Below are 288,358 nucleotides of genomic sequence, written 5' to 3'. Positions count from 1 at the left end.
AAATTTTTTGAACCAAGAAGTTCATATATAAAAGTAAACCTTTCTCACAGTATTTAGATAGTTAATTACTTACTTAAACAAGTGGATAACTGGCCTGTGTAGCTATACCGCACTGGTTATCCTTATTTCTGGTCATTTTCACGTATCCTTGGTCACCCCATGTTTCACCCCAGCTGAAAAAATATAATTCAAATTAGTTTTTCAAAAAAAATAAATATTTTTGTAATTTTCAAATGGTGGCAAAATGTGTGTTCTGTTCTTTTTATGACAATTTACAATAGTTAGTAACTGTACCATATACATCTAGGCCTACTGTCAGGACTTGATGTTCATTGTTTGTGGTTTGTTGATGTGGTTCATAAGCGTTTCTCGTTTCTTGTTTTTTAAGTAGATATTAGACCATTGTTTTTCCTGTTTGAATGGTTTTACACTGGACACTTTTGGGGCCCTTTATAGCTAGCTGTTTGGTGTCAGCCAAGGCTCTGTGTTTGAGACTGTACTATGACCTATAGTGGTTTACTTTTACAAATTATGACTTGGATGGAGAGTTGTCTCATTCGCACTCATACCACATCTTCTTATATCTATCTACTGCTTTAAAAATTTACTCAAGAGTTTGGAGTATGAAATGTATAAAAGAAACACCAAATACAGGTGATCAATCAATTCAACACAGAAAATAGAAAAAGTGATATTTTAAAACCAATTTCTAAATACTGGTACATAAAAATAAACAGAACTAGTGGCAACAATAGCAAAATGCAAGCATAGATAGGACAAATTTCTTTAATTCTCAACAGAAAATCTTTTACTATTGTTCATTAACTTGAGGTAACATACCTATTTTTAACGAGCCAGTAATCGTTTCCACTATCATCAGTACCATAGCCTATACATAATACTCCATGGTCTAAATTTTTACTGCTGCATTCCTCTTCATCATATACACCTAGAGTAATATTATTTCCATGTATACAATAAATTACAACAAATACAAATGAGGTAAAATAAAACTTGCTACTAACTTTTTAATCATAATGCAACTCGTTATACAATTTGATCATTTTAAATCTATTAAAAGACGACAGATTTTATGATTAAATAATCTTTTCTTATTTAGATTCATATTGTACAACAAATGAAGACCTGATTAGAATTATAATTTTGCTATTTATGTTCTGATATTTTTGGAAATACCACAAAATTAAATACATGCAAGTTAATCAACAATAACAAAAGTACATGTACAGAATGGGACTGACAGAGTGATAACTGTGATGACACTATTGACAAGTTACTAATAAATTCAAAATTTGTTCCAAATAATAACTAATAGCTATGAAAAAAATTGCTTAGAATTTTATAAATTTTGACAGAAGTAAATGAGTATTTCCAATCTTTCAGAGGGCATCATAAATTATTGTTTTTGTAGAAATTGTTGTTGTTGTGCGTGTTTGATAAAAAATATTTGTAGTTTTCTGTTCAATCTTGATATTCAATTTGTGTATTTTATATTCTCTCTATACAGAATTATAACAATTGCTTACCTCCTTTGTAAAGTTGGAATGACTGATGGCTGGCATCTATAGCCACAGAAATAGGACCAACTGAAGCTGAAGCTTTCTTGAGATCAGATTCACTTCCACTTTCTACATCAACAAATCCAGTATCTGAGGCAACAGTCTCACTGGCATCAAAATCACATTTATGTTGCTGTAAACAAAATGTCATTATAGAATCATTCTATTATTTTTACTAAGACTGGGAGCCTGTGTTTTAAATAATAATTGCTATTACAAAAACTTACAACTTTTTTTTTGCACTCAAATCTTTATGTTTAGGTTTTTGGCTATGAGCCTAGCAACATGAGTGTACTTTTTTCATGCAGTCAAAAATTTCTCAAAAGAAGTTATCATCTTCTTGCAATTTACCGGTAATTTCATTTGAAACAAGAATGTGTCCAAAGTACACAGATGCCCCACTCGCACGATTATTTTCCATGTTCCATGGACCATGAAATCGAATAAAAAATATAATAAGGCATTAAAATTAGAAAGATAATATCATAGAGAACATGTGTACTAAGTTTCAAGTTGATTGGACTTCAACTTCATCAAAAACTACCTTGACCAAAAACTTTAATCTGAAGCGGGACAGACAGACGAACAGACAGACAGACGGATGAACGGACGCACAGACCAGAAAACATAATGCCCCTCTATTATCGTAGGTGGGGCATAAAAAGTCTATATTTTTTTTTTTAGTGTAATGATTGTCAAATATTTGAATAACAAACCTTGGCTGTGTATGGATAGTCCTCTTCAGTTTCTAATCCACCGACAGCTTTGATGTATTTGAATGCATCATCCATCAAACCACCATTACAACCTTCGTTTCCATAGTCACCAGAACAGTCAACCAATTGCTGCTCACTGAGAGAAAGTAATTTACCTGACTTTCTAAAATGTTGTCCTTCCAAAGCACCAGTCTGTAAAGTTAAAATACTGAAATATTGACTCAAAAACGTTTATGCAATATGCAATCATAAACAAAGAGTAATTTATCTGATCATTAACTTTACTACAAAGATTCCCTGGCACCTGTGGTTGGCAATATTACACGCTTTCCTGTAGACAAATTAGCCGTTTCAGAATCTAATGCATCCTGGGTAATATTTTCAAAAGTGTACACCAAATCTTCTTGATTGGTTAAAAATGTCATAAACAATGGAAATTTAACGTTTATTTTCATTTTGGTGTACGAACAATGAAATTACCCATGATTCTTTACATTCTGAAAGGGCAAATTGTCAGTGTGGTTGCTTTAGCTTACATGTACAATTCTTTCTCAAATTTTGGTCCATAAGGTACTGTAAGGCTTTTTATTGTTCCTGTTAAATTATCTTGTTCTTTTTATTTGAAACCAACTGAATAAAGCATACAATTTTTTATCAAACAATAATGAGAAGATGAAATGTGAAATGTGAAATGAATTATTTTTGGTAGTATATAATTGGGTTGCTGCCTCCGTTTTGTTTTCCAAAACGAAATAGTTTTATTGAAATCATGATGAATTTTTGGTATCTTTGACATTTGTTAAGACAATTTTATAAACAATTGACAGTTTTTTCACATCCAACCTAATTAAAACCCTACATGTTATTATAAAAGGGAGGTAACTTTACTTACTGTACTGAATGACCAACATGAACCACACTGTCCCTGTAAATACAAAGATAAAACACATTTAAAGCAATTGTTATTGCAAATATAAATAATCAACATCAACTTTTAATCTATGTTCCTGCTTTTCAGTATTCTGAACCATATTTGTGAGGAATAAAAAAGGTAAATAAAATCATCATTATTCAATATCTGGTAAATTTTGTTTTATAACAGCCACAATTAATAGTAACAATTTTCTATTACATTCTCAAAACAACCAAACTCCTACATTTGTAGTTATTATTTTTTCTGCAAGATCATTCTTCACTTGAAATTTCAGTTGAAAGCATGAACTTTGTGTAAGAAAATTTCTTTCCAATTGAACATACATTCCTGTAATAATAATAAATTGTATTTTGTTTTATCATTTTAAAAGAAAGTAGCAACCAATTATAAAGGTGCTTCAAAAATTAACCTACCAATTTACTAACAAATATATTTTACCTGATTTTTGACTGGTGTTACATATCCTTTGTCTCTCCAATCTACATTCTCAGGTAAAACAGCATTGAGAGGGGGGAGGAACTTTGACCCTGTTCTTGTTCTGTTGACTGTTTTCTTGACCTGGAATCCATGATGTTGCATATACTCCCAGTGTTCCTAGTAAAGAAAACAATATAATCCATAATTCATATTTAAAATGTACAACTGGGGGAATCAATACTATCTGCTATAATTTAATCACAAACACAGGTTTCGAAAAAATACATTTTGTTCTGTGTTACGTCTGATGACATATATTTGACAACAATGTATTTCATATTCAACTGATGAGTGTGTAAATTAAAAATATTTACCTTTAAATAAAAATTGGATAGTCACAGAAGTGTGATTTTTCTCTAAATAATTATGTTTGAACTACAGGATGAAACAAATATAATCTGCACTTTTAGATTGGGACAAGCAATGACCATTCCTCTGTAATTTCAGGTTGCAAACTGGTATAAACTTCATGTTTAAACCAGATCTTCAGTCCAAAATTGACCTAGTTTTGACAGGTTTTGCTGTTTCAGTTTTAAATCTAGAATTATTATGAAGCCCATCAACTTTTGAATTTGTTACTCAGTCTTAATAGCAAATGGTGAAATCTAGAGGACAGATGAATGAAAGTTAAGGTGGTACCCAACACTTTTACTAAAATTAATTTGGCTTGTTTAATTTTCATTAAATTTTGTCAAAGTATTTACTTTGACCCTTTAACAAAAATATAAAAATTTTAGAAAATTTGAACCAACCGTTTTGTCAGAAAAATTACACTGGTGATATAGCAGTTTGACAAACACTAATTTTGGTCATTGAGAAGCTTTACATTGCCTTCACAACGCAACGTAATTAAAACGTTTAGCTGATATTACAGAGTTATCTCCCTGTAGTGTTAGGTACCACCTTAAAATACAAGATTAAACCTGGCTTTTTTTTATGTAAATTGAATAAAATTTAAAAGTAAGAGTTATCCCCCTTACCAAATCTGCAAACTGGTTGATTCCAAGATAATAAGACTTCTGACCAAGACTATATTGTTTGTTGTGTTCCTCAATTTTTAATGCATTCTTCTTGAAAACAGTTCTACGATATGTTTCTTCTTCAATGGTATGATAAGATTTACCTACAAACAAAGAAGTATTTTTCATTAATTTGTATCTGGAATACATCAAACTTTTTCATACATTTAGCAATTTATATTTTCACAATTAAGAAAAAAATTAAAACAAGCATCAACATGATCAATAGACAAATATGTAATTGATTTTTCTCTTATTTCACATTTTTCATTATTTCCATGTGATGACTTTGCAAGGCTTGTATACAAAAGCCTTTAATATTACCCAATCAAAGAGCTGAATAGCTCTGAGGGGAAAGACGGCCCTTGTTTCTATTTTATTATGTTTTTGGAAAGGGGGGGGTATCTTTTGATAGTTTACATATGAAGAATGAAAAAGAGAACCGCTAGAACATGTAGAAAGGTTGACAATATTGAAATCAATTGTTGTTTATGTAATTTCATTTCCTTAGTTTAGGATTCAATTTGGACCAATGGAAGTGATTTGCATCTTCTAAATCTAAACATTTGATTAAAGTTGATAGCTAATTATCTAAAACTCAACTGAATTCTGTCATTTCACAACAACTACAATATTTTTTGAAATCTTGATTGTGTACCACTGAACTGCAGGCTAGGGCCATTTTCCATTTTTTGTGACAGTACTCTTGGATTTTAAAGTTTTTTCTTTAGAAAGTGTGGACTGAAAAATCTATTCAGTTTTAAATTTCCATTGTTAAAGTTCTTAGTTACAACTCTCATCACAGGGAAACAGGTACTAATAAAAAAAACAATATGAGTGATGTAAACTGTGTGAAGCTTGTTTCCAAATCATAATTTTGAAATATTTGTAAATATAAATATGTTAAAACTATAAAAATGCAAATTTTTTTTTTTTTTTTTTTTTACCATTACAATGATTATGTAGGTACACAAAAATTTAGTTTTAATAGAAGACTACTAATCCAATGAAATGTCACATTTGAAGTGTTTAAATACTTTAACTTTTATTTTAGTGGATAATTACTCATCAATTGAGGTGCTCCTGAATTGGAGGAAGATTCTCAGAATTTTTACAGAAACAAGTGGTCTCACTAATTAACAACAAAAAGAATTTTAGCGACAAGAAGCGACAAGAAGAATATGTTTTTCTTGTCGTTAAATAGTCTTCTTGACGCTTCTTGTCGCTTTTTGACGCTTCTTGTCTCTAATTAGTGAGACCCGAAAAAAGTAATAAAATCGTTTCTTTCCCCCGTGTCATGTAACCCCACGATCTTTGTTTATTTTGAAAGTTGTTGACCTACAAATTAAAGTATTGCATGTTGATGTTTAAATCATCTACAGTAAACAATATTATGTTTAGATTTAACAAATACAAATTTGTGATTAGTGCACGATCTCTAAGAATGATTTAAATAACCAGTGAACTGGTGAAGGATATCCCTGCTTCTTCCAAGAATGACGTCACTATAAAATACAATGTAGGTTGGATATATTTAGAATATCTCGTCATACTAATTTTTCCGGATTGTTAAATAAACGTAAATAGTGTAAAGGAGAGTTCAAGATACGATAATTTCGTGAGAAACAGAAGGGAAATGTGTAAAAAAGTGTTTAAAGTCAAACTATTCATTTCTGAGTCTCCTTCTCTTCAATCTAAGTAAGATTTGTTGGGGGTTTTCCCACACTATAACATGTATAAAAACAAAATGAATGATGTGAGGGAGTGTCACTCTGGTCAACCCCATAGGGGATTGACGGCTTGAAGCCGTCTTTCCCCAAAAATATACATGTATGTTTATTGTTCTTGTAAATTGCAATAACTATCACCAATATGTGTTCTTGTAAATTGCAATAACTATCACCAATATGTTAAACTACAACTTTCAATAAAAAAAACTGATTATAAGTATGACAAATTCATTTGGTCTTTGTTGTGGACTCATTGAAAATCATCTGCTTTTGTAATACAGTATATGTTAACGAGACACAAATTATCAAAAAATATCTAACATGAGCCAATGCACTTTTCCGAAAATCTTACTGTCAATATAAATTTTTTGTATGTGTGCTTTTCAAAAAATCTTGCACACACATATATGATTGTAGCTAGTACAAGTGTATTCAAATATCTTTAAAATCCTAAAACTTAACCCTTATGCTTAATAGATATAAATAGAATGTGTTTTGGTATTTTATATGTTCAAATATTTTGACCTCAATTCTGTTTTTTAAAGAACCAATGTAAATAGAAGATCAAGGTCGTACACATTCAATGTAAATACATATTATCAAAAAAGTAATTCCCCATTTTCATTTTCAAAAAATTTGGTAAATCCAGAGGCAAAATGGAAAAAAAACCCTCTATATATTGGCTTATCATTAGTGTTAACCAATGAAGTCTTTGCTTCCTGTTTTCCACATTAAACTAAATTTGATTATGTAAAGTAGTACTTCCTTAATAACCCAACTTAATAAGAAATAGATTTAATGTGCTATATTTGTACATAAATAGCCTGTACATTAATCATTTGCTTTTCACGTGATGATTACGTTGTTTATCCAAAATACACATATTTCTGAAAACTGGCACAAATAAATAATTCTTTTAAAGAATTCTACAGTATGGAAGCAGAAGCCACATATATACAATACACCACAGCAATATAGTCAGTACAACAAAACTTGTCTCTGTACATTTAGTTTAGTTTTTTGTTTGGACTCGTATGTGAGTAAACCGTTCAATTTTTGGCAGTTAAAGGAAAACCTCAAGGATACTTCATCTAACTATATGTACAAATCTCTATAAAAATGTAGTCTTAATTGGTAAGCTCAGTCTGAGCTGGCATGAAAAATATTGATTTTTTGGTTGAAATTCTAACCATGTGGTATTATAGAGAGGGTGACAGAGGGAACCTAGTTAAAATACATTTTCAACACGGATTCTAATTTAAAGTACCAAAAGATACCTACTGTGTTCAAGTTTAAATTTTTCCCAGGATTTGTCATAAGGTTCAAATGATGTGACAACATGACCTTTGGGTGCTGTCACGGTCATTTTAACAGATGCTGGCTGAATGTCAAAATATCTTATAATGGAGTTCTGGTCCTGTGTCTGTGGTGCAGATAAAACAGTTGTTATGGCAACCAAAAGTATACATAGTCGAAGCATGGTTAGGCAATGGTTATTTCACTCCTGCAAAAAAAAAATTATATATTACTACCGGGTATATCACATTTATAATACTTTTTTTAAAAATAATAATAATGATTTGACATATGCACATGCAAGCAAAGAAATCAAAGTTTCCATCAAATTGAATCTTGAATTCTCTTTCAAATTTAGATAAGAGTTCCACTTGTATAGTTTGAAATTGAAAGCCTACTTTAGAAAATTTACATGTTTTTTTTTACTGAAGTTAAGACAACACAGTAACATCTTTTAAAGATTTTTTAAAATAATTTTTGAGTACCTTTTAGTCTTTGGTCAATTTAACCAAAAGATATACATAAACGATTAAAGATGAGAGGTACATGTCAAAATGACAACACAATAATTAAAAGAAATACATGTATAACTGTTAACATAAAAATAAAAAAAATATCTAACTTTACCCTGAAGACTGATAAGACTCACAGTTTGTAGAAATTGTACTGATATATCTATCCTCAAGTAAGATACCTATATATATTCAATGTATGTCAAGTACGTTCTCACTATGGATAATCATATACTTAAAACACTTATGAATAATAATTAGCATGTACAGATGTCATATGGTGATGCATCAAGTACTGTTTTAAAACATAAAGTCATATGACTTGTATAATGATGGGGGTGTATCTCTTGTGACTTGTATAGTGATGGGGATGGAAGTCTTGTGACATGCATAATGATTGATGAGACCAACTCTCATCCCAATTATTTGATTAATGTATTTTTAAATTTCAGAAATCATTTTGAGGTTTTTATAATGTGAATAGGTGAGTATCCCAATAATAAGATGAACAAGTAGGATGGAGCCATAAAAATCATGGTCACTTCAAGTATAGGAATTGGGAGTAGAAACATTAAAGTCAGTACCCTATCTGTACATGTATCACTTTGCAATCTGAACAAAGTTATATAATTTGGCTTAGAACCATGGAATATTGACCTTTCATTATTTCTCAAATAATCTAAAAATTATGCATTGCTAAATTCATTACCTGCAAGTCCTTTTCAACATTCAATATAATTGAGGGGGAGGACAGGGGTAAGGGAGACAGGGAGAAAGGGGGTAGGAGAAAGGAGAAAAAGTTGGAGAAAGGAGAAAAAATAAAATATCTCTCCTTTTAAAAAATGATCTAACATTTCAAGAAAAAATATCCCAAAAGGAGATGTTTTATTCTAATGGGAGAAAGGAGAACAGGGGTAGGAGAAAAGAGAAGAGGGGTGGGAGAAGGGAACCCCCTGTCCTCCCCCTCATAATTCATATGTAAAATATTAGTATTTGTATGTTAAAATATATATAAAATCTATTTATAGAATTTTAATCAATACAATAATATTTACCTTTGTTGTCTAAATCTATTGGAAACATGTGCTTATATTATATTCTGTCACATGCACCTCCAGACAAGTCATATGATACACCCCCCAACTAAATAATGAAATATTGATTTGATCACATGGTAATCCCTATAATCACATGAATCAAATGGGTTATTATTCTTAGAAAGTTAAAATGTAATTTTCAGAAACACTTAATAATCTTTAGCTATCAAGGCTATAAATGTTCAAATTCCAATTATATATGTGCATTACAATTAAAATGATGTGAAATATATATATATATATATATATAGTCTCAATGGGTCATCATTTAAACAGTATTATTTATGAAACTGTTCTTGCAGCATTGAAATAATGAAATATCGGAGGGTTCCTGATCCCCAAATCCTGGGCTTAAAAACATGAAATCCTGAGGTCCGTAAAATTTAAAGAAATTTAAATCCCTACATCACGAAATTTTAAAAAAATTCCCAGATCCCGAAAGGCTCAATCCCGATATCCTGAGCTTAAAAACACCCGACCCCGACATCTCGAAAAAGGTCCTGCCCCCTCATTATGTCACAGACAATAGTCATATATTGGCCACAAAAGGCATTTTCCCAACCTGTGAAAAGCGTGGGCACCAAATTCATGAAGAAAAGCAGATGGCTTTCATTTCATCATGACATGTAAATGAAAGAAACCAGGTTTTTTTTTTTTTTACAATCAATGCTTTTGAATCAATGTGGACAAATGGTTGGAACCCACGCCCACCCCTTTAAAAAAAAATGGCTAGTTCACCCCTGTATTCCTATATTTTTGTGTCAAAGTTGAATAATTTTTTTTAATTTAAATTATGTTTAAAAAGAGATAATAAATTAGTCAAACAAAAGCAACTTCACCCATTATTAAAGTTCATCATAACCTTTTAGCAAATATGGCCGCATTTACACCACAAATTTCACTTTATGTAAAAACCTGTGCACATAAACAGTTTAAGAGCATGCAATTTTAATTTCAAATATTAAAAACTTAATTAAAGGGTGAGTTAAGTATAGGTTATCAGGTTTTCTAAACAGTGGTAACATAAAATATCAGCCTTAAGCCCCGATGTAACCTTTCTGGCGAGCTAGAAAGTTTCGTGGCTGATATTTTATGATACGATGAAAATCCAGTTATCTGTTAATCGTTCTTTTACTGCTCTTTCTCCTTCCCTAAGACAGGTCTACACAAGTTTGACAAAAGCAAGCTTGATAACGTCTCCTCATACTTTGTGATGTCGTTGATATCTGTTTCTGTATGTTACACAGTGCAGGATCTAATCAAGGATATATACCCACTGGACGGAGAGCTGGTTGGTTAGTCCAACTGTTGGAGGGCAGCCTTGAAACCCTCAACAGTCTTTTGGCATGCACTATTCTATTCCAGATTGTTCCACTGCACTATTGTTTTTGGAAAAAGAGTTATTTCGAATGTCTGTTTTACAGTCAATCAATTTGTATGATCTGCTAATTCTGGTTTCTTGTCTTTCTACTATATTTGTTTATTGGAAGTCACTAAAATTTTTTGCCTTGACTTTGCATTTGTTTCTGATTTCTTGTAAGTAGTCAGTTGGATCATCAATAGCCGGCACCAATCCCTCAACCACTTTCACTTTGAAGAACATAGTCTGACAGCTCTGATGTTTCCTTTCGCAGTCTGCACAATTATCCACTAGTCCGATGCCCCAGACGAGTAAAATTTCATTCGGACTAGTAAGTTTTTGCAAAACTTTGTTTGGTCAAATAAGAAAAATGTCAGAATATTGGTCTTCAGACTAGTAGTTGAAAAAGTTTTTGGTGCAGACTGATTTCGTTTTTGGAGAGGTTGATAATGCCAGGTGCTCTACTCCCAAAGCCATGATATGAGAATTGTGGAGCGACTGATCAGGGTGATGTAGGTGCAAGGAAGGATGATTATGGTTATCAATATGACAAATTTCGTCAGGAATTCAATGCTCTCAGGAATAAAATCATTTTTTACACACCCATATTATGAAGAAGAAAAGAAAAGCGACACAATTCCTGATTAATACCATACAATTGTGTTTTCCTGACTTCATTGTGCAAGTGTCGATGATGAAATATCTGGCCTGTTTACAAAACTGTGTATACATATTTTCGAACATCATGACACTTTTAATTTCTAGGAGGTGAAATTCTCGGTATTTTACCTCAAACTCTATGGGAAAAAACAATTTTTAGTTCCAATTCAAAACCAAACGGTAAAAGATGTCACAAAGATTTTTAAAACACATGTCTAATATGATAAGGAGATTTGAAAAAACGATCTTAAATTTAATTATAATGATTCAACAAAAATTAAATTGAGTTTTAAGTTTGTGTACCTATATATGGTAAAACCCGAGGATTTGCCACCGCTTCAACTCCTATATTCAAATAGATAAACACAATCTAATTGTCTGATTGGTCAATCTTCAGCTATGATGCAAGCAAGAAATTATGTATATCATTGTGTATTGAAGAAAAAAACCCATTCTATGAAACATATTTACCTGTGAATTTACGATTTTCTGTTCAAAATTAAACATAAATTTCTAACTAGGCCTATAGTCTGCAAAAACTGTGTCTATCAATTTGTCCCAAGCCTACATTTGTAACTCTTTGGATAAAAGAACTGCGAAGGAATGTTATTGTTATGAAACACAAGAACTAGAACTTGACCCTCACAGTCACAGTTGGAATGTTAATAATAATAAAAAGTGTAATATACTTTCTATTTGAATACAAACATATCTGTTAATTTATCTACTTACTATATGTGAGTTGTCTTTGTTCTTTTCTTACGTGTTGAATGAGCTCTACCTGTGTGCGTTTCTGAGTTGTTGTCATATGATTTTGAATCATGTGATAACAATATCCGGGTTCTTACGGCTACGCTTGATTAATCTTTTACTAACTTAAACATAATATAAGCTGAAGTTCTTTTATTTAATACGTTAACGGGAAGTTATTTAAAATATGTTATGACGTACACTGGCACAACTTTCGTTTTGTTTTATTGTTTTTCAGGGTATCTCTGTTTATCCTAATTACCAACTATAGAGGCTCTTACAAGGAGCCTGTGTCGCTCACCTTGGTCTTACTCTGTGTGCACGTATTTTAAAAATAAAGAACACAGATCTACAGTATGGATTCATGAAAAAAATGTGTTTCTGGCTTCAAACACATCACTACACCAGTAGCAAGAACGTTCAGTAAAGTAAGAACTTCAAACACATCACTACACCAGAAACACATTTTTTTCATGAATCCATACTGTAGATCTGTGTTCTTTATTTTTAAAATACGTGCACATAGAGTAAGACCAAGGTGAGCGACACAGGCTCCTTGTAAGAGGCCCCTCATGGGGGGTCCTAGTAATCACATAATCACCATTTTTTTTGCCAATATAATCACATAATCATTAAATATTTGCTTATCTTTAGTAATCAAATGATCATAAACTAAAAATACAGTCCTAGGTAATCAAATAATCATGAAATATTTGGCTTAATAATCAAATAATCATTAAAAAAACGGCCAAGTAATCACATAATCAAAAACCCCATGAGGGCCCTCTTGTAAGAGCCTCTATAGTTGGTAATTAGGATAAACAGAGATACCCTGAAAAACAATAAAACAAAACGAAAGTTGTGCCAGTGTACGTCATAACATATTTTAAATAACTTCCCGTTAACGTATTAAATAAAAGAACTTCAGCTTTAGGGCTAAGGGTCCGTGTAACACTTATCAATTCAAAGTTTTAAAAAGTTTTGAAATTTTAGATTTTTGGAATTTTGATCAAAGTTTTAAAATATCAAAATTTCAAATTGTGTAAAAGTTTTGAAATTTTGAAATTTTAACCAAATTATTAAAATATTAAAATTCTAAATATCGTTCCTAAATTTGATAGTTTAGAAATTTGATCAAACTTTTAAAATACTAAACCTAACGTGCAATTTTGATTTTTTCACTTTTTGAATGTTTGGTTTTTTAAACTTTTGATTAAAATATCAAAAATAGAAAAGGGGCAAAAAGAGGGGTACCTGTAAACTGGGAAACGAAATAAAAGTGAAACGAAACGAAACAGAATGAAATGAAAACATGCTGATACATAAAAGTTAATGTATAGAATAAAACCACAGGTACGGACAGTTCTATGAGGTGAAAAATAGGATGACAAAATAAATATTTCTCAAAAGAAGAGAATTCATTTTGAACCAAGACACACGGCTCTGATAATGACCATTTTACATGATAATTTACCCAGCACCCATATTTTAGGAGTAACAGTAAAAACTGATTACCTCGCAGTAGGTCAAATAGTATGGTTAGGCTGAGTATATATGTGTTTTCTGCTGGACTTTAAGCAATAAAATGGTTCAATACACGTTGTATTATCTTATTTGATTTCAACTTTTTCTTTTTTTCTCTACTATTTCTTACTTTCTGCAATCATGTCGGTAGATGAATAAATCTTTAATGATCATCTTTAACGTTTTAATCAGCAGCAATTTCCTTTCTTTATTAATTATAAAAAAGAAGATGTGGTATGATTGCCAATGAGACAACTATCCACAAAAGGCCAACATGACACAGACATTAACAACTATAGGTCACCGTACGGCCTTCAACAATGAACAAATCCCATACCGCATAGTCAGCTATAAATTGTTGGCCTTAGATATTCAGCTTTGAGCGTTCCTGATCCAGAAAAGCGCTTCGGTCGTAACTTTTAACGTTTTGTTTTCATTTTTTTATCGTTTGCATGACGATCGTATATTGCCTTGTATCAATAATTTCAGTTCTAAGTATTTGTACGGTAGGAAATCTGAATTCATGGTGTCCCAATGAACGTTGTGGTATCTGGAATGTGGGAGGTTTTCGCTATCTTATTACGCCGAAATTAAGAGTAAAATCAATTATCGGTAGCCTGGAGTCAGGAAATTTTTTATAAGATTTCTACATAAACTCTTCATAGATAGTTGCCCGGGTGTAAATGTTTTATTTGCGCCTGACGCGCGTTTCGTCTACAAAAGACTAATCAAAGACATTCGAATCAAATTAAGTTTAAAAAAAGCCAATAAAACCAAATTAAATTAAAAAGGTAAAAAATTTTAAAAAAATAAGAAACGTTAACATACAACTTATCGTTCTGGTTTTGTAAAAGCTGAACACATTCATCATATTTATCATAAACGTATACCATACACATTATTTCCAGGCATCATATTAATGTAAAAGTTGCCGCTGTACATTATGCCCCCATCTATCCACTTGTAGGCGTCGGCATTTTGAAAATTAAAAAAATATTTTGAATATTTTATTTTAGCGATAAATGGTAATCTTATTTGGGAATCTGATATATAAATATTATCACTAAGGTGACACTTTTTTTTTAAATTTTATTTTACTTGGATACATTCACGAGGGGCTTCAATAATGGTACATAAAAATATTTTGAACCCCAGTTTGATAGGGGAAAAATCTGTGCAAGCAGAGGACAAAACAAATATCATCTGAATCCAGATTCCCCCCATACCTTAAAGTGTTAAATTTTGAACCAAATAATTTGATCAATAGCGATAAAAAAAACTTCATAAATTAAATTTTAAGAGCTTAGCGCGATTTTTTTACTTCAATAAAACAACTTTTGGAGTTAAATGGGCGCTTCCTTAGATAACGTTTGGACTGATGCTTGTAAAAAGTATATGCATTTATCATATACGTAGCTCCATTGGGGGCTCTAAATCAACCTCTGTTTTTAAATAGCACATAAAAGGAAAAGGGTTTTTTTTTTGGTATCAAGAGATATCATTTTTCCGTATTTGTTATTTATATATTTTTAAGTTATCGAACGATAATCAAAGTAAAAGAACACAGGTACGTCCAATCAGAATGGGACGTGTAAAGAGAGTGCCACGCTGTCAGCTGCAAGATCATGATGATGGATTTTTCCATTTTTGGCCATACACCAATGTTGCTCTCGAAAAACCAGTACATTGTAAAATGCTGAATTTCAAGTAAAGCATTCACCCTCAGAACACTGAAAACTGAATATTTGAAAGTGAAGTATATATAAGAACCGAATCAATTGAAGAGGTGTTTCGCTAAAATGAAGTTAATCTGATGTACAATGGTTGTCTTCTGTTGATGTAGTTCATACGTGTTGAAGGCCTTACCTTAACCTATAATGGTTTACTTATATAAATTGTTATTTGGATGTCGAGTGTCTCATTGGCACGCATACCACATCTTCCTTTATCTATTAAACATACCAAAATACATCTATAAGGGCTACTTTGCCCGAGCCAGCTGAATCCGGAGTTTCTTTGAAATTTGTATGTAAGAACCTATTTTGAATTATCGATTTTTGGTTGTCAGTGACAAATATTTCATGAATGATAGCAATAAATACACCAGGGAGGATTTGTGTTTGTTATTCATTTGATGAAGACATTATCTTTCAATTAGTTTAATTGAGTTCTGGAGCTGGCTTTATATATATATGGCAGTCCTTTGTTAATTTATTAACATTGTCATTTTGATTACTTTCTTATGTTTCCTATTCTGACATAGGACTTGGATTTCTTTTAAAGTGTGTTTAATTAACTGTGTGAATGTTAGTTCATTCTACATTTTCTAGAGGTAGAGGGGGGTTGTGATCTCACGAAACATGTGCATTTGTGGGCCTGCATCTGCCCCAATTCAGGAGCCTCTGGCCTTTTTGATGCCGGTTTAAATAGGTGCCGTGTGTATATGTTTCCCTCTTTTCGCCCCTTTTCTATTTTTGATATTTTAATCAAAAATTTAAAATATCAAACTTTCAAAAAGTGAAATAATCAAAATTGCACGTTAGGTTTAGTATTTTAAAAGTTTGATCAAATTTTTAAACTATCAAATTTAAAAACGATATTTAGAATTTTGATATTTTAATTATTTGGTTAAACTTTCTAAATTTCAAAATTTTTACGCAATTTGAAATTTTGATATTTTAAAACTTTGATCAAAATTCCAAAAATCTAAAATTTCAAAACGTTTTAAAACTTTGAATTGATAAGTGTTACACGGACCGCTAAGTTCATTATAGATAGAGATCATTGTAAAGTAGGCTATCTATAATGAACTTAGCCCATTAGAAACAGCAAGGAATTGTATATACTTATTATTTAAATATACAATTCCTTGGTAACAGAGGAAATTATTTTGTAAAAATTTACAAAAATTTACAAAATTTAATGAAAATTTGACTATAAAGGGCAATAACTCCTAAAGGGGTCAACTGACAATTTTGGTCATGGAAACTTATTTGGAGATCTTACTTTGCTGAACATTATTGCTGTTTACAGTTTATCTATAAAAATATTCAAGTTGATAACCAAAAACGGTAAAATTCAAAATTAAATATTACAAATTCAGGGACAGCAATCCAACAACCGGTTATCTGATTCAACTAAAAATTTAAGGGCAGATATAGATCTTGGTTTGATAAACAATTTAATATAGTCAGATTTGCTCTAAATGCTTTGGTTTCAGAGTTATAAACCAAAATCTACATTTTACCCCTTTGTTCCATTTTTAGCCATGGCAGCCATCTTGTTTGGATGGCCGGGTCACCCCACACATTTTTTAAACTAAATACTCCAATGTTGATTGTTGCCAAGTTTTGCTAAATTTGGCCCCTTCACTCGGCCAGTATAGTTTTAGAGGAGAAGAATTTTGTAAAAGATAACAAAAATTTACGAAAACTTTGGTAAAAAAGGACTATAAAGGGCAATAACTCCTTAAGGGGTCAACTGACCATTTTGATCGTGCTGACTTATTTGTAGATCTTACTTTGCTGAACATTATTGCTGCTTACAGTTTATCTCTATGATGATATGTCTTTAATAATATTCAAGATCACGAATAACCAAAAACGGCAAAATTTCCTTAAAATTACTAATTCAGGGGCAGCAACCCATCAACCGGTTGTCCGATTCATCTGAAAATTTCAGGGCAGATAGATCTTGACTTCATAAACAATTTCACCTATGACAGATTGCTATAAATGTTTTGGTTTCAGAGCTATAAGCAAAAATCTACATTTTACCCCATGTTCTACATGTATTTAAAGCCATAGCGACCATCTTGGTTGGTTGGCCGGGTCACCCCACACATTTTTTAAACAGATACCCTAATGATGATTGTGGCCAAGTTTTGTTGAATTTGGCCCAGTAGTTTCAGAGGAGAAGATTTTTGTAATAATTCCACCTTATGTAATAATGCTGTATTTTGATTGGATGAGAAACATGGTATTTTTCACCAATTTCTATATATTGAGATTTTCTTTTCTCTGCCGGGGTATTTGCCATTAGGGAATTCCATGTGCCGGGGTATTTGCTAGCAAATACCATGGCAGATGGGAAATACCCTAGCAAATACCATGGCAGATGGAGAATACCATGTCTAAAAATAACTCAATGAATTATTTCTATTCTAATATGACAAATTCATTCATGGTCATTCTAAATATATGGTTCCAGATGAAATATTTAGGATAAAAAGCATCATTATGGAATTTGGAGCGAATGACGTAAAAATTCCGGGAATGACGTCACAAATAAAACTCAACGGAAACGAATTGTCAACCGGTCACATAAAACTGGAATCCACTTGTATTACACTTCACTGAAACTGATGAACAAAGTGAAGTAGTCAGCCGAGAACCAGCTTATTATCATAAAAAGGGAGATATATATACAGTCAGTGACTGTACATACAAAAAATGATAAGAAATGATTATACAGTCAATACTATCAGTGGCGGATCCAGAACTTTTCCTAAGGGGGGGCCCGCTGACTGACCTAAGAGGGGGCCCGCTCCAGTCATGCTTCAATGATTCCCTATATAATCAACCAAATTTTTCCCACGAAAGGGGGGGCCCGGGCCCCCCAGGGCCCCCCCCCCTGGATCCGCCTATGACTATTTGACTTCGCAAAGAGCACAGCTACAGTGTATACAAAAATTATACATTCAAGTCGAAATTTCATATGATACCCGATTATAATAAACTTTCTGAGGTGGAACATTCGGTGGATTAAACAAATATATCATGCTTACAAGGGATATTTGCCAAAAATACCGGTTTCGAGGTAATCAAATTTCCCTCGCCTAACGGCTCTGGAAATTTGTACCTCTCAACCGGTATTTTTGGCAAATACCCCTTGTAAGCATGATATATTTGTATAAAGTTAACGAGACGGACGACGACGACGTCGGACGCCAAGTGTCTTTGGGCCAGGTGAGCTAGAAATGAAAAAGAATTTATAGTGATTCCCGAAATAATCAACTAAATTTTTCCAACAGAACTCAAGAGTTTACACACATATATATAGGACTCGGGGAATATTTTACGTCACTGAATTACGTACTCAAACCAGGAACATATATGATATAAATTTCCCAGCTCAAACTATACATCATTTTAGAAGTTTATTGAAGCAAAACTGAAAAAAATAATTATGGGAAAAATGTGATTTTCAAGGATGGGTATAAATTATTGCTTGAATCAAGGATTTTTATAGTACTATACAAATCCTTTCCTGGATATAATCCTGAATCTGCTACTTAATTACAGCATTGTCATACCAACAAGTAGATTAAGCATGGCAAATATCCTTTGAACACTGATCTTATGTCTTTTAAGTCTCTATTATGTATATCAAACAAAATAGCCTATACTTTATACATCTGTTAGAATGGAAAATCATGGCCTCTGATAATGACTGTAAGATTTAAGATATTTTTAGAAAAAAAAAATCCGAATTCGAAGTGCTTGTTTAAAAGAATAAATGTTGTGTCCATATTGTTTTTACATTTATTGAACAGGCTCTAATTAAGCAATGTCAGTCAAAATATGTGTATATCAGTTATCCTTTTACGGGCATTAGATTGCGTTAACTTTGTTTAGGTCCAAAATAAGACGTTTGATTCTTATTCAACTCGCAAGAAAGTAATGCATTATCGATGATATATATACATAATGGCAAGGATTTATGTACTAGTAGTACTACACTTATCCTTGCCGTTATTTAGTTATAATATGAAAGCATGCCTATTAATTCGGGAGGGTAAAACAAATAAAAAAATGACTTTGCATGTAATTATGATCAAGAAAAGGATTTTAATTTATATATGTCATAGATGATGGTATGGAATTGTATATTTAAATCAGAGACATATTGTATTATATGTCTCTGTTTAAATATACTATTCCTTGATGATGGTATCAAACGAGTGACGGTCTGATACTGACCGTAAGGTTCATCAGACTTTCATCGGTCATATTGATCCATATTGTTTTAAAGTATTTGTTGTACAAGTCCGTTCCACTTCGGTTCTTACATACCTTAATCAATAGATCCGCGGATTTATATTTCATGTAAAGGTGTGCCCGTCTGTACGGCATGTAAATATTTCAACAACATTTTGTGTATGGAAACATGGAGGGTGCACATATCTGTTCATTGCTATGTGTTTGCTTATTCTACATGGGCTACAACATGAATTTGCTGTAGGAAGAAGGTTTTACTATACAAATCTTTGCCCTAGAGATATAGGGGTATACGAGATCTCACAGAACATGTTAAATCCCTCCGCATTTATGCTCCTGTCCCACTGATTTGGTAACATCTGGCCTTTGTAAGTTTTGTATGGGCTTTTTTCTATTATGGTTCATTTATATGTTTCGTTTAGTTTAGTGAGTTTAGTGTGACGTCCATTTTTGTCGAACTAGTAAACATATATGTTTAAGGGCCAGCTGAACCCCGCCTTTGGGTGCGGAATCTTCTCGTTGTTTGGAAGACTCGACATAGGCGGCCTTGTGCAGCTTTTTATACGCTCGTTTGTCTATCCGTTCATCATTAACATGTCGGACGTTAACTCGAAAACGCTTTTAACAATATGCTTAAAACTTTGGGGAATTGTTTACATCTATTGACGTGAACTCCCTTTGGGTTTTTTTATTGCAATTTTTGATTTTTCGTTTCCGATTTATGCGGTTTTATTGACTTTAAAAAGGGAGATTTTTCCAGTTTCCGGACTATAGAAACTCGAAAATGCTTTCAGCAATTTGCAAGAAATGTTGGTTAATTGTGTAAATTATATCTATTAACGTGAGCTCCCTTTTGGCTAAGTTTTTATAGTTTTAGATTTTACTTTTCCGAGTTCAAGGCTGTAACTAGCCTCTTTTAATAGTGAGGCAAAATATATTGGGCGAGGGGTCTGGGGGCGGCTTAAGGCCCAGAAGCTCTGAGAAAAATAACTCAAAATCGTGCATTCTGAGCGTTTCCCAGACTCTTTCTTGCATTGAAACGGCTTAATTAATTTTTAGATATTTTTTTCGACAATAAGGTCCCAATTAAAGCAAAAACAAAGATACATTGTAATTTAAGACTTTTAGGTATTAGAGACAACATTAAAAGACCGATATGTAGGATAAAGCAAAAAATCGTAATTCTCATAATTATTAATACCGTATCTGTCTGTCTGTTCTTGTCTTGTAATGTGATTAGACTTTGGTGATTTTTTTATGACTAGATTTAAATATAGTGACATTGCAGTATTATACTTTAAGTACTAGTACTTCTTAAGTCCACACTAGGGACCATCTTCACCTTGTTTTACGATCTTTTACGGTATTACCTTTTATAGCTGACTTTGCGGTATGGGCTTTGCTCATTGTTGAAGGCCGTACGGTGACCTATAGTTGTTAATGTCTGTGTCATTTTGGTTTTTTGTGGATAGTTGTCTCATTTGCAATCATACCACATCTTCTTTTTTTATATTAATGATGCTTTAAAAGTATTGTTGAAGACCATCCAGCAACTATCAAGTTGAAGAGCAGGAACACAAACATTGACCATTGATCATTTGTATTTTTTCTTTGCATTAACTTTGTGTGCGATTATGTCCCCATACTCCTTTATTATCTGTTAAAGGGTCTCAACACGACAAGTTTAACCTTTCAATGTAAAAGGTCATATATGGAAATACCATGGTTTTTTTTCTTCAAATTATTTGATACCGGGAAATGTGTGACCTTACTTTAATTCAAACCATGTCAGCCATCTAGTTTTATTCACAATAAAACACAGTTTTGTATTCTTTGATATCAATTTCAATTATCCATGCAGAAAGGACAATTGTTTTTTGTGTCCTCTGAGTAGCATCACATGTTCTTAAAATATATTTCTCGCACAATTCTGGACATCAGTGGACATGCAACATTGCAAAACCATGTTTACAAATGAAAATCAACGCTCAGACTATAGTCATAAAGTAGGACAATAAATGAACAAAAGACAAAGTACAAATAATAGACCATCATCTCTGAAAACTAAAAAGAAAATAGAAACATGGATAAGGAAAAACATCCAGGGGATACACCAGAGAGTGAAGAGAACTTGCTTCTTGCAAGATACTTTCCGTGAAAACAATTTGATATGAAAGCAACCTTTTGTTTCATTTTTTTTTTGAAATTTTTTACATGAGGCATTTGCCTCAATGTAGTTACAGCCCTGGAGTTACAGGGTTTTATTCGTTAAAAAAATGTGTTTTTTTCCAGTTTTTGGATATGAACTCAAATATCCTTTCAGCAGGTCCCATGAAACTTACCGGTAGTGGATAGTTTATATCTATTGACATAAGTTCCCTTTAGATCTTTTAGAGTACAAATCTAACTCTATTTCATCTTGTAACAGTATTAAAACATTTGACTTTTCTACTCTTTACACAAGTATTCCACATTTAAAACTAAAAGACAAATTGAAACAGTTGGTATTGCTTTGCTTCAAATAGTAATGGCCAACGTAGATACAAGTATCTTATCTTAGGGAGGAATAAATCCTACTTTGTAAAGGATCACTCTGATTCAAGCAAAAAATTCTCTGAAACTGATATTATCAAGATGCTTGATTTCTTGATTGACAACATATTTGTTACTTTCGGAGGACGTGTTTTTCAACAGACTGTCGGCATTCCAATGGGAACAAATTGTGCCCCTCTACTTGCCGACTTGTTTCTTTATTATTATGAGGCTGACTTCATGCAGGAACTTCTTAGGAAAAAAGATAAGAAGTTAGCTGTATCCTTTAACTCTACTTTCCGCTATATAGATCATGTTCTTTCACTAAATAATTCAAAATTTGGTAACTATGTGGAACGCGTTTATTCCAAACAAGTAGAGATAAAGGATACTACAGATACAGTTAAGTCAGCCTCATATCTTGACTTACATCTAGAAATTGACAATGAAGGTCGGTTGAAAACAAAACTTTATGACAAAAGAGATGATTTCAACTTTCCATTTCTAAGTAGCAACATTCCAGCAGCACCTGCATACGGGGTATATATCTCCCAATTGATACGATATTTGTATTTCCTATCATGATTTTCTGGATAGAGGGTTGCTGCTCACAAGGAAGCTAATTAAACCAAGAGTTCCAAATGGTGAAGTTGAAATCATCCCTTCCTTAATTTTACGGACACCATCACAAGTTGGTTGACTGTTATGGAATAACTGTTTCACAAATGATATCGGATATGTCGTAACTACAATCCCCTTCCCTTTCATGAATGTGACCTGCCAAATTAGACTATTATGCGGTATGGGCTTTGCTCATTGTTGAAGGATGTACGGTGACCTATAGTTGTTAATGTCCGTGTCATTTTGGTCTTTTGTGGATAGTTGTCTCATTGGCAATCATACCACATCTTCTTTTATATATTTACCGGATTTGTTATCACATAAGCAATACAACGGGTGCCACATGTGGAGCAGGATCTGCTTACCATTCCGGAGCACCTGAGATCACCCCTAGTTTTTGGTGGGGTTCGTGTTGTTTATTCTTTAGTTTTCTATGTTGTGTCATGTGTACTATTGTTTGTCTGTTTGTCTTTTTCATTTTTAGCCATGGCGTTGTCAGTTTATTTTCAATTTATGAGTTTGACTGTCCCTTTGGTATCTCGTCCCTCTTCTAAATTTTAAACATTTTAGTTTTACGTTCCTTAGTTGTAATTTTTTCAATATCTAAATTTAGTTACTGCATTAAGAATCATTTTGTTGTTAAAAACTTCTTAAAACCTTAATATTTCGGACGAAATATATATGAGAAGACCTGGATGCCTCCTTCTTTGTATGATGCCGTATGTAATGAAATCTCTGTCTGTAATATGTCCTTGTTCTCATTTTCATGGTTAATAAAAAAATGTTCAGATTTTTTGTTCACCCGACAATCAATCTATTCAATAAATGTATTTGACCTATTTCTTATAGTTTTAAAAAAAAACTTAACTATGAGAATTTAATTTTGACTAAGGTACCATGAAAATGTGGGGGAGATGATACCTGATAGACAGATAAATACACCTTACAATCATTACATAAACCTAACATATTGCTTATAGTTGAGGGGAAAAAAGATAAAAACACAACAACTTTGAGCAATGAACCGTGACAATGAGGTCAAGGACAAATAAAAACCCAGATTGAAATGAACATCTTTAATATTCCATATACATGACCAAATATAGTTTACCTTTTACATATAGAATGAGAGAAAAAAACCAGACCAAAATACAAAAACTTAACTTTAAGCACTGAACCATGAAAATGGGGTCAATGTCAGATAATACCTGCCAGTTTGAAAGATACACCTGAATACAATCATTATATAAATTATATAGTAGATCTTTTGTTAAAAGTATCTGATATGTACGGACTTGACCTTGTTCATTACATGATCAATATAATGAGGTCGATTGAGGTCAGATGAAAACTAGCTGACTGGCATAAGGATCTTGCAAGATATGAACATACTAAATAAAGCTATATATACATGTATAACTCATAATAAGAGAAAATGGCAGGTTTTCTGTCTGGCATGGTTCATCTGACATTGACCTCAATTTCATGTTTTATCTGACATTGACCTAAATTTCATGGTTCATATAAGTCAATGTAAAATTTTACTGGTCATTTGGTCCAGTAATGATCGAATATCACTGATCTGGACCAAAACAATAATTAATGAACTTTGGCTAATGCATGTCTGGAACCTTAGAAATGACTGGCAAATTTTGAGTTCTTACTACTTTCATGTTTATATCTTAAGTCAAAATCTCACCATGGGTTGTTACTCAATTCTTTTGTATACAAAAATGTTGTTGTTTAAGATATTAAATTTGTATTTTCTTTTGAATTTATTCATTGTATACCTGTATAATTCACTATTTTAAAATGCTTACTTGTTATTATACATGAAATAGTTATTTTGAATGCTAATCAGTAGCATTCAAAGACTATATTATATAACTGAGAGTGCAGTAACAAATAATTGAAATGTGCGAATTTCAATATAACTGCATGCATGCCAGATTGAAATATTACTTTAATACAATATTAGAGGTTCTCCTTAACCGGAACTAATCACAAAATTAAACTTTATCAAATGTTGACACATACAACTGCTTTGTAGGAATTTTTTTTCTGATGTGTATCCTGGTGGATTTGATTGATTTCAGACTATGACATTGAATAGCACAATTTTTAAAAAACAAAAAATACAGCAATCAGACTCTTATTCTACAGTGTTCTTCCAAGAACCTTTTATTTCATGGTAATGTGATGCTATCTGAATTGATATTCTTATAGATTGTGTTATGGGTGCGATGCTCTAGTTTTTAGAAACATGATGCCAGTGGTATTTCAAATTCCCTTTTTACCAGGATGCTATATGAAATATCTGGGGAGAACACTGAGCACTCTTATACATTCAATGTTACAAGGTAACAGTCAGCATGACAAATAATTCCTTTATCAACAAAGGCAAGTCATACTGCTAAATATATCTACAATTTATTTGGTGCAAGATTTCAGGGACAAACTGCTACATATATTTGGTTTAACCAAGGGTTGGCAAAGTATCACCCACCTGGCATTACCAGAAGTTTTTATATATAAACCTGGACATGCAGGAATCAATTTACCAACAACCTCACACACTCATGTCAACAGTGCAACCATGAGACATCTGAGATGTGGTTGAAATAAGATAGAAAGCCATAACTGTAACAGATAAATAATTTATTTATAAGACATCAATGTCTGTATATACATAAAAAAGTTTAAACATAATATCACAATCAGCTTTATTGGTACAAGACATCCACTAAATGATTGGACGAAAAGGTCACATGACATCAATGATACTGTATATAACAGCTAAAGAGAATATGTGTTTACTAAACAGAAACAGGACTTTGGCTGTGTGATATCAGTTCAAAACTGGGTTGGTTTCATGTTGTTAAATCCATTAAATATCCTTTCTAAATCGCATTTTTTTCCCCAGGAAACTGATTCTGGTTAAAAGAACACTTCTGAAATGTACAAATCCTGATCGTTTATAAATTCCCCCCATTGTTTTTTATACATGATTGTCTTAATTCAACATACAGCTTTCATATGTGGGAACCATGTATTTGATATTGATAAATGCATCTTCACCACCATGTCTCTCGAAAGCTTCTAATGTTTCCTGTATTAAATCTCCAATGTTTTCTCTTTTCTGTTGACTGTAGTCAATGCCATCTCCTGAGTTAACTAAAAATTTTAAAACAAAAGTTATTAATAGAAACCACAATAAAACAATATTAAAGACACCTAAAGAGAAAGGTTTAGCGCTTTAAAACCAGGTTTAATTCACCATTTACTACATTTGAAAATGCCTGTACCAAGTCAGGAATATGACAGTTCTTGTCCATTTGTTTTTGATGTGTTTTGTCATTTGATTTTGCCATGTGATTATGGACTTTCAGATTAGATTTTACTCTGAGTTCAGTATTTTTGTGATTTTACTTTCTTAGTACTAATAGTTTGTTTGTTTTTTTGTTTATGATAAATCAAATATATATAAGTTTTACAGACGACAACTATAATGTTCTTAAGTTTTGGTATTTGAATAATATTTTAACAACTACCAGTATTGCTCCGTCATGGTAGTCTTGGTTTTTTTTTTATGATACAGTCATGATGGTTTAATCTCCGTCTTTTTTTTAATGGGAATTTGGTTGAATATCAGACTTTTTAAATAGAAATTTTAAAAGTCCATTGCTAGATTTTTGTTTTTATAATATACCTCAATAAGTAGTTGAAGTTTTATTTAACATACACAAAGTAAAACTGCTACTGTAAAAAATAATCTTATGACTTAATGGAGAGTTTACACAGTAAATGCATGTGTTTTATGACAAAATACAAAATTAAGTATTATTTCAACACCAACAACAGTGATTTTAATCAGAAATTCAGAATCTGAATAATTCTTTTAAAATTTACTTACGGTTATAATTTTTAAAGATATTCAAAATAGGCAGGATTTGTCTGTAATAAGGCACTAATGCTTCTCCCACCATGTCTGCTGATATTACCAAGTGTTGTAATACTTTCAGTGTGGTGCACATCACTTGGATGTTTCTCATGTTCAAAGCATCTAAAAAAGAACAAAACAATGTAAATAAAAAACAAAGAAACTGAAACAATATTAAATATCTTAAATTCTAAATATGAGCTTTAATACTTTCAAATCAAATAACTTTTATTATAATATACATTGTACATATAATGTTTTCTTATATTACCATCAAGATGACATTTTCTCCTGCAACACTGAATGATGAGACCAGTTTTTTTTTGTGTGTTGCCTCTACAAAGATCAGATTAAAATCAATCTTACTGTTGTCTCACTGTATCCTGAAGATAGTATGTACAATACAATTAAGTGATATCTTAACTTTTAAGTTTTGATTCTTTGTGAAATGAGTTTGAAAAGAATAATTTTTAGTGTCCTAGCTTCCTGACACTTGACAGCAACGCATCTGTTTTTTGTAAAAAATAATTCATCTCAGTTTCTTTGTAAGAATAACCTTTTCTAATGTAGGACCTCATAATGGAAATTTTAAAAATAGATGTTGCTATTAAACAACTTACTTTTAATTGGAATGATTAACTGAGGTATGACTGGGAGAATTTTAGAACCTCCATGCTCCAGCATATCATGTACCCCTTGTCTGGCAAAGAATTCATATGGATGTGTTGTTTCACACAGACCATCAAAGAATAATGGCAGGTAATGGTGATAATCTAACTTTTCAATCTCAACCTGTAAACATAAAATGTCAATGGTTTTATGATTATAATATATTCGTTCTTAAAATATATATCACTTTAAACACATACATTATTAATATTTTGTATTATCTGTAAAGTTATTAATTCACAAATTCCTTAAACATGTACAATTATTACATTTCAAAAAACTATAAATATAAAAAAATAATGTTAATTAAATTTAAAAGACTATGATGAATTCCCTTTCAACTTGACTTCCACACATAACTATTGGATGTCAGATATTTGATACATGGACTTACTCATCTTTTTGTTTACAATTTAATGATGCTTGATTGCGGCAAACTGAAAAATTCAGCAAAATGTCTTCTACAGTCACTATTACTGATAAATTCCTCATCAGTTTAAAATATAATATTCTTTATATCGTCTTACCTTCCATGCAATTTTGTTTCCTTTTGTGTCGTGTTCCAAGGCTATTGGAAAGTCACCCCTTTCATAAAATTTTCTGAAAGCTGTTGGACCTGCAGGTCTTGGTTTGAATGCTCCTGCTGCTTGTGGTTTACCTACTTGCTCCAGGGATGGCTGCAAAAATTTAAATAATTTTAGTTTTTTTCATGCAACTCTAAAACAATATAAAGAAAAATATTTATAGCTATTCCTGAATGAAAGGAAAGAATGAGATAATAATCATAATCATTAATGACATATGAAATAATACAAGTACATTTTACAGTAACAAAATATATTCATTGGTTGTTTTGTCTCATATTTGTTATAATAGTTACAAAATGTAGGTTAGAGTTTTTCTAAGTTATGTTAGGCCAATTTAACTTTCAAAAGAAATGAATTTGTTAGAATAGTTGCAAAATGTAGTGGGTCGGATGGGGTCTAAGCATGACACAGGATTGCCGATTTTTGGTAAGCGTGACACGGGAAAGTCGCAAATTATTGTGTCGTGAAAACGGGAAATTAGGTCTAGCGGGACCCTGGAAATGACAAAACTAATGAGAATTGCTTACGTACATAGTGTAAGCGGGATACGGGAATCTGACAAAACAGTAAGCGGGATCCGGGATCAGAACCCACCAATGAGACCCCCAATGTAGGTTAGAGTTTTTCTAAGTTATGTTAGAAGGCCAATTTAACTTTCAAAAGAAATGAATGCAAAATTATTATATATCCCCTTTAATACATGTAATCAGGCTGCTGTAACCTATCATTTTCTATAAGTGGTTAAGTCATGAAAGCCAAAACATGGTGTACACACTAGAACAATATCAGATGTAGCAACTGTCTAAAATCAACCATAAATATATATTTGAAAATATATATTCTCATATCATTTACGTTTAGACCTGAACACTTGAATGATAAGCCAAGGCTTTGGTTATGTTGATATTGATTTTGTAAGACTACTGGCTCGTCTGAAAGGGAGATTTTTACTGATAACTGAGAATTATGAGTTTATGGTGAAAGGTCATTAAATCTAATTAAGTTTCATTTCATAAATCTTTGTTTTAATTTAAGGGGTAAATGTTACAATTTTATGATTAAAATATTGTTTGAGTAATGACAACCATATTATGAAAAACAAATCTATAAATAAATCACTATATAAATCAGTCATTCATAGTAATACAAGTCCACCTTTTAACTTTTTAGTGTCTTTAAAAGTGACCAAACATAGTTTGACTGTAAAGTATATTTTCTCCTCGAATACCCAGTCATAAAACTCTTAACACATAAAGAATGGTTTACCTTTGCGTTCTTCATATATGCCATTGTTGTGAAGGCATTTTTTCCTTTTACTTCTGTTGGAGGTGTCTTCTTTCCATATCCAAATGTTTTCTTGCTGTTGTCTGGTCTTGTTTCAAAAAGCGACATTTTTGTTTTTTACTTTTTTTCAGCCTGACGGCAAATTGATTACAATTAAACAAATCTATTCAGCTTTCCAAATGAAAACAAACAGGTAACAATAAAATGGAGGCTTATACAATCTGGTAGTCAGGCAACTGTCGGATACTGACCCGGATGATTGGCTTTGTCGTACTGGTTTCCATGGGGAAAGAAATATGTTTCCGCTTCCGATCATGTGCGCGCAAGTTTTTAAACTAAACTTCCGGTGTCAGAAAACATGCAGAGAACACTCACATTTTCCACTTTATGCAAACATTTCAATAGATTTTCAAGCAATTCAACCGCAACATTATCCACACTTTCCCGTACAAACAGCATATTCATTCTAGACAAAAACCATATTGACAAAGACCAAAAAGTTGCTCCAAATTGTCTACTGAAAAAAAATGGTAATAAAATTGGCGAAGTTTTTTCCTGTATACATGTATATTTAAAACAAGGACTTATATTTGATATACTTCCATGCTTTAAGGGGTACATTAGTCCAAATCATTATGATTTTTTTTAAGGCTATTTATTTGAAGTACGGTAATGTTGACCCTTGTTCAGTGGCGGATCCAGCCATTTAAAAAAGGGGGATTCCCAACCCAGGAAAAAAGGGGGGCTCCAACTATATGTTCCCATTCAAATTCATTGATCGGTAAAAGAAGGGGATTCATACCCCGGAACCCCCCTCCCCCCCTGGATCCACCAATGCTTGTTCGTCCTAAGAGTCTTTTGGCCCTATTTTCAAGAAAAAAAACAATATTGTGAACAATATCATGAATATATGTATCATGCATGTGTTAGTTAATTAAATCAAAAGATAATGTGTAATATTTCCTAAGGTTTGATCAACGTATAAAAAAATTAAGTTGGTACTATTTTAATGTAATAATGGGAGTGCAACCTAACAACATAAATTACAGGATTTATTGACCTTCAGGGTCCAACACAAAAAAAAAACTCTTCTCTTAATAAAATATTATTTTATGAAGGAATATCCAGCTTTATTTGAAATGCATTATGTGTTGATATTTTACATTAGAATATATCAAGGCTTTGATGTAATTTAATATTATCATTATACATTGTACAATGTTGTAAATGCATAAACTTGTACCACCAAAGACTTAGTGGCTTAAATACAATTAAACATCATTGTAAATACATAAAGCTTGCATAATTAAAGATACTATTTAAACTATATTTACAAATAGATCAGTTATTTTGTAGTAACAATAATGTACATTAAAAATCTAGCATGTAAAACAATTCAATTTTGTCATATTTTTGATGGAAAGAATTAAAACTGTTAGGTAATTATAATGACTTTCATATTCATTTCTGTTTGTAAAGTTTTCGCAAACGATTTGTCAGTTCCTTTGTTTATCAGTTTGTAAAGTTTTCACAAATGATATTTGTCAGTTCCTTTGTTTATCAGTTTGTTAAGTTTTAAATGTAATTTGTTAAAGTTATGAAAAATAAACACTTGCTAGTTTAATTAGCACCAATAATCAACACATCTATTTACTGAATTATTGTTCACCTAATAGTTTCTTGATTGTTCAGTTTGATTGGTTGACTGATTGATGTCTGACAGCTTAAGGAGTCATGACAATTTAAGTTTATGACAACTTTACTTTTCATTTTTCAATATTCAATATAAGTACTAACTTGTTTTGATTTCTAAAAAAGTATATGTAAAACTAACAAGACAATGGTTTTTCTGCAATAAATGTAATTATTTGTAGTACCAAATGGGAGATAACTCTTACTTCCTTTTAAAAAATGTTGTATTACAGAAAAGAGTAATATTAAAGATTTATGTAATATTACATTTTAATGTAATATTACAGTTTCAGTAATTGCCTGGACTGACTAATGATGAAAATCAGACTAAAAAATAAATAACACATTTTCAATTTTACCAGTACTTGTATGAATTAAGTATGAAGGTACAAAAATGTATAAATCATTGCAATGCACATGATACAAGAGACCACTTAGTTGGATGTCCCACACTAAAAAATTCTGGGGATAACACTGACTTTTATAGAATTTTTCTTGCCTAATCACAATATGCATTCTAATTTTCCTGAAGCACAACATTTGCTTTGCAATATCTATTAAAAAAAGGGAATGGGAGGTTTAATTTACCCTTGTATCTCTATCATGTCTTTATTATACCCCACGCAACGAAGTTGCGGAGGGTATAATGTTTTTGACCCGTCCGTCCGTTAGTCCTGTTTCTTGTCATCGCAACTCCTCTCAAACCACACAACAGAATTTCACGAAACCTTTTCAGATAATAAGGACATACTATGTAGTTGTGCATACCGACGGGAAATTGCGATTCAATTTTTTTTCTAGGAGTTACGCCCCTTTGAACTTATTTACTTTAATGTACTACTGCAACAGTTTGTCATCGCAACTTCTCTCAAACCACACAACAGAATTTCATGAAACTTTGTAGATAATAAGGACATACTATGTAGATGTGCATATCAACAGGAAATTACGGTTCAATTTTTTTTCTAGGAGTTATGCCCCTTTGAACTTATTTGCCTCAATGTACTTCTGCAACAGTTTGTCATTTCAACTCCTCTGAAAACACACAACAGAATTTCATGAAATTTTGTAGATAATAAGGACATACTATGTATATTGACAGGAAATTATTATTCAATATTTTTTCTTATACTTATTTAATTTCTTCAATGACAATGTGGGGACGTGGGGTATGTGAGCGTGCTCACTAAGGTTCTTTAATTCTGTTTGTTTAAATTATTGATGGTAAATCATTGCAATAATCATGATAATTGTTAATATATTTGATGTAATTTTTTAGCTCAGTTTTGAGTGCTGCAATTAGCAATATTATATGCTTTCTTTCTTATTACTTTCTTAAAGTAATATTGTATCACAGATTTTTTGTATGTCATATGCATTGAAAGTTACATAGGATCAAAATTCTGTTTTTATGCCCCCACCTGCTAAGGGTCATTATGATTTCGGGTCAGTGCATTCTTTTGTCTGTTTGTTCATCTGTCTGCCTGTCCTGCTTCAGCTTTAAGTTTTTGGTCAAGGTAGTATTTGATGAAGTTTAAGTTCAATCAACTTGAAATTAGTACACATGTTCCGCTATGATCTTATTGATTTTAATGCCAAATTAAAGTTTTTACCCCAATTTCACTGTCCACTGAACATAGGAAATAATAGTGCGAGGGGTACAGCTGTGCACAATTCTCAAATTTTATTTACAATGGACACATTCTTGTTTAATAATTTTTTAGTCAGATTTGGATGCATTTTTTTTTGTTGAAAAATTCTGCTGTGGGATTACATTTACCTATATTTTGTAGTTCTTTTTATTTTCAATATATAAGGAGCTGTTTACCACAAATACCTATATATGTAAAGCCTGTTTGCATTCTGACTGTTGAAATATGCTTTAATATTGAATTATTACATCATAATACATGTATCAACTAATGAACATATACTTTTCAGGTGGACAAATTAAATCTCAAGTTAGATGTTATGCAAGGAAAAGGGAGGTCTTTAATTTTGACTTTTCAGGTAACTATGATATATTATTACATAAGTTACATGTAATTTAAAAATATATCGTTACCATATACACAGTCAATTTAAAACTATAGTGTTACCATTTGCACAGTCAATTAAAATATATCCCCACTCATATACATGTACAGAGTTAATTTCAAACTATCATGAAGCTTTAGGTAACCCATAACTATAGACATTTGTTTGCATTGCACTTACATGGATCAAACAAAGTACCATTCTACTTTCTGTCCTGATATTTTGATATGTACAATGTTGATCAATAACCAATCAAATTTCTGTTTTCAAATTTTGAAGCGCTGTATCTGAATTAGCAACAAAACAATAGGATCCCCAAAACATGGAAAAGGTCAATTATACAGATATTAAAAGAGAGCAGTGGGCCAGTGTCCGATCCTTTTAATTGCAGTGGGCCAGTGTCCGATCCTTTTAAGTGCAGTTTGGACACATGATCTCATTTCAATCCTATAATTCTTAGACCAACAGAAGTAAAATGGTTGAGTTGTCTTAACACATTTGGTTTGAAATAAGGTATGAAGTCTGTGAATAATGTGATCTATCACAAAACTGTACTGTGTGTTATTTTACGCTTTTATTATGGTTGTTGTTTCTCTATATATCTTATTAAATTGTTAATCGAAAGTTATAATTCTCTTTTAATGTAGGTGATTTGGTAAAGGAAACAGATAAAGTTAACAAAGAGGAATTATTTTTCCCATTCAAAGAAATAGGAGGTTTAGAAGAGTAAGTGCATGATATGTTAATCAATAGACAGTCAGAGGTTGGGTTTGACTGGAAAACAGTCAAGAGAAAAAGTCTCAGATAAAATATATTTGTTCAATAATTAAAGATAGACATACACTGTAGCTCATCACTTTTGCACTGTACTTGTATTACTTCATCAAATAATAATGTCGTATCTTCCATATTTAGTAATCTTTGTTTTAAAAACATCAGAGTTTAAAGGGAAAGTAAATCCTAATTTCTTTCACTCTTTAATGTCTATTAGCGCAATCATTAGATGATTGGTAGTTATTTTTGAATTTCTATAAAAATATCGAAACTAAACATTCATATGATTGTTTAGCCCTGGCCTCTAGGCGAAGAGAGCATTAAGGGTTACCCTTGTAAATCTGTCTTCAAATTTGTTTCCATTCTCTAATTTTAGTTTGCCTCGACTAAATGTTATAAAACTTTAATACCTTATAACACAGATCAAGTTCAAATTTGAGTGGCATCATCTTTTCAGTTCATTTATAGTGATGTCCCTTTATAAAGTTAAATGCATTTTTTAAAGTTTATTATCCACAAGAATTAGCCATCAATATGTAATTTCAATTGGGAGATAATCTGCAATCATCAAATCTCCCTTTTTTTGGATAAATTGATCTTATCTCCCTTTAAAACTTCATGAAAACATATTATTTAAGCTTAAAAGTACATTTCCCAAGTATTATAGATATGAATTTGAAAGAAAGTTCTGTAGCATGCATATAGAACACCATTTAAAAAGAAATAATTCAAAAACTGTGTTTGGAAATGTTTTTAAAAATTAAAAAATTAATACCTACATCACCTTTCGTATAACTCCTTACTGATAGCATCCTTGAATATATATATATCCTGGAGAAACCATAAAAATTTTGTTGCAAAAAGAAAGAAAACCTGTGCAGGACAGGTACCTTACAAATATTAAAAAAATCAGGAATCTCTAAGAATTCCATTGGTTAAAGACCTTGTACTACAGATTAAAAAAATTCCATAGATTATTATAATAAGTAGTAGCAACTATCAATTCTGCAATTGTATTTCAAGTTATTTCAAACTTGTACAACAATGTTGTATATCGTCGCTGTTATGCAAAAACCTCGTATCTCAATTTTTTGCGGAAATCTTTTTATTGATTATTTAGAATTAAATATGCATGTTCCACTGTATGCGAAAATATCTGATCTTCTGACCAATCATTAACCTGAATTCTGACATGTGACGAAAAAGTGTAGTCGGATTGGTGAGACATTTTGTTGTTCGAAAATATCGTATCTCAAAAGAAAAACACACGGCACGGCAGCTGACATCATAACAGCTACAGTTTAATCAATTTTAAGTTCTCAAAGCTAATAAAGTTTAGAAATAATGTGAAAAGCTTTCAAAATACAATATAGGTGCAGACATTTTTGCTCGTCTTGGTAATTGATTGGTTAGAAGATCAGATATTTTCGCATACAGTGGAACATACACATTTAATTCTAAATAATCGATAAAAAGATTTCAGTTTTTACTGCCTGGTGTAAAATAATCAAAACCTTAGATACGAGGTTTTTGTATAACAGCGACGATATGTTAATTGGACTATAAACTAGATATAAATGTGGATTAAGGAATAAATGTATTTTCCTGGATATCTCATTTATTGGTTTTGCAAATTAGGAGATAACTGTATTGTATTTTAAGCTCCAACGACATCAATTGGGGATTTGATGGTCGCAAATTAAGTTTACTAGCGCACGTTAGCGGAGACAGTAAACAGGTATTTGCGACCATCAAATCCCCAATTGATGCTGTCGGAGCTTGAAATACAATATTGTTATCTCCATTCTAATGAAAATGACAGAAAACAACGTTAAAATATGTATTTAAAATCTGTTATGTGCCGTCTGCGCTTGCGCGTAAGTCCCATAGCATCAATTGTCAATTGATGCCATGTAAATAGGTGACTTTATCCAATCAAAATGAACGTTACAAACGTTGTTGCATTAGAATGTTTATTTACAGATCTATAGTCAATTAATTTTTGTTGGAAAATTATAATTTTGTGGTTTCCCTTCACAAAGGAAAGGAATAAAAATTGTTAACACACTAATCATACCAAATCCACAGTGTGTACTTGTTTATATTTACAGTGTAGATGATACTGTTAATGTTTATATTTACAGTGTAGATGATACTGTTAAAAGACTGCTCAGTTTGGAGTTCTGTGACTCAGTAAGTAAAATAATGTTAATTTAAACCATAAAAAAAAATCAAATAATTCAGTGGATCAAAGTTTTTGTTACTTCTTAAACTGAATCAATTTCAAACCCCCCTTTTGATCATAAAGGTAGTACTTTTATTACTTGACAACCAAATTGACTTTCCCTTATTAAGTAGGATTCTTTTTGAGAATTTCAAATAAATCAGCAAATATATGTTTTAGGGATCTGTTCAAACTATAGCAAAGATTAACATAAGAATCAAAATTTCGGAGGACAAGGCTGCAAAGACCAAGACATTAGAACAGTAAATCTTGTTGTAATAGTAACTGACAATAGTGTACACATAATGATATATCATCTATTCAGTTCCTATTTCAAGCTTCATCTTTAACAAGTATACATCTTGTATTAGAAAATGGGTGCTGGTTAGTTTTCTTATCCGAATGTTATTACTTTGTAAAAAAGTATAGCTAACTCTAAAGGACGGGTACCACTGTAAGTGAAAAAGAACCTTATCAAATATTCAAGTTACTTGTTAGTTATTGGAATCCACATGTTTTGACCCAATTCCTCCAATATGGGCTTCAATGTCTTAAGTTATAAAAGGCAAAAGATTTAAAAAATGTAGAAACATGTCTGGCTGGTGGTATTTTTTGAAATGCAGGTTTGTCAAAATATTAATTGGGCTTGGGGTGATCTGTATTAATGTTAAATATTATAGGGCATTTATAAATGGTTAAAGAATTTTATGCATCAATCATTTATTTTTAATGTTTTATGAAAAGAGCATTTACTTTTAATTATTATATTTTCTCACTTTCAACACTTGTTTCCAGCAAATAACCCGTACAGGGCCCCATTACTGCTTTGCAGATACGAAACTAACGAGGTGTTTCTTCACTGTCCAACTGCATATCAAAGGCAATTCATTACACATCTATTGTTAAAATAATTATAAACTGTGAATTATTGTTTAAAAGTTTATTTTAATCAAAGCATAACAATGTACATTGTACATATGGGTCATAGAAACAAATCTATTTTTAGAACAGTTTATTTTCGTATCCCAGGTAAAGGATAGTCGGAACGCAAATAAACTAAACTAAAACAAAATGTGTTTATAATCTTTATTTAAAGAAACAAAATAAAATAACACATATGACACTAGACAGATAATTTTTATTAGAATAAATCAACATTCATTGTTGTATATGGATTACAGATGTTCATCTTTCTTCATGGATTTATTTTACTGATCTGTTCTATCGATGTTATTTGACTCTGTCATTTGGCATTTTGGATATAAGCATACTCCGCTTTATTGCATAGTTTTGTCTGACAAATAGGCTATGCAAATAACCGGAATCTACTGTAATAACTCAAAACTAAAATAAGGAATCCTGAAGAAGGATTGAATTGTCCTGTATTGTATTCAAGTGAAGCTGAGTATTAGTAATACAAGCTCAGTATGAAGAAAATTGAACCATTTAGGCAAACCCTGTTATTGTCTAGACAAGCAGTGGAGGTTGTGGTGGCTGTAAAATTAACACAGACATAGATTTAAACTGATTATTTTATTCAGTATAAAAAAAGAGATGTGGTATGATTGCCAATGAGACAAGTATCCACCAAAATTCAACTGAATTAAATATAACCAATTATAGCACCACACTGCCTTCAACAATGAGAAAAACCTGTATGGTATGGTTGACTATATAAGACCCAGACATGAAAAATGTGAAACAATTCAATTCAATTGAGTTAACTAACAGCCCAATTTATAACAAAACAATTTACAAACAAAAATATGACATACATGAACCAACCACAACCACTGAACTACAGGCTCCTGACTTGGGACAGGCACATAAAGAATGAGGCAGGGTTAAACATGTTTGTGAGCCCTCAACTCTCCCCTAATCTGGGACAGTGATGTAAGAGTAAAACATAAGAACAAAGTTTTGAAGTTAATGTAACAGTAGTTACCATTGATGAGTTATCGATGCAATCTCTAAGGTAGCGTTTCTGCTAAGATATGAAAAATGTGTGACTATTTTTATATAAAAGGTTAAATTAAATGTTTAAAAGTAAATATGGCAGGTTATTTTGTAATCATAAAGGAACTTGTATCTGTATCAGATTATAATTGCTTTTTGTTACAGAAAGAACGTTCATTTCACAAAGAATATGAATGTATGAAAAAGATTGATGAGTTATTTGGTCATAATGCTGAACTGGAGAGGAAAAGTAAGTACGGTAACAAAATTGGACACAGTTCATTTTACTTTTATTTTATAATTTTTATATTGCACCCAGTAAGGTAGTCTTTAAGTGATGGGAGTGTAAAGGATATTTTGGGAATTATATACGTTTTAAAAAAAATGTTTTTGATACTGCATGACCAAATTGACTTTTTCACAATTTTTTGTAAAATCTATCAGCTGAATTTTATCATAAATGAGTTATGCCAAGATATTCACTTGACATTTTTTCCCCCGCTAGGCATTAAATGTACCCTAACTTTAGTTTGCCTAAACAAAATGTTATAAAACTTATACACAATACTTAAAATCAAAACACAGATAAGTATGAAAAATATTTTCTGAGAAAAATTAATAAAGAAGCAGAAATGGAAGATTCCAAAGAACATTGATGAGCAGAATCCATTCCTTATAGTATGATAAAACAAAACTATTGGCCTTATTTAAGGGCTATTCTAGGTAAATATATATGAAGGGTTTGGGGATTAGAAAACAATTAAATTATTTGTGGATAGGTGGGAGCAAGTCATAAAGTTCAAATTGTGTGGTTACATTTGCAACAACAAAAAATTCAATTGTCAAGCGTCTGGCAATGACCATAAAAAAAAGAGTGCCTTCCAACCTTTGTGACAGGCATGTATAGAATGTGGCAGGGAAAACAATCAATTTAAAAGCTTGATTCCTCAAATCAGTACATGTACTATTATAAAAAGTACAATTTTAAACAAAATTTAAACAAAATGAATACCATTAAGACACAAAAGTACTGGCCTTAGAGAACTCAGATACTGAAAGCTAGTTCAAAACCCAATTTCATCTAATAAATAGACCAAAGCTTCTCAAAACAAAATTATCAATCCACACATATCAAATGTGATAATGTCTGAATAGCAATACTTAAAGTATTTGTTTTGTATTTAGACCTTTTAACAATTGATTAAAGTCTTAACATGTTTTGATTTTCATTGCAGTTGTCAAATTTACTATTTCCATAAGAAAGATGGTACCTTATTGCCTAGAAAGAACAGGAGTAAGTTTCAAAATTGTAATTAATGTACTGCATGTTCCAGATCATATTCACACAAGTAAATGTGTATGATGGGATCATACATAGTCTGATACAGAGATGAGACCTTACATATAAAAACACTGTGCATAAATCTCAAAAAATTAAAACAAGATTCCCATGTAAATGAAGAAAAGCAGTTGAAGTAGAATATTTTCCTCATACTTTCCAGCTAACCTTGCCCAGTGTTTTCTTTGACTGGGCCAAGATACATTAAACTAGGTCACAATTATCCATACAGAATCTTTTGAGAGGATTTATGTCTATTATGCCTTCTGACCTACTAACATAGCTGCTGTTACTATGAATATAACAGTGCTCAAATGATATCATTGTCTATTACTGGTATTCTGAAGTTTACCAATTATAAACTAGAGGCTCTAAAGAGCCTGTGTCGCTCACCTTGGTCTATGTGAATATTAAACAAAGGAAGCAGATTGAAAATTGACTACAAAGGTCAATAACTCCTACAGGGGTCAATTGACCATTTCGTTCATGTTGACTTATTTGTAGATCTTACTTTGCTGAACATTATTGCTGTTTACAGTTTACCTATATCTATAATAATATTCAATATAATAACCAAAAACAGCAAAATTTCCTTAAAATTACCAATTCAGGGGCCGCAACCCAAAAACAGGTTGTCCAATTCATCTGAAAATTTCAGGGCAGATAGATCTTGACCTGATTAACAATTTTACTTCATGTCAGATTTTCTCTAAATTATTTGGTTTTTGAGTTATAAGCCAAAAACTGCATTTTACCCCTATATTCTATTTTTAGCCGTGGCGGCCATCTTGGTTTGATGGCCAGGTCACCGGACACATTTTTTAAACAAGAAACCCCAAAGATGATTGTGGCCAAGTTTGGATCAATTTGGCACAGCAGTTTCAGAGAAGAAGATTTTAGTAAAAGATATATAAAATTTACGAAAAATGGTTAAAAAATTGACTTTAAAGGGCAATAACTCCTAAAGAGGTCAACTGACCATTTTGGTCATGTTGACTTATTTGTAAATCTGACCTTGCTGAACATAATTGCTGTTTACAGTTTACCTATATCTATAATAATATTCAATATAATAACCAAAAACAGCAAAATTTCCTTAAAATTACCAATTCAGGGGCCGCAACCCAAAAACAGGTTGTCCAATTCATCTGAAAATTTCAGGGCAGATACATCTTCACCTGATTAACAATTTTACCCATGTCAGATTTGCTCTAAATGCTTTGGTTTTTGAGTTATAAGCCAAAAACTGCATTTTACCCCTATGTTCTATTTATAGCCATGGAGGTCATCTTGGTTAGTTGGCGGGGTCACCGGACACAATTTTTAAACTAGATACCCCAATGATGATTGTGGCCAAGTTTCAAATAATTTGGCCCAGCAGTTTCAGAGGAGAAGATTTTTCTAAAAGATTACTAAGATTTACGAAAAATGGTTAAAAATTGACTATAAAGGGCAATAACTCCTAAAGTGGTCAACTGATCATTTTGGTCATGTTGACTTATTTGTAGATCTTACTTTGCTGAACATTATTGCTTTTTACAGTTTATCTCTATCTGAAATAATATTCAAGATAATAACCAAAAACAACAAAATTTCCTTAAAATTACCAATTCAGGGGCAGCAACCTAACAACGGAATGTCAGATTCATCTGAAAATTTCAGGGCAGATAGATCTTAACCTGATTAACAATATTACCCCATGTCAGATTTGCCCTAAATGCTTTGGTTTTTGAGTTATAAGCCAAAAACTGCATTTTACCCCTATGTTCTATTTATAGCCATGGCGGCCATCTTGGTTAGTTGGCGGGGTCACCGGACACAATTTTTAAACTAGATACCCCAATGATGATTGTGGCCAAGTTTCAAATAATTTGGCCCAGCAGTTTCAGAGGAGAAGATTTTTCTAAAAGTTAACGCCGGACGCAGGACGACGACGGACGACGACGACGACGGACGCCGGACGCCAAGTGATGAGAAAAGCTCACTTGGCCCTTTGGGCCAGGTGAGCTAATAAATGAAATGATTTTGAAATGGTCCTTTCAGAATATATACCAATATATCTGGTGTCCAGGCCACTGTTACTAAAACAGAAAGTTATGTACAAAAAATAAAATCAATACATGTATAACTTGAATAGAAAATAAATTGGTAAAAATGTTTTGATATTTAATCATGCTTATATAACTAGAAATTTAATTCATTTTATATTTGGAATAACAAGGGAAGAGGAATTTTCATATTAGTTCGAACACAAACAGTTGTAGCTATGTGTATGGCTCACACCACAAAATTTTATTCCCAATGAAAAACAGAAATTTTTGAAGAAGATTTGTAACATGTTAAAAAGGCAAACTATTGCAATAGAGAAATATGACTTCCTCTACTTTAAGGAGAAATAATCACTAAAACCAGCAATTGGAGAAATTAACATGATTAAGAAGAAAAAAAGAGTAAGAAAAAATCTGAAAAGCAAATCATGTTCCTGGCTTCGTGCAGACCTATTCAGAGCAATATGATTTACTTATTAAATGGCAAAACCATACTTGTAATTCTAATGTGCTATTGTTTACTTTCAGGATAAGAAAAATAAATCAGTACTGAATGAGAGTATTGCAAAGAGAAAGAAATTTTTAAAAGAATTAAGAGCTGAAGATTATGAACGATTTATTTGGTTGCTAAAAGAATTGAAAATAAGATATATACCAGCAAAGAAAACAGTGCGTGTTAGCAAAAGACAGAATAGAATAAATGAAAATAAGACCATTTCAGATGATATAAGGAATAAAAAAGAAGAAGAATTACGCCTAGTACTTGAACGTGAAAAGGAAGAGTACTTGATGAATAAAGAGAAGATTCTGGAAGATATAGAGAAAGAAATTGAGGAATACGGTTTAGATAAAGAAGAAATTTTGAAAAATGTTGAAAATATTCATGTTGCCAGGGAAACACCCCCTGAACCAGTTAGAACAGGTTTTGCTAGCTTGAAAGATTGGTCATATCCAAAGGTCCCACCAAGATTTTTCAAATTAGAATAATAAAAGTTTTTTGATTGTTATTATTTTTGATGCATATTCCTGAAATTTGATGACATAAGCTTTATGTCCAAAATAAACGTTCATCATCTTAGAATAATATTTTGCAATAAAAGAGGGATAGTAATGCATTGTCTTGGATTGTAAAAATTATTGGTAGTAGGCTTTGAAACAAGTAAAATACAAAGCCTACTTAACATTACTATCCTGAATCGTGTTGACTACAAAAAAAAAGGACAATCAAAGATCTTAATTATATTTATGGGAAAATGACGCACTGTTATATAGAACATTCTGAATGAAATAAAGCAGTTTATCACCAAGCCTCTGTAAAAGCTTTCTATACAAACCAATATATTGATTTTTGCATTTGAATATTTAAAATTGTCCTTAGAATGTCAATTTTGGAATTTCCCAGTTTTACCAAATCCTGCTTTACAAAAATAAGATGTGGTATGATTACCAATGAGACAACCTTCTGCATGGAATGAAATGAAGAAGAATTTAACTATTGGCTATTGTATATATTACTATATGACTGAATCTAAGGCTGGAATTAACTTGCTAGATTCCTTCATACCAAGAAAAAAAGTTTTAATCCAAATATTCCATGTTAAGGGAAAATTGACAAAAAAATCTAGCAACAGGATGCTGTAATGAATCCACCCTAATCCCTCTGTTTAAGCAAATATATTAATACAATTTGGTACAGAGCAAATATTCATACCATTTAGTACAGAGCAAATAAACACCATTTAGTAAAGAGCAAATATTTATACCATTTGGTATAGAGAAAATTAACATACCATTTGGTACAAAGCAAATATACATACCATTTGGAACAGAGCAAATATACATACCATTTGGAACAGAGCAAATATACATACCATTTGGTACAGAACAAATATACATACCATTTGGTAGAGCAAATTGGCATACCATTTGGTACAGAGCAGATATCCATACCATTAGTACAGAGCAAATACACATACCATTTGACACAGAGCGAACACTCATACCATTTGATACAGAGCGAACATTCATACCATTTGGTTCAGAGAAAATTTACAGAGCAAATATTCATACAATTTGTTACAGAGCAAATACATATACCATTTGGTACAGAGCTAATATACATACTATTTGGTACAGAGCGAAATATACATACCATTTGGTACAGAGCAAATATTCATACCATTTGGTACAGAGCAAATAAACACCATTCGGTAGAGAGCAAATAAACATACCATTTGGTACAGAGCAAATATTCATACCATTTGGTACAGAACAAATTAACATACCATTTGGTACAGAGCAAATATATATACCATTCGGTACAGAGCAAATATATATACCATTTGGTACAGAGCTAATATACATACTATTTGGTACAGAGCAAAATATACATACCATTTGGTACAGAGCAAATATTCATACCATTTGGTACAGAACAAATTAACACCATTTGGTACAGAGCAAATGAACATACCATTTGGTACAGAGCAAATATTAATACCATTGGTTCAGAGCAAATACACATACCATTTGGTACAGAGCCAATATTCATACCATTTGGCACAGAGCAAATATTCTTACCATTTGGTACAGAGCAGATATTCATACCATTGGGAAAGAGCAAATATACATACTTTTTGGTACAGAACAAATATTCATACTATTTGGTACAGAACAAATAGACATACCATTTGGTTTGTACAGAACAAATATTCATACCATTTGGTACAGAGCAAATATACATACCATTTAACACAATTTGGTACAGTAAATTAACATACCATTTGGTACAGAGCAAATATACATACCATTTGGTACAGAGCGAATATACATACCATTTGGTGCAGAGCAAATATATATACCATTTGGTACACGGAACAAATATTCATATCATTTGATACAGAGCAAATATATATACCATTTGGTACACGGAACAAATATTCATATCATTTGATACAGAGCAAATATACATACGATTTGGTACAGAACAAATATTCATACCATTTGGTAAAGAACAAATATACATACCGTTTGGTACAGAACAAATATTCATACCTTTTGGTACAGAGCAATATTCATACCATTTTGTACAGAGCCAATTTACATACCATTTGGTACAGAGCAAATGAACATACCATTTGGTACAGAGCAAATATTCATACCATTGGTACTGAGCAAATACACATACCATTTGGTACAGAGCAGATATTCATATCATTGGTAAAGAGCAAATATAAATACTTTTTGGTACAGACCAAATATACATACGATTTGGTACAGAACCAATATTCATACCATTTGGTACAGAGCAAATATACATACCATTTGGTTGGTACAGAACAAATATTCATACCATTTGGTACAGGGCAAATATACATACCATTTGGTACAGAGCAAATATACATACCATTTAACATACCATTTGGTACAGAACAGCGAATATACATACCATTTGGTACAGAACAAAGATACATACCATTTGGGACAGAGCAAATATATATACCATTTGGTACACGGAACAAATATTCATTCAATTTGATACAGAGCAAATATACATACGATTTGGTACAGAGCCAATTTACATACCATTGTACAGAGCAAATATTCATATCATTCGATACAGAGCAAATATACATACCATTTGGTACAGAGCAAAATATACCTACCATTTGGTACAGAGCAAATATTCGTACCATTTGGTACAGAGCAAATATTCGTACCATTTGGTACAGAGCAAATATACTTACCATTTGATACAGAGCAAATATTCATACCATTTGGTACATAGCAAAATATTCATACCATTTGGTACAGAGCAAATATTCGTACCATTTGGTACAGAGCAAATATATATACCATTTGGTACAGAGCAAATATTCATACCATTTGGTACATTTCAAATATTCATACCATTTGGTACAGAGCAAATATTCGTACCATTTGGTACAGAGCAAATTAACATACCATTTGGTACAGAGCAAATATTCATACCATACATACCATTGGGTACAGAGCAAATATATATACCATTTGGTACAGAGCAAATATTCATACCATTTGGTACATAGCAAATATTCATACCATTTGGTACAGAGCAAATATTCGTACCATTTGGTACAGAGCAAATTAACATACCATTTGGTACAGAGCAAATATTCATACCATACATACCATTGGGTACAGAGCAAATATATATACCATTTGGTACAGAGCAAATATTCATACCATTTGGTACAGCTAGAGCCAATATTTATACAATTTGGTACAGAGCAAATATTCATACCATTGGTACAGAGCAAATAAACATACCATTTGGTACAGCTTTACTAAACAGGTTAGTTGACGTATGACGAATGATAAAAAAGAAGTAAAAAATGTTAGAACTGTTTTTGAGCCCTAAAAAACAGAAAACCTCTTTTAGACCCCATCTGGAAAAAAGTACATAAAACCCATATGGTTTTAAATTTTCCCAAAACATATGGTTGCTAGGTGCTTTTTCAAATCATTTTTTTAGAGAGACTCACAAGAAAAAGGGGTATTATAAGACCACTTTTTTGGCCGCATAAAATCAAAAAATCTAAAAGTATTCACGGTAGGTATAGTGTCCGGCTAGGATCGTGGCTTTTTCGAGTGTGACCACTTTTTTTCGAGTGAATATGATAAAAAATGTAAACAAACAGACTTCTTTTCTAACAAGACGTGATATAAAAGCTTGAGTTTGATATACAAGGTTATACATTATATGTTAGTATTTGAGATATAAAGATAGTATCATGCTGACATTGCTTTTCGTTAAAAAAGTTAAATTTAGCCTTAAAATGCTTTTATTCCAAAATACCGAATAAAGCCATTTTCTTACACATACCTATGCAAATGTCGGCGGGAATGCATACATGGAATCTATATATCCGTAGATATACAGACACTTTACAAAAGCTATTGTTATTGCATTGAAAATGACATTTTGAGACAAAATTAAATTGTTCATGTCCGGGCTTTTTCGAGAGCAGTCCGGGCTTTTTCGAGTGTGTCCTTCTTTTATCGAGTGATTATACACATTTCTTATAGCTAAAAATGTTATGTGTTTACGTTTAAGAACTATAAAATAAAGGCTCAAATTAAGTACTTTCAAGGCACATGGTTTGTCAACACTTGCATTTTATAAACAAGTATCTGTTGGTGACCTTCTGCTGTTGTTTTTTTCTATGGTCGGGTTGTTGTCTCTTTGGCACATTCCCCATTTCCATTCTCATTTTTATCGTTCATTTGTATATATTCTTTTTCTCACATCTTATAAATTGCATGTACAGTATATATCCGTGATATCAACAATCTAATGTGTGTGTTCCAGACCATATAAGTATTTGGACCTCATGGGATAACTATTACTGAACAGCAAAATGTCGACTTGGAAGATAACTTCCAAAAATGTCTTAATGAACTGTAACTGTTTACTTTTATAAGTTGTTATTTGGATGGAGAGTTGTCTCATTGACACTCATACCACATCTTCCTGTATCTTTTAAACAAGAGTGTTTTACTAACTGACAAAAAAAAGTCAATATGATAAAGAGTCTAATAATTGATACTAGAGACGGAGAAAAAACAGATCCACCCAGATTAAGACAACTAATTGAAAGACGATGGGTATCAACTCGTAACTTGTGCTGTTTTGGGTAGCCTTTGAACTATAAAATTAATACATTTCATGTAACCGTCATTGTTATAGATAAGTTTATTGTATTATTGAATCGTTTCTTATGTAGTGACTACTTGAAAAAAAGTATTTTTTTTTTTAGTTTTCTTAAATTCTCTCTTATAGGTAATAGGATAACTTTATTTGGTATGTGCAATGTGCGTACCTTGCAAGGTCCTCATAGAAATAGGAAGATGTGGTATGAGTGCCAATGAGACAACTCTCCATCCAAATAACAATTTATAAAAGTAAACCATCATAGGTCAATGTACGGCCTTCAACACTGAGACTTGGCAAACACCGAACAACAACTATAAAGGGCCCAAAAATTACTAGACGTGTAAACCATTCAAACGGGAAAACCAACGGTCTAATCTATATAAAAAAACGAGAAACGAGAAACACGTATAAATTACATAAACAAACGACAACTACTGAACATCAGATACCCGTCAGACAGTTTTCACTTGACCTCGACCTCATTTCATGAATCAGTGTACAAGGATAAGTTTTGATGGTCAAGGTCATATTTTGGATACTATCAGCAATAGGTCTACTATATTTGGTGTACTGCATGATTGGAAGGGTTCATTCTCATTTATCCAACTTTTTAAAATTATAGGAAGTAAAGGTAAAAAAAAAGTTGGATAGATGAGATCAAAGGTATTCAAGAACAAAGGGTTTTTCAATTAGAATTTGGGTTGAATGACAGGTGAAAAATAATACTGAAAATTATACCCGGATTAAATTTTCTGTAGTATGGTCATTTAGCATATATACATGTTAAAATGTGCAACTGACATTTAGTTAAAATATGAATTGGATAGAAAAATATCAGTTGCATTTTTATTCATGAAGAGATTTGTCAATGAGATTGAGCTTTTTTTTGTGCAATAGATAGACCCTCTTCGTTCATTTTTCTCTGTTCTTCTGACTAAATGATCCAAATAAGACAAAATATAAGTTGAATACGTTTAAGTACACAAAGACTGAACAGAACAAAACTCACGCAACATATTATACATATATTTTTATATATATATTAAACCACGCCGCTCGATTAAAACTGACGTGGAAAGGTAACACACGGCCAGCGAAAGCTCTATTTTTAAGAGCCCAGGTGGTCGTGTGGTCTAGCGGGACGGCTGCAGTACAGGCGATTTGGTGTCACGATATCACAGTAGCATGGGTTCGAATCCCGGCGAGGGAAGAACCAAAAATATCTAACATTGTTGGGTTGATGTTTAGACAGGTTGTATATACATTATGTACACAGCCATGTATCACCATCATTGATGGCGATCCGATGGATACATCTGTTGTAGGGTTGTCACTGACTCAGACGTACTTATATCTATAATTATTTTCTGTGACTGTATCTTACATTAATTTGTAAGATCCTTTACTAGAGATAATTTAGCTGATCTGTAACAATAACATCTTCATGCCTTATATATCATGTACTGCAGTACGCCGCTAGATTAAAACTGGCGTGGAAAGGTAACACACGGCCAGCGAAAGCTCTATTTTTAAGAGCCCAGGTGGTCGTCTGGTCTAGCGGGACGGCTGCAGTGCAGGCGATTTGGTGTCACGATATCACAGTAGCATGGGTTCGAATCCCGGCGAGGGAAGAACCAAAAATTTGCAAAAGAAAATTTACAGATCTAACATTGTTGGGTTGATGTTTAGACGAGTTGTATATATATATATACAAGTCTAAACAAGCGACAAACCAAACAATATATATGCCCACTGGATCTCAGAGTGATAGAGATACATGGTTAATACAAATATTTATATAAGTCTGAAAATTACTCCAAACAGTGTTAGAGTTAGATTTTCTACTGACAATTTTTTGTTCGTCCCTCAGCGGGATTCGAACTCACACCTTTGATACACTACAGCACCAATCGCTTCGCCTCATGTCCAGCTTGTAGTGTATCAAAGGTGTGAGTTCGAATCCCGCTGAGGGACGAACAAAAAATTGTCAGTAGAAAATCTAACTCTAACACTGTTTGGAGTAATTTTCAGACTTTCATCAGGCGTGTGCATCTCTCAAGGTGAAATTGGATGCATGACAAAAAAATGTTTTTGTAGCTTAATCTATACAAGATTTGAGGAAAAGTGTAACATATTGATTGATGTTGCAAAAATATGTTTGTAGTTACAACTACATGAAGTTGGTATAAAAGTTTAACACATTTATAGATGTTCCATTAGAATTTCTATAAATTTATTTGTATGATTTTAAAATAATTATGGTTTTAAAGTCTCTCTCATTGAGTTCACCAGGTTCAAGAGTTCGTAACTGGTGCATCCAAAATCTCTCTCTTTTTTGTCTTCCTTGTGTATCCCAATATATATATATATATATATATATATATCAGTCTAAAGATTTGCACAACGGTACTGATATAAGATGTTATAATACGAAAATGTTGTTATTAAATCGTGCTGACAAATATTTCGGCTCAACAAATGGCCTTCTTCAAGTGTCACAAGTTTTAACAATACTGATACATAATGTATAAGGTGTAAAAATAGATCAGTAATAATACAGGTAAGTTTTGGTCGATTGATTTTAATCCAAAAGCCTGAATATCATAATATAAACAAAACACTATAAATCAGAAAGCGGAATCAATTCCCAGGAGTGAACTATTGGAATACAAAGTTAAAAAGAAAAATAAAAGGACTCCATGTGTTCTTACTTACCACCCATCTCTCAAAAACAGCTTTGGTGTCATTCGTGAGCATTGGAAATCAGTTGAAAAGAATTCCAATCTATCCAAGATTTTTCCCGAGCCTCCAATGATAGCTTTTAGGCAACCTAGTAGTCTGCAGAACCTGCTGGTGCGGGCTGAAGTGTCTGATAATAGAAGTACTTCTGGAGAATGTCGTTCGTGTGACGAAAAACGCTGCAAATGCTGCCTACAGATGCAGCATTCATCAACATTTCACAGTAAGGCAACCGAAAACAACTATAAGATATTTTGCAATGTTACCTTCAAAAGTATGAATGTTGTTTACATACTAGAATGTTCGGTTTGTGGCCTCCAATATGTTGGTGAGTCAAAGCAGCCTTTCCACAAACGCCTCAATGGCCATAGGAGTGATATCTCTAAGAAGCCACTTCTCCCAGTTTCTCAGCACTTCAGACAGTCGGGTCACAAACCTGATGACTTTAACCGCATGAAAATTCTAGTGATTGAACAGAATATTCACTGGAGTGATGCCCAGCGACAGGTTCGGGAAAGCTTTTGGATAAAGGAACTTAATGTACATCATCCAAACGGCATCAATAAGAAATACTAGCGTTTTTGTTTTTTCACTCATTTTTATTGTTAATATACACAGTCACGTATATTGATTTATAGTGTTTTGTTTATATTATGATATTCAGGCTTTTGGATTAAAATCAATCGACCAAAACTTACCTGTATTATTACTGATCTATTTTTACACCTTATACATTATGTATCAGTATTGTTAAAACTTGTGACACTTGAAGAAGGCCATTTGTTGAGCCGAAATATTTGTCAGCACGATTTAATAACAACATTTTCGTATTATAACATCTTATATCAGTACCGTTGTGCAAATCTTTAGACTGATATAATTTTTTCCTTATCTGCATAGTATCGCCTATTCTAGACGATCCGGTACATAGTAAATTTGCTGGTTGGTCGTTTTTATAGACTTTTATATATATATATATATATATATATATATATATATATATATATATATATATATATATATATATATATATATATATATATAAACAAAAGCAATGCAAGCACAATGATTAAAACGTAGCACAGAAATATCCATAGCACACACTAAAAGAATGTTCAGTAGATCTTCATCCTAGTTTAAGCAGACGATCCGGTACATAGTAAATTTGCTGGTTGGTCGTTTTTATAGACTTTTATATATATATATATAAACAAAAGCAATGCAAGCACAATGATTAAAACGTAGCACAGAAATATCCATAGCACACACTAAAAGAATGTTCAGTAGATCTTCATCCTAGTTTAAGTAGGTGGGATACTGCATCAGTGTAGTGATATACGTTGATCTGTCCTTGCTGTAGTCTATCCTTAAGTTGGGTCAGTCTGTTGTGTGTGTATGTTTAGGAGCGTTTCCAGGATATTTGAAAGAGGGGGTGGAGAATGAAAAATTTTGGACCTTATTTTTGCCAAAAAACATAAAATAAATATGTAATGCACTAATGTAACGGTTCCTGATTTGGAGCATGTATATTTTATAGTGAAAATGTCAGGGTTTTACATTTTTTATGCCGAACTCTTCTCCATTAATTGTCTATGGTATGTTAAAATGATTGGATGGATCTTAACAGCAGAACACCAATAACGAGAAATTCCAAATCATACGGTATAAGGGGTTACTAAACATTTCAATAGTCCTAGGTAAAGATTTTATGAACGAATGGCGTAATTACGGTTGCCCTGGTAGAGGGTCCATGGGAAAGCTCAGAAGCTCCAGGGTTTCAACAATTTAGCATAAAATTATGAAGAAACCAGACTAATAAATATCTCTCTATTGGTTTCTCTGAGCAGCACATGATACAAGACAAACAAACACTGAAGTATAAAGTTCGTTCGTTTTTAAATATTGTAGGCTTTAATGTGGAATACATGATTGAATATATGATTGACTTTACTGTACAACAGTGCTAAATTAAAGCAATCATGTCACTGTCTAGTTCCAATAGGTGGTATTTGGTACATGAATAAATATGGTGCTTAAACTTGATGGCAAAATGTAGGTCCGATGGTGTGACTAAGTTACTAACTAATGGATATTGAAACAATATGATACTACCAAAGGCTATCTAGATTGGGAAGTAAAAATGCTATACCAATTATACATGTTACTAGTATAAATGCATATTAACGCAAAACCTCAAATGAACAAATATTACTGATTTGTGGGTTTCTTCTGTATAAATTAATGAAACATTTATTTATTATTTGAAATATACCAAATTTTATTTAAAAATAAAATGTAACAAGTTTACTATCGCCTATGTTATATATATTTCTTGAATACAAGTGTGGACACAGATGAGTGTGGATAGTATGTATGGATGTTTGACAGTGTCTTATGACAAAATGAGTTCTATGTTTTTTCTATATGGTGTTATTAACTATGTTGCACGATGACAACCAATCTGAGCATTATGAGTGTTATTTATTAAATTTTTTATGCCCCCCACCTACAATAGTAGATAGGCATTATGTTTTCTGGTCTGTGGGTCCGTTCGTTCGTTTGTCCCGCTTTAGGTTAAAGTTTTTGGTCAAGGTAGTTTTTGATGAAGCTGAAGTCCAATCAACTCGAAACTTAGTACACATGTTCATTATGATATGATCTTTCTAATTTTAAAGCCAAATTAGACTTTTGACCCCAATTTCACGGTCCATTGAACATAGAAAATGGAAGTGGGAGTTTCAGGTTAAAGTTTTTGGTCAAAGTAGTTTTTGATGAAGCTGAATTCCAATCAACTTGAAACTTACTACACTTGTTGCATATGATATGATCTTTCTAATTTCAAAACTCATAACTGCTCCAAAAGTAATCTGATAGAATTTCAAGCATTTTAAGCCAATATTATCAACATCTACTAATGAGTCTTAATATGTCTACATATCTAAAAAGTCATAGTATTCAAAAGGTAAGGCAAAATTATTCCTTTTCATTTTTTTTTGTTATATGGATACACATTTGAGTGATACATGTACCAATACAATATTTGTTGTGGTATGAAAGTGCAGTAATTAGCATTTACTGTAACTATGTTAATTCACACAAATTGAAAAATAAACAAATGAATGGACCAGATGCTCCACAGAGCCCAGCTTTATACGACTGCAGAGGTCGAAGCCTGAACAGTTGGGGCTAGTATTGACACAACATTCAAGCTGGAAACAGGTCTGAGTTTGAATTGTGATTAAATAGATGACACAGCTTAGGTTTCTGACACAGAATGAATGTGGTCTAATGAACTTAAATATTTGTTTTGCTTTTGTGTTAGGAGCAATTCACTATGCTGCTGAATATTAATCCTTTCAAACCAAAATATCTAAAGAAATTTTCTTTTTAATTTCTGAAATGAGAAACATTTAGAGGAGACAAACTTCAGTTAAGAGATCAGAAACTAAAAAAATGTATAATTTTTCCATTTGTAAAAGGGCATACCCTAGAAAGTGCTTGCAATCACTGAATGGTTATTAATGACTGCTTTAATTTATCAGTTGGTAATAAAGTGAATATTGCATTGTATATTGTATAATTGATTTAAGTTGACTGAACAAAGAAAGATAACTCCAATTTTCAAAGAAGATTTCATAAAGCATTGGTATTAGGTAATTCAAGAACCATTCTGGACAAACTCCAATTAAGGGTCTTGAATTTACAAAAATGTTTGTTTTTGGTCCGTAATTATTAGACTGTTTGTCCCATAACCCACACAATATATCCGAACCTTCTACTTATGGTATTAAACATTGTGGTACAATTTCAGAACAATTGAAATACTTATACACAACTTTTTAAACCGACACTAGATTAAAGCTTGTTTTGGGCACCTTTGTACCCCTTATTCCTAAACCTTAGGGACCATAACCCCCAAAATCAATCCCAAGCTTCCTTTTGTGGTTATAAACGTTGTGTTATAATTTTGTTGATTTCTGTTGACTTATAATAAAGTTATTATCCAGAAACCATCTTTCGGACAGGATACCAATTTACGACCCCAAATTTTTTGTGGTTGTATAAAAATGTTGAACATGTGCAATGAAGTATAGTTTTAGAAATCGATTAGGGAACTACCATTTGATTTTTATGGGGGGGGGGGGGCTAGGATGAAAAATTTTGTCCTGCCTTTTTTTTTAGTTGTAATCTCTGTCCTGCCTTTTTATTTTTCAGTCTATTCGGTCCTGCCTCTTTTTTTCTTAGCTTATCCTGACTTTTTTACAACAATTGTCATCCTGCCTTTTTTTTTTTGCCAAGTTACTCATCCTGCCTTTTTTTTTTACTCAAAATCCTGTCCTGCCTTTTTTTTCAAATTTCATCCTAGCTCCCCCCATAAAAATCAAATGGTAGCTCCCTTAGACTGGATAGGCCTTATAATTTTTTTCCCTCCTAATTGAAGGACCGTTTACACTCAGGGCCGAGTCATCAGCAGGCAATACAGATGTATTAAAACAACCTAGCATCATATTGCTAGTAGTGGGAGTAGCATTGTCCGGTAAATTTGTTCCCACTTTTTTTTATAAAATGTATGGTTCAAATCAAAATAGAATGCTTTTATCTCCTGAATACTTACATTGTACATAGAGATGATACTACTTTGACAAATCCTTGTCCATTAGAGTTGTCTGTCAAATCTTAATTTCAAAAAGAATGAATTGCATAACAATGAACTGGGCTCAAAGCAAAGTACTTTAATAATACACTTAGACAAAGAGCTAAATCCAGTGATATACTTTGTACTACAGGTCCTTCATGACCATCCATCCACCCAAACCATATCTCAATAACATTCCATACTACATGATTGGATTCAGAAGTCCTGAAAAAGACATGACTTTTTTTATCTTGTTTTAAGTATATATGCACAGGTTAAACCTTTATTGTGGATATAATCATTCAGTATCTAGCAACTATCAATTTGCTTCATGCACATATTGATATAGGTTGATTGCTCCTCTGTTGGAAATTAGAACACACCTCCATCTAATTTTAGTCAACTGACGAAGAAAAATTCAAAACTATATAAAATGTTATCTAAGACTTGTCAGTGTCTATTTCCTTTGCCACTGAATAAGATTCCATATTTACAACCAATGAAAATCAAATATCCCTCTAATAGACTTAGCATTGAAATCGTTTTCTAAAATGGTAGTTATGTGGAACCTAGAACTAAAAAAATTGAAACAATATATCTTAAATATTTCAAATGCATGTACATTTAATAATTCTCCAAAATTCACTTTATTTTTCCTTTTTTGGTTTTCTGTTGGAGACTGTATATTGACCTCTATGTAGCCTTTTCAACTTATAAAAGGGGGGATACATTTCCATAGAATTAAACTTTTCTGAAAGAATTGATTCCATTTATTTTCAATAAACAATAAATATTGAAGTCTATAACAGGCATCTAGGAACAGGCTCAACATTATTTCTAAACATGTATTAATATATACCAAAATGTGGACAAACCTACATTAAATATTCTACTTCAACGACTTTAATTAGTGGAGTAGATCAAATTAAAAAGTCACAATGGTTAAAAACTCCAATGGCAGTCTTTCCTGCTAAAATCTTGATGTGTAGAATGTGATATACCATTTTTGGGTCTATATACTGTCCTTTAAATTTAGGTCATTTTGACACGGCAAAATATGAAAAAAAATGTAAACTATGGTCTGGAAAGCACACAGTTTGTGATATTTTAAGGTATCTTTACTAAGAAAACCTGCAAATCTCAGTGGCAGATCCAGAACTTTTCAAAAAGGTGTGGGGCTCTGATGGACCAGAGGGTTGCCCACTCCCATCAAGCTTCAATGATTTCTTACATATATGTCATAAGCTAAATTTCCCCCACCCCCTTGGTCTGTCTATGCATCTGTTTATCGTTCTGCGAAATAGTACTAATACTAATTTTTCCCCTCCCTTACCTGGCCCTAGACAGTTGCTTACCTTTGTTAACATTTTATAATTATAGTCAGGTATATATTGAGTGAGAGTAACTTACATAGTAGTTAATGGGACTCTTTTTCACACGGTTCTGTGAAATACAATACGGAAAATATATACCCGTACATACTATCCGCATAACTGATAGATTTTCACTCCTCTGGGAAAAATCAACCTGTGAAATGAAATACCATGCCTGGAAAAAAATTACCGGGACAAATTATCCTCAGGATAAAATATCACAGAGGACGAAATAAACCGTTACATTACATGAGAAGCCGGTTTGGTTACAAATAATTATGTCACGTGAAGGCGCACTGACGTCACAATTTGCATTAATTTTGCAATACACTACAGTTCACTCATACAGAACCCATTATCATGCAAACATGCAACGTGAATGTGATTGGTTATCAAATAATACAGAATTTATGCACGTACAGTTAATATAGAAGAAATTAGTTCATCAAATGTGAGTTCGTGATCTTGTGGTTAAGACCGATGGCTACAGTGCTGAAAGTCCTGAGTTAGATTCTCACTTGGGGTGCTAAAAATATCAGTACATCAGAAGGGTAATTTTCACCCTCTCACACACATCTTTGTTAATGTTCCGGGATTGTTGAAAACTTGCATATTCATCAATATTTGATTTTGTGGTTTTAACAATCCAGACAGACAAATAGCAATAAGGTGTTTAGGAAAACATGACCTAAAACCTCCTTCATATATGACAAAAATACATGGGAACTCATATTGAATGGTCAAATGTGTTCAATATGAAAATTGAAATTAAGATGGTAAAATCAAATATTAGCCGTTACTGTAAATGGACTTAAAGTATGACTTTTCAGCAAATTTAAAGGGAAATGACACGGAAGGGGCCAAATAGTGTTCAAGGGGAGCAAATGCTATTTAAATTAGTATGCAGGTTTTAAATATAGAGGGAAGTTGAGTCATCTTTTTGGGTGAAGTTAAATACTGACCAGTGTGTGGTTCTCATTGGGTCTAAGCGTGACCAATATTGACAATTTTTCGCAAGCGTGAAACGTGAAAGTCAAATTATTGTGTCATGAAAACGGGAAATGAGGTCTGTCGTGAAAACGGGAAATGGGGTTCTGCAGGACCCCGGAAATGACAAAAAAATGAAAATTGCTCATGTACATAGTGTAAGCGGGATATGGGAATCTGACAAAACAGTAAGTGGGATCTGGGATCAGAACACCAGCCCCCCCCCCCCCCCCCCAATGCCCTTATGTAGATTTACCTTCTAATTCTATATAAAAAAAACACAACTAAGAACTACGTTAAATTCACTTTGACTACTGATATGCAAACCTAGAAATATTTCATACAATAGTGATTGAAAGATTCATAACACTTTGAAAGGATAATTCAGACACGTGTTACGCGGGGAGCATGTTTTAAATTTGTTTACAAATAATAATGTCACGTGATCGCGCACTGACCTCAAGTTGCATCGCCCTTACAATTCACTAATACATGACCATTTTCATGCAAACATGCAACGTGAATGTGGTTGGTTATCATATAATACAGAAATAATGCATGCACAGTTTAAGAAGAAATTAGTTCAATAAATCGATGCGATTTTCACTTTTGACACGAATAGGTCGGGTTGACATTACTGTCATCGGAGATAATATTGAGATAAATGGGATAAAACGGACCGTCAAAAAGGTCTAGAGGAGCACATCAGTAGAACCTTAACATTAATAAGTAATACTTACCAAAATTTCTCTAATTAAAGAACTATATAACTGAAATTTCACAAAGATAACGGTAAACATTTTGTTGATGGTGATGATGCTATTATCGATCCGTTGAATTCAGGGTCAACGGAATTTTTTGCGTTGCGTTTAAATCATTGAGGCCATCTATTTTTATTGCGGGTTCCACATATATAAATCGGAATTAAAGAAAAAATGGAATGTTGTTAGCAGAATCAAAACCGAAATGATGAACATTGCAACATTTTCAGCAAAATATAAATAGGATGGAGGATCTGTGTATTCACATTATTTGTAAAACTCTCCTTATTCATGTGAAGCGTGTGCTTTACATCGAGGCTTGCTATGCTTATCATTGACGCCACAGTACTTCAACCAATCAGACAATGTTTATTTTGGGCATTTGACTTTTTTTAACTCAGATTTTGGAATATTTCAATCGAAATTATAGAAAAATGGAATGTTGTTAGTACATATAAAATAGAAAATGATGAATACTTTTAGCTAAAGATAATTTGGATGGGGGTTCTGTGTATTCACATTATTTGCACAACTCTCCTTACTGATGCCATATTTTGGAATTTCCGTGACCTAAATGGTTCGCGAAAATTAATATTTTTATATATAGTATAGTAAATATAAAAACATACAGGAACAAATTTACTGTCAAATTTTAGAAAGACACCTTATTATTACTAAACAAACAACCCAATAATTAACAAAAATAAAAAGTTGGCTAAATGAGATTACCTTATTTTTTAAAGTTGGATAAATGAGAAGACACCATTGGAAGGTGTACATGCCTAACTGACAGGTGTCATCTGACCTTTACCTCATTTACATGGTTCAGTTATTTTTTTGTGTTTTGGACTATTTTTCTATTACTGTATGCAATAGGTCTACTGTATTTGGTGTATTGAATGATTAAAGGTGTACATCTTTGACCAGCAGGTGCTACCTAACCTTGACCTCATTTTTATGGTTCAGTGGTTAAAGTTAAAGTGGTTTATGATGCACATGTTAGTCAGGCATGTTTTATATGACCTTGACCTCTTTTTTATGTTTCATTGCCCAGTGTTAAGTTTGTGTTTTTTTGTGTGTTTTTTTTTTTCTAATACTTTAAGCAATAGGTCACCTATATTTGGTGTATGGAATGATTGTAAGGTATACATGTCTGTCTGGCAGGATTCATCTGACCTTGACCTCACTTTCCTGGTTAAGTTTTTTTCTTAGATATGCAATAGGTCAGCTAGATGTAAATTTTAAGCATATTCAGTGTAATTGAAATGATCGTACGTGTATTTCCAGGTTGGTTTATCTTACCCTTGACCTCATTTTCTTTGATTATGTTAAGTTTATGTGGTAGTATATCAAAGGTTAGTAAAGAAGGCGAGGCATTTCAGCGTGTGCACTCTTGTTTATATTTGGGTTGACTTTATTTTACCAAATATATTCATGCAGTTTTCATTGTGGTGGAATATGAAGACAGTGTTTTTTCATCAAAATATTTATTAGAACAAAACAAGACAAGTTAACAAATTGAATAAATTAACAATAACAAAAAGGCAAGATATGCATAAAACTGATGGCACAAATCAAACTACATGTGATTATATCAAATTCATATTAATAAGTCAATAAAATAAAACACTAAATGAACTTATAAATCTATGAAAAACTACAGTCACCGGATTTGTATTTTTAGAATTAGTGTATTTCTTACACCAACGGAAAATTCAAAAATAGTAAAGAGGTAGGCACAAATGTTTCTAACAAATTTATAATTCCTCTCTGCAATTTGTTCTTATTTAGAATTGATTACATATGGAAAAACGTGCTGGTAACTTAGATGGATGTGTACTCATTACTAGAATGAGTTTACAAAAGAATAAGGACATTCTAAGCTATTTTCATGTATAGTATTATCCAATACAAATGTGAATTTTGGCTTAGTTTTTTTTAGGGCGCAATACTTTTTTTTTCGAAAACGTAACATTTACTATGTTAATTTTACAGCAATGTATACTATAGAACAGAAATTCAGAAATACGAGCACATCAAAGTCCACTTAAGTCACAGTTTAAGCGTAAATCATAATGCAGCTGTGGTCATCTATATTGACGATTCTTTGCTATTTTTTCAATTCAAACAGTTCAACTGCTTACAATTACCGTGAAGCAAATTTTAAGAATTACTTAACATGTTTAACCTTGGCAGTTATCTTGTTGCTTGCTGACTGTCATAGTCAGTTTAACTTGAATTTAGCCAGAAATACGAATCACACAGTAGCACAAAATAAGTTTGGGAAAATTTAGCATTTATATTTAAACTTTTGTAAACAAAATTCATTGTAGAAAAAAAGACCGTTTAAAATTGAGAATTTTCTCACCATTTTCATACCTCCACATCAAAAGAACCGAAAAATAATTAACAATCGGACTGTTATTGCATGTTCGTTGTAGAAACATGTCTTTTGCCTTAAGGTAAATCTATTAAAATTGAAATATTATTATTAGTGATAGACCTATTGGTAAACTGAAATCAAAATTTAATTTTTAATGTTACTAGATATGGTGCATCATCATAGTTTCGCAAAGTTTGAAACTAAGGATGGGATGGGGGTCACATTGACATGTAACCGATATTCCCACTCTTGGATCTTCGTTTAGTCATAATAGAAACAACTTTGGGGGAAGTCGGATCGCCTCTGTTAGAATAAAACATTGTTCTTTTTACTTGCAAAATGTCTAAAACATTCTAAAATTTTAAATGCTGGACTAAAATTGAATACTTAATCTCAACTATCATAAACATGAAGCAACTGCCAACTTATTACAATACAACAGTTGTTTGTTTTTCTGCATACGATGCTGGTATGTATCCATACTGATCAGTTCTTGGTATATGTACCCAAATCCATTCTGAACTATTTTGAGAATTTAAATCGGCATAAATTGCCTCCCCTTTCTGAACATAGATATTTTGTTGCCCATGTGCCTGTCCTTTATATTCATACTTCATTACATACTCAACCATATAGCTACTTTGCTGCCCTCCTATGTTAACATTAGAACTATATCGTGTTGTCTTTATGCTTTCAGATTTAACCGAAGATCTCGCAGAGACCCTTGAATTTTTTGTTCCTCGTGAAGAATCAGAAATTGAACCATCGGTTATCTGTTGTCTCCTTTTTAATATCATGGCAAGTTCTTCAGTAACGTTTTTAAATGAGTCCGATACATCTTCGCCAGGTTTTAGTTTAACCGAGACTTCGTTTGCAATGTTAGATGAACTGATGTCCGTATACTGGCCATATTTAGATTCTAAAACATCATTTAATATAAACTGCTTTGAATCATTCACTGAGCTCGGGTTTTGGTCCTTTGTGGTTTCGTTTATCTGTGATTGCAGGAGCGGTTTTGCGCCGTTAATGTCATTTATGGCATAAATGTCTGAATGTTCTAAAGAACCAACTGGTCGTCTGTCGAAATAAGGTGAAGACCTTGAATTGTCCGATAAGATTGTTGCTAGAGGTTGTCGATGATAGTGACTACTGCTGTGTAATTCTGAGGGGGCAATTTCTGTAACATCGGTTAGAGACTGATCTGAAAAGTCCTGTTGGTTGTCATCCTCGAGAAATACTGAATCAATGAGCGACTCTTTTTTTGTTTTCAGGTGAAGGCTAGAATAATGTGGTGGTTCTTTATCGGGTTGCTTCGGCTGTGAAGAAACGTTTGGCGATGTTAATGCAGTATGACTGTTTGGTGTGTATGAAATTGGAGTGTCAGCTTTGTTGGGTACTTTTTCCTTTAAATTTTGGTGTCCATATCTTGCTGAGTCATTTTTGGGTAGGATATCATATTCTGATTGTAAACTAACAGTTGAAGACATAAAACTGTCCGTTGATGTATTTTGAAGAGACACTTGATTCTGGTATCTAGTCTGACCACTTCTTTGAATATATTTCGAACCCTGACTGGTAGCAGTGTTTGACCCTGACGTTTTATTTAATCCACCACTTCGAACTAAAAAAAGAAGAAGAAACTGATGTTAGGATCAGTAGTAAAATAGACTTTCTACATATAAATAACTGATTTGAACTAAAGGCGATGCCGGTATGGAATATGTCAATGAGACAGAAACCTAGCAATTAAAAAACAAAGTCATCTTGTATCTATAGACTTTCTTCAACATTGAAAGTTGTATATACAATGTTCTTAATAAAAGTAATTACCGTATGAGCACCACTGCTACTTGTATTAGTTCTGATAAACCCATGAACTTGAAATAGAAAAGGGAAGACATAAAGGAATACCCCAGATAAAAGATTTCAAATGTAAATTATGACATTTTTGATGATGAAATTCATTTTCTTCTTCAATGTCCATCACTTAAAACTGAAAGGTCCAATTTTATTTTAGATTTATCCTCTAAATTTACTAATTTTAAAACTTTAAATGGCCAATCTAAATTTGTATGGTTGATGTCAAATGAAGATATATTTGTTATTAACATAATGATTAAATTAATAGATAGTTTAATAAAAAGAGTAAAATTAAGTATTAATACATGAGTAGCCCACAGCTCTTCTTCTAATTATAAAACGGTACTGATTGTGTTCACTCACTCATTATCTTTGAGAATATATACTGTGTTTGTTGTCTCCCTTCTCTTATATACGTTTAGTTTTATTGTCATGCATTGTAATTTCAATGAAAAAATCACCACAATTATTTGTACACTTTAATTTAAACTGTAATTGTACTGCTCCTCGGGGCGTCTTGATTGACAAATAAAAATTGTAGTTGTTGTTGGTGATAAACTGAAATAATGCATTTTATAATTTTTTATATCTAAAATTTTTAAGATGCAGTAACACTTTCTTTAGATGTCTGCGTTTATGACAATATGAATACTATGACTATTTTGTCTTTTTCATTCTGTATTTGTCAAACTCTGAAATTTTTACCACAATTTTAAAGATAGGTGCTAATAAAACCTTTAAGAAGTTACTTGTACGATATATATACCTAGTTTACGGAGAGGTTCTACTGGACAAATATACGTCTTTGGTACAAAGCCTTCCTGTCCATCATACTTCCTAACCCAGGACCAGTCAGGGTCTTCTATGTTTAAAACGGCAACTAGTTCTGCTCGTTCAACGCTTACGTCGTTTTCGTTAAGTCCGAGAAAATCAAAGAGCACTATATATTGTCCATGCGAGGTCTTATAAAAAGGTTTAACATCCATTTCATTCATTATACCACTATTAGAATTCTCTTGTGGTTTGGGTTGGAATAACGGCGACATGTTTCTGCTTACAACCGACTCAATATCAGTGTTATCTTCCGACAAGTCTGCACTGTACTCCGATACACGACTGCTGCGAACTGAATTCGCACAAGAAATGTCTGTGTTAGAATCTATATCTTTCACCGTACGGCATACCGACAGTGGTACATAACCTGTTTGACCGTTGGTTTTCTCAATATACAACCAGTCTTTGGCAGTGTGTATAAGTCGACCAGTCTCGCCTTTTGTAACCTGTACCTCACCTGGTGCCTTTGGACTGAAATCTTGTATTATGTCGACCTTTGAACGTGTATACATATGCTCTGACCTATCTAACCCAACTTGTTCTATTGTGTCCACACTGTCACTTCCAGTTATCCGTCTTCGGTGTGTTGGTTCTTTCCCTGTAGATAAGATTTCACAGTGAGCGACAATGAAAATTATTCACAAATTTTATTTTCATAAAGAAAGCGAGAAAAGGCTTCTTTATATTTCAATTTAAGCAGTTATCTATGTTATAAACGCAAGTTTTGATAAAAAGTCATGAATGGGTAAGGCCATGCACCAGATATGTGTTTTTGAAGACTTAATGATTGGACCTCCTAACTGAAAACAAATCTAACATAATTTTTAACAATTAAGTGTGTGTAAAGTGGACTTCGGCTGCTGTCTGCTCTTTGGTCGGGTTGTTGTCTCTTTGACACACGGTGCATTACGTTTGCGCGCAGCTTTTGATTACAATTGCGCGCATTTTTTTGACTGGTAAACTCAGGTAAAATACAGGTAATAATATTTATCTATTTATAATTTGTTCAATTATTTACAAGTATAAGTACTCATTCCGTTAGTCTAAGTCCCGTGCTCACCAACGATGAGGTGGAAGTGGGATTTTGAGCAAGATGAGTCCGTTTTATTATGCACAAGCACTAAATCCTAGAAATATATACAGATGAAAATGTTAAAATGTTAAAACATAGCTAATCTTTAATAAAGGTAAAAGACGAAAAAGTATTGATAAATTCATTACTTTACATGTATAATAATAGCAGTTTAAAAGTGTATAACGAGTGACTTACCCTTGTTTAATGTTAGAGATTTATGAAAGCAAAAGACAAATCAATCTTATCTCTCTACCTTTGTGTAATGTTAGAGACTCAAGTAAAATATAAATTATTCTTACCTCTGTTCCGCTTTGCTCTATTTGTATTTCCTAATCGACTGGGACAGAGAAAAGCCATTTAACTTCACTGCACATTAGTACAAAATAATATTTCTCAATTTTAAAATGATTATCGTTACCAATAAAGGTATGACAAATCTTTTTATATAGATGGTCGGATTTACATAAAGTACTGGGTACATTTATTGTATGTATGTGAATATATCAGAACAATTCACATTAAATACCAACCAGTATAAAATCCATTAACTTTAACATATCTGATTAGCGGATGTGTCAAAAACTTTATTGAACTGTATGTATGAAATCCAATAAGATCTGTTTTGATAACTTAAGATGCTTTACAAAAGCCTTTTAAATTTAAATGTATTTGTATTACACGGGTGTAAATTACCGAATGTAAACATACATGACATGAATTGCTTTATAATTTCCCGTCGAGAAACATTGTTTCTTTTCGTGGTTGTAAAATGGATTTTAAGCTTAAGATCTACCCACCCAATTCACTGTAAGTTTATAAATACCGTCCTAAATCAGATTAGGAAAAGATCTATAGAACCATGCACATTCTCTGTGGAAATATAAGTATAACATTAGAATTTTTTTTCGATAGATACGATTAGATTTCTCATAGCATGAGGGTGTATTTTTTAAAACCGCTCGACGATGCCATATGCATTTAAATCATGTGGACCAATTATCCTCGCCCGATTGATCGTTGGTTGCTTAACGTCTAGTGGCAAATAGTTCATGCATGTTCAGGACGAACCATCGCCCTAAAGCGGGTGTTTGACTTCAAATTGTAAGAGAGGAATCCTTACTTAAATTGAATGCCTAAATTACTTGTGATAATAAATCCTCTATGACCTATACATTAGTCACATTAATTGTATTAAGTCAGTATATGATTCACACGAACACAAAGCAAAGAAGGAGCGCTTTTGTTGCTGTTCTTCATCATTAATGACCCTGAGGGAATGAGGGATACAAAACAGAAAGGAAACACTTGAACATTGAAGCCAGGCACTGTTTCGGTGTAATAACAAAGTGCAGAATAAGAAACTTAAAAAAACAACAACGGTCACTGTTTGTAGACAAATACATTCTGGGCATTGTAAGATGTAAGAATATAGAATTCTCTTTAAAAGAAACATAGGCGGATCCAGGGGGAGGGGGGGGGGCTGGTATTCCTGGTCCTTTTTACGTGAGAAAATGGTTGATTTTTTGGGAATCACTGAAGCATGACTGTCTTACCTTCTTTCGAGTGATTTATACTCCGAGAAAATACCAAATTTGACTATATCCATACTAAGAATTGTTTCTTAGTATGGATAGTAAAATTTGGTATTTTCTCTGAGTCGTTGAAATCACTTGAAACTAGGTGAGGCATGCATAGAAGTGATAGAAGTGATAGAAGTGATAGATATGTATCATAAATATAGAAAATTGAATATTTTAATCAACAAAAATTTAAAAAAATAAAATCTGTATCATATACCCAAGCGCCTGTGACTGGAGCAGCCCCCCTTTTTTTTAGGTCAGTCAGCGCCCACTAAATAAAAGTTCTGGATCCGCCACTGGGAAATACTTGTAATGTCTGATTCAGCAATATCATTTTGAGTTCTGTATCGTAAACTTATTTGTGTTTGACACTGATGACGGCACCATTTATAGTCATGTGATGTAGTTACGCTTATGACGTCCCATCAACGAAGAGTAGGATGGCGGCAGTAAAAGATCGCCCGTCAGACCACTCTTTGTATAATTTCTTTGATTCTGAAAGAACAAGTAACTGTAGTAAGAGTCCAGAGAATATGAAAAAAGACACAGAAAGAATGGTCGATTCGAGATCCCCTACAGGACTTCGGATAAAAGAGATTTCGATTTCTCCGCTATCACAGAGTGTTGACGACGACCTCGATATTATGTGCATATCTACAACACCAAAGAATGGCAGTGAACATGAAATAGAAAACTCTTCTGAGAAACATAGTAGATTAAGCAGTAGATCTGAAAGTCGTTGTCGTTCCGCAGCAAGTTCAAACTCGAATTACAGCGAAGATTTCAGTAGTTGTCCTAGTACACCAGAGAAAGAAGTCATCGAAACATTTGTAAAGGAAGATGACAAGACATCTTCAGAGTGCAGCAAAATTATTGATATAGTAGAAAACGACAAAGATAAAGATAGTACTGAATCTCCAAGACGCGGTTCAACACAATCGCCATATTCTTATAGTCAAATACCTAAACCAAAGAGTCGCCAGTCAATAAGAAAATTAATAAAAAGCAAATCGCCTACACAAGAAATTGAACGCTGTAGCCCAAACACAAATGAAACCAAAATTGAACGCAGACAAAATCTAAAAAGCCAACAATCCTACAGCGATGATGGTGTCGTCAGTCCACAGTCTTTACTCGAGGAAGAATGCAACTCTTTTGCAGATAAAATATCTTCGGAAATGAAAGATAAGACAATCATAGATCTTGACCAACAAGGCAAAGTAACACAAAATGAAACAGAACATATTGTAGCGGAGTACACTGAACCAAAGCCAAGAAACTTAAGCAAGAAAAACGTTACGATATCTGAAGATTCTGAGAAAAACTCAAAAACCAACAAGAAACGTTTTATTTTGAAGAAACCTGCTTCAAACCAAGTCGGTGAGAAAAATATGCATTCTAAAATATGTATTACTAAAAAAGCAACAACTCCTAGTTGTAACAACAATTCCAAGCAAAAGCCTAAACAAAGTCAAAATAATTTTGGATCTTGGAATCGTTATTCTACAGAAGATTCCGTAAGTGATTCTTTTGGAGAAGCCGTAGTTAATATACTCAAGGTAAACAATAGTTCGCACAACATTGAAAACCAATCTGATGAATACTTTATGGCCAATAGTACATCCGGCCAGTCTTTTGCTTCGCGGTATACTAGTACACCAAATAATTTCGCAAAGAGTCCATACAATAGCAGCAGTTTCTCCAGCACTCCAAAGCGGCGTTATAAACCTAAAGGACAATTATCGCTTCCTTCTATTGATAAAACTGTGCCGGGACAACTTGTACGTGGAGGTACTTACAACGTTAAAGGGAATTCGGATAGTGATATTTCTACAGGAGCTTTGGCTAGCCGGAGAAAGCAGCTACGCAAACACTCCAATACAGTCGGTGCTAGATATTGTACCACTAAGAAGATTGGCGATTTTACAAAACCAAAGGTACCTATCCAATTAAAAGCAGAAGCCATGTTGATAGGTGGACAACTTGAAGTTTCTGTCACAGACAAAGAAGATGTTGCTATAGGAATCAATGATCTAAATGTAAAAATAACAGTTGTACACAAGTTTATTGAACCGAAACCGAGGTTTGTTACTAAACGACAACCAGAAATGCAGACAAAACGCAAGCTTTTAAATTCAAACAGAGAAGTAATAAAACAAAGAGCCATGTTGCCTCCATTCAACACCCATACAAACACACAGGCTAGTGACAGACATTACAAATGCTTTGGATACTAATTGTTCCAATTTCAAAATAAAATCATTATTGTTCTATTGTTGTTGTTTTTTTTGTCGAGCCTGAGACTTTTGTCTCAAAAAGCTCGACATAGGGTAGTGATTCGGCGGCGGAGGCGTTAGCTAACATGTTGATGTGGTATGAGTGAAAATGAGACAACTCTCCATCCAAATAACAATTTATAAAAGTAAACCATTATAGGTCAAGGTACGGCCTTCGACACGGAGCAAGCTATAAAGGGCCCCAAAAATTAGTAATGTAAAACCATTCAAACGGGAAAACCAACCGTCTAATCTATATAAAAACGAGAAACACATAACTACATAATAAAATTGAGAATGGAAATGGGGAATGTGCCAAAGAGACAACAACCCGACCATAGAAAAAAAAAAAAAAAAAAAAAACAACAGCAGAAGGTCACCAACAGGTCTTCAATGTAGCGAGAAATTCCCGCACCCGGAGGCGTCCTTCAACTGGCCCCTAAACAAATATATACTAGTTCAGTGATAATGAACGCATTCTAATTTCTAAATTGTACACAAGAAACTAAAATTAAAATAATACAAGACTAACAAAGGCCAGAGGCTCCTGACTTGGGACAGGCGCAAAAATGCGGCGGGGTTAAACATGTTTGTGAGATCTCAACCCCCCCCCCCCTATACCTCTAGCCAATGTAGAAAAGTAAACGCATAACAATACGCACATTAAAATTCAGTTCAAGAGAAGTCCGAGTCTGATGTCAGAAGATGTAACCAAAGAAAATAAACAAAATGACAATAATACATAAATAACAACAGACTACTAGCAGTTAACTGACATGCCAGCTCCAGACTTCAATTAAACTGACTGAAAGATTATGATTTCATCATATGAACATCAGGCACAATCCTTTCTCGTTAGGAGTTTAGTATCATACCATCATAACATATATGAGAAGAACATAACCCGTGTCATGCCAACAACTGGTTTTTGAATAAATGTGTTTAGTTCCGATGCAAAGACCCTATAAGTGAATCAATATTAACGCCAAAATATGCAATCTTTAATGATATCGTAACTATATCCCTTCTTAATAAGTCTATTCAAAGGTTTTGTTAGTTTTTGAGATGAATACTGACACCTTTGTGCTTTATAAAGAATATTTCCATAAAAAATTGGATGTGAAATACCTGAACGTATAAGAAGTCTGCATGTTGAGCTATATTTACGAATGATGTCCTTATACCGATGATAGAATTTAGTAAATGTTTTGACTAGTTTGTGATATCGAAAACCCTGGTGTAATAATTTTTCAGTAATACATAAATTTCTCTCGTTAAAATCTAAAACATTGTAACATACACGAGCGAATCGTACAAGTTGAGATATATAAACACCGTAAGATGGTGACAAGGGAACGTCACCATCTAAAAATGGGTAATTAACGATAGGAAATGAAAAATCATCTCTTTTATCATAAATTTTAGTATTCAGCTTTCCGTTAGTGATATAGATATCAAGATCGAGGAAAGGGCAGTGGTCATTGTTAGTATTATCTTTATTTAAAGTAAGTTCAACAGGATAAATTTCTTTAATATACATACTGAAGTCGTCATTATTGTACATTTGTAAATTTGTCTACAAAAGCCCGGCAGAATCAAACTCGTAACAGACCGTTATCGTAAAGTAATAGTACTCATTTTTATTAACCAACTAAGTGCATTATTGCCAAAAGTGACTGTTTATTAAAAATTACATATTTTCTGTAATGGCCCTGTTGTTTCTGTAATGGCCCCGTTTTTCTGTAATGGCCCTGTTTTTTCTGTAATGGCCCTGTTTTTCTGTAATGGCCCTGTATTAATGCCCAGGTTGTCTGTATTAAGCCCTGTTATGGTTTTTAATAAAGTTAATAAAGTTGTAAAGAGTATAATACCTTTTTGTATTTTATTTAATTTAGTAACCAGCAACCAACATTAAAGAACCATATAAAGGGATCACTGTTCATCCTGTTTTTTAACACACATCTCTTTCAACTTAATATCTTGAATATTTGGTATATTTAAAGCTTTATAATGGTGAAGTACAAATTATTTTGTTCAAACTAAATTGTCATTAAAAGAGTAAGACAGTACATCAAGTTAGCAGCAACACATACACTTTTGTTCAGTTGGTTAATAAATGTATTAAGAAATGGGTGTTTTTATAATGGCCCTGTTATATGTCCTTGGTCAGTAATAATGGCCTCGGATGTCTGTAATAGCCCTCGGCGTTGCCTCGGGCCATTACAGACTTCCTCGACCATTATTACAGACCTTGGACATATAACAGGGCCATTATAAAAACACCCATTCATTAATACTATATTTTCTAATATTAACCGGTTAATGTTCCTTAGGTTTCTGGTGAACAAAAATGTTGATTTCAATGTTAGCAATAAATCATAGAAAAAAATGAAAGGCATATTACGATACGATCTTTAAAAGGTCCTATTGAAAAACGTTTTGAATAAATTTAACAGTGAGACTTTAATTCAAATTTCCAAGGTGTAACTACGTACTCGGCTCGGTGTTTCTGTCTATTAAAACACCATTAGTTGATCCAGAGGGAGGGAGGAATCCCGTGGGTTGGACCCCCCCCTTTTTCACGATCAAGGCATTTGAATGGGGATATAAAGTTAAAATCCCTTTTAAAAATAGCTGTAAACGCCCCTGAAAGCAGTCCGCGATTTAAGATGATGTGGCCTTTTGGTGTTTCAATGCTGAGCTAGAGACATAAAGTATACGTATCATAAGTCTCCTCCTCAATATATGAGAATTTTATAAATCTGCTTCTGCCTTTCCCCGTGTACTCCTACATTTGAACATTCGGTTCTTGATATATAGTCTTATTTGTATGCAGCGCCTGCAATGATTCACCTATAATACATAAATGTATTTAAAGATGTATTGGATAAAACAAGTATTAGTTTTGAATTGTACAAGTTGTTTATGACATTTTTGCAAACCTTTAAGGCTAGCACATTATGGACCTACAAATCAAGTAATCTATGTTTAAAACTTTATAACGAAAATCTCTGTAATCATGTCTGTGATTTTTTAAAAATTCTTGGCTTTATTCTCATCAAATACACATTTTTTATTGGGACCAACCCCCCAAAATAAGAGACTATCCCACAGACAAGGAGTCAATTTGCTGTTGTAGAAAGGAAAAGAGAAACACTTCGCATGTTTATCTTAAAAGGAGGTACTTGAATTCTATGTATTTGCAACGACTTTTTTCAAAAAGGGGTCCACTTATTTTTTATAATAAGGATATTGCTATGTGTTTCTTTATGCTACGTTGGCTATAGGTATAGCGGGAGGGTTGAGATCTCACAAAGACATGTCTAACCCCGCCGCATTTTGCGCCTGTCCCAAGTCAGGAGCCTCTGGCCTATTTTTCCAAATCAATATGGATACTTCTTAATGTTTTGTTTTACTGAAAATGCATGAAATATTTCCCTCTAGAAGTAACGCACGCAACAAACAACACAATATATAGTTGACAGTAACTATATGAAGAAAACAACTGAACAGCAGAAGTGCAACAAAAACAAACTCTAACATACATAACTAATTCTTTTAATTTATTAATACTGGTTCTTTTTTTTTTAGCTCCAAAATGCATGTGCATACACCACAGCGTTTTGACACAAACTAGCTCCGCGCCTGATTCTGGTGCAAACATTTTAGGGCATATATTTTGTAGCCGGACACACGAACACTGTGATATAATAAAAATATCAATACTCAAATAGTTCAGTATTAGGCTAAATTCAATACAATTGATCGGTTTATTTTACACCGTGAGGTCATTCCGATGTATTGTTATCGCCAAAATTTCCATTATGCAAATTATTTTGGGGTTTTCAACTGATCCATACAAATTATAGATCCGCGGTCATTATCTGGTGCAAAATAACATTACTTATCGCTTGTTTCAAATTTATTTTTTCAATAGATACTCCTATAAATATTTTTTTTTATTAAAACACAAATTGATATGAAAATGTGTTGTCGTTAGATGTATATACAAAAGTAAAAAACCATTCATAATATCTAAGCACACGTACCGAAAAATAGTATTAAAGCTTGTGGAAGAATATCTCGATCAAGAACGTTTTGCGACACTCCCGACAAGGACCGGTAACTCTGTTATTGTTTTTGCGGGAAAATATGAATGCCATCTAATATCCAATCTTTTAGAAACATCGATTGTTTTTTACAGAAGAGTGTCCATCATGCACTTGCACTGCACTATAAGTAGAATAGTAGAATAGAGTGACATACAGATGAAAAATATATATACATGCAAACGTAATGTTAATGAAATATATTATAACAACCAAATGTATACTCTGGGACTATTATTATATTAGTTATAACTGTTCCAGGTGTATTGATTTGTATCACTTTAATACAATAGTTATTACGGTGCGGTAGAATTTCCTGTCATTTATTAATCATCCACGTACGAACTTAATTGTACCAGAACAAATATATCTCTGTACATTGACCTCAGTTTCAGGTATAGAGATGTGATTTGTTTCTGTGACATGTGCTTTGGACCATCCACAAGAACTTGAGGTCATCCAATGTTCAGTACTTCAGTACTTTGATTGTTTAAAAAAAAATGCCACAAATGAAAATTTTATAAGTTGATCGATATTTTCTACTTATATTACAAGTTTAGAAAACAATTTAGAAAGAGATTCAACGAGACTGACTGTAACTTCAGAGAAATACATCCTTAAGTTTGCATTTCTGCCCTCGGGTACATTTTTTTGGTTAAAAATGGGCAATAATTTCATTAAAAGGGAAAGTCGAATGCACCCTTTTATGTTCGGGCGTGTTTGAGTTTTGTCTTGAAAACGTATAAAGCAAAAATGTCTCGCTCCAAATTCTATTAGTTTTATATATTTAGGCTACAGGTTGATTTAATATCTTTACAAATGTACAGTACTAAAAAATGAAATATGTTGGTCAAGTGAAATACCTTTCCGATGAGTCATAATGAGTTACAGAAGGTGTGTTCGAATAACAAATTTTTACTGACAGACTTTTGAAGTGGACCTTAAAAAATGCATGACTTAAAAAACTTAATTGTTTATATGAGTTTTCATGGGTTGCAAGTCTTCAACCTCTGAAATGTTTAGTCTGCCATTCATTCCACGAAATATTTTATTGGATTTTTTTTTATGTTTTTGAACTTTCAAAAATTACATCTGAGAACCGATTGGATAAAAAAAAAATTAAGTTTAAGTCAGAAAAGTAAATTAAATAGTGCTCAATAATTAGTAGATATAAGCAGAGACATATAATACAATTGTATTATATGTCTCTGATATAAGTAATGTCTTTTAAAAGGGTGTTGCTAAACGGCGGAAACGGAAAACGGAACGGAATACGGAACGGAAACGGAAAACGGAAACAGAGAATTAACATCTTTTCTTTTTGGTGTACATGTTTTATCCACATAGGCATGTTTTATATAGTATTACACATGTTCACAAGACAAAAACAGAGGAATGAATTTAAAATAAAAAATAAGGAGTGTTGAAATAATTACCAGGAGATGATGAGACTATGTTTTTAAAACATTTGATAAGGCCATGCGTGCGTCTTTCCTGCGATTTAGGATAGTCTGTTCGAATTTCCTGTAAAAAAAGTTTGATCAATGTCAATAAGATAGCGACCCAACAACACAAAAAAAGATTGACAGCGGCCTCGATTCTATAAATAGCCTGTTGTGAAGTAGTCACATGGGGAAATCCTTTGCATAATTTTTTCTTTGTTTCTTTTTTAATTGCCTTGAATCAAAATTAGTGATGTGGTGTATCTTGTTGCGTTGTTCTGCATTGGTGATTTTCGTTGTATCTTTTCTTGTATAATGGAAAGAAAACGTAAAAGAAACCGAAAGGGACGATGGTGTATGGACAAAATCCGAAACCAAGGAACTAGTATATAACAGTAACACCGTGTATCATCAGTACACCGGATATAGGTACTAACCAAGCGGGCATGATCGATTTTGACCGTACACGGTAACGAAAATCTTTGTTTTGCTTTATCAATATTCAATGTACATTTCTCAACATTTGAAATTCCTGCTCCCAAATAATTTTCGCATCGATTTTTTCCTATTCAAAAAAAAACTTTGATATTCTAATAAGAACAATTAACTTGTACATGCGCAAATAGTTGTGAATGTCAACACCAACTTTCAATTTCGATACAGTTGTTGAGACATTTACATGTTTTATCTGAAAGAAACCTAATACAGGGCAAACGTAATAGTTACCAATCATAAACCTACCTGTGATTACTCATTCCTTGAAACTTTTTGGGAAATAAACGAGTATGAAAATAAAGTTTTTGTGTACGGTGTACAAAAACTTTACTATGCACCGTACATACGGATTTATGTGGTCAGCTAAACACCGTACACAACGCTTCTTTAGGGATAAAATATCGAAAAATGACATAGGTATGAAAGATTTCAATGCCAATTATTGAAACAGCTATACTTATTACACACACACATTGACCTTCTATCAGAAAAAGAGTTGCAATGAATATAGAATTATATCGGATGAGACGAGGTCCAACTTCTTTGACAAGTAAATTGCACATGCTGTACAATTGTTTTAGTAATCCCTCTTGTTTTGGGAAAATAATGATACATCTCTTATCATCAAACTACGACCAAATCATTTCTTAAAACAGAAATTAAGTTTAGATTGAAGTACACATTGACATTATGTGAACAAAACAAAGATTTTCGTTACCGTGTAAGATCAAAATCGCTCACGCCCGCTTAATTAGTACCTATATCCGGTGTACGATGATACACGGTGAGTTAGTAGCCTACATAATTTTATATATATATACGATTTGCACATTTCCCCTCACCAAGTTAGTCGTAGTCATGTCCTAAAGTTTTCAAAATCAAATTGTCCACGCTGCTTTAAATAGTATGCTGCTTTATTCTTTTCTGAAAATTCAGTTTAGCAGCCGTGAATTTTGTTTCATAATATTACAATTGAAAATAGTGTTACTCATTCAGTATGCTGTTTTACTATAGTAGAAAGAATAGAAAGACAGGCGAAAAATACCGAAGGGTTATTCAAACTCAGAAGTCGAAACAAACCGTCAACGCCATGACTAACAGGAAAAAAAGGCCAAAAAGACCCAAAGACAAACAGACAAACAGACAAACAATTGTACACAAAACACAACATATAAACTAAAGGCTGATCAACACAAACCCCACGAAAAACTTGCTCAGGAAGGGTAAATAGATCCAACTTTACATGTGACACTGTGATCCGTTAACATAGACATGCATTATTATTCATTCACACAAAAGGAATATTGAAATTTGAAAGTTACTTTTTTTTATATTGATCGTCTTTAAGGATTTTGGTGCTATGTCAAGACAACTGAAAAGTCATTCTGCTCTGTTCTTGGTCGTTTTCTGCTGGTAATTAGACCTGCTTTTATCTTTAGTTGAGAGAGTATTTTTTTAATATCTGACCTGGCCCTGCTAAGTGAGCTTTGCTCGTCACTTAAGAGATAACTGTATTGTATTTGAAGCTTTAAGGACGTCCATCGGTAGTTTTACTGTCGCAAATTTAGTTTACTTGGCGACGCGTTCGTCGTTCGATTTCGTTAACTTTTACGAAATTTCCCAGTCTCTGAAAATACAGGGCCAAATGTTATTGAACGTCTTTTAAGGATCGCCTGCTAGTTTTGGTTAAATTTTTCAACAATTACCATTGGTGTATCTAGTTTAAAAACTGTGTTGGATAAACCTGCCTGTCAGCCAAGATAGCCGACAAGGTTAAAATTAAACCATAGGGATAAAGTGCTGTTTATTAAACAAGAGTGCACACGCTGACATGTCTCGCCTTCTTTACTAATCATTGATATTGTATTGATAGTCCTAAATATAAAGCTTTATCACAACTGTAACATAAACTTATTATAACATAAACCAAGAAAACTAAACATTGACCAACGAACCATGAAAATGAGGTAAATGTCAGATGAATCATGCCAGGCAGGCATATGTACAGCTAAATTTGAAGAAAAACAGACCAAAATACAAAAAACTTAACACGGAGCAATGAACCGTGAAAATAAGGTCAAGGTCCAATAAAACCTACGCGACTGACATAAAGCCCATAAAACACTTCCATATACAATATATAGTTGACCTATTGCATATAGTATTAGAAAAAAAGACCAAAACTCAAAAAGTTAACTTTGACCACTGAACCATGAAAATGAGGTCAAGGTCAGATGACACCTGTCAGCTAGACATGTACACCTTACAATCATTCCATACATAAAATATAGTAGACCTATTGCATACAGTATGAGAAAAGCAGACCAAAATACAAAAACTTAACTATAACCACTGAACCATGAAAATGAGGTCAAGATCAGATGATACCTTCCAGCTGGACATGTACACCTTACAGTCCTTCCATACACTGAATATACAAGCCATATTGCTTATAGTATCTGAGATATGGACTTGACCACCAAAACTTAACCTTGTTCACTGATCCATGGAATGAGGTCGAGGTCAAGTGAAAACTGTCTGACGGGCACGAGGACCTTGCAAGGTACGCACATACCAAATATAGTTATCCTATTACTTATAATAATAGAGAATTGAACATTACTGAAAATCTTATTTTTTTTTAAGTAGTCACTGAACCATGAAAATGAGGCCAAGGGCATTGGACATGTGACTGACGGATAGTTTGTAATATGAGGCATCTATATATAAAGTATGAAGCATCCAGGTCTTCCACCTTCTAAAATATAAAGCTTTTAAGAAGTTAGCTAACGCCGCCGCCGCCACCGCCGGATCATTATCCCTATGTCGAGCTTTCTGCAACTAAAGTCGACAAAAACGTAATGAATAACGAAAACCTGATGTGAAAAACATGTCTAATCTGACATCGGACTCGGACTTCTTTTAAAATTATTTTACTGAGTGTATTGCTTCATATGAGTTTCTTTATTCTACGTCTGAGGTATAGGGGGAGGGGGAGGGTTGGGATCTCACAAAATATGTTTAACACAGTCGAATTTTTGCGCCTGTCCCAAGTCAGGAACCTCTGGCCTTTGTTAGTCTTTTATCTTTTTTTAATTTCATTTCATTTATATGTGTTGGAGTTTAGTGTGAAGCCCATTTTCACTGAACTAGTACATACTTTTATTTAGGGGCCAGCTGATACCACCTCCGGGTGCGGGATTTTCTCGCTGCGTTGAAGACCCATTGATGGCCTTCGAATGTTGTCTGCTCTTTGGTCGGGTTGTTGCCTCTATGACATATTTCCCGTTTTCATCATCTCAATTGTTTTAGAATGTTGACCTCTACCGTATGTCCATTCGCGACAAAGCGGTCAAATGACTTCTTATAGGAGTTACCGACCTTAGTTATATGACGAATTTTCTCACTTGCATGTTCGCCTGTTATATTGAAATATATAATGAATAGATAGAAACTTTTAATAGCAAAAAATACCAGCAATACAAGATCTATTGATTTTCATATTTCTTTATTCCCCCATTAAATTCCGTCTATATAAACATGTCTTTCCGTTTCCGTTCCGTTTTCCGTTTCCGCCGTTTAGCAACACCCCTTTTAAAATACAACGTTACTTGCATGCAAGGATTGTTATAGCCGCTTTGTGGATAAATTTGTCGGTTTCCAAGAGCCAAATTTGTAGCGTCTTGTCCCTATAATTGTCGAAACAAGAAAAAAATCTTTAAATTTCACTTTTTCTGAGTGTAAAAAAAGACATGAACGTTTTCAGTGGCGGATTTACAAGGGGCACAGGGATTTGTTTTTAAAGAGATTGTCGTATTTCCTCACCTCTTATTTTCAAGGTAAATCGAGAATTTCTTTACCCCCCCCCCTTTTTCCCCGGTCCATGAAAAATGAATTAAAATTTTGTAATGTATAATCATTAATAAAATGCTATTTTAATTTCATAAGATCTACTTTGTAACAGAATCCGGGACTTATACATTTAATTCTCTAAAAGCCCAAGCATACAGTTATATTTGTTTATTTTTCTTATTTCAATTATTATGTACATCTGTGAGGCTGTGAATAGGTCAACGAATAAGGATATGAAGGTGTTTTACAGATATTAGAAAAAAAAATATGTGCAAAACAGTAGGTCTGGGAGCGAGGCAAAACATTAATGATAAGATAATGAAGAGGGGATAAAAGTATCGATTTCTTGGTTGGTTGTTTAACATCCAGTGGCAAATATTTGATGCATGTTTAAGACGAATATAATAAAGATCAATTGAAAGGAAAACAAAGAATAAAGTGAAATAGGAAAAAAAAAGATATTAAAATACAGAAACGATGATCTGACACCCCATCCCGAGAAAAACCTACTCACACTCGCATAATATTTTTTTTTTCATGTTGCCCCCCTCCCCCAGACATCGGGGTTCAGTAAATAAACTAGTCCATAGATTTTTTTAAAATTTAGAACTCTATTAGATATTGAAAATATACATCAGAAAATGTAAAAAAAAGTATATGTCACCGACTTCGTTTTCAAGAAAAATCCATTTTTAAAATGGTCCCAGAGGGTACTAAATTACATTGAATATATAGGGTAAATCTATATTTTCCTTCTACAATTTTCGGTTTCTGGTATAAATCACGAGAACCGCTCCATAGAATTTTTTTTTAAATCAATACTTTTTTCTTCTTTGTCTTACGAATTAGATGATATTTAAAAAAAATATGGTCACCGACTTCGTTTTCCCTGTAGAAGCGACGCAAACACAACATTTTGGCAAAAAAAACCATCAAAATTCGTGACGTCGTAATTTTTATTACATAACGTCAAGTTATCATGCTTATAATTTCCAACGTTCTTCGTGTTGATTATGCACGATGATTATGTGTTTCGTATTTATAGATACTTTTTATCATAAGAGTCTGGATAATTATCATAAATTTTTATTTAGTGTTACCAATATTCTTTATTTTTTATATTTTAGCACCCCATTATACACTTTTTTTTTTCGTTTTTGCATTTTATTCTGCAATTTTTGCCCATTATTCTGTATTCCGTAAACCCCTCTTTTATGGAACATGTTAAAAAGAAATTATACGTTGTAAAAAATGTGGTACATGTATGTTCATTATTAATATACCTATCTAAAACAATTACTAATTCAGACAAAAATACGTTGTAAGTACATGAACGCAAAAATGGTAAAAACTTAAAAATAGAAATCATCAGGGTTACTGTCAACAAGTTGACGCAATAAAAGATGTAATTGAAGCTATATTTTTTTATGACCCCTTCAACTACCTCTGTACGTCTGTCCGTCCGTCATTCCGTCTGACCGTCCGTCCGCCCCCTTTATAGTTTATAGTTATTCCGAAAAACATCTACAGTTTGAATCATGGAACGTACTTTGCTGTCTGTTTGCATGTGGTCAAGGTTTTGATCTTTTTTGATATTTGCTCTAATGAGAGACAGTTGAACTTTGTCATTTTTGGGTAACGAATTCATAAATCTCTTAGACTATCTTGTAAGTCATCTGTTTACACTTTTTATCCGTTCAGATAATGATTTGGCCACTTTTGAAAAAAAAACCGGATTTTTTAGCAGCGGAACATGTAATAGCTTGTGTTTTGGTACTATATCACGACAGAACGTGTTCTGTCCATATACTGCTGCTTAATATCGCATATATAAACAAACATTATATCAATGATTCTACAAATTCTTGAAAGAGTGTCGTGTAGTTATTAATACATCTTCAAGTTAACAAGTAAAACACGCAGACAAACTGTCATCTTTGTTATTATCTTTTTTGTTCGGTATCAAATTTATTGTATACAAGTCTACAAAAACGTTTTAAAAAGTTGACTAAATGTTATATTGTTCCATAAGTGTACATATGTATGCTCAAAGTATATATAGAATCAGTACATGATACGCAACATGCGACAAATAAAGGGGAGTAGTAATGACAGGAAACTAAATTAAACTAAGGCTTTGATGGATGTAAACTTTAATAAAACTGGAAGTTACATAAGGGGAACAGGAAAATAAGAATATATTGCATCACTTACAACAACCTTTAAATTGACCAGTGATTTTTTATTCATTACTGACCACTAACACCGAGATAATCCAACGATTTTTAAGGGTCCATATGAAGTGTGTACCTAAATGTTCTTTATCTTTTAATAATTATTTTATTTTCCGTTGTTATTCTTTATAATTTTGCAAACTTTTTTGTTCAATTTTTGACATTCGCTAGTATCCGTTATTCTGCAACTCCCTTTGAGATATAATTATATGTGACAATAAATTAATGTGCTTCTCTCTCTGAATTTCGCTTTCTCTCAAGACATTGCACGGTCTTTGTAGTACAGTGTATTTTCCAGAAAATACATCGTGTAAAAACAAATATACGGAGGTTGAGATATGACCTAAAAACAGATGTACATATTTATGTTTAATATGCCTACATAAATACCCCCCCACCCCCAACCGAAAAAAAAAAACAAGAAAAAAACAATCGCACACAGGCTGAGACATGACTGGTAATATTGTGTTTTCAAATTTCGGGATGGCGGGATTGAAATTTCTATAAATTCGGAACCTCAGGATTTCATGTTTTAAAGTCCGAGATTTCGGGATCATGAAACCCTACCCCCCCCCCCCCCCCCCGACAAATGCATATCATACGATGTCTTTTCCTTTTTAATTTTCTTTTGGTCTTGTGTTGTTGTCTGGTTGCTGTCTTATTGAAGTACTGACTACTTACGGGATTTACATTGAACTTTAGGTACTGAAAGTCTGTGACACTGTGCATATTTTTCAGTCGGTATATGTAGTAGTACTATGATATAGAGGTGACCGATATAATCTCGTTCTCAACCTTCAAGTTTTATGAGTAAAATAGAATTGACAACAGTTCTTAAGTATATTTGAGATGCTTTCAGCTAGGGTACATTTTTTTTTTATTCGGTTAATTTTTACCCATATATATATATATAACAATTCCTTTGAGAAGACAACCATACGAATCAATACTATTAGGATACTAAGCCATGTACCATATACTATTTATACATGTATCTATTTAAAGATTTGTGTTCTATTTTTAACATCGAAATTGCGGACGTGAAAGAAAACACCATTACAAAATAAAAAAAAAACCCAACAACGTTAGAATACAAAATGTAGAGATGGATTAATGATCGTGAAACATCATTTTTGTTTATTTTAATTTGTTAAAAAACTGTGTATGAATATTAAACTATTGCTCCAGCCGTGAACAAGGTTAATTAATTTAAGTGTATTATAGTTTAGTGCCATCTATGACTGACTGACAGCAGCGGCGAATTTATGACCAGTATTAGTTTATGTGGTTCATTTCCTTTTCTCTAATTTGAAAATATTTTTACTTGTTCCGACTGGTGTGATAATTTTCAAAATATGTGATAAATAGTCTTACCGTACAATACTAAGTTTTTGAATCTTTAGTATTAATGTCCCAAACTTGCACCCCTAGCTTCTGCTTATTTTCTGCTTGACGATGTCTTTTCCCAGTGAATATAGGGTTTTTGAAAGGACAGTTTTGACATACAACATATAGAATACTTCCGGTACCACACTGTCTCATCACAATTATGTAGAAATAGTAGCGAGCAACAGTTTTTTACACTTGTTTTAACATGTTTAACTGGTCGGCAGATATACAAACTCCACCACCCTACGTCCTGATTTTCATTTTGAAGATCGTCTTCAGGACTGTTTTCATATTCATTTTCAATTTTTAATTTTAGAAAAACAAGTTCATTCTCATAGAAATTACATACTTTCCGTCAAAATCGTTGACGTTGTTCCATCGAAAAGTCGCCGGGTGTAATTTTTACATTGCAAAATCTGGTCAAAGGGACGTAATTCGTACAAAACGTCGCAATATTTCGCGGAATCCGCTAGACGGCGTTCATTTACTGTTACTTGACCTTCTTTATGGAACTTCTTTCTGGCGATATTTTTGGTGTTGATGCGGAAAACATATATATATTCTCTCTCTTTGCTTTATAAAAAATTCAACTATTCTTTTTTATCAGAAATTGCAGTATGCTAGCTAATACTAATCTAGGGAGCAATCATTTGATTTGTATTGGGGAGGGGGCTAGGCTGGAAAATGTTGTCCTAGTCTCAGTTTATCCTGACTTTTTTTTACATACATAACATCCGGCTTTTTTGTTCGAGTCCCCGCTGCCTCCTTTTCAAGAAAAATGCATCCACTTTTGTAGTTAGTGGGCCCCCTTATGACAATTTCCTGACCCGCCACTACATAAGCCGGGTCCTTCATTATGATTTTTTAACCCTTTTTTTAAACATTCGCTCATATTAACTATAATTAATTGATAGCTGTATTCCGGCTGAACATTGCTCTTTTTTGTTATCAGTATAATTTTACCCTATTCTTTATTCTGCTTCTGCTTCTGCCTGATTATTTTTTGGTGAAATTGCAGCTATTCTAATTCATGTTATTTTCTGTAATCGATATATTTTCATCAAATTATTTAATTTTACAAATTTTACCAATTCTTTAATTAATTTTCCATTTTCTTAGCGTTCAGTTTATATTTTAGCGGAATCCATTTTAACAATCCAGTATTCTCTTTTTTCTATAATGCTTGCCCATTTTTCTCTATAAATAAATAAATTTGTTTATTTATTTAAAAACATTAATTGTTATGATATGGTTGCCAAAACCTGCTTTGATATTTTAAGTAGAAGAAATACCTTTTTATATTCTTAAAATGAAATTATTTTAATAATCGTATGTATTTTAACTATTTTTATATGGAAATTGTTTTATAGTCTCTCATAATTCTTAATAGAATGGTACTTGTAATTTATATTTGTGTATTGTCTGTTTTATAGTGTGTATATATACTCTGTATGTACTGTATATTTATGTATTGCAAGTAGTGAGACTTTAATAAAATATTGAATCTGAATCTGAAAATCTATCTTTTATTTTTTTTTGCCAATTAAAATGATTAATTATTGTTTATTCGGTAAAGCCCCCAAGACCTTTCCTTCACGCTTCATCGAACCACGGGCATTGAGGGCTACTATTGGCGGGAATTTTCTGTTGATCTAATTTTTCAACTCTTGTGGAAGGATCCATTTTGGTATAAAAATGTTGCTCTGAACGGCTGTTCACACATTTGATTTGAAAGTTTCGTCTAAAAGGTAGGTTGTATTCTTTCTTTAAATTTATAAATAATATATGGCCTAGTATATTTTGTTACGCAGTATAAATAGTCGAAGTTTTAAAAGTTACACAGTATCGGAATGTTAATTTCAGTTTCGTAGAAAACTTTTTGTAATTCACTTTATAAAAAATGTTTTACACATTTTATAATAAAGATAAGAAGAGAAGATTTCATCTTTTAACATATATTAAATGTTATTGTATTAAGTTTCTGGTTTAACCAAAGAATTGGACTGAACTCTGTGGATTTTCGATTCGAGTTGACCGGTATGCATGTTGGAATCGATTTGTAATATTATGCCATAGAAAAGTAAATTGTTTTATCTAATATGGTTAATTTGAGTGTTATCCTGTAAAACAGTAATTTCGTAATTTTTAAAATAGGTCCCAACCCAGAATACAGGGATTGGTTTTTTTTGGGGGGGAGGGGACAACTTAATGTCCCCATTCAAATGCATTGATTGTCCAAACAGAAGGGGGTTCCAACTCCTGGACCCTCCCTCTGGATCCGTTACTGACCATGACCATCATCCTGGATGGCCTCTTTTTGAGACCATGTCTGTTGTATTTGTTGTTGACTTGTTTTCATTCTAAATATTCAACATGCATGAACTATTTGCCACTATAGGTTAAGCAACCACCAACAATCAATAAATCATTCATTTTTGGCTTGCTTGACAGAGTCAAAAAGTGAGACATAGGTATGCTGTTTCTGGGGTCCGCAATGACGGCGTCAACAATGTATTAGTTTGTGATTTTGGTCTTGTTTATGGTGAACCACTAGTGGTAGCCTACTAGGTCAAAGATATTTGGTATGCAGTTGTATTAAAATTGGCACATTTTATTGCCATGGAGATTATTTGGCCCCGCCCCCTCAGTTATGGTCTATTTTGATATGTACTATATGCAATAGGTCAATTATATTTGGTATATGGAATTATTTGTGACGTTTATTTTACCCTGAACTCTTTTTAATGGTTCATATATGCTCAGTGTTAAGTTTTTGTGTGTTGGTCTGTTTTTCATGGTTAAGTTTGTCTTAGATACTTTAAGCAATAAGTCACCTATGTTTAATACATCTATTGATTGTTCAGTGTACATGTCTGTCTGGCAAGGTTCAACTGACCTTGACCTCATTTTCATGATTCATTGGTCTATGTTTCGTTTACTTAGAAACTATAAGAAGTGTGTCAACTATATATTTGGTATATATATAAAATGATTGATTGTAAGGTGTACATGTATTTCTCGTTTGCTTTATTTGACCTTGACTTCATTTTCTTGGATCATGTAAAGTTAATGTGATATTTGTAAGGATTTATTTATAGGACTATCAACATAAAATCAATAGTTAGTATTAAATAAGGCGAGACATTTCACCATGTTACTAATAACTTGTGTTTTGGTCTGTTTTTCACTTCCCTTAAGGGGGCTCGCAGGTCTAAATCATTTTTTTTATTTAATATAAGATTTCACTATATTTTTCTATAAATGAACTTTATCTTATACTTAATAGAAAAATGAAATAAAAAAATGGGGTCATCGTTCATTTACGTTCACAATCTGCCTTCGAAAGAAGCATACCATTTTGTTAATGACCTTTTTTCTGTTGAACTAATAGGAGAAAAAGCGGTAATATCGAAATAAAAAAAGAACTTAATTACAGAAATCGCTTAAATTTTACAATTATTTAGTTTATATACAGCTTATTCGAAAACAAGACTAAAAAATATAGGTCACAGATGAGTTAAAAAAGATATTTCAATTTTAATGCCAAAAAAGGCATTTTTTCACCTAAGGGAGATAATTTGAAGTTTTTTCAATGATATCTACATTTTAAAAGTCACCTGGGGCCAACAGGAATTGATTTTTTGGAATGATTTTTGTACCATATGATAAAGTAACAGTTACTTATGGTAATTGGTAATTAATAAAATTTGTAATGAAAAATAAATGTTTAATTTTTTTCTGAAATCTGAAAAAACCCGCGAGCCTCCTTAACGAGTATATACGTACCCTTTTTGTAGTTTGGTGTTTCAATGCTTGATAGACAGCATTATTTTATGCAGTGCAAATAATGAGTGTGTGTGCATGCATGCATGGGGTATCATTTTTGGGATACAATTGCTTTTTTAAAAGCAATCTGTAGACATACCATTGACTAAACATCAAGGAACATCTCAGTTTCTTGTGATTGTTTTGCTTTAAATGGTATAAAAAACAAAAGGATTGAATTCAAACAACTGTCCTATAATCTCCTTCTCATAATCTTCATGTTTCGATATTCCCCTTGACATTATCATTGTATGCGTGATTTTAACAACATGGAAATTCAGAATCAAGCAGTATTTATATTTAGGGTTTTTATACGCCCGTCAAAATGCAAATGTCCAGTGTCCGTCTGTCTGTCTGTCCGGCGTCACACCGTAACTTGAGAATGACTTATCCAAATTTCATGAAACTTGATAAAGTTGTTTCTTCTGATGGTCAAATGATCTGTATACTTTTTGGTGAAAATATGATTAAAACTTTTTGAGTTACGGCACTTTGTAACTAAAACAAAGGTGTGTTTTTTTCACATGTCGCACTGTATCTCAAAAACGATTCTTGATTATGGCTTAAAACTTTAAACACTTCCTAGTTATATTAATCTTAATATCTGTATACTTTTTGGTGATGATTCCAAATTTTTTTTTGAGTTATTGAGTATTTTGTAAAACAGGGGAGGGTTTTTTACATGTCGTGCCGTATCTCAAAAATAATTCATGATTATTGCTTAAAACTTTACACACTTCTTTGTTATATTAATCTAAAGATCTGTATACTTTTTGGTGATGATTCAAAATTTTATTTTTGAGTTATTGAGTATCTTGTAAAACAGGGGAGGGTTTTTATATGCCCGTGCCGTATCTCAAAAATAATTTATGATTATTGCTTAAAACTTTACACACTTCTTTGTTATATTAATCTAAAGATCTGTATACTTTTTGGTGATGATTCAAAATTTTATTTTTGAGTTATTGAGTATCTTGTAAAACGGGGAGGGTTTTTATATGCCCGTCAAAATTGATGGGACGTATTATGGTATACAAATGTCCGGTGTCCGTCTGTCCGTCTGTCGGTCCGGCGTAAACATGTCGCACCGTAACTTGAGAATGACTTATCCAAATATCATGAAACTTAATATAGTTGTTTCTTATGATGGTCAAATGATCTGTATTCTTTTTGGTGAAAATAAGATTAAAACTTTTTTGAGTTACGGCACTTTGTAACTAAAACAGGGGGGTCTTTTTTTCACATGTCGCACCATATCTCAAAAACGATTCTTGATTATGGCTTAAAACTTTAAACACTTTTTAATTATATTAATCTCTATATCTGTATACTTTTTGGTGATGATTCAAAATTTCATTTTTGAGTTATTGAGTATTTTGTAAAACAGGGGAGGGTTTTTTTACATGTTGCGCCGTATCTCAAAAATAATTTATGATTATTGCTTTAAACTTTACACACTTCTTTGTTATATTTAAAGATCTGTATACTTTTTGGTTTTGATTTAAAATTTTATTTTTGTGAAATTTAGGTTTTTGTAAAAAAAAAACACAGGGTGGGGGTTTCACATGTCCCGCCGTGTCTCAAAAACAATATAAGGTTATTGCTTAAAACTTTCTCAGAAACTATTTATGATTTTTGCTTAAAAATTCCACACAAGACATCGGGCGTATCATGCGCTCGTGGCGCAGCTGTTTATTATAAATTTAGAAACACATCGGAGGGAATTCCCCAGTTTTGATAACATGCGAGAGTTCTCTGAATTCCGATCGATAAATCTATTTCTGTTATATAAGAACTGAAAGCATGGAGTTTTCTTATGTCATGGTTATGAAACTGATATTTGATATTGTACTTCCATAAAGAAATGGATGTCGTTTAATTAACATTTAATATATGTCCTTGCTACAAATCACATGTCCGGTTGTAAGTATGTGCATGCGTATAGTTTTCTTGACTTTAAGGGGTATCAGATTGAATGGTTGCTCTGGATTCCCCACTCCATTGATTAATTTGAAACTCATGGAATCCTTTCTATGTATGTCTGCTATTGAGTGTTTTTGTTGTTGCATAATTTTGAATTATAATTATATGCATCATATGAATTTAAATTAATGTAGTCCACAACATAAAGGTGTAACTAGAACACCTTTAGCCAAAATGGAGTCTTCCATATTATCGCTATAATTTGTCTCCCTTCTGTATGTAACTTTCGTCAAACTTTTAAACAACAATATGTTGAGAAAAATTAACTTGTTCTGTCAATAGACATCGTATTATATTAAAACCAATCACAATTTAAACAGAGGAATGAGTACGGAAAGGAGTCATGCCCACTGACCCATAGGAAATTAAATATTGAAAGAGTTAGGAATGGGGTTCCACCTAGAATTCATGTAGGAAAATAGGGGTACGAAGTGAAATACCTTCTCTCATTCTCAGTGACTGCTGTGGAAAGTAAACTTGGAATTGATAGAACAAAAATAAAATAGATTGTTCATACATTTCACTTGTATCAAGGATTGGCTATTTTTAAAGTTGAATAACTATTCAGATTACGTAAATAACATTTTAAGAGCATTATTCACGTGCAGTTGAATTATTTTTGAAAATGATACTTATACATGTATCAATGAAAACAATGGCAATCGTATACCTCAGAGCAATCTGTTCTTTGATTACAAATATGGACACATTTTATAAATATGACTGCATAAATTTCAAAAAAAATTGTCAGATATTGGTTTCACGTTGTCGTCAGCTTCGTCCGAAGACAGATGGTTTCTGAAAAATAGCTTTAGAATAAGTAAATAAAAAATCAATAAAATTTTAACACAAGGTTTATATTAAACCACAAAAGGAAGGTTAAGGTTGATTTTGTTTTTTTTTGTCCCAACTGTTTAGGAATTAGGGGCCAAACAAGGGGCCCAGATAAGCATTTTTGCAGTTTCCAGCTTGTGATTAGGCCCAAAAAAAAATATGTGTCTGTTTAAGGTTACATACTTTACAGAAATAGGGTTGGTAGGTCGGTATTTCCATTTTATTTTATTTTTTCATTTTTTTTTTTTTTACGACATGATTTTTAGTTATGCTGTTTCGTCTTGCCATGGTTTGAGTTGATCAGAGGACGAGTTTACCCATATTTTTGATGATTGGCTTATTTCCCTTTGACATTTGTTGGGGGAAAATAATGACGGCTAATGTTCATTTCATCACACAAGTCACAAATTTCCTTAAATACAGCTATCATATTCACGATTGTGAACATTGGGATGCATCAGGCAATTATTGATTGGAGAATTTCAGCAAAAGTATCATAAGTCATAGGTTATTGGGGACAGGAAAATGTTTTTTTTACCCTCCACCTTTATTTCCAAAGTTTCCAATTTTTGGTTTTCTATCAATTTCAATATGAACATACATTTAGTATGTTATGAACATTTATTTAAGTAAGGAGCCTGTAATTCAGTGGTTGTCGTTTGTTTATGTGTTACATATTTGTTCTTCGTTCATTTTTTGTACATAAATAAGGCCGCTAGTTTTCTCGTTTGCATTGTTTTACATTGTCATTTTGGGCCTTTTGAAGCTGAGTATGCAGTATGGGCTTTGCTCTTTGTTGAAGGCCGTACGGTAACCTATAATTGTTAATTTCTGTGTCATTTTGGTCTCTTGTGGAGGAGTTGTCTCAACATGGCAATCATACCACATCTTCTTTTTTTTGTAATCAATGAATTTTGTAAAAGATTTAATGACTGGAGAATTTCAGAAAAAGTATCAAAAGTTCACATGAATAATTTTAGCGCTTATCTGTATATTATGAACATTCATTACTATATAAATAAAGCGTATTTACTTTCAATTCTAAGTTTACTAATCGATCCATGGTGATCATTGATATAGTATACAGACCCTCTCTATTTAATAAACTCTGTGACTGCCGTGGATAGTATTAAAACTTGAAAATGATAGCAGATAAAATTCTGAAAATACACTTTATTCGTAGTATATGTATGTTCAAAGTATACAGAAAAACGCAAACTAGAAGTCTAATCTGACTTAAAATTTCGTACAATGACGGGACAATATCCGGATGCCTTTTTTCTCGTTTTTCTCCTAAAATAACTCAATCTGAATAATCATATGAATGGATGACAAATGCGACTATGCACTGTACCTATAGGACACAGAGACGTGTTGATTAATTTATTGTGGAAAGAAGAGAAGCGACACCAAAAATGAGGTCTTCTCGTTTAATAGTATAGATACTAGGATAACTATATTTGGTATGTGCGTTCCTTGCAAGGTCCTCTTGCCATCAGACAGTTTTCACTTGATCTTGACCTCATTATATGGATCATTGAATAAGGTTAAGTTTTGGAGGTCAAGTCCATATCTGAGATAATCAGGGTTGGCAAAGTATTACCCACCTGGGAATTCCCGGGCGGGAAAACCCGGGTTTTCCCGGGCTGGGCAATACTCCCAGAAATGGGTAATAGTGGGCATTATTCGGCAATATGATTTTTTAAGCTTATTTTACTGTGGGTATCCAATCACCTTTGTGGTAGTGAATTACCTATTGCCTGACCAGTTAAAAAAATTGCCAATACAATTTGTCCATTTAAATTGTACAATAGGTATTGTGAGAGCTATTATCAACAGGTCGTCATTTAACTACCTGTAGATTTACCTGGTTTGTTTTTAACAGAGCTAATTTAAATGAATGATAGCTAGCTTGCTTTCCTCATGTCCAATGTCCTGAATGGACTATTCTATCTAGGTATGGGACATTTTACATTTGATACACTATTTGTTCTTTCTAACAAAGATAATTATTGTAAATTTTTTTTTTTGCTAACAATCACAAATAAATCATTGCTGGTAAATCCCACTTTTATAATGAAGAATAAAGCACTGAAATTTCTATTCACTAAGCCATTTGTACTTTTTTTGATATATTGAAAATAAATTTTTCACAGTAATTCCGATTGAAGAAGATCCTGAATATTAAATGAAACTTTGATACACTATTTGTTCTTTCTAACAAAGATAATTATTGTAAATTTTTTTTTTTGCTAACAATCACAAATAAATCATTGCTGGTAAAATTCCACTTTCATAATGAAGAATAAAGCACTGAAATTTCTATTCACTAAGCCATTTGTACTTTTTTGATATATTGAAAATAAATTTTTCACAGTAATTCCGATTGAAGAAGATCCTGAATATTAAATGAAACTTAGCATTACTACTATTCCATTTCAGGAATCGTAATATAACATGAAAATATATCCCATTATAAAACACCAAGCCACACATAATTCATCTTGTAGAATTATTCACAATTAGATGGGCTATCCAAAAAAATCCATTTTACAAACACTTTAATTCCATATCAGGAATCAGAAACTTAAAATATATCCCACATTAAAACACCATGAAGCAAACATATATCTCCTTTTTTTATAAACTAAATTCACTGATTGAATTTCCATCTTCACTGTAAAGAGACACAAAAAGAAATGGCCTAAAATGCCCCATCTCTAAATAGAATAGTCTATTCAGGACATTGGTCATGATACATGAGGAAAGCAAGCTATCTATCAGTCATTTAAATTTTACCTTTTAGTGATTTTTTTTTACTGGGTAGTTAAATGACCACCTGTTGATGACCTCTCACAATACCTATCATACAATTTAAATGGACAAATTGTGTTGACAATTTTTTATACTGGTCAGGCAATAGGTATTTAAATACCACAAAGGTGATTGTGGAATGACAGTAACACAAAATAGTAAAGACTTGTTATAGTTTCATAGTATAACAGCTAAATATATACTTTTTATACAGATAACCATTGACAGTCATTTCTAGAAAATTCAATTTCATTCTCTTCTCTATTAATTTTATATGTAGGCAGAATACAAGATTTGCACATTTAAAGATACCTTTTAATTACCAAGTATTGTTTCAATAGTCCAAACTTTGAAAAAATGCATTTTATTGCGGTGTTTAAGTGAATTGTTAATTTTAATTGTTATACATTCATATTGCTAAATAAACACCCTACAGGGTCATGCCATTAACACTTATAAAATTGAAAGGACTGATTATTGTTAAATAAACAAATCTATGTTCTAATCTGAATAATTACTTATTAATTAGTGACAGTACATATACATTATCTAAATGTGATGTTTCTTTAATACATGTAATTGTTAATTCTTAATAGGAGCTATATTCATTTGAAAAAAAATGATTTATTTGCTTTCTATTTACAGTTTGCCAATCTAGACAAATGCTAAACAAACAAAATAGGGTATAAATATCTTATTAAATGTATTGCATTTGTGTTTATCACTGAATCCTCTTTAAAATTCAGACAAATATTTTATATCACCCAGTATTGCCCAGTATTACCCACTAAAACCCAGTAAAACCCGGGTTTTCCCAGTATTTCCCACTGGGCTGGGCAATACTCATAAAACCCGGGTTTTTGCCAACCCTGCTAGTAATTAAAGTATATTCGGTGTATGGAAGGACTGTAAGGTGTAAATGTCCAACTGGTGGGTGTCATCAGACCTTGACCTCATTTTCATCGTTCAGTGGTCAAAGTTAAGTTTTTGTGATTTGGTCTTTTTTTTTCTTATACTGTATGCAACAGGTCTACTGAATGCATGAATGAATCTTTATTGCATTAGCAACAGCATTGCTTTAGCATAATACATATATATACATATATGACAAATATGACAGAATACTATATTTGGTGTATGGAATGATTGTAAGGTGTACATGTCTAGCTGGCAGGTGACATCTGACTATGACCTAATTTTCATTATTCATGCAGTGGTCAAAGTTAAGTTTTTGTGATTTGGTCTGTTTTTCTTATACTGTATGCAAAAGGTCTACTTTATTTGGTGTATGGAATGATTGTAAGGTGTACACGTCTAGCTGGCAGGTGTCATCTGACTTTGACCTAATTTTCATGTTTCAGTGATCAAAATTAAGTTTTTGGGTTTTGGTCTTTTTATGCCCTATTTATCATGTTTATTGGCATTATGTTTTCTGGTCTGTGAATCCGTCCAACTGTCCCTGTGTCTGTTCGTCCTAATTCAGGTTAAAGTTTTTGGTCGATGTTGTTTGAAGTCCAATCAACTTGAAACTTAGTACACATGTTCCCTATGATATGATCTTTTTAATTTAAATGCCAAATTAGAGATTTTATCCCATTTCCACAGTCCACTGAACTGAGAAAATTATAGAGGGATGGGGCATCCATGTACTATGGACACATTCTTGTTTAATACTATGCAATAGGTCAACAATATTTGGTGTATAGAAATACATGTACTTTATAATCTTTATATATATATGTCAATCGCACAGGTTTTATTTGACCTTGACCTCATTTTCATGGTTCATTGCTCAGTGTGAAGTTTTTGTTTTGGTTTGTTTTTCTTATTTATAAGCAATATGTCAACTATATTTGTTGAATGGAAGAATTGTTAGCTGTACATATCTGTCTGCAGTCGGAAACCTGGTTGAAATAGAACAAAAGAATCGAAGCTCTTTGTTAGAGAAGGCGATAAATGTTTAATGTAATGTTTACTATAGTGACAAAAAATTTAAAAGTTAATAGAAACAAACAAAATTACAATTTTCTTCTCAATTGCGAAGTGTTTAATTTTAAAAACACCATTTGCAAAAGTTTTCAATTTATCTAGTACATAGTTCAGCAGAACAATTAGATATCAAGTCGACGACATGGGTATCTTTCAAGTTGGATGTAGAAAATGCATAACCTCCGATTTTTTTTTAAAAATTACCACGGACGGAAAACATTTCAATCTATTAGTTCAGTAATTTTCGTGTCTGCCCTTCCATTATGTGACTCGAGAAAAAATTCCAAAAAAATAGGTAACAATTGTATCGAAAAGAGAAATCGAGTGCACCTTTTTATGTTAGGGCTTGTTTGAGTTGAATATTTTGTCTTGATATCGTACAAAGCAAGAATATTTTATACATTGTCTTGCTTCAGATTCTATCATTTTTATATATCAAAGATACAGGTTGACTTTATAACATAAAAAATCACAATACTAAAAGATGAAATATATGAGGGGGAGGACAGGGGGGTACCCTTCTCCCTTCTCCCAACCCTCTTCTCCTTTCTCCTACCCCCGTTCTCCTTTCTCCCATTAGAATAAAACATCTCCTTTTGAGATATTTTTTCTTGAAATATTAGAAAATTTTTTAAAAGGAGAGATATTTTATTTTTTCTCCTTTCTCCAACTTTTTCTCCTTTTTCCCAGCCTTCCTCTCCTTTCTCCTACCCCCTTTCTCCTTTCTCCCACCCCCTTTCTCCTTTCTCCTACCCCCTTTCTCCCTGTCTCCCTTACCCCTGTCCTCCCCCTCATATATGGGTCAAGTGAAATACTTATCTAATGAATCACAAAAACAGAGTAGGTGTGTTCAAATAGCTATTTTTTTACTAAAAGTACTTGACGACAGTCTTTCAAGTTGGATGATGAAAATGCATATCTTCGAAAAATTATAATTGTTTGTGTGTGATGACTAGGGTTAATAGTCTTCAAACACTAAAAAAAATCTAGTCTGCCCTTCCACGAAATATTTAATTAGAATTTTTTAAATGTTTATGAATTTTCGAAAAATCCACCTGACAAGGCTTAAATTAAAATATTGTTTGTTTGCCCTTTACCGACCGACCCTATAAATTCGTTCCGCCTGAAAATCTTTTATTTGTGTTTACCAGCAAGATTTTATTTTATTTTATTTTTCGTTCCTACCAAAAATTAATCTTATATTTGTATTTCCCGCTCAAAACTTTTTTACCAGAATTCTCGGGTTTTATCTTTCCCATATAAGGTCTAGTCAGTTTTGTATCATGTAAGCGTTTGACATGAACGAACACTTGCATTTGGAGTTTCAAAGCATAAATTTGTTTGAAATGGATGCTGTATTGAAAGCTATGAAATCATGATTTAACAAATGTTACTCTGTGTCTTTATACTTGAAGAGCTGGGTTCATTCAAAAAAAGTTCCTCCAATACTAAATTATCAATGTGTGTACACAATATTTTGTAAACAGACTGTGTATCCTATGTAGGGATGGCCTTTGGTCCGTAGATCAGGATGATTATGTTAACAATGCCTTTGACCAGCATTGATATATTCTGATTTATATCTAACATGAACCAAAGGTCTGTAAAGGGGAGAATATTTGGCAGTAAAATCGCCAAGTTTTTCCATACAGATCATATATAAATGCGATGTAAAAAACGTGACAATTGAGTTTCAAGTCTTGTAGCATTTTTATTGGAAACACAGACAAACACGAAAATTTAAACACTTTAGGGACTTTTTCTACTAGTAATGTACAAAGTATGCATGGTATGTCTACCCGGACATATTTTACCAGGACAAAGTTATCTCTTACAGAAAAACTTTAGGTCTAGGTAAGCGTACAAGGTACATGTACGTAGTACAGAATATTAGTAAGTTAAAATTCTTAAAAATTCTAGGTGTGTAAACGTTTCAATATGCCGCACCGCCCTATATTTTGATATTTGAAAAAAATTGTTTTGCATATGAAATAACTTCACATTATATATATTTTTTTTTTCAAAAGTGAAAACTTGGGACTATTATACTAAAACTTATTAGCAAAAGCATACTTAAACAAAAGCAATACAGACAAAAATGACATCATGCAGATTTTGTATCTATAAAATAAAATATTATACCTACCTGCCTACCCATGACAAAAAATGTACCGAGCTAAGTTATTTTTTGGGAAAGAAAAATATAATATTTTACCTACCTACCTACCCTGTTTTAAGACATAGGGTCGGAAAAGGGCAAACAAACAATATTTTAATTTAGGCCCAACCGATCAGACAATAGTTTTCAGTTGAATCAATGCAGACAAGATCATTAACTGATGCTCATTAGCTAGTTGATACATTTGTCTATTCAAATACAACTGACATATAAGGATCGTAATAGTGCAGTGTGGATAAATTTATCGGTTTCCAAGAGCAAAATTGGTAGTGCGTCATCCCTACAATGGCTTCCATTTCTACGATTGTGAAAATGAACTGGCGTAATGGGGAGATAATTTTGACGAAGTAGAATCCTGACTGTCTGGAAATATTAATATTGAGTTTTCTTGGTCAATGTTAAGCTTATGTGACAGTTGTAATAAAGGACAATTTAGACAATTTAAAAGCAGTGCAAGGGAGGTAATCCAATCCATTTAAAGAATACTGTGATTACATTGTACCTCCCTTACACTGCTTGTAAATAATGTATTTAGAAATGATGATTGTATAAACTATTGTGTTAGAGTAATCCACACATAAACTGAACTGTGAAAGGAGTATGTTCGATAAGGTCCTAAAATGGCCCACTTTTTTAGCGTAAATTTCAAATTCGGATTTATTGACCAATATCACGATAAATTATAGCTAATACATTGACTAGATAGGATATAAGCCATTTTGTTTAAAATTTTACGTTTCTGCGTTTCATTATGACGTCACAAGTTGTACTCATATTGATTTTTCACGAAAAAATCAATGAAAATGGGTAAATTTCCAAAGATTATTTGACAGGAAACATAGAGCGCATACGTCGACAACAAAGATCTTTTAAAATAATGTTTGAAGACATTTAATGTCTTATTTGAATTTTAAGCTTGTCGACGCCTGCGCTCTATTTTTCCTGGTCCTTTATTTGGTTGAAATCCCGCTGATTTTGTCAAATTTCACCAAAATCCCTTAACTTGACCGTTTTGGAATGTAAAAATCGTTGTGTTAGAATTAAACTTTGACAAAAACAGCTCTGTTTAACTTTTTCACATGTCTTTAAGGCAACTTAAAACAATTATTGTCTTGTAACCATGAACTTTGTAATTGGGGCCAAATATGGCACTTACCGAACTTACTCCTTTACGTTCTCATTTATAAAACTCAAGGTTTACTGTATGTAGTTGAATCATGTTATGTTTACATGCAGTTGATTGTCAATGTATAGGCTTTGTCTGAGTTAACTGTACAAAAAAACTAGCCATCTATATCTAAAGAAGAAATGTTTTTGAGTAAAATTAATATCGAAAACATTTAATAAAGTTCTGTACAGAATTAATTAGCTAAACTTGATATGTTGCTTCAATGTTATAAAGAAAACTTTTTGTAGCTTTATTTACCCCTTATCAAGACGGAAAGCGTCATAATTCCTGAATCGACTGGATGTACATAGAAATATTTGCCACTGGTCTTTACTCAATCAATGATTCACTCATGAATGTATAAATGCATTTCTCAATAGAGTGTGTGGTAAATATTATATATTGTTAGACCAGTATTTCATATCCGGTAAATTATTATTGCACTTAGAAATAAAGAAAACCAACAATATTAATTTGCAATGTACGAACTGTTATTTTAAAAACAAAGTTTAAGTGGCTTAGAAGTATATCTGTATCTGTATGGTATCTGTTCGGTACTATTTGGTCATTGCTCTCGGTTCAAACTAGTGACCATTTTTATTAAAAACTAATGAATTGAGAAAAACACAAATAATATTATTTCTCATTTCTTTCATTTTTAGCTCACTACTGTGAAAGGTCTCATGTGAGCTTATGCCATCACTTGGTGTCGGTCATCATCTGTTGTGGTAAACTATTTAAAAAATCTTCTCTGAAACCTCTGGGCCAAATACCTTCAAACTTTTACTTAATGTTCCTTAGGGTATCTTGTATATAAATTGTATCTGAAATATTGATCCATCGCCAAACATGGCTGCCATGGCTAAAAATAAAACATAGGGGTCAAATGCAGTTTTTTGCTTAAATCTCAAAAACTAAACTTTTTAGAGTAATCTGACATGGAGTAAAATTGTTCAATTGGTCAAGATCTATCAGACCTGAAATTTTCAGACTAATCAAAACTCACTTTTGGGTTGCTGCCACTGAATTGTTAGTTATAAGAAAATTTTGAAGTTTTTTTGTTTTATATAACCTGTAAACAGCAATAATGTTCAGCAAAGTAAGATCTACAAAAAAGAAAATATGACCAAAATTGTCAATTGACCCCTAAGGAGTTATTACCCTTTAAAGACAATTTTTCACAATTTGTTCATCAATTTTGCTAACATTTAAAAATTTATGAAAAACAGGTGAGGGATTCAGGCTCTTGAGAGCCTCTTGTTTTTATAGATTAGACTGTTGCATTGGTTTTCCCTTTTGAAAAATTTTTGGGGCTCTTTTTAGCTTATTGTTAGGTCTGGGCCAGGGCACATTGTATTTAATGGTTTTTCTTTTACAAATTGTGACTTGGATTGAGAGATGTCTCATTTTAAAGTTTCGGGACAATTACTAATGTTTAACTGTATGGATCTCTCTGACATTGTACCGTACGTACAAGGTTCCATATAGTGAAGGGAATTAAGGCTTAGTGTCCGGTTGGGGTTAATATCCCTGAACATTAAGGAATAAGGGGCCAAAAAGAAGCATTTTCTAGTTTACAGACAATAACTTGTGTTTTAGTGTATGGATCTCTCTGAAATTATACTACAAGGTTTCTTACTCCAAAGGAAAGGCTGGAATAGAGTTTTGGAGTTCTTGCTTCAAGAGTGGTTTCAATAAATGAGGGGCAAATAAAGGGGGAAACAAGGGTTTTTCAGGTCAAATGACAATTTAGACAATTTAAAAGCAGTGTAAGGGAGGTCAACTGAAATTTAAAGAATACTGTTATATTGATTTTGGCCTTGAATGTTTGTCCCTAACATTTTGTTAACTGTGCATTTGCATTCAGGTATCGCAGATCAAATTTATTTGTTCATAGTGTGTTAATTTATGTTTTTTGATTGAGTTAAGCCTTTCATATTTTATCGTGTGGTTTTCTATGTTATGATGTTATGCTATGGTTTCAGAAAAAGGGAGTAGGTTTGGTACCATTAAAACGTTTAATCCCGCTGCAAATGTTTGCACCTGTCCTAAGTCAGGAATCTGATGTACAGTAGTTGTCGTTTGTTTATGTAATTTATACATTTTTCTCGTTTCTCGTTTTTTATATAGATTAGACCGTTGGTTTTCCCGTTTGAATGGTTTTACACGAGTAATTTTGGGGCCCTTTATAGCTTTTTGTTTGGGTGAGCCAAGGCTCCGTGTTGAAGTCCATCCCAATATGAATATATATAACTATTCCAGATAACACATACCGTAGCCAGGGGGTTCCGGGGGTTTGGGGGTTTGGACGAACCCCCCCTTGAAAACAAATAAGCACTGTTAAAGTCAATGTTCTGTTCTAATTGTGACTGTTGAAGTCGAGTTTGTGAGTCCAACAAACCCCCCCTTGGAAATTCCTGGCTACGGGCCTGAAACACCTACTGTTTGAAAGCTCAGTGAGGAAGTTTTCACTTTTACAGTGAACATAATAGACCTATGTTCTCCAATGCTCAACTTGTTTGCATTTTAGAATAAATCTTGACATTTGTACATTGATTTCAATTGTTAGTTCACTCAGAAAATCATTGAATATCTTATCCTGATTGCGTGATCGACTGGTTAACTATTTCTGAATGAATTATTTCTGTTGTATTAAGTAACTCCGCAGGACCAGTCTAATAAATTTTATAAAATGTTGACTTTGAAAGATCAAAATAACCAAAGATTTCAACATTGACATCAATTTTTTTTAATTTAAAGAATATATAGAGGCATATATGAATGAAATGAGATGAAATAAATTGACTGCATTTCCCGACACTCACAAACTTGTTTTACGAACTTTAAACAATCAATGATCGAACACAGGGGTTTGTTACAATTTGCCGGGCTTACTATCCATACGAACCCCGAAATTGAGCAAGTCTTTGAAGTATTAATTATCACCTATTCCATCTAATAATTGTTTAGTCAGCAGTAGTGAATTTTACAATTTGAAAATAATTGAGAGGATATGATTAGAAAAACAAACCCCAAGCTGATACGACATGAGAAATTCACTTTCTCCATGTCCAGCTTGGATGAAGCCATTTGAATATTATAAAACGTTAAGTTCAGAAAAATGAGAAATCATTATGCTTCATTAAAATATCAATTCCTGTCAAACGTTGTAAGGTTAACTGTACACTCTACAGTGGGATACAAAACCAAACACAGAAGCTGACAATGACTTTATTGTTGGTCTTACATGTTCTGCAACATCACCTGTTATAGTGCTAAGAAATCTTCACATAGGCAGTCTGGTACTATAGACCAATCACGGAAAAAGACTTCTCCTTGGTTTTTTTTTTTGATACACAGATAGTATGAGGATTATATGAATTTACAATGGAGAAATAAAGACTTCTTCTATATCCAGACAATAACATTAGCAAACAAAGGGGTAACTTCCAAGAGCATGATGAGGACCTCATTACAAGAGAAAACATCAATAGCATAATATAAGAAAAACACATAACAAATTAATTACAAACAAACCGTGCACCGCAACAAAGTTCCTAAGAATTGTCGAAAATTATGCGCTTACCACAGCGCTATATCCAAAAATCCTGGGGAGAACACTGCAGTTGTATTACCTAGGCACATCTCATTATTTGGCCTTGCCCTTCTGTTGAGGTTGCACTTGCATATATTAAGTTTAGCTGGATAATATCTAAATTTATGGCTTAAGTAAACAAAATCATGGTTAAAATTAGGAGTAAGCTTACTTTCTATTTGGACTTCTCTTGAACTGAATTTTAATGTGCGTATTGTTATGCGTTTACTTTTCTACATTGGCTAGAGGTATAGGAGGAGGGTTGAGATCTCATAAACATGTTTAAACCCTGCAGCATTTTCGCGCCTGTCCCAAGTCAGGAGCCTCTGGCTTTTGTTAGTCTTGAATTATTTTAATTTTAGTTTCTTGTGTATAATTTGGAGTTAAGTATGGCGTTCATTATCATTGAACTAGTATATATATGTTTAGGGGCTAGCTGAAGGACGCCTCCGGGTGCGGGAATTTCTCGCTACATTGAAGACCTGTTGGTGACCTTCTGCTGTTGTTTTTTCTATGGTCGGGTTGTTGTCTCTTTGACACATTCCCCGTTTCCTTTCTCAATTTTATTTTCCAACATTTATATATGTAACACTCAGAAACGTGTCCTTCCCCCCAAACGTGTCCGATACTCCCAAACGTGTCCACATCGACGTCACTGAACTGCAAAACATGTCCTAGTTGTAAAAAGGGCGTCAAAGCGTGTCATTTGTATTATTTAAACGCCTAAACGTGTCCATTTTTTAATAAACACCCAAACGTGCCCAATCCGTCAAACGTGCGCAATCCCCCAAACTTGTCCTATAATATAAAGGGAACTAAAAGATTGTTACACTGATATTCCGTAAAAATAAAACTGTCCTTTTTCGCTCCAAAAAAAATATAATTTAATTCCGAGTTACGATTAGTGTAGATTCCTAAAAACCGTAAAGTGTAAATTCTTATAACACAATTCATTTAGGCCTAATCCCAAATTCCCGGAATAATTAAGGTACAATCCAAGAGTTCTGGCAAATATTCTTCCGCATCTCATTACATAACTTATCCAAAGTATGTTGTCGTCCTGTCCATGCATGAAATATTTGCCACTGGACGTAATGTCTCTTGATTGCGTGTATTTAAGTGATGTTCGAAACTAAAAGTTCATAATATAAAACCTTACTACCAGTTTATAATTTTTAGAGCTTTTTTTTCATTTTTTGAGAGAATCAAATAGTTTCTTAGTGAAGTTTTAAAAAAAATCGGTCTTTACTGGCTCTTTAGATTTTTAAGTTTAACTAAGGTTTATCCCGAATAATCGTAAACAAATTTAGGCCCAATCCTAAATCCCCGGTATTATAATAAAACTTATGTATAGTATTTATTGTTAATACGATATCGTTCAAATAATGCATGAAATATTTGGCACTGGACTTACAATGTATGACTCTTGTTTGTATGTCTTCACTTTAGTAGTGATGCTGGAAATCTAAAATTTATTAAAATACCTGATAACCAGTTTATGATTTGAATATCTTTTAAAATATCAGAACTGTTGAAAAAAAGGAAGTCAATTCTTTTAAAATCCTACCGTGCAGTATTCGCGGATTACAGCTGATTTCCTAATGCTTGCAAAGTAAGACTTTGTTTGGCTTGCTTGCTTTGTTTGTGTAATTGTTAATACAAGCTTTGTAAATAAGATTGACATCTTTAAACAATATGTATAGGCATAGTTTAACCTGAATATATTATATTTGAATTTAATTTGGTGTTATCCTATGGTAAACGCTTAATCCAACTGAACTAGAATTGTTTGTACATGTTTGTGCGCTCTCAACGAGCATAATACTTGCAACTGGACTATAAGCAATTTCAGTCAAAAGTCGATTTATATGTTGCAGATTAAATTTGCAATAACAACCGGCATTGAACCAACTAATACTAATAAATGATCACTTCATCAACTGTGTCCCCCATTATAGAATTGCCGTAAACGTTATTGATTTTATTCATGTATTAGCGCTAAAAGACGTGAGACGTCCTGGCGTTAAATAGTGGACACGTTTTGGCGAATAACAATTATCGGACACGTTTGGGGGTTATAAAATCAGACACGTTTGGGGAATATTGGATATTACGGACACGTTTAGGGAGAATAGACACGTTTAGGGGAATCGGACACGTTTGGGGGACAGGACACGTTTGGGAGTGTTACATATATATACAAATTTGATATTTTACAGAAATCTAATAACTAAAGCAGAAAATTTGAACAACCTAAGGTTTAGAGAAAGTAATGTAAAGGTAATGTATAACAAAAAGTGTGGTAATTAAGAATATTAGTATTAACATATACATGGTGATTAGTTTTTTGTTGCATCATTCATATCACAAGATACTTAAATATAAGTATTAACTGAAGAAAAATCCTTCAGTATTTCAAGTTCTTAATCACCATGAACTGAAAAAAGTTATTGAAAAGTGACTGGTAGTTGTTTTCATGAAGTATGCCAAGGGAGATAACTCTAATCACATTGAGAGGAGGTCCATTTTAAAGCATTTAAAACTAGTTAAGATTGTTTTTAATTATATTTATTTCGGTATTTAAGATATGTATTTAAATGAGCTAATTTATGTGTATGCCTTCTCTTAATCTTGTTTCTTGGTATATAATTTTGATAAACATTTTTTTCAGCATTTCTTCAAAATGATAACATAACTTAAAGAAATCAAAAACTTTTCCAATATAACATTAGCCATAGTCGTGCTTACATCAATTACAGATAACTTTTCATTTTTCCAAAAACTGGTTATGATGTTGGATGCCATTTCTTTTTAACAATAAGTTGTAACCGCATGAATCCCTATAAGCACACTAAACTTCTAAGTGTATTCTAAGTCATACACCATATATATTACAAATTTGTGAAGAAAATTTTGATTAAAAATAATTTTACTCATCTGTACTCTGTAGATCCTATGTATTGCACAAACACTGCACCTGGACTGAAGACAAACACTGCACCTGGACTGAAGACAAACACTGCACCTGGACTGAAGACAAACACTGCACCTGGACTGAAGACAGACACTGCACCTTGACTGAAGACAAACACTGCACCTAGACTAAAGACTTTAGACATAATATCCAAGTTAAATGGGACTAGTTACCACTGGAACTAGCTCCTTCAAAAAACATAGTCATTATTGACCTCTATATTGATGTGTTATGATGAAATCATGTTTTTGATAGTTGCATTGATAAATGTTCATGCATTAAAACATTGGATTGACTTTGACCCAAGACTTATTATAGTTTCTCCAGAGTATAAATGAGTTTGTCAATTTTAAGTGTTTAGAAAATTTAATTTTAATATTTACCAATTTGTGAAATTTGATAGCAAGGCTAATGGCTGGTGCACCAAAATAGATTTTCATAATTGGCTGTATTTTCACTGATAAAAAATTCTGAAAAATTGTAACAGCAAATAGCTTCTCTTTAAAGCTGATATAAATTAAGAGCTTTTGTTAAATTTCTTTAATTTATGTTGCCCTCCTTGACGGAAGAAGACACATTCATGGCAGATAGCAAAGTCATAATGTACGTATTTCCTTAAAACTATGTTCATGTTTGTAAACAAAATGGATCATTTTTGTCGAGCCTGCAACTTTTGTAGCAGAAAATTTGACAGGGATATTGATCTGGTGGCGGTGTTAGCTTTATATATTAGAAGGTGGAAGACCTGTATGCTTCATACTTTGTATATAGATGCCTCATGTTGCGAAGTTTCCATTGGTCACATTGTCTTATGTCCTTGACCTCATTTTCATGGTTCAGCGACTACCTTAAAAAAAAGATTTTTTATGCCCCACCTACGATAGTAGAGAGGCATTGTTTTCTGGTCTGTGGCTCCGTTCGTCCGTCCGTCCATCCGTCTGTGCTTCCGTTCGTCCGTCCGTTCAGGTTAAAGTTTTTGGTCAAGGTAGTTTTTGATGAAGCTGAGGTCCAATCAACTTGAAACTTAGTAAACTTGTTGCTTATGATATGATCTTTTTAATTTTAAAGCCAAATTAGACTTTTGACCCCAATTTCACGGTCCACTAAACATAGAAAATGAAAGTGGGAGTTTCAGGTTAAAGTTTTTGGTCAAGGTAGTTTTTGATAAAATTGAAGTCCAATCAACTTGAAACTTAGTACATATGTTCCCTATAGTATAATCTTTCTAATTTTAATGCCAAATTAGATTATTACCCAGTTTCACGGTCCATGCAACATGGTAAAGGATAGTGCGAGTGGGGCATCCGTGTACTTTGGACACATTCTTGTTTAATGATAAAAACTTGTACCATAAAGAAAATTTCAGAGATTTAAAAGTAAGTTTTGTTTTTTCAGTTGAATCAATTTCTTCTATTGTCTTAATTACAAATATGGAGAATTGGTTAAAATGCTTATGATACAGCTATTATGACCGCTCCTTTTTAAATGACTGCCAAAATTAAAAAAAAATTGGTTGTATATTGATATCACTTCGTTGTCAGCGTTGTCCAAAGACAGATGGTTTCTGCATAATAACTTATGAATAAGTAAATAGAAATCAATAGAATTTTAACATAAGGTTTATAACCAGTACAGGAATTGATTTTGGGAGTTTTTGTCTCAATAGTTTAGAAACAAGGGGCCCAAAAGGGGTCAAAATAGGTATTTTTCTAGTTTCGAGACAATAATTTGTGTAAGTGTATGGATCTTTTTGAAATTGTGCCACAAGGTTCTATTTTAGAAAGGAAGGTTTGAATTGATTTAGGTGGTTATGGCCCAAACTGCTTAGAATTTGGGGGCCAAAAAGGGGTGAAAACAATACTTTGTATAAATTGCAGGTAACACACCAGGATGAGTCGCATAGTTAGTACATTGTACTTGGTCATTAGAATTAGGTCTTTCCACTTTTCGTGGAAAGACCTTTTGTTTTTCTTCTGATTATTTTTTTTCTTCTGCCGTCTGAGATGCTTTTTTGTCTTACAACATATCGAATGGATTTTTTGGCCAATGATGTTGTACAGTAATAGGGTTTCAAAACTCACCCTGTGTGACCGAACACTTATTCTTATAGGAGTTACCTCCCCGCGTTCCCTTTTTCTTGTTATCGCTATGTCTCTAAAACCGTAAAAGATTTTAGCAAACTGTTTTCACCAAATTGTTTGTCTACTCTTGAGAATAATTTGGTTTATTTTGACTTGAGTGATCAGAAGACATCTTTGAAAATTTAATATAGGCGATTTGTTGGATAAATTCATACGTTATAAGTCGTAGAGGCCTACAGTCTTTTGATATGAAGTCCTTGGTCCATTTGAAGAAAATCGAAGTCAAGGTCAAAGGTCAAGGTCATGTTTTAAATTTAAAATTTTGCTTGTTATCATTATTCCACAGAAACTGTGACAGTAAATGATATATGTTTGCCAAATAACTGTTTACAATAAGGCGCAACTTCAACCTATTTCAGTCCAAGTGTTTTGGTTAACCCTTATAGGAGTTTTCTCCCCTTATGTATTTCAAATCAGTATTTCTCCACAACCATACAAGTGATTGACCTTCCGTTTTGAGTTCACTGACCTATGACCTTGAAATTGAGATCAAGATCGAAGGTCAACGGCATGTTATCAATTTTGAATTTTGCTTGTTATCGTTATTCAAAAGAAACTGTTACAGTTAATGATATGATTTGTTTGCCAAATTACTGTTTACAAAAAGGCGCAACTTCAACCTATTTCAATAGCCAAAAAATATTCCCCATTTTAAAGCTGATACTAATTTATAATTTCCTTTTGTTACAGATACCCATATATGTTCCACTCCAACGAGAGGGATTTCATGGAAGATAACGCACCAGGATGAGTCACATGTTAGTATTTGCTCATTAAAATTGTACTTGAAACTATGTTTTACTGTAACAATAGCTAAGAATTTTATGACAAATTTGGTCTTAAATCAATTTCTTTTATTAAAATTTCGATTCGAATGCGGCATTTTTTAATTAGAATTGATAGTAATTGTAAATAAGTGTCGCTGATTTAAAATTTGACATAAAACACATCACATTAATTTCAATAGCCAAAAATATTCCCCATTTTAAAGCTGATACTAATTTATAATTTCCTTTTGTTACAGATACCCATATATGTTCCACTCCAACGAGAGGGATTTCATGGAAGATAACACACCAGGATGAGTCACATGTTAGTATTTGCTCATTAAAATTGTACTTGAAACTATGTTTTACTGTAACAATAGCTTAGAATTTTATGACAAATTTGGTCTTAAATCAATTTCTTTTATTAAAATTTCGATTCGAATGCGGCATTTTTTAATTAGAATTGATAGTAATTGTAAATTAAGTGTCGCTGATTTAAAATTTGACATAAAACGCATCACATTAATTTCAATAGCCAAAAAATATTCCCCATTTTAAAGCTGATACTAATTTATAATTTCCTTTTGTTACAGATACCCATATATGTTCCACTCCAACGAGAGGGATTTCATGGAAGATAACACACCAGGATGAGTCACATGTTAGTATTTGCTCATTAAAATTGTACTTGAAACTATGTTTTACTGTAACAATAGCTTAGAATTTTATGACAAATTTGGTCTTAAATCAATTTCTTTTATTAAAATTTCGATTCGAATGCGGCATTTTTTAATTAGAATTGATAGTAATTGTAAATTAAGTGTCGCTGATTTAAAATTTGACATAAAACGCATCACATTAATTTCAATAGCCAAAAAATATTCCCCATTTTAAAGCTGATACTAATTTATAATTTCCTTTTGTTACAGATACCCATATATGTTCCACTCCAACGAGAGGGATTTCATGGAAGATAACACACCAGGATGAGTCACATGTTAGTATTTGCTCATTAAAATTGTACTTGAAACTATGTTTTACTGTAACAATAGCTAAGAATTTTATGACAAATTTGGTGTTAAATCAATTTCTTTTATTAAAATTTCGATTCGAATGCGGCATTTTTTAATTAGAATTGATAGTAATTGTAAATAAGTGTCGCTGATTTAAAATTTGACATAAAACACATCACATTAATTTCAATAGCCAAAAATATTCCCCATTTTAAAGCTGATACTAATTTATAATTTCCTTTTGTTACAGATACCCATATATGTTCCACTCCAACGAGAGGGATTTCATGGAAGATAACACACCAGGATGAGTCACATGTTAGTATTTGCTCATTAAAATTGTACTTGAAACTATGTTTTACTGTAACAATAGCTTAGAATTTTATGACAAATTTGGTCTTAAATCAATTTCTTTTATTAAAATTTCGATTCTAATGCGGCATTTTTTAATTAGAATTGATAGTAATTGTAAATTAAGTGTCGCTGATTTAAAATTTGACATAAAACACATCACATTAATTTCAATAGCCAAAAAATATTCCCCATTTTAAAGCTGATACTAATTTATAATTTCCTTTTGTTACAGATACCCATATATGTTCCACTCCAACGAGAGGGATTTCATGGAAGATAACGCACCAGGATGAGTCACATGTTAGTATTTGCTCATTAAAATTGTACTTGAAACTATGTTTTAGTGTAACAATAGCTTAGAATTTTATGACAAATTTGGTCTTAAATCAATTTCTTTTATTAAAATTTCGATTTGAATGCGGCATTTTTTAATTAGAATTGATAGTAATTGTAAATTAAGTGTCGCTGATTTAAAATTTGACATAAAACACATCACATTAATTTCAATAGCCAAAAAATATTCCCCATTTTAAAGCTGATACTAATTTATAATTTCCTTTTGTTACAGATACCCATATATGTTCCACTCCAACGAGAGGGATTTCATGGAAGATAACGCACCAGGATGAGTCACATGTTAGTATTTGCTCATTAAAATTGTACTCGAAACTATGTTTTACTGTAACAATAGCTTAGAATTTTATGACAAATTTGTTTAAATCAATTTCTTTTATTAAAATTTCGATTCGAATGCGGCATTTTTTAATTAGTATTGATCGTAATTGTAAATTAAGTGTTGCTGATTTAAAATTTGACATAAAACACATCACATTAATTTCAATAGCTAAAAAATATTTCCCATTTTAAAGCTGATACTAATTTATAATTTTCTTTTGTTACAGATACCCATATATGTTCCACTCCAACGAGAGGGATTTCATGGAAGATAACGCACCAGGATGAGTCACATGTTAGTATTTGCTCATTAAAATTGTACTTGAAACTATGTTTTACTGTAACAATAGCTAAGAATTTTATGACAAATTTGGTCTTAAATCAATTTTTTTTATTAAAATTTCGATTCGAATGCGGCATTTTTTAATTAGAATTGATAGTAATTGTAAATAAGTGTCGCTGATTTAAAATTTGACATAAAACACATCACATTAATTTCAATAGCCAAAAATATTCCCCATTTTAAAGCTGATACTAATTTATAATTTCCTTTTGTTACAGATACCCATATATGTTCCACTCCAACGAGAGGGATTTCATGGAAGATAACACACCAGAATGAGTCACATGTTAGTATTTGCTCATTAAAATTGTACTTGAAACTATGTTTTACTGTAACAATAGCTTAGAATTTTATGACAAATTTGGTCTTAAATCAATTTCTTTTATTAAAATTTCGATTCGAATGCGGCATTTTTTAATTAGTATTGATCGTAATTGTAAATTAAGTGTTGATTAAAGCTGATACTAATTTATAATTTTCTTTTGTTACAGATACCCATATATGTTCCACTCCAACGAGAGGGATTTCATGGAAGATAACGCACCAGGATGAGTCACATGTTAGTATTTGCTCATTAAAATTGTACTTGAAACTATGTTTTACTGTAACAATAGCTTAGAATTTTATGACAAATTTGGTCTTAAATCAATTTCTTTTATTAAAATTTCGATTCGAATGCGGCATTTTTTAATTAGAATCGATAGTAATTGTAAATTAAGTGTCGCTGATTTAAAATTTGACATAAAACACATCATATTAATTAAAATGGCCAAAAAATATTCCCCATTTTAAAGCTGATACTAATTTATAATTTCCTTTTGTTACAGATACCCATATATGTTCCACTCCAACGAGAGGGATTTCATGGAAGATAACGCACCAGGATGAGTCACATGTTAGTATTTGCTCATTAAAATTGTACTTAAAACTATGTTTTACTGTAACAAAAGCTTAGAATTTTATGACAAATTTGGTCTTAAATCAATTTCTTTTATTAAAATTTTGATTCGAATGCGGCATTTTTTAATTAGTATTGATCGTAATTGTAAATTAAGTGTTGCTGATTTAAAATTTGACATAAAACACATCACATTAATTTCAATAGCTAAAAAATATTTCCCATTTTAAAGCTGATACTAATTTATAATTTTCTTTTGTTACAGATACCCATATATGTTCCACTCCAACGAGAGGGATTTCATGGAAGATAACGCACCAGGATGAGTCACATGTTAGTATTTGCTCATTAAAATTGTACTTGAAACTATGTTTTACTGTAACAATAGCTTAGAATTTTATGACAAATTTGGTCTTAAATCAATTTCTTTGATTAAAATTTCGATTCGAATGCGGCATTTTTTAATTAGAATTGATAGTAATTGTAAATAAGTGTCGCTGATTTAAAATTTGACATAAAACACATCACATTAATTTCAATAGCCAAAAATATTCCCCATTTTAAAGCTGATACTAATTTATAATTTCCTTTTGTTACAGATACCCATATATGTTCCACTCCAACGAGAGGGATTTCATGGAAGATAACGCACCAGGATGAGTCACATGTTAGTATTTGCTCATTAAAATTGTACTTGAAACTATGTTTTACTGTAACAATAGCTTAGAATTTTATGACAAATTTGGTCTTAAATCAATTTCTTTTATTAAAATTTCGATTCGAATGCGGCATTTTTTAATTAGTATTGAACGTAATTGTAAATTAAGTGTTGCTGATTTAAAATTTGACATAAAACACATCACATTAATTTCAATAGCTAAAAAATATTTCCCATTTTAAAGCTGATACTAATTTATAATTTCCTTTTGTTACAGATACCCATATATGTTCCACTCCGAGAGGGATTTCATGGAAAATAACGCACCAGGATGAGTCACATGTTAGTATTTGCTCATTAAAATTGTACTTGAAACTATGTTTTACTGTAACAATAGCTTAGAATTTTATGACAAATTTGGTCTTAAATCAATTTCTTTTATTAAAATTTCGATTCGAATGCGGCATTTTTTAATTAGAATTGATAGTAATTGTAAATTAAGTGTCGCTGATTTAAAATTTGACATAAAACACATCACATTAATTTCAATAGCTAAAAAATATTTCCCATTTTAAAGCTGATACTAATTTATAATTTCCTTTTGTTACAGATACCCATATATGTTCCACTCCAACGAGAGGGATTTCATGGAAGATAACGCACCAGGACGAGTCACATGTTAGTATTTGCTCATTAAAATTGTACTTGAAACTATGTTTTACTGTAACAATAGCTTAGAATTTTATGACAAATTTGGTCTTAAATCAATTTCTTTTATTAAAATTTCGATTCGAATGCGGCATTTTTTAATTAGAATTGACAGTAATTGTAAATTAAGTGTTGCTGATTTAAAATTTGACATAAAACACATCACATTAATTTCAATAGCCAAAAAATATTCCCCATTTTAAAGCTGATACTAATTTATAATTTCCTTTTAATACAGATACCCATATATGTTCCACTCCAACGAGAGGGATTTCATGGAAGATAACGCACCAGGATGAGTCACATGTTAGTATTTGCTCATTAAAATTGTACTTGAAACTATGTTTTACTGTAACGATAGCTTAGAATTTTATGACAAATTTGGTCTTAAATCAATTTCTTTAATTAAAATTTCGATTTGAATGCGGCATTTTTTAATTAGAATTGATAGTAATTGTAAATTAAGTGTCGCTGATTTAAAATTTGACATAAAACACATCACATTAATTTCAATAGCCAAAAAATATTCCCCAGTTTAAAGCTGATACTAATTTATAATTTCCTTTTGTTACAGATACCCATATATGTTCCACTCCAACGAGAGGGATTTCATGGAAGATAACGCACCAGGATGAGTCACATGTTAGTATTTGCTCATTAAAATAGTACTTGAAACTATGTTTTACTGTAACAATAGGTAAGAATTTTATGACAAATTTGTTTAAATCAATTTCTTTTATTAAAATTTCGATTCGAATGCGGCATTTTTTAATTAGAATTGATAATAATGTAAATTAAGTGTTGCTGATTTAAAATTTGACATAAAACACATCACATTAATTTCAATAGCCAAAAAATCTTTCCCATTTTAAAGCTGATACTAATTTATAATTTCCTTTTGTTACAGATACCCATATATGTTCCACTCCAACGAGAGGGATTTCATGGAAGACAACGCACCAGGATGAGTCACATGTTAGTATTTGCTCATAAAAATTGTACTTGAAACTATGTTTTACTGTAACAATAGCTTAGAATTTTATGACAAATTTGGTCTTAAATCAATTTCTTTTATTAAAATTTCGATTTGAATGCGGCATTTTTTAATTAGAATTGATAGTAATTGTAAATTAAGTGTCGCTGATTTAAAATTTGACATAAAACACATCACATTAATTTCAATAGCCAAAAAATATTCCCCATTTTAAAGCTGATACTAATTTATAATTTCCTTTTGTTACAGATACCCATATATGTTCCACTCCAACGAGAGGGATTTCATGGAAGATAACGCACCAGGATGAGTCACATGTTAGTATTTGCTCATTAAAATTGTACTCGAAACTATGTTTTACTGTAACAATAGCTTAGAATTTTATGACAAATTTGTTTAAATCAATTTCTTTTATTAAAATTTCGATTCGAATGCGGCATTTTTTAATTAGTATTGATCGTAATTGTAAATTAAGTGTTGCTGATTTAAAATTTGACATAAAACACATCACATTAATTTCAATAGCTAAAAAATATTTCCCATTTTAAAGCTGATACTAATTTATAATTTTCTTTTGTTACAGATACCCATATATGTTCCACTCCAACGAGAGGGATTTCATGGAAGATAACGCACCAGGATGAGTCACATGTTAGTATTTGCTCATTAAAATTGTACTTGAAACTATGTTTTACTGTAACAATAGCTAAGAATTTTATGACAAATTTGGTCTTAAATCAATTTCTTTTATTAAAATTTCGATTCGAATGCGGCATTTTTTAATTAGAATTGATAGTAATTGTAAATAAGTGTCGCTGATTTAAAATTTGACATAAAACACATCACATTAATTTCAATAGCCAAAAATATTCCCCATTTTAAAGCTGATACTAATTTATAATTTCCTTTTGTTACAGATACCCATATATGTTCCACTCCAACGAGAGGGATTTCATGGAAGATAACACACCAGGATGAGTCACATGTTAGTATTTGCTCATTAAAATTGTACTTGAAACTATGTTTTACTGTAACAATAGCTTAGAATTTTATGACAAATTTGGTCTTAAATCAATTTCTTTTATTAAAATTTCGATTCGAATGCGGCATTTTTTAATTAGTATTGATCGTAATTGTAAATTAAGTGTTGATTAAAGCTGATACTAATTTATAATTTTCTTTTGTTACAGATACCCATATATGTTCCACTCCAACGAGAGGGATTTCATGGAAGATAACGCACCAGGATGAGTCACATGTTAGTATTTGCTCATTAAAATTGTACTTGAAACTATGTTTTACTGTAACAATAGCTTAGAATTTTATGACAAATTTGGTCTTAAATCAATTTCTTTTATTAAAATTTCGATTCGAATGCGGCATTTTTTAATTAGAATTGATAGTAATTGTAAATTAAGTGTCGCTGATTTAAAATTTGACATAAAACACATCATATTAATTTAAATGGCCAAAAAATATTCCCCATTTTAAAGCTGATACTAATTTATAATTTCCTTTTGTTACAGATACCCATATATGTTCCACTCCAACGAGAGGGATTTCATGGAAGATAACGCACCAGGATGAGTCACATGTTAGTATTTGCTCATTAAAATTGTACTTGAAACTATGTTTTACTGTAACAATAGCTTAGAATTTTATGACAAATTTGGTCTTAAATCAATTTCTTTTATTAAAATTTTGATTTGAATGCGGCATTTTTTAATTAGTATTGATCGTAATTGTAAATTAAGTGTTGCTGATTTAAAATTTGACATAAAACACATCACATTAATTTCAATAGCTAAAAAATATTTCCCATTTTAAAGCTGATACTAATTTATAATTTTCTTTTGTTACAGATACCCATATATGTTCCACTCCAACGAGAGGGATTTCATGGAAGATAACGCACCAGGATGAGTCACATGTTAGTATTTGCTCATTAAAATTGTACTTGAAACTATGTTTTACTGTAACAATAGCTAAGAATTTTATGACAAATTTGGTGTTAAATCAATTTCTTTTATTAAAATTTCGATTCGAATGCGGCATTTTTTAATTAGAATTGATAGTAATTGTAAATAAGTGTCGCTGATTTAAAATTTGACATAAAACACATCACATTAATTTCAATAGCCAAAAATATTCCCCATTTTAAAGCTGATACTAATTTATAATTTCCTTTTGTTACAGATACCCATATATGTTCCACTCCAACGAGAGGGATTTCATGGAAGATAACACACCAGGATGAGTCACATGTTAGTATTTGCTCATTAAAATTGTACTTGAAACTATGTTTTACTGTAACAATAGCTTAGAATTTTATGACAAATTTGGTCTTAAATCAATTTCTTTTATTAAAATTTCGATTCTAATGCGGCATTTTTTAATTAGAATTGATAGTAATTGTAAATTAAGTGTCGCTGATTTAAAATTTGACATAAAACACATCACATTAATTTCAATAGCCAAAAAATATTCCCCATTTTAAAGCTGATACTAATTTATAATTTCCTTTTGTTACAGATACCCATATATGTTCCACTCCAACGAGAGGGATTTCATGGAAGATAACGCACCAGGATGAGTCACATGTTAGTATTTGCTCATTAAAATTGTACTTGAAACTATGTTTTAGTGTAACAATAGCTTAGAATTTTATGACAAATTTGGTCTTAAATCAATTTCTTTTATTAAAATTTCGATTTGAATGCGGCATTTTTTAATTAGAATTGATAGTAATTGTAAATTAAGTGTCGCTGATTTAAAATTTGACATAAAACACATCACATTAATTTCAATAGCCAAAAAATATTCCCCATTTTAAAGCTGATACTAATTTATAATTTCCTTTTGTTACAGATACCCATATATGTTCCACTCCAACGAGAGGGATTTCATGGAAGATAACGCACCAGGATGAGTCACATGTTAGTATTTGCTCATTAAAATTGTACTCGAAACTATGTTTTACTGTAACAATAGCTTAGAATTTTATGACAAATTTGTTTAAATCAATTTCTTTTATTAAAATTTCGATTCGAATGCGGCATTTTTTAATTAGTATTGATCGTAATTGTAAATTAAGTGTTGCTGATTTAAAATTTGACATAAAACACATCACATTAATTTCAATAGCTAAAAAATATTTCCCATTTTAAAGCTGATACTAATTTATAATTTTCTTTTGTTACAGATACCCATATATGTTCCACTCCAACGAGAGGGATTTCATGGAAGATAACGCACCAGGATGAGTCACATGTTAGTATTTGCTCATTAAAATTGTACTTGAAACTATGTTTTACTGTAACAATAGCTAAGAATTTTATGACAAATTTGGTCTTAAATCAATTTTTTTTATTAAAATTTCGATTCGAATGCGGCATTTTTTAATTAGAATTGATAGTAATTGTAAATAAGTGTCGCTGATTTAAAATTTGACATAAAACACATCACATTAATTTCAATAGCCAAAAATATTCCCCATTTTAAAGCTGATACTAATTTATAATTTCCTTTTGTTACAGATACCCATATATGTTCCACTCCAACGAGAGGGATTTCATGGAAGATAACACACCAGAATGAGTCACATGTTAGTATTTGCTCATTAAAATTGTACTTGAAACTATGTTTTACTGTAACAATAGCTTAGAATTTTATGACAAATTTGGTCTTAAATCAATTTCTTTTATTAAAATTTCGATTCGAATGCGGCATTTTTTAATTAGTATTGATCGTAATTGTAAATTAAGTGTTGATTAAAGCTGATACTAATTTATAATTTTCTTTTGTTACAGATACCCATATATGTTCCACTCCAACGAGAGGGATTTCATGGCAGATAACGCACCAGGATGAGTCACATGTTAGTATTTGCTCATAAAAATTGTACTTGAAACTATGTTTTACTGTAACAATAGCTTAGAATTTTATGACAAATTTGGTCTTAAATCAATTTCTTTTATTAAAATTTCGATTCGAATGCGGCATTTTTTAATTAGAATTGATAGTAATTGTAAATTAAGTGTCGCTGATTTAAAATTTGACATAAAACACATCACATTAATTTTAATAGTAAAAAAATATTCCCCATTTTAAAGCTGATACTAATTTATAATTTCCTTTTGTTACAGATACCCATATATGTTCCACTCCAACGAGAGGGATTTCATGGAAGATAACGCACCAGGATGAGTCACTTGTTAGTATTTGCTCATTAAAATTGTACTTGAAACTATGTTTTACTGTAACAATAGCTTAGAATTTTATGACAAATTTGGTCTTAAATCAATTTCTTTTATTAAAATTTCGATTCGAATGCTGCATTTTTTAATTAGAATTGATAGTAATTGTAAATTAAGTGTCGCTGATTTAAAATTTGACATAAAACACATCACATTAATTTTAATAGTAAAAAAATTTTCCCCATTTTGAAGCTGAAACTAATTTATAATTTCCTTTTGTTACAGATACCCATATATGTTCCACTCCAACGAGAGGGATTTCATGGAAGATAACGCACCAGGATGAGTCACATGTTAGTATTTGCTCATTAAAATTGTACTTGAAACTATGTTTTACTGTAACAATAGCTTAGAATTTTATGACAAATTTGGTTTTAAATCAATTTCTTTTATTAAAATTTCGATTCGAATGCGGCATTTTTTAATTAGAATTGATAGTAATTGTAAATTAAGTGTCGCTGATTTAAAATTTGACATAAAACACATCACATTAATTTCAATAGCCAAAAAATATTCCCCATTTTAAAGCTGATACTAATTTATAATTTCCTTTTGTTACAGATACCCATATATGTTCCACTCCAACGAGAGGGATTTCATGGAAGATAACGCACCAGGATGAGTCACATGTTAGTATTTGCTCATTAAAATTGTACTTGAAACTATGTTTTACTGTAACAATAGCTTAGAATTTTATGACAAATTTGGTCTTAAATCAATTTCTTTTATTAAAATTTCGATTCGAATGCGGCATTTTTTAATTAGAATTGATAGTAATTGTAAATTAAGTGTTGCTGATTTAAAATTTGACATAAAACACATCACATTAATTTCAATAGCCAAAAAATATTCCCCATTTTAAAGCTGATACTAATTTATAATTTCCTTTTGTTACAGATACCCATATATGTTCCACTCCAACGAGAGGGATTTCATGGAAGATAACGCACCAGGATGAGTCACATGTTAGTATTTGCTCATTAAAATTGTATTTGAAACTATGTTTTACTGTAACAATAGCTTAGAATTTTATGACAAATTTGGTCTTAAATCAATTTCTTTTATTAAAATTTCGATTCAAATGCGACATTTTTTAATTAGAATTGATAGTAATTGTAAATTAAGTGTCACTGATTTAAAATTTGACATAAAACACATCACATTAATTTCAATAGCCAAAAAATATTCCCCATTTTAAAGCTGATACTAATTTATAATTTCCTTTTGTTACAGATACCCATATATGTTCCACTCCAACGAGAGGGATTTCATGGAAGATAACGCACCAGGATGAGTCACATGTTAGTATTTGCTCATTAAAATTGTATTTGAAACTATGTTTTACTGTAACAATAGCTTAGAATTTTATGACAAATTTGGTCTTAAATCAATTTCTTTTATATATAAATTTCGATTCGAATGCGGCATTTTTTAATTAGAATTGATAGTAATTGTAAATTAAGTGTCGCTGAGCTGATTTAAAATTTGACATAAAACACATCACATTAATTTTAATAGTAAAAAAATATTCCCCATTTGAAAGCTGAAACTAATTTATAATTTCCTTTTGTTACAGATACCCATATATGTTCCACTCCAACGAGAGGGATTTCATGGAAGATAACGCACCAGGATGAGTCACATGTTAGTATTTGCTCATTAAAATTGTACTTGAAACTATGTTTTACTGTAACAATAGCTTAGAATTTTATGACAAATTTTGTCTTAAATCAATTTCTTTTATTAAAATTTCGATTCGAATGCGGCATTTTTTAATTAGAATTGATAGTAATTGTAAATTAAGTGTCGCTGATTTAAAATTTGACATAAAACACATCACATTAATTTCAATAGCCAAAAAATATTCCCCATTTTAAAGCTGATACTAATTTATAATTTCCTTTTGTTACAGATACCCATATATGTTCCACTCCAACGAGAGGGATTTCATGGAAGATAACGCACCAGGATGAGTCACATGTTAGTATTTGCTCATTAAAATTGTATTTGATAAAATTGAGAATGGAAATGGGGAATGTGTCAAAGAGACAACAACCCGACCAAATAAAAAACAACAGCAGAGGGTCACCAACAGGTCTTCAATGTAGCGAGAAATTCCTGCACCCGGAGGCGTCCTTCAGCTGGCCCCTAAACAAATATATACTAGTCCAGTGATAATGAACGCCATACTAATTTCCAAATTGTACACAAGAAACTAAAATTAAAATAATACAAGACTAACAAAGGCCAGAGGCTCCTGACTTGGGACAGGCGCAAAATGCGGCGGGGTTAAACATGTTTGTGAGATCTCAACCCTCCCCCTATACCTCTAACCAATGTACTAAAGTAAACGCATAACAATACGCACATTAAAATTCAGTTCAAGAGAAGTCCGAGTCTGATGTCAGAAGATGTAACCAAAGAAAATAAACAAAATGACAAATTTGGTCTTAAATCAATTTCTTTTATTAAAATTTCGATTCGAATGCGGCATTTTTTAATTAGAATTGATAGTAATTGTAAATTAAGTGTCGCTGATTTAAAATTTGACATAAAACACATCACATTAATTTCAATAGCCAAAAAATATTCCCCATTTTAAAGCTGATACTAATTTATAATTTCCTTTTGTTACAGATACCCATATATGTTCCACTCCAACGAGAGGGATTTCATGGAAGATAAAGCACCAGGATGAGTCACATGTGAGTATTTGCTCATTAAAATTGTACTTGAAACTATGTTTACTGTAAGGATAGCTTAGAATTTTATGACAAATTTGGTCTTAAATCAATTTCTTTTATTAAAATTTGGATTCGAATGCTGCATTTTTTAATTAGAATTGATAGTAATTGTAAATTAAGTGTCGCTGATTTAAAATTTGACATAAAACACATCACATTAATTTCAATAGCCAAAAAATATTCCCATTTTAAAGCTGATACTAATTTATAATTTCCTTTTGTTACAGATACCCATATATGTTCCACTCCAACGAGAGGGATTTCATGGAAGATAAAGCACCAGGATGAGTCACATGTGAGTATTTGCTCATTAAAATTGTACTTGAAACTATGTTTACTGTAACGATAGCTTAGAATTTTATGACAAATTTGGTCTTAAATCAATTTCTTTTATTAAAATTTTGATTCGAATGCGGCATTTTTTAATTAGAATTGATAGTAATTGTAAATTAAGTGTCGCTGATTTAAAATTTGACATAAAACACATCACATTAATTTCAATAGCCAAAAAATATTCCCCATTTTAAAGCTGATACTAATTTATAATTTCCTTTTGTTACAGATACCCATATATGTTCCACTCCAACGAGAGGGATTTCATGGAAGATAACGCACCAGGATGAGTCACATGTTAGTATTTGCTCATTAAAATTGTACTTGAAACTATGTTTTACTGTAACAATAGCTTAGAATTTTATGACAAATTTGGTCTTAAATCAATTTCTTTTATTAAAATTTCGATTTGAGTGCGACATTTTTTAATTAGAATTGATAGTAATTGTAAATTAAGTGTCGCTAATTTAAAATTTGACATAAAACACATCACATTAATTTCAATAGCCAAAAAATATTCCCCATTTTAAAGCTGATACTAATTTATAATTTCCTTTTGTTACAGATACCCATATATGTTCCACTCCAACGAGAGGGATTTCATGGAAGATAATGCACCAGGATGAGTCACATGTTAGTATTTGCTCATTAAAATTGTACTTGAAACTATGTTTTACTGTAACAATAGCTTAGAATTTTATGACAAATTTGGTCTTAAATCAATTTCTTTTATTAAAATTTGGATTCGAATGCTGCATTTTTTAATTAGAATTGATAGTAATTGTAAATTAAGTGTCGCTGATTTAAAATTTGACATAAAACACATCACATTAATTTCAATAGCCAAAAAATATTCCCCATTTTAAAGCTGATACTAATTTATAATTTCCTTTTGTTACAGATACCCATATATGTTCCACTCCAACGAGAGGGATTTCATGGAAGATAAAGCACCAGGATGAGTCACATGTGAGTATTTGCTCATTAAAATTGTACTTGAAACTATGTTTACTGTAACGATAGCTTAGAATTTTATGACAAATTTGGTCTTAAATCAATTTCTTTTATTAAAATTTTGATTCGAATGCGGCATTTTTTAATTAGAATTGATAGTAATTGTAAATTAAGTGTCGCTAATTTAAAATTTGACATAAAACACATCACATTAATTTCAATAGCCAAAAAATATTCCCCATTTTAAAGCTGATACTAATTTATAATTTCCTTTTGTTACAGATACCCATATATGTTCCACTCCAACGAGAGGGATTTCATGGAAGATAACACACCAGGATGAGTCACATGTTAGTATTTGCTCATTAAAATTGTACTTGAAACTATGTTTTACTGTAACAATAGCTTAGAATTTTATGACAAATTTGGTCTTAAATCAATTTCTTTGATTAAAATTTCGATTCGAATGCGGCATTTTTTAATTAGAATTGATAGTAATTGTAAATTAAGTGTTGCTGATTTCAAATTTGACATAAAACACATCACATTAATTTCAATAGCCAAAAAATATTCCTCATTTTAAAGCCGATACTAATTTATAATTTCCTTTTGTTACAGATACCCATATATGTTCCACTCCAACGAGAAGGATTTCATGGAAGATAACGCACCAGGATGAGTCACATGTTAGTATTTTCTCATTAAAATTGTATTTGAAACTATGTTTTACTGTAACAATAGCTTAGAATTTTATGACAAATTTGGTCTTAAATCAATTTCTTTTATATATAAATTTCGATTCGAATGCTGCATTTTTTAATTAGAATTGATAGTAATTGTAAATTAAGTGTCGCTGATTTAAAATTTGACATAAAACACATCACATTAATTTCAATAGCCAAAAAATATTCCCATTTTAAAGCTGATACTAATTTATAATTTCCTTTTGTTACAGATACCCATATATGTTCCACTCCAACGAGAGGGATTTCATGGAAGATAAAGCACCAGGATGAGTCACATGTGAGTATTTGCTCATTAAAATTGTACTTGAAACTATGTTTACTGTAACGATAGCTTAGAATTTTATGACAAATTTGGTCTTAAATCAATTTCTTTTATTAAAATTTTGATTCGAATGCGGCATTTTTTAATTAGAATTGATAGTAATTGTAAATTAAGTGTCGCTGATTTAAAATTTGACATAAAACACATCACATTAATTTCAATAGCCAAAAAATATTCCCCATTTTAAAGCTGATACTAATTTATAATTTCCTTTTGTTACAGATACCCATATATGTTCCACTCCAACGAGAGGGATTTCATGGAAGATAACGCACCAGGATGAGTCACATGTTAGTATTTGCTCATTAAAATTGTACTTGAAACTATGTTTTACTGTAACAATAGCTTAGAATTTTATGACAAATTTGGTCTTAAATCAATTTCTTTTATTAAAATTTCGATTTGAGTGCGACATTTTTTAATTAGAATTGATAGTAATTGTAAATTAAGTGTCGCTAATTTAAAATTTGACATAAAACACATCACATTAATTTCAATAGCCAAAAAATATTCCCCATTTTAAAGCTGATACTAATTTATAATTTCCTTTTGTTACAGATACCCATATATGTTCCACTCCAACGAGAGGGATTTCATGGAAGATAATGCACCAGGATGAGTCACATGTTAGTATTTGCTCATTAAAATTGTACTTGAAACTATGTTTTACTGTAACAATAGCTTAGAATTTTATGACAAATTTGGTCTTAAATCAATTTCTTTTATTAAAATTTGGATTCGAATGCTGCATTTTTTAATTAGAATTGATAGTAATTGTAAATTAAGTGTCGCTGATTTAAAATTTGACATAAAACACATCACATTAATTTCAATAGCCAAAAAATATTCCCCATTTTAAAGCTGATACTAATTTATAATTTCCTTTTGTTACAGATACCCATATATGTTCCACTCCAACGAGAGGGATTTCATGGAAGATAAAGCACCAGGATGAGTCACATGTGAGTATTTGCTCATTAAAATTGTACTTGAAACTATGTTTACTGTAACGATAGCTTAGAATTTTATGACAAATTTGGTCTTAAATCAATTTCTTTTATTAAAATTTTGATTCGAATGCGGCATTTTTTAATTAGAATTGATAGTAATTGTAAATTAAGTGTCGCTAATTTAAAATTTGACATAAAACACATCACATTAATTTCAATAGCCAAAAAATATTCCCCATTTTAAAGCTGATACTAATTTATAATTTCCTTTTGTTACAGATACCCATATATGTTCCACTCCAACGAGAGGGATTTCATGGAAGATAACACACCAGGATGAGTCACATGTTAGTATTTGCTCATTAAAATTGTACTTGAAACTATGTTTTACTGTAACAATAGCTTAGAATTTTATGACAAATTTGGTCTTAAATCAATTTCTTTGATTAAAATTTCGATTCGAATGCGGCATTTTTTAATTAGAATTGATAGTAATTGTAAATTAAGTGTTGCTGATTTCAAATTTGACATAAAACACATCACATTAATTTCAATAGCCAAAAAATATTCCTCATTTTAAAGCCGATACTAATTTATAATTTCCTTTTGTTACAGATACCCATATATGTTCCACTCCAACGAGAAGGATTTCATGGAAGATAACGCACCAGGATGAGTCACATGTTAGTATTTTCTCATTAAAATTGTATTTGAAACTATGTTTTACTGTAACAATAGCTTAGAATTTTATGACAAATTTGGTCTTAAATCAATTTCTTTTATATATAAATTTCGATTCGAATGCTGCATTTTTTAATTAGAATTGATAGTAATTGTAAATTAAGTGTCGCTGATTTCAAATTTGACATAAAACACATCACATTAATTTCAATAGCCAAAAAATATTCCCCATTTTAAAGCCGATACTAATTTATAATTTCCTTTTGTTACAGATACCCATATATGTTCCACTCCAACGAGAGGGATTTCATGGAAGATAACGCACCAGGATGAGTCACATGTTAGTATTTGCTCATTAAAATTGTACTTGAAACTATGTTTTACTGTAACAATAGCTTAGAATTTTATGACAAATTTGGTCTTAAATCGATCAATTTCTTTTATTAAAATTTCGATTCGAATGTGGCATTTTTTAATTAGAATTGATAGTAATTGTAAATTAAGTGTTGCTGATTTCAAATTTGACATAAAACACATCACATTAATTTCAATAGCCAAAAAATATTCCCCATTTTAAAGCCGATACTAATTTATAATTTCCTTTTGTTACAGATACCCATATATGTTCCACTCCAACGAGAGGGATTTCATGGAAGATAAAGCACCAGGATGATTCACATGTGAGTATTTGCTCATTAAAATTGTACTTGAAACTATGTTTACTGTAACGATAGCTTAGAATTTTATGACAAATTTGGTCTTAAATCAATTTCTTTTATTAAAATTTTGATTCGAATGCGGCATTTTTTAATTAGAATTGATAGTAATTGTAAATTAAGTGTCGCTAATTTAAAATTTGACATAAAACACATCACATTAATTTCAATAGCCAAAAAATATTCCCCATTTTAAAGCTGATACTAATTTATAATTTCCTTTTGTTACAGATACCCATATATGTTCCACTCCAACGAGAGGGATTTCATGGAAGATAACGCACCAGGATGAGTCACATGTTAGTATTTGCTCATTAAAATTGTACTTGTAACTATGTTTTACTGTAACAATAGCTTAGAATTTTATGACAAATTTGGTCTTAAATCAATTTCTTTTATTAAAATTTCGATTTGAATGCGATATTTTTTAATTAGAATTGATAGTAATTGTAAATTAAGTGTCGCTAATTTAAAATTTGACATAAAACTCATCACATTAATTTCAATAGCCAAAAAATATTCCCCATTTTAAAGCTGATACTAATTTATAATTTCCTTTTGTTACAGATACCCATATATGTTCCACTCCAACGAGAGGGATTTCATGGAAGATAAAGCACCAGGATGAGTCACATGTGAGTATTTGCTCATTAAAATTGTACTTGAAACTATGTTTACTGTAACGATAGCTTAGAATTTTATGACAAATTTGGTCTTCAATCAATTTCTTTTATTAAAATTTTGATTCGAATGCGGCATTTTTTAATTAGAATTGATAGTAATTGTAAATTAAGTGTCGCTAATTTAAAATTTGACATAAAACACATCACATTAATTTCAATAGCCAAAAAATATTCCCCATTTTAAAGCTGATACTAATTTATAATTTCCTTTTGTTACAGATACCCATATATGTTCCACTCCAACGAGAGGGATTTCATGGAAGATAACACACCAGGATGAGTCACATGTTAGTATTTGCTCATTAAAATTGTACTTGAAACTATGTTTTACTGTAACAATAGCTTAGAATTTTATGACAAATTTGGTCTTAAATCAATTTCTTTGATTAAAATTTCGATTCGAATGCGGCATTTTTTAATTAGAATTGATAGTAATTGTAAATTAAGTGTTGCTGATTTCAAATTTGACATAAAACACATCACATTAATTTCAATAGCCAAAAAATATTCCCCATTTTAAAGCCGATACTAATTTATAATTTCCTTTTGTTACAGATACCCATATATGTTCCACTCCAACGAGAAGGATTTCATGGAAGATAACGCACCAGGATGAGTCACATGTTAGTATTTGCTCATTAAAATTGTATTTGAAACTATGTTTTACTGTAACAATAGCTTAGAATTTTATGACAAATTTGGTCTTAAATCAATTTCTTTTATATATAAATTTCGATTCGAATGCTGCATTTTTTAATTAGAATTGATAGTAATTGTAAATTAAGTGTCGCTGATTTCAAATTTGACATAAAACACATCACATTAATTTCAATAGCCAAAAAATATTCCCCATTTTAAAGCCGATACTAACTTATAATTTCCTTTTGTTGCAGATACCCATATATGTTCCACTCCAACGAGAGGGATTTCATGGAAGATAACGCACCAGGATGAGTCACATGTAAGTATTTGCTCATTAAAATTGTACTTGAAACTATGTTTTACTGTAGCGATAGCTTAGAATTTTATGACAAATTTGGTCTTAAATCAATTTCTTTTATTAAAATTTCGATTCGAATGCGGCATTTTTTAATTAGAATTGATAGTAATTGTAAATTAAGTGTTGCTGATTTCAAATTTGACATAAAACACATCACATTAATTTCAATAGCCAAAAAATATTCCCCATTTTAAAGCCGATACTAATTTATAATTTCCTTTTGTTACAGATACCCATATATGTTCCACTCCAACGAGAGGGATTTCATGGAAGATAATGCACCAGGATGAGTCACATGTTAGTATTTGCTCATTTAAATTGTACTTGAAACTATGTTTTACTGTAACAATAGCTTAGAATTTTATGACAAATTTGGTCTTAAATCAATTTCTTTTATTAAAATTTGGATTCGAATGCTGCATTTTTTAATTAGAATTGATAGTAATTGTAAATTAAGTGTCGCTGATTTAAAATTTGACATAAAACACATCACATTAATTTCAATAGCCAAAAAATATTCCCCATTTTAAAGCTGATACTAATTTATAATTTCCTTTTGTTACAGATACCCATATATGTTCCACTCCAACGAGAGGGATTTCATGGAAGATAACGCACCAGGATGAGTCACATGTTAGTATTTGCTCATTAAAATTGTACTTGAAACTATGTTTTACTGTAACAATAGCTTAGAATTTTATGACAAATTTGGTCTTAAATCAATTTCTTTTATATATAAATTTGGATTCGAATGCTGCATGTTTTAATTAGAATTGATAGTAATTGTAAATTAAGTGTCGCTGATTTAAAATTTGACATAAAACACATCACATTAATTTCAATAGCCAAAAAATATTCCCCATTTTAAAGCTGATACTAATTTATAATTTCCTTTTGTTACAGATACCCATATATGTTCCACTCCAACGAGAGGGATTTCATGGAAGATAACGCACCAGGATGAGTCACATGTTAGTATTTGCTCATTAAAATTGTATTTGAAACTATGTTTTACTGTAACAATAGCTTAGAATTTTATGACAAATTTGGTCTTAAATCAATTTCTTTTATATATAAATTTCGATTCGAATGCGGCATTTTTTAATTAGAATTGACAGTAATTGTAAATTAAGTGTCGCTGATTTAAAATTTGACATAAAACACATCACATTAATTTCAATAGCCAAAAAATATTCCCCATTTTAAAGCTGATACTAATTTATAATTTCCTTTTGTTACAGATACCCATATATGTTCCACTCCAACGAGAGGGATTTCATGGAAGATAACGCACCAGGATGAGTCACATGTAAGTATTTGCTCATTAAAATTGTACTTGAAACTATGTTTTACTGTAGCGATAGCTTAGAATTTTATGACAAATTTGGTCTTAAATCAATTTCTTTTATTAAAATTTCGATTCGAATGCGGCATTTTTTAATTAGAATTGATAGTAATTGTAAATTAAGTGTTGCTGATTTCAAATTTGACATAAAACACATCACATTAATTTCAATAGCCAAAAAATATTCCCCATTTTAAAGCCGATACTAATTTATAATTTCCTTTTGTTACAGATACCCATATATGTTCCACTCCAACGAGAGGGATTTCATGGAAGATAATGCACCAGGATGAGTCACATGTTAGTATTTGCTCATTAAAATTGTACTTGAAACTATGTTTTACTGTAACAATAGCTTAGAATTTTATGACAAATTTGGTCTTAAATCAATTTCTTTTATTAAAATTTGGATTCGAATGCTGCATTTTTTAATTAGAATTGATAGTAATTGTAAATTAAGTGTCGCTGATTTAAAATTTGACATAAAACACATCACATTAATTTCAATAGCCAAAAAATATTCCCCATTTTAAAGCTGATACTAATTTATAATTTCCTTTTGTTACAGATACCCATATATGTTCCACTCCAACGAGAGGGATTTCATGGAAGATAAAGCACCAGGATGAGTCACATGTGAGTATTTGCTCATTAAAATTGTACTTGAAACTATGTTTACTGTAACGATAGCTTAGAATTTTATGACAAATTTGGTCTTAAATCAATTTCTTTTATTAAAATTTTGATTCGAATGCGGCATTTTTTAATTAGAATTGATAGTAATTGTAAATTAAGTGTCGCTGATTTAAAATTTGACATAAAACACATCACATTAATTTCAATAGCCAAAAAATATTCCCCATTTTAAAGCTGATACTAATTTATAATTTCCTTTTGTTACAGATACCCATATATGTTCCACTCCAACGAGAGGGATTTCATGGAAGATAAAGCACCAGGATGAGTCACATGTGAGTATTTGCTCATTAAAATTGTACTTGAAACTATGTTTACTGTAACGATAGCTTAGAATTTTATGACAAATTTGGTCTTAAATCAATTTCTTTTATTAAAATTTTGATTCGAATGCGGCATTTTTTAATTAGAATTGATAGTAATTGTAAATTAAGTGTCGCTAATTTAAAATTTGACATAGAACACATCACATTAATTTCAATAGCCAAAAAATTTCCCCATTTTAAAGCTGATACTAATTTATAATTTCCTTTTGTTACAGATACCCATATATGTTCCACTCCAACGAAAGGGATTTTATGGAAGATAATGCACCAGGATGAGTCACATGTTAGTATTTGCTCATTAAAATTGTACTTGAAACTATGTTTTACTGTAACAATAGCTTAGAATTTTATGACAAATTTGGTCTTAAATCAATTTCTTTTATTAAAATTTCGATTCGAATGCTGCATTTTTTAATTAGAATTGATAGTAATTGTAAATTAAGTGTCGCTGATTTAAAATTTGACATAAAACACATCACATTAATTTCAATAGCCAAAAAATATTCCCCATTTTAAAGCTGATACTAATTTATAATTTCCTTTTGTTACAGATACCCATATATGTTCCACTCCAACGAGAGGGATTTCATGGAAGATAAAGCACCAGGATGAGTCACATGTGAGTATTTGCTCATTAAAATTGTACTTGAAACTATGTTTACTGTAACGATAGCTTAGAATTTTATGACAAATTTGGTCTTAAATCAATTTCTTTTATTAAAATTTTGATTCGAATGCGGCATTTTTTAATTAGAATTGATAGTAATTGTAAATTAAGTGTCGCTGATTTAAAATTTGACATAAAACACATCACATTAATTTCAATAGCCAAAAAATATTCCCCATTTTAAAGCTGATACTAATTTATAATTTCCTTTTGTTACAGATACCCATATATGTTCCACTCCAACGAGAGGGATTTCATGGAAGATAAAGCACCAGGATGAGTCACATGTGAGTATTTGCTCATTAAAATTGTACTTGAAACTATGTTTACTGTAACGATAGCTTAGAATTTTATGACAAATTTGGTCTTAAATCAATTTCTTTTATTAAAATTTTGATTCGAATGCGGCATTTTTTAATTAGAATTGATAGTAATTGTAAATTAAGTGTCGCTAATTTAAAATTTGACATAAAACACATCACATTAATTTCAATAGCCAAAAAATATTCCCCATTTTAAAGCTGATACTAATTTATAATTTCCTTTTGTTACAGATACCCATATATGTTCCACTCCAACGAGAGGGATTTCATGGAAGATAATGCACCAGGATGAGTCACATGTTAGTATTTGCTCATTAAAATTGTACTTGAAACTATGTTTTACTGTAACAATAGCTTAGAATTTTATGACAAATTTGGTCTTAAATCAATTTCTTTTATTAAAATTTGGATTCGAATGCTGCATTTTTTAAATAAAATTGATAGTAATTGTAAATTAAGTGTCGCTGATTTAAAATTTGACATAAAACACATCACATTAATTTCAATAGCCAAAAAATATTCCCCATTTTAAAGCTGATACTAATTTATAATTTCCTTTTGTTACAGATACCCATATATGTTCCACTCCAACGAGAGGGATTTCATGGAAGATAAAGCACCAGGATGAGTCACATGTGAGTATTTGCTCATTAAAATTGTACTTGAAACTATGTTTACTGTAACGATAGCTTAGAATTTTATGACAAATTTGGTCTTAAATCAATTTCTTTTATTAAAATTTTGATTCGAATGCGGCATTTTTTAATTAGAATTGATAGTAATTGTAAATTAAGTGTCGCTGATTTAAAATTTGACATAAAACACATCACATTAATTTCAATAGCCAAAAAATATTCCCCATTTTAAAGCTGATACTAATTTATAATTTCCTTTTGTTACAGATACCCATATATGTTCCACTCCAACAAGAGGGATTTCATGGAAGATAACGCACCAGGATGAGTCACATGTTAGTATTTGCTCATTAAAATTGTACTTGAAATTTCTTTTATTAAAATTTCGATTCGAATGCGGCATTTTTTAATTAGAATTGATAGTAATTGTAAATTAAGTGTCGCTGATTTAAAATTTGACATAAAACACATCACATTAATTTCAGTAGCCAAAAAATATTTCCCATTTTAAAGCTGATACTAATTTATAATTTCCTTTTGTTACAGATACCCATATATGTTCCACTCCAACGAGAGGGATTTCATGGAAGATAACGCACCAGGATGAGTCACATGTTAGTATTTGCTCATTAAAATTGTACTTGAAACTATGTTTTACTGTATCAATAGCTTAGAATTTTATGACAAATTTGGTCTTAAATCAATTTCTTTTATTAAAATTTCGATTCGAATGCGGCATTTTTTAATTAGAATTGATAGTAATTGTAAATTAAGTGTCGCTGATTTAAAATTTGACATAAAACACATCACATTAATTTCAATAGCCAAAAAATCTTCCCCATTTTAAAGCTGATACTAATTTATAATTTCCTTTTGTTACAGATACCCATATATGTTCCACTCCAACAAGAGGAATTTCATGGAAGATAACGCACCAGGATGAGTCACATGTTAGTATTTGCTCATTAAAATTGTACTTGAAACTATGTTTTACTGTATCAATAGCTTAGAATTTTATGACAAATTTGGTCTTAAATCAATTTCTTTTATTAAAATTTGGATTCGAGTGCTGCATTTTTTAATTAGAATTGATAGTAATTGTAAATTAAGTGTCGCTGATTTAAAATTTGACATAAAACACATCACATTAATTTCAATAGCCAAAAAATCTTCCCCATTTTAAAGCTGATACTAATTTATAATTTCCTTTTGTTACAGATACCCATATATGTTCCACTCCAACGAGAGGGATTTCATGGAAGATAACGCACCAGGATGAGTCGCATGTTAGTATTTGCTCATTAAAATTGTACTTGAAACTATGTTTTACTGTAACAATAGCTTAGAATTTTATGACAAATTTGGTCTTAAATCAATTTCTTTTATTAAAATTTGGATTCGAGTGCTGCATTTTTTAATTAGAATTGATAGTAATTGTAAATTAAGTGTCGCTGATTTAAAATTTGACATAAAACACATCACATTAATTTCAATAGCCAAAAAATCTTCCCCATTTTAAAGCTGATACTAATTTATAATTTCCTTTTGTTACAGATACCCATATATGTTCCACTCCAACGAGAGGGATTTCATGGAAGATAACGCACCAGGATGAGTCGCATGTTAGTATTTGCTCATTAAAATTGTACTTGAAACTATGTTTTACTGTAACAATAGCTTAGAATTTTATGACAAATTTGGTCTTAAATCAATTTCTTTTATTAAAATTTCGATTCGAATGCGGCATTTTTTAATTAGAATTGATAGTAATTGTAAATTAAGTGTCGCTGATTTAAAATTTGACATAAAACACATCACATTAATTTCAATAGCCAAAAAATATTCCCCATTTTAAAGCTGATACTAATTTATAATTTCCTTTTGTTACAGATACCCATATATGTTCCACTCCAACGAGAGGGATTTCATGGAAGATAACGCACCAGGATGAGTCACATGTTAGTATTTGCTCATTAAAATTGTACTTGAAACTATGTTTTACTGTAACAATAGCTTAGAATTTTATGACAAATTTGGTCTTAAATCAATTTCTTTTATTAAAATTTGGATTCGAATGCTGCATTTTTTAATTAGAATTGATAGTAATTGTAAATTAAGTGTCACTGATTTAAAATTTGACATAAAACCCATCACATTAATTTCAATAGCCAAAAAATATTCCCCATTTTAAAGCTGATACTAATTTATAATTTCCTTTTGTTACAGATACCCATATATGTTCCACTCCAACGAGAGGGATTTCATGGAAGATAACGCACCAGGATGAGTCACATGTTAGTATTTGCTCATTAAAACTGTACTTGAAACTATGTTTTACTGTAACAATAGCTTAGAATTTTATGACAAATTTGGTCTTAAATCAATTTCTTTTATTAAAATTTGGATTCGAATCCTGCATTTTTTAATTAGAATTGATAGTAATTGTAAATTAAGTGTCGCTGATTTAAAATTTGACATAAAACACATCACATTAATTTCAATAGCCAAAAAATATTCCCCATTTTAAAGCTGATACTAATTTATAATTTCCTTTTGTTACAGATACCCATATATGTTCCACTCCAACAAGAGGGATTTCATGGAAGATGACGCACCAGGATGAGTCACATGTTAGTATTTGCTCATTAAAATTGTACTTGAAACTATGTTTTACTGTAACAATAGCTTAGAATTTTATGACAAATTTGGTCTTAAATCAATTTCTTTTATTAAAATTTCGATTCGATTGCGACATTTTTTAATTAGAATTGATAGTAATTGTAAATTAAGTGTCACTGATTTAAAATTTGACATAAAACACATCACATTAATTTCAATAGCCAAAAAATATTCCCCATTTTAAAGCTGATACTAATTTATAATTTCCTTTTGTTACAGATACCCATATATGTTCCACTCCAACGAGAGGGATTTCATGGAAGATAATGCACCAGGATGAGTCACATGTTAGTATTTGCTCATTAAAATTGTACTTGAAACTATGTTTTACTGTAACAATAGCTTAGAATTTTATGACAAATTTGGTCTTAAATCAATTTCTTTTATTAAAATTTGGATTCGAATGCTGCATTTTTTAATTAGAATTGATAGTAATTGTAAATTAAGTGTCGCTGATTTAAAATTTGACATAAAACACATCACATTAATTTCAATAGCCAAAAAATATTCCCCATTTTAAAGCTGATACTAATTTATAATTTCCTTTTGTTACAGATACCCATATATGTTCCACTCCAACGAGAGGGATTTCATGGAAGATAAAGCACCAGGATGAGTCACATGTGAGTATTTGCTCATTAAAATTGTACTTGAAACTATGTTTACTGTAACGATAGCTTAGAATTTTATGACAAATTTGGTCTTAAATCAATTTCTTTTATTAAAATTTTGATTCGAATGCGGCATTTTTTAATTAGAATTGATAGTAATTGTAAATTAAGTGTCGCTGATTTAAAATTTGACATAAAACACATCACATTAATTTCAATAGCCAAAAAATATTCCCCATTTTAAAGCTGATACTAATTTATAATTTCCTTTTGTTACAGATACCCATATATGTTCCACTCCAACGAGAGGGATTTCATGGAAGATAAAGCACCAGGATGAGTCACATGTGAGTATTTGCTCATTAAAATTGTACTTGAAACTATGTTTACTGTAACGATAGCTTAGAATTTTATGACAAATTTGGTCTTAAATCAATTTCTTTTATTAAAATTTTGATTCGAATGCGGCATTTTTTAATTAGAATTGATAGTAATTGTAAATTAAGTGTCGCTAATTTAAAATTTGACATAAAACACATCACATTAATTTCAATAGCCAAAAAATTTCCCCATTTTAAAGCTGATACTAATTTATAATTTCCTTTTGTTACAGATACCCATATATGTTCCACTCCAACGAAAGGGATTTCATGGAAGATAATGCACCAGGATGAGTCACATGTTAGTATTTGCTCATTAAAATTGTACTTGAAACTATGTTTTACTGTAACAATAGCTTAGAATTTTATGACAAATTTGGTCTTAAATCAATTTCTTTTATTAAAATTTGGATTGGAATGCTGCATTTTTTAATTAGAATTGATAGTAATTGTAAATTAAGTGTCGCTGATTTAAAATTTGACATAAAACCCATCACATTAATTTCAATAGCCAAAAAATATTCCCCATTTTAAAGCTGATACTAATTTATAATTTCCTTTTGTTACAGATACCCATATATGTTCCACTCCAACGAGAGGGATTTCATGGAAGATAACGCACCAGGATGAGTCACATGTTAGTATTTGCTCATTAAAATTGTACTTGAAACTATGTTTTACTGTAACAATAGCTTAGAATTTTATGACAAATTTGGTCTTAAATCAATTTCTTTTATTAAAATTTCGATTCGAATGCGGCATTTTTTAATTAGAATTGATAGTAATTGTAAATTAAGTGTCGCTAATTTAAAATTTGACATAAAACACATCACATTAATTTCAATAGCCAAAAAATATTCCCCATTTTAAAGCTGATACTAATTTATAATTTCCTTTTGTTACAGATACCCATATATGTTCCACTCCAACGAGAGGGATTTCATGGAAGATAACGGACCAGGATGAGTCACATGTTAGTATTTGCTCATTAAAATTGTACTTGAAACTATGTTTTACTGTAACAATAGCTTAGAATTTTATGAGAAATTTGGTCTTAAATCAATTTCTTTTATTAAAATTTGGATTCGAATGCGGCATTTTTTAATTAGAATTGATAGTAATTGTAAATTAAGTGTCGCTGATTTAAAATTTGACATAAAACACATCACATTAATTTCAATAGCCAAAAAAACTTCCCCATTTTAAAGCTGATACTAATTTATAATTTCCTTTTGTTACAGATACCCATATATGTTCCACTCCAACGAGAGGGATTTTATGGAAGATAACGCACCAGGATGAGTCACATGTTAGTATTTGCTCATTAAAATTGTACTTGAAACTATGTTTTACTGTAACAATAGCTTAGAATTTTATGACAAATTTGGTCTTAAATCAATTTCTTTTATTAAAATTTGGATTCGAATGCGGCATTTTTTAATTAGAATTGATAGTAATTGTAAATTAAGTGTCGCTGATTTAAATTTGACATAAAACACATCACATTAATTTCAATAGCCAAAAAAACTTCCCCATTTTAAAGCTGATACTAATTTATAATTTCCTTTTGTTACAGATACCCATATATGTTCCACTCCAACGAGAGGGATTTCATGGAAGATAACGCACCAGGATGAGTCACATGTTAGTATTTGCTCATTAAAATTGTACTTGAAACTATGTTTTACTGTAACAATAGCTTAGAATTTTATGACAAATTTGGTCTTAAATCAATTTCTTTTATTAAAATTTCGATTCGAATGCGGCATTTTTTAATTAGAATTGATAGTAATTGTAAATTAAGTGTCGCTAATTTAAAATTTGACATAAAACACATCACATTAATTTCAATAGCCAAAAAATATTCCCCATTTTAAAGCTGATACTAATTTATAATTTCCTTTTGTTACAGATACCCATATATGTTCCACTCCAACGAGAGGGATTTCATGGAAGATAACGCACCAGGATGAGTCACATGTTAGTATTTGCTCATTAAAATTGTACTTGAAACTATGTTTTACTGTAACAATAGCTTAGAATTTTATGACAAATTTGGTCTTAAATCAATTTCTTTTATTAAAATTTGGATTCGAATGCGGCATTTTTTAATTAGAATTGATAGTAATTGTAAATTAAGTGTCGCTGATTTAAAATTTGACATAAAACACATCACATTAATTTCAATAGCCAAAAAATCTTCCCCATTTTAAAGCTGATACTAATTTATAATTTCCTTTTGTTACAGATACCCATATATGTTCCACTCCAACGAGAGGGATTTCATGGAAGATAACGCACCAGGATGAGTCACATGTTAGTATTTGCGCATTAAAATTGTACTTGAAACTATGTTTTACTGTAACAATAGCTTAGAATTTTATGACAAATTTGGTCTTAAATCAATTTCTTTTATTAAAATTTGGATTGGAATGCTGCATTTTTTAATTAGAATTGATAGTAATTGTAAATTAAGTGTCGCTGATTTAAAATTTGACATAAAACCCATCACATTAATTTCAATAGCCAAAAAATATTCCCCATTTTAAAGCTGATACTAATTTATAATTTCCTTTTGTTACAGATACCCATATATGTTCCACTCCAACGAGAGGGATTTCATGGAAGATAACGCACCAGGATGAGTCACATGTTAGTATTTGCTCATTAAAATTGTACTTGAAACTATGTTTTACTGTAACAATAGCTTAGAATTTTATGACAAATTTGGTCTTAAATCAATTTCTTTTATTAAAATTTCGATTCGAATGCGGCATTTTTTAATTAGAATTGATAGTAATTGTAAATTAAGTGTCGCTAATTTAAAATTTGACATAAAACACATCACATTAATTTCAATAGCCAAAAAATATTCCCCATTTTAAAGCTGATACTAATTTATAATTTCCTTTTGTTACAGATACCCATATATGTTCCACTCCAACGAGAGGGATTTCATGGAAGATAACGCACCAGGATGAGTCACATGTTAGTATTTGCTCATTAAAATTGTACTTGAAACTATGTTTTACTGTAACGATAGCTTAGAATTTTATGACAAATTTGGTCTTAAATCAATTTCTTTTATTAAAATTTGGATTCGAATGCGGCATTTTTTAATTAGAATTGATAGTAATTGTAAATTAAGTGTCGCTGATTTAAAATTTGACATAAAACACATCACATTAATTTCAATAGCCAAAAAATCTTCCCCATTTTAAAGCTGATACTAATTTATAATTTCCTTTTGTTACAGATACCCATATATGTTCCACTCCAACGAGAGGGATTTTATGGAAGATAACGCACCAGGATGAGTCACATGTTAGTATTTGCTCATTAAAATTGTACTTGAAACTATGTTTTACTGTAACAATAGCTTAGAATTTTATGACAAATTTGGTCTTAAATCAATTTCTTTTATTAAAATTTGGATTCGAATGCGGCATTTTTTAATTAGAATTGATAGTAATTGTAAATTAAGTGTCGCTGATTTAAATTTGACATAAAACACATCACATTAATTTCAATAGCCAAAAAAACTTCCCCATTTTAAAGCTGATACTAATTTATAATTTCCTTTTGTTACAGATACCCATATATGTTCCACTCCAACGAGAGGGATTTCATGGAAGATAACGCACCAGGATGAGTCACATGTTAGTATTTGCTCATTAAAATTGTACTTGAAACTATGTTTTACTGTAACAATAGCTTAGAATTTTATGACAAATTTGGTCTTAAATCAATTTCTTTTATTAAAATTTCGATTCGAATGCGGCATTTTTTAATTAGAATTGATAGTAATTGTAAATTAAGTGTCGCTAATTTAAAATTTGACATAAAACACATCACATTAATTTCAATAGCCAAAAAATATTCCCCATTTTAAAGCTGATACTAATTTATAATTTCCTTTTGTTACAGATACCCATATATGTTCCACTCCAACGAGAGGGATTTCATGGAAGATAACGCACCAGGATGAGTCACATGTTAGTATTTGCTCATTAAAATTGTACTTGAAACTATGTTTTACTGTAACAATAGCTTAGAATTTTATGACAAATTTGGTCTTAAATCAATTTCTTTTATTAAAATTTGGATTCGAATGCGGCATTTTTTAATTAGAATTGATAGTAATTGTAAATTAAGTGTCGCTGATTTAAAATTTGACATAAAACACATCACATTAATTTCAATAGCCAAAAAATCTTCCCCATTTTAAAGCTGATACTAATTTATAATTTCCTTTTGTTACAGATACCCATATATGTTCCACTCCAACGAGAGGGATTTTATGGAAGATAACGCACCAGGATGAGTCACATGTTAGTATTTGCTCATTAAAATTGTACTTGAAACTATGTTTTACTGTAACAATAGCTTAGAATTTTATGACAAATTTGGTCTTAAATCAATTTCTTTTATTAAAATTTGGATTCGAATGCGGCATTTTTTAATTAGAATTGATAGTAATTGTAAATTAAGTGTCGCTGATTTAAATTTGACATAAAACACATCACATTAATTTCAATAGCCAAAAAAACTTCCCCATTTTAAAGCTGATACTAATTTATAATTTCCTTTTGTTACAGATACCCATATATGTTCCACTCCAACGAGAGGGATTTCATGGAAGATAACGCACCAGGATGAGTCACATGTTAGTATTTGCTCATTAAAATTGTACTTGAAACTATGTTTTACTGTAACAATAGCTTAGAATTTTATGACAAATTTGGTCTTAAATCAATTTCTTTTATTAAAATTTGGATTGGAATGCTGCATTTTTTAATTAGAATTGATAGTAATTGTAAATTAAGTGTCGCTGATTTAAAATTTGACATAAAACCCATCACATTAATTTCAATAGCCAAAAAATATTCCCCATTTTAAAGCTGATACTAATTTATAATTTCCTTTTGTTACAGATACCCATATATGTTCCACTCCAACGAGAGGGATTTCATGGAAGATAACGCACCAGGATGAGTCACATGTTAGTATTTGCTCATTAAAATTGTACTTGAAACTATGTTTTACTGTAACAATAGCTTAGAATTTTATGACAAATTTGGTCTTAAATCAATTTCGTTTATTAAAATTTCGATTCGAATGCGAGATTTTTTAATTAGAATTGATAGTAATTGTAAATTAAGTGTCGCTGATTTAAAATTTGACATAAAACACATCACATTAATATCAATAGCCAAAAAATATTCCCCATTTTAAAGCTGATACTAATTTATAATTTCCTTTTGTTACAGATACCCATATATGTTCCACTCCAACAAGAGGGATTTCATGGAAGATAACGTATCAGGATGAGTCACATGTTAGTATTTGCTCATTAAAATTGTACTTGAAACTATGTTTTACTGTAACAATAGCTTAGAATTTTATGACAAATTTGGTCTTAAATCAATTTCTTTTATTAAAATTTCGATTCGAATGCGGCATTTTTTAATTAGAATTGATAGTAATTGTAAATTAAGTGTCGCTGATTTAAAATTTGACATAAAACACATCACATTAATTTCAGTAGCCAAAAAATATTTCCCATTTTAAAGCTGATACTAATTTATAATTTCCTTTTGTTACAGATACCCATATATGTTCCACTCCAACGAGAGGGATTTCATGGAAGATAACGCACCAGGATGAGTCACATGTTAGTATTTGCTCATTAAAATTGTACTTGAAACTATGTTTTACTGTAACAATAGCTTAGAATTTTATGACAAATTTGGTCTTAAATCAATTTCTTTTATTAAAATTTGGATTCGAATGCGGCATTTTTTAATTAGAATTGATAGTAATTGTAAATTAAGTGTCGCTGATTTAAATTTGACATAAAACACATCACATTAATTTCAATAGCCAAAAAAACTTCCCCATTTTAAAGCTGATACTAATTTATAATTTCCTTTTGTTACAGATACCCATATATGTTCCACTCCAACGAGAGGGATTTCATGGAAGATAACGCACCAGGATGAGTCACATGTTAGTATTTGCTCATTAAAATTGTACTTGAAACTATGTTTTACTGTAACAATAGCTTAGAATTTTATGACAAATTTGGTCTTAAATCAATTTCTTTTATTAAAATTTCGATTCGAATGCGGCATTTTTTAATTAGAATTGATAGTAATTGTAAATTAAGTGTCGCTGATTTAAAATTTGACATAAAACACATCACATTAATTTCAATAGCCAAAAAATATTCCCCATTTTAAAGCTGATACTAATTTATAATTTCCTTTTGTTACAGATACCCATATATGTTCCACTCCAACGAGAGGGATTTCATGGAAGATAACGCACCAGGATGAGTCACATGTTAGTATTTGCTCATTAAAATTGTACTTGAAACTATGTTTTACTGTAACAATAGCTTAGAATTTTATGACAAATTTGGTCTTAAATCAATTTCTTTTATTAAAATTTGGATTCGAATGCTGCATTTTTTAATTAGAATTGATAGTAATTGTAAATTAAGTGTCACTGATTTAAAATTTGACATAAAACCCATCACATTAATTTCAATAGCCAAAAAATATTCCCCATTTTAAAGCTGATACTAATTTATAATTTCCTTTTGTTACAGATACCCATATATGTTCCACTCCAACGAGAGGGATTTCATGGAAGATAACGCACCAGGATGAGTCACATGTTAGTATTTGCTCATTAAAACTGTACTTGAAACTATGTTTTACTGTAACAATAGCTTAGAATTTTATGACAAATTTGGTCTTAAATCAATTTCTTTTATTAAAATTTGGATTCGAATCCTGCATTTTTTAATTAGAATTGATAGTAATTGTAAATTAAGTGTCGCTGATTTAAAATTTGACATAAAACACATCACATTAATTTCAATAGCCAAAAAATATTCCCCATTTTAAAGCTGATACTAATTTATAATTTCCTTTTGTTACAGATACCCATATATGTTCCACTCCAACAAGAGGGATTTCATGGAAGATGACGCACCAGGATGAGTCACATGTTAGTATTTGCTCATTAAAATTGTACTTGAAACTATGTTTTACTGTAACAATAGCTTAGAATTTTATGACAAATTTGGTCTTAAATCAATTTCTTTTATTAAAATTTCGATTCGATTGCGACATTTTTTAATTAGAATTGATAGTAATTGTAAATTAAGTGTCACTGATTTAAAATTTGACATAAAACACATCACATTAATTTCAATAGCCAAAAAATATTCCCCATTTTAAAGCTGATACTAATTTATAATTTCCTTTTGTTACAGATACCCATATATGTTCCACTCCAACGAGAGGGATTTCATGGAAGATAAAGCACCAGGATGAGTCACATGTGAGTATTTGCTCATTAAAATTGTACTTGAAACTATGTTTTACTGTAACAATAGCTTAGAATTTTATGACAAATTTGGTCTTAAATCAATTTCTTTTATTAAAATTTCGATTCGAATGCGGCATTTTTTAATTAGAATTGATAGTAATTGTAAATTAAGTGTCGCTGATTTAAAATTTGACATAAAACACATCACATTAATTTCAGTAGCCAAAAAATCTTCCCCATTTTAAAGCTGATACTAATTTATAATTTCCTTTTGTTACAGATACCCATATATGTTCCACTCCAACAAGAGGGATTTCATGGAAGATAACGCACCAGGATGAGTCACATGTTAGTATTTGCTCATTAAAATTGTACTTGAAACTATGTTTTACTGTAACAATAGCTTAGAATTTTATGACAAATTTGGTCTTAAATCAATTTCTTTTATTAAAATTTCGATTCGATTGCGACATTTTTTAATTAGCCAAAAAATATTCCCCATTTTAAAGCTGATACTAATTTATAATTTCCTTTTGTTACAGATACCCATATATGTTCCACTCCAACAAGAGGGATTTCATGGAAGATAACGCACCAGGATGAGTCACATGTTAGTATTTGCTCATTAAAATTGTACTTGAAACTATGTTTTACTGTAACAATAGCTTAGAATTTTATGACAAATTTGGTCTTAAATCAATTTCTTTTATTAAAATTTGGATTCGAATGCGGCATTTTTTAATTAGAATTGATAGTAATTGTAAATTAAGTGTCGCTGATTTAAAATTTGACATAAAACACATCACATTAATTTCAGTAGCCAAAAATTATTTCCCATTTTAAAGCTGATACTAATTTATAATTTCCTTTTGTTACAGATACCCATATATGTTCCACTCCAACGAGAGGGATTTCATGGAAGATAACGCACCAGGATGAGTCACATGTTAGTATTTGCTCATTAAAATTGTACTTGAAACTATGTTTTACTGTATCAATAGCTTAGAATTTTATGACAAATTTGGTCTTAAATCAATTTCTTTTATTAAAATTTCGATTCGAATGCAGCATTTTTTAATTAGAATTGATAGTAATTGTAAATTAAGTGTCGCTGATTTAAAATTTGACATAAAACACATCACATTAATTTCAATAGCCAAAAAATCTTCCCCATTTTAAAGCTGATACTAATTTATAATTTCCTTTTGTTACAGATACCCATATATGTTCCACTCCAACGAGAGGGATTTCATGGAAGATAACGCACCAGGATGAGTCACATGTTAGTATTTGCTCATTAAAATTGTACTTGAAACTATGTTTTACTGTAACAATAGCTTAGAATTTTATGACAAATTTGGTCTTAAATCAATTTCTTTTATTAAAATTTCGATTCGAATGCGGCATTTTTTAATTAGAATTGATAGTAATTGTAAATTAAGTGTCGCTGATTTAAATTTGACATAAAACACATCACATTAATTTCAATAGCCAAAAAAACTTCCCCATTTTAAAGCTGATACTAATTTATAATTTCCTTTTGTTACAGATACCCATATATGTTCCACTCCAACGAGAGGGATTTCATGGAAGATAACGCACCAGGATGAGTCACATGTTAGTATTTGCTCATTAAAATTGTACTTGAAACTATGTTTTACTGTAACAATAGCTTAGAATTTTATGACAAATTTGGTCTTAAATCAATTTCTTTTATTAAAATTTGGATTCGAATGCGGCATTTTTTAATTAGAATTGATAGTAATTGTAAATTAAGTGTCGCTGATTTAAATTTGACATAAAACACATCACATTAATTTCAATAGCCAAAAAAACTTCCCCATTTTAAAGCTGATACTAATTTATAATTTCCTTGTTACAGATACCCATATATGTTCCACTCCAACGAGAGGGATTTCATGGAAGATAACGCACCAGGATGAGTCACATGTTAGTATTTGCTCATTAAAATTGTACTTGAAACTATGTTTTACTGTAGCAATAGCTTTGAATTTTATGACAAATTTGGTCTTAAATCAATTTCTTTTATTAAAATTTCGATTCGAATGCGGCATTTTTTAATTAGAATTGATAGTAATTGTAAATTAAGTGTCGCTGATTTAAAATTTGACATAAAACACATCACATTAATTTCAATAGCCAAAAAATATTCCCCATTTTAAAGCTGATACTAATTTATAATTTCCTTTTGTTACAGATACCCATATATGTTCCACTCCAACGAGAGGGATTTCATGGAAGATAACGCACCAGGATGAGTCACATGTTAGTATTTGCTCATTAAAATTGTACTTGAAACTATGTTTTACTGTAACAATAGCTTAGAATTTTATGACAAATTTGGTCTTAAATCAATTTCTTTTATTAAAATTTTGATTCGAATGCGGCATTTTTTAATTAGAATTGATAGTACTTGTAAATTAAGTGTCGCTGATTTAAAATTTGACATAAAACACATCACATTAATTTCAATAGCCAAAAAATATTCCCCATTTTAAAGCTGATACTAATTTATAATTTCCTTTTGTTACAGATACCCATATATGTTCCACTCCAACGAGAGGGATTTCATGGAAGATAACGCACCAGGATGAGTCACATGTTAGTATTTGCTCATTAAAATTGTACTTGAAACTATGTTTTACTGTATCAATAGCTTAGAATTTTATGACAAATTTGGTCTTAAATCAATTTCTTTTATTAAAATTTCGATTCGAATGCAGCATTTTTTAATTAGAATTGATAGTAATTGTAAATTAAGTGTCGCTGATTTAAAATTTGACATAAAACACATCACATTAATTTCAATAGCCAAAAAATCTTCCCCATTTTAAAGCTGATACTAATTTATAATTTCCTTTTGTTACAGATACCCATATATGTTCCACTCCAACGAGAGGGATTTCATGGAAGATAACGCACCAGGATGAGTCACATGTTAGTATTTGCTCATTAAAATTGTACTTGAAACTATGTTTTACTGTAACAATAGCTTAGAATTTTATGACAAATTTGGTCTTAAATCAATTTCTTTTATTAAAATTTCGATTCGAATGCGGCATTTTTTAATTAGAATTGATAGTAATTGTAAATTAAGTGTCGCTGATTTAAATTTGACATAAAACACATCACATTAATTTCAATAGCCAAAAAAACTTCCCCATTTTAAAGCTGATACTAATTTATAATTTCCTTTTGTTACAGATACCCATATATGTTCCACTCCAACGAGAGGGATTTCATGGAAGATAACGCACCAGGATGAGTCACATGTTAGTATTTGCTCATTAAAATTGTACTTGAAACTATGTTTTACTGTAACAATAGCTTAGAATTTTATGACAAATTTGGTCTTAAATCAATTTCTTTTATTAAAATTTGGATTCGAATGCGGCATTTTTTAATTAGAATTGATAGTAATTGTAAATTAAGTGTCGCTGATTTAAATTTGACATAAAACACATCACATTAATTTCAATAGCCAAAAAAACTTCCCCATTTTAAAGCTGATACTAATTTATAATTTCCTTGTTACAGATACCCATATATGTTCCACTCCAACGAGAGGGATTTCATGGAAGATAACGCACCAGGATGAGTCACATGTTAGTATTTGCTCATTAAAATTGTACTTGAAACTATGTTTTACTGTAGCAATAGCTTTGAATTTTATGACAAATTTGGTCTTAAATCAATTTCTTTTATTAAAATTTCGATTCGAATGCGGCATTTTTTAATTAGAATTGATAGTAATTGTAAATTAAGTGTCGCTGATTTAAAATTTGACATAAAACACATCACATTAATTTCAATAGCCAAAAAATATTCCCCATTTTAAAGCTGATACTAATTTATAATTTCCTTTTGTTACAGATACCCATATATGTTCCACTCCAACGAGAGGGATTTCATGGAAGATAACGCACCAGGATGAGTCACATGTTAGTATTTGCTCATTAAAATTGTACTTGAAACTATGTTTTACTGTAACAATAGCTTAGAATTTTATGACAAATTTGGTCTTAAATCAATTTCTTTTATTAAAATTTTGATTCGAATGCGGCATTTTTTAATTAGAATTGATAGTACTTGTAAATTAAGTGTCGCTGATTTAAAATTTGACATAAAACACATCACATTAATTTCAATAGCCAAAAAATATTCCCCATTTTAAAGCTGATACTAATTTATAATTTCCTTTTGTTACAGATACCCATATATGTTCCACTCCAACGAGAGGGATTTCATGGAAGATAACGCACCAGGATGAGTCACATGTTAGTATTTGCTCATTAAAATTGTACTTGAAACTATGTTTTACTGTAACAATAGCTTAGAATTTTATGACAAATTTGGTCTTAAATCAATTTCTTTTTATAAAATTTCGATTCGAATGCGGCATTTTTTAATTAGAATTGATAGTAATTGTAAATTAAGTGTCGCTGATTTAAAATTTGACATAAAACACATCACATTAATTTCAATAGCCAAAAAATATTCCCCATTTTAAAGCTGATACTAATTTATAATTTCCTTTTGTTACAGATACCCATATATGTTCCACTCCAACGAGAGGGATTTCATGGAAGATAACGCACCAGGATGAGTCACATGTTAGTATTTGCTCATTAAAATTGTACTTGAAACTATGTTTTGCTGTATCAATAGCTTAGAATTTTATGACAAATTTGGTCTTAAATCAATTTCTTTTATTAAAATTTCGATTCGAATGCAGCATTTTTTAATTAGAATTGATAGTAATTGTGAATTAAGTGTCGCTGATTTAAAATTTGACATAAAACACATCACATTAATTCCAATAGCCAAAAAATCTTCCCCATTTTAAAGCTGATACTAATTTATAATTTCCTTTTGTTACAGATACCCATATATGTTCCACTCCAACGAGAGGGATTTCATGGAAGATAACGCACCAGGATGAGTCACATGTTAGTATTTGCTCATTAAAATTGTACTTGAAACTATGTTTTACTGTAACAATAGCTTAGAATTTTATGACAAATTTGGTCTTAAATCAATTTCTTTTATTAAAATTTGGATTCGAATGCGGCATTTTTTAATTAGAATTGATAGTAATTGTAAATTAAGTGTCGCTGATTTAAATTTGACATAAAACACATCACATTAATTTCAATAGCCAAAAAAACTTCCCCATTTTAAAGCTGATACTAATTTATAATTTCCTTTTGTTACAGATACCCATATATGTTCCACTCCAACGAGAGGGATTTCATGGAAGATAACGCACCAGGATGAGTCACATGTTAGTATTTGCTCATTAAAATTGTACTTGAAACTATGTTTTACTGTAACAATAGCTTAGAATTTTATGACAAATTTGGTCTTAAATCAATTTCTTTTATTAAAATTTGGATTTGAATGCGGCATTTTTTAATTAGAATTGATAGTAATTGTAAATTAAGTGTCGCTGATTTAAATTTGACATAAAACACATCACATTAATTTCAATAGCCAAAAAAACTTCCCCATTTTAAAGCTGATACTAATTTATAATTTCCTTGTTACAGATACCCATATATGTTCCACTCCAACGAGAGGGATTTCATGGAAGATAACGCACCAGGATGAGTCACATGTTAGTATTTGCTCATTAAAATTGTACTTGAAACTATGTTTTACTGTAGCAATAGCTTTGAATTTTATGACAAATTTGGTCTTAAATCAATTTCTTTTATTAAAATTTCGATTCGAATGCGGCATTTTTTAATTAGAATTGATAGTAATTGTAAATTAAGTGTCGCTGATTTAAAATTTGACATAAAACACATCACATTAATTTCAATAGCCAAAAAATATTCCCCATTTTAAAGCTGATACTAATTTATAATTTCCTTTTGTTACAGATACCCATATATGTTCCACTCCAACGAGAGGGATTTCATGGAAGATAACGCACCAGGATGAGTCACATGTTAGTATTTGCTCATTAAAATTGTACTTGAAACTATGTTTTACTGTAACAATAGCTTAGAATTTTATGACAAATTTGGTCTTAAATCAATTTCTTTTATTAAAATTTTGATTCGAATGCGGCATTTTTTAATTAGAATTGATAGTACTTGTAAATTAAGTGTCGCTGATTTAAAATTTGACATAAAACACATCACATTAATTTCAATAGCCAAAAAATATTCCCCATTTTAAAGCTGATACTAATTTATAATTTCCTTTTGTTACAGATACCCATATATGTTCCACTCCAACGAGAGGGATTTCATGGAAGATAACGCACCAGGATGAGTCACATGTTAGTATTTGCTCATTAAAATTGTACTTGAAACTATGTTTTACTGTAACAATAGCTTAGAATTTTATGACAAATTTGGTCTTAAATCAATTTCTTTTATTAAAATTTCGATTTGAATGCGGCATTTTTTAATTAGAATTGATAGTAATTGTAAATTAAGTGTCGCTGATTTAAAATTTGACATAAAACACATCACATTAATTTCCATAGCCAAAAAATATTCCCCATTTTAAAGCTGATACTAATTTATAATTTCCTTTTGTTACAGATACCCATATATGTTCCACTCCAACGAGAGGGATTTCATGGAAGATAACGCACCAGGATGAGTCACATGTTAGTATTTGCTCATTAAAATTGTACTTGAAACTATGTTTTACTGTAACAATAGCTTAGAATTTTATGACAAATTTGGTTTTAAATCAATTTCTTTTATTAAAATTTTGATTCGAATGCGGCATTTTTTAATTAGAATTGATAGTACTTGTAAATTAAGTGTCGCTGATTTAAAATTTGACATAAAACACATCACATTAATTTCAATAGCCAAAAAATATTCCCCATTTTAAAGCTGATACTAATTTATAATTTCCTTTTGTTACAGATACCCATATATGTTCCACTCCAACGAGAGGGATTTCATGGAAGATAACGCACCAGGATGAGTCACATGTTAGTATTTGCTCATTAAAATTGTACTTGAAACTATGTTTTACTGTAACAATAGCTTAGAATTTTATGACAAATTTGGTCTTAAATCAATTTCTTTTTATAAAATTTCGATTCGAATGCGGCATTTTTTAATTAGAATTGATAGTAATTGTAAATTAAGTGTCGCTGATTTAAAATTTGACATAAAACACATCACATTAATTTCAATAGCCAAAAAATATTCCCCATTTTAAAGCTGATACTAATTTATAATTTCCTTTTGTTACAGATACCCATATATGTTCCACTCCAACGAGAGGGATTTCATGAAAGATAACGCACCAGGATGAGTCACATGTTAGTATTTGCTCATTAAAATTGTACTTGAAACTATGTTTTACTGTAACAATAGCTTAGAATTTTATGACAAATTTGGTCTTAAATCAATTTCTTTTATTAAAATTTGGATTCGAATGCTGCATTTTTTAATTAGAATTGATAGTGATTGTAAATTAAGTGTCGCTGATTTAAAATTTGACATAAAACCCATCACATTAATTTCAATAGCCAAAAAATATTCCCCATTTTAAAGCTGATACTAATTTATAATTTCCTTTTGTTACAGATACCCATATATGTTCCACTCCAACGAGAGGGATTTCATGGAAGATAACGCACCAGGATGAGTCACATGTTAGTATTTGCTCATTAAAATTGTACTTGAAACTATGTTTTACTGTAACAATAGCTTAGAATTTTATGACAAATTTGGTCTTAAATCAATTTCTTTTTATAAAATTTCGATTCGAATGCGGCATTTTTTAATTAGAATTGATAGTAATTGTAAATTAAGTGTCGCTGATTTAAAATTTGACATAAAACACATCACATTAATTTCAATAGCCAAAAAATATTCCCCATTTTAAAGCTGATACTAATTTATAATTTCCTTTTGTTACAGATACCCATATATGTTCCACTCCAACGAGAGGGATTTCATGAAAGATAACGCACCAGGATGAGTCACATGTTAGTATTTGCTCATTAAAATTGTACTTGAAACTATGTTTTACTGTAACAATAGCTTAGAATTTTATGACAAATTTGGTCTTAAATCAATTTCTTTTATTAAAATTTGGATTCGAATGCTGCATTTTTTAATTAGAATTGATAGTGATTGTAAATTAAGTGTCGCTGATTTAAAATTTGACATAAAACCCATCACATTAATTTCAATAGCCAAAAAATATTCCCCATTTTAAAGCTGATACTAATTTATAATTTCCTTTTGTTACAGATACCCATATATGTTCCACTCCAACAAGAGGGATTTCATGGAAGATAACGCACCAGGAAGAGTCACATGTTAGTATTTGCTCATTAAAATTGTACTTGAAACTATGTTTTACTGTAACAATAGCTTAGAATTTTATGACAAATTTGGTCTTAAATCAATTTCTTTTATTAAAATTTCGATTCGAATGCGGCATTTTTTAATTAGAATTGATAGTAATTGTAAATTAAGTGTCGCTGATTTAAAATTTGACATAAAACACATCACATTAATTTCAATAGCCAAAAAATATTCCCCATTTTAAAGCTGATACTAATTTATAATTTCCTTTTGTTACAGATACCCATATATGTTCCACTCCAACGAGAGGGATTTCATGGAAGATAACGCACCAGGATGAGTCACATGTTAGTATTTGCTCACTAAAATTGTACTTGAAACTATGTTTTACTGTAACAATAGCTTAGAATTTTATGACAAATTTGGTCTTAAATCAATTTCTTTTATTAAAATTTCGATGATAAGCCATCTGTAAAAATCTTAAAAAATTTTAATTACTTTTTAACAGTTTTTGATAAAGCTATGAAAAGTCGAGAGAATATTTTCCCGCCAAAATTTCAATGGCTTTTATCTCAAAAACAAGCACGGTGACCTATATATTTTTTTTGCTCTTTGGATTCATTTATTAATCCCCTATCTATATAAACTAGTGACTTGCTATATAATTATTGGTAGGGATAAGCCGCTGGATAAGGTCACTTTTTCATGCTCTATGATATATGAAAAGGGTGAGAAATTCAGACTGAATATATCAATAGGTTGATATTATCACTTATTTGATTATATCATAAGTATCTGAAACTAATCAGATGTCCGTATTTTTTTTTGATGAATTAATATTTAAACATGTTAAAATCAGTGAAGGTGTTAATAGATCTTAATACACTCTGGGGTGATATTACATTTATCTGACCACAGATGTAATACCATCTATGATCTGACCAAACGTCTTTTATATGTATTGTATGTTGGAATTGAAATATCTTCATAATGAAAGATGTAAAATGGGCAATAAGAAAAAAGTGTTTAAGATGTGACAAATTTATTGGAAAAGAAGGTGATATTATTGCGACTGTTTTGCTTCTTAACAAGATGATGAGCGGGGAAAATATTGAAATATATATATAGGCCTGTTTTTGTTAATTAATATATGACAAGGTATATATTTTTGATTAACAAAATATATGAAAAGGGTGGGGTACTTGATGTCTCAGCTGCTCACCCCTACCAAAAAAGGTTTGAAGTGTCTCCAATTTAGGATTTAACATAAAACATCCATCACATTAATTTCCAAATTGTTTTTTTTACAGATTCAACTTAAAACAGATGATGTTTCAGTCGTAGCAGGTGCAGCATGGCAGCCAAACATGTTGAACTGATTGTTGTAATGAGACAGTTTATTGCTTTGGAAAATCCAATTATATTGTTTATAGATTTAGATAATAAAATTCTGTAATGTTCATAATATCAGATGATAATTTGTTAAGTGCCCTCAATATGTCTTCAACGAAATATTAACATGCACAATTGAGGATGCACTGTAAAAAAATCTTCAATATTCTTATTTTTAAAAGTAGGTTCTGATTGTCAATTTTATAAGATATGTACATATTTACCTGAATTTATTTTTAAGGTAATTGGAACAATATGACTATTAAGATTGTTTGAAATTCAAGTTGAGTTTCAATCATTTCTGTTCAAAATATATATATCACATTCTTCTGGTTTGCCAGCAACTTCAATTTTTGAAATTAGAAAATGATGTATAGCCAAAAGATCAGTTGAACAATGGTGTTGGTTGCAGTTAATACCAGCTCTTTATAGGATCTTAAAATGCCTAAAATGGAAACAATGTTTAAATTTAACAAGTTACCATATCTACTGATGAAGAAATTAGAATATTGTGTATGTTCCTTTTTTTGTACAAATGGATATCTTTTGAGTAATCGATTGGAACACCCAAACAATAACTTAATCATTTGGTTTTTTTCTTGTATATCCATCATTGTTTTTGTAAGATAAAAACAAAAAGAAAGTACTTTTGTTAAAATTATTTCTAATTTTTATCAACACAATTAAAATTCTATTAAACAAATAGTTTAGTTCATGCTCCTTTAATCTATATCTTAAAAGTTTTGTGGTGGGCTAAGCAAATATCAAATAATCATTTCAGAAATACACTTGATTGCAGCGCTGCATCTTCACTAACATTTAACATAGTTGGTTCTGAGTTACTGAGGTAGTTCCTATTGGTGTGTTTCTTGTTTTTTCTATGGAGGAATCAGTAGTTTCTATGTCTTCAGGATATGGTTTTGTCATTCAAAGGGAACTCGCAATCTCGCAATGTAATTCTGAAATGATATATATTTGATATTTTATTTTCATTGAAAAAGAAACAATATTAAATTTATTGCATGAACATTTGAACTATTTAAACTTTTTAATTCATAATTTTTGGAAATGGAAAATTCATATTGTAACTGACATATTTTGGAAATAAAATTCAAATTGTAACTGACACATTTTGAAAATTGAATTCAAATTGTAACTGACACATTTTGGAAATCGAATTCAAATTGTAACTGACACATTTTGGAAATAGAATTTAAATTGTAACTGACAGTTTGGAAATAGAATTCAAATTGTAACTGACACATTTTGGAAATTGAATTCAAATTGTAACTGACACATTTTGGAAATTGAATTCAAATTGTAACTGACACATTTTGGAAATAGAATTCAAATTGTAACTGACACATTTTGGAAATAGAATTCAAATTGTAACTGACACATTTTGGAAATAGAATTCAAATTGTAATTGACACATTTTGGAAATAGAATTCAAATTGTAACGGACACATTTTGGAAATAAAATTCAAATTGCAACTGACACATTTTGATGGATGGAATTTTAAAAATAAGAACATTTATGTACTTAATTAAAGCACAAGTGAAAACAATTCCTAAATATAGATTTTTGCTTCATTTGGTAACATGGATGTGCAAAATCACTGATGGCTAACAAGGTTAATTCCCTTATTGGTTAGATAATGAAGTATAGTCTACTGGACCCTGTAGACATCCTACTAAATGTATTGATATATTAAATGTTTTTTTTATATCTCAATCAATATTTGTACATGCCTCACACATAAAGGTGCAAGCAGAGTTGCATGTACTGGACAGAGTCAGCTATTAACTTTCTTTTTATAACAGACCCATTTCACAATCAATATTTGTACATGCCTCACACAGAAAGGTGCAAGCAGAGTTGCATGTACTGGACATTGTCAGCTATCAAGTATTTTTATAACAAACCCACAGAACTGGTATCCAGGAAATTGAAATGAATCAACAAAACATTTATATTGTAGAAATGTATTTTCCCGCGTTTCGGAGTATAGGGGGAAAATGTTGTCTAAAAGGAATGTTTTATAAGAACAGTATGTTTTTGGCGGGTTTTGTTATGTGTAGTTCTACACGTGGACCAATCATTTGGATTGTGTCAATAAGTATTATTATGTTAATAAGGTGAAAGCGGGTTTTTAATTTTCTTGTGTTTGAAAATCATTCTAGCCACAGACGTTCAACACTATAAAACTTATATTGTATATTATTTTGCTGTTTTTTCTTGTGATGGAGTTTGGCATCAATGTCCCGAGGCGTGCCTTGCACTTGCTCCGAACACAGGTTTCCATATCAATTTCTTTAGTAAAGTTTTTGATGGTTTTTCCTGGGCGGTGAGGTTACGTTAAAGACGGATATACACATAAATACATACAGAGATATGGGCTCTTATTGATTCAGACTAAACTTGTTTCAGATGTTTATTCTTTCTGTGTACTCATTTGGAATGTATTTGTAATTCATATATGTCATGATTTATAATATAAATATACATTAAACGCCGGCTCTGTTAGTCTGCACGGCTAAATGCATTGCTTTGTGTTTGTTATTATTGTAGTGTAGTTAAGACTAATATATTTCTCATTATACCTTACTTATGATGCAGATTCAAAGATGTACTACAGTGACATAACACTACAAGTTACAATATATTTTGTATTTTTTGTCATGATGCAGATTTTTGTCATGTTATTTTAAACATGGTGCATTACTTTTTTAGAGTTTTCTTTATGTGTTATGACGTATGCTATATTTGCTAAACTTGTATGCATGTTTATTATGTTGATGAAAATAAAATATGATGTCTAGGTTATCAGCAATATGAATATATTGTTTATTTTGTTTAAGCCTATAAATTATTTTGAAAGATTCTTAAATAAAATGTATTTGAAAACCGAGAATGTGTATAGTACCAGACTTGTAATACAATTATGTCTGATAATACTATATGAATCCTTGATAAAACCTATGTAACATCTCATTACCCTCCTTATACGGTGATGCACATATTAAAAAGATGTGGTATTATTGCAGATAGGACAATTCTCCATTAGAGACAAAATGACACAGAAATTAACAACTATAGGTCACCTTATGGCCTTCAACAATGAGCTAAGCTCAAACTGCATAGTCAGCTATAAAAGGCCCCAAATGATAATGTAAATCAATTCAAACGAGAAACTAACGGCCTAATTTATGTGCAAGAAATGGAAGAAAAACAAATATGTAACACATAAACAAACGACAACCACTTGGTTACAGGCTCCTGACTTTTGACAGGCACATACATATAGAAGGTGTCAGACCACCAATTAAAAGTCCCTATCTGTTCAACCAAATTTTGCAATTTTCATAGCTTTCTAAATTTTTTATCTTAAGTTTAACCTCTTACAAACCAGGTATGTCCTGAATCGTACAGGTATCACCTTTCTTCATGCCAATTTTCAACATACCTCTTAAGCCATATAAGAAAGAAGAGACCTTCCGAACTGATGTACCACTAAAAATAACAAATACAAATACAAATATTTTTATTGGCACAAACTCATTAACAATTAAAAACCAATTGTTCAGAGAACCATTGATGGTCTTTCCACCAGTACGGATCTTTTTTATATGAAAATATTAAAATTCGGTTTTAAATGTCAATTTTAGCGTCGAATGACAGCTTATTGAACGCCGATTCCAAAAATATATGGTTTCTTTACAAAAAGATATAAATAAGGAAGATCATTTTTTACTTCCGGTTTAAGAGATGTTACTTCCTGTATGTTTTGATAGTTTACTTGACTCTGATTCCAAAAATAGATGGTTCTGTATACTTTTAGGTGTCAGACCACCAATTACTCCCTCCAATTTAGAACGTATGTAAAAGTAGCCCTACTCCGACGCAAAATAGTGCTTTTGATGTCCTTGTTTACTTAAACTAACCAACAAATTTGCAGAAATGAAACTTTTGGTGAATATATCTAGATCATTTTGAGCCAAAATTTACTTGTCTTTGAGTTTGCATTAAAAATTGAGGATTAATGCGCTCCATAGTATACTAATTTTATATTTCCGGAAAAACCAGGTTTTTGTTTTGGAGTACCTCTGTTTGATGGTCAGTTATTTTGTTAGAAGGCTTTAAAGGTATGGTGAAAATTCGCATGTAGAAAGCTGATACATGTACAATTAAGGATATACCTGGTTTCTATGAAGTTAAACTTAAGGTAAAATATTTAGAAAGCTGTGAAAATTGCAAAATTTGGTTGAACAGATAGGGATTTTTAATTGGTGGTCTGACACCCTTTAAGAGAAATGCAGTGAAACCCAAAATTCAGAAAACAATTGATTTATTGGTCTTAACTGGTCATTTGAAATAAAAGTAGTCACATTTTAATCTTTTTTGGAGCAAAAAGTCACATATTGCAAATTTAGAGCCTTAAACCTGAATGTGTGCTATTTTTAGCTTTTCCCACCCTGACAATATGCTTTCATATAAAAAATGTTATAAATTGTTACAAATGCACAGTAAGTTGTTTCTGTGGTGTTAAACATTTAAACATAGGTTGATTGCTACCCCAAAATAATTGTTGTCATGAAGATTTGATGAAATTATTTGATTTTTACCCCTTACAAAATGTATATCATTGCGGCATACCATGTATATGGCAGTTAACATAGCCTGATATAAACACTGCATAAACTCACAAAAATCTCATTTATGATCCCAAATGAAAGTTTTATACTTTAAATTTTATTGACTGATAGTAAATAAAACAGTTAAATGACCATGACTGCACTTTTGATCAGTTAATAGTCCCATTACTGACACCAGGTGTAAAAAAGGGGGTCAATATTCCTTGACTCTTCAATACCTTGGATTTTTTATTAAACTCATTGTAAAAATTGTGGAAAATCTTTAAAGCAGTAGAACAAACAAGGAAAAATCAACAAAAGCTGATCTTGATATTGAAAGTTTATGTTTCTCTAGTCCAAAATGAGATTTTCAAGTATTTTCTATCAAAGGCTTACATTACAGTCAGTTTAAATTGAGCTTTGAAATTTGTAATATGAGTCGCATTATGCTCAGAAAGGATGTTTTTAACTTCAAATTGACTAAGGATTAAGAATAAACAAAATAAAAGATTTCTGATCAACTTTTTTTGCTCTTTAAGAGAAATGCAATGAAACCCAAAATTCAGAAAACAATTGATTTTTTGGTCTTAACTGGTCATTTGAAATAATAGTAGTCACATTTTAATCTTTTTTGGAGCAAAAAGTCACATATTGCAAATTTAGAGCCTTAAACCTGAATGTGTGCTATTTTTAGCTTTTCCCACCCTGACAATATGCTTTCATATAAGAAATGTTATAAATTGTTATAAATGCACAGTAAGTTGTTTCTGTGGTGTTAAACATTTAAACATAGGTTGATTGCTACCCCAAAATAATTGTCCTCATGAAGATTTGATGAAATTATTTGATTTTTACCCCTTATATCATTGCGGCATACCATGTATATGGCAGTTAACATAGCCTGATATAAACACTGCATAAACTCACAATAATCTCATTTATGATCCCAAATGAAAGTTTTATACTTTAAATTTTATTAACTGATAGTAAATAAAACAGTTAAATGACCATGACTGCACTTTTGATCAGTTAATAGTCCCATTACTGACACCAGGTGTAAAAAAGGGGGGTCAATATTCCTTGACTCTTCAATACCTTGGATTTTTTATTAAACTCATTGTAAAAATTGTGGAAAATCTTTAAAGCAGTAGAACAAACAAGGAAAAATCAACAAAAGCTGATCTTGATATTGAAAGTTTATGTTTCTCTAGTCCAAAATGAGATTTTCAAGTATTTTCTATCAAAGGCTTACATTACAGTCAGTTTAAATTGAGCTGTGAAATTTGTAATATGAGTCGCATTATGCTCAGAAAGGAAGTTTTTAACTTCAAATTGACTAAGGATTAAGAATAAACAAAACAAAAGATTTCTGATCATATTTTTTTGCTCTTTAAGAGAAATGCGGTGAAACCCAAAATTCAGAAAACAATTGATTTTTTGGTCTTAACTGGTCATTTGAAATAATAGTAGTCACATTTTAATCTTTTTGGAGCAAAAAGTCACATATTGCAAATTTAGAGCCTTAAACCTGAATGTGTGCTATTTTTAGCTTTTCCCACCCTGACAATATGCTTTCATATAAAAAATGTTATAAATTGTTATAAATGCACAGTAAGTTGTTTCTGTGGTGTTAAACATTTAAACATAGGTTGATTGCTACCCCAAAAAAATTGTCGTCATGAAGATTTGATGAAATTATTTGATTTTTACCCCTTATATCATTGCGGCATACCATGTATATGGCAGTTAACATAGCCTGATATAAACACTGAATAAACTCACAACAATCTAATTTATTATCCCAAATGAAAGTTTTACACTTTAAATTTTATTGACTGATAGTAAATAAAACAGTTAAATGACCATGACTGCACTTTTGATCAGTTAATAGTCCCATTACTGACACCAGGTGTAAAAAAGGGGGGTCAATATTCCTTGACTCTTCAATACCTTGGATTTTTTTTATTAAACTCATTGTAAAAATTGTGGAAAATCTTTAAAGCAGTAGAACAAACAAGGAAAAATCAACAAAAGCTGATCTTGATATTGAAAGTTTATGTTTCTCTAGTCCAAAATGAGATTTTCAAGTATTTTCTATCAAAGGCTTACTAAACAGTCAGTTTAAATTGAGCTGTGAAATTTGTAATATGAGTTGCATTATGCTCAGAAAGGATGTTTTTAACTTCAAATTGACTAAGGATTAAGAATAAACAAAATAAAAGATTTCTGATCAACTTTTTTTGCTCTTTAAGAGAAATGCAATGAAACCCAAAATTCAGAAAACAATTGATTTTTTGGTCTTAACTGGTCATTTGAAATAATAGTAGTCACATTTTAATCTTTTTTGGAGCAAAAAGTCACATATTGCAAATTTAGAGCCTTAAACCTGAATGTGTGCTATTTTTAGCTTTTCCCACCCTGACTTTTTCCCACCCTGCTTTCATATAAGAAATGTTATAAATTGTTATAAATGCACAGTAAGTTGTTTCTGTGGTGTTAAACATTTAAACATAGGTTGATTGCTACCCCAAAAAAATTGTCGTCATGAAGATTTGATGAAATTATTTGATTTTTACCCCTTATATCATTGCGGCATACCATGTATATGGCAGTTAACATAGCCTGATATAAACACTGAATAAACTCACAACAATCTAATTTATTATCCCAAATGAAAGTTTTACACTTTAAATTTTATTGACTGATAGTAAATAAAACAGTTAAATGACCATGACTGCACTTTTGATCAGTTAATAGTCCCATTACTGACACCAGGTGTAAAAAAGGGGGGTCAATATTCCTTGACTCTTCAATACCTTGGATTTTTTTATTAAACTCATTGTAAAAATTGTGGAAAATCTTTAAAGCAGTAGAACAAACAAGGAAAAATCAACAAAAGCTGATCTTGATATTGAAAGTTTATGTTTCTCTAGTCCAAAATGAGATTTTCAAGTATTTTCTTTCAAAGGCTTACATTACAGTCAGTTTAAATTGAGCTGTGAAATTTGTAATATGAGTCGCATTATGCTCAGAAAGGATGTTTTTAACTTCAAATGGACTAAGGATTAAGAATTAACAAAACAAACGATTTCTGATCAACTTTTTTTGCTCTTTAACCCTTTAACCCCCAATCCCGCCTGTAGGCGTGATGGCGACAACCATTATTTGGTGGCCCGTATGACCCTCAATACTTTTTTTGAACTGCCCCAACTGAACTGTCATAATAGCAGGGACTTCAACCAAGCAGTTCATGGTCCATCAACTCTTCTCAGATGTCTGTTCATGAAAATTTGGCACTTTGAAAGCCGTTTTAAGAGTTCAAAATCGGAAAAACATGAAAAGTAGCCAAAATCAGGTGGGGGTGGGCATCTTTTGATGGCCACTACGTAACTGGAAGTGACTGTTGCTAAAAACCTTTATCATATATGCATGCATAGGTGGTATAGGAACACAACGAGGTATAATATGGCCAATAGGAATCTAGTCTGTAAAATCTAGGACACCGTTTTGTCAAAAATCCATAAAAACGGACATTTAGGCAGACCTGACTTGACAATAATAATTCCCAAGCAAGACACTGAAGTCCAATATACTCCCAGCTAGCACGAATGGACTACTGTAACTATAGGGTAATACTTGAATGACAAAAAAACACAGTCTTGTCAGTGTTCACCTCTCAAGGTCGTTTTGAAATCGGAAAATAGACGGAAAATTACCATTTTTCACTGGGGGTGGGTTCAAACCCACGAGAAAATATTCCACCTAAAAAGTGGTATTCATTCATTAAGTGCATGGGAAAAAAATCTACGGTATTAACCTCGGGAGAAAAAATAACAATTCTCTAGTCCACTTACTCACCGGTTACATGTTTTTAGTTATGTTATAATCCTCTACTGCCAATACTTTGTGGTTGTACAAGAAATCAACAATAATTTTGCATCCAAATAATCCATTAATTCTTGACGAAGCTTTATCATTATTTCTTCGTCTTCTGAATTCATTTTACCAAAATTGTATAAAAACTCGAATGTATATTCAAAGGGGGCAAGGGCACAACGAACAACGTTCACAATCAAACGCTATCAACCAACAAAACGAGTAAAAAACAATTGTCAAAATTTTTAATTCCTGACTAGAAATAACCATTTTCCGAAGTAAATTGTACCTGTTAAACCTAGTTTTATTTAGCTATCTAAACTTCCCACGTGTAGGATACTTTTTAATTTATAGTTCCTTTTCAGCAGTTATTTATAGTTAAATTGAAAAAAAAAAATCGAAGTATCTTTTACAATAGAATACGGTTAACTAAAGAGTCATATGATTAAGAACTATATTATAACTCGGTCAAGTATACGGTGTTTGCAAGACTTTGCGGGATCGATTAATGGCTAACGTAACGTTATTTCAACAATGTTGCAGAAACATTGATTTTGAGACAATTTTTTGTTGTTATTGTTAAACACCGCAATTATAAGCTAAAGAGACTTGAAACTTAAAAGTAACTATATGTTTTTTTTTCTCGTTTCAAATCAAAAGCGTTGCCATGATGCACACATAATCAACGACAAGAAGGTTGATGCCAACACTTCCTTACAATCCGGACACCTGTCCACATTACGGACATGTCACCAAGACTGTCAAGAGACCTTTATTTGAACACAGTCAATGAAAATCATTCCTGATTTTATTCTGTCGATCCGATTCTTCAGTCATATTTCGTCTGCATATAAACCAATAATACAATTCCGAATTATATTACGCTTAGTCCATTCTCTGGACAAAGTCATCTAAAGACAAGGGAAACAAAATAGAAAACAAAATAAAACCATGATTAAATTATTGATCCATTCCTTTTTGGGGGAGGCATGAGCTAGATTAATGTCCGATTGTTCCATCTAGTGATTTTTAAATTCAACGGACAAGGGAGAATAAAATGAAAAAGGGTATATACTGTAAGGTCTAAATGGCTTCCTAATAGATTCATAAAGCTGCCGGTTATACTTAGCTTAGGTTTCAGCTGTAAAAGAGGGAGAGAAAGATACCAGGGGGACATTGAAACTCATAAATTGAAAATAAACTGACAACGCCATGGATAAAAAAAAGATAAACACAAACAGACACACAATAGTACACAAGAAACAACATGGAAAAATAAAGACTAAGCAACACGTTCCCCACTATGAATTAGTGGGAAATCAGGTGCTCCAGAAGGGTAAACAGATCCTGCTACACAGGAAGTGTACTGTAGGCATGAGTTTTACTTGTTTTATAAGTTTTCAAGGGTACGTTTCTCAATTTTATTCTAATTTTAGTGTATAGTTGATTGGTAACATAAACGTATGAAACTATATTTTAAATATCCCAAGTTCATCATATCATTTACAAATACAGTGACGTCTATCTAAATAAGACACATATTGAATTGATAAAACACAACTTAGATAACAGATGAAGAGCCTTCTTAATATAAGAATATATCAATATATATGAATATACTCACATCGAGGATAACACTTATCATCGATAATCATGTGTGCACATCGGAATTCTATGGTGACCGGATGCGGCCATTTCGCGTTTTCGCGTTTTCTCCTTTCACTTTCACGCGAAATCGAGAAATAGAGAAATCGGGAATCCGGGAAATCGAGAAATCGAGAAAGCGTAATCGAGAAATCGAGAAATCGGGAAATCGGGAAATCGAGAAATCGAGAAAGTCGAGAAATCAATTTCATTTCCAGTTTGCGCGTTTTCGCTTTCGCGTTTTCGCGTTCTTGCTTTCTTGATTTCTCGATTTCGCGTTTTCGCTTTCTTGATTTTCCGATTTCCCGATTTCTCGATTTCTCGATTTCGCTTTCTCGATTTCCCGATTTCCCGATTTCTCGTTTTCTCGATTTCGCGTGAAAGTTAAAGGAGAAAACGCGAAAACGCGAAAAGGCCGCATCCGGCCACCATAGAAATCTCATCGGAGTTCAGTAGTTTTGTGATTTTACTTTTAGTAACTTATATAGTTTGCACTTTATTTCTAACCTGAAACTCTTATCAAAATACAATAGCTAAAAACAACGACCGTCATTTCAATCTTAGCTGGTATATGATCTTGTGCTTTTAGAGAGCTATAGACCATTTGCAAAACAAAATGAGCCGCTTTCAATTCTGAACATTCTACATTTTATCAGTCGAACGTTAACACTAACACTTAAAAAAACAGTGAAATATCAGTCGCTATAATTGTTTTAAAATATTCTGGTAGTCTATAGATATTTTCTTATTGATAATATTTTAATTTGTATACTCGACGACAAAACAATTGAAAGGTAGTGTAGAATTAAAACGTTTTACAGATTTTATTAATAGCTAGGTCAAAATATATACTTAGATGTTTCATAACGAGTACACATTTAATATAGTTTGTTCATGTTGTTATTGACTCGAGCTATTTGATTTCAGAAACGCGTTATAAATTCATGCGTTACACATTTTACTTGTGTTAGATTTAAAGAGAAACGATCGATATTCGTTAATCTAGTCATTCGCACATACCGGTATGACGTCACATGTTATGTTGTGGTGTAAACTCTGACTAATGGGCTGGTAATACCTTTATATTTTAGAAGGTGGAAGACCTGGGTGCTTCATACTTTGTATATGGATGTCTCATGTTACAAAGTTTCCGTCAGTCAAATGTATAATGTCCTTGACCTTATTTTCATTGTTTAGTGACTTCTTGAAAAGAGTTAAGATTTTTTGTAATTCTCTCTTATTATGAATAATAGGATAACTATATTTGGTATGTGCGTACCTTGGAAGGTCCTCATGCCCATCAGACAGTTTTGACCTGGACCTCATTTTATGGATTTGGAAACAAGGCTAATTTTTTGGTGGTAAAGTCCTTATCTCAGATACTGTAAGCAATAGGTTTAGTATATTCGGTGTATGGAAGGAATATAAGGTGTACATGTCTAACTGGTAGGTGCCATCTAACCTTGACCTCATTTTCATGGTTCTGTAGTTATAGTTAAGTGTTTGTGTTTTGGTCTGTTTTTCGTATACTGTATGCAATATTTCTATTCTATATGTTGTATGGAATGATTGTAAGGTGTACATGTCTAGCTGGCAGGTGTCATCTGACCTTGGCCTCATTTTAATGGTTCAATGGGTAAAGTTAAGTTTTTGAGTTTTGGTCTTTTTTCAAATACTATATCTGTATATGCAATAGGTCAACTATATTTGGTGTATTGAAATATTCTATGATCAATATGTTAGTCGCACAGGTTTTATTTAACCTTTACCTCATATTTACGGTTTATAACTCATTGTTAAGATTTTGTGTTTTTCTTAAACTATAATCAATAGGTCAACTACATTTGTTGTATGGAAGAATTGTTAACTGTACATGCCTGTCTGGCATGGTTCATCTGACCTTGACCACATTTTCATGGTTCATTGGTCAATGATTTATAGTTTTCCTGGTTAATGGTTTATGTGACAGTTGTAATAAAGCTTTATATTTAGGATTATCAACATAATATCAATTATCAGTAAAGAAGGCAAGACATTTTCAGTGTTTGCACTCTTGTGATTTAAAAAAAAAATAAAAGTCGATCACTTCAACAAAGTCAGCACGACAACTTCATACACAGCAACTCATGTCAGTTCATATGGTGTGGATTCTTTTATTTTAGTGGGTATCAATTTTCGTGGATTGTCTATCAGGAAAACAAACGTTTTCGGCGTTGATATTTGCCTATCTTTGGCTAAGCCTATAACAAATTTGTAATTAGTCGAACATTTGATTTTGTGGTTCACTAGTACCCATTAAACCCGCGAAACCCACGAAAATTGGTATAAAAAAATGAATCCACAGTACAATATATGTACATTGTCGGAAATGTGACTGGTTTTAATTAGACTGGTATTTGTACGAGCTTTAGAAACATGACGAAAAGCGAACATCGCTGGCTGTTTTCCTTTTTCGTACCGAGTGCAAATAAATTTTACATTTCTGACAATGTACATCTAATAGCATTTTTTAAAAGTATATTGTTTTTATCCGGCTCTTCAATGTTTAGTTGTCCTAAATAGTTATCATACCACATCTTTTTTTTTATATCAAATTTTGATATTAGTCAAATATAGGGTTAAGTTGAGAATGGAAATGGGGAATATGCCAAAGAGACAATAACCCGACCAAAGAAGAGATAACAATCGAAGGCAACCAATGGGTCTTCAACGCAGCACGAAAATGCAGTTCCGTTATTATTAAACCTTGTCCTGCATATAAAATAATAAGGAAAGCTTAAAAAAGGAAAAACTGTTTTCAACATTCTGCAATAAGATGGGCAATTGATCAGAAACCAGTGTAAGAGCAAAGAGAAACAGAATGATGAAAGGGGGGGGGGCAAGGGGGGTCCCAATAACAGCAAAACAGCAAATTGATTTGGCTTATAACAGATAACAAGGAATTAAAATGGACAAAAACAGATAACAGTAAATGAAATATTAAAATAAGTCGGGTCATTGATAGATCCAGTATTTCTTATTACGGGTATATTCCTTTGTAATGAATTCCATTTTCTATGAACATGTTCTTAGAATTATGTATCTAGAATGTGTTTACTACTCAGTATATTTTTATACGCTCGTTTACGGGACGTATTATGGAATACTGTTGTCCGTCTGTTGTCAACATGTCAAACATTAACTCCAACACTCTTTAACCAATTTGCATAAACTTTGGAAAAATGTTTATATCTATTGACGTGAGCTCCCCTTTGTTTTTTTTATAAATTTCAGATTTAAAATTTTTGAGTAATGGGGTTTTATTTAATAAAAATGTAGTTTTTTTCAGTTTTCTGATAATATCTCAAAAATCCTTTCACAAATTTGCACGGAATTTTGGTGATTTGTTTATATCTATTGACATGAGCTCCCTTTCAATTTTTATAAATTTTAGATTTTACGTTATAGCTATTGTTGTAAGCGCCCTTTCTATTTTCATTAATTTCAGATTTTATGTTATTGAGTTGAGGGTTCTATTCATTAAAAAAGTGGTATTTTCCAGTTTTCGGACAATAACTCAAAAATGTTTTCAGCAGTTCTCATGAAACTTTGGTATATTGTTTATATATATTGACTGAAGCTCTCTTTAAATTTTTATAAATATCTGATATGACATAAGGAAGTTGTCGAATATTTCAAAAAGGGCGACGGGCGTATCATGCGCTCATGGCATAGCTGTTTATTTGTTATAGAATACTTTTTTCTGCATTTTTTTAAACAGTTCTAGAAACTCACACATGCTTATAATTTAAATAGTGTGTAATAAAATTGAGAATGGAAGAGAAAAAAATGATATCTAGTAAAAATTCAAGGGCAGTTATGGTATCAAAGCAGGTCCAATTGACATATAGTTCTTGTGTTTGTTGCTACTAAAAATGACTTAAAAGAGTTTGAAAATATATATTCGCATTCTGACTTTTTTTTAAATGCCCATTTAATGAGGTGTGTGAATTTTTCTTAATAAGACTATGAGGCAAAGTGGTATATAGGGTAGAAAAATCAAAAGCACCAATTATAAGCATGCAATTTATCAAGCCAATTTTTGAGACTCCAAAAGTAATTTATTCCACTATTTTCATAGGCTCAATTTGAACAATTTTTTTATCAGGCTTTTGATTTCACCAAGTGTACTAGTAAGTAGTATACATAGTTTAGTAGGGGAACAATGGCTTGAAGACAAAATAAATCTGTGTTTGTAATGAGCTATGTGCAGCTTCGGAACCCAGTACATGGTTGGAACTTTCATTGTACAATGTGTTTGGTTCTGCTTGAAAAGAATCACAGAGCTGAGTCAATGTACCATATTAAATAAAAGGTTAACTGTTTGTAAGGACCTAGTCCTTAATTGAGATTCTTGTCAGATATTCCTGCCCATATGTTTTCCTTTTTGTCATATTAAGAATTGTTCTGATTTAATATGCTGGTACGGGAAACAAGGAACATTGTCCTCATACAAAAAAGTAAATATAATTCTAAATACATGTTCCAAAAAATGGAACTTATTACAAAGGATAATCTTAAGATATTATACTGGAATTGTCCTGGACCTCACTTCTGTGATGGGTATATGTTAATGGAATCCTTCTCCGAATACGGGACCAACTTATTAGTAGTGATAGACCCCAATGTCCAATGATCTTCAATTTCTACCGAAAATTTGCTGTAAAAAAAATGCTAACATTCCAATTTTCAATAACAGTTAACAGCAAATACATTATCACAATAACAGATAACAAAAAAAACTAAAAGCCCAATAACAGCTAACAAAGAATAAGACAATAACAGCTAACAGCAAATATATTTTTAGAATAACAGAGAACAAAGAATTAAATTGCCCCATAACAGCATAACAGTTAAACCCCTTGCTCCCCTCAATGATGCACTCCGAACTTAAAATATTTCATTTATCATTTTCGAGAGAACCAATTGTAACTTTTCAAATAGCTTCTTTTTTGATAGCAGTTATATTGAACTGTGACTCAAAATGAAAAGGCGTCTTCCCCTTCACCAAGCACGAATGAATTTCAATAAACAAGGGAAACCCAATTTACAGTCGTGTAATGATATTTTGAAAACATTATCATTTAATTAATAGAAACCTACCTTGAACTTTTAACATTTTAAACCCAAATTCGAAAGGCTCTTTCTCTCGTACCAGTCTTCATTTGTGTAACAGTGACCTTGAACTTTAACATTTTAAACCCAATATCGAAAGGCCCTTTCTCTTTTACCAGTCTACATTTTTGTAACAGTGGCCTTGAACTTTAACATTTCAAACCCAAAATCGATAGGCCCTTTCTCTCTTACCAGCCTTCATTTGTACAGAGACCTTGAACTTTAACATTTTAAACCCAAAATTGAAAGGCCATTCAAGGTTCTGTTACCAGTCTTCAATTGTGTAATTGACCTTGAACTTTCAAATTTTAAACCCAAAATCGAAAGGCCCTTTCTCTCTTACCAGTCTTCATTTGTGTAATAGTGACCTTGAACTTAATTATTGACCCTCAGATCATGAATATATTTTCCATTAGATCTGTATATAAAGTTTCATTCCTATTAGACAAGAAAGCAACTTGCCTTAAATTTGAGAGAATTAGATTACCAATAAATTACTTATTAAGTAAACAAAGGTACCCATTGGCATAAATCTTCAGACACTTAGGAAGTGGCTAGAGTTCACAGGTTAAACTGTACTGTAGTCATGTGACCATCAGTATTCATGAAGGGTATGCCAAATTTGAAAAAAAAAATATATATCTGTATAGTACCTTAAAGACTGTTGGGTTTCTAAAATTTGTTTGAAACTTAATGGCATTAGCTGCATTAATGACATTAATTTGAAATCCAATTTTATAGCCACAAATATTTTTGCCTTCAATACTTGTTATACTTGCAAGATCTATATTTATGGACAAAGAACAAAGTCACTGTATCAAGTGAATACAGCTTGAATATTGCGTAGTTGCTAGAAGATGGCTCATTTGTGGAGCTTTTGTTTATGTTCAATAAAGATGCTAAAGAGGAACTTTGAGTTGCTTATACCTAGGTACTCTACCTGTATTATTTCAATAGTGTATTTTTTATTTACTCTATAAGTCTACTGGTTGAGATAAAAAGGGGAAAGTTGAAGTTTCAATAAAACTTTTTTAACTGTCCAATGTCATTCTGTTTTTTGTTATTTGGAACATTTTGTGTTTAAAACAGACCTTTGATAGTTTCTGTTTTAGCTGCTCATATTTTTTTTTAGATTGAGGGTAATTTATGGACTCCTGTCTGATGTTGCAAACTGTATGTTGAATTCTAGGTGTCTTGCTTTTTGTGTTGATTGGTTGCTGTCTCATCGACAAATGTCACACATCTCATTTTATTAATATAAAAAGAACATCTTTCCAGTACACAATTTTAAGCAAGACATTTTATTTATTTATAAAATATATCATGTAACAAAATATTCAACAAAATATTAATATTTTATCAGTACATATCATCATTATTTGAAAATAATAATAAAATCTACATATCCCATTCAACAATTTTCACAATTAACTCCCAACACTATGATGCCAACAACTTACATAGACAAATTTAGTGTATTACACCTTTATGGACCTGCATAGAATTCATGAAGCATCAAAATCTTAAACCTTTATCAGTAATACATGTGCCATTACATGTACCACTATTCTTATTACATTATACAAATAATCATTACTATTCATGATACAGGTATAAATTTTCATGACAATTTACTGGTAATATCAAGCATCAAACCTGAGTATCTATATCAAATTATCTCTTCACATACATGAAAGGAATAAAATTTCCTTACATAAATTAATTGAGTTGCACATAAATATAGTTTCAGATTGTTTTAAAGTACATTAAGTACATAAAATATCAATGTCACATGATACATAAATAGATAAGTGGAGGTACTCATTTTATTAAGTGCATCTCTTCTGTAAACAACATATAAGTACTAAGCAGAAAGGCTATTAAAGAACTTCATATTTAAAAGAAAACCCTGAATGGATTTATCATCGGGCTTTAAATCTTGATCTGAAAACTGGAATCAAACTGTTTTAATAGTTAGTGATGTCTCAAAAGATTGCTTTGAAGCAAACTAATTTATCAAATAGAAACCAATATATTGGCAGATTCTGAAAATATTTACAGGCAAAACTCCTATTTAAAGAAAGCTCTTGTGCTATCTCTAAGCTTTCATTCAAAGAAAAAGAAAATAGTCATCCAAAAATATAAGTCTGATTATCAGAACTTAAAACTGTAGTTTAATGGAATTTGACCATTTTTTTAGTGTGTGCATATCAACAAATGTGAAATCATTGCAAACAAAGAGACTATTTTTTTTTTATTACAAATGTATAGTTGATCACTTCTTTGCCATATATCTTTTTCCATTGTTCTTCCAACATCATGAAAGAGACATCAAGTATGTCTCACATCATAGGTTTTTATAAGTTTTATTATTTATTTTCATTGTTTATGTTTAAAAGAGGTAGGTTATAACAGATCATAAGAATATAAAACAATAAGCATCATACTGCAAAATAGACTTAGGAAAGACATATCAATTTAAACTTGAGTCTTCAAACAGATATCGTAAAGTGGGTTATTTTTGTGGGGTTTAAATTTTTGCTTATTTTCGAGGATAGAACAAAATCGCCAAAATAAATGCCTCCAAATTAAAAGTGTACATGCAGAGGTATTGATAAAACTTTTGAATCCGCTAAAATAATAACCGCCTAAATATTTCGTATATCTTATTCAATGAAAATCGTGAAAATAACCCACTAAAAGGTAATCCATGTAAGCATAGAATCATTTTTCTTGCTTTAGTACATTTAAGAACAGATCATTTTTAAATTATTTTTGTTTGGTAAAAAGATTTGTAAATATGTAAAAATAGTACAAGCATGATCAAATATATACTGTAAAAGCAGAAATATTCGTGGAGGATTTAATTTCGTTTATTTCGTGGAAAGAATATATCCACAAAATTTAACCTACATATAATATCACTTCCATTTATTTGAAACCACGAAATTAATTCCCAATGAAATATTATATGGAGACAAAACCACGAAATTTTAACCCCATGAAAATTAATGTTTCTGCATTAGTCACTTTACATTATGCATCATCTCAAATAGATAGGCTAAAATCTAATAAACAGCAGTATAATCTTAAATGTTTGCCTATCTATTTCTTTCTTACCTAAAATGATTTGCTGTTATTTACATACATACTGAACTAGTTCACATTTTTATTTAGGCAGCAACCATTTGATTTTCTGGGGGGGCTATGGTTTTTTTTTCTGTACAAACTTTTTTTTTCGCCTTTGGCGAAGAACAATCTATTTTTTTTAGCAACAAACCGAAAACAAGTTTTTTCTTTCAATTTTAGCATTACATATAGTGGCAGCTGAGGGTGAAACAAACAATTTTTTTTTCTCAGGGTCCAAAACAAATTATTTTTTTTCACCAAAAACTGGAAACAAACTTTTTTTTCCAAAAAAAACCATAGCCCCCCCCCAGAAAATCAAATGGTTGCTGCCTTAGGGGCCAGCTGAAGAACGCCTCCTGGTGCAGGAGTTTATAGCTGGATTGAAGAGACTTTGTGGCCTTCGGCAGTTGTCTGCTCTTTGCTTGGGTCGTTGTCTCTTTGTTCACATTCCCCATTTCCATTTTCAATTTCATACAGAATATATATACAGTTTGGATTCCCTTTAATATTAGTGATTAATCATAATTCTCTACATAAGATGGTGGAAATTTTAGATTTTCAACATGCACATTTTTGTAAGTATTTTAAGATAAAAAAAATAAATGCTCAGAGTGGAGAAAGGAAAATTGGTTACTGAGTTAATATAAGAAAACAAATTAACCATTACCATGGTATCTCAACTAATTATCTACCAATCAAAGCACCTGATATTACTTATTTATTAGTGATACAATGTAAACCCATATGGGATTCATTTTTAACCACTGGGTGTTGTATAAAATCATTTCTCTAATTCTTCGTCAATTTATCCCTTTCTGCACCCATTGTATAAACAAATTTAATCAACATGTGGTTTGTTTGAACTCAGTTCTTCATTGGTTAAAATCCCATTATGATGTCGAATTTTCTTGCTTTCCTCTAAATTTCCTACTGTGACAACATTAAAAAAGGTGACCTTGCCTGATGACGTCACATAGAAAGAACACATCTTTTTGCTGATCATTTGAAAAGAAGGAATCATTTTGCCTGCATATTGTTTGAAAATCATAATATACAGATTCCACCATCAAATCTTGTGAAATACGATAATTATCAACTCTCGACAGTTAAATTTTAAATATTTAAAACACTCATACAAAAAAATCTCAAACAAATGAGCTAAATATCAATGAATATCTGTCTTTGTTGTGTTTGGCAGTTTGATCGATGATAACCCTCCAAATACTAACAGAGCAGCAACAATTATCATAGGTATTGCACAATGTACATCAATTAATTCACCAAATGTTAAATTGCCTAAAATGGCTGCTATCCTACCAATACCAGACATAATACCAAAGGCTGTTGATCTGAAATGACAAAACATGTTTTTGCTAGAATATGAAGTCAACAAGCATATACATATATTTATAACATATATGTGTTAACAAAAAGAATTTCTTTAATACTTTTGAAAATCAATCTTTTAATTTCAGTTTTTCAATCATTCCTAAGGACCTCCCTCCCCCCAAAAAAGCAATGAATAAAACTAATTACAATTACTTTAGACTTAGTGATACATGGATTCCAATAAGAGTGCATATATTGAACAGTCTCACCTACTTCACTGATTTTGTATGAATTTTAAATTGGAAGTCTGTTAGATCAAGGTTTTAATGTAGGATTTAATCTGGATGTTAACCTTACAATCATTCATTGCACCTATATAGTTGACCTATTTCTTATCGTCATAGAACCTCAGTCATGAATCTATGTTGAGTTTTCATGGTTAGATCCATTTCTCCAAGTGTATAAATCTGGTGAACCCTGTTTGACTGACATTTATACACCAAGTATATTGACTTTAACTCATAATAGGTGAGAAAATCATATGACAATCAGTTTTTTCAAAGTAGTTGCTGAACCATTATTATGAGGTCAAGGACAACACAAATATGGTAATGAGATACATGTATGATGGAAGTTAAAGGGAAATTTTAAAACGAAAATAATGATAAATTGACTTTGAAAATTTCTTTTGTACTAAATCAGTCCTTATTTAAGAATTCAGAAATAATTAAAAATAAATATTTTATCAGTTTTAAATTATTTTTTTAAACCCAAAAGAACTTACAGTAATTAAGGAAGTACCGGTACTGTATAAATTACCTGAGTGATGTAGGAAATAATTCAGCTGATAAAACATCTAAGGCATTCCATCCTACGGTAGATACAGCACCAAATACACAAGATATACCCAGGTTCTCATATTTATTGTGGATTAGTGGTATGAAGAACACACTCACACCTGACAACACCATACTCATTGCTGAAATAAGACATAAATCACAAGTTTTTTTAAAACAAGATATCAGAGGTTTAAATGAAAATCAGATAATACTCTACATTTTAGATACTTATTTCTACCTACAAAATTTAATTTATTCACCAAAAATTGATTTTCCCCTAACTTATCATAAGAAATAATCATTCCCTTGGAAGGGGTAAAAAAATTATATATTAAAGTATAAGTGTGACAACATTTTTTTTAAAATGAATACATACTTTGTTTATCATTTCAATAACTTCCAAAAAAATTCCAGATAATCTTTTGTACTCTAGTTTTGGTGTGAGTCTATATACATATATAAATCCAGATTACATAAAGCAAGTACTGATTTTTCATTCATTCCCCATTTACCAAACTAAATTAAATAACAGCAGGTATTTCACTCAGTAAAACAAGATTTATTATGTTTGTTCCATTTAAATGAATACGTTCTATTCCAGAAAACTTGCATGGATGGCATTCGTAACCTCCCTTTAAATAGCCATTGGATTTTTCATGAGCTAAATATACTTCCATGACATAATATCTTTTACAAAATATCTGGTATGTTTTTCTTACCTAATAACTGCTTTCGTCCTATTCTATCCATTAAGAAAATTGTGAGAATATTTCCTGGTAAGTTTGACAGAGCAGTCATAAATCCAGAGAAATATACCCAATTGTCTTTGTAATTACATGTAGTCTCATTTTTACTTGTCTGGTTTATAAAATTGGAATTAGACTGATCACAAGGGGAACCACCATCTTTCATTCGACTAAATAACTCGGGAAACCACATCCAAAGTCCATAGTACCTTAAAAACAAAAGATAAAGAATGTATAAATACAAGTAGTATATGTACATATCTAATCATACTGCTGAACAGACTCAATCCTCACTCAGAAATGTTACTAATGCAGATAGGAAAATTCGAAAAACCCAGACAGAACTATATATAAATTGTTCATCTATTAAAGATCAGCTTTGTGCCAAAATTTATCGAGTTTTATTAAAAATACTCATTTAATAAGTACATTATTTTTCAAATAAAACATTTAAGAATACCCTTAAAGCTACTACAATACACTTCATATTTAGTGTGTATGAGACCTGTGCTGTTTATCCTGAAACTTCTGTTTAACAATAAAAAAAAGTTTTAGTTTGCAAAAAGAGTGAGTAAAAACATACAAATGTTCTAAAATTGAAAACTGGTACATGCTGTGCACTAACTGTTACGTGAGTAACTAACACAAGCACAGCTAAGCATCATGGTTGGCACACTACACATGAAAATAAAAACATGTGAAGATTTAAAGAAAATTAGTACTGTTATATTTAAGAGTAGTTGAAGAGTTGCTGTCACCAATGCAATGGGGTTTGATGGTTGCAGATTAAGTTTTTCTGGCAACTGAGAACATGAGGATGTCATAAACATGATAAAGCATGTTTATAATGATGTTCCCTTGGAAAATAGCAATAAACAGAAAATCTATGGTCTTCCACGGAGGGAGGATTTCTGCTGTGGCCCTTCAATGAGATTAAAGCAAGTAAACTCTCTTTATTGTCAGAACCTTCAATAATCTAAAAATTGTATAATCATTCAAATAATATTTTTTTCTATTTGTCAATTGAAAATTTCTCGAGTATCAATATCAAAAACACTTACTTCCTAGCAAGTGCTAAGCCTGGGAACTTCCAGGTTGCATGGATAGGCCTCAACTCAATTATAGAACATGTAATACAAAATACATGTGTAAGACTTTCTATAAAGCTGTATGTTTGAATTCCCTCTCCTGAACAGATAATCTCTAATATGATCAACAAATTTGTATCAAATATAGCTTCAAGCATTGCATTACAAAATACTGGAACTTACCCAAAAGCTAAAACAAAGTTGACTATTAACATTAAAACTGTACTCTTCAATAAAGGAGGTCGAAATAGTTGTTTTGTTGATTCTTTTAACTGAAATGGAAAGAAAAGATACAACATAAACATAAGGTTTTGTCATTTAATCATCAACTCAAAATCAAAATGCTTTAAATATGTCTGTTATTTGACGATGGAGAAAAAATAGATTAAGTATAAAAAAAAATATAAATGCTATTATTCATAGAAAAATTCTGTAATAATAAAACGTATTAAATCAAGATAACTGAATTAAAAAGAAAAAATCAATTATGTATCAATAAATAAATGGGGAATGTGTTCATTGGACACAGATGATGCCCCCGCTTGTCTACCATATAAAGTTATAAAGGGACATAACTGAAAAACAGTAAAAGTGTAATGATTATTTACCACAGTACAACCTGTTCCTAGTTTAGCTATACAGCCCACATCGTTTCCATTGTGTTGTTCTAGATATTCGGCTTTACTAGTATCTGTGGCTAATATCAGGGATTTTATCTAAAAAAACCCAATAACTTAAGTCATATTTCAGATCTCCTTCTTTCTATTTTTATATGTTCTTTTAGTAAGATAAAGAATATGCACAATTCTTTATAAAAATAGCTACCGGTATCAGCATTAAAGGATGGTTAAAAAAATTGTCTTTACGAAACCTATTACCTATTGCATTAACAATTAGTGAGAACTTGTAAAACTATAAGGAGTCATTGAAGACATGCTTAAATTGACAGATGAATGGGAAAATTTCTATTGTATCTTCATCTGTTTTATTGACCATGATTGATATAATGTTAAAAATAAGGGTGCCCACAAGTCCCTCCTTTTGTGGGAAAAATTGGTTGATTATTTAGGTAATCACTAAAGAGTGGGCCCCTCTAAGCAAGTCTATGGCAATTTCTGGATATGCCAGTGACACCTTACAAACACTAAACATAGTTGACCTGTTGCTTATAGTATTTGAATAAACACAGATGATGCCCTTGCTTGCATATAATGTTATAAAGGGACATAACTCAAGAGCGGTAAAAGTGAAGCTACCCAAATTTACACTTGATCAGAGTTCTGAGGTAATTTGCATTGTGTATAGGTTTTTGTAGCATTTGGTGAAGGCAACCTGATGTTAGAGAATTAATCAAACAAAATTCAGCAATTGTTTAATTTATAAAGGCTTGAGGGACATGATAACTTAAGTATGGTAAAATTTCTTGTTTGAATTGTTATTTATTTGTCTTTTCAGGGCCATTTATAAAAATTATAGCTTGCTAGGTATTATGGGTTTTGCTCATTGTAGAAGCTATTTGATGATCTATATTTGCTAACCTTCTACCTATCTTAGTCCCGGTGAAGATATGTCTCATTGGCATATATGCCACATCTTTTTACTTTTAAAATGATTATATTAATGAAAATCACAATCAGGAATTTACATGTTTCCCCAGTCTATAAGCATTACCTTGTATTCTTTTGACTTTCTATGTGAGAAGTTACTGTCATGTACTTTAGTTAGTACTTTAATGGCTTGAGATGCTTTGCCAGCCTAGATAAATAAAACAAAAAAAACAAAATGAAAATAGGGATTCAAAGATATTGGGCACATGGACAAGAAACTATTAAGTGAAACAAATTGCTAAAAGCCTTAGTCTTAAGGTTTTCTGAAGTTCAATTGCAGCATCTTTGGTATCAATTTTAGATATTTTTAAAACATCTCTCAACTTTATTTAAAACCAATCTAAGCACTGGTAAAAAGGAATAAACAATGAGGCTCCGGCAGGGTCAAAAACGACCTGCGACCTCTAGGCTTTTTAGAGGCGACTTCCGACCTGAGGGCCTTCTAAAAACGACCTGCGACCTGTAAAATTTGGAAAAAACGACCTCCGACCGACTTCCGTCCTCTGTGTTGGGAAAAAAACGACCTGCAACCTGTACATTTCCCTTAAAAACGACCTCTCGACGAATGTAAAAGCGACCTTGCGACCTGAGGGGGGTACCCTGAGAGAGTCTCAACAATCTGTTATAAGATTCAAATATAACAGCATATAAATAAGCTGACCATAGATCATCAAATTAACAAAAAACATATAGCAAGGACCATAAGAGGATCATTTCTGCAGCTAATATAGATGGAACATCCTTATTCACAAAATTTGATGATAAAACATTAAAATATTCACAGTTTTTATATACAAATTTCTTCCAATAAGCAACAAAAAATGAAATACTGTTACTAATTTGGACAATAATGCTAGTGCAATGTTACTAGAGAAAATAAGCATTGATCTTCTAGCAAAGATGGTAGAATGATGATCAGATGATGTCTTATGTTTCAAATTGTCATCGGAAATATTACAAATGTTAATGAGACGTCTTCAAAATATATTTAGCTCTAAATCGTCTAAAGTTTATAAACAAGTATAAATATTATTTACCATATAAATATATAAGCCCAGGTGGTCGTGTGGTCTAGCGGGACGGCTACGGTGCAGCGATTTGGTGTCACGATATCTCAGTAGCATGGGTTCGAATCCTGGCGAGGGAAGAACAAAAAATTTGCGAAAGCAAATTTACAGATCTAACATTGTTGGGTAGATGTTTAGACTAGTTGTGGATATATATACCAAATAAATAAATTTTACATATACTTACTATAAGAAGAAATTTAGGACTTTCAGGCATCAATGTGAATAAGAAAGCTGAAGACAGACTAGGTACAGCACAAGTAGCTACAAATATCCTCCAGCTAGAGAATTTAAAACTTGATGAGATGTATCCTATATCACGTGGAATTATTGCCCAGGCCAAACCTACAAAACAATCAAAGGAGTAGGTTAACAAGGGGTTAATATTGTATAAAATCAACAATTTCTGATATTTTATAAAATGTATGATGTCATTATGACATCCCAGTTGTGCACTTTAATGAAGAAAATGATAGTTTTGTCTAACATTTCATATAAGTTTCAATAGTTTTTGCTTCAAGGGATATTCGCCACATACAAGGACCTGCATAGTTTTTGGTATTATATCTGATCCATAGTCATCTTTATATGTCAAATTTATTTTGGTTGAAGGTTGTGGCCAACAACTTAAAAATGCACTATTTTTTTGACTTGATCTATTATAGTTTCAGGAGAAAAAGTTTGCAGCTATAATGTTCCCACACATCCAGAATGCAAAATTTACCTGCAGCTATGATGTTCCCACACATCCAGAATGTAGCTAAGGCACTAATCATCATTCCTCTTTTTTCTTTTGGTTGAAATTCAGTGAAATATGAAAATATAACTGGGATGCTCCCTCCAACACTAGAACATAGAGATTGATGATTGATAGTGTACATGACAGATGTCTTTAATGGTTTGCTTGGTTTTTTTTGGATTGCTGTCAAATTTTGGCCAAGATTCATATTAAAGTTAACAAATGACAAACAATGGACACAAATAATTGGAATACAAGTAGCTCACACTGGACCTTTTGACTAGGTGAGCTTAAAGTCACTTAGATACAAAAAAACAAAAATGTGTCCATAGTACACTGATGCCCCACTCGCACTATCATTTTCTATGTTCAATAGACTGTGAAATTGGGATAAAAACTTTTATTTTGAATGAAAATTAAAAAGATCATATCATAGAGAACATGTGTACAACTTTCAATTTTCAAGTTGTTTGGACTTCAACTTCATCAAAAACAACCTTGACCAAAAACTTTAACCTGCAGCAGGACAGACGGATGGACGAACAAACAAACGAATGGACGCACAGACCAGAAATGATAATGCCCCTCTACTTTCGTAGGTGGGGTATAAAAAAAAGGTGGAAATCATCATGCCTTTTTGATGAATCTGTGCAAGTTTGGTTAAAATGTTCCAAAGCATTTACAATAAGATCCAGATTAACAAAGTGTGATGGAGATGACAACGCAAGAAGACAGAAGAAGTGATCACTTTATACTACTTTTTCTTGCAATACAAAGAGAGGGGTCTGAAGCAAGTCTTTTGACAAAGTTCAAGGATATATTATAATACACAGTCTCTAGTTTAGAGATAAATAATTTACATAATTAGAAGTCAGTATAACCAATAACCATTTTCAGTTCCCTTATTTATAAATGTTACTTAGTTTTCTTTTAAGGATAATCAAAATTTTAATCATTTGTTTTTCATTTAATACAAATTTTGTTTATTACACTTAAAGTTGCTACTTTATGATATGGAACAAAAATCAACCCAAAAAATCAATTGTTTTGCCCAAATGACTTTTAAAATGTTTATACCATTAGTAAAGCTCCAAATTATCTCCCTTTGGGGCAAAAATGTGATTTTTTTGCATTAAAATTGAAATACATTTTTCAACTCATCTGTGACCTGTATTTCTTATTATTTTTTTTCAAATAAGCTGTATTTAAAACTAAACAATCGTAAAATTTAAGCAATTTCTATAATTTAGTTTTTTTTTTATTGGATATTATCTCTATTCATTCTATATAATTGAACAGAAATAAGACCAGGCATTTGAAATCAATGTACTAACAGCTGACCTTCACCAATTTTCTAGTTGTTCTCTATGCAATCAGTTTTATAAGTACAATGTACTTGTAATTTAGCTGATTTTAAGAATTTATCTTTTTAAATAAACATACCTGCCAAGTTGTGAAAGTGCCCATGGGGGTTTTAGTGCGCGAGGCCTAAATTAATATATTGTTTGTTTCCCCAATCCCGACCCTGCCAAGCAAGGTGTGGGTAGGTAGGTAGGGAAATAATTTTATTTTTTCCAAAAAGCCTGAATAGTATCATAGTATTGGACAATGCTGCTAGCCTGAAAATCTGAAATGAATAAAATAATTTTCGACTTAGTTTTGACAATAAAATTTCTTGAGTAGCACCCTTTTTGCAGGGTCGGTCGGGATTGGGGAAACCAACAATATTTTATTTTAGGCCCGACAACAATTTCAAAGGTTACAATTCTTTGCGACGACTATTTTGCATGTGCTGTTTTGTGGTCTAGAAAAAGTGTCATATTTGTAAGATGAGCTTACATGCCTTTTTCTTAAGTTTATTTGCATGATTCTAGTTATTATATATCAGCAGAAAAGATGAACATGTAGCTGCAAGACCAGGAATTAATTTCATGTGTAAGGATATTAAATAATTGTTGACTTTTCCAATTTAAAATTATGCACAAAGAAAGACCTATATCAGGTTGGGAACAACACCTAGGGGTATCCCCTCAATGTAAGGACATTAAAAAACACTCTTTAAGTAAAAATGAGCACATATTCATATTATTTGAAGAAACTTTTCCCAAAGAATTATACATCTTATGATCTATCTGGTATAATATGGTCAACACATGTCCAAGAATTTTGGTATGTTCTTGGCCTAATATATCATGTATATCTTCTTTATTTTTCAAAATAATTAATTGGACCCTACATTTAGAAAAGTAGTTCTAAATATAATGTCAGAATTTCCCATTTTTAAGTTAAATAAAAATCTACATTTTTCATTTTTATTTTTTCACAGAAGTAAAATGACCCCTTGACTAAGGAAAGTCCCTCATTTAAGGCATTCCTCATGTGGGTTTTTTTGTTTTGTCCATGTGAAAAATAAAGAATAGTACATTAAATGATTTGGTATTTAATTACATAAATAACATTTGTTACAACATGTGTAATATCAATAAATTAGTGAATAAACTACTATTTATTATCTTTATGGTAGTACTGCATCATTGAAGTTTGTCAATCAGCCATGCTTTTATTCTTATTCTGTGTAAGAACCTCCTTGCAGGTGAAAAACCATATGCCATGTTCACGATTGTAAAAAACAGAGGAATTCAACACAAGTTCAGAATCTAGGATGTTAGAATTATCTTGAGAGAAAACGTTTTTGATTGGCTGATCAATTTGATCATGAGAAACATAGGATTTGATTGGCTGAACGAGAATAACTTCCTTGGACACAGTTCAAAATCGGGAACCATCATATTTTTCGTGTAGATTTTCACAAAATCGCGTTTTAGAGGGTTTTTCACGATCACGATCGTGCAATTGTGACAAAGGGTCAAAATCGTGTCATACACGCCTAAATCATGAAAGTTGGCAGGTATGAATAAAAATCAACTCTGAGCTTCTAGTATTACTTACCCAATTCCACTAATAAATCTACAGAGTAGGAAAGCCCAGAATGTTTGTACTACACTGGAGGCCAGTACCCCTATTCCATTCACTGTTAGAGACCACATCAGAATGGACCGTCTTCCTTGGTGGTCAGCTAATGATCCCCAGAAATAACCTCCCAATAACATACCTATTGAAAAAGTTAACATCAGTTACAATGTCGAGTTACAATGTCAATTAGAAATAACCTCCCAATAACATACCTATTGAAAAAGTTAACATGAGTTATAATGTCAGTTAGAAATAACCTCCCAATAACATACCTATTGAAAAAGATAACATGAGTTATATAAATGTCAATTAGAAATTAAACCTCCCAATAACATACCTATTGAAAAAAGTTAACATGAGTTATAATGTCAGTTAGAAATAACCTCCCAATAACACACCTATTGAAAAAGATAACAAGAGTTACAATTTCAATTATCAAGAACCGTATCTTTTAAACTGACATGAGGTTCTTAATTATTAATCAGTTACAATGTCGAGTTACAATGTCAATTAGAAATAACCTCCCAATAACATACCTATTGAAAAAGTTAACATGAGTTATAATGTCAGTTAGAAATAACCTCCCAATACACATACCTATTGAAAAAGATAACAAGAGTTACAATTTCAATTAACAAGAACCGTATCTTTTAAACTGACATGAGGTACTTAATTATTAATCAAATAAGTTTCCATGGAAAACCAGTAAAGAGTTACGACCTATATTGAATTTTTAAAATGTCATAAATAGATTTTGTTTACATGAGTATATTTTGTTTGATGCAAAAGGTGTTTGTGCTAATGCATAAGTGTTTCTCCATAGATGATAAATTAAATACAAATTCTTGTCATGATTATTTTGTTTAGATTTGTTGTTATGCTTATGCGGCTGTTGGTCTTTAATTATTATCCATACCAATAAAAACAATAGCATTGAGCCATCCTTTATCTGATGATCCAATGTCAAGGTCACAGCTGGCTGCGGGTAAAAGGAATGAAACGGATAGCACCTCAATGGCATCACTGGATACTGCCCATCCGCACAGAGCTAGTACCTTAAAATGGAATCTTCCATAACCTAAAATTACAAAAATAATAAAGTTACAATGTATAAGTATAAAAAAAGGAAGATGTGGTATAATTGCCAATGAGACAACTCTCCACAAGAGACCAAAATGACACAGATATTAACAACTATAGGTCACTGTATGGCCTTCAATAATGAGCAAAGCTTATACCGCAGAGGCATGGCACAACTTATCAGTATATATAGTACACCATAACTGGACATCACAGAATTTCTCGTACAATTTTTAAGTCACAAGAAACCAGATGCTCCGCAGGGCGCAGCTATATACGACCGCAGAGGTTGAACCCTGAACAGTTGAGGCAAGTATGGAAACAACATTTAAGCTGGATTCAGCTCTAAATTTGGATTGTGATTAAATAGTTGACACAGCATAGGTTTCTGACACAGAATGAATGTGGTCTAATGAACTTAAAATATTTTTTTTGTCTTTGAGCAATTCACTATGCTGTTGAATATTAATCCTCTCAAAAAAATGTTTGAAGAAATTTTCTTTTTATTTATGAAATCTGAAATGAGAAAAATTTAACCCCCCCCATTTTTTTTCACATCCCCCTTTCCCTTTTTCCAAAACTGATCTCAATTCAAATTCCTAATTGAGTTTGCAACAATAACTACTGATTTAAATACATCATAAAATATTAAAATGTAAAATAAAGTGCTTGTTATCACTGAATGGTAAAGATTGTTTTAATTTATCAGTTGGTAGTAAAAGTGAATATACATTGTATATTGTATAAAACAATGATTTAAGTTGATTAAACTACTATTCTGGACAAAGAAAGATAACTCTAATTGAAAATTTCTTGCTATTGCACAATATTGTGCAATTAGATATTTCTTGCTATTGTGCAATACTGTGCAATTGAAAATATTTGCTATTGCACAATACTGTGCAATTGAAGATTTCTTGCTATTGCGCAATACTGTGCAATTGAAAATTGCTTGCTATTGCACAATACTGTGCCATTGAAGATTTCTTGCTATTGCTGAATACTGTGCAATTGAAAATTTCTTGCTATTGCACAATACTTAATATAATAATTTTGGATCCTGATTTGAACCAACTTGAAAACTGGGCCCATAATCAAAAATCTAAGTATATGTTTAGATTCAGCATATCAAAAAAGCCCAAGAATTCAATTTTTGTTAAAATCAAACTTAGTTTAATTTTGGACCCTTTGGACTTTAATGTAGACCAATTTGAAAATGGAACCAAAAATTAAGATCTACATACACATTTAGATTTGGCATATCAAAGAACCCCAATTATTCAATTTTTGATGTTATATTTGTTATTCTCGTGGTGTTTTGTCTGATGCTTGGTCCGTTTCTGTGTGTGTTACGTTTCGGTGTTATGTCATTGTTCTCCTCTTATATTTAATGCATTTCCCTCGGTTTCAGTTTGTTACCCCGATTTTGTTTTTTGTCCCTGGATTTATGAGTTTTGAACAGCGGTATACTACTGTTGCCTTTATTTGATGAAATCAAACAAAGTTTAATTTTGGACCCCGATTTGGACCAACTTAAAAACTGGGCCAATAATAAAAAATCTAAGTACATTTTTAGATTCAGCATATCAAAGAACCTCAAGGATTCAATTTTTGTTAAAATCAAACTAAGTTTAATTTTGGACCCTTTGGACCTTAATGTAGACCAATTTGAAAACAGGACCAAAAATTAAGAATCTACATACACAGTTAGATTCGGCATATCAAAGAACCCCAATTATTCAATTTTTGATGAAATCAAACAAAGTTCAATTTTGGACCCTTTGGGCCCCTTATTCCTAAACTGTTGGGACCAAACCTCCCAAAATCAAACCCAACCTTCCTTTTGTGTTCATAAACCTTGTGTTTAAATTTCATTGATTTCTATTTACTTATACTAAAGTTATTGTACGAAAACCAAGAATAATGCTTATTTGGGCCCTTTTTTGGCCCCCAATTCCTAAACTATTGGAACCAAAACTCCCAAAATCAATCCCAACCTTCCTTTTGTGGTCATAAACCTTGTGTAAAAATTTCATAGATTTCTATTTACTTAAACTAAAGTTATAGTGCGAAAACCAAGAAAATGCTTATTTGGGCCCTTTTTGGCCCCTAATTCCTAAAATGCTGGGACCAAAACTCCCAAAATCAATCCCAACCTTCATTTTGTGGTCATAAACCTTGTGTTAAAATTTCATAGATTTCTATTCACTTTTACTAAAGTTAGAGTGCGAAAACTAAAAGTATTCGGACGACGACGACGACGCCAACGTGATAGCAATATACGACGAAAAATTAAAATTTTTGCGGTCGTATAAAAATGTTAACGCCACAAAAATAAAGTTGTTGTATGTTGATAGTTTCAAGTGTCTCTAACTTTCCAGTCAAGTATCGCAAATACAATGTAGCCAAATAATCAAATATTTAACTTTGCCAATTTATGAAGTTTATATACACATAGTTCATTCAAAAATGAAAAGTTTAAATCAGTCAGCAATCTTGTTTTCATGAAACATTACATAAGTTTACATAACAGCCTTACATAGACAGTAATTTTTCTATATATGCCTGGTAACATGCATCATATTTTTTTATTACCGTAATGTAGACATAGTGTTTGAGTTCATTTTAAATTTCAGTTTTAATAAAGTGTTTTGTTTGGTCCAGTGTCATACATTTCTATTCTCTTTTTTGAATAAAATATCTTGCAGCATACTGTTATTTATTGAAGATGTGCATAAAATATGGGGTTCTCTCAGAAATCCAACTTTTACGTAAATAAAAGTGATTATAAATGGTCAATAAGACATTTGGAAAGTTCATATTGATAAAAATTAAACAAATCTTTGATTTTGGACCTTGCTAATCATAAACCCTGTATACATCACACTATACCTGTTTCTTTCAGAGCTTCTTCATATGGAACAGCATCAGGATTGACATCAGAACTTTCTTCTGAAATACAGAGGTACACTTGATGTACAACTCACATTAAACTGTAAAAATTGGTTAGAACCATAGTTTTAATCGTTATAGTCATAATATGACCTGTTAATGTGTATTGCCTTTTTTGAATGCCATCTGGTAATCTAGAAGACATCAGATATTTCTGTTTTCATGTCCCTTGGTCTTCTGTGGTTCTTCTTTTTATTATTTAACAATACATTACAATACTCCACCATTATTGCAATTTACAAAGCTATCTTATAACTATTAAGTGATAACCATTTGTGGCCGTTATAATTTACAATAAATTGATTTGCCGAGTAGCTAGTGCAGCTGTATATACGATCACAAACGTCCAACCCTGAAAAGGTTTTTTTTAAAGTTTACTCCCCTTTTGTTTGATTTTGTGCAATATACACTAAGCTGTTGAGAATTGATTCCCTCCTTCAAAAAAAAATATTTGAAGAAATTTTCTTTTTTTGAATTTAGAAATCTTAAGAAAAAATTGTCCCCTACAATTTCTTTTTACCCCCCTCTTCCCTATTAATTTCTCCCCCCCCCTTTTTCCAAAAGAAATAATTCTTTCCCTCAAGATAAGGTCAAAATCTCAATTCAAATTTCCAATGGAGTTTGCAACCATAATTACATAAAAATAAATTTAAATACATAATAAAAATTTAAACAAGAATGTGTCCACAGTACACGGATGCCCCACTCGCACTATAATTTTCTGAAAATCTGAAATGAGAAAAATACATACATTAAAGCAGGGTAAGGGAGGTAATCCAAACATTTTTTTTTTAATATTTGGATAACCTCCCTTACACTGCTTTAAAATTGTCTTAATTGTCCATTAACCAGTAAAACCCTTGTTTTTTCCATATTTTTTCCCCCTAATTCCTAAACAGTTTGAGCCATATACCCCCTTAGTCCAATCATTACCAATAACAATCCGTTTCTGGTATGAAACCTTGTGGTATAATTTCAGAGAGATCCCTACACTGTTCCATAAAATATTGTCTAGAAACTAGAAAAATGCTTATTTTGGCCCCTAATTCCTAAACTGTTAGGACCACAACCCCCAAAATCAATCCAAACCTTCATTTTGGGGTTCATAGATTTCTATTCACTTAAACTAAAGTTATTGTCTGGAAATCAAGTGTCTTTGGACGATGGTGACGACAATGACGACGTGCTAGCAATATACGACCACAAAAATTTTACAATCATATAAAAACGAGACTTCTTCTAGCTTCAGTTCATAATTATACTCATAACGGTCACAATCTGGTTTACATAATATAGAGTAATGGGCCAATACCACCTAAAAATGGATCAAAAGATAAGAAAAACAGAGAAACATTATAATGAAATGAGAAAAAAACACTGAAACCAAGGACCCCCATACCGACCCTCACTCATGACTCATGAAATTGCTGGAAAAGCAAAGGATGAAACTGGAAAAATTATTGATAGAACATGAAAAAGTTACAGAGTCCTTGTTATATATTTTGATACTTTTCGATTTTCCTTTTCAATGTAAATAATGATTCTTACATAATATATTTACTTACCTGCTAAGTCATAGGTATCATCAAAAGAGGAATACATATATTTATCTCCACAACTAAATGTGATGTATAAAACTAATGTGGTTAAAAAATATTAAAGTGTAAAATCTATAAATGGCTTAATGGTACATAAATTGGATGTGCTTGACTGGTTTTAAATTTCAATTATTGTGATCTAACTATACATGTACTGGTATGTGCTGTCCTTAACCTTTACCTAGTTTTTCAACCTGTCTAACCAGATTATAAAATTGACATAACAATTGAGTGATTTAGATTAAATTGACCAGCTGGTATTGTTTAAGTTGAGTCTACCTTGCTATATATGTACCTGTTCTGTTATTTGTTGTTTATCTAACCTAATCTAATAGCATGCTTTTTTCCTGAACTTTTTCTTCACCTAGGATTATATTCTATTATAAAAATGTTAAGGAAGGATGTTTTCTGGTTTTTTTCTGGTTTTAAATCCATATAATAGAGATAATCATTCTCATTTTGACACAAAAAATCTACTTCCGTGAATTTTTTTTATAAATTGAAGTCATTAGCATACACGGAAATTACTAGTAAAAGTATTTTTTATATAAAACATGAACCTTTAAATTGTTAACTCCTAAATATAGTATTATCAGGTTTTCAGTGAAACAAGAAATAGCTACTTAGATGTTTACAGTTTCAGTTTGTTTTTTTTTAAATTCAGTCTGATACAATGTATATATATGTCATATTTGTTTTCATATCCCTGCAAAATTTTCATTTTGGAGTAGTAAATATAAAAAAAAACATCAAAATAATCTGATTGCTATTATAACTGATTTAAGTGTAAATTAAAGGCCGTCTAAATGCTTACATTATTTTATATTCTTTAGGGAAACTAATGAATTGTATCTTGAGAAGTTGAAAAGATTTTATTGGCAGAATGACAACAATATATGGAAGTCAATAATTCATAAAACGTCAATCTGATATTTGTGACAATTTTTACATTTAAAATCTACAAAATTTCTAATAAATTTGTATGATAAAGATGAATGTATTATGTATATGATCTGTTAGAAACATCATTAGACAATCATGAATGATAATGTGAGTCTTAAGGAGGCTGGAGGGTACAAAAATGTCAGCAAAATTATTATTGTTTTGTTTTTATTGCAAATTGCATTTATTACACTATCAGTTGTTACTTTATGATATTGTAAAAAAAAATATCAATCAAAAAAATGAATTCTTTTTGGCCCCAGATGACTTTTAAAATGTTTATCACATTGAAAAACTCCAAATTATCTCCCTTTGCCAATTTTAAACATCATTATGTGTTGACATAAATTGCTGCTGCTTGCTCCTTAAGAAATTATAAGTCAAATAAGATTTGAGATTTTACAAAAGTTTTTCATTTGACCATTATATATACGATGTCCTCGCAATAACATACCATACACATAAGAAAAAATTGCATTTAAGAATTGAATGCTTCTTTTTGTAAATTTATGGGATGTAAAAGCATTGACCGAAGTACATTTTGTGTGAGCACATATCATTCTTAAATTGTTGGTAGACTCAACGCTTTGAAAATTGAAGAAATATAAGCTCATGCTATTTTTATTTAAACTAACACAATTCAGTTTTTTATTTTACCATATTTTCCATTTACCAAGTTTGATGAAAAACTTTGGTAGTGACAAATGACCAATGACTTGGACCAATTCAAGTTTACCAGTTTTGACCAAGTTTTTGATGAAAAACTTTGGTAGTGACAACCAATGACTTAAACCAAGTTTACCAGCTTGACCAAGTTTTTGTTGAAAAACTTTGATTGTGACAAAAGATGAATTAGACCAATTAAGTTTACCTGATCACAGAATACTTTTACCTGTTTAACTTTAATAGTTACAATGATGCTACACCAAAGGCGGATTTAGGGGGGGGGGCCCAGGGGCCCCCCTTTTGAGAAAAAAATTTGGTTGCTTATATAAGGAATCACTGAGGCGTGACGAAATCGGGCCCCCTCTTAGGCAGCCAGTGGGCCCCCACTTATGAAATTTCTAGATCCGCTACTGTTCACATGGTATTAATTCACACATTTTCCTAAAGTGGTACAATAAACCTGATAAAGCATGCATCCACTTAAAGAATAACAGAAAAATTGGAAATTGAAAAAAAAAATTAAGTACAGGTACATGTTTCAAATGGACATAAAAATTATTTCCCCTGAGAATTTAAACTGTATATTGATAATTTGTAAATTATATGTATGTCACTAAAATAATATACTTACACAAACACGCTCAAATAAAGAGTATATAAAAGAGTGAAAATTGAATGACTGAGTGCAACAGTGTCAAATAATAATTACCTTGATTGGCAATGAGTGGGTCGTACTCATCAGACCGTGACATCTTGAAATTCCCTTCCATCAGAGATGGCTAAAAAACAAAGATTTTAAGAAAAATCAAAATAAAACTTCTATCTCATTTAATATACATGTATGTAAAGTGACCCGGTCCAATACTAAGAATGGTCTAAATATTCAAAATTGAGAATTTGTATTGGAAGTTTGGAACAGATATTTGGTTGTTTCTTTAATTTATTTACATCTACAAATTATTTAATAGCACATATTTCTTCGCTAATCATATTGGAAATTAGAAAAGCGAGTATTATTTTGACGTTATTTCTGAATTAAGGAGATTTCACATATATATTTTAAATGGTTTATTATACAATGTATGACACATATATATTTTAGATAAAGAGCTACACTTAGAAAATATTACAGCATGGTTTTCAAGATCTTGACCTAATAATATAAATGTTGTAATATGTAATAACTTGAAAATGAAAACATGTGAAAGATTTAAGTGAAAATACTCTAATATCAGACAAAGGTCAACTCTTGAATTATTCTTTTAACATTTTGTTTGTTTGTTAAGTAATTAAACTATTTGAAATTAAGCAAATTAAAGATAGGCAAGATAAAAATAAGTGCACACTCCTTAAAATTAGAGACAGATAATTATGCGAAAAACTATAGATGGATCACAAATGTTATAAATGTTAAAACATGCATTTTGGATAAGTTGAAGATGAAGAGCATTTCATATCTGAATGTGCTCTCTAAATTTTTTAATAAAACAATTCTTTGACAAAGTTTTGATTGATTTAATTTTTGGTGTAATAACACCACTTTTAAGCCCTGGTTTTAGGCAATTTTGTGGCGTCCAGTTTTTATTGGTGTAGGAAGTCGGAGTGCCAGCAGATAACCACCAACCTTCGATAAGAAAACTGACAATCCTAGTCAATTAAGATTGGAGTCAAGTGCACCCACACGAAAAGGGGGGGGGGGGGGTTGGACTTTCAACCTCAGTGTTGACTGGCTAGTGATTACAGTAGTAACTACTTAGACTACTTGGGCACTGAGGCACCAACAAAATTTTGATAAGTTGTTAAGGGTTAAGTTAAGCAAAGTTACAAATGCTCTATATGGGCCCTATAATTAGGATAAAGACATTTGAGTTGATATGCAATCAGCCATGCTTGCCTTGTGTATTAAATACTATTATAAAAGCTAAGCAACCCAATTCTTTACAATATTTATTAGCACAAACACATTTACATTAAATGGTTATGGCATACAAAATGAAGACAATAAACTGACAATAGTTAAATTGATTATAATTATATGAGGGGGGCAAGGGGGGTCCCAATAACAGCAAAACAGCAAATTGATTTGGCTTATAACAGATAACAAGGAATTAAAATGGACAAAAACAGATAACAGTAAATGAAATATTAAAATAAGTCGGGTCCTTGACAAATCCAGTATTTCTTATTACGGGTATAATCCTTTGTAATGAATTCCATTTTCTATGAACATGGTTTTCATAATTATGTATCTAGATATGTATTTGGTATATTCTTGTCCGTCCGTCGTCAACATGTCGGACATTGACTCAAACATTCTTTAACCAATTTACATAAAATTTTGGGAAATTGTTTATATCTATTGACGTGAGCTCCCTATCGTTTTTTTTTTGTAAATTTTAGATTATAATTTTCCTGAGTAATGGGGTTTGATTCAATAAAAATGGTGTTTTTTTCCAGCTTTCTGATAATATCTCAAAAATCCTTTCACAAATTTGCAAGGAATTTTGGTGAATTGTTTATATCTATTGACATGAGCTCCCTTTCAATTTTTATAAATTTTAGATTTTACGTTTCCGTGTAAAGGATTTTTATTAATTAAAAGGGGGGATTTTCTAGTTTTCGGACATTAACACAAAAACATTTTCAGCAGTTCTCATGAAACTTTGCTGAATTGTTTATATCTATAATTGTTGTAAGCGCCCTTTCGATTTTTTTTTATTTCCGATTTAATGTTATTCAGTTCAGGGGTTTATTCATTAAAAAGATGGTATTTTCCAGTTTTCGGACAACTCAAAAATATTCTCTGCAGTTCTCATGAAACTTTGATGTATTGTTTATATACATGATATATATTGACTGATTTTTATAAATATCTGATATGACATTGAGAAGTTATCGAATATTTCAAAAAGGTGACGGGCGTATCATGCACTCATGGCGTAGCTGTTTATTTGTTATGGAATACTTTTTTCAGCATTTATTTTTGTACAAATATCGAAACTCACACATGTTTGTAATTTAAATAATGTGTAATAAAATTGAGAATGGAAATGAGGAATATGTCAAAGAGACAAAAATCATATCTAGTAAAAATTCAAGGGCAGTTATGGTATCAAAGTAGGTCCAATTGACATAGTTCTTGTGTTTGTTGCTATTAAAAAATGACCTAAAAGAGTTTGAATATATATATTCGCATTCTGACTTTTTTAAATGTCCATTTAATGAGGTGTGTGAATTTTTCTGAATAAGACTATGAGGCAAAGTTGTATATAGGGTAGAAAAATCAAAAGCACCAATTATAAGCATGCAATTTATCAAGTAGGACCAAATGTAATTTATTCCACTATTTTCAAAGTCCTTATTTGAACAAATTTTATCAGGTTTTTGATTGTACCAAGTCTACTAGTAAGTAGAATACATAGTTTAATAGGGGAACTATGGCTTGAAGTTGAAATACATCTTTAATTGTAATGAGTTATGTGCAGCTTCGGAACCCAGTACATGGTGGGAACTTTCATTGTACAATGTATTTGGTTCTGCCTTAAAGGGGCAGAGTCTATGTACCATATAACATAAAAGCTTTTACGAAGGATAATCATAAGATATAATGGAATTGTCCTGGACCTCACTTTTGTGATGAGTATATGTTAATGGAATCCTTCTCCTAATACGGGACCAACATATTAGTAGTGGTAGACTCCAATGTCCAATGATCTTCAATTTCTACCGAATTTTGGCTGTCCCAAACATGTAAACATCCCAATTTTCAATAACAGTTAACAGCAAATACATTATCACAATAACAGATAACAAAAAAACTAAAAACCCAATAACAGCTAACAAAGAATAAGACAGTAACAGCTAACAGCAAATATATTTTCAGAATAACAGATAACAAAGAATTAAAATGCCCCATAACAGTATAACAGCTAAACCCCTTGCCCCCCCCCCCTTATATTTACATAAGAAAGTGTGTTCTAGACATGTACAGCAGGATATAAAAACATCAAGCACGTACATGACATAAGCACATAAAATAATAAAATCAAATCTAAACTTACTTAAAACTGGGAGTCGTACCCTTGTATATTTTTTCCCAAGCTAACCATCAAAGATGTGTATAGACTATAGTACCAGAAAGTTTAGACAGAATTAACGTCTACACGTATACACAGCCTTATTTCCAAAATATTATAACATGATCAGTTAGGAAGAAACAAAAATAAATATCTTACCATTCATATAAATTTGTTAATGAATTATACGTGTGAAACATTTAGTTGTAGGTTCATTGACTCTCAAATGGTGAACTGAAGTTTGTGATGACAAAATTCTATTTTTTGACATGTAAACATTTGTTTAATTTTGGAATGAATTCCGGAAAAAATCCGGCATCGTTCCGGATGTTCCCGCCATGTGCAAATTTTGAAAATGGCTGACATAAGAGCAACATTTGTTTCACAGAAAATCAGCAAAATCAGATGGAAAAACATTGTAAAAAATAGTCTTGAGGGACCAGACACATTTGTTACAGGAAGCTGGGATGATGAGGTCATTATATATCATAAATTGAATGATTCTTACAGTACATAAACACAAAACCTTTAACAATTTGCTACATTTTCCCTGTTATTCTCGAATTATATGTATTTGAGCTATAGCTATAGACTGCATATGACTTTTAAATCAAGATCCATACAGGAATGATATAATAGGTATACTAAAAGAAAGTCAAACTGATTATTTTATGGCATCTTGTTATTTTAAGAGAAGTGATGATTGATGAGTGTTGTTATGACAATAAAGACAACTTTCGATTTAGATTCATTTCCGTCAAGAACTTTGGTTTTAATGAACATCATTCTTGCATTTAGGGGCGTCGTCACTTCTGTTCCATTGTTGAGTAAGTGGTTGGAAAACTATAAAGCTTAAGTGCACAAATTATTCGGCAAATTAAATTCTCATTATAATTGTCTTTCAGCACTGCTGTCATTAGGGAATTCTGTCTGTATCTGTAGTGGTACATGTATGTGTAGAATCCTGTTTAGGCTTTTATACACGGTGGAGAAGAGCGCCGTTGTTAATGGCGGTGTTCTTGTAGAGTGGTCTTAAATGCCTCTACAGAACCTGCATGCACAACTTTATCTGGTAGTTGGTTAATACAGTGAATAGTTGTTTCCATAAAAAATGAATGTTTATTCTGTGGTCTGTTGATATTTGGTACTTTAAGTCCACTGGTGTTATTGATGACTTGACGTTCGATGATATTGTCAGTTTCACAGTCTGAATATGTTTTGGCTTTGATCGTTCGTTTAGGTCGTGCTGGTATGACAAAATTGTCGGCTGGTGGAGCCGGCACCAGAATTTTGATGAAGTACCTACAGAACAAATATTATTTCTAGTTTATCCTGCACAATGACGACAACTTAGACGCTTGGCTTGATGAACATTTATAGTGCAGGGATACAGGCGATCCCCTCTATCTGGTAAATGATGTCATAAAGGCACGCACAATTGATGAGTTTATCTGGTGACGAACAAACTCGAAAGTGGTCTATTGATGCTACATTTATAGAAGATAGTTCCAGGATAGCTCTTGTTTCAACTTAGAGGTTGAAAAAATGTATTAATTTCATGCATAAGCCTTGTTTTCCTCAGAGGGAAATTTGTGAACAGAATAAATTCGAATAATGGATTTTCACCTACAGAGAAATGCAAAAAGTAATCAGTCACAATGGCCATGATGGCGGCATGTTTACGTTTGAAAACGAGTGTTGCAAAGTTCAAGCTTGCGCTGTAAATAAATCAACCAATGAAATACAAAAAAATAGAAAATTAAGATAAGAAAATTTTATTTTGATTTCTGCATAAGTACAAATATACAAAACAAGCTCTAAGGAGCTTTTGACCAAATATAAAAACATATAAATAACATAAAAACTGTCTAATTTGACAACCTGTAATACAAAGTTGAATCTCACATACATTTTTACATACACATGTAGCATGCAATAAAAATATGCAACAAATTTATTAAACTTACATTGTACTTTAATACTTTGTTAGATGTCCTTTGAGCTTGATTACATTTAATATCCTTGTTGGAATTGTATTTATTAAGCAATGAATATACATGTAGAAGGGCGTAATATTGACCCTAATCATGCAAATACAATAAATTTCTTCGAACATTTCATTTTTAGATTAAATCATCCCAGTACGTGTTTGAAGTTTTCTTTTTATATATAACCAAATGTTTTCTATCACATTTAAGGGCGCAAATTCCATATTAGGAAAGTCGCCTCCCAAAACATCAATATAATAATCACATTCAAGTCTGACGACTGTGCAGGCCAGCTCACAACCTTATTCCGTTCCAAACTACAAACTTGTGAGTGTACTGTGCAATGATGGACAGGAGCATTGTCATCTTGGAAAAAATGATGACCTACCCGAAATTGCTGAGCTAATAAACCTCTAATGTTCATCAAGTATTTCTTGGTATTTAACTAAATTAATATTGCCTTCTACAGGAGCAAGCATGTGCCAACGCCATTCCAGCAAATACAACCCAAAAGTTGATTGTCTTGCAAGTTAGAAAAAATGATAATGTACTGTACAATGTAGAGGCCTTTCAGGTTGAGCTTATTTGAGGGAAAAAAATACAGTGCATATTTTCACAAAGCAGGATACATTTTAGCTTAATACAGAAGAAATAATATGATTTGTTTTGGACAAAATTAGGGTGATTGAAGTATGTTAAATTTAAATCTTTTCTTTTGCAGGAAAATAAAGTATGTTTATGGAAAGTTAATAGAGAAAAGAAATTTGATGAAGGAGATGGCAGGGGAACAGAAGGGGATGTTGATAATGACCCAATACCTATCTGTGAGGCCTCTCATATAGGAGATGTAACAGGGCTAGAGGTTTGTTATACAGTTTATATACATTAAATTGAGAATGGAAATGGGGAATGTGTCAAAGAGACAACAACCCGACCATATAACAGACAACAGCAGAAGGTCACCAATAGGTCTTCAATGCAGCGAGAAATTCCCGCACCCAGAGGCATCCTTCAGCTGGACCCTAAATAAATATATATACTAGTTCAGTGAGAATGAACACCATACTAAACTCCAAATTATACACAAGAAACTATAGTTAAAAATGATACAAGACTAACAAAAGCCAGAGGCTCCAGACTTGGGACAGGCACAAATATGCGGCGGGGTTATACATGTATGTTATCATTGTCAAAATACAATGATTAGAAACCTTTCATATGTTGTTCGTCAGTTATTTTTAAATCCAGTATCAGATAATTTCATGCATTTTAGTAGAGGCCAAATGAGGTTGTGCTATTTTGTGGCAGTCAGTTTTTATTGAGGACAAATGAGACATACATTGTATATCATGTTTTTATTGAGGACAAATGAGACATACATTGTATATCATGTTTTTATTGAGGACAAATGAGACGTACATTGTATATCATGTTTTTATTGAGGAAAATGAGACGTACATTGTATATCATGTTTTTATTGAGGACAAATGAGACGTACATTGTATATCATGTTTTTATTGAGGACAAATGAGACGTACATTGTATATCATGTTTTTATTGAGGACAAATGAGACGTACATTGTATATCATGTTTTTATTGAGGACAAATGAGACGTACATTGTATATCATGTTTTTTATTGAGGACAAATGAGACGTACATTGTATATCATGTTTTTATTGAGGACAAATGAGACGTACATTGTATATCATGTTTTTATTGAGGACAAATGAGACGTACATTGTATATCATGTTTTTATTGAGGACAAATGAGACATACATTGTATATCATGTTTTTATTGAGGACAAATGAGACATACATTGTATATCATGTTTTTATTGAGGACAAATGAGACATACATTGTATATCATGTTTTTATTGAGGACAAATGAGACATACATTGTATATCATGTTTTTATTGAGGACAAATGAGACATACATTGTATATCATGTTTTTATTGAGGACAAATGAGACATACATTGTATATCATGTTTTTATTGAGGACAAATGAGACATACATTGTATATCATGTTTTTATTGAGGACAAATGAGACATACATTGTATATCATGTTTTTATTGAGGACAAATGAGACATACATTGTATATCATGTTTTTACTGCCCCTCCTGATTAAACGATGTATTTGTTTCTACTTTTGTAGCGTTTAGAAAACAACAACAAACACCACACATCGTTTACTAAATTTTGGTTATAAAGTAATGCACTCCAAGTTTGAATTTTGGTTGTGTCACTTTAACCATTCTAGAGTTATGCCCATTTACAAATGATAAAAAAATGCTAAATATTTTTGTTTTCAAATCTCTATCATAATTTAGCCTCAACCAAGTGTTATACAACTCGTATGCAATGCTTATTAAAAAATGTAACACAAAATACAGATCAAGTTTGAATTTTTGGGGTGCCACTTTTACTGACATTTATGAAACTTATACACAATACCTATTACCACAAAACTCAGATCAAGTACAAAGGAGTAGGTCCAGTAAGGGCCGATTTTGGCCTCAAATTTCAGGTTCATCAGACAAAAGATTTTGGACACTTTTTAAACACTTAAGTGTCTATTTCAGTTGCTTCAATTAGCTTCTGTGAAAGATTTTAACTGATTTAGTCATTTAAAACGCTCTGATTCAAGCTAAACATGAAAAATCTATCAAATATGCCAAAAAATATCACTTTGTTATGTTTTTTTGTCAAAAATGAAAGGGGCTGCATCCGTATTCATCCTCAATCTTTATATATGTTATGTATTATCATCAAATACAACTTACATTTTCAATATTAAGCATGAACACATAATGTGGCCACTTTCATTTAAGACGGAAACCGTCTAAAATTTAACTAAAATGTTAAAATTGTGAAAATTTAAGTAATTTAGCATGACTTACTGATGCTGGTACCCAATATATGTGCATTGTATTGTCAAAAACAGTCCATATTTATGTAGCAGAAGCATTCTCCTTTCCAATATATAAATAAAAGTTTACATTTTAACAATTTTGTAAAACTGCTATAATTTGGGGCCAAACAGGGGACTTACTGGACCTAGTTCTTTTTGGTAGCATCACTGTTATTGTTGTCAGCTATGTTCCTTTATAACTTTATAAGATATATATATGCAAGCAGGAGCATGATCTTCCATATATTTATTTTCATCACAGTTTGAAAAAATGAAGTAATACATGTACATTTACAGTAGAAATGTATGCTTGTGTATTTTCTGTGAAATTATTTTTTTTAAGAATCTTAAAACTTTATTTTTGACTGTTTTAATATACATGTATAACACTCACTGAAATGTTCTTTTTATTTTTTAGTTCATTTCAGAAGATCATATTGTATCATCTTCATCATCAGGAACAGTAACATTATATAAACATCACACAAGTTCACAGGTAAGAGTTCTTTGGAACAGTAACATTATATAAACATCACAAAAGTCAGAACAAATGGGTTCTGAAAGATAAGTTTAGTAGGCTTTGTAACATTACTGTATGTTTCTGTCATCAAGTGAAGATATAGCTCCTATTTTCAATGTCATTGCAAAGGAGTTGAAATTTGAAAACAAATTGTTTAAGGGTAAAAACTAGCTTGTTCTGAAAATTCATTTTACATCACTCCTTAAAGACTTCTTCTTCAATTCATGATGATAAAAAAGGAAAGAGTAGGGAAAGGATCCATGTTCTCTTCTAATAAACAGGACATCAGTTATTTTTTGTGAATCATACAGCACTTTGATAAACAAGACCATATTTATAATTTTAGACATTTGGTAACTCAAATCAGTGGGAGAGACTTCACAATCACTGTAACAAACCATGACCATATTTATAATTTTAGACACTTGGTAACTCCCATCAGTGGGAGAGACTTCATCATCACTGTAATAAACCATGTCATAATTATAATTTTAGACACTTGGCAATTCCCATCAATGGGAGAGACTTCATCATCACTGTAACAAACCATGTCATATTTATAATTAGCTCACCTGGTCTAAAAGGCCATGTGAGCTTTTCTCATCACTTGGCGTCCGTCGTCGTGTCGTCGTCTGTCGTCGTTAACAATTTTTCAAACATCTTCTCCTCTGAAACTACTGAATGGATTTGAATGAAACTTAGCATGATTGTTCCTTAGATTATCCTGCACAAAGTGTGTGCTTAGATTTTTTGATCCGTCAAAAAACATGGCCGCCGTTACTTAAAATAGAACATAGGGGTCAAATGCAGTTTTTGGCTTATATCTCAAAAACGAAAGCATTTAGAGCAAATCTGACATGGGGTAAAAATGTTCATTAGGTCAAGATCTATCAGCCCTGAAATTTTCAGATGAATCAAACAAACCATTGTTGGGTTGCTGCCACTTAATTGGTAATTTTATGGAAATTTTGCAGTTTTTGGTCATTATCTTGAATATTATTATAGATAAAGATAAACTGTAAACAGCAAAAATGATCAGCAAAGTAAAATCTACAAATAAGTTAATATGACCAAAATTGTCAATTGACCCCTTAAGGGGTTATTGTCCTTAAATGACAACTTTTCACAATTTGTTCATCATATTTGCTAACTTTAAAAAATCTTCTCCTCTAGAACTACTAAACCAAATTCAACTGATGATCAGTAGGGTGTATAAAATAAAGTTTGTGCTTTATTTTTTATTTCGTCAAAAAACATGGCCGTCATGGCTAAAAATAGAACACAGGGTAAAATGCAGTTTTTGGCTTATATCTCAAAAACTCCAGCATTTAGAGCAAATAAGACAAGAAGTTAAAGTATTTATTAGGTCAATGTCTACCTGTCCTGAAATTTTCAGCCGAATTGGGTAACTGGTTTTTCAGGTATAATGCCCCTGAATTGATGATTTTAAAGAAATTTTGCAGTTTTTGGTTATTATCTTGAATATTATTATAGATACAGATAAACTGTTTATAGCAAAAATGTTAAGCAAAGTAAGATCTACAAATAAGTCAAATTGACCAAAATTGTCAATTGACCCCTTAAGGAGTTATTGCCCTTTAAAGACTTTTTTCACAATTTGTTCATCAATGCGCATATTTTAACGCATGTTTCTTACGACGAGTGCCTTGGAAACGGTCGCTTTAAGGGGTCTTCTCAAAAATAGCTTTGACGACCTTGGAACGCGGGCGTGTATGAAAGCACCCTTGACGATGTAAACAAGTGACGCTAAACGCTCTTCAAAACAGGAAATACGAACGGTCAGAAATTCACAGTGCTTTCTTCATTTTTCGCATAAAAGTTTAAAAGGAGAAAAATATACATGATTTAAGCATAACATTAAAAAAAAGAATATATAAATACTGACAAAGTCACATGTATGACGTCGACGGTATTTGGTGCCGCTTCGCTCCCAAAAACGCATTCTCATCTTACACGGTCGCCTCTTGGGTCCGTTCGTACCATATTTTGAATTCACTTAAATACCAGTTGAATTAAATGATGTCGTGGATATTTATTTTTGAAAATGTTTTGCCAATGACGCAATGATTAACTGTAAACAAATGATAGCGATGTAAACAACTTCATGTCATCGTACAGCTTTCAAAAACAGGTAAACTTGTGACCCGTATCAGAGACATATATGTGTATATATGTCTCTGCCCGTATAGTATGGTTTAGAACATCGGGGCGGGTTTGTTATCATGATATAATCGTTTGGCGTTTTATAACAGTTTGTTTCTGTCATAAATATATTTAAAACTTGAAATATCTTTATTTCCAAGTATTTTTAGGAGTTTATTCCCGAGTATGCGATATATTTTTCCACTGCAAAATTTTGATAATTATAGTTATACCAAAACAAATTTGAACATGTCAATTTTCTAACAGACTTAATACTTAACATTTTCATTTAAAGATATGTTTACCTGCACGAAAATCATCTGTTAATTTTTCTCGTATCACAATTCCATGATTTCCGGAACACTAGACTTAGTCCTATAATCTAAGGCATCGGGACCAATGTTTTCTATTTTTATGATACTTTTCTAGTACTTATTTTGTGAATTGTTATTTTGTTGATTTGCAATTTTCTGTTGTATCTATCAATATGTCAACCGAGTTCATATTAAAAAAAAAAGAAATATCAGCATTAAAACTAAAATAATTGAATCAGAGCACTGAATGTTATTAAAATAGACTAATGGATCCAGCAAGATCAATCGGGCGGATCCAGCCATTTTAAAAGGGGGTTCCCAACCCAGGACAAAAAGGGGGTGTTCCAACTATATTTCCCCATTCAAAGGCATTGGTCGTCCAAAAAAGGGGGAAACCCGGAACCCTCCCCCTGGATCCATCACTGTCAAAAGTAACCGGGACTGGCCTAGTATTCCGACCTTATATATCGGTCTATGATATAATTCCTAAATACTGCATGCTTTGCGGAGAACCGCAAAATTTTTGGTTTCACCATGTCGGGATTTTGCTAGGACATACACCCGCATCGTGCCGGGCAGTCTCAAACACTACTAAAGACTTTATATATAAAAAAAATCTATACTACTACTAGGTTCAGGAAAAGTTTGGATTGTAATTTAAAAGCTACTCCCTGAAGAACGCTATATTAGCCGGTGATGTTGGCAAACTTTAACTTTAATCTTAATTTTTGAAATGCTTTTTTAAAAGGTAAGCTAATAAGGAAAGTTCTTGATTAAAACAAATGATCACAAATATAGTTGAGTGATGTCAATGCGGCAAAAAAATGTGAATGACAATTTTGTTTGTGAACACTGATTTGATCTTACCGTGGCAAAGAAATGCATAACTAATCATCGATCTATGCGTGATGATAAAAGGAGATAATGTTTTTTTTATTTATAATATTGAATTTTAAATATGAACTTTGGTGGATAGTTGTTTTATTGGCAATCATACCACATCTGCTTATTTTCATATCGTATGGTTAACATAGAAATATGACTAATCTGACAGATGACCCCTTGATTATACAGGGTGTTCAAACAGCTGGATGTATACATACGAAGCCTCGTAGGGTAAAAAGGGGGAATTTTGCCTACACATGCACCAAGCGTAATTGTCCATTCGGTTTTTTTTTATGGCAGTCCATAAATCTAGCTCCCGTCTTACTTTGCATAACTTTCATAATTGATACTTATCTGCATGTTCTCATCCGTATTATGCTTGAAATACTTGCCAGTGATCATTCAGTATGCACAACTTTAATTTCATTATGTGCAGTCATATAAAAAAAACGTAATTTCTGGGACTTTTATTTGTTTGATTATGTGGTATATCAGTTTATAGTAATTGTTGAAGTCCGTACGGGGACATAATTGTTATCTTCTATGTAAATTGGTCTCTGGTGAAGAGTTGCCTCATAAACAATGACACCCCATCTTCCTATTTCTATACCCTACACAAGGAAGTGGCGCAGGGTATAACATTTTTGACCCGTCCGTCCGTCCATCAGCCAGTCTATCAGTCCTGTTTCTTGTCATCACAACTCCTCTCAAACCGCCCAACAAAATTTCAGGAAACCTTTTTAGATAATAAGGACATACTATGCAGATGTGCATATCGACAGGAAATTATGATTCAAACTTTTTCTAGGAGTTATGCCCCTTTGAACTTATTTGCTTCAATATACTACTGCAAGTTTGTCATCGCATCTCCTCTCAAACCACACAATAGAATTTTATGAAACCTTTTTAGATAAGGACATACTATTTAGATATACATATTTTTTTTCTAGGAGTAAGGCCCCTTTGAACCTATTTGCTTCAATATACTACTGCAACAGTTTGTCACTGCATCTCCTCTCAAACCGCACAACAGAATTTCATAAAACCTTTTTAGATAATAAGGACATACCATGTAGATGTGCATATCAACAGGAAATTACGAATTATTTTTCTAGGAGTTATGCCCCTTTGAACTTATTTGCTGCAGTATACAACTGCAAACAGCTTGTCATCGAAACTCCTCTGAAACCACACAACAGAATTTCATGAAACTTTGTAGATAATAAGGACATACTATGTAGATGTGCATATCGACAGGAAATTATCGTGATTTAATTTTTTTTTCTTAGTTATTTTATTTCTCTAGTGGCAATGTGGGGACTGACTGCCAAAGCGGGGCTGGCTTCAGTTATTTGCAATATAATCCACCAATTAGCCCCCACCCTATGTCGGACTCTGTAACAATCATCCCATCAACCAAATATTTTGAAACATATTTAGAATTCAAGAAACAGACAAGTCCATGAAAATGAGGTTAAGTTCAGATAAACCCTGCAAGACAGACATATTTGTTATTCATTTATTATTTTGTACATAAATCACCCATTAGTTTTCTCATTTTAAATGTTTTAAATTGTTCATTTGACATTTCGAGACCTTTAAAACTAACTATGCAGAATATGTTTTACTCATTATTGAAGTCCATATGGTGACCTACAGGTATAGTTATTTCTGTGTTATTTGGTCTGTTGTGTCTCATTAACAATCATATCACATCCTCTCATTTGATATTTTAATTTGTGATAAGACATTTAATAATCATTTCATACACCAAATATACATGAAGATGACCTATTGATTACACAATATTGACTACTACATGTACCTATTAGTATTTATTATTTTTGAGTATATGTCCGACATGCTGACGACGGACAGTCAATGGTATACCATAATATGTCCTGAAAACTGGTGTTAAAAAAAAGGCTCAACTAAATCAAATTTTTGAAACGTGATTGATTTTATTCCTCTAATATCTATGAGATCAAATTTATAAAACATCTATTAATATAATTAATTTCAATGTACTAGTATACATGTACGAATTGTTGCCATGTATACATCATGTACATGTACAATCATTAGCTGATCAGCTCTATATTTTCTTTATTTTTATTCTCCTTCACTGTTTTATTTATAATTCATATTTATTTATGAGTAGACTCATATATATGATCTGTATTCATCATTGGGACAGGTAGCTATATATATAGGTGAAGTAGGTCCTTTTGATTATATTTTTTTTAAGGATTTTGACAGCACTAAAGCATATACATGTAGTTCCAATTTATAGTTGATCTTAGCTCCTTAAGTGGATTGTGGCAACATATATTGCATATATACATGTAGAATGTTGTTCTTAAGTTTCAGCACAGCTGCACTTTACGCATAGTTTCCGGTTGCAAGACTAGAATATGATACTGGCTTCTCATGAAATTCTGTCAGTACTTTGCCAATAGTTTCCAAGTAAAGTTGAACATTCCAAGCTCACTCCTTCCATTTGCAATGTACATGTACAAATGTACTTGCAGCCTGAAATTAAATATCAGAGTAATTCTGTCAGAAAATCAACAATTATTGACATTCAAAAGCATATAGATGTAGACTAGTTCATAATGGTAATGTGTCCATGGGACACAGATGAGCAGCCGCTTGCATATAAAGGATGAAAAGGGTGACACCACCCACATTTGTACTTGATCTGAGTGTTGTTGTAGTAAGCATTGCATATAAGTTTCAGAACATTTGGATGAAGCAAACTTGTGTTAAAGAAAGGAACAAAATTTCAGCATTTTTTTAATTTGTAAAGGGGCATAACTCTAGAAAAGTAAAAGCGACCCCACCAAAAATTCAAACTTCATGTGTGTTTGTTGGTACAATGTAGTAAGCATATATATATGCATTAATTGTGTATTAGTTTCATAACGTTGGTAGAGGCAAACTGAAATTGGAGAACAGAAACCAAATTTGGGAGGTACATGCAAGTTTGATAAGACTGACAATGCAAGGGTAACCTTAAAAGAACTAAAATGGTCTAAATTAATATGTGTTTATTTGATAATAGGTTCGTTTTCATTTATTTTTGTTTTCCCTTGAGAAAACATAAAATATTTTTTTATAATTTAATTTGGTTGAATATACATGTATATCGAATTTCTGAACAGAAAATAATGAAAATGAGACACAAAAAAAATATAACCAAAAAATAAACCTGTGATAATACTGCTTCTATTGGTACCAGGATGCTTAAAATCAATCCAAAATATTTTTTTTTTGAAAAAATGTATACTCCTAGATAGTTGTTTTAATGTCTGTCATTTTGGTCTTTTGTGGATAGTTGTCTCATTGGCAATCGTACCACATCTTCTTTTTTATATTATATACAATATATATGAACAGCTAAAAATCTCAAGTGACAAATACTTATGGCCGCATTCTGTACATGTTTAACCCTGATACTTCTATTACTAGACCTTAAGACATTTTTGTATACCTAACAGAATTAGGGGGGGGGGGTTAATGGTAAACAAATTGTGATTGATAAAGATGAATCCTTCGTTTGCCTCCTACTGTAGGGTTTATCATTTACAAATTAGGCCAATTATATCATATTCTCAAGAAAATAAAGAAGTCAATCAAACCCCAGACCTTAATAGAGGGGTGGACAGGGGTAAGGAGACAGGGGAATGAGGGATCAGGGAAAAGGGGATATCTTTGAAATATATTTTGTCTTGGGGCAAGGAGATGGAAGAATTGAAGTAAAAAGGAGGGGGGTTTAGAGTAAAATGGGAAGGGAAATATAGTTGGGGTCAAGGAGTAGAAACTGTCCCGATGGAAGTTATGGGGTTACCCCCGGGTACCCCACATACATATGACCCTAGTCCGAGATTTCTCTGACGTCCAACGGCTGTTTTGCCAGACAAGCTGGGGCTAATCTCGGACTAATATGAACCTAACTTGGCTACGAAATAAGTTATTAAAAATGATGATTAAAAAAGACTAATTCATTGACACTAACCATTGCTAACGGTAGCGTAAAAATGACAGTAGATGTCATCCCTTCCTCTTCGGCCGTTTGCACACGGATATTTTGCAAAACTGGCCAGACATGTTTACAACTTGTCTGTAAAAGGTAATATAAACACATAAATAAGATACCAGCTATAAAGATCTATAATATTAAACATGGAACAGAAATTGAGCCCGTGCAAGGTTTCAGCCGCAGTGATTTTCAACAGTAGCGAGTATTTTGAGACAACCCCCAAGTTTGTATTTTTCGTTATACTGATAACATTTGGCTGCCTAATATATCGAAATCTATGTTTTCTTATGTAATAACTCTACCTTCATCGTTGTATATTCGCCACAATGTCTGTTATGCATGTACATGGTCGTATTCATCAATATAGTATGCTGCTCGGCAATGGCGACCTTGAAATTACTCTGGTCCGATAATGGCGCCAAATTAGAGGGAAGCAACTCGCGCCAGACAAAATTACCGTATTTCACCAAAATAATCAAAATTTCACTTTTTGATAACAAACAGTAATACGATAACCACATTTATATTCAGCAATCGTTTATTGATATAATTACAAACATTATTTTATTAAAGCCATCAATAAAGAATTCACAATTAAGTAATTAATGGAGTGCAATGAAATCAGACCTTATGGGGTAGAGGGGTTAAACAAAAGCTCGTAACTTTTTTAAAAGCCTGGTGACCCCCATTTTATTTTACCTTAAAATGTTCGAAAAGTTCATAGCTTTGACATATCTGTTTTTAAAAAAAATCTACCGGGGAAATTTTACGAAAAATCGATTAAACCAATATTTTTTGCCTTAAACTAAAATTAGAAAATGCAAAATTTAGACATTAATCTGAAAATAAAAGGATTTTTAAGTCAAAAACAACCAAGGGAAAGGTTTACATTTCAAATTCTAATGTTTTTTCACATAAAAATCATACTGACTTGGTTTTAAAAGTCTTTGAATTTGATGTAACGGTTATTGTTGGAAGGGTGGGCATGTTTGGAAATAGGGTCAAAATCGCACATTTCGCTTCAATTTGAGGAGAAAACGAGCCTGGTGACCCCCTTTTTTCTTTGCATTTTTGGATTCAGCATAAAAAAATCTACAGAATATGTGAAAATAAAAAAATTCTACCGGGGGTCACTATTGGGGTGAGCCACCTTAATCTAGTCATTCGCACATACCGGTATGACGTCACATGTTATGTTGTGGTGTAAACTCTGACTAATGGGCTGGTAATACCTTTATATTTTAGAAGGTGGAAGACCTGGGTGCTTCATACTTTGTATATGGATGTCTCATGTTACAAAGTTTCCGTCAGTCAAATGTATAATGTCCTTGACCTTATTTTCATTGTTTAGTGACTTCTTGAAAAGAGTTAAGATTTTTTGTAATTCTCTCTTATTATGAATAATAGGATAACTATATTTGGTATGTGCGTACCTTGGAAGGTCCTCATGCCCATCAGACAGTTTTGACCTGGACCTCATTTTATGGATTTGGAAACAAGGCTAATTTTTTGGTGGTAAAGTCCTTATCTCAGATACTGTAAGCAATAGGTTTAGTATATTCGGTGTATGGAAGGAATATAAGGTGTACATGTCTAACTGGTAGGTGCCATCTAACCTTGACCTCATTTTCATGGTTCTGTAGTTATAGTTAAGTGTTTGTGTTTTGGTCTGTTTTTCGTATACTGTATGCAATATTTCTATTCTATATGTTGTATGGAATGATTGTAAGGTGTACATGTCTAGCTGGCAGGTGTCATCTGACCTTGGCCTCATTTTAATGGTTCAATGGGTAAAGTTAAGTTTTTGAGTTTTGGTCTTTTTTCAAATACTATATCTGTATATGCAATAGGTCAACTATATTTGGTGTATTGAAATATTCTATGATCAATATGTTAGTCGCACAGGTTTTATTTAACCTTTACCTCATATTTACGGTTTATAACTCATTGTTAAGATTTTGTGTTTTTCTTAAACTATAATCAATAGGTCAACTACATTTGTTGTATGGAAGAATTGTTAACTGTACATGCCTGTCTGGCATGGTTCATCTGACCTTGACCACATTTTCATGGTTCATTGGTCAATGATTTATAGTTTTCCTGGTTAATGGTTTATGTGACAGTTGTAATAAAGCTTTATATTTAGGATTATCAACATAATATCAATTATCAGTAAAGAAGGCAAGACATTTTCAGTGTTTGCACTCTTGTGATTTAAAAAAAAAATAAAAGTCGATCACTTCAACAAAGTCAGCACGACAACTTCATACACAGCAACTCATGTCAGTTCATATGGTGTGGATTCTTTTATTTTAGTGGGTATCAATTTTCGTGGATTGTCTATCAGGAAAACAAACGTTTTCGGCGTTGATATTTGCCTATCTTTGGCTAAGCCTATAACAAATTTGTAATTAGTCGAACATTTGATTTTGTGGTTCACTAGTACCCATTAAACCCGCGAAACCCACGAAAATTGGTATAAAAAAATGAATCCACAGTACAATATATGTACATTGTCGGAAATGTGACTGGTTTTAATTAGACTGGTATTTGTACGAGCTTTAGAAACATGACGAAAAGCGAACATCGCTGGCTGTTTTCCTTTTTCGTACCGAGTGCAAATAAATTTTACATTTCTGACAATGTACATCTAATAGCATTTTTTAAAAGTATATTGTTTTTATCCGGCTCTTCAATGTTTAGTTGTCCTAAATAGTTATCATACCACATCTTTTTTTTTATATCAAATTTTGATATTAGTCAAATATAGGGTTAAGTTGAGAATGGAAATGGGGAATATGCCAAAGAGACAATAACCCGACCAAAGAAGAGATAACAATCGAAGGCAACCAATGGGTCTTCAACGCAGCACGAAAATGCAGTTCCGTTATTATTAAACCTTGTCCTGCATATAAAATAATAAGGAAAGCTTAAAAAAGGAAAAACTGTTTTCAACATTCTGCAATAAGATGGGCAATTGATCAGAAACCAGTGTAAGAGCAAAGAGAAACAGAATGATGAAAGGGGGGGGGGGCAAGGGGGGTCCCAATAACAGCAAAACAGCAAATTGATTTGGCTTATAACAGATAACAAGGAATTAAAATGGACAAAAACAGATAACAGTAAATGAAATATTAAAATAAGTCGGGTCATTGATAGATCCAGTATTTCTTATTACGGGTATATTCCTTTGTAATGAATTCCATTTTCTATGAACATGTTCTTAGAATTATGTATCTAGAATGTGTTTACTACTCAGTATATTTTTATACGCTCGTTTACGGGACGTATTATGGAATACTGTTGTCCGTCTGTTGTCAACATGTCAAACATTAACTCCAACACTCTTTAACCAATTTGCATAAACTTTGGAAAAATGTTTATATCTATTGACGTGAGCTCCCCTTTGTTTTTTTTATAAATTTCAGATTTAAAATTTTTGAGTAATGGGGTTTTATTTAATAAAAATGTAGTTTTTTTCAGTTTTCTGATAATATCTCAAAAATCCTTTCACAAATTTGCACGGAATTTTGGTGATTTGTTTATATCTATTGACATGAGCTCCCTTTCAATTTTTATAAATTTTAGATTTTACGTTATAGCTATTGTTGTAAGCGCCCTTTCTATTTTCATTAATTTCAGATTTTATGTTATTGAGTTGAGGGTTCTATTCATTAAAAAAGTGGTATTTTCCAGTTTTCGGACAATAACTCAAAAATGTTTTCAGCAGTTCTCATGAAACTTTGGTATATTGTTTATATATATTGACTGAAGCTCTCTTTAAATTTTTATAAATATCTGATATGACATAAGGAAGTTGTCGAATATTTCAAAAAGGGCGACGGGCGTATCATGCGCTCATGGCATAGCTGTTTATTTGTTATAGAATACTTTTTTCTGCATTTTTTTAAACAGTTCTAGAAACTCACACATGCTTATAATTTAAATAGTGTGTAATAAAATTGAGAATGGAAGAGAAAAAAATGATATCTAGTAAAAATTCAAGGGCAGTTATGGTATCAAAGCAGGTCCAATTGACATATAGTTCTTGTGTTTGTTGCTACTAAAAATGACTTAAAAGAGTTTGAAAATATATATTCGCATTCTGACTTTTTTTTAAATGCCCATTTAATGAGGTGTGTGAATTTTTCTTAATAAGACTATGAGGCAAAGTGGTATATAGGGTAGAAAAATCAAAAGCACCAATTATAAGCATGCAATTTATCAAGCCAATTTTTGAGACTCCAAAAGTAATTTATTCCACTATTTTCATAGGCTCAATTTGAACAATTTTTTTATCAGGCTTTTGATTTCACCAAGTGTACTAGTAAGTAGTATACATAGTTTAGTAGGGGAACAATGGCTTGAAGACAAAATAAATCTGTGTTTGTAATGAGCTATGTGCAGCTTCGGAACCCAGTACATGGTTGGAACTTTCATTGTACAATGTGTTTGGTTCTGCTTGAAAAGAATCACAGAGCTGAGTCAATGTACCATATTAAATAAAAGGTTAACTGTTTGTAAGGACCTAGTCCTTAATTGAGATTCTTGTCAGATATTCCTGCCCATATGTTTTCCTTTTTGTCATATTAAGAATTGTTCTGATTTAATATGCTGGTACGGGAAACAAGGAACATTGTCCTCATACAAAAAAGTAAATATAATTCTAAATACATGTTCCAAAAAATGGAACTTATTACAAAGGATAATCTTAAGATATTATACTGGAATTGTCCTGGACCTCACTTCTGTGATGGGTATATGTTAATGGAATCCTTCTCCGAATACGGGACCAACTTATTAGTAGTGATAGACCCCAATGTCCAATGATCTTCAATTTCTACCGAAAATTTGCTGTAAAAAAAATGCTAACATTCCAATTTTCAATAACAGTTAACAGCAAATACATTATCACAATAACAGATAACAAAAAAAACTAAAAGCCCAATAACAGCTAACAAAGAATAAGACAATAACAGCTAACAGCAAATATATTTTTAGAATAACAGAGAACAAAGAATTAAATTGCCCCATAACAGCATAACAGTTAAACCCCTTGCTCCCCTCAATGATGCACTCCGAACTTAAAATATTTCATTTATCATTTTCGAGAGAACCAATTGTAACTTTTCAAATAGCTTCTTTTTTGATAGCAGTTATATTGAACTGTGACTCAAAATGAAAAGGCGTCTTCCCCTTCACCAAGCACGAATGAATTTCAATAAACAAGGGAAACCCAATTTACAGTCGTGTAATGATATTTTGAAAACATTATCATTTAATTAATAGAAACCTACCTTGAACTTTTAACATTTTAAACCCAAATTCGAAAGGCTCTTTCTCTCGTACCAGTCTTCATTTGTGTAACAGTGACCTTGAACTTTAACATTTTAAACCCAATATCGAAAGGCCCTTTCTCTTTTACCAGTCTACATTTTTGTAACAGTGGCCTTGAACTTTAACATTTCAAACCCAAAATCGATAGGCCCTTTCTCTCTTACCAGCCTTCATTTGTACAGAGACCTTGAACTTTAACATTTTAAACCCAAAATTGAAAGGCCATTCAAGGTTCTGTTACCAGTCTTCAATTGTGTAATTGACCTTGAACTTTCAAATTTTAAACCCAAAATCGAAAGGCCCTTTCTCTCTTACCAGTCTTCATTTGTGTAATAGTGACCTTGAACTTAATTATTGACCCTCAGATCATGAATATATTTTCCATTAGATCTGTATATAAAGTTTCATTCCTATTAGACAAGAAAGCAACTTGCCTTAAATTTGAGAGAATTAGATTACCAATAAATTACTTATTAAGTAAACAAAGGTACCCATTGGCATAAATCTTCAGACACTTAGGAAGTGGCTAGAGTTCACAGGTTAAACTGTACTGTAGTCATGTGACCATCAGTATTCATGAAGGGTATGCCAAATTTGAAAAAAAAAATATATATCTGTATAGTACCTTAAAGACTGTTGGGTTTCTAAAATTTGTTTGAAACTTAATGGCATTAGCTGCATTAATGACATTAATTTGAAATCCAATTTTATAGCCACAAATATTTTTGCCTTCAATACTTGTTATACTTGCAAGATCTATATTTATGGACAAAGAACAAAGTCACTGTATCAAGTGAATACAGCTTGAATATTGCGTAGTTGCTAGAAGATGGCTCATTTGTGGAGCTTTTGTTTATGTTCAATAAAGATGCTAAAGAGGAACTTTGAGTTGCTTATACCTAGGTACTCTACCTGTATTATTTCAATAGTGTATTTTTTATTTACTCTATAAGTCTACTGGTTGAGATAAAAAGGGGAAAGTTGAAGTTTCAATAAAACTTTTTTAACTGTCCAATGTCATTCTGTTTTTTGTTATTTGGAACATTTTGTGTTTAAAACAGACCTTTGATAGTTTCTGTTTTAGCTGCTCATATTTTTTTTTAGATTGAGGGTAATTTATGGACTCCTGTCTGATGTTGCAAACTGTATGTTGAATTCTAGGTGTCTTGCTTTTTGTGTTGATTGGTTGCTGTCTCATCGACAAATGTCACACATCTCATTTTATTAATATAAAAAGAACATCTTTCCAGTACACAATTTTAAGCAAGACATTTTATTTATTTATAAAATATATCATGTAACAAAATATTCAACAAAATATTAATATTTTATCAGTACATATCATCATTATTTGAAAATAATAATAAAATCTACATATCCCATTCAACAATTTTCACAATTAACTCCCAACACTATGATGCCAACAACTTACATAGACAAATTTAGTGTATTACACCTTTATGGACCTGCATAGAATTCATGAAGCATCAAAATCTTAAACCTTTATCAGTAATACATGTGCCATTACATGTACCACTATTCTTATTACATTATACAAATAATCATTACTATTCATGATACAGGTATAAATTTTCATGACAATTTACTGGTAATATCAAGCATCAAACCTGAGTATCTATATCAAATTATCTCTTCACATACATGAAAGGAATAAAATTTCCTTACATAAATTAATTGAGTTGCACATAAATATAGTTTCAGATTGTTTTAAAGTACATTAAGTACATAAAATATCAATGTCACATGATACATAAATAGATAAGTGGAGGTACTCATTTTATTAAGTGCATCTCTTCTGTAAACAACATATAAGTACTAAGCAGAAAGGCTATTAAAGAACTTCATATTTAAAAGAAAACCCTGAATGGATTTATCATCGGGCTTTAAATCTTGATCTGAAAACTGGAATCAAACTGTTTTAATAGTTAGTGATGTCTCAAAAGATTGCTTTGAAGCAAACTAATTTATCAAATAGAAACCAATATATTGGCAGATTCTGAAAATATTTACAGGCAAAACTCCTATTTAAAGAAAGCTCTTGTGCTATCTCTAAGCTTTCATTCAAAGAAAAAGAAAATAGTCATCCAAAAATATAAGTCTGATTATCAGAACTTAAAACTGTAGTTTAATGGAATTTGACCATTTTTTTAGTGTGTGCATATCAACAAATGTGAAATCATTGCAAACAAAGAGACTATTTTTTTTTTATTACAAATGTATAGTTGATCACTTCTTTGCCATATATCTTTTTCCATTGTTCTTCCAACATCATGAAAGAGACATCAAGTATGTCTCACATCATAGGTTTTTATAAGTTTTATTATTTATTTTCATTGTTTATGTTTAAAAGAGGTAGGTTATAACAGATCATAAGAATATAAAACAATAAGCATCATACTGCAAAATAGACTTAGGAAAGACATATCAATTTAAACTTGAGTCTTCAAACAGATATCGTAAAGTGGGTTATTTTTGTGGGGTTTAAATTTTTGCTTATTTTCGAGGATAGAACAAAATCGCCAAAATAAATGCCTCCAAATTAAAAGTGTACATGCAGAGGTATTGATAAAACTTTTGAATCCGCTAAAATAATAACCGCCTAAATATTTCGTATATCTTATTCAATGAAAATCGTGAAAATAACCCACTAAAAGGTAATCCATGTAAGCATAGAATCATTTTTCTTGCTTTAGTACATTTAAGAACAGATCATTTTTAAATTATTTTTGTTTGGTAAAAAGATTTGTAAATATGTAAAAATAGTACAAGCATGATCAAATATATACTGTAAAAGCAGAAATATTCGTGGAGGATTTAATTTCGTTTATTTCGTGGAAAGAATATATCCACAAAATTTAACCTACATATAATATCACTTCCATTTATTTGAAACCACGAAATTAATTCCCAATGAAATATTATATGGAGACAAAACCACGAAATTTTAACCCCATGAAAATTAATGTTTCTGCATTAGTCACTTTACATTATGCATCATCTCAAATAGATAGGCTAAAATCTAATAAACAGCAGTATAATCTTAAATGTTTGCCTATCTATTTCTTTCTTACCTAAAATGATTTGCTGTTATTTACATACATACTGAACTAGTTCACATTTTTATTTAGGCAGCAACCATTTGATTTTCTGGGGGGGCTATGGTTTTTTTTTCTGTACAAACTTTTTTTTTCGCCTTTGGCGAAGAACAATCTATTTTTTTTAGCAACAAACCGAAAACAAGTTTTTTCTTTCAATTTTAGCATTACATATAGTGGCAGCTGAGGGTGAAACAAACAATTTTTTTTTCTCAGGGTCCAAAACAAATTATTTTTTTTCACCAAAAACTGGAAACAAACTTTTTTTTCCAAAAAAAACCATAGCCCCCCCCCAGAAAATCAAATGGTTGCTGCCTTAGGGGCCAGCTGAAGAACGCCTCCTGGTGCAGGAGTTTATAGCTGGATTGAAGAGACTTTGTGGCCTTCGGCAGTTGTCTGCTCTTTGCTTGGGTCGTTGTCTCTTTGTTCACATTCCCCATTTCCATTTTCAATTTCATACAGAATATATATACAGTTTGGATTCCCTTTAATATTAGTGATTAATCATAATTCTCTACATAAGATGGTGGAAATTTTAGATTTTCAACATGCACATTTTTGTAAGTATTTTAAGATAAAAAAAATAAATGCTCAGAGTGGAGAAAGGAAAATTGGTTACTGAGTTAATATAAGAAAACAAATTAACCATTACCATGGTATCTCAACTAATTATCTACCAATCAAAGCACCTGATATTACTTATTTATTAGTGATACAATGTAAACCCATATGGGATTCATTTTTAACCACTGGGTGTTGTATAAAATCATTTCTCTAATTCTTCGTCAATTTATCCCTTTCTGCACCCATTGTATAAACAAATTTAATCAACATGTGGTTTGTTTGAACTCAGTTCTTCATTGGTTAAAATCCCATTATGATGTCGAATTTTCTTGCTTTCCTCTAAATTTCCTACTGTGACAACATTAAAAAAGGTGACCTTGCCTGATGACGTCACATAGAAAGAACACATCTTTTTGCTGATCATTTGAAAAGAAGGAATCATTTTGCCTGCATATTGTTTGAAAATCATAATATACAGATTCCACCATCAAATCTTGTGAAATACGATAATTATCAACTCTCGACAGTTAAATTTTAAATATTTAAAACACTCATACAAAAAAATCTCAAACAAATGAGCTAAATATCAATGAATATCTGTCTTTGTTGTGTTTGGCAGTTTGATCGATGATAACCCTCCAAATACTAACAGAGCAGCAACAATTATCATAGGTATTGCACAATGTACATCAATTAATTCACCAAATGTTAAATTGCCTAAAATGGCTGCTATCCTACCAATACCAGACATAATACCAAAGGCTGTTGATCTGAAATGACAAAACATGTTTTTGCTAGAATATGAAGTCAACAAGCATATACATATATTTATAACATATATGTGTTAACAAAAAGAATTTCTTTAATACTTTTGAAAATCAATCTTTTAATTTCAGTTTTTCAATCATTCCTAAGGACCTCCCTCCCCCCAAAAAAGCAATGAATAAAACTAATTACAATTACTTTAGACTTAGTGATACATGGATTCCAATAAGAGTGCATATATTGAACAGTCTCACCTACTTCACTGATTTTGTATGAATTTTAAATTGGAAGTCTGTTAGATCAAGGTTTTAATGTAGGATTTAATCTGGATGTTAACCTTACAATCATTCATTGCACCTATATAGTTGACCTATTTCTTATCGTCATAGAACCTCAGTCATGAATCTATGTTGAGTTTTCATGGTTAGATCCATTTCTCCAAGTGTATAAATCTGGTGAACCCTGTTTGACTGACATTTATACACCAAGTATATTGACTTTAACTCATAATAGGTGAGAAAATCATATGACAATCAGTTTTTTCAAAGTAGTTGCTGAACCATTATTATGAGGTCAAGGACAACACAAATATGGTAATGAGATACATGTATGATGGAAGTTAAAGGGAAATTTTAAAACGAAAATAATGATAAATTGACTTTGAAAATTTCTTTTGTACTAAATCAGTCCTTATTTAAGAATTCAGAAATAATTAAAAATAAATATTTTATCAGTTTTAAATTATTTTTTTAAACCCAAAAGAACTTACAGTAATTAAGGAAGTACCGGTACTGTATAAATTACCTGAGTGATGTAGGAAATAATTCAGCTGATAAAACATCTAAGGCATTCCATCCTACGGTAGATACAGCACCAAATACACAAGATATACCCAGGTTCTCATATTTATTGTGGATTAGTGGTATGAAGAACACACTCACACCTGACAACACCATACTCATTGCTGAAATAAGACATAAATCACAAGTTTTTTTAAAACAAGATATCAGAGGTTTAAATGAAAATCAGATAATACTCTACATTTTAGATACTTATTTCTACCTACAAAATTTAATTTATTCACCAAAAATTGATTTTCCCCTAACTTATCATAAGAAATAATCATTCCCTTGGAAGGGGTAAAAAAATTATATATTAAAGTATAAGTGTGACAACATTTTTTTTAAAATGAATACATACTTTGTTTATCATTTCAATAACTTCCAAAAAAATTCCAGATAATCTTTTGTACTCTAGTTTTGGTGTGAGTCTATATACATATATAAATCCAGATTACATAAAGCAAGTACTGATTTTTCATTCATTCCCCATTTACCAAACTAAATTAAATAACAGCAGGTATTTCACTCAGTAAAACAAGATTTATTATGTTTGTTCCATTTAAATGAATACGTTCTATTCCAGAAAACTTGCATGGATGGCATTCGTAACCTCCCTTTAAATAGCCATTGGATTTTTCATGAGCTAAATATACTTCCATGACATAATATCTTTTACAAAATATCTGGTATGTTTTTCTTACCTAATAACTGCTTTCGTCCTATTCTATCCATTAAGAAAATTGTGAGAATATTTCCTGGTAAGTTTGACAGAGCAGTCATAAATCCAGAGAAATATACCCAATTGTCTTTGTAATTACATGTAGTCTCATTTTTACTTGTCTGGTTTATAAAATTGGAATTAGACTGATCACAAGGGGAACCACCATCTTTCATTCGACTAAATAACTCGGGAAACCACATCCAAAGTCCATAGTACCTTAAAAACAAAAGATAAAGAATGTATAAATACAAGTAGTATATGTACATATCTAATCATACTGCTGAACAGACTCAATCCTCACTCAGAAATGTTACTAATGCAGATAGGAAAATTCGAAAAACCCAGACAGAACTATATATAAATTGTTCATCTATTAAAGATCAGCTTTGTGCCAAAATTTATCGAGTTTTATTAAAAATACTCATTTAATAAGTACATTATTTTTCAAATAAAACATTTAAGAATACCCTTAAAGCTACTACAATACACTTCATATTTAGTGTGTATGAGACCTGTGCTGTTTATCCTGAAACTTCTGTTTAACAATAAAAAAAAGTTTTAGTTTGCAAAAAGAGTGAGTAAAAACATACAAATGTTCTAAAATTGAAAACTGGTACATGCTGTGCACTAACTGTTACGTGAGTAACTAACACAAGCACAGCTAAGCATCATGGTTGGCACACTACACATGAAAATAAAAACATGTGAAGATTTAAAGAAAATTAGTACTGTTATATTTAAGAGTAGTTGAAGAGTTGCTGTCACCAATGCAATGGGGTTTGATGGTTGCAGATTAAGTTTTTCTGGCAACTGAGAACATGAGGATGTCATAAACATGATAAAGCATGTTTATAATGATGTTCCCTTGGAAAATAGCAATAAACAGAAAATCTATGGTCTTCCACGGAGGGAGGATTTCTGCTGTGGCCCTTCAATGAGATTAAAGCAAGTAAACTCTCTTTATTGTCAGAACCTTCAATAATCTAAAAATTGTATAATCATTCAAATAATATTTTTTTCTATTTGTCAATTGAAAATTTCTCGAGTATCAATATCAAAAACACTTACTTCCTAGCAAGTGCTAAGCCTGGGAACTTCCAGGTTGCATGGATAGGCCTCAACTCAATTATAGAACATGTAATACAAAATACATGTGTAAGACTTTCTATAAAGCTGTATGTTTGAATTCCCTCTCCTGAACAGATAATCTCTAATATGATCAACAAATTTGTATCAAATATAGCTTCAAGCATTGCATTACAAAATACTGGAACTTACCCAAAAGCTAAAACAAAGTTGACTATTAACATTAAAACTGTACTCTTCAATAAAGGAGGTCGAAATAGTTGTTTTGTTGATTCTTTTAACTGAAATGGAAAGAAAAGATACAACATAAACATAAGCAGTGTTCTCCCCAGGCCGTTTTAGCGCCGCGATTTTCAGCGCTATTTCAATTTCCCGCTGTCCTATTGCACTTACCGCAGCGCTATCCCACTCAACCGCGTCGCTATTTTTTTTTTTCGCATTTTTTCAAATTTCCCGCTTATTTTACTCTTCGGATCACTTGATTGACTGGTTTACGATTTTTGAATGAATTATTTCCGTTGTATTAAAGTAACTCCGCGGGACCAGTCTAATAAAAATGGCCTCTTTGAAAGATCAAAATAAACAAAGATTTCGACATTGACATCTATTTTTTCAATTAAAAGAATATATAGAGCAATAACTTTGAACAAACGATGATTTTAAAAACGATCAAACACCAGGGTTTGTTACAAGTTATTTGCCGGGTTTACTATCCATACGAACCCCGAAAATGAGCAAGTCTTTGAAGTATTAATTATCACCTATTCAAACTTATAATTGTTTAGTCAGAAATTCTACCATTTGAAAACAATTGAGAGAATATGATTAGAAAAACAAACCCCAAGCTGATACGACTTGAGAAATTTCACTTTCTCGATGTTCAGCTTGGATGAGGCCATTTAAATATTATAAAACTTTAAGGTCAGACAAATGAGAAATCTTTATGCTAAAAAAATGTCAATTCCTGTCAAACGTCGTAAGGTAAACTGTACACTGCTACAGTGGGTTACAAAACCAAACAGAAGCTGACAATGACTTTATTGTTGGTCCTACATGTTCTGCAACATTACCTGTTAGTGCTAAGAAATCCTCACATAGGTAGTCTGGTGTAGACCCATCATGGAAAAAGACTTCTCCTTCAGTTTTATACACTGATAGTATGAGGATTTAATATATGAATTTACAATGGAGGAAAAAAAAGACTCTTCTTCTATATCATGTGTATCCAGACAAAAACATTAACAAACAAAAGGGTACATTGTAACTATCATGAGCATGATGAGGACATCATTACAAGAGAAAACATCAATAGCATAATATAATAAAAACACATCAAATCAATTACAAACAAAACGCGCGTCGCAATAAAGTTACTGAGAATTGTCGAAAATTACGCGCTTACCACAGCGCTATCCAAAAATCCTGGGGAGAACACTGATAAGGTTTTGTCATTTAATCATCAACTCAAAATCAAAATGCTTTAAATATGTCTGTTATTTGACGATGGAGAAAAAATAGATTAAGTATAAAAAAAAATATAAATGCTATTATTCATAGAAAAATTCTGTAATAATAAAACGTATTAAATCAAGATAACTGAATTAAAAAGAAAAAATCAATTATGTATCAATAAATAAATGGGGAATGTGTTCATTGGACACAGATGATGCCCCCGCTTGTCTACCATATAAAGTTATAAAGGGACATAACTGAAAAACAGTAAAAGTGTAATGATTATTTACCACAGTACAACCTGTTCCTAGTTTAGCTATACAGCCCACATCGTTTCCATTGTGTTGTTCTAGATATTCGGCTTTACTAGTATCTGTGGCTAATATCAGGGATTTTATCTAAAAAAACCCAATAACTTAAGTCATATTTCAGATCTCCTTCTTTCTATTTTTATATGTTCTTTTAGTAAGATAAAGAATATGCACAATTCTTTATAAAAATAGCTACCGGTATCAGCATTAAAGGATGGTTAAAAAAATTGTCTTTACGAAACCTATTACCTATTGCATTAACAATTAGTGAGAACTTGTAAAACTATAAGGAGTCATTGAAGACATGCTTAAATTGACAGATGAATGGGAAAATTTCTATTGTATCTTCATCTGTTTTATTGACCATGATTGATATAATGTTAAAAATAAGGGTGCCCACAAGTCCCTCCTTTTGTGGGAAAAATTGGTTGATTATTTAGGTAATCACTAAAGAGTGGGCCCCTCTAAGCAAGTCTATGGCAATTTCTGGATATGCCAGTGACACCTTACAAACACTAAACATAGTTGACCTGTTGCTTATAGTATTTGAATAAACACAGATGATGCCCTTGCTTGCATATAATGTTATAAAGGGACATAACTCAAGAGCGGTAAAAGTGAAGCTACCCAAATTTACACTTGATCAGAGTTCTGAGGTAATTTGCATTGTGTATAGGTTTTTGTAGCATTTGGTGAAGGCAACCTGATGTTAGAGAATTAATCAAACAAAATTCAGCAATTGTTTAATTTATAAAGGCTTGAGGGACATGATAACTTAAGTATGGTAAAATTTCTTGTTTGAATTGTTATTTATTTGTCTTTTCAGGGCCATTTATAAAAATTATAGCTTGCTAGGTATTATGGGTTTTGCTCATTGTAGAAGCTATTTGATGATCTATATTTGCTAACCTTCTACCTATCTTAGTCCCGGTGAAGATATGTCTCATTGGCATATATGCCACATCTTTTTACTTTTAAAATGATTATATTAATGAAAATCACAATCAGGAATTTACATGTTTCCCCAGTCTATAAGCATTACCTTGTATTCTTTTGACTTTCTATGTGAGAAGTTACTGTCATGTACTTTAGTTAGTACTTTAATGGCTTGAGATGCTTTGCCAGCCTAGATAAATAAAACAAAAAAAACAAAATGAAAATAGGGATTCAAAGATATTGGGCACATGGACAAGAAACTATTAAGTGAAACAAATTGCTAAAAGCCTTAGTCTTAAGGTTTTCTGAAGTTCAATTGCAGCATCTTTGGTATCAATTTTAGATATTTTTAAAACATCTCTCAACTTTATTTAAAACCAATCTAAGCACTGGTAAAAAGGAATAAACAATGAGGCTCCGGCAGGGTCAAAAACGACCTGCGACCTCTAGGCTTTTTAGAGGCGACTTCCGACCTGAGGGCCTTCTAAAAACGACCTGCGACCTGTAAAATTTGGAAAAAACGACCTCCGACCGACTTCCGTCCTCTGTGTTGGGAAAAAAACGACCTGCAACCTGTACATTTCCCTTAAAAACGACCTCTCGACGAATGTAAAAGCGACCTTGCGACCTGAGGGGGGTACCCTGAGAGAGTCTCAACAATCTGTTATAAGATTCAAATATAACAGCATATAAATAAGCTGACCATAGATCATCAAATTAACAAAAAACATATAGCAAGGACCATAAGAGGATCATTTCTGCAGCTAATATAGATGGAACATCCTTATTCACAAAATTTGATGATAAAACATTAAAATATTCACAGTTTTTATATACAAATTTCTTCCAATAAGCAACAAAAAATGAAATACTGTTACTAATTTGGACAATAATGCTAGTGCAATGTTACTAGAGAAAATAAGCATTGATCTTCTAGCAAAGATGGTAGAATGATGATCAGATGATGTCTTATGTTTCAAATTGTCATCGGAAATATTACAAATGTTAATGAGACGTCTTCAAAATATATTTAGCTCTAAATCGTCTAAAGTTTATAAACAAGTATAAATATTATTTACCATATAAATATATAAGCCCAGGTGGTCGTGTGGTCTAGCGGGACGGCTACGGTGCAGCGATTTGGTGTCACGATATCTCAGTAGCATGGGTTCGAATCCTGGCGAGGGAAGAACAAAAAATTTGCGAAAGCAAATTTACAGATCTAACATTGTTGGGTAGATGTTTAGACTAGTTGTGGATATATATACCAAATAAATAAATTTTACATATACTTACTATAAGAAGAAATTTAGGACTTTCAGGCATCAATGTGAATAAGAAAGCTGAAGACAGACTAGGTACAGCACAAGTAGCTACAAATATCCTCCAGCTAGAGAATTTAAAACTTGATGAGATGTATCCTATATCACGTGGAATTATTGCCCAGGCCAAACCTACAAAACAATCAAAGGAGTAGGTTAACAAGGGGTTAATATTGTATAAAATCAACAATTTCTGATATTTTATAAAATGTATGATGTCATTATGACATCCCAGTTGTGCACTTTAATGAAGAAAATGATAGTTTTGTCTAACATTTCATATAAGTTTCAATAGTTTTTGCTTCAAGGGATATTCGCCACATACAAGGACCTGCATAGTTTTTGGTATTATATCTGATCCATAGTCATCTTTATATGTCAAATTTATTTTGGTTGAAGGTTGTGGCCAACAACTTAAAAATGCACTATTTTTTTGACTTGATCTATTATAGTTTCAGGAGAAAAAGTTTGCAGCTATAATGTTCCCACACATCCAGAATGCAAAATTTACCTGCAGCTATGATGTTCCCACACATCCAGAATGTAGCTAAGGCACTAATCATCATTCCTCTTTTTTCTTTTGGTTGAAATTCAGTGAAATATGAAAATATAACTGGGATGCTCCCTCCAACACTAGAACATAGAGATTGATGATTGATAGTGTACATGACAGATGTCTTTAATGGTTTGCTTGGTTTTTTTTGGATTGCTGTCAAATTTTGGCCAAGATTCATATTAAAGTTAACAAATGACAAACAATGGACACAAATAATTGGAATACAAGTAGCTCACACTGGACCTTTTGACTAGGTGAGCTTAAAGTCACTTAGATACAAAAAAACAAAAATGTGTCCATAGTACACTGATGCCCCACTCGCACTATCATTTTCTATGTTCAATAGACTGTGAAATTGGGATAAAAACTTTTATTTTGAATGAAAATTAAAAAGATCATATCATAGAGAACATGTGTACAACTTTCAATTTTCAAGTTGTTTGGACTTCAACTTCATCAAAAACAACCTTGACCAAAAACTTTAACCTGCAGCAGGACAGACGGATGGACGAACAAACAAACGAATGGACGCACAGACCAGAAATGATAATGCCCCTCTACTTTCGTAGGTGGGGTATAAAAAAAAGGTGGAAATCATCATGCCTTTTTGATGAATCTGTGCAAGTTTGGTTAAAATGTTCCAAAGCATTTACAATAAGATCCAGATTAACAAAGTGTGATGGAGATGACAACGCAAGAAGACAGAAGAAGTGATCACTTTATACTACTTTTTCTTGCAATACAAAGAGAGGGGTCTGAAGCAAGTCTTTTGACAAAGTTCAAGGATATATTATAATACACAGTCTCTAGTTTAGAGATAAATAATTTACATAATTAGAAGTCAGTATAACCAATAACCATTTTCAGTTCCCTTATTTATAAATGTTACTTAGTTTTCTTTTAAGGATAATCAAAATTTTAATCATTTGTTTTTCATTTAATACAAATTTTGTTTATTACACTTAAAGTTGCTACTTTATGATATGGAACAAAAATCAACCCAAAAAATCAATTGTTTTGCCCAAATGACTTTTAAAATGTTTATACCATTAGTAAAGCTCCAAATTATCTCCCTTTGGGGCAAAAATGTGATTTTTTTGCATTAAAATTGAAATACATTTTTCAACTCATCTGTGACCTGTATTTCTTATTATTTTTTTTCAAATAAGCTGTATTTAAAACTAAACAATCGTAAAATTTAAGCAATTTCTATAATTTAGTTTTTTTTTTATTGGATATTATCTCTATTCATTCTATATAATTGAACAGAAATAAGACCAGGCATTTGAAATCAATGTACTAACAGCTGACCTTCACCAATTTTCTAGTTGTTCTCTATGCAATCAGTTTTATAAGTACAATGTACTTGTAATTTAGCTGATTTTAAGAATTTATCTTTTTAAATAAACATACCTGCCAAGTTGTGAAAGTGCCCATGGGGGTTTTAGTGCGCGAGGCCTAAATTAATATATTGTTTGTTTCCCCAATCCCGACCCTGCCAAGCAAGGTGTGGGTAGGTAGGTAGGGAAATAATTTTATTTTTTCCAAAAAGCCTGAATAGTATCATAGTATTGGACAATGCTGCTAGCCTGAAAATCTGAAATGAATAAAATAATTTTCGACTTAGTTTTGACAATAAAATTTCTTGAGTAGCACCCTTTTTGCAGGGTCGGTCGGGATTGGGGAAACCAACAATATTTTATTTTAGGCCCGACAACAATTTCAAAGGTTACAATTCTTTGCGACGACTATTTTGCATGTGCTGTTTTGTGGTCTAGAAAAAGTGTCATATTTGTAAGATGAGCTTACATGCCTTTTTCTTAAGTTTATTTGCATGATTCTAGTTATTATATATCAGCAGAAAAGATGAACATGTAGCTGCAAGACCAGGAATTAATTTCATGTGTAAGGATATTAAATAATTGTTGACTTTTCCAATTTAAAATTATGCACAAAGAAAGACCTATATCAGGTTGGGAACAACACCTAGGGGTATCCCCTCAATGTAAGGACATTAAAAAACACTCTTTAAGTAAAAATGAGCACATATTCATATTATTTGAAGAAACTTTTCCCAAAGAATTATACATCTTATGATCTATCTGGTATAATATGGTCAACACATGTCCAAGAATTTTGGTATGTTCTTGGCCTAATATATCATGTATATCTTCTTTATTTTTCAAAATAATTAATTGGACCCTACATTTAGAAAAGTAGTTCTAAATATAATGTCAGAATTTCCCATTTTTAAGTTAAATAAAAATCTACATTTTTCATTTTTATTTTTTCACAGAAGTAAAATGACCCCTTGACTAAGGAAAGTCCCTCATTTAAGGCATTCCTCATGTGGGTTTTTTTGTTTTGTCCATGTGAAAAATAAAGAATAGTACATTAAATGATTTGGTATTTAATTACATAAATAACATTTGTTACAACATGTGTAATGTAATGGTGGTTGGTTTTACCTTATAAATTATTCATATTAAAAACCACTTTGAAAAAGTATAATAGCTTCTAAACTGCCGTACTGGCCGTAGCTAGTTATGAGGTTACCGGGCCTACCGGTCTTCTTCCGGTAGGACCGGCCCGTGCCGGTCTGATGACGTCAGACTATAGTTTTGCGTTCTGCACTTACGAACTGACTGAGAACTAAACACTGAACATCACCTTCTTCAGGTTGATATTTTTATTAAGACTACGTTTGTAACCACCATTATGTCTCATTTCGCCATTCTAAACATTTAAAGTATTATTATTCATTGTAAACTGTGCTTAAATTATTTGGCTGATATTAAATCTATATTATTATTAACGACGTATTCTGTTTTCTAATATTCCGTGAACTCGGGAAAACTCATTCCCGTTACATTGGGGGCTCGTCTGCGGGATATTTGGAGGAAAACTGATTAAGTTTTCTAAAAGAAAATATATTTTTCTGTGAAAACTTCAGTAAATACAAAAATGTCGTCAGCCAAAAAGATATTTTCGAACTTAGGGGCTAGTTTTAATAGACTTCTTCATGGAAGTAGGGAAAATGAAACACAAAATTTGTGTACAAATCAAAATTTAAATTCCGTTTACCAAGTTAACGAGTATAATAGAGATAAAAATAATGTAAGTGACTTACCGGAACATGAAACAAACTTCCAAGAACAGTTTGTGTATCCAGAAACTCCCAGAAATAGGGAGACACACATAAAAACACATGAACAAAACAGAATTACACCTTCTGTTGTTCGTCACAATTCACAAAACGAAGACGAAAGGTCTTCTTCAGTAGCTCGTGAATGTTACACATTGTTCCGAGATCCTGATTCTTCGTGTTACGGTGCGTACACACCAGATATTCTAACTTTAAATCTGGAAAACGGCACTGAACTTGACAATAACAGCAACAAGGAACACATGTCCACTGATAATTCACGTGGAATTTTCGAATCGCGACAGTCAACTGGAATAAATAAAAGTTCTCGTGATTTACGTGGGTTACCCGAGTCTAGTTTGTTAAATTCCTCTGTCAGTGATTGTCAAACGGGTTTTGGGAATACACAACGTCAAAGCAATACACAAGACGTTCAATGGCGTGATGACGTAGCACCAGTAACCTCGACCGGAGATCACATGATTAACGTCGTAGCTAAGGAAACAGAAAGGGGAAAAGGCTTTGCTAATCGCGAATATTACGACGGTTTACCAAGTTTTGACTTAAATAAACTTGAAACTAGGACTCAAAATGATCAAACAGTTTTGTATGGGTCTCCTTTGAAGGGTAAAACAAGTTTAAATGCTCAGGAAACAAATTTTAAATTTTCAACAGGTGCGTGCTCTGAACAATACAACGGTCGTGTCAGATTTGAAGATAGGGACGTGTTGCCGGGTGAGGATTCTCGGAATTTTAAGTCTCAAAAACAAACACATAGTTTGTCTAACCAAAATTACCACACAATAGACCAAGGTGGGTTTCGGGAGTTAAACAATAATTGTTTTCAGGATAAGGGATTCACCACTTCTTACAATAAACACAGTCCGTGTTTCTCACAAGTTCACCTTAATGGTGAAAATAGAGAATCTTTTGGGGGTTACCATAATTGTACAAATACAGGAACATCAAATGTTGGTATACAACATAGTAGGAGACCAGATCAAATGTTTGATAGGGTTTCATTGGGAGAAAATAGAAATGTGCCGTCACATCAAAGTCGGAATAGTATGCAGATGCCAAGGAAACAAAAAGACCCAGATACATATGATGGTAAACATACCGAATGGCCTGATTACATATGCCACTTTGAGCAAGTAGCTCTTTGGAATAGGTGGTCCGAGGATGAAATGGCAGCCCAGTTAACCATGTGTCTACGTGGGAATGCCCAGCGTGCCCTTAGTGAACTCTCTAGGGAGGAATTGTTTAATTTTGAGAGATTAAAACGTTCATTGACCCAAAGGTTCTGTCCACCTGAAAGAGAAACAGCTTACCGTTGTGAATTTAGGAACAGAAGGCGGAAAGGAGAAGAGTCAGTAGCCGATTACGGTTATGCACTAAAACGATTGGCCACCCACGCATTTCCATCAATCCCTGTTGATATAAGAGAAAGTCTTATAATAGAGCAGTACATTTCAGGGCTACCTAATCTAGAACTCAAAAGACATGTCCAGTTTTGCCACCCAACATCACTTGATAGGGCAATATCACTTGCACTCGAATTTGAGGCATTTGAAGGTAGTCAAAATAAACCTTTTGCAAGGAAACCAAAGGACGAGGATATTTCACCCATGTGTACGTCAATTAAGGCAAACTCAGGGTCCGACAATAACAGTTCGCAAACCTCCATGTTTTCTAAACTAATTGAGGGTATGCAGGAGATCCAAAAATCAATGCAAGCAATGATGCAAAGTCAAAGAGATAAGGGAAATTTTAGGGGAGCTCAACCTTACAAGAATCACACAAACAGGAGGAAATTACAATGTTTTTATTGTAAGGAAGAAGGACATATGAAGAAGGACTGTCCTGTCCTTGAACGTGAAGGCTTGACTTCGAATCAAAATATTAATGTACAGAGGGATAATCTTGTTGAGTCTGATCCTTTAAATTAGCCCGGACTGAGTTGGAGGCCACAAACTCAGTCCCAAATCCTATTAGTTTTGAAAATTTTGAAAGGCCGTCGTCTTTAATTAGGTTATGTAATATTTCACAGTATTGTTGGTATGCAGATGTAAGAATGCTTAACACAGACATTAGTATGTTAATTGACACAGGATCCGATGTCACTTTGTTGTCAAGTGAAGTTTTTAAGGAATTGAACATAAGCAAGTCGTTACTAAAGGGGGTGTCGAACCAGCTCACAACTGCAGATGGCGATTCACTGGAGGTCATGGGTAGGATCACAATTCCACTTTGTTTAGGTGGAAATGATTTTGAACATTCTGTAATTGTAGCCGGCCTGGGGGGACTCTCGGGTATTTTAGGTATGGACTTTCTTTGTACGAACAGAGTGTCTATTGACACTGCAGAAGGAAGGTTAAAATCACCAAAATTTGAGGTCAAATTAAAACGTCACGCGACGTTTAATAATGTCTGTGCTAGGGTCCATCTTACAGATACTGTGCATATTCCTGCTAAATCTGAAGTTTTTGTAGAAGGGGAAATTAGGGGGAATTTTTACGGGAAACCTGAAGGTTGCTTAGAACCATTACCTGAATTCAAGGGCGATACTCATCTTTTAATGCCGAAGTCAGTGGTTAATTTGTCAAAATCAAAAGTAATATTTTCAATTTTGAATCCTACAGCGGATCCGAGAATTCTTAAAAAGAATGTACAAGTAGGGTCTGTACAACCAATTGAACAAGTTTTAAACTGCAATTTGGAATCAAGAAATCAAATAAACGATAATTTTACTTTGCCCGAAATTGTAATACCAGAGCATTTGCAACCGTTGGTCGAGCGATGCTCCGAGAAATTATCAGCAGAGGAACGAAAACGCTTAGAGAGCGTAATTTATCAATACGCGGATATTTTTGTCGGACCGGATGGGAAGTTGGGACACACCGATCTTGTTAGACATGAAATCGACACCGGAGATAGTAAACCGATAAAATTGCCTTTACGGCGATTACCGATTATGCAGCGAGACATAGCCGAAGCGGAAATTAATAAAATGCTAAATCAGGGCATTATCGAACCAAGTCACTCGCCGTGGGCCGCTAATATTGTCTTGGTGAAGAAGTCTGACGGCTCTACTCGATTCTGCGCAGACTACAGGAAAATTAATTCTATAACGAAAAAGGATGCCTACCCCTTACCGCGCATCGACGAGTCCCTGGACGCCTTGTCCGGAGCTAAGTATTTTTGTACGGCCGACATGGCAAGTAGTTTCCATCAAGTTTCCGTAAAACAAGAAGACAGAGAGAAAACAGCATTTATCACGCATAAAGGCCTTTTTCAATTCAAACACATGCCTTTCGGCCTCGCCAATAGTCCAAAGACTTTCGAACGCCTAATGGAATTAGTAATGTCAGGTCTGCAGTGGGAAAAATGTCTTGTCTATCTGGATGACGTTATTATTTTTGGAAAAACTTTCACACAAACATTAGAAAATTTAGTTTCGGTATTTGATCGATTTCGTAGTGCTAATCTTAAATTAAAACCTAAGAAATGTGCCTTCTTCAAGGACGAGATAAAATATCTAGGACACATCGTATCTGAGTTTGGCGTTCAGTGCGATCCAGGAAAAATAGAGGCCATTAGAAACTGGCCTAAGCCTCATAACGTTGGTGATGTCCGTAGCTTTCTAGGCATAGCGTCGTACTATAGGAAATTTATTCCTAATTTTTCCGATGTGGCGTTCCCGTTAACCCAGCTCACTCGGAAAAATCAAAAGTTTAAGTGGACAGAGAGTTGCGTTGACGCTTTCGACCGCCTTCAAAATGCCTTAACAACAACGCCGATTCTAGCATATCCAACTCGCGAAGATCCATTCATTTTGGATACCGATGCCAGCCTTTACGGTATCGGAGCTGTCCTTTCGCAGGTACAAAACGGAGAAGAGCGCGTTATTGCTTATGGCAGTAAAACACTGTCACGGTCTCAGATAAAGTATTGCACAACTTACAGAGAACTTTTAGCGGTTGTTGTATTTGTAAAGCAGTTCAAGCATTACCTCTACGGTAGAAACTTTCTTCTGAGAACAGATCACTCCTCGTTAGTTTGGCTAAAAAACTTTAAGGAACCGGAAGGTATGGTAGCTAGGTGGATATCTCTGTTAGACACTTACGACATGACTATAGAACATCGGAAGGGCAACGCGCATGGAAACGCAGATGCACTTTCACGAGTGCCTAGACGACGCTGTAAACGCGATAACTGTTCAGAATGCATAAGTAATACGCCATGCACTGTTAGCGCTATCAATGCAAATTCAGGGGATTCAAAGCAGCCAACTCCAAATACAAAAATCGTGTCCGATTCAAACTGGGTACAACAATGGGGTGCAGAGGATATACGTAGACTGCAGCACAAAGACAGTAATATAGCTACTGTATTGCACTATCTTACACACAGTACTGAAAAACCACAGATCAGTACTCCCGATCAGGATATGTCTGCCTTACTGCGGCAGTGGGATTTGCTCTTCATCCGTGATGATTTGCTCTGTCGTAAATTCTTTGAAATCGATGGTTCGGTTACCAATCAACTCGTGGCACCAAGAGAATTGCGTAAGGACATTATGCTCCAGTTGCACAACAATCGGACCGCTGGTCACTTAGGACGGGAAAAAACTTTAAATAAAGTTAGGTCACGGTTTTATTGGCCGTGTATGACAAGCGATATAAGTCGATGGTGTCAGACTTGTCCCTCTTGCGCGAAGCGGAAAAGGGGACCAGGAAAGGGGAAGTATCCCATGCAACATTACACTGTTACTCGTCCGCTTGAGTGTATTGCTATAGATATTATGGGGCCGTTGCCACAAACAGACAACGACAATGAATATATTATGGTAATTGGAGATTATTTCAGTAAATGGAAAGAGGCGTATGCTTTGAAAAATCATACAGCGCAAGCGGTAGCAGACAAATTAGTAACTGAGTTCATTTGTAGATTTGGGGCACCGACAAGAATACATACTGACCAAGGAAGAGAATTTGAGTCTAATCTATTTTCGGAAATTTGTAAACTCCTAGGAGTGGAAAAGTCGCGTACTACTCCATACAGACCGCAATCAGACGGTATGGTGGAAAAGTATAACCATACTGCCCAAAATATGTTGGCAATGTATGTGGATGAAAATCGCACAGACTGGGACGACCACTTGCCTTTTATAATGATGGCATATCGTGCCGCGGTACACGAAAGTACCAAGTGTACACCAAATTTGATTATGCTGGGGAGGGAAGTATGTCTGCCTATAGACATAATTGCTGGCACACCGCCTAGTGAAACAGAGTTTGAATGTCCTATTAAATATGTAGAATGGATTAAGGATGCTATGCAAGAGTCTTTTGCTTTTGCCCATGAGAAATTAGAAGCAAGTTTTCTTCGACAAAAACGTTTTTACGACGTCAAGCTTAAAATTCGTTCCTTCGAAAAGGACCAGTTAGTGTGGTATTGGTATCCCCCACATGCAAAACGGAAATTAGGCGTCGGTTGGACCGGTCCATACAAAATTATAAGAAAAATTTCGGAGGTCACTTATCAGATCGAGTCGAGTCTAACAAAGAAAATGAAAATCGTACACGTAGACCATTTAAAAAGAGTAGAAGGAAACGGCTTCAAAAATGAACTGTCAAATGTCGATTCAAGCCTCGCGACCTTAATGGATCAAGGATCTCTGGAACATGTAAACTTGAACACAGAAGAACACCATTCCGTTTCTTACACTGAAGATGAAACAGTTTTAGATAACTGTACAGTCAAAAATAACATGAATAAAGACAATGTTGTACATAACTCTCCTAAATACAGCACACGGGGTCGCTTGATACGACCAAAACTTCAATTTTCACTATAAATTAGCTTTCTTATGAAATCTTTTGAACATAGTTTTTTTTTTTTAATATCCGAATAAACTTTAGACCTACATTATGTAGATATATCATAAGGCTGTGACCGGGAATGCTAGGAATTTACATGTACGTTTGTACATTTTATTTACCATGGGCCTTTTCGTATGAGCTTTCGGTAATGTGCAGATGTATATAGGAGAATTTAGCTGCCTTTTTGTAAGGGTAGGGGAATAAGGTCAGGTTAGACGTCAACCTGATTTTATTATTTTGGAAGCTGGGAACGCTTCTTATAGCATGTGAACAGTCAGCATTGATGTCTACATAATGATAGATAAAAATAAAATAAGTATAAATCGTAGGAATCTAACCAGAAAAACTTTTACACCTATTATACTAAACATTTTTTTTTAAGTATCTCTCTTATTCACAGCATGGAAAATCAGGATGTATTGGAATACAACGAGGAAGAAATGGATACAGAGATGTCGGAACTGACAAAAAGCATTGAATTTTTCTTTAAACCTGGGGGACGAATGCAATGTCCGGTGGAAGATTGTGGCGCTAAGTCCTTTGAAAACAGAACCAAGTATCAGAGACATTGGGAGGAAAAACACACTATGAAGTGTGTGAAGTATGAATGTTCAGTAGCCGGTTGTTTAGCGTCCTGTAGAAGGAAACATGACATCAAAATCCATTTGGTTCGCCAACATTATATGACAGATATGAGATTGATACAGTCTGCCGTAGAGAAATGCCAAAAAACACAAAGGAACAACAAAGGGTTTATTGACCCTGGTTTTTTTATATACAAAAACAGAGTGTTGGTACCTGATTCTGCCGGATCAACAGAGAGAGAAAATTCATCTAACACAAGTTCAGCCAAGCAAGTATCACCTTCACCTTCAGACAAAGCTGCTCAGGATTCACCTTCACTTTCAGTCAGGTCTACTAAACAGTTATCATCCGTTGTGATTTCTAACCGGCAGTCAGCTTCTTCAGATGTGAATCCCACTAAGCACCTAGGCTCTAATTCCGTAGTTTCAGTCCGTCTGGTATCATCACCCACTCCATCTATATCACTAATTTCATCTGTTCTAGCAGCTACAGGCAACCCTTCTAATGAGGATGATGGACCTGAGTTTACAGTGTCAGTTCCGAGGAAGTTCCCAACCACTTCATCTAGAATTTCTTTGTCTGATTATCAGAAAAGATCTTACACTACTTCTACCGCTACTACTGCAACAGATACCACTTCTACAGATACTACGTCAACATATACTACTTCCACGGACACTACTGCAACATATACCACTTCTACAGTTACTACATCAACAGATACCACTTCTACAGATACTACTGCAACAGAGACTACTTGTACAGCTACTACTTCAACAGCTATTGATAGGACTTATAATACCTCCTTTGGGTATTCTGCCATTGCTATTACTGAAAGTTCCAGCCAGACGTCCTGCCTGGATTACCCTCCGATTCAGCTGCCTGCCATCCCAGAGAGTGAGACTGAGTTATCTTTATATCTTTTATTCCTATCAAATAGTATGGACTCTCTGGGAAGGACGAGGCAGGTTGCTAGGAAAGGTTAGAGACTATCAGGAAAGAGGGTTCCAAACTTGAGGTCGAAAGAAAGAAGAGGAGAGAGGTTGAGGTGGAGAATCGCCGTTTACTCACAGAACTTGCCGAATTAAAATGGAAGGACCAGCAATTCAGACATATGGAACCGTAATTCTTTTGTTTTGTGGAACTATAGTTATTATATATGACTGACTTATTGTGAAATTGTTGAGTGTTCATTATTTATATATTTTTTAAGAAAGTTGGTTGGAAAAGTTAATTGACTGTATTTTGTTGAATTTGAAATTGAAATATGTGATAAAAATTTCTAAGAATTCAAATTGATTTAAGAAATTTAAATAGAAATCAAGGTAAATAGTTTTGGAAATGAAATTTTTTATTGATTTTCTTTGATGTTAATTAAGTGCTAAAGTTAAACATAATTAAGGACTTGGTAAATCTACTTACATGCTTTCATATTATATGTACTTTGATCTATTCTATTGAATATTTTATCGTTGGACTAATGTCGTCCCGACATTAGGTCTTAAGAGAGGGGGAGTGTAATGGTGGTTGGTTTTACCTTATAAATTATTCATATTAAAAACCACTTTGAAAAAGTATAATAGCTTCTAAACTGCCGTACTGGCCGTAGCTAGTTATGAGGTTACCGGGCCTACCGGTCTTCTTCCGGTAGGACCGGCCCGTGCCGGTCTGATGACGTCAGACTATAGTTTTGCGTTCTGCACTTACGAACTGACTGAGAACTAAACACTGAACATCACCTTCTTCAGGTTGATATTTTTATTAAGACTACGTTTGTAACCACCATTATGTCTCATTTCGCCATTCTAAACATTTAAAGTATTATTATTCATTGTAAACTGTGCTTAAATTATTTGGCTGATATTAAATCTATATTATTATTAACGACGTATTCTGTTTTCTAATATTCCGTGAACTCGGGAAAACTCATTCCCGTTACAGTAATATCAATAAATTAGTGAATAAACTACTATTTATTATCTTTATGGTAGTACTGCATCATTGAAGTTTGTCAATCAGCCATGCTTTTATTCTTATTCTGTGTAAGAACCTCCTTGCAGGTGAAAAACCATATGCCATGTTCACGATTGTAAAAAACAGAGGAATTCAACACAAGTTCAGAATCTAGGATGTTAGAATTATCTTGAGAGAAAACGTTTTTGATTGGCTGATCAATTTGATCATGAGAAACATAGGATTTGATTGGCTGAACGAGAATAACTTCCTTGGACACAGTTCAAAATCGGGAACCATCATATTTTTCGTGTAGATTTTCACAAAATCGCGTTTTAGAGGGTTTTTCACGATCACGATCGTGCAATTGTGACAAAGGGTCAAAATCGTGTCATACACGCCTAAATCATGAAAGTTGGCAGGTATGAATAAAAATCAACTCTGAGCTTCTAGTATTACTTACCCAATTCCACTAATAAATCTACAGAGTAGGAAAGCCCAGAATGTTTGTACTACACTGGAGGCCAGTACCCCTATTCCATTCACTGTTAGAGACCACATCAGAATGGACCGTCTTCCTTGGTGGTCAGCTAATGATCCCCAGAAATAACCTCCCAATAACATACCTATTGAAAAAGTTAACATCAGTTACAATGTCGAGTTACAATGTCAATTAGAAATAACCTCCCAATAACATACCTATTGAAAAAGTTAACATGAGTTATAATGTCAGTTAGAAATAACCTCCCAATAACATACCTATTGAAAAAGATAACATGAGTTATATAAATGTCAATTAGAAATTAAACCTCCCAATAACATACCTATTGAAAAAAGTTAACATGAGTTATAATGTCAGTTAGAAATAACCTCCCAATAACACACCTATTGAAAAAGATAACAAGAGTTACAATTTCAATTATCAAGAACCGTATCTTTTAAACTGACATGAGGTTCTTAATTATTAATCAGTTACAATGTCGAGTTACAATGTCAATTAGAAATAACCTCCCAATAACATACCTATTGAAAAAGTTAACATGAGTTATAATGTCAGTTAGAAATAACCTCCCAATACACATACCTATTGAAAAAGATAACAAGAGTTACAATTTCAATTAACAAGAACCGTATCTTTTAAACTGACATGAGGTACTTAATTATTAATCAAATAAGTTTCCATGGAAAACCAGTAAAGAGTTACGACCTATATTGAATTTTTAAAATGTCATAAATAGATTTTGTTTACATGAGTATATTTTGTTTGATGCAAAAGGTGTTTGTGCTAATGCATAAGTGTTTCTCCATAGATGATAAATTAAATACAAATTCTTGTCATGATTATTTTGTTTAGATTTGTTGTTATGCTTATGCGGCTGTTGGTCTTTAATTATTATCCATACCAATAAAAACAATAGCATTGAGCCATCCTTTATCTGATGATCCAATGTCAAGGTCACAGCTGGCTGCGGGTAAAAGGAATGAAACGGATAGCACCTCAATGGCATCACTGGATACTGCCCATCCGCACAGAGCTAGTACCTTAAAATGGAATCTTCCATAACCTAAAATTACAAAAATAATAAAGTTACAATGTATAAGTATAAAAAAAGGAAGATGTGGTATAATTGCCAATGAGACAACTCTCCACAAGAGACCAAAATGACACAGATATTAACAACTATAGGTCACTGTATGGCCTTCAATAATGAGCAAAGCTTATACCGCAGAGGCATGGCACAACTTATCAGTATATATAGTACACCATAACTGGACATCACAGAATTTCTCGTACAATTTTTAAGTCACAAGAAACCAGATGCTCCGCAGGGCGCAGCTATATACGACCGCAGAGGTTGAACCCTGAACAGTTGAGGCAAGTATGGAAACAACATTTAAGCTGGATTCAGCTCTAAATTTGGATTGTGATTAAATAGTTGACACAGCATAGGTTTCTGACACAGAATGAATGTGGTCTAATGAACTTAAAATATTTTTTTTGTCTTTGAGCAATTCACTATGCTGTTGAATATTAATCCTCTCAAAAAAATGTTTGAAGAAATTTTCTTTTTATTTATGAAATCTGAAATGAGAAAAATTTAACCCCCCCCATTTTTTTTCACATCCCCCTTTCCCTTTTTCCAAAACTGATCTCAATTCAAATTCCTAATTGAGTTTGCAACAATAACTACTGATTTAAATACATCATAAAATATTAAAATGTAAAATAAAGTGCTTGTTATCACTGAATGGTAAAGATTGTTTTAATTTATCAGTTGGTAGTAAAAGTGAATATACATTGTATATTGTATAAAACAATGATTTAAGTTGATTAAACTACTATTCTGGACAAAGAAAGATAACTCTAATTGAAAATTTCTTGCTATTGCACAATATTGTGCAATTAGATATTTCTTGCTATTGTGCAATACTGTGCAATTGAAAATATTTGCTATTGCACAATACTGTGCAATTGAAGATTTCTTGCTATTGCACAATACTGTGCAATTGAAAATTGCTTGCTATTGCACAATACTGTGCCATTGAAGATTTCTTGCTATTGCTGAATACTGTGCAATTGAAAATTTCTTGCTATTGCACAATACTTAATATAATAATTTTGGATCCTGATTTGAACCAACTTGAAAACTGGGCCCATAATCAAAAATCTAAGTATATGTTTAGATTCAGCATATCAAAAAAGCCCAAGAATTCAATTTTTGTTAAAATCAAACTTAGTTTAATTTTGGACCCTTTGGACTTTAATGTAGACCAATTTGAAAATGGAACCAAAAATTAAGATCTACATACACATTTAGATTTGGCATATCAAAGAACCCCAATTATTCAATTTTTGATGTTATATTTGTTATTCTCGTGGTGTTTTGTCTGATGCTTGGTCCGTTTCTGTGTGTGTTACGTTTCGGTGTTATGTCATTGTTCTCCTCTTATATTTAATGCATTTCCCTCGGTTTCAGTTTGTTACCCCGATTTTGTTTTTTGTCCCTGGATTTATGAGTTTTGAACAGCGGTATACTACTGTTGCCTTTATTTGATGAAATCAAACAAAGTTTAATTTTGGACCCCGATTTGGACCAACTTAAAAACTGGGCCAATAATAAAAAATCTAAGTACATTTTTAGATTCAGCATATCAAAGAACCCCAAGGATTCAATTTTTGTTAAAATCAAACTAAGTTTAATTTTGGACCCTTTGGACCTTAATGTAGACCAATTTGAAAACAGGACCAAAAATTAAGAATCTACATACACAGTTAGATTCGGCATATCAAAGAACCCCAATTATTCAATTTTTGATGAAATCAAACAAAGTTCAATTTTGGACCCTTTGGGCCCCTTATTCCTAAACTGTTGGGACCAAACCTCCCAAAATCAAACCCAACCTTCCTTTTGTGTTCATAAACCTTGTGTTTAAATTTCATTGATTTCTATTTACTTATACTAAAGTTATTGTACGAAAACCAAGAATAATGCTTATTTGGGCCCTTTTTTGGCCCCCAATTCCTAAACTATTGGAACCAAAACTCCCAAAATCAATCCCAACCTTCCTTTTGTGGTCATAAACCTTGTGTAAAAATTTCATAGATTTCTATTTACTTAAACTAAAGTTATAGTGCGAAAACCAAGAAAATGCTTATTTGGGCCCTTTTTGGCCCCTAATTCCTAAAATGCTGGGACCAAAACTCCCAAAATCAATCCCAACCTTCATTTTGTGGTCATAAACCTTGTGTTAAAATTTCATAGATTTCTATTCACTTTTACTAAAGTTAGAGTGCGAAAACTAAAAGTATTCGGACGACGACGACGACGCCAACGTGATAGCAATATACGACGAAAAATTAAAATTTTTGCGGTCGTATAAAAATGTTAACGCCACAAAAATAAAGTTGTTGTATGTTGATAGTTTCAAGTGTCTCTAACTTTCCAGTCAAGTATCGCAAATACAATGTAGCCAAATAATCAAATATTTAACTTTGCCAATTTATGAAGTTTATATACACATAGTTCATTCAAAAATGAAAAGTTTAAATCAGTCAGCAATCTTGTTTTCATGAAACATTACATAAGTTTACATAACAGCCTTACATAGACAGTAATTTTTCTATATATGCCTGGTAACATGCATCATATTTTTTTATTACCGTAATGTAGACATAGTGTTTGAGTTCATTTTAAATTTCAGTTTTAATAAAGTGTTTTGTTTGGTCCAGTGTCATACATTTCTATTCTCTTTTTTGAATAAAATATCTTGCAGCATACTGTTATTTATTGAAGATGTGCATAAAATATGGGGTTCTCTCAGAAATCCAACTTTTACGTAAATAAAAGTGATTATAAATGGTCAATAAGACATTTGGAAAGTTCATATTGATAAAAATTAAACAAATCTTTGATTTTGGACCTTGCTAATCATAAACCCTGTATACATCACACTATACCTGTTTCTTTCAGAGCTTCTTCATATGGAACAGCATCAGGATTGACATCAGAACTTTCTTCTGAAATACAGAGGTACACTTGATGTACAACTCACATTAAACTGTAAAAATTGGTTAGAACCATAGTTTTAATCGTTATAGTCATAATATGACCTGTTAATGTGTATTGCCTTTTTTGAATGCCATCTGGTAATCTAGAAGACATCAGATATTTCTGTTTTCATGTCCCTTGGTCTTCTGTGGTTCTTCTTTTTATTATTTAACAATACATTACAATACTCCACCATTATTGCAATTTACAAAGCTATCTTATAACTATTAAGTGATAACCATTTGTGGCCGTTATAATTTACAATAAATTGATTTGCCGAGTAGCTAGTGCAGCTGTATATACGATCACAAACGTCCAACCCTGAAAAGGTTTTTTTTAAAGTTTACTCCCCTTTTGTTTGATTTTGTGCAATATACACTAAGCTGTTGAGAATTGATTCCCTCCTTCAAAAAAAAATATTTGAAGAAATTTTCTTTTTTTGAATTTAGAAATCTTAAGAAAAAATTGTCCCCTACAATTTCTTTTTACCCCCCTCTTCCCTATTAATTTCTCCCCCCCCCCTTTTTCCAAAAGAAATAATTCTTTCCCTCAAGATAAGGTCAAAATCTCAATTCAAATTTCCAATGGAGTTTGCAACCATAATTACATAAAAATAAATTTAAATACATAATAAAAATTTAAACAAGAATGTGTCCACAGTACACGGATGCCCCACTCGCACTATAATTTTCTGAAAATCTGAAATGAGAAAAATACATACATTAAAGCAGGGTAAGGGAGGTAATCCAAACATTTTTTTTTTAATATTTGGATAACCTCCCTTACACTGCTTTAAAATTGTCTTAATTGTCCATTAACCAGTAAAACCCTTGTTTTTTCCATATTTTTTCCCCCTAATTCCTAAACAGTTTGAGCCATATACCCCCTTAGTCCAATCATTACCAATAACAATCCGTTTCTGGTATGAAACCTTGTGGTATAATTTCAGAGAGATCCCTACACTGTTCCATAAAATATTGTCTAGAAACTAGAAAAATGCTTATTTTGGCCCCTAATTCCTAAACTGTTAGGACCACAACCCCCAAAATCAATCCAAACCTTCATTTTGGGGTTCATAGATTTCTATTCACTTAAACTAAAGTTATTGTCTGGAAATCAAGTGTCTTTGGACGATGGTGACGACAATGACGACGTGCTAGCAATATACGACCACAAAAATTTTACAATCATATAAAAACGAGACTTCTTCTAGCTTCAGTTCATAATTATACTCATAACGGTCACAATCTGGTTTACATAATATAGAGTAATGGGCCAATACCACCTAAAAATGGATCAAAAGATAAGAAAAACAGAGAAACATTATAATGAAATGAGAAAAAAACACTGAAACCAAGGACCCCCATACCGACCCTCACTCATGACTCATGAAATTGCTGGAAAAGCAAAGGATGAAACTGGAAAAATTATTGATAGAACATGAAAAAGTTACAGAGTCCTTGTTATATATTTTGATACTTTTCGATTTTCCTTTTCAATGTAAATAATGATTCTTACATAATATATTTACTTACCTGCTAAGTCATAGGTATCATCAAAAGAGGAATACATATATTTATCTCCACAACTAAATGTGATGTATAAAACTAATGTGGTTAAAAAATATTAAAGTGTAAAATCTATAAATGGCTTAATGGTACATAAATTGGATGTGCTTGACTGGTTTTAAATTTCAATTATTGTGATCTAACTATACATGTACTGGTATGTGCTGTCCTTAACCTTTACCTAGTTTTTCAACCTGTCTAACCAGATTATAAAATTGACATAACAATTGAGTGATTTAGATTAAATTGACCAGCTGGTATTGTTTAAGTTGAGTCTACCTTGCTATATATGTACCTGTTCTGTTATTTGTTGTTTATCTAACCTAATCTAATAGCATGCTTTTTTCCTGAACTTTTTCTTCACCTAGGATTATATTCTATTATAAAAATGTTAAGGAAGGATGTTTTCTGGTTTTTTTCTGGTTTTAAATCCATATAATAGAGATAATCATTCTCATTTTGACACAAAAAATCTACTTCCGTGAATTTTTTTTATAAATTGAAGTCATTAGCATACACGGAAATTACTAGTAAAAGTATTTTTTATATAAAACATGAACCTTTAAATTGTTAACTCCTAAATATAGTATTATCAGGTTTTCAGTGAAACAAGAAATAGCTACTTAGATGTTTACAGTTTCAGTTTGTTTTTTTTTAAATTCAGTCTGATACAATGTATATATATGTCATATTTGTTTTCATATCCCTGCAAAATTTTCATTTTGGAGTAGTAAATATAAAAAAAAACATCAAAATAATCTGATTGCTATTATAACTGATTTAAGTGTAAATTAAAGGCCGTCTAAATGCTTACATTATTTTATATTCTTTAGGGAAACTAATGAATTGTATCTTGAGAAGTTGAAAAGATTTTATTGGCAGAATGACAACAATATATGGAAGTCAATAATTCATAAAACGTCAATCTGATATTTGTGACAATTTTTACATTTAAAATCTACAAAATTTCTAATAAATTTGTATGATAAAGATGAATGTATTATGTATATGATCTGTTAGAAACATCATTAGACAATCATGAATGATAATGTGAGTCTTAAGGAGGCTGGAGGGTACAAAAATGTCAGCAAAATTATTATTGTTTTGTTTTTATTGCAAATTGCATTTATTACACTATCAGTTGTTACTTTATGATATTGTAAAAAAAAATATCAATCAAAAAAATGAATTCTTTTTGGCCCCAGATGACTTTTAAAATGTTTATCACATTGAAAAACTCCAAATTATCTCCCTTTGCCAATTTTAAACATCATTATGTGTTGACATAAATTGCTGCTGCTTGCTCCTTAAGAAATTATAAGTCAAATAAGATTTGAGATTTTACAAAAGTTTTTCATTTGACCATTATATATACGATGTCCTCGCAATAACATACCATACACATAAGAAAAAATTGCATTTAAGAATTGAATGCTTCTTTTTGTAAATTTATGGGATGTAAAAGCATTGACCGAAGTACATTTTGTGTGAGCACATATCATTCTTAAATTGTTGGTAGACTCAACGCTTTGAAAATTGAAGAAATATAAGCTCATGCTATTTTTATTTAAACTAACACAATTCAGTTTTTTATTTTACCATATTTTCCATTTACCAAGTTTGATGAAAAACTTTGGTAGTGACAAATGACCAATGACTTGGACCAATTCAAGTTTACCAGTTTTGACCAAGTTTTTGATGAAAAACTTTGGTAGTGACAACCAATGACTTAAACCAAGTTTACCAGCTTGACCAAGTTTTTGTTGAAAAACTTTGATTGTGACAAAAGATGAATTAGACCAATTAAGTTTACCTGATCACAGAATACTTTTACCTGTTTAACTTTAATAGTTACAATGATGCTACACCAAAGGCGGATTTAGGGGGGGGGGCCCAGGGGCCCCCCTTTTGAGAAAAAAATTTGGTTGCTTATATAAGGAATCACTGAGGCGTGACGAAATCGGGCCCCCTCTTAGGCAGCCAGTGGGCCCCCACTTATGAAATTTCTAGATCCGCTACTGTTCACATGGTATTAATTCACACATTTTCCTAAAGTGGTACAATAAACCTGATAAAGCATGCATCCACTTAAAGAATAACAGAAAAATTGGAAATTGAAAAAAAAAATTAAGTACAGGTACATGTTTCAAATGGACATAAAAATTATTTCCCCTGAGAATTTAAACTGTATATTGATAATTTGTAAATTATATGTATGTCACTAAAATAATATACTTACACAAACACGCTCAAATAAAGAGTATATAAAAGAGTGAAAATTGAATGACTGAGTGCAACAGTGTCAAATAATAATTACCTTGATTGGCAATGAGTGGGTCGTACTCATCAGACCGTGACATCTTGAAATTCCCTTCCATCAGAGATGGCTAAAAAACAAAGATTTTAAGAAAAATCAAAATAAAACTTCTATCTCATTTAATATACATGTATGTAAAGTGACCCGGTCCAATACTAAGAATGGTCTAAATATTCAAAATTGAGAATTTGTATTGGAAGTTTGGAACAGATATTTGGTTGTTTCTTTAATTTATTTACATCTACAAATTATTTAATAGCACATATTTCTTCGCTAATCATATTGGAAATTAGAAAAGCGAGTATTATTTTGACGTTATTTCTGAATTAAGGAGATTTCACATATATATTTTAAATGGTTTATTATACAATGTATGACACATATATATTTTAGATAAAGAGCTACACTTAGAAAATATTACAGCATGGTTTTCAAGATCTTGACCTAATAATATAAATGTTGTAATATGTAATAACTTGAAAATGAAAACATGTGAAAGATTTAAGTGAAAATACTCTAATATCAGACAAAGGTCAACTCTTGAATTATTCTTTTAACATTTTGTTTGTTTGTTAAGTAATTAAACTATTTGAAATTAAGCAAATTAAAGATAGGCAAGATAAAAATAAGTGCACACTCCTTAAAATTAGAGACAGATAATTATGCGAAAAACTATAGATGGATCACAAATGTTATAAATGTTAAAACATGCATTTTGGATAAGTTGAAGATGAAGAGCATTTCATATCTGAATGTGCTCTCTAAATTTTTTAATAAAACAATTCTTTGACAAAGTTTTGATTGATTTAATTTTTGGTGTAATAACACCACTTTTAAGCCCTGGTTTTAGGCAATTTTGTGGCGTCCAGTTTTTATTGGTGTAGGAAGTCGGAGTGCCAGCAGATAACCACCAACCTTCGATAAGAAAACTGACAATCCTAGTCAATTAAGATTGGAGTCAAGTGCACCCACACGAAAAGGGGGGGGGGGGGGGTTGGACTTTCAACCTCAGTGTTGACTGGCTAGTGATTACAGTAGTAACTACTTAGACTACTTGGGCACTGAGGCACCAACAAAATTTTGATAAGTTGTTAAGGGTTAAGTTAAGCAAAGTTACAAATGCTCTATATGGGCCCTATAATTAGGATAAAGACATTTGAGTTGATATGCAATCAGCCATGCTTGCCTTGTGTATTAAATACTATTATAAAAGCTAAGCAACCCAATTCTTTACAATATTTATTAGCACAAACACATTTACATTAAATGGTTATGGCATACAAAATGAAGACAATAAACTGACAATAGTTAAATTGATTATAATTATATGAGGGGGGCAAGGGGGGTCCCAATAACAGCAAAACAGCAAATTGATTTGGCTTATAACAGATAACAAGGAATTAAAATGGACAAAAACAGATAACAGTAAATGAAATATTAAAATAAGTCGGGTCCTTGACAAATCCAGTATTTCTTATTACGGGTATAATCCTTTGTAATGAATTCCATTTTCTATGAACATGGTTTTCATAATTATGTATCTAGATATGTATTTGGTATATTCTTGTCCGTCCGTCGTCAACATGTCGGACATTGACTCAAACATTCTTTAACCAATTTACATAAAATTTTGGGAAATTGTTTATATCTATTGACGTGAGCTCCCTATCGTTTTTTTTTTGTAAATTTTAGATTATAATTTTCCTGAGTAATGGGGTTTGATTCAATAAAAATGGTGTTTTTTTCCAGCTTTCTGATAATATCTCAAAAATCCTTTCACAAATTTGCAAGGAATTTTGGTGAATTGTTTATATCTATTGACATGAGCTCCCTTTCAATTTTTATAAATTTTAGATTTTACGTTTCCGTGTAAAGGATTTTTATTAATTAAAAGGGGGGATTTTCTAGTTTTCGGACATTAACACAAAAACATTTTCAGCAGTTCTCATGAAACTTTGCTGAATTGTTTATATCTATAATTGTTGTAAGCGCCCTTTCGATTTTTTTTTATTTCCGATTTAATGTTATTCAGTTCAGGGGTTTATTCATTAAAAAGATGGTATTTTCCAGTTTTCGGACAACTCAAAAATATTCTCTGCAGTTCTCATGAAACTTTGATGTATTGTTTATATACATGATATATATTGACTGATTTTTATAAATATCTGATATGACATTGAGAAGTTATCGAATATTTCAAAAAGGTGACGGGCGTATCATGCACTCATGGCGTAGCTGTTTATTTGTTATGGAATACTTTTTTCAGCATTTATTTTTGTACAAATATCGAAACTCACACATGTTTGTAATTTAAATAATGTGTAATAAAATTGAGAATGGAAATGAGGAATATGTCAAAGAGACAAAAATCATATCTAGTAAAAATTCAAGGGCAGTTATGGTATCAAAGTAGGTCCAATTGACATAGTTCTTGTGTTTGTTGCTATTAAAAAATGACCTAAAAGAGTTTGAATATATATATTCGCATTCTGACTTTTTTAAATGTCCATTTAATGAGGTGTGTGAATTTTTCTGAATAAGACTATGAGGCAAAGTTGTATATAGGGTAGAAAAATCAAAAGCACCAATTATAAGCATGCAATTTATCAAGTAGGACCAAATGTAATTTATTCCACTATTTTCAAAGTCCTTATTTGAACAAATTTTATCAGGTTTTTGATTGTACCAAGTCTACTAGTAAGTAGAATACATAGTTTAATAGGGGAACTATGGCTTGAAGTTGAAATACATCTTTAATTGTAATGAGTTATGTGCAGCTTCGGAACCCAGTACATGGTGGGAACTTTCATTGTACAATGTATTTGGTTCTGCCTTAAAGGGGCAGAGTCTATGTACCATATAACATAAAAGCTTTTACGAAGGATAATCATAAGATATAATGGAATTGTCCTGGACCTCACTTTTGTGATGAGTATATGTTAATGGAATCCTTCTCCTAATACGGGACCAACATATTAGTAGTGGTAGACTCCAATGTCCAATGATCTTCAATTTCTACCGAATTTTGGCTGTCCCAAACATGTAAACATCCCAATTTTCAATAACAGTTAACAGCAAATACATTATCACAATAACAGATAACAAAAAAACTAAAAACCCAATAACAGCTAACAAAGAATAAGACAGTAACAGCTAACAGCAAATATATTTTCAGAATAACAGATAACAAAGAATTAAAATGCCCCATAACAGTATAACAGCTAAACCCCTTGCCCCCCCCCCCTTATATTTACATAAGAAAGTGTGTTCTAGACATGTACAGCAGGATATAAAAACATCAAGCACGTACATGACATAAGCACATAAAATAATAAAATCAAATCTAAACTTACTTAAAACTGGGAGTCGTACCCTTGTATATTTTTTCCCAAGCTAACCATCAAAGATGTGTATAGACTATAGTACCAGAAAGTTTAGACAGAATTAACGTCTACACGTATACACAGCCTTATTTCCAAAATATTATAACATGATCAGTTAGGAAGAAACAAAAATAAATATCTTACCATTCATATAAATTTGTTAATGAATTATACGTGTGAAACATTTAGTTGTAGGTTCATTGACTCTCAAATGGTGAACTGAAGTTTGTGATGACAAAATTCTATTTTTTGACATGTAAACATTTGTTTAATTTTGGAATGAATTCCGGAAAAAATCCGGCATCGTTCCGGATGTTCCCGCCATGTGCAAATTTTGAAAATGGCTGACATAAGAGCAACATTTGTTTCACAGAAAATCAGCAAAATCAGATGGAAAAACATTGTAAAAAATAGTCTTGAGGGACCAGACACATTTGTTACAGGAAGCTGGGATGATGAGGTCATTATATATCATAAATTGAATGATTCTTACAGTACATAAACACAAAACCTTTAACAATTTGCTACATTTTCCCTGTTATTCTCGAATTATATGTATTTGAGCTATAGCTATAGACTGCATATGACTTTTAAATCAAGATCCATACAGGAATGATATAATAGGTATACTAAAAGAAAGTCAAACTGATTATTTTATGGCATCTTGTTATTTTAAGAGAAGTGATGATTGATGAGTGTTGTTATGACAATAAAGACAACTTTCGATTTAGATTCATTTCCGTCAAGAACTTTGGTTTTAATGAACATCATTCTTGCATTTAGGGGCGTCGTCACTTCTGTTCCATTGTTGAGTAAGTGGTTGGAAAACTATAAAGCTTAAGTGCACAAATTATTCGGCAAATTAAATTCTCATTATAATTGTCTTTCAGCACTGCTGTCATTAGGGAATTCTGTCTGTATCTGTAGTGGTACATGTATGTGTAGAATCCTGTTTAGGCTTTTATACACGGTGGAGAAGAGCGCCGTTGTTAATGGCGGTGTTCTTGTAGAGTGGTCTTAAATGCCTCTACAGAACCTGCATGCACAACTTTATCTGGTAGTTGGTTAATACAGTGAATAGTTGTTTCCATAAAAAATGAATGTTTATTCTGTGGTCTGTTGATATTTGGTACTTTAAGTCCACTGGTGTTATTGATGACTTGACGTTCGATGATATTGTCAGTTTCACAGTCTGAATATGTTTTGGCTTTGATCGTTCGTTTAGGTCGTGCTGGTATGACAAAATTGTCGGCTGGTGGAGCCGGCACCAGAATTTTGATGAAGTACCTACAGAACAAATATTATTTCTAGTTTATCCTGCACAATGACGACAACTTAGACGCTTGGCTTGATGAACATTTATAGTGCAGGGATACAGGCGATCCCCTCTATCTGGTAAATGATGTCATAAAGGCACGCACAATTGATGAGTTTATCTGGTGACGAACAAACTCGAAAGTGGTCTATTGATGCTACATTTATAGAAGATAGTTCCAGGATAGCTCTTGTTTCAACTTAGAGGTTGAAAAAATGTATTAATTTCATGCATAAGCCTTGTTTTCCTCAGAGGGAAATTTGTGAACAGAATAAATTCGAATAATGGATTTTCACCTACAGAGAAATGCAAAAAGTAATCAGTCACAATGGCCATGATGGCGGCATGTTTACGTTTGAAAACGAGTGTTGCAAAGTTCAAGCTTGCGCTGTAAATAAATCAACCAATGAAATACAAAAAAATAGAAAATTAAGATAAGAAAATTTTATTTTGATTTCTGCATAAGTACAAATATACAAAACAAGCTCTAAGGAGCTTTTGACCAAATATAAAAACATATAAATAACATAAAAACTGTCTAATTTGACAACCTGTAATACAAAGTTGAATCTCACATACATTTTTACATACACATGTAGCATGCAATAAAAATATGCAACAAATTTATTAAACTTACATTGTACTTTAATACTTTGTTAGATGTCCTTTGAGCTTGATTACATTTAATATCCTTGTTGGAATTGTATTTATTAAGCAATGAATATACATGTAGAAGGGCGTAATATTGACCCTAATCATGCAAATACAATAAATTTCTTCGAACATTTCATTTTTAGATTAAATCATCCCAGTACGTGTTTGAAGTTTTCTTTTTATATATAACCAAATGTTTTCTATCACATTTAAGGGCGCAAATTCCATATTAGGAAAGTCGCCTCCCAAAACATCAATATAATAATCACATTCAAGTCTGACGACTGTGCAGGCCAGCTCACAACCTTATTCCGTTCCAAACTACAAACTTGTGAGTGTACTGTGCAATGATGGACAGGAGCATTGTCATCTTGGAAAAAATGATGACCTACCCGAAATTGCTGAGCTAATAAACCTCTAATGTTCATCAAGTATTTCTTGGTATTTAACTAAATTAATATTGCCTTCTACAGGAGCAAGCATGTGCCAACGCCATTCCAGCAAATACAACCCAAAAGTTGATTGTCTTGCAAGTTAGAAAAAATGATAATGTACTGTACAATGTAGAGGCCTTTCAGGTTGAGCTTATTTGAGGGAAAAAAATACAGTGCATATTTTCACAAAGCAGGATACATTTTAGCTTAATACAGAAGAAATAATATGATTTGTTTTGGACAAAATTAGGGTGATTGAAGTATGTTAAATTTAAATCTTTTCTTTTGCAGGAAAATAAAGTATGTTTATGGAAAGTTAATAGAGAAAAGAAATTTGATGAAGGAGATGGCAGGGGAACAGAAGGGGATGTTGATAATGACCCAATACCTATCTGTGAGGCCTCTCATATAGGAGATGTAACAGGGCTAGAGGTTTGTTATACAGTTTATATACATTAAATTGAGAATGGAAATGGGGAATGTGTCAAAGAGACAACAACCCGACCATATAACAGACAACAGCAGAAGGTCACCAATAGGTCTTCAATGCAGCGAGAAATTCCCGCACCCAGAGGCATCCTTCAGCTGGACCCTAAATAAATATATATACTAGTTCAGTGAGAATGAACACCATACTAAACTCCAAATTATACACAAGAAACTATAGTTAAAAATAATACAAGACTAACAAAAGCCAGAGGCTCCAGACTTGGGACAGGCACAAATATGCGGCGGGGTTATACATGTATGTTATCATTGTCAAAATACAATGATTAGAAACCTTTCATATGTTGTTCGTCAGTTATTTTTAAATCCAGTATCAGATAATTTCATGCATTTTAGTAGAGGCCAAATGAGGTTGTGCTATTTTGTGGCAGTCAGTTTTTATTGAGGACAAATGAGACATACATTGTATATCATGTTTTTATTGAGGACAAATGAGACATACATTGTATATCATGTTTTTATTGAGGACAAATGAGACGTACATTGTATATCATGTTTTTATTGAGGACAAATGAGACGTACATTGTATATCATGTTTTTATTGAGGACAAATGAGACGTACATTGTATATCATGTTTTTATTGAGGACAAATGAGACGTACATTGTATATCATGTTTTTATTGAGGACAAATGAGACGTACATTGTATATCATGTTTTTATTGAGGACAAATGAGACGTACATTGTATATCATGTTTTTTATTGAGGACAAATGAGACGTACATTGTATATCATGTTTTTATTGAGGACAAATGAGACGTACATTGTATATCATGTTTTTATTGAGGACAAATGAGACGTACATTGTATATCATGTTTTTATTGAGGACAAATGAGACGTACATTGTATATCATGTTTTTATTGAGGACAAATGAGACATACATTGTATATCATGTTTTTATTGAGGACAAATGAGACATACATTGTATATCATGTTTTTATTGAGGACAAATGAGACATACATTGTATATCATGTTTTTATTGAGGACAAATGAGACATACATTGTATATCATGTTTTTATTGAGGACAAATGAGACATACATTGTATATCATGTTTTTATTGAGGACAAATGAGACATACATTGTATATCATGTTTTTATTGAGGACAAATGAGACATACATTGTATATCATGTTTTTATTGAGGACAAATGAGACATACATTGTATATCATGTTTTTATTGAGGACAAATGAGACATACATTGTATATCATGTTTTTACTGCCCCTCCTGATTAAACGATGTATTTGTTTCTACTTTTGTAGCGTTTAGAAAACAACAACAAACACCACACATCGTTTACAAAATTTTGGTTATAAAGTAATGCACTCCAAGTTTGAATTTTGGTTGTGTCACTTTAACCATTCTAGAGTTATGCCCATTTACAAATGATAAAAAAATGCTAAATATTTTTGTTTTCAAATCTCTATCATAATTTAGCCTCAACCAAGTGTTATACAACTCGTATGCAATGCTTATTAAAAAATGTAACACAAAATACAGATCAAGTTTGAATTTTTGGGGTGCCACTTTTACTGACATTTATGAAACTTATACACAATACCTATTACCACAAAACTCAGATCAAGTACAAAGGAGTAGGTCCAGTAAGGGCCGATTTTGGCCTCAAATTTCAGGTTCATCAGACAAAAGATTTTGGACACTTTTTAAACACTTAAGTGTCTATTTCAGTTGCTTCAATTAGCTTCTGTGAAAGATTTTAACTGATTTAGTCATTTAAAACGCTCTGATTCAAGCTAAACATGAAAAATCTATCAAATATGCCAAAAAATATCACTTTGTTATGTTTTTTTGTCAAAAATGAAAGGGGCTGCATCCGTATTCATCCTCAATCTTTATATATGTTATGTATTATCATCAAATACAACTTACATTTTCAATATTAAGCATGAACACATAATGTGGCCACTTTCATTTAAGACGGAAACCGTCTAAAATTTAACTAAAATGTTAAAATTGTGAAAATTTAAGTAATTTAGCATGACTTACTGATGCTGGTACCCAATATATGTGCATTGTATTGTCAAAAACAGTCCATATTTATGTAGCAGAAGCATTCTCCTTTCCAATATATAAATAAAAGTTTACATTTTAACAATTTTGTAAAACTGCTATAATTTGGGGCCAAACAGGGGACTTACTGGACCTAGTTCTTTTTGGTAGCATCACTGTTATTGTTGTCAGCTATGTTCCTTTATAACTTTATAAGATATATATATGCAAGCAGGAGCATGATCTTCCATATATTTATTTTCATCACAGTTTGAAAAAATGAAGTAATACATGTACATTTACAGTAGAAATGTATGCTTGTGTATTTTCTGTGAAATTATTTTTTTTAAGAATCTTAAAACTTTATTTTTGACTGTTTTAATATACATGTATAACACTCACTGAAATGTTCTTTTTATTTTTTAGTTCATTTCAGAAGATCATATTGTATCATCTTCATCATCAGGAACAGTAACATTATATAAACATCACACAAGTTCACAGGTAAGAGTTCTTTGGAACAGTAACATTATATAAACATCACAAAAGTCAGAACAAATGGGTTCTGAAAGATAAGTTTAGTAGGCTTTGTAACATTACTGTATGTTTCTGTCATCAAGTGAAGATATAGCTCCTATTTTCAATGTCATTGCAAAGGAGTTGAAATTTGAAAACAAATTGTTTAAGGGTAAAAACTAGCTTGTTCTGAAAATTCATTTTACATCACTCCTTAAAGACTTCTTCTTCAATTCATGATGATAAAAAAGGAAAGAGTAGGGAAAGGATCCATGTTCTCTTCTAATAAACAGGACATCAGTTATTTTTTGTGAATCATACAGCACTTTGATAAACAAGACCATATTTATAATTTTAGACATTTGGTAACTCAAATCAGTGGGAGAGACTTCACAATCACTGTAACAAACCATGACCATATTTATAATTTTAGACACTTGGTAACTCCCATCAGTGGGAGAGACTTCATCATCACTGTAATAAACCATGTCATAATTATAATTTTAGACACTTGGCAATTCCCATCAATGGGAGAGACTTCATCATCACTGTAACAAACCATGTCATATTTATAATTAGCTCACCTGGTCTAAAAGGCCATGTGAGCTTTTCTCATCACTTGGCGTCCGTCGTCGTGTCGTCGTCTGTCGTCGTTAACAATTTTTCAAACATCTTCTCCTCTGAAACTACTGAATGGATTTGAATGAAACTTAGCATGATTGTTCCTTAGATTATCCTGCACAAAGTGTGTGCTTCCATTTTTGATCCGTCAAAAAACATGGCCGCCGTTACTTAAAATAGAACATAGGGGTCAAATGCAGTTTTTGGCTTATATCTCAAAAACGAAAGCATTTAGAGCAAATCTGACATGGGGTAAAAATGTTCATTAGGTCAAGATCTATCAGCCCTGAAATTTTCAGATGAATCAAACAAACCATTGTTGGGTTGCTGCCACTTAATTGGTAATTTTAAGGAAATTTTGCAGTTTTTGGTCATTATCTTGAATATTATTATAGATAAAGATAAACTGTAAACAGCAACAATGATCAGCAAAGTAAGATCTACAAATAAGTTAATATGACCAAAATTGTCAATTGACCCCTTAAGGGGTTATTGTCCTTTAATGACAATTTTTCACAATTTGTTCATCACATTTGCTAACTTTAAAAAATCTTCTCCTCTGAAACTGCTGAATGGATTTGGATGAAACTTAGCATGATTGTTCCTTAGATTATCCTGCACAAAGTGTGTGCTTAGATTTTTGATCCGTCAAAAAACATGGCCGCCGTTACTTAAAATAGAACATAGGGGTCAAATGCAGTTTTTGGCTTATATCTCAAAAACGAAAGCATTTAGAGCAAATCTGACATGGGGTAAAAATGTTCATTAGGTCAAGATCTATCAGCCCTGAAATTTTCAGATGAATCAAACAAACCATTGTTGGGTTGCTGCCACTTAATTGGTAATTTTATGGAAATTTTGCAGTTTTTGGTCATTATCTTGAATATTATTATAGATAAAGATAAACTGTAAACAGCAAAAATGATCAGCAAAGTAAAATCTACAAATAAGTTAATATGACCAAAATTGTCAATTGACCCCTTAAGGGGTTATTGTCCTTAAATGACAACTTTTCACAATTTGTTCATCATATTTGCTAACTTTAAAAAATCTTCTCCTCTAGAACTACTAAACCAAATTCAACTGATGATCAGTAGGGTGTATAAAATAAAGTTTGTGCTTTATTTTTTATTTCGTCAAAAAACATGGCCGTCATGGCTAAAAATAGAACACAGGGTAAAATGCAGTTTTTGGCTTATATCTCAAAAACTCCAGCATTTAGAGCAAATAAGACAAGAAGTTAAAGTATTTATTAGGTCAATGTCTACCTGTCCTGAAATTTTCAGCCGAATTGGGTAACTGGTTTTTCAGGTATAATGCCCCTGAATTGATGATTTTAAAGAAATTTTGCAGTTTTTGGTTATTATCTTGAATATTATTATAGATACAGATAAACTGTTTATAGCAAAAATGTTAAGCAAAGTAAGATCTACAAATAAGTCAAATTGACCAAAATTGTCAATTGACCCCTTAAGGAGTTATTGCCCTTTAAAGACTTTTTTCACAATTTGTTCATCATGTTGACTTACTTTAAAAAATCTTCTCCTTTGAAACTGCTGTATCAATTTCAGCCAAACTTAGGCTAAATGAGTTTCAGAGTATCTAGTATAAATTTTATATTTCATTTCCTTGTATGTCAGAAACATAGCTCCTATGGCTAAAATAGAACATAGGAGAAAATGATTTTTTTTTTGCTTTTGAAGAAAATAGGACGATTCAAAGAACATTTAAATAAATTGAAAAGTCAAAATAATCATTGATGAGAATTTTACCAAAAAAATTAAGGTGAGCTATTCAGGCTTTTGAGAGCCTCTTGTTTAAGACACTAGGTAACTCACATCAATGGGAGAGACTTCATCATCACTGTAACAAACCATGTCATATTTACAATTTTAGACACTTGGTAATTCCCATCAGTGGAAGAGACTTCATCATCACTGTAACAAACCATGTCATATTTATAATTTTAGACACTTGGTAACTCACACAGTGGGAGAGACTTCATCATCACTGTAACAAACCTTGTCATATTTATAATTTTAGACACTTGGTAATTCCCATCAGTGGGAGAGACTTCATCATCACTGTAACAAACCATGTCATATTTATAATTTTAGACACTTGGTTACTCACACAGTGGGAGAGACTTCGTCATCACTGTAACAAACCTTGTCATATTTATAATTTTAGACACTTGGTAATTTCCATCAGTGGGAGAGACTTCATCATCACTAACAAACCATGTCATATTTATAATTTTAGACACTTGGTAACTCACACAGTGGGAGAGACTTCATCACTGTAACAAACCTTGTCATATTTATAATTTTAGACACTAGGTAACTCCCATCAGTGGGAGAGACTTCATCATCACTGTAATAAACCATGTCCATATTTATAATTTTATACACTAGGTAACTCACATCAGTGGGACAGACTTCATCATCACTGTAACAAACCATGTCCATATTTATAATTTTAGACACTTGATAACTCACATCAGTGGGAGAGACTTTATCATCACTGTAACAAACCATGTCATATTTATAATTTTAGACACTAGGTTACTCACATCAGTGGGAGAGACTTCATCATCACTGTAATAAACCTTGTCATATTTATAATTTTAGACACTTGGTAACTCACACAGTGGGAGAGACTTCATCATCACTGTAACAAACCATGTCATATTTATAATTTTATACACTAGGTAATTCCCATCAGTGGGAGAGACTTCATCATCACTGTAACAAACCATGTCATATTTATAATTTTAGACACTTGGTAACTCACACAGTGGGAGAGACTTCATCATCACTGTAATAAACCTTGTCATATTTATAATTTTAGACACTTGGTAACTCTCATCAGTGGGAGAGACTTCATCATCACTGTAACAAACCATGTCCATGTACCTGTCTGGCCGTCAGAGAAGACTGCATAATAACAGCTGGTGAAGATGGCAGGATTAATGTACTAAATATAGCTCAGAAAGACCCAAGTAGAACAATAGGTTTGTGGCAGGATTAATGTTCTAAATATAGCTCAGAAAGACCCAAATAGAACAATAGGTTTGTGACAGGATTAATGTTCTAAATATAGCTCAGAAAGGCCCAAATAGAACAATAGGTTTGTGGCAGGATAAATGTTCTAAATGTAGCTCAGAAAGACCCAAATAGAACAATATAGGTTTGTTTCGACAAGGGTAGATTAGTACTAAGGACTTTCCTGTGAAAACATAACATACTTTAGGAGTCAGTTAGATTTTGTCCTTTTCACTTGTTTCTTTTGAGAGTGATTTCAAAATAGGTAAAAATTCTAAAAATATAAAATGGAAGATGTTGTTTAATTGCCTACGAGATAACTCTCCACAAGAGACCAAATGACAAAAATGAACAACTATAGGTCACCCTTCTGCCTTCAACAATGAGCACAAATCCTATACTGCATAGTCAGCTATAAAAGGCTCACAAATAACAAATGTAAAACAAGAAAACTAACGGCCTAATTTATGTACAAAAAATGAACAAAAAAGAAATATTTAACACATCAAGAAACAAAAAAACACTGAATTATAGGCTCCTGACTTGGGATAGGCACATACATACAGAATGTGGAGGGTTAAACATGTTGGATGGATCCCAACCCTCCCGCTAACCTGGGTGTTACATAACAACTTAAGAATGAACTATAAAAATCTATTAAAAAATGTCTGAACTCATCAGGTGGATACAGATAGAAATACTACACAATGTCTTTTGTGCCTTCCAGACAGAGTAGTCATTTCTTTGTCTAGTAATTCCCTGTTTCAGAATCTAATGCATTCTAGGTAATGTATTCAAAAGCGTACACCAAAATGTTGTGATTGGTTAAAAACGTTCTAAACAATTGATATACAACCAATGACGTAACATTATTTTCATTTTGGTGTAGGAACAATGAGATTACTCATAGTCCTCTAGTTTCTCAAAAGGTGAATTGCTGAATTGTGATCAAATGCAAATCATCATGATCATAGCCCTCAAATAGACAACCTTTGTATTTGATTAACCAATTAAAAAAAACTATCCTCTGAAACTACAGGAAAACTTCAGAAACCTATGCAATGTATTTTTAGTAGAATTTAAATGTTGATCAGGTGTCAAGTATGGTATTATTAATTCCCCCTTTAAACTCTGTGTTTAAAATATTATAATGAATAATTAAACTATTGTCCTTTATTATGTTCCTGTGCAATTGATTATATTCTCAGTTATGAAAAAACATATAACTCTTCCTTTCCACAGGAAAAGCTGACAGCTGTACAGTAAATGGTGTTATATTCCTGAAACAGTTTGAATTTCTTACCGTAAATAGTACAGGCCAACTTAAAATATATGACTTACGGAGTAAATCTGATGACCCTGCCCAAACTTTGTCTGTGTAAGTAAACAACAATGAATTACTGATATACATTAAATGTAACATATATTTATATTTAGGTACAAAATGTATGTAGCTTCTTCTTCTTTCTGTAACTTCCTCCTGTGGTTAGGAGCACATCAACTGTAGCATGATAAAAATGTTTTAAGTCAATTACTGCATAAGGGCTATTCCAGAAAAAAATGTATGGGGGGGGGGGGGGGTGGGGTGGGGGGGGGGGGGGTTGGAAGGCACATTATATTAATAATACATGGGTGATGGGTATCAGAGCAACTTTTCACACTATAATGCACTATAAGTCTCAATTTCAATTGTCTGGATGGCGGGTGCTGACAAAAAGTGCCTTCCAACCCCCCCATACATATTTTTCTGGAATAGCCCTAAGACAATATGATATTAAAATGGGTATATTTTGTGTTTCCATTATGAAGATATTTTCAAAGTGGGTACTCAAGTATTGCTTGGTAAAGCCAACAAGCACTTGATTAGTAATTCTTCACCAAGTTGACCAGTAATTTGTTATAAACATTTTTGTATATAAATATGTAGCATGCTACTAAATAATTCAATGTTGATGGAACTACATGCACAAGTTTTTTTTTTTCAAAAGTTAAGTGAAAAGTTTAGACAGTTTAAGCCCTTATTTATAGAAATTTGTCTATTTTTTTTACTTACCACTGAGTATGATGGTTGACATAACCAAAATCTAAAATTGCTGAGGTTATATTTATTTGAAGATTGCAGATCACTGAACCCTTTGAACAAATATCCATATAATATCGAAGTTCAAAAGCTGTATAATTGGTAAAATTTCAGGACAGGAGATTTAACCCCTTTACAATGTGTGGATAAGCATCCTAGTCAGTCCCATATAGTGGCTACCGGTGGGGATGATGGTACCCTAGGGATCTGGGACTTACGGCAAGATAAATTTCCAGTATCACTCATGGAGGCACACTCAAGCACTGGTAAGCTACTATTTAACTGTTAAACAAACTACAAGTTTTTAGTCGGCTTATATGTTGAATTTGTTAAAAAATTAAAACAATATATTTAAGTATCAAGGAAAATTCTATTATTCCTCAGTCATAGAAAATCAATGAATCAGTATAATATTTTGTAAAGAAATATATTACAGAAGATTCATTACCAATCAAGGGATTTCACTTTATGTAGATTTCATATGCAAAGAAAGCGTAAGGTGACACAAGAATTCAAATGTTTTATTGGCGTGTATACAGAATTTGTCAAAGCCACAAAATCAAATATCAATCTTTTCTCAATACATGAAAATTAGTACCCATGAAAATGAGTGAAATCACAGTATATTTTTGTAATGGGTGAAAAATGGTGCATGATCTGTATATCCAACAAACTAAAAAGATCTGTTTCACAATTCAGAATTTCCAAAAGATTGAGCAATGTTTTCACCATTTAGAGTATAACTTGTATTTTAAGCATAAGTTTTTTAAACTTGATTTTTGTTTTTATTTTAATATTTCTTGTTTTATTTTTCAGTGTGGGAGTTAAAATTTCATAAAACAAGTCCAGACCATTTATTTACATGTTCGGATGATGGTAGTTTATGGCATTGGGATTCCACACAAATAAATTCCTTTTCTATGGCAGCAATTAATCATTATTCAGGAACAGGTTAGTTTGAACTGTTCTTCATATTACCTCATGAATTTCACCTGGTTTGAACATAGTGTAGATCTAAAACTGACACATTCTTTTTAAGAAAAAGGTTGATTTCTTTATTAAAAATATTTAAATTAAGTTTTTGGCAAGGATCAGACAATTTTCACACTACATATTTATTTAAAGAACATCTCTCAATATAAACTGCTATTGACATTAAGTTTTGTTTCACTTAGACTTTGTCAATTTGGATATACTTGTTTCAGTACTCAGACTGCAGTCACTGCACTTCAAATAAGTAAAAAGTAAAATCACAAAAATACTGAACTCTGAGGAAACTTCAAAAGGAAAATTCCCTAATTAAATGTCAAAATAAAAAGCTCAAACACATTAAACGAATGGATAACAACTGTTATTTTCCTGACTTGGTACCAGCATTTTCATATGTAGAAAATGGTGGATTGAACCTGATTTTATAGCTTGCTTAACCTCTCACTTGTATGACAGTCGCATCAAATTCCAAACGATGCTTGAACAAAATAAACAGACATAATAGGTAAAAGTTTCAAAAATAGGGGTACAGAAGTTGACATTGTGTTATAATCTTAATCACTAGAAAAAAAAATAGCAGGTTTAAGAGATTTTTAAAAGAAAGAAATTTTTTGTTTGTTTGTTGGATATATACTTAAGTCTACATAAATGATGTATTTATTTTGAATTTCATTCCAGGTGCAGGATCTGGTGGTGGTTCTCTCCCGTCACAAACGACAGTCAATCCGTGGTTAGAAACAGAAATCGCTAAGAACAAAATGGAGATCACATCATTATTATCTGACAAATCACTTCCCATTAATTCATTAGACATTACAGGTCATGCTTTAATCTGTGGCAATGACGGAGAGACAATATTCACATTGAATCTACCAGCATTAAGATAGCATTAGCCTGAAGTACAAGGAGAAGAGGTTGAAGGTTGTTCCAGTATTCAGTGGAAGCAAGAATTGATTGATTCAGAGTCTTATGCAAACATTGTTAGGTCTTATTTTTAAGGGCCTTGTCAAATTACCATTCAGAGTGACAATGTTATGTAAATTGAACAAGATACTGTTTTGCAAGAAAAATATTGAACGTTGATGTTGTAGTAAAGGCTAAGTTGATGAATACAAGGGCATGACGTCGTTAGAATTGAACAATTCTGGAAGTACACATCTATTCATGTGTTAAATTCATTGGAAAATGTTTACTAATTTATCAGTATTTTAAATACCTATGTTAAATTTAATATTTTTCAAATTAAGTCGATGTTCAAGAAATCTTTATATATATTCAATTAAAAAGATATATCATTAAATTTACAAATGTATTTCACACTAAGAAATATTACTTAAAGATTAATTTGAGAATACATTTCATACCATTGTAGACTGATTAAAAACAGGCTACTTTTAAGTGTATCCCATTTTTCCTGTTATTAAATTAAATGAAATATTTGGAACAATTGTGTTGCATATACCTGTTATTTGATCAAGGCCATTTAATGTACATTATTTTATTATGTCAAACTTTTGTAAAAAAAATATTTAATGTTTAATAATACAAAACATAAAGAGAAAGAAATAATTTATGATTGTTTTTTGTTTTTGCCTTGGCAGAGTCAGAAAGGGACACATACAAATGTAGGTATGCTATTTATAGTGGCAGTGTTGGCATCAGCAATGTACTAGTTTGTGATTTGGTTTAATTTATGGTGAACCACTATTGTAGTTCAAAGAAATTATGTATGCAGTTGTATTAACATTGGCACATCTCATTACAATGAAGATTATTTGGCACCACACCTAAGTCATGGTCTATAGACTTTGAAACTGTCCTTACTTTACATGTACTAGTTTGTGATTATATCAGTTTATGGGAAACCACTTATGGTAGGTCAATGATATTTGGTATGCAGTTATTAGCATGAGCACATCTAATTTCCATGGAGAATATTTGGGCATTGATCCTCAGTCATGCTCATGGTCTATTGACTTTGAATCTTTTGCTTGGTTTACATGTATTAGTTTGTGATTAGGTCATTGTGGTTAATGTTAAGTCGATTATATTTGGTATCCAAATGTATTGGCATTTGCAATTTTTATTTCCATGGAGATTATATAGAGCCAATATGGTTCAATGACTTATACAATCCGGCAGTCCGTCTGTCTGTTCCATGAAAATTTTTTGTCACAAATTTTTAGAGAAGTACATTACAAGGATTTCTGAAATTTGGTTGCAGGGTTAATATAAGTCAGCTATACTGTGTGGTGGGTTTTCAGATTCATCACTCAACAACTTCCTGTTTACCGAACACTTACATCATTGTACAAATGATATCCAAGTTGAAAATTTTACAAGGATTTCTGAAATTTAGTTTCAGGGTTTATACAAGTCAGCTATACTGTGTGGTGGGTTTTCAGATTCATCACTCAACAACTTCCTGTTTACCATCAAGTATTTTGGCAACATGGCCAAAATCTTTTATTTACCCATTTTGAGTTTTTTGCAATAACCATAGCAGATAGAAAATTAAACAGAAAAGATATCATCAACATTAGTTCAAAAAGAAAGATTTCAGTCATGAATTGTAATATAGTGTTCAATCTTGGAGAATGGCCATTGTTAAATATGCACATGTTACTAGGTGAGCAACCCACTCTTTCGAGCCACACAGACCCTTGTTATATTAAGGTATATAGGAAAAACAATTCTGAGACAAGTGCCTGTGGGTTAAACATGTAAACTGGATACAACCCTCACCCTGACCTAGGACAGAGGGGTAACAGTACAACATAAGATTACAATGAACCGTTTTTAGCGTTCTAAAAAGCTTTGCTGTAGCAAATTATTACTGGTAAGTAAGATGAGGTTCATGTTGTCGTTTAAATATAAGAAATCTTTCTGCTTATTCTTATAAGTGTGGTATTACAAGCCTGTCTTAGATGAGACGTATTTGGGTAGGTGGTTATTTATCCATGAACACTTATCCCACATTTCAAACTTCAAACAATTGCCACTAATCTTAAATGCAATATCAAGAGTGACAGAAAAAAGCCTCTCATTGATTTGAAAATTCTTAAGGGGTGTCGTATAGAAATTTGACGTCAGATTAATAAATGATCATAAAAGATAATATTCAACAATCTTCATGTCCTGTATTAGATCTAGTTTGCTTGGATCAATTCACTACCAACTGAACACTTGTTATTAGTGAATCTTGACTCTGGATTTACAAAATTTTATGGTTTGTCTTTAAAAGAGATGTGAAAGATTTCAAAGGGACAATCAAACTCATATATCAAACTGACAATGCCATGGCTAAAATTAAAAAGACAAACAGACAAATAATAGTACACAAAATTGAAAACTAAAGATTAAGCAACAGGAACCCCACCAAAACTATTTTCTCAGGTGCTTCAGAATGGTAAGCAGATCCTGCTCCATATGTTTTATCCTTATCAAAGCAGATTCTGCTCCACATGTTTTATTTTATCAAAGCAGATCCTGCTCCACATGTTTCATCCTTATCAAAGCAGATCTGCTCCACATGTTTTATCCTTATCAAAGCAGATCCTGCTCCACATGTTTTATCCTTATCAAAGCAGATCCTGCTCCACATGTTTTATCTTTATCAAAGCAGATTCTGCTCCACATGTTTATCCTTATTAAAGCAGATCCTGCTCCACATGTTTTATCCTTATCAAAGCAGATCCTACTCCACATGTTTTATCCTTATCAAAGCAGATCCTACTCCACATGTTTTATCCTTATCAAAGCAGATCCTGCTCCACATGTTTTATCCTTATCAAAGCAGATCCTGCACCACATGTTTTATCCTTATCAAAGCAGATCCTGCTCCACATGTTTTATCAAAGCAGATCCTGCACCACATGTTTTATCCTTATCAAAGCAGATCCTGCTCCACATGTTTTATCAAAGCAGATCCTGCACCACATGTTTTATCCTTATCAAAGCAGATCCTGCTCCACATGTTTTATCCTTATCAAAGCAGATCATGCTCACCATTATGTATCCTTATCAATTACTGTTAATTCAGAAATTATTGCAAAAAATGCAACAGGATTATAACCGCAATAATTTAAACTCACATTTTGAAAATTTTATATGACTTAACCAGGATTTTTCCCCATATCACAAAGATAAAAATTGCATTTTAGTCTAAAATGACAAAATTGCAATAATAAATATATGCAATAGTTTCTAAATTAACAGAAATAAACATTTCAATGCTTAAAACCTATTTATCAATATGAATTTTACTTTACAAGATATGGCAAGGTAAATCAGTAACGGAAAAATAATTCATTTGATTGGCAATAACCATATTAAATATCTTTTCTCCAGGACATGTTCCCAATTTGTTATCTCATTTAGCCAATAAAATTTTCCCCACATCATAAGAAATCAATGAGAACTGATGTGTGGTATGTTACAGGGAGGACATCAAAAGATCAATGTATGATAAAAACTTAATTAAAATAGTAAAAATTGCTGCAAGTTTTGATTATCCAAAATCGATTTTACATATATCCTTATTGGTAACTCAATTTTTCCTTACCGGTAATTAAGTTAAGAGGGGAGTGGGGGGTCAGTGAAAAAACAATGTGAATTAATTTTTTTTATCCTACATTAAACTTTTGATGTCGTCCCTAATAATTTTAAGATGGCATGAATATCCAAGAAACTAATAGCTTCACATAGTGATATAAAGCAAAATATCTGGCTGAGTGTTGTGGCTTTGTACAAAGCAGTGTTCAAATTCATATCACATCAACATGTTCTTATCCTGATATGCATTTAATATGTGTCACTGGGTGTTTAAATATCAATCCATCCATTAAAGTAGAAAGATTTGAAAATAAACTAAACTTCAAAATTTGAAAGAAACATTTAATAGTATTATTAAATAAATAAATTTCCATATATATTGCAACAAAAATTATGATTGACAACACTGATATGTAAATATTGTATGACAGTTTTATACACTTATCACAATCATATACATGTGCTAACAACTGGTATAAAGATATTGAAAGTTTATAAGTTCACAAGCATTTCTGATTGTACGTTTTTTTACACTGGTTCCTAAGGTTACAATGACTGAATTTGCATATATGTTAATCTTACAATGTAAATGAATAATCAAAATTACAATTTACTTAATATGTTGATTTTTAGTAAAATTATGAATCTTTAAACAGCAATTTTGTAAATGCCAAGTAGAATTTATTTTAATAAACTTATATTCTAAGATTATATTTAACATACCCCAAATCTAGACATTTACTTAAAGATATACAACTATATCATACACAAGACTATGAATACCAAACTCCAGTAAAAAATATCACATTAAACTGATAATATAGCAGTCAATAGAATATGAAGACAGATAATTTTTCAAAGCTTAATTCCAAACAGTCTGAGCATATTTGTGTTTTGGACGGATGGACTCTGAGTGGTCGCTTAAACTAACCTAATCACAAACTTTGAAATGTCAACTATAGAAAAAAAATTAAAAGCCAATAAACCACGTCAGACAGGCTAAATAATTTAAAAGAGAAGAGATATCATATGCTACTGTTTCATACAGATTCATCATAAGTGGTTAAAAGTTTCAGAGTTGAATAGACTATGACTAAGAGAGCTAGGGCCACACAATCTTCATGGAAATGAGATGTGCCAATGCATCTTCAACTGCATACCAAATGTCATTAACATACCATTAGTAGTTCCTCATAAAGTGACCTTATAAAAAATCTTTAAAAATAGTTGATGCTTCTGTTTATTCTGGAAGCTGAACATCTGCTTTTTCAGTGGAGACAAACATTTGAGTCTACCACTTTAACTACTGGTAAAAAAGTTTCATGGCATGAAACCCTTAATTAATGATGTCATCTAGACCAGTCAAAATTTTCACTTGGGGCTCTTTGTGGAAATATCTTAAATACATGCTCATTTACTGAAAAGTTATATTCTAACAGCTGAATGCTTGTACAACCTTGAAATTCTAAAGTTCATGTTCTTTTTTTTTTTATTCAACAAAATAACAAAATGAATACACATACCAGTAGCTATCTCTATATATTTATATCTATAAAAGTTTGAATTGTTGCATTTTACTTTCCCAATATATCAGTCATTTATTTCACTTCAACCTGTTTTTCTACCAAAGCACATCAAATCAGCATTCTTAACCAAAAAAACATGCAGCATTATTCTTATTATAAAACATACAAATCCCATCAGACATCACACCAACACCAAGTATCAAACACAACATGATAAAAACATGTATTCAGTTTGTTCACTGACATCTTTTGATGTAAAAAAAATAAAACATATTTATTATGTTACTGACTGATGATTGATCTAATGTAGAAATCAGAAAATGGTATTAATCGTTATGTTCATATTCCTAAATATTTACTGAATTTTGAAAATTGAAATTTTCAAATGCATTACATACATGTTGAATGTATTGTAGTATTATTTACATCTGAACACATTCTACGATTGTCAATAAACTGAGGTATATGATCATTTTCATCAGCATCACAATAGTTGAATATACTTGCATTAAGGTGGTACCTAACACTACAGGGAGATAACTCTGTAATATCAGCTAAACGTTTTAATCACGTTGTGTTGTTAAGGGAATATTAAGCTTCTCAATGATCAAAACTAGTCTTTGTCAAACTGCTATGTAACCAGTGTAATTTTTCTGATAAAATGGTTGGTTCAAATTATTTGAAATTTTTATATTTTTGTCAAAGGGTCAAAGTAAATACTTTGTCAAAATTTTATGAAAAATAAAAGAGCCAAAATAATTTGAGTGAAGGTGTTGGGTACCACCTTAACACAAAATAATCTATTTCAGAAATCAATATTTATTTGTTATGCAAATACACAACATATATTTTACAAGAGTTTAATGTAATGGGGAGATCTACTGCATTGATAGAAAAGTCTTACATCATTTTGTGCCTTGAATATCTGAGCATATATTACATTGATTAATGTCTAGAAATGTTTATGGATAGGATGTACAGAATGTTATTATCAATGCGCTATATTTTGTGTACCAAAAAAGGTAGTAATAAGCCTTGGAACATTTATATACTGTCCGCCAAAAGTTAAGCACCACCGAAATATAACTGGCAATATTTTTTAACTATTGCAAAAAAATATTAATGTTTGGTGTTACAAATTGCCTTTAACATACAGTAAGAAAATTCATTACGACCAAATAGATTGAACTCCGAAAAAGCAGTCAAGCAACTTTTAATTTAAGGTCATCTGCACATTTAAAAATACACTGTTTCTCAAGGTGGTAGTGTAAGTGTTTGAACACTGGTCCGTCGATTCATAGAGGCAACCAAAGATCAAGAGATCTGCTCTAACAGACAGGCACTGTATATTCAGATTTCAATGGGTTAATGACTATCTATGCTTGAACATGAGAAGCTGGCAAAACACTAATTGGTCAGATGAGAGTCGGTGTCTTTTACTACCAGTAGATGCCATTAATATGAATTTCATGGGGAATTAAAAACGGCCTAGAATCAAAACAACATTTTCTCAATGACTGCATTTGGTGCTGGTGGTGTTACAGTACGGGGTTGCTTTTTATACCATTGTAAGATTGGTATGCATATTCTGCAGGGTAACATAAAAGGACAGACATACAGAGATTTGCAGTGGCGGATCCAGAACTTTTCCTAAGGGGGGCCCGCTGACTGACCTAAGAGGGGGCCGCTCCAGTCATGCTTCAATGATTCCCTATATAATCAACCAAATTTTCTTCCACAAAAGGGAAGCCCAGGCCCCCCAGGCCCCCCCCCCCCCCTGGATCCGCCTATGATTTGGTGCCTAAAAACATTGTAGTCCCTCATTTTGATAATCCCCCACTTGCATCAATATGGTCAAGACCCTTGTACATGGACGACAACGCTAGACCACACAGGGCCAGGATTTTAACCGAGTCCAAAGAGCAAAAAGCCATTTACACTATCTTTTGGTCATCCATGTCTCCATACATAAACCCGATCGAACATGTCTAGGATGCCATTGGCAGAAATCTCAATTGCAGAGATCCACATAAAAAAAATTTGAAGATTTAAAAGTGGCATTTGTTGATTAATGGCATAGATTTCCTCAACTAAAGTTTTGAAGGCTTGTACTGAGTATGAGATGTCGTGTTAAACCTGTACTGGAAGAGAGGTTGTTACACATGCTATTGACTCAAATATTGACATTAAATTTGCCCAACATACCAAAGATTATGTGTAGAAAATTTTAATGATATTGGATAAAATAAAATCCCATTGAAACTTAAATCCTGTTTCTGATTTGTGTAATTTACACTATTTTTATGAGCGCAAAACTTAAATGCATAGAACCTTCATAAGTAACCAAAACTATATTTGTGGTTTGTTTATGGTATATGTTAGCAAAATTGCTACATGAATGTTTTCTTTTTTTTCGAGGAATAATTGATTTTTTAAATTTGAAAAAAATTGATGCCATGAAAACAGGCGGTGCTTAACTTATGGCGGACTGTATATATCAAGTCAGTCCAATAAGGTTTTGATTGCATTTCATGCAATCTTTACTCTAAAAAATAGAAAAATATGTAACCATCCAGTCAATTTCCCATTCCATTACAATTTCATAAAATGATGAAATAAAAAAAAATTATGTTAATACATTGTAGCACAGACACCATAGCAAAGCTTTTATATCCCTGCAACTTTGAAAAACAAAGTAATATAAGTGTTTGACAACCAATAAATAAATATGCACCAATAATTATTCTATATTAAATAGTACAATACTGTATATCATAAAGCGGTAATGAAAAGGAAATAAGTCAAATGGACAGACAAGTGCTATGAAGGCATGGATGGAAAAAGTAACAAACAGAGGTAAAAAAATATAATTCTTCCTTTGTAATAAAGGTATATGAAGAACAACCATGCATATAGAATAATAGAATTTTGTTTTTGATAATGACTTTATATTGTTTATTAGAATATCAGAAGAATGTTCATTTCAACAAATTTCGATCACTACATGATGAGGTCAAGTTACACTACAAAACGGATGGTTCAATTATTGTTGTTAATGACAGGAATTAAGAATAGCAGCATATATAGTAAAGTCAACAAAAATTCTTAGTTATTACAGTGACTTGACTGATAGTGTTGCTATCCAACAATTGCAATTCATTCAAAATTTTGACCAAATTGCAATTTGTTTTATTAAACCAAATTGTTCAACTGGTCAGAAATTTGAATAAATTGTTCAGTCAAAATGTGAAAGTGCAAGGTGATAAAATAAATCATACTTACAATCCTATAAGACTTTAACTCCACTGTGTTGATGTTATTTTTAAATTAGTTTATCAATCTGTATAGTTATATATAGCTATTACCATACTAAAGGTGAACTGTTTTATTTGTAATTGCTATAAAAATGTCCAAACTAAGCTTTTATATAGTTTTTCTTTCAAAATGTATTCTATATTCATAAGAATCACACAGTATATGAATAAAAACATCATATTCAGTAAAATAATTTGTAAAATTGCAATATATTTGTAGGAAGGGGAGATAATCTTTTTTGGTTTCAAAAAGTCTTTATTCAAAAGAATAGTATTTTAGGTTATTTCCCAAAGGAAACTTATCAATAGCATATTGTTATTTCACATATAGTTTACTGAATATATGATGTATTATTTTAAATGATATATGATTCTTATAAATATAAAATCCTTTTCGAAAGAAAAACTATATAAAAGCTTAGTTTGGACATTTTTATAGCAATTCAAAATAAAATAGTTGACCTTTAGTATGGTAATGGCTATAATATAACATATATGATATAATATAATTATACCAATTGCAACTCATTCAAAATTTTGACCAAATTGCAATTTGTTTTATTAATCCAAATTGTTCAGCTGGTCAAAAATTTGAACAAATTGTTCAGTCAAAATGTGAAAGTGCAAGGTGATAAAATAAAATATACTTACAATCCTATAAGCCTTTAACTCCACTGTATTGATATATTATATCATATATGTTATATTATAGCCATTACCATACTAAAGGTCAACTATTTTATTTTGAATTGCTATAAAAATGTCCAAACTAAGCTTTTATATAGTTTTTCTTTCGAAAAGGATTTTATATTTATAAGAATCATATATCATTTAAAATAATACATCATATATTCAGTAAACTATATGTGAAATAACAATATGCTATTGATAAGTTTCCTTGGGAAAATAACCTAAAATACTATTCTTTTGAATAAAGACTTTTTGAAACCAAAAAAGATTATCTCCCCTTCCTACAAATATATTGCAATTTTACAAATTATTTTACTGAATATGATGTTTTTATTCATATACTGTGTGATTCTTATGAATATAGAATACATTTTGAAAGAAAAACTATATAAAAGCTTAGTTTGGACATTTTTATAGCAATTACAAATAAAACAGTTCACCTTTAGTATATAATAGCTATATATACCTATACAGATTGATAAACTAATTTAAAAATAACATCGACACAGTGGAGTTAAAGTCTTATAGGATTGTAAGTATGATTTATTTTATCACCTTGCACTTTCACATTTTGACTGAACAATTTGTTCAAATTTCTGACCAGTTGAACAATTTGGTTTAATAAAACAAATTGCAATTTGGTCAAAATTTTGAATGAATTGCAATTGTTGGATAGCAACACTATCAGTCAAGTCACTGTAAAAAAAACATTTCTAGAATATAAGACCTTCTGAAATCTATAATCCTTTGAAAAGTTGTGTATGATTGAAAGGAAATGTTGGATATTCTTGAATGAGACACATCTCGAAGGCAACAACAAACATTTGTCTATACAATGTATGTAATGCTTCAACGTGTCCGAAGTCCATATAATATTATAAATATTTTTTAAATTTGTAACTCTTACTTACAAAAAAATATGTATGTTAAAACATAAACTGCATATGTTTCTGAGGTTTATATTGAAGTTCACCATTCCTTGTATACTACAGATCTGTGGAAGTTTAAAAAATTACTACATGTGTTGGTGTATAAAAAAACATTTACCGGTATCTAACTCCTGTTAATTTTCAGAATCTATTTTTGCTTATTCATTTCAACTTTTCTTCGTGGTTGAATTTATATTTACAGCTCAATCTTTGTACATGTACTATCAATCATTATTTTAACATCTATATATTCTGGCAAATGGATCACCTGAAAATTAGAAATTCTTATAAATATCAATTTTGATAGGTAGAGATTTCATCAGTATTTTATTTTCACCCTAATAAAGTGTCTTTATATTTTCAAGCACTATAGTATAGACTGTATCGAGAGGTGATATGAAATTATTAACAATGACAATGACATCACAGAACAACCGAGTAGAATATTATTATCACAAATAAATAACACAATCAAAATAGTATCACAGAGAAAATTGTAATGTTACAAACAAACTTAAAATTATAACCAAATATATTTACTAGCATAAACACATCTCACAAATGTATCACTACTGTGGGTGCATTATTATTCATAGAGTACCAATTTTCGTTTATTCATGGGGATAGTTGAATCATGAATTTACGTGTTTGACAAAGTACCAATTCCCAATAGACTTGTGTGCAAACTATGCAAAATCATGAAATCAAGTATCCATGAAAAACAATCATTCCTCAATCCATGAAAAAACAATCATTCCTCAATCCATGATAAAACAATCATTCCTCAATCCATGAAAAGCAATCATTCCTCAACCCATGAAAAACAATCATTCCTCAATCCATGAAAAAACAATCATTCCTCAATCCATGAAAAAAACAATCATTCCTCAATCCATGAAATACAATCATTCCTCAATCCATGAAAAAACAATCATTCCTCAATCCATGAAAAAACAATCATTCCTCAATCCATGAAAAAACAATCATTCCTCAATCCATGAAAAAAACAATCATTCCTCAATCCATGAAATACAATCATTCCTCAATCCATGAAAAAACAATCATTCCTCAATCCATGAAAAAACAATCATTCCTCAATCCATGAAAAATAATCATTCCTCAATCCATGAAAAAACAATCATTCCTCAACCCATGAAAAAACAATCATTCCTCAACCCAATGAAAAAACAATCATTCCTCAACCCATGAAAAAACAATCATTCCTCAATCCATGAAAAAACAATCATTCCTTAATCCATAAAAAAACAATCATTCCTCAACCCATGAAAAACAATCATTCCTCAATCCATGAAAAAACAATCATTCCTCAATCCATAAAAAAACAATCATTCCTCAACCCATGAAAAACAATCATTCCTCAACCCATGAAAAACAATCAATCATTCCTCAACCCATGAAAAACAATCATTCCTCAACCCATGAAAAAACAATCATTCCTCAATCCATGAAAAACAATCATTCCTCAATCCATGAAAAACAATCATTCCTCAACCCATGAAAAAACAATCATTCCTCAATCCATGAAAAACAATCATTCCTCAATCCATGAAAAAACAATCATTCCTCAATCCATGAAAAAACAATCATTTCTCAACCCATGAAAATTGGTACCCATGAAAAATATATGAATCCACAGTTCTTTATCAATGTATCAATAGTTTTCTAGTCACTTCACCAGTATTCTAAATCTGAGTCCCCTTCATCAGGACTGAAGGATGAATTGTTACTATCATCACTACTAATACTACTATCACTTTCTCCATTGAACATGTTCTCTGGTGGCAGAACTTTACAAGCTCCAAAGCGGCTTGCCATCTGGTGCAGTAGTAGCTCAATCTCAAAACTCAAAATGGAGTCATGAGGAAGATTCAGTTTGTCAACTAATGCTCTTAGAACCGTTTTATTTAGCACAAAATTGATATATTCATCATAAACATCTAAGTTACTCAGATCTGCATCAGAGAATCTTTGTTTCAGTGTGTCTGCTGGCATCAGTTGGGTTAATGAGCAAGTTTTTCCCAGAAAACACTGTTTGAAAATTACCCGTGTAGCAGTTTGTTGCAGGGTAGAAGAAGTTCGACCAAACATGTAGTTCACAAGTTTGTCACAAACAGATCTTAAATGAAGAAACTCAGGAAAATCATTCTCCAAATACTCTGACATTTCTTCTACAATTTCCTTCCTGTTAAAGTAACCTGTAAAAAATAAAATATACAGTTTTGTTTACATTCTACAAAAATTTAAACATATCTATTGACTTGTTTTTTGCTAATTTGTGATAGTTACAAAAGTACCTATTGTAATCACCAAATTAGCTCGACCCTGCAACATACCAGTATATTATTACAAAAAGTGAGGAATCTTGTCATGTATTGTTGTTGCTTTGTATATAAAATAAGGAGATGTGGTATGATTGCAACTGAGACAACTATCCATCCGAGACCAAACGATGAGAATGTAGACAACTATAAATCAACAATGAGTAAAATGCATACTGTCTAGTAAACTATATACTCCTTAAATCGGGGGACCCAAGGATGTGGCAATATTAAACTTTTTTAGCACGCAACCCTACTCTAACCTGGGACCGTGGTGTTTATTTAGTAATTAATGTCAGATCTTTGGCTTTCTCTGCTGACACATTTAAACTAGTATTATCTTTTGATACAAAAATCAATAGGCACATATGCCTATCTCCTTTAAGACAGATATGGTGAACCCATGAAGTTGAAGTGTGTTGGGTAGACTTGTGTTGTCTAAATGATATATACCCCATAATTTATTCTAACTTGTATATTATTCTTACCCATATCTACTAGATGACCATACTGGTGTGGAGCTGATGCTAGTTCACTATGTAGATTTCTCCAGTTTAATGATCGTTGTATTGGAATGGACAAAAAACTTGCAAATATTGGTGACATTTTTCTGAAATACATATGAACATTCTATATGGAACATTCTATTATTTTCCAGGTAAAACTACAACTTTTTTTTATATCAACCTGGTATACAATATATGTTATATATTTTTAAGGTCCTTTCTCCTTGTTTTTGTCAAAGCCGAAGAAAATGTTTTCATGAGAAACAAAACAATGGTTTTATTGGCAAAGAATTAGAAGATGTATTTATTTAAAAAGGGTAAATTAAATAAACAAAAACCTTGCTCACAGGTTCAATTGAGAAAATACATTTAAATAATATAATTTACCTTTTTTGTTTACGTGTTTCCCACACAGTACCCCTGAGGGCAGCATTAGCACCTTTCTTCAGCAGTTTGTTACAAGCACTGATATCCCCTCTTATCACACAGTGGAATAAGGCTGTCTGACCTCGACTGTTTTGAATATTAACCTGAAAAAGATTTTTCCACAGTTAGTTTATAAAGCTTCAATCGGGAGAGCTATCTCTACTAACACCAATTTCATTGCATAGGAAATCAAGAAAGATTTATCCTAGAAATAATTAATAAATTGTCAACTTTTGATAACCCTTTCCTCCAAATTGATGCATTATGACACAACCCCCTTTAATCCATAATGATGCCACCCCTTAACTCCATAATGACGCCTTTTGGCACCACACCCTTTACTCCATAATGATGCCTTTTGACACCTATGTAGTAACTTAGTTGTAAACTCTGACTAAGAAATGCCTGCTTCAGACTTAATAAAATTTGTATCCAATTATGGAAAGGATATTCATAAGAATATCTGACTTAACTTTATTTGATGAAATATTTGTTTTTGGCAATGCACTAATACTTTAAAGCATATTTTCAGCATTTAATTGAAAAAACCTATGTGTATCAAGTATGCAAAAAAACAAATCCGTTGAGGAAAGGGATTATTCTATTCACAACTATTCTGATCACTATATGATTACTCATTTATAACAATGAACTATCAATATATAGAGCAATATAAATAAGTCTTATATATAATAAATTGTACCTATAAAATTGGTGTTTGAGAAAAAACTTAAATTTGATGAAGACATCTGAAAAGTAAAAACCAGAAAATAATAAAAGGCTACACAATGTACTATACAAAATATGACATTTGATTTTGTAAATTATCTGGAATATCCATCAATAAGGCATTTTGGACAATGGAAAACAAATATGATATTAACTAAGTTTTAAATGGCACCCACATAAAAGATTACATCAATACTGGTACAATTTTTGTACTAAAAGTAAACCATGGTTACCTCTGTATCTTTGATAGTCAACATGTACGTGAGGAAATCTTGTTTTACACACAAACTTGCACTATTGTCCTCAAGTGTGTCGTCACTACACAGTGAAAGATCTTCTAAGTACTCATACATATCTGTACATGATGTATCACACATAGACAATAATGGGGAATTCCCTTTCCGATCTACAGCATTGATATTAGCACCATTTTCACATAGTAAGCGTAACAGTCTATCATCATGGCTATATATAGCTGTTTTGTGAAGTGGTGTTAGTTTACATACATCATGAATGTTTGGGTCTCCACCATTACCTAAAAGATGTTTTTAAAAAATCATTAAAAGAATATTTTTAAATGAAACAGCTGCACATTCAGTGATGCTTGAGACTTAATAATATTTTCCTGCAATAAGTTCAATATTGTTAAATTCTTTTTATTTTCCAGATAATTAGATGACATTCTAGAGTATCTCCAAAATTATAACTCTGACAGGTGAGTTGTTTTCTCCTTCTAAAATTAAATAAACTATAAAGTCACATGATTCTAATAGTGATAAATCAGGCAATGTGAATTTAAAATGTACATTTTTTTCTGAATCTACATGTAATAAGTTCTTAACTGCAAATTTAAAAAAAAAATTATATTATCATGATTAAAAAATCTAAATTTATATTACGTTTTATAACTCACATGAAAAGCATCAAATAAATCTCATCTAGTAAATATTTGTTTACTTTGAGTCTTGGTGCAGGATAGATGATTAAATAAATCAAAATAAATATCTATCAATCAACTACTAGTATTACTTTTTGAAGACACCCTTGTAGATTTCAAAAATGAGCAGGCTAGTGCCGCTACAAGGAATCACTTACACCCGCAAAGTGGACATGGATTAATATAAGTTGCAAAAGTTGTTTCCCAATCCTCAATAAAAAAATATGTTTAAACTAAACTATACTATAACTTTTTACTTTATACAGAATTTAGTTTTTACAAATACCGAAAAAATGCTATTTTACTATGTTTTGTCAGTGCACAACTGCAATTAGAGCAATATAACATGAACTTTTTTTTTAATGTTGGAAAACTCTAACACATATTTTCCTTGACAGTAAAAATAAACTTACTCAGTATGACAAAGATAAGATCCTCCACGTGTTCTATAACGTCCTCTGGTGCGGTCAGATATTGTTTATTTAATCCTATGACCAGATCTACATGTGGATCCCATGTACTGAGGTAACCTGACCTGTAACAAATATCATATTGTTGTACAAAATATTTTGTTTTAAATCTTACTCAAAGTTTCCTCTGCCTCAGACATTTCCATTGCTATTAGTTTTGATAGCATTTCATTGAAATGTAAACAAATTTTCATACAGATATTATTTTCCCTTATTTTTCAAAATTTGCATGTGTGCCTTAAAATGACAGAATAATCAGAATTATTTTTAACAAACATGGGAGACAACTCATGTCTGATGCAAAGAGGAAACACGTAATCTGTGATTGGTTGAAAGCAATTTGTTATCTTAACTGTTTACAAGGTGGCTTGTAAAAGGATTTTTTGAGGTTTCCTGTGATATCTAAATAGTTGTCATTTATGAATTATTGATTTTAACTCTAAAGGTTCAATTCTTTTTATTTGGTTTTATCTAAATTTTTGGAATTTTAAAATAATTAAAACTTGCCATATTCACTTTTTGTTTAGTTAACTTTAATTAATATAACTTACCATATCTGATTGCTATGGAGATTTGGAGTTTTTGTCAGATCATTATAAAAATCAGTTAGTAGTTCTAAAGCTGTTTTTCCTGGTCCTTCATATTCACTTCCAAAATATGTCTGAAATAAATAAGAAGAAAAAAATAGTCAAGGGTCTCAACGAAGGGTGATATTCATACATAAAGGAAGATGTAGGATGTACAAAAATGAGACAATTATCTCTGGTGATTTTAAAACGATACCTAACAAGTGTATCCTTCCTTTCCAAAGAATTGCAGAAAGTTGTACTCTTTAGGTCGCCATTTTTCATGAAGTCCCTATTCAGTATTGGGAATTCAGAAGAAATCAAGAAAACTTGATGTCATAATAGAAATTTTGACCAATCACTTGCAGAGAACAGTTATTTCCATAGTGTGAAGAACAATTTTTTCAAAATCAGTTGAGAAATTTGAAAATAAAAATAGAGAAATGTCATTACACAACATATTTTGTGAATATTTCATATTTTACACATGTTATAAGTATGACTTGTTCTCTTTCTGTATTTAAAACTAATTTAGAAAAATCCGGAATTTGAAAACATGCTGACCACCTCATAAAATGGATAGGTGGTCTGCTTTCAAAAGAAAGTGGTCATCACACAAGGCTTAAATGTCGAATTTTAAAACACTGCTAAATAAATTGATCAAATCAATAATACATACTATACCATGGAAATTTTCTTCATAAATAGGTAAAAACAAAGAATACATACTGTTGGCACTCGTAGATTAACATTTACACCTCTCTCTACTAAAAGTTTGGCTAGATACAAATGGCGGGGTCGAACTTTTGTCTGTTCCTCATCTGTACCACATAAACATATAAACAAAGGTGTTCTCTGGTAACAACCTGAATAAAAAAAATATCATTTTTAGACAGTATTTAAAATTCAAAATTGTTTCTTCTTATTTCTTCTAATAATTGTTAAAAAAGTGTATTTTTTAAAATAATTTCATAGATAAGAACTATAAGCACGATAAACAGACATAACAATTGAGACACACGAATAAAAAGTGTCCACTTACAACCAACATATAATTCAATCTCATACTCTAATTGTATGACACATATACTTTTAGAACCTTTTTCATTCAAGTAGAAATGCAAAAGAAGATGTGGTATGATTGCCAATGAGACAACTCTCTACAAGAGACCAAATGACAAAGAAATTAACAACTATAGGTCATTGTACAGCCTTCAACAATGTGGTACATTTGGTATGTTTACCTAATTCAATGAATATAGAACATGCAACTTAGTGTAAATTTAATTACATTTTGTATAGCAATCATGAAAAGATTTTTTTTAAAGTTAACAGACGATGACAAATGCCCTTTGGGAATAGAAGGTGAGCTAAACAAGAATGTGTCCTAAGTACACGGATGCCCCACTCGCACTATCATTTTCCATGTTCAATGGACCGTGAAATTGGGGTCAAAAGTCTAATTTGGCTTTAAAATTAGAAAGATCATATCATAAGCAACAAGTGTACTAAGTTTCAAGTTGATTGGACTTCAGCTTCATCAAAAACTACTTTAACCAAAAACTTTAACCTGAAGTGGGGCGAACGGACGCACAGATGGAAGGACGAAAGAACGGAGGCACAGACCAGAAAACATAATGCCCCTCTACTATTGTAGGTGGGGCATAAAAAGACAAGGTTTTGACCCCTTGGTCTTATATTGACATTTGAACTCTGATATAGAAATCAATTATCAGGTACATGTAACATTTAACTATTGGAAGATTAATTTGTACTGTACATGTGGCCGACTTCATAAAAAGTTCCTTCATTTTATTTGGTTAACGAAATATGCTTAAAAAGCATTGTTGAGGAAAGTATGTACCTTTTTTTTTTAATTAATACAAACCTTCATCTAGATAAGATGGATTAATATTCTCTCTAATCAATCTTTCTGCTGCACCATAGCTGCCACTTTCTAAGGCTCTAGTCAAAGAGGTTTCATTGATGCCAAACTCAACATGAAACACACCACCAGCCATTTTATGTTATGTTAAGAACCAAGTAACTGAAAAATATACAAACAGTTTAACTTAACTTACATACTTAAAAGCATATGTCACTACCGGAGGATTTTTAACCAACATAATTATAAAGTAAAAAGATGCATAAAATCTAAAGGAATAGATTTCAATTACACTTTTATCTTTAGAAAGTACAAATGCAACATTCATGACATTACAAAATATAAATAACTTAGTGTTTCCCCACTGACCTAAATCATGTACTGTACACATGGTCTGGTCATAATGGCCCTAAAAGTCTAACATTTTAACAGCTTTTAGAATACATGTGTACATAATAAAAGTCATTACAAATGTGGCATTAAAGTTTAAGAGAGTTAACTTATATATTCCATGGTCCTATTTGAAAGAAAGTACTGTGGAGAACACAGTAATATATATATTTATAGAACTGTGACTAAATAAACGTTGATAAATAAATTTACTCAAGTACTTCAGTACATTTTACTTATAATTACCTATTTTGTTAGTTATTTAAGAAATCATTTTCACTAAATCATTTGCCAGGAAGAAATTTATGTTCTGATTCAACAGACCAGCTGATCATTGTTGACCGCCAGATATAGTCAGAAAAGGGATAAACTTACAGCAACTTGAATTATTGTTAATCAAAATACAAATCCATTTATTATTTTGTAAGCCCTTGCCTGGTTTCAAACAGCTGAATCACTCAATGACAATGACTCATTTTCAGATTTTATTAAATATTGATTTCTGTAACTAAATTATTAATGATATATTTTTTACATGACATATAAATGATACTTCTTATATTTTTTTCATTTCCTGATGCTTTTTACCTATTGTCATTGATGCTATCGTTCAACAAAAACGATCAAAAACAGACATACTTCGTCTTTTTCTTTGTTTACATAAAAAACGAATGAGTTACCTCCCGTATGGGTTGACCTTATCCAATAACCTGCAGTTAATAGTAAAATGCAAAGCACCATTGTGAACCTGATCCCAAGAGCTGAAATGAAATAAGAAAATAGCTCAAGGCATAAGCTGTCTAATTTAAGTTCACCAATTTAACTCAAATTTCCATATTTGATTTATAAATACTAAAACGCATATCCAAATAATAAAAAAGTTTAGATAAGCATGGAGTCGTTGATATGTATTAACTGATCGAGAGACCCCGAAGACTGCCGACGGCCATATAACACGATATAAACGTAGATTTTAATATAAACAGATAGCGATCACGTGCAATTGAGTTTTTCTAGATCTGTTTTGGTTTCATTTCGTAGGTTACAATTTTACAAGGTATGTTGATCAGCATTTTTGCGTGTGTAAGCCACAGTCTCGGATGTTTGTGTGTTAATATAATCGTCCCACCACTGGTTCATTCTTGTTTCACTTTCAATGTTGTTGACATCAAAAGTGAGTAGTTTGAAATGAGTCCAAAAAGGAATCGGCTCAACTTAATACTAGGTAATTTTTGCAAAGTTCTATTTAACAAGTTCAAAGTTAGCGTAACATCTTTCCCATCGCGACCAGTCTACTTAATATTTTTAATGTGTTTCGTCCTGAATATTCATGAAATGCTTGCCACTGAATATTTACCAAACAAAAAACTATTAATCTCATCATGGTGTATATATGGTAGTATGTTAATTTGGATACTTTTGTAATTGTTTAAGTTATAGAAATTGATCAAGCAAATTAGTTGTTCTATTTCATGGTTCAGTGATTACTTGATAAAAAGTGAAATACTCACTTAATATGAGTAATAGGATTAATATATTTCGTGCATAATTGAACTACTCATAGATACCAGGATTGACCATTGTGTAGATGCGCCTGACGCAAAAGACTCATCAGTGATGTTCGAATAAAATAAGTTGAAAAGGCCAAACAAAGTACGAAATTGAAGAGCAGTGAGGACCAAAAATTCCTAAAAGTTTTGCCAAATAGTGCACAGCTAACGAAATCTATTCCTGAAGTAGAATGAGTTGTTTTCTTACAGGGCTGCATGTTCCACAGTGAAATCCGTCCTCAATATCTTACCAGTACCAAACTCATAAAATCTGATGTGATGTGTCTGTTATTCAATGTTTGGTTTTTATGTTAAAAGTTTTTATCATGATACTCATTATTTATACTTATTACTGTGGATTCATTTATTTTCATGGGTAACAATTTTCGTGGAGTAAGGAAAACTTGCACGTTCGTGGATATTTGATTTCGTGTTTTTTGCGAAAGTCTGCATACAAGCCTATAGAAAATTTGTCATTCGTTGAACATTTAATTTCGTATTTAACCTTTACACATGAAATCCACAAAAATTAATATTCAACGAATGATAATGAATCCGCAGTATATGATTACCAAATGGTTCTGTTAAAATATGTTCAACACGTCGGAAAACAACTCATAGAAAACTTGTTTGTCATAAAACACTGTCATACATTCAAACAGACTATCAAAACTGATCTGTGTCCACACTTGTACGTCAAGTACAAATAAAGCAAAAATTTATTAGTGTACCTATTATTTGTAGTCACTTTTTGTGCTGACATGAATTGTCATTGATATTGTTATATTTATAAATTTACTGTTTACAAATTTTTTAATTTTTTGAAATACTAAGGCTTTTCTACCTCAGGCATAGATTACCATAGCTGTATTTGGCAAAACTTTTAGGAATTTTTGTTCTCAATGCTCGTCAACTTCGTACTTTATTTGGCATTTTTAACTTTTTTGGATTCGAGCGTCACTGATGAGTCTTTTGTAGACGAAACGCGCGTTTGGCGTATATAATAAATTTAATCCTGGTATCTATGATGAGTTTATTTGTACAATAGTTGGCTGATTGCAGGAAAAAAGAAATGTTTGCTTGAACATTTATCTAGTTTTTTTTTTATAAATGAGTGTCATGTTCCTTCTGTTAGTTACCTGGTTCGGATTAAATTATCACCACATCATGTTAAAGTACAGACCTCGTAAGTGGCTGTCCTGTGATAATTGGTGAAAAAAATCAAGAAAAGATAAGCTAAGTATAATTTTTCGTTTCATATTTAACTTCAATGTTCAAGCATTGTATTTTTACATATTTATGATAGTCAAAAAAGGGAAAACAAAGCAACAAACAGAAACAAAAATTTAAAAACACAATTACGACAAGAGCTATATCAGGTATCTTGCATACTCCTTATATACATCTGGTATCGGTCCGGCTACAGAGTTAATCATTTTAACTGTAGTGCGTCCAAATTGTTTCCTTTCATAGTCTATAAGTTGTTTCCAAAATCCAGTATTTGGTCGAATAATAGGCCTTCTTCCACGTACATAATCATGGGCCACTACCAAAGTCATTTTATGTTGTTTCATAAGGTAAACTATGCATAATGTAGCTGATCTGCTGACACCAACAGCGCAATGAACAACTACTTTCCCGCCTCGAGAGGCGATATGACTTATCTCGTCTGCCACTCTGTCGAAATGTACATCTAATCGAGCACGAGGGTGGTCGTCCACATGTATTCTGAGTGACTGGATTCCGGGAACTTGAATTGTAGGCACATCATTAGTACTGTTAATTATATGCGTTATGCCATGTCGCACCAATCGTTCATGTGTTATTGCCGAGGCACCACATAGAAATAAATGGTCTGTTATTTTTGCTAAAGATGAACGAGATGCCATTTTCGACTCTCCACCTGAAAAAAATCCGAAAAAAATTAGCTTGAAAACTTATATGTAAAATAAAAGGAATATAAAACCATGCTTTCATCGAACTTTATATTTGGGCTTACGAATATGTTAGAGACAACAACCCGACCAAAGAGCAGAAAACATCAGAAGAAACAAAATGTGTACTAGTTCAGTTAGAATGGACTGCATACTTATCTCCAAAACATGGTCTTGCATATTATTGCTACGCGTCACGGTGCAAAGATCTTAGTTTCAGTCAACTTGCACGCTATTTTGCATTTTTTTACTAAACAACAGTTCTGATTGGTAAATTATACCAGGTGGTTTGTCAAAATCTGCTTCATTTTATTCGAATTGCATAGAACTGTCATCTTTTTAATTATTTGTATATATCATTCAATAAACCTTTTGAATACACAAGCGCATATCCTGCAAAAACAGGGGCTTTAGAATAAAGCAATACAATGTAAGTGATTTTCTTTTTAATGAAATATGTCTTTCGCGATATTCACCTTATCGTGAAGACAATTTCTCAATTACATCCGCGGTAAAACATATATAGCGGTGATATCAGTTTAAACTAAACAGTTAATATCTGAAAAGTTTAATTTTTGGCAATAAGAAAAAAAAAAAAACCCCAAAAATGTCTTTAGACCCCCGGTATTTTAATAACACAAATCGAAGAACACACATTGAGTATCTAGGAACTATTGTCTGTAATTCAAACAATTGTTTAATGTGGTAACAATGGCAGTTTTAAAAATGGTACAAAAAAATCCAGTTCTTTCCTGTTTAATACCAAACCAAAGTGAATCAATTTAAAAAAAGTTACTAATAGGAATAAGGAATAAGTTTAAGACACTATTTGTGGTTTACCAGCATATCCTGCAATAGTTTATTAAATGCCAATTATTGATTTTAGAAAAGGTTTAGAAATATACTAAAATATAGTTAGATATGTCGGTAACAGTAACAGGACAAAAAAAGTGCTTTATTTTATAGTTTAAAAAAAATACATAATTTCAGATTGGTCACAATTGGAAGATAACAGCAAACAATGTCATTTATCCTTTGAAACTGTATTTGCAAGATAAAAAATCTGCCTAGGTGATGAAAAATTCTAAAATAAATTTCTGTCTGTTACTATCTCTATCTACTGTACTAGAATTGCACAATGTTCTCTGTTGTTATCAAAAGTAAAAAAAAACTATTTTCTCATTCAATATACTGTATATTATTTTGAAATTTATTTAATATGGTGATGATAACTTATATTAAATGAAATGGTTGGCATATATTAGATTAACTTTTTGATTCATCTGTGAAATTGTCTTGAGCATCCTTCCTGTTACTGATGATGGTTATGCTGTTATGTTTTATCAGGTAACATGACAGAACGTAACAGAAAGGAATTACTCAGTACTCTTTGTTCATTTACTCGTATTGTGTGGAAGTTTACTTCCATCTACGTATCAATTTGATAAGATACTATAAAAACACATGTACTGTTATAGCGCTGACAATGAAATATTCCCAGAAGGTACACAAAAAGGCTGTTACAGGAGAGAACAACACAATTATTTTTCTCCAAAGTCTGATCTTTGGGGAGTTCAGATTTTTCAAACTGGCTGCTATTCACCTAAACATATGGAGTCATACATTCAGGAAATGATGTTTTTCACATTGCATTTAAAGATATAAAATTTTGGTCTTTCAAACGTGTCCACAGGTGGAAAAAAGCCAGCGGTAACAGGAAAGAAATTACCCCTTGGGACAACATTTAAAATACCCTTAAAAATGAAAATTTTTCTTACATGCTTTATAGTTATAAAAAATTCAGACAAGTAATGCAGAAGTGTTTTATATATTCTATCAGATTTGTGAAAAGGCTGTATACTTAGATTAATTTAGATATTCATTGAATGATTTAATTTTCAGAAAATAACAGGGGACAATATGCTTTTTTGGGGGGGGGGGGGGGGTTGACCCTTTAAATTATAATTTTTTATTAGAAGCAATATTAAAAAGAATGTTTAATTTGGTGCAGTTGGTGCATTATATACTCTAGTTAATACTGAAACTTAAAATTTTCCAAAAAGATACCTGAATAAAAAAATAATTGCTGGTGAAAAATGGGACTGGGTAAGTAGAATTTTTCAGATATTGTCTCTAATATATAACAGGTACGATGCTGTCATATGATAGACACACGCTTTTGAGTGCTATTAACTTTCATTATATTCATTAGCTGGATTGACAATATCCACAACTATTTTGAAGAAACGATGTAATTAGATCAGTACTTAGTTTATTTGACAGTGATCCAGTACCATTCAATGATCATATACACGTAAAAAGTAAGTAGCTTCAGGTTTCATTTTTAAAAACTGATTATACTTTAAAGTATAGTACCCATATATGAGTGAATGGTACACTGACCTTTGGAAAATATATTGGGTAAATGTTGGACTCATTTGATAGGTTGTTCTATGTTCTCATTTTAATGATTTCACTGCCATGGTATACCTCCTTCTGAGTTTTTATTTTAACATATGCTCCGAATACTTCAAATTTGATCCCGCAATCCTTATATTTCGGATTATTTAACCGAAACATGAAAAAAAAAACAATTTTCACAATTTAAAATAAGTGTTCACTACAAAAAGTTTCAGGACTAAGTTATTGATATCTTTAAATTTTTGGATGTTGAAATGTATTGTGTTGATTGTATATTTAAACTCTTAATATCACATAAACTAGATGCTATTGATTAGTCTTATATGGCTCTTTGTAAATTAGAATAAACAAAAAAAAAGACAATTTTTCAGCATCAGATTTAATGTTTACATCAGATAAATGTTTGGTACAGAACCAACGATAGAGTTAACCATTTTCACTGTGTTACGTCCATGTAATTTCCTTTCATATGCAATTAACTGTTTCCAGAATCCAGGATTAGGACGAACAATTTTCCTCTGAGTCCACACAAAATGATGAGCATCAAATAATGTCATGTTCTGATGTTTCATTAGATAGGCTATGCACAAAGTTGCTGACCTACTAACGCCAGCTACACAATGAACTAAAACTTTGCCTCCTCGAGAATGAACTTTGTGTATCAAGTCAGATACTCTATCAAAGTGTACGTCTAGTTGAGAAAATGGACGGTCAGGAATGGAAATCTGTACACATTTTATTCCTGGGTCCATTCGATTAGGTACATCAAGTGTGCAGTTGACCACATCTGTTATTCCTAATTTGTTCAGACGAGTCCGTGTGATGGCTCTTTCCCCACATAAGTACATGTAGTCCGTTATTTTAGCTATCGACGATAGAAATGACATTGTCTGCTATGCCGTCTTTATTCTGTTTATATCTAAAACAATAGAAACACAGTTCAATTAAATAATGGCTATAATGTCGATTAAGCAATAGTTATCAAAGGCACCAGGCTTATAATTTATTACACCAGTTGCGCGTTTCGCGTCTACATAAGACTCATTAGTGACGCTAAGAGCAAAATAGTTTAAGAGCCAAACAAGTACAAAGTTGAGGAACATTGAGGACCCAAAATTTCATAAAGTTGTGCCAAATATGGCTAAGGTTATCTTTGCCAGGGATAAGAAAATCCTTAGTATTTCGAAAACATTATACTTTTGTAACAGGAAATTTATAAAAATGATCATATCATTGATATTCATGTCAACACCTAAGTGCTGACCACTGGAAAACGTCTATTATCATTAACAATAAACCTATATTAAAAAAAACACATTCTGTCACATGTGAAACAACATTCTGTCACATGTGGTACAACACTCTGTTCTGTCACATGTGAAACAACATTCTGTCACATGTGGTACAACATTCTGTCACATGTGGTACAACGTTCTGTTACATGTGGTACAACATGCTGTCACATGTGATACAACATTCTGCCACATGTGGTACAACATTCTGTCACATGTGGTACAACATTCTGCTACTTGTGGTACAACACTCTGTTCTGTCACATGTGAAAAAACATTGTTACATGTTGTACAACATTCTGTCATAAGTGGTACAACATTCTGTCACATGTGGTACAACACTCTGTTCTGTCACATGTGAAAAAACATTGTCACATGCGGTACAACATTCTGTCACATGTGGTACAACATTCTGTCATATTTGGTACAACATTCTGTCACATGTGGTACAACACTCGGTTCTGTCACATATGAAACAACATTCTGGCACATGTGGTACAACATTCTGTCACATATGGTACAACATTCTGTCACATGTGGTATAACATTCTGTCACATTTGGTACAACACTCTGTCACATGTGGTACAACATTCTGTCACATATGAAACAACATTCTATCACATGTGGTACAACATTCTGTCACATGTGGTACACCATTCTGTCACATATGGTACACCATTCTGTCACATATGGTACAACATTCTGTCACATGTGATACAAGAATGTGAAATCATCAGAGGAATCCAGAAGATGAATGCACTTTAAAATTTATATATTTGTTATGTTGACTTTTCTTGAATCACCAGAAACAAATGTATAAAAACAAAGAATAATAAATATTTAAACACGCAAGGAGCTGCCGGTCAAAGAGACACAAAAAGAATAGGTCGTCTTACCTTTTTTTTAACCTTAATAAAAAAACTTAAGGTTTTTATTTAATAAAAGATTTGTAATAAATCATGCAATGAAAAAAGAACTGAGTATTGAGTTGATGATAACCTCGGGGACTTAGAGGCAGACGATGTCCTTACAATAAAAAAGGAATCGCCCTTGCACTTATGTTCATGTACAAAAATGTAAATCAAGCATCCTAATTTTCTTTGTCTCCAGAAAACAATAAGGGTAAAGGAACAAGAAAGACCTTAATAAACTTTTTTTATAACTAAAAAAAAGCTAGATATCAAATAATGAGAGAATAAGGATCAGCTTCGAGGCACTTGATACGCATTTCGACAGCTTATACAGAAACAAAACTTTCTTTCGATTCTTCTCCAGGTCATAACTATGCTATTTGCCTAGTTTCGTCACAGAAGAAGGGGGATGTGCGTGTTAAATGCAAGTCATATATATATATATATATATTGTTGGGTTGATGTTTAGACGAGTTGTATATACATTATGTACACAGCCATGTATCAACATCATCGATGGCGATCCGATGGATACATCTGTTGTAGAGTTGTCACTGACTCAGACGTACTTATATATATTATAAAGTATTAACATTTTATTAAGTGTGAAAAGGGACTTCAATAGGCAAACAAATACCCACCGAATTTCTAGACTGAGCAGTTTTGCACATTATTTTATTACAAGTAAATAAATTTTAAAACTTAATCTATAAAATTTATAATTTGAAGAGACCGTTTAAACGTCATGTAGATTTTAAAGGATAAATTAATGGTGTAGATATATATATATATAGGTTAAGCTTATACTCACCATATGACAATTGTCAGAGTTCCACAAACAAGTAAGTCTTTAACGCCATAGAAAGCTAATCTTAAATCCGATAAAACTTATGTATCGCGAAAATAATAATAGATACAAATCTAATCGAAGCCAATTGAAAAATAACTGATATTTATGTCAACACACAAATTATTACCTATATAGTCTGGTCACCTGAGCTGCTAATAAATATTCATTTAAATACTCAATATGGTCTATAGAAAATACCTGTGTAACTATAGCCTTGTAAAATAATCAATTGTAATTCATAATCCAACTATCTAGCATAACAGTGTCAATCTATAGAAGTGCACTAAGCATTGAGCACTGTCGAGTTCCACTTAAACACTGCTATATTAAGACAGGTTAAACAAATCTGCAGTTGAAGGCAGGTTTCAAAAATCTTAATTGATTTATTCATAACATATTGGACAATAACATGCATCAGATAACAAAAATACATAGATATTGTGGTATGAATGCCGAAGGAGGTATACAAGTAACACAATTAAATCATAACATTGTACGGATAAGATATTTAAATATATAAAATGACCTAGACCATATCCTAATGCACCTCCTTATAATAAAGTGGTTAGTCTTACTATTCAGATAGAAATGAAAAGAAAATAGGAAAAAATAGCGTTGACGTATAATGGCCGGTTAATGCCATTTCGCGTTTTCGCGTTTTCGACTTTGCGATTTCATGTTTTCGCGTTTTCGACTTTTCACGATTTCGCGTTTTCGAGATTTCGCCTGTTCGCCTTTTCGCCTTTTATATAACATAACATTTTAGATATAATTGGAGACAAGACTATATACAAAGTATAAGTCATTCAAATGATAGTCATATAAATTTCATATCTGTGACGTACTTTAAATGTTTTCATTTCAAAATTAGACAATTCCTTTACATACTTTGTTGACTGAACAAATTTAAAAACAGATGCATTTGTATAAAATGCCTTTGAATATACAATTTGCTTGAAGTTATATCTTGGACATTTTAAAATAAATGAAAATAATTATTAGTATTATGTTATTTCTCATACACAATCTTTTATTTCATGTTCTTTTAGTGAATCTAAAATTTTCAATATTTAAATTAGCTTGTGTGAAAAAAGTAAAAAAAATAATACATTATGGAGATAACAGTTTTGTCAAATAAAACTTAGAATTTCGCGAAGCTATCCTAAGACCTGTCATAAGATACTAGAATATCTTATGACATGTCTTATGATCCTTTTATGACTATCCCAGACATCGCCTTAAAACTTTCGTAGGTTGATTTTAGCAAAGATATCATAAACCTGTCGCATGTTCTTTTAATTTAAACAAAAAAAATAACCTGGATTTATGGAAAACTCGAGTAAATGTAGTATGTGTTTCCTAATTACTAAATGCATTGATTAATATTTCAAATTTTCAAAGATGGAAATGTGTTCATCTACAGGACACACCAAGGGGACAAGGGATATACTGTTGAACGCGGTAGACAATATCAACAATCCTCCCCGTGTCAGAACCAGATGAAAAAAATAAATTGAGAAACTGAATCCGGTCAATTAACATATATATTTTAAAATGTTAAAAATATGATTTCAAGCAAATTGCATATTCAAAGGCATTTTATTTTATACAAATGCATCTGTTTTTAAATTTGTTCGGTCAACAAACAATGTAAAGGAATTGTCCAATTTATGAAAATATCTAAAGTATGTCACAGATATGAAATTTATATAACAATCATTTGAATGACTTATACTCAGTAGTCTTGTCTCCAATTATATTTAAAATGTTATGTTATAATAACATGTATATCGCGAAAAGGCGAAAACCCCAAATTGCGAAATCGCGAAAACTCGAAATCGGAAAAAAAAATATTTGGCCTTTCCGCATTTTCGACTTCGTGATTTTGCATTTTCGCGTTTTCGCCCTATAGAATATGAAAGGCAAACACGCGAAAATGCGAAATGAACTTAACCGGCCACCATATTGACGACCTAAACTTTCGAAAAATTCCCAAAAATAAAAAAAAAGCCCACAAAAATATTGAACTTCTTGGAAAATTTAAAACAGAAAGTTAATTATCAAATGGCAAATGGTTATCAAAAGTACCAGGCTTATAGTTTAATACGCCAGACGCGCTTGTCGTCTACATACGATTCATCAGTGACGCTCAGACCAAAATAGTTACAAAACCGAGCAAGTAGTAAGTTGAAGAGCACTGAGGACCCAAAATTCCCCAAAAAATGTGCCAAATACGTCTAAGGAAATCTATGCATGGGATAAGAAAATCAGAAGCTCAAACATATTTAAAAAAGAATGGAAAACAACTGTCATAATCTTAAATTTGTAAAAGCATTTTCTTATACATGTATAGAGAATGGTGAATTTAACCTGGTTTTATATCTAGCTAAACCTATCACTTGCATAAAACACAGATAATTCTTTTATACTGACAACAATTTGTGCGCAAAATAAACAGACATCACAGGTAAAAATGTAAAATAATGTCAACATTGAAAATGAAATGAAGGTGAATCATTTCGTTAAGGTTCGTGTGGCTAAATTAGCTGCGTTTTCATAACAAAATTTACAGAGAACAGGGTAAAGACAAATCCATGCATCTGGAGAAGTTTTTAGGCATAGCATGGTTCAACCCACCATTTTTTCCTTTAAAAATGTCCTGTACCAAGTCAGGAATATGGCCATTGTTATATTATAGTTCGTTTCTGTGTGTGTTACAATTTAACGTTGCGTCGTTTGTTTCCTCTTATTTTTGAGTGTAAATTGACATTGCGATAAGACGTGTCACGGTACTTGTCTATCCCAAATTCATGTATTTGGTTTTTATGTTATATTTGTTATTCTCGTGGGATTTTGTCTGATGCTTGGTCCGTTTCTGTGTGTGTTAGTTACATTGTAGTGTTGTGTCGTTGTTCTCCTCTTATATTTATGCGTTTCCCTCAGTTTTAGTTTGTTACCCCGATTTTGTTTTTTGTCCATGGATTTATGAGTTTGAACAGCGGTATACTACTGTTGCCTTTATCTATACATATAGAAAATTCAAATGCATTGTATGTTTTAGAAATTTTAAAACATAACTTGATTTTGCAGTGCAAACGCAAACCACGATGGCCTACGTGAAGGTTTGTAGGTATAACATCGGCTTAACTATTTGAAACCATTGATTGAACCTTCTCTTTATAAGCAACATCCCTTAAAAGATGCATAATAAGAGGTGATAACCCTGGTATATTGTAGTTCCACTGTGAGATATATTATTGTAATTCATTGTTGCTGATGTATTTCGTCTAATATAGACTGCCTACATGCCTTCTTGTTCTCTTTGTGTGCATAGTTGTTTGTTTTTATAGGGACTAAGATTATCACACAATGTTGACTGCTGTACCAAAATTTTTGATATTTTTACCTGTTATGTGTGTGTATGTTTCGAAGTATGTTTTGCGTACACGTTGTTGTCAATATAATGGAATATTATGTGACTTTCATACAAGTGAAAGGTTTAGTTATATATAAAACCATATTTGATCAACCATTTTTTTACGTATCTATGATGAATTTATCTACCAAATCACGAATATGACAGTTGTTTTCTGTGCGTTTCATTCTTTTTATATTGCAATTTGTTAAAGGACTTTCTATTTTGAATTTTCCTTGGAGTTCATTTTACTTTTTTCCATATGCACGCGCTGTCGAAAGATTAAACATACAAGTAAGTTGCGTTAAAGCTATATGATTAAAAAGGACATAAAATAGCCAACTTCAGCAAAGTTCATCTTTGCATGAGGGAGTTTGAACCTTAGTTTGTTAGGCATTTCTTTAATGTATAAACGAGAAATGCTAAAAAAATATGATACTATATCCTCGTAATGATAAAACTAGCACAAAAAATGGTTTTCAAAAGTTATCATGACAACAGGTCTTATATACAAGGACACCCGTTTCTAATTAAAAATCTACACGTTTTAAAAAAATAGGCAAATCATTTTGGCTAGCTTGGTTGAAATCAAGGATGGGTTAGTTGATTCACTTCCTGGTTTAAGGTTAAATATAATTTGGACTATTTACTCCAATAATCTTCCACTATGTATATTTAAGATTCCACGATATTTATGAAAAATGCAGTTTTCAAAATAAATTTGAGAGAGACTGCATATTTAAGTATTTTTGTATTGTTTGTTGACTTCGATGCGAAAATATTGCAAAAAATATTTTAGATATATGAGGGGACTTCATTTGTACGGTACCCGACTGTTTCATAATAACCATGAAAACATACCTTGGTACTACATCATCTCACAAGACAAGTAAGTTCACAAGTAATTGCGTCGGATACTTATATCACTTGTAAACATAATGTTTGGTGAGCAGGTTTATTATTATTATTTTTTAATTCGGATCTGTTAATAATACAATATTGCCGACTATTTCCTGTAATTCATTGCCGATTTTTCATTTTCATTACCTGATTTATTTTATTTTATGCAACAAGTGAGTATTTTTATCCGAGTTCTTCATATGTCAATCAATCATGTTAATGCTCTTGATCCTCGTACTTTTTTTGGCTTTCAATTTTTAGCTCACCTGGCCCGAAGGGCCAAGTGAGCTTTTCCCATCACTTTGCGTCCGGCGTCGTCGTCCGTCGTCCGTCGTCCGTCGTCGTTAACTTTTACAAAAATCTTCTCCTCTGAAACTGCTGGGCCAAATTAAACCAAACTTGGCCACAATCATCATTGGGGTATCTAGTTTAAAAAATGTGTGGCGTGACCCCGCCTACCAACCAAGATGGCCGCCATGGCTAAAAATAGAACATAGGGGTAAAATGCAGTTTTTGGCTTATAACTCAAAAACCAAAGCATTTAGAGCAAATCGGACACGGGGGTAAAATTGTTTATCAGGTCAAGATCTATCTGCCCTGAAATTTTCAGATGAATCAAACAACCCGTTGTTGGGTTGCTGCCCCTGAATATGTAATTTTAAGGAAATTTTGCTGTTTTTGGTTATTATCTTGAATATTATTATAGATAAAGATAAACTGTAAACAGCAATAATGTTCAGCAAAGTAATATTTACAAATAAGTCAACATGACTGAAATGGTCAGTTGACCCCTTTAGGAGTTATTGCCCTTTATAGTAAATTTTTAACCATTTTTGGTAAATCTTAGTAATCTATTACAAAAGTCTTCTCCTCTGAAACTACATGGCCAAATTAATCCATACTTGGCCACAACCATCTTTGGGGTATCTAGTTTACAAAATGTGTGGCATGACCCGGCCAACCCACCAAGATGGCCGCCATGGCTAAAAATAGAAAATAGGGCTGAAATGTAGATTTTGGCTTATAACTCTGAAACCAAAGCATTTAGAGCAAATCTGACAGGTGTAAAATTGTTCATCAAGTGAAAATCTATCAGCCCTGAAACTTTCAAATGAATAGGACAACCGGTTATTTGGTTGCTGCCCCGAAATAAGTAATTTGAAGGAAATTTTGCAGATTTTGGTTATTATCTTGAATATT

General features: G+C 31.8%; 10 protein-coding genes and 8 long non-coding RNA genes across 27 annotated transcripts in view; 9 read left to right on the top strand and 9 right to left on the bottom strand.

Annotated features, from left to right (window-relative positions):
- The window catches only part of LOC143049993 (procathepsin L-like), a 13,863-nt gene extending 1,617 nt beyond the window's left edge, over positions 1-12,246 (bottom strand). The window contains exons 1-9 of one of the 2 annotated variants that reach the window (XM_076223773.1): positions 12,114-12,246; positions 7,738-7,960; positions 4,688-4,830; positions 3,669-3,824; positions 3,189-3,221; positions 2,297-2,488; positions 1,548-1,713; positions 841-949; positions 74-173 (exon numbers count right to left, since the gene is read on the bottom strand). In XM_076223773.1, coding sequence (XP_076079888.1) covers positions 74-173; positions 841-949; positions 1,548-1,713; positions 2,297-2,488; positions 3,189-3,221; positions 3,669-3,824; positions 4,688-4,830; positions 7,738-7,936 — 1,098 coding nt within the window. In that variant the 5' untranslated portion in view covers positions 7,937-7,960; positions 12,114-12,246. Of the gene's footprint in view, positions 1-73; positions 174-840; positions 950-1,547; positions 1,714-2,296; positions 2,489-3,188; positions 3,222-3,668; positions 3,825-4,687; positions 4,831-7,737; positions 7,961-8,379; positions 8,415-12,113 lie in introns of those variants that run through there. The other variant, XM_076223774.1, reaches the window with a different exon arrangement.
- Positions 12,247-25,448: 13,202 nt separating this feature from the next.
- On the bottom strand, positions 25,449-29,559 carry LOC143049992 (parkin coregulated gene protein homolog). Its single transcript, XM_076223772.1, has 5 exons — positions 29,270-29,559; positions 27,944-28,093; positions 27,368-27,539; positions 26,721-26,870; positions 25,449-25,981 (listed from the first exon to the last, which is right to left on the bottom strand). The coding sequence occupies exons 1-5, from the start codon at positions 29,393-29,395 to the stop codon at positions 25,821-25,823; spliced, it is 759 nt and encodes a 252-aa protein (XP_076079887.1). The 5' UTR covers positions 29,396-29,559; the 3' UTR covers positions 25,449-25,820.
- Positions 29,560-29,610: 51 nt separating this feature from the next.
- LOC143049990 (uncharacterized) lies at positions 29,611-42,364 on the top strand. Its single transcript, XM_076223771.1, has 7 exons — positions 29,611-29,817; positions 32,921-32,989; positions 33,664-33,742; positions 35,935-35,983; positions 38,136-38,220; positions 39,206-39,264; positions 41,886-42,364. The coding sequence occupies exons 1-7, from the start codon at positions 29,646-29,648 to the stop codon at positions 42,342-42,344; spliced, it is 972 nt and encodes a 323-aa protein (XP_076079886.1). The 5' UTR covers positions 29,611-29,645; the 3' UTR covers positions 42,345-42,364.
- A 16,765-nt stretch (positions 42,365-59,129) lies between these two features.
- Positions 59,130-64,214, bottom strand: LOC143049989 (uncharacterized). Its single transcript, XM_076223770.1, has 3 exons — positions 64,000-64,214; positions 62,558-63,223; positions 59,130-61,552 (listed from the first exon to the last, which is right to left on the bottom strand). Exons 1-3 carry the CDS (start codon positions 64,055-64,057, stop codon positions 60,360-60,362), a joined length of 1,917 nt encoding a protein of 638 aa, XP_076079885.1. The 5' UTR covers positions 64,058-64,214; the 3' UTR covers positions 59,130-60,359.
- Positions 64,215-106,607: 42,393 nt separating this feature from the next.
- Positions 106,608-112,078, top strand: LOC143049988 (uncharacterized). 2 transcript variants are annotated; one of them, XR_012970387.1, is made up of 3 exons: positions 106,608-106,677; positions 110,903-110,970; positions 111,907-112,078. It is a non-coding gene; the product is annotated as an uncharacterized LOC143049988 (long non-coding RNA). The 2 variants fall into 2 exon arrangements; XR_012970388.1 differs by lacking the exon at positions 110,903-110,970 and adding an exon at positions 109,565-109,629.
- Positions 112,079-113,183: 1,105 nt separating this feature from the next.
- Positions 113,184-121,977, top strand: LOC143049029 (uncharacterized). Of its 4 annotated transcripts, XR_012970009.1 has the most exons (9): positions 117,711-117,950; positions 118,217-118,284; positions 118,888-118,955; positions 119,224-119,291; positions 119,559-119,626; positions 120,903-120,970; positions 121,239-121,306; positions 121,574-121,641; positions 121,910-121,977. It is a non-coding gene; the product is annotated as an uncharacterized LOC143049029 (long non-coding RNA). The 4 variants fall into 4 exon arrangements; XR_012970010.1 differs by lacking the exons at positions 117,711-117,950; positions 118,217-118,284 and adding an exon at positions 113,184-113,253; XR_012970008.1 differs by lacking the exon at positions 117,711-117,950 and having other exon boundaries at positions 118,210-118,284.
- Positions 121,978-123,566: 1,589 nt separating this feature from the next.
- LOC143049027 (uncharacterized) lies at positions 123,567-126,374 on the top strand. The gene is made up of 4 exons (XR_012970006.1): positions 123,567-123,661; positions 124,604-124,671; positions 125,952-126,019; positions 126,288-126,374. It is a non-coding gene; the product is annotated as an uncharacterized LOC143049027 (long non-coding RNA).
- A 1,561-nt stretch (positions 126,375-127,935) lies between these two features.
- Positions 127,936-128,695, top strand: LOC143049028 (uncharacterized). The gene is made up of 3 exons (XR_012970007.1): positions 127,936-128,030; positions 128,299-128,366; positions 128,634-128,695. It is a non-coding gene; the product is annotated as an uncharacterized LOC143049028 (long non-coding RNA).
- A 2,542-nt stretch (positions 128,696-131,237) lies between these two features.
- On the top strand, positions 131,238-131,997 carry LOC143049026 (uncharacterized). The gene is made up of 3 exons (XR_012970005.1): positions 131,238-131,332; positions 131,601-131,668; positions 131,936-131,997. It is a non-coding gene; the product is annotated as an uncharacterized LOC143049026 (long non-coding RNA).
- Positions 131,998-149,139: 17,142 nt separating this feature from the next.
- Positions 149,140-152,589, bottom strand: LOC143049987 (uncharacterized). The gene is made up of 2 exons (XR_012970386.1): positions 152,495-152,589; positions 149,140-149,529 (listed from the first exon to the last, which is right to left on the bottom strand). It is a non-coding gene; the product is annotated as an uncharacterized LOC143049987 (long non-coding RNA).
- A 13,089-nt stretch (positions 152,590-165,678) lies between these two features.
- Positions 165,679-189,516, bottom strand: LOC143049986 (synaptic vesicle glycoprotein 2C-like). Of its 3 annotated transcripts, XM_076223768.1 has the most exons (14): positions 189,384-189,496; positions 189,210-189,273; positions 185,858-185,927; positions 181,883-181,942; positions 178,827-178,988; positions 177,887-178,049; positions 174,923-175,044; positions 174,386-174,543; positions 173,196-173,279; positions 172,133-172,240; positions 171,708-171,796; positions 170,410-170,645; positions 169,671-169,830; positions 165,679-168,871 (listed from the first exon to the last, which is right to left on the bottom strand). In XM_076223768.1, the coding sequence occupies exons 3-14, from the start codon at positions 185,916-185,918 to the stop codon at positions 168,688-168,690; spliced, it is 1,587 nt and encodes a 528-aa protein (XP_076079883.1). In that variant the 5' UTR covers positions 185,919-185,927; positions 189,210-189,273; positions 189,384-189,496; the 3' UTR covers positions 165,679-168,687. The 3 variants fall into 3 exon arrangements, with proteins under 3 accessions (XP_076079883.1, XP_076079882.1, XP_076079884.1); XM_076223767.1 differs by lacking the exon at positions 189,210-189,273 and having other exon boundaries at positions 189,384-189,516; XM_076223769.1 differs by lacking the exons at positions 185,858-185,927; positions 189,210-189,273; positions 189,384-189,496 and adding an exon at positions 183,508-183,626.
- Positions 189,517-189,541: 25 nt separating this feature from the next.
- On the top strand, positions 189,542-197,165 carry LOC143048889 (nucleoporin Nup43-like). The gene is made up of 5 exons (XM_076222758.1): positions 189,542-189,699; positions 191,934-192,074; positions 194,549-194,626; positions 195,072-195,188; positions 197,109-197,165. Exons 1-5 carry the CDS (start codon positions 189,580-189,582, stop codon positions 197,163-197,165), a joined length of 513 nt encoding a protein of 170 aa, XP_076078873.1. The 5' UTR covers positions 189,542-189,579.
- Positions 197,166-199,951: 2,786 nt separating this feature from the next.
- LOC143049985 (uncharacterized) lies at positions 199,952-203,212 on the bottom strand. Its single transcript, XR_012970384.1, has 2 exons — positions 202,357-203,212; positions 199,952-200,544 (listed from the first exon to the last, which is right to left on the bottom strand). It is a non-coding gene; the product is annotated as an uncharacterized LOC143049985 (long non-coding RNA).
- A 5,436-nt stretch (positions 203,213-208,648) lies between these two features.
- LOC143049983 (synaptic vesicle glycoprotein 2C-like) lies at positions 208,649-242,725 on the bottom strand. Of its 3 annotated transcripts, XM_076223764.1 has the most exons (14): positions 242,593-242,707; positions 242,419-242,482; positions 239,066-239,135; positions 235,090-235,149; positions 232,034-232,195; positions 231,094-231,256; positions 219,018-219,139; positions 218,481-218,638; positions 217,291-217,374; positions 216,228-216,335; positions 214,678-214,766; positions 213,380-213,615; positions 212,641-212,800; positions 208,649-211,841 (listed from the first exon to the last, which is right to left on the bottom strand). In XM_076223764.1, exons 3-14 carry the CDS (start codon positions 239,124-239,126, stop codon positions 211,658-211,660), a joined length of 1,587 nt encoding a protein of 528 aa, XP_076079879.1. In that variant the 5' UTR covers positions 239,127-239,135; positions 242,419-242,482; positions 242,593-242,707; the 3' UTR covers positions 208,649-211,657. The 3 variants fall into 3 exon arrangements, with proteins under 3 accessions (XP_076079879.1, XP_076079878.1, XP_076079880.1); XM_076223763.1 differs by lacking the exon at positions 242,419-242,482 and having other exon boundaries at positions 242,593-242,725; XM_076223765.1 differs by lacking the exons at positions 239,066-239,135; positions 242,419-242,482; positions 242,593-242,707 and adding an exon at positions 236,716-236,835.
- Positions 226,335-229,663, top strand: LOC143048780 (uncharacterized). Its single transcript, XM_076222655.1, has one exon. It carries the CDS (start codon positions 228,494-228,496, stop codon positions 229,661-229,663), a length of 1,170 nt encoding a protein of 389 aa, XP_076078770.1. The 5' UTR covers positions 226,335-228,493.
- A 25-nt stretch (positions 242,726-242,750) lies between the features above and the next one.
- Positions 242,751-256,196, top strand: LOC143049984 (nucleoporin Nup43-like). The gene is made up of 8 exons (XM_076223766.1): positions 242,751-242,908; positions 245,143-245,283; positions 247,799-247,876; positions 251,360-251,522; positions 252,796-252,931; positions 253,748-253,899; positions 254,450-254,584; positions 255,302-256,196. The coding sequence occupies exons 1-8, from the start codon at positions 242,789-242,791 to the stop codon at positions 255,508-255,510; spliced, it is 1,134 nt and encodes a 377-aa protein (XP_076079881.1). The 5' UTR covers positions 242,751-242,788; the 3' UTR covers positions 255,511-256,196.
- Positions 256,197-267,243: 11,047 nt separating this feature from the next.
- Positions 267,244-274,565, bottom strand: LOC143049982 (uncharacterized). The gene is made up of 9 exons (XM_076223761.1): positions 274,473-274,565; positions 273,498-273,656; positions 272,339-272,475; positions 271,595-271,704; positions 270,987-271,108; positions 269,870-270,171; positions 268,869-269,011; positions 268,464-268,585; positions 267,244-267,852 (listed from the first exon to the last, which is right to left on the bottom strand). Exons 2-9 carry the CDS (start codon positions 273,628-273,630, stop codon positions 267,329-267,331), a joined length of 1,593 nt encoding a protein of 530 aa, XP_076079876.1. The 5' UTR covers positions 273,631-273,656; positions 274,473-274,565; the 3' UTR covers positions 267,244-267,328.
- Positions 274,566-280,152: 5,587 nt separating this feature from the next.
- Positions 280,153-282,957, bottom strand: LOC143049981 (uncharacterized). The gene is made up of 2 exons (XR_012970383.1): positions 282,805-282,957; positions 280,153-280,708 (listed from the first exon to the last, which is right to left on the bottom strand). It is a non-coding gene; the product is annotated as an uncharacterized LOC143049981 (long non-coding RNA).
- Positions 282,958-288,358: the final 5,401 nt, after the last annotated feature.

Source organism: Mytilus galloprovincialis, chromosome 10 (genome assembly GCF_965363235.1).
Source record: "Mytilus galloprovincialis chromosome 10, xbMytGall1.hap1.1, whole genome shotgun sequence".
NCBI lineage: Eukaryota > Metazoa > Mollusca > Bivalvia > Mytilida > Mytilidae > Mytilus > Mytilus galloprovincialis.
The sequence above is the reverse complement of the archived record's forward strand: the minus strand, read 5'-3'. Positions and strand labels throughout refer to the sequence as shown.

What these genes read in the sequence shown, in the direction of transcription:
- LOC143049992 (XM_076223772.1), bottom strand. Translation starts at nt 29,395, where the DNA reads ATGTCGCTTTTTGAAACAAGACCAGACAACAGCAAGAAAACATTTGGA. An exon ending in GAAACAAAATTGCATGGAAG is followed by an intron (nt 27,540 to 27,943) that starts GTAAGACGATAT and finishes TTATGTTTACAG; the next exon opens with GTTGAGATTGAAAAGTTAGA. An exon ending in GTTAATCATTCCAATTAAAA is followed by an intron (nt 26,871 to 27,367) that starts GTAAGTTGTTTA and finishes GTTCTTTTTTAG; the next exon opens with ATGCTTTGAACATGAGAAAC.
- LOC143049990 (XM_076223771.1), top strand. Translation starts at nt 29,646, where the DNA reads ATGCAGAGAACACTCACATTTTCCACTTTATGCAAACATTTCAATAGA. An exon ending in TTGTCTACTGAAAAAAAATG is followed by an intron (nt 29,818 to 32,920) that starts GTAATAAAATTG and finishes TATACTTTTCAG; the next exon opens with GTGGACAAATTAAATCTCAA. An exon ending in TGCTGAACTGGAGAGGAAAA is followed by an intron (nt 38,221 to 39,205) that starts GTAAGTACGGTA and finishes TTTTCATTGCAG; the next exon opens with TTGTCAAATTTACTATTTCC.
- LOC143049989 (XM_076223770.1), bottom strand. Translation starts at nt 64,057, where the DNA reads ATGGCTTTTCTCTGTCCCAGTCGATTAGGAAATACAAATAGAGCAAAG. An exon ending in TAGAGCAAAGCGGAACAGAG is followed by an intron (nt 63,224 to 63,999) that starts GTAAGAATAATT and finishes TCTTATCTACAG; the next exon opens with GGAAAGAACCAACACACCGA. An exon ending in AGAACCTCTCCGTAAACTAG is followed by an intron (nt 61,553 to 62,557) that starts GTATATATATCG and finishes TTCTTTTTTTAG; the next exon opens with TTCGAAGTGGTGGATTAAAT.
- LOC143049986 (XM_076223767.1), bottom strand. An exon ending in AGAAGCTCTGAAAGAAACAG is followed by an intron (nt 178,989 to 181,882) that starts GTATAGTGTGAT and finishes TTGTAATTTTAG; the next exon opens with GTTATGGAAGATTCCATTTT. An exon ending in AACTTTGTTTTAGCTTTTGG is followed by an intron (nt 170,646 to 171,707) that starts GTAAGTTCCAGT and finishes TTTGTTTTTAAG; the next exon opens with GTACTATGGACTTTGGATGT.
- LOC143048889 (XM_076222758.1), top strand. Translation starts at nt 189,580, where the DNA reads ATGGCTGACATAAGAGCAACATTTGTTTCACAGAAAATCAGCAAAATC. An exon ending in GAGATGTAACAGGGCTAGAG is followed by an intron (nt 192,075 to 194,548) that starts GTTTGTTATACA and finishes TTTATTTTTTAG; the next exon opens with TTCATTTCAGAAGATCATAT. An exon ending in AACATCACACAAGTTCACAG is followed by an intron (nt 194,627 to 195,071) that starts GTAAGAGTTCTT and finishes TTATAATTTTAG; the next exon opens with ACACTTGGTAACTCCCATCA.
- LOC143048780 (XM_076222655.1), top strand. Translation starts at nt 228,494, where the DNA reads ATGGAAAATCAGGATGTATTGGAATACAACGAGGAAGAAATGGATACA.
- LOC143049983 (XM_076223763.1), bottom strand. An exon ending in CCCACTCATTGCCAATCAAG is followed by an intron (nt 235,150 to 239,065) that starts GTAATTATTATT and finishes TCTGTATTTCAG; the next exon opens with AAGAAAGTTCTGATGTCAAT. An exon ending in GTCCTAAATTTCTTCTTATA is followed by an intron (nt 217,375 to 218,480) that starts GTAAGTATATGT and finishes TTATTTATCTAG; the next exon opens with GCTGGCAAAGCATCTCAAGC.
- LOC143049984 (XM_076223766.1), top strand. Translation starts at nt 242,789, where the DNA reads ATGGCTGACATAAGAGCAACATTTGTTTCACAGAAAATCAGCAAAATC. An exon ending in CAGGAAGCTGGGATGATGAG is followed by an intron (nt 242,909 to 245,142) that starts GTCATTATATAT and finishes TTTCTTTTGCAG; the next exon opens with GAAAATAAAGTATGTTTATG. An exon ending in GGAGGCACACTCAAGCACTG is followed by an intron (nt 253,900 to 254,449) that starts GTAAGCTACTAT and finishes TTTATTTTTCAG; the next exon opens with TGTGGGAGTTAAAATTTCAT.
- LOC143049982 (XM_076223761.1), bottom strand. Translation starts at nt 273,630, where the DNA reads ATGGCTGGTGGTGTGTTTCATGTTGAGTTTGGCATCAATGAAACCTCT. An exon ending in TCCATCTTATCTAGATGAAG is followed by an intron (nt 272,476 to 273,497) that starts GTTTGTATTAAT and finishes TTTTTTATTCAG; the next exon opens with GTTGTTACCAGAGAACACCT. An exon ending in GAAACACGTAAACAAAAAAG is followed by an intron (nt 268,586 to 268,868) that starts GTAAATTATATT and finishes TATGTATTTCAG; the next exon opens with AAAAATGTCACCAATATTTG.